This window comes from Canis aureus, chromosome 7 (assembly GCF_053574225.1).
Source record: "Canis aureus isolate CA01 chromosome 7, VMU_Caureus_v.1.0, whole genome shotgun sequence".
NCBI classification, from domain to species: domain Eukaryota; kingdom Metazoa; phylum Chordata; class Mammalia; order Carnivora; family Canidae; genus Canis; species Canis aureus.
The window spans coordinates 20283231-20571588 of NC_135617.1; the positions used below are offsets into that span (position 1 = coordinate 20283231).

The 288358-nt window shown below is 35.1% G+C and overlaps 1 protein-coding gene across 5 annotated transcripts; it reads left to right on the forward strand.

Moving 5' to 3' along the window:
• The first annotated feature begins 11584 nt into the window (after nt 1–11584).
• EPHA7 (EPH receptor A7) lies at nt 11585–181386 on the forward strand. 5 transcript variants are annotated; one of them, XM_077903053.1, is made up of 17 exons: nt 11585–11979; nt 16450–16514; nt 20127–20796; nt 70720–70875; nt 71723–72058; nt 150191–150315; nt 153311–153494; nt 158288–158396; nt 159051–159106; nt 162989–163114; nt 163976–164161; nt 164767–164828; nt 166756–166965; nt 167711–167860; nt 174551–174744; nt 175963–176118; nt 177838–181386. In XM_077903053.1, exons 1-17 carry the CDS (start codon nt 11883–11885, stop codon nt 177950–177952), a joined length of 2997 nt encoding a protein of 998 aa, XP_077759179.1. In that variant the 5' UTR covers nt 11585–11882; the 3' UTR covers nt 177953–181386. The 5 variants fall into 5 exon arrangements, with proteins under 5 accessions (XP_077759179.1, XP_077759180.1, XP_077759181.1 ...); XM_077903054.1 differs by having other exon boundaries at nt 163001–163114; XM_077903055.1 differs by having other exon boundaries at nt 153311–153479.
• The last annotated feature ends 106972 nt before the right edge of the window (nt 181387–288358 follow it).

Genomic DNA, 288358 nt, shown 5'->3' on the forward strand with positions numbered 1-288358 from the left:
AGGACCGTGGGTCCATTACTTGCCCACTAGAAACAGCCCTGGTCCCAAATCCTGAGCTCTCCTTGGCCTCTCCCTGCCCTCTTAGAATCTGCCTGGAAGGGGTGAAGTACTGAGGAAAGTGGCAGTGTTCGGGGGACTGTATTAAGTCTACCCCACCAAACACACACAGGAGTCTTTCTTTGATCTCATTAAAGAGATGTGAACCAACCAAAACAAACAAACAAATAAATAAGATAAATAGAAAGATCCCTCTGGCAAGTGTTCCCTCAGTGCCAGAAGCACAGACCTCAGTTAACAGAATAATACAAAAATTATAGGAGATAGGTAATGTATTTTAAACTTAAATGCTGTATTTTATACCTAAATTTCGAAGTTACTTTAATCACTTAATTTACAATCACTTTCAGCTTGTGCTCTATCCCAGGTTGGATAATGCAAGAAGTGCAAGAACAGGAAGCTGCAGGAATACATGGCTCCTGGATCTCTTTTATCTTGGAAAAAGTTGATGGACATACTGTTAAAAGCTTTTCTGTCCCGGCCATGATTCATAATATCATTCATGGCACTGCTTGCTACTTCCTATCCAGTGAAATGGGAGCAAGATAAAACATCTGTGGGCTTGTCTACATCAAGCAATACATTTTCCAAGGATCAAGGGAAACTTAAAATAGATAATAACTAGACAGTGTCTCAAAATATAGAGTAAGATTTTTTGAAGTCCTATTAACAAAATTGGGATCTTTGTAGAGCTGTATGTGATGGCATAGGATTTCAAACAGCACATTTCTCTCTCTTACACAAATAGATAAATATGCAGATTTCTGACTAGCACATTTTTTCTGACAATAGAATTTCCTTAAAAACTTAGTAGGATTGGGGGATGCCTAGGTGGCTCAGCGGTTGAGCATCTGCCTTCAGCCCAGGGCACGATCCTGGAGACACAGAATTGAGTCCCATACCAGGCTTCCTGCATGGAGCCTCCTTTTCCCTCTGCCTGTGTCTCTGCCTCTCTCTCTCTGTGTCTCTCATGAATAAATAAATAAAATCTTAAAAACAACAACAACAACAACAACAACAACAACGTAGTAGGCTCTTCTACACACAGTCATACACTGGATCTATGACCCAAGCTCTATTGCACTGCAATACAGAAAAGTTGGTCTTCTCAAATGTGATGCTGGGTTCATTGAATAGTAAATGGGAAAGAAAATACAACTTGATCCCTAACTCTCACCATAAATAAAATCAATTCCAGATGGATTGAAGATCCAAATATAAAAGGTAAAACAATATTTATTTTAGAGGAAAACAGAACTATCTTTGTGACCTTGAATTAGGCCAAGATTTCTTGAACAGAATGCTAAAATTACCTATCACAGAAGAAAATAATGATTAATTGGACCATATTAAAATGAAGAAATTTGGGGATGCCTAGTTGGGTCAGTCAGTACAGTATGTGACTCTTTATCTCGGGGTTGTAAGTTCAAGCCCCATGCTGGGTGTAGAGCTAACTTAAAATAATAAAATAAAATGAAGAACTTTTTATCAAAAGATGTCACGAACAGAGTGAAAGGCAAACCACAAAGTACGGCAAGACATATGTATCTGACAAATGATGCCTATCTGTATATCTGAAAAATTCCTACAATCTCTAACAAAAGGACAACTCAGAATAAAAGTACAATTTTTTAAAAATGGACCCTTCACAAATGATAATATTCTGATGGCCAGTAAACATATAAAGGAGTATTCAACTTGAATAGTCATCAGATAAATGAAAATTGTAACCACAGTATGATATCACTGCATAGAATGGCTAAAATAAAAATGTGGAAAATATTAAGTGTTGGTTACTATATGGAGCAACTCAACCCTCATACCTAGGTGATCTGATAGATGATTTGAGAAAAGAGAAACTAACCTAGGCATTTTAAGTTGAAGAGATTCATTTTGGAAATTAGGTGCTCACAACAATTTGTGTAAGTTTTTGTATTAGTTTCATATAATTGCATAATAAGTTAGCCCAAAAGTCATCTGCTTAACACAACTAACATTTATTATCCCAGTTCCTCTGGGTCAGGAATCCTGTGACATTTGTTTGGATCCTCTAGCTAAAGGGTCTCTCACCAGCTGCAGTCAAAATGCCAGTTGGGACTGTGGTCATCTCAAAGCTCAACTCAGGGAGGATTCATTTCCTAACTCACACATCATAAGATCTACTTTCAAGGTCATTTAAGTTAAATTACCTCAGCTTAAAATATCTAGAGTGGTTTCTGTTTCCTCAGTAAACTATAACTTATACACTCCCTGAATATTATCTCTGCTGTATGAAATTACCTTTCCCCTATTGCCTTTATTTTATCTGACCAGGTCTGTGCAACCCCAAATTAATCTAAAATGCCAGTCCCTTCTAGAATGCTCTCCCAGTCTGATTTATTGCTCTAAGCACATCTAACAGACCACCTCTGTCATTTAAAAGGCACTTTTAATTTCTGAATTGTGTTTATTTCTGTCATGTACCAGGAGGATTATTTCCTCTTTATTTTTGCATACCAATACCTAGCCAAAGGCTAAATAATTGGAAGTGCTTTGTAAAATGTGATGAATGAAGGGAAAGAGGAAATAAAGGAGGGAAGGAGCAAAAGAGAGAGTAAGAAGGACAAAAGGAAGAGACGACAAAAGGAAGAGGTAATTCTAAAACCAGGCCTTATTCTACTAAGTATAGTAATTACAACATGACTTTTGATAATCAGAGGAATAATACATTCTATGGCATCTCATGATGTGGCAAAGACATTGCAGGCTAAATGTAGAAAAAAATATGATAGTAGAAAGGGTCAGGGCTGAAATAAGGTACACCTAGGCTTGATAAATGAAATACCTAAATCTGCAGGTGATTAAGGGCTCTAGAAAGGCAGATGGTATTTACTGGACAATTAATAAAAATTTGATGGGAAAAATGGTACTACATATAAATAGTAGAGATATTACATATAAATAGTAGAGATAAGACAGATTCAGAAAAGTATAGCAGGTGGCAGGAGGAAAAAAAAAAATAAAAAAGGCACTGAAGAGCAGTTAGCACAGAGGCAGATGGCAGATCGTTCACATCATAACCAGTAATGAGAAAAGTCTAAGAGGCCTAAGTCATAGGGCTAGGTTTTAGAACAGGAATCCCATTAGAGGGATGGGTAGTGGGAAGGGACTCACACTTAGGGGCTAAGACAGGGATTTGAATACCAGATTTAGAAAACCAGATATAGGCCTTGATTCAAGAATGAAACATAGGTTCTCTGAGTGTTTAACTCATTCTCCTTGAATTCTGCTTCTGAAGACTAGGCTTAGTTAGGATAGAGACAAAGGTGAAAGTCTACTGGTTTCTACTAGGTATAGAGAAATATACAAAGACTGTGAGTCAAGCAAACCTTAGAAATGGTGCATCATATGTGTATCTGAATAGTGAATATTTCTGGATCTGTGTTCATTATTCCTATTATTTATGTTTAAATAAGTAAATGTGATAGGAAAAGCATTACTCTTAACAATGGGACATATGCCTTATAAGAATAACCTGAAAACATTTTAATTTTGAATAACAGATATTATTAACAGAGTATATTTCACAATAAACAATAAAATATGAGAAAATCAAAATTATATATTTTCACAATTATACAAAAATATATACCATTATAGCTAAATTTCATATAGAACTTTAAAGATCTTTATATATAGATACATATAGACACAGATATAGATAGATATAGATATAGATATACACACATATCTCCAACAGCAAAATTTATATAAAATTTATACTTTCATTATCTGGTCAAAAATGAATCTATTTTTTTGAAGTCCTAAACTTTATTAAAGACATTTAAATGAATGGTTTACCTGGGTGGTTCAGTTGGTTAAGTGTCTGACTCTTGATTTCTGCTCGGGTCATGATCTCAGGGTTGTGAGATCTAGCCCTGTGTTGGGTGTGGAGCTTGCTTAAGATTCTCTCCCTCTCTCTCTTCTCCTCCCTGCACTGCACCCCGCCCCCAATAATAATAAAATAAAATAAAAGACATTTAAATGGTGATTATAGAGTAAAATTTTTAAAATACTCATTTTGAGATATTTGAATACATAGAACTCTAACATTAATTCTAAGCTTGTAACTGCATTTTTCCCTGTTTTATTCAGTATCTTTACCATCCTGTTGTATAGCCTTGAGAACAAATACAACCAATTGAGTCATAGCTATTATTCTGTAAAATGGATGCAACTATTTTTTAGCTAAAATGTGATGATGTACTGGACAGTTTCCCAAAAGTACCTGGAGACATGTATGTTATTATAATATATCTTTATTCAAACTTAGAAGGTAATTATTTCCTCAAAAGCTTAATTCAAAAATATATGTAAATATAAATTGTTAAAATGAAGAGAGATTTTTGATAGTATAGAAACATTGAATCTCAGGCAGCCCGGGTGGCTCAGTGGTTTAGCGCCGCCTTCAGCCCAGGGTGTGATCCTGGAGACCCAGGATCAAGCCCCACATCAGGCTCCCTGCATGGAGCCTGTTTCTCCCCCAGCCTGTGTCTCTGCCTCTCTCTCTCTGTCGCTCATGAATAAATAAATAAAATATTTTTTTAAAAAAAGAAACTTTAAATCCCTGTTGAGATCTGAAAATACTCTCATAAGGAGTCCTGGCCTTCTTTATTGGATTGTAGGATAATTTATTCTATTCCTATACTTGTGAGGTAGATAAAGGAGGTTTTGTCTTTTATGGTTCTTGTCTATCCTTAAATGAAGCAACCTTCTGCCATGCTTTTCACATCTTTAGTTTTACAGACTTTGCCACCGGAGCTTGCCTGTTAAAAGACTGACAAGAGAGTGACTATCAGATATTAAAATACTTAATTAAACTGAGATTGACCTCAGTCATTTCATCAATCTAAAATCAACTGAAGAATGTGCCAGGTTAACTCTATAGCTTTAGCTAAAGCAATGCATCTATAAAACCAAACAATGATAATAATAACCCCATAGAATCTGAGATGGAGTGCAAATTTTCATGAAAATTTTCTATCTGATCTGAGTGCAGACAGGGGAAAATGAAACAATCTTGGGTAAGCCAGATGATAAAATCGTATTGTACACTGAATCATCTTGCAGTTTATGTCAATACTGTGATTATGAAGACATCATCACTGTTGACATGACTGAAATCAACACTGAGGAAAACTGGCTAGTTACCTATTTCTCTAAACATATGATCTCCTTGATTCTAAAAGGAAATATGAGTCACAAAGGAATCCTGCTGATGATATTTGGTCTCTGGAGTATTGGGCTAAGCTTTATTCACCTGCATATGCTCCTTTGATGTCTTTCTAACTATACAATAAATACTTGAACATTCTATTTTTTTTTTTTTTTTTAGTAAGCTGAGACCCAATGTGGGGCTTGAACACACAACCCCAAGATCAGGAATCCCATGCTTCACTAACTGAACCAGCCAGGTGCCCCCAAATCCTATTCTTAATTGAGGTTTTTGTTAGTATTCTCCTTCTGAGATATTATGCTAGTTAGATTATGAATCTGTAATCAATTTGATCCATATCATTAGGAAGAAATATAGTCATATCCCTTTTAAGGGATAAACTAAATAGGACTAAATAGGAAATCCTGCATCTCCTTCTTGAGGCTTTCTCCTCTCCATAACTAAGAACTCCTAGAAGTACACTCAGTACAAAGGGTTCAGATTTTTTTCCAAATGAGTAGTATGTTCAGTCCATTTTCTTTCCTTTTTTTTTTTTTTTAAAGATTTTACTTATTTACTCATGAGAGACACAGAAAGAGAGGCAAGGCAGAGACACAGGCAGAGGGAGAAGCAGGCTCCATGCAGGGAGTTGGATGTGGGACTCGATCCCGGGACTCCAGGATCACGCCCTGAGCCAAAGGCAGACGCTGAAGCGCTGAGCCACCCAGGCGTCCTAAGTCCATTTTATTTTCATTACTGCTTTACTGTGTAACTTTTGAAACCTGGCTTTATAGAGAATTGCTAGTGATGCCTTACTTTATAGTTCCTTTCTCAGCTATGTTATTTCACATTTGAGCTACAACAGTACAGCTCTTTTAGTTCATTCTTACTTACAGATCCAAGTTGCTGGGTTCAGAGAGCTTTTGACCGTCAGGTATATGACACTTCACCTAGCAAATATTGAGCCTAGAATTATCTTTCCCTCACAATGGGTACTTCTTTGAGGTTCTCTAGATCATTTTTTTTAAATAGTCAGAACCATCCTAATATTTCAGAACTTCTAATATTGTTGAAACACCCAGATTGGGATGGGGACTTATGATACCTCTCCTCCCAGGAGGATCTTTGTCTTATACAAATTTGCTCACTTTCTTCATAGGGAACAACACTGCATATCAGGTCAAGGGGTTAGTAGAAGTCACCACCTTTGGCAGTATACAGAACTTCATTCTTAGTGCAGAGAGTACCTGCAGTTTTATAAGTTTATAGGTTGGAGATACTCTTCAAATCTATTTTCTCTCTGAACCTATAAAATCTATTCCTAAATTACTTTGATACATAGAAATTCCTACTGTTCAGACCTTTTCTTATACCTCCTTGAGAGAGTAGCCAGGCAGATTTTGATAGAATTTCATTTTTAGTATTAACCATGGCAGAAGGCTATGGTAAGAAGTAGTCTCTAAAATGCCCCTTAAGCTAGAGAGTTCTAAGAACTTCACAGGATCCTTAAAGCTCAGAACCATCAAGTTCAAGAGAATACTCAATCTCAGCCTGGTACTATTTCCCAGGTAAAAAAGACTTTTGGGAGTTAAGTGGGTGGAGAATAAGAAAGAGAATATCTAAGGTCTATCTAGGGACTCAGAGTCCCTCAGATGTTAAGCTTTAAAAAACTGGAGAGAGCTTTCCTGCAAGATATTCACCTTCTAAGGTACTTTTGGAGCCCCTTCAGTTAACTTGGTCTCTATAGACTGAACTAGGTCACAGAACATCTCACAAATTTTTATGAAGGCCTTCAGTCGGCTGGCACGGGTACAAAGAGAATAAGAAACTCAAAAGTGCCAATGGGGCAAATATATATTAATTACATATCACGTTATATAGATATAAATACATATAATTATATATTTAATTTCATAATTACCTTGTCTTCATTCCGTGTGGACTTGATTGGCCAGAACACCCAGAGATCCTGGTGCCCCCTGGTGGTCACTGAATCATCGCAGATATCCTTGACACCTAAAATCCAAAGGTTTCAAAGAGCTAAAAAGATTGCAAGAGGAGAAACTACGAAAGCATGTAGAAGTAATTTGCATAATTTAAGCTAGTTCTTCCTATCAGCGCTGGCGATTTATGGCAAAATGAAATATAACTAATAGAAAGGAAGAACCTCTGCAGGCAAAATCAAATTTAAAAAAAAAAAATTCTCAAGAGTACTGAACGTGGGGTAAGTGATTGTGAGTATAATGTGCCACTTTCTCTTAGCAGTTCTTTTAATATTATATCAAATAATAAAAGTTATTTGACTCAACACTTTTGAATACTGTAAATGATTAGAAAATTTCCGAGTGACCACCTTAGCAAATTCAACTGGACTCTTACAATTTTGATATAACTTTTTTTTTTTTTTAATTCTGTTAAGTGGTCTTACAGCAACTCAATAATTGCAGTTAGAGAATTATATTTGTTGTTTTCATAGCAGTATCTATTTATCTGACCTTACAGAAATGAATAAACTTTTGTATACAAAATACAGTCTTGACTTATAATTTGATTCCTGACCTCTGACTTCCTATACCGTTGGCTAAATCTGAAGCTTAGAAAAATAGGTGAAATTATGACTATGTGTTTTATGAACCTAGCTTATGTACTTTTTTTACACTGGACTGCAAATAAATATTTTATATATACTACATAAATCATGCTAATGTAAATATGTAAATGGTTTTCCTGCACAGTGGAAAGATTGTTTACATTTTGACTGAAATCACAAATAGAGAACCCAATTTTCTGTAATATCTATTAACAGAGACATAATGTTTCTTTTCTGTTTATAATCAGTTTCTTCTGCACAGTACCTTTTCTAATTCAGTTTAAATTACCCCTTTTTCTGTGATGAACTTGCATTTTCACATTTACCAGCTGTGAATGCATTTAGACAGTAAGTGCAAAAGTAGTAGGTTCAGAAACAGCCCTTTGATTTCATTGTTGTTGTTAACTATTTAGTTTGGCAGCCTTGGATTTGTAACATACTGAAGTCTCAGATTGTACTTTATCCTCTAAAGGCCTGTTTACTATATGCACGTGCACATACACACACACAAAATGGCTTTTTATTTGAAAATTCATGGAACTAATTCCCCAAAGTCACTATGATTTACTCCTAAGTTACTATTTCTTCCTTAAAGTCATAGAATATCTCCCAGAGATAAGCAGTGAGGTGAATATGAGTATTGAAGCATGTTAAAAGGAGATAACAGCTATATCCTCATTTGGAATGTGTGTCTTGAATTTGTACATTTATTTTCATATATATATATATGGTTATGTGTGATTATTAGTAATTAGATGGAAATAACATGGTGCAGAAAAATTAGGCATATCTTCTTGCATCTAAAAATAGGTATTTTCATCTTTCTACTATACATTTATGATAGATGTTTCAAAAGAAGGCATGCAAATGGAAATGTTAAGATGTAGCTCTATTTTTTTCCATTTATTTCAAATGAGCTAAATATATATAGGCTACTCCATCAACTGCACTGCACAATTAATACATAAAAATTAAAAAAAAATAGTTTCAGAATTTCTGCTTTGGCTCACATGTGTTGGTTGTATACATCATTTCATATAGCTCAGGAAGATGAATTCTTTTCTAACTCATTTTGTATACACACAACCCTTTACTTTTCTAGAATTTTCTATAGAGATAATAACAAAAATCATAGATGTGAAGCTAAAATAAACCATTTCTAACGTGGTAGAACGAGATTCGCCATTAAATGTTATTTTAAAACGTGAAAGTTTCGTGAACTGATTATTTTTTATTTCAAGGGCTTCATGTACAAATAGGTTTATGTACTTTTCTGTTACCTGAATACTGTCTATTAACAATTCCTATACTAAAATATATGCTGCATAACACTGCACGATAAGCATTCTTTTGTTGACTAAGTCATTCACTTTTATTTAAATGTTTTGACTTCTTTATCAATACCTAGAAAGAAGGTTCGTAAACCTAAAAATGAGTATCACTATGCAATTCTGCAGGGAAAACTGTCAGCAGCCTGGCACATGTGCATTTAATGTGAAGCCTCTTGTCTCTAAAAATAAAAGCAAGGCTGCACATGCCCCTGTGTCTGACAGACAGAAGGGACACAATAAGGGGACTCCCTATACCACCTACACTCATCAGAGTGAAGGATGTTACTTCTTTGGTTTCCTGGTTTAATGGAAAGTTATTTGTATTCACATCACTGAGTATTAGTCATTCAATAGATGAAAGGAATATTTTAAACTTTAAAGGCTACCTTGGTGTCATTGTAAGTAGTGGGGATGAGACCCTGGAGAAAGTGCTGAAATCCTGTAGAATTATTTTAACTATTAGAAGTGGTTTAATATTTGTGAGTTTGTGGTTCTGAGATTAATAGTTTTATAGCATATGTGTGGAGATTTATGTTTTTAATTATGTTTTACTTTACAATTTTTTACTCTAAAGCATCTATTTGTGTAAATACCACTTGATTTTCTCTGTAACAAGTACACTCTACATTTTTTTCCGGGGGGGGGGGCGGGGGCGGGGGTCTCTTTTCAAGGTTAATCTATTAAGCAGTTTACATTTTCTATGCATCCTTTTAAGGGCACTTAAGATGCTTTTAGACAAAATTTCTGAAATATTTAATAGGCATAATGGCTAGGAACAAGTAACATTTAAGAAATAAACTACAGAAGCAAAGAGAGGCTAGGGAAGGAAATTTCATTTCTTTCTTCTTTGTAATTGCATTAGGCAAGTTAAAACTACAGGAGACAATTTACCATAAAATACAACTTAAAAATCCGGGGATCTGTCATCTCTGAGAGTTCTTTGCTACAAATACCAGAAACAACTCAATTTACTTTATATTTCTATATAGAAAGGGAAGGAAAAGTTTGGAGTTTTAGGCGAGATCAAACTTTGTGTTTATCATAAATAAAGGCAAATCATGAATGAATGGCAGATTTTTTTTTTTTAAGGAAGAAATATGAGACAAGAACACAGAGCTCATCTTAAACATGTGATCAAGTTACTCTGCTGTGACCTTTGAAATTGGTGATTTGGCAATTAAGGTTTTAAAGTTCTTCCTCTTATTACATTACTCACTTCTTGAATTGCAAAGTGTCCGAAACTGCCTAACGGTAAACGGATTTCTCTACGCAGTCGCCCTTGCTATTTTAATTGGATGAATTCAACTGGAGATGTTGGTTATACTTTTTCTTCTCAGTTTCCCTTGAAAGATTGAGTAATAGTAATTATATAATTGGATGATTATTGGAATGTATCGATTTGCTAAAGAGGTCTTGCCTTATGAATTCAATGCGTGGTAACCTTCTTTAAAATTAAGTGTAATTCATGCAACGGAATGGGAAACATTCAAAATGGGGCAATCCAAGGAAAACCTCAAAAAACATTAAAACATATAAGAAATGTGACATGGAACCTTCTACACGTTCTTAGAGTCCTACTTCACCCCACAAACTATTGTGAGATGATAGGGCTGGGGGGGCGGGGGGCGGGTGAAGAGGGCACCTAAAACAAAAGACTTCCTTTCTCCACTCCCTTTTCCTCTGTTTCTTTTGCCAGAGCTTGTTGCAAACTCTTGGAAACACTGTTTGAACATGATACATTTGGATACTTTTCTTCTTCCAGGGTCTGTGCGGGGTGGTGCCTAGAGCTGACTGCTGTGGAGTAACAGAAACAGGAAAAGTGGAAACCTTTCAAGAAATGAAAAGAACAAAGTTACCCGACTCGCGGAGGTTTTGAGTAACAGAAAAAAAAAAAAAAAAAAAAGTAGAAGGCACTCTACTCAAAGACACAGCTTATTTCACTTTCCTGGTTCCGTGCTTGGTAGCTGAGAGGTGGCTGGCATTGCCTCTGGTTCCTAAAAGACCACGAGGAGTACCGTGATATGAACATACACAGGACTCTAAGTTGGGAGCCTTATTCTCGGATTGATTCCGCTCCCCGCGAGCTGCGGTTGCTAAAAGCCGAGCGCCCACAGCAGCGCGCACCGCGGCTGCCATCCGCGTCCTCCCTTTCCGAGCATCTAGCGAAAGCTGGGAGCTCGGAGCCTGGAGGGAATCCTGGACCCGCAACCTGACTCCGCTCGCCGCCGATTGGCCGGCGCCCCGAGGCCCGCCCCCGCGGCCGGGGCGGCCTTATCCCCGGGCCCCGCCCCCCGGCCCTGGGAACCGCCGCCTGACAGGCCGGCTGCGCCTGCCAATCAGCCCGAGTGGCGGAGGCTCTCGGCTCGGAGCCCCGCCCCCTCCCCCCTAATTGATATTATTGGAGTGTGGAGCAAGCGGCCGGTCTGCAGTCGGAGACTTGCAGGCAGCAAACACGGTGCGAACGAACAGGAGGGGCGGGGGGAGAAAAAAAAATTAAAAAAAAAAAAAAAAAAAAAAAAAAAGCAAGCAAGCAAGCAAGCAAGCTAAACGTGGAGCAGCCGGCCGGAGATCGAGCAGGGGAATTCGATGCGAAAAGCGCAATACAAAAGAACCCACTTCGGAGCAAACAGCATTTAAAAAAAAAAAAAAAAAAAAAAAAAAAAAAAGCTGCGACTCCACTGAAACCTAAAATAAAACCTGCTCATGCACCATGGTTTTTCAAACTCGGCACCCTTCGTGGATTATTTTGTGCTACATCTGGCTGCTCCGCTTTGCACACACCGGGGAGGCGCAGGCTGCCAAGGAAGGTAAGGCGATGGGAAAGCAAAGTTTGTTCTGACTTATTTATTTAGCGGTCTACCTGCACGAGCCGCCGGGTCCGCGGGGCTGCCGGCCGCGCCTCCCGCGCCGGGCGACCCTCCCCCGCCGGCTCCCCGCCCCCTCCCCGCTCCCGCGGCTCCCGCGGCTCCCGCGGCTCCCGGCGAGCTGGGCTGCTCCGAAGCGCCTTCGGCCCGGAGCCCGGAGCCCGGGGCCCGGGGCCCGGGGCCGCCCGCCCGACGGGAGCGGGCTTCAGGCGCGGGCAGTCCGGAGGGCGGGAGCAGCTGCGGGGAGCGGCGGGGCGAGGTGGGGGTGCCGCGGGGGCATCACCGGCGGGCTGGTTCCCTAGGATCGCGGGCGGGGCAGGTCTCCGCGCTGGCCCTCTCCTCCTGCCCCTCCTCCCCCTCCTCCCCCTCCTCGTCCTCCTCCTCCCGGTGTTCGCCTCCGGCGGGTGAGCTGCGGCCGGAGTTGGTGGGAGGCTGGGGAGCGAGCGCCGCGTCTCGAGTCGGGGCCAGCCGGCCGGCGCCCGAGCCCTCCCAGCGGGGCCGCGGCTCGCGTGAGCCCCGATCGCTCGGGTGACTGATGAAGCGCTCGCTGCGTCGGAGGCGGCGGCGCGGGCCTGCGGTGGGCGCTCGGCCGCCGGCGCGGAACAATAACGCCGCCGAGCTGGAGCGAGCGAGCGACCGTGCGAGCCCCGATCAGCGCGCGCCGCGCGGGGGTCCCGGAGCCCCGGGGCTCGGCCGGCCGGGGAGGCGGGGAGGGGGGCGCTGGGGCCGTGGAACCGACAACGAGGTGCCGCCCGGGCCACTTCAAGTCCCCCAGCAGCTGCCCGGCGGGCAGTTGTGTCCTGACTGGTCAGACCTTGCGGAGGACCTGGACCCTGAAGGCTGGTTCGGGATGGAGGGAGCCGGTTTCGCGTGGGCGGCCAGATAACGCCTCAGTGTATATGGTCATCATCGTCATCATTATTGTTTCTTCTCCTTTGAACCACTGACAAGGTAAAATACCTTTCGGTGCCTGTAGTTGGAGCTGGGGAAAAATAAATCCTCTCAATGGAAATGTCTTGCTTGTTGAGCAATGTCACCATCTCCATCACCCCCCCCGCCCCCCGCGCGCGCCCGGCTCCCCGCACCTTGTCTTCCAGACTGCACACCTGAGGTTGATTTCCCGGTATTTAACAACAGAGTACTGATAATGAATTGTTCCTGGAGGCTGGAGGAATCTGTTATCAGATTTAGGTCACGGTGGTGATGCGGGGCGGGGGTGGGTGGGAGGGGGGCTCCGATCGATACCGGTTCTCGCTTCAGGTTGCCCTGAAAACTTAGTGATTCAGTGCTGCCCTTTTTTTTTTTTTTGCATTCCTTTCGTGCACCCCTCTTCTTTCACTCAAACCACACTCCCCCCAACCCAACGCCCTGTCCTACTTCTTGAGCCAGCCTGACCTTCTGACACCCGCCGCCCCCTCCCCGCGTTTCCACATCTGCAACCGGTGCTGACGCTGAACCCATTCAGAGAAATTTTCGGAGAAAACCACGACTCCGAGCTGTCGGTTACGCGGTAGCGTATGCACCGACGTCTGCCCGAAACACACAGCCCTCCACGCCAAAATGCACGTTCTACTCCCCGCATAACGTTAGCGATTAGGAGCATTCGATCCTGGAGCCTTGCACCGATCGCTCCGGAAGAGCGGGACCCGAGGAAAAGTTTGCACCGCTGCGGCGAAGCCGGGCGCGCAGGCTCGCGCAGACCCGGCAGGAGTTTGAGCTATAAATAACTGCATCACTAGGGGGAGAGGTTCCTGCAGCCAGAACGCCTCGCTCGCTCGCTCGCTCGCTTTTCTCTTGTGCGTGCAGGGTACGTGGAGAGGATTCTGATTCTAGGAGGCTGAATTCTTTCAGTGCAGAAGTGAGATGCTTCAAAGGTGGGCGGGAGGGCGAATGCGCCCCGCTCGGCGGCGGCGAGGTCCGGAGCCGCGGTTCTGGGGCGAGCGAGCGGGACCCGGGGGCGCGCGCTGGGAAACGCCTGGCGCAGGTGCCAGCCAGGCCTCCCCGGGGCGGGGGGCCGGGGGGGACCGCGGGCTGGACGGAGGAAGATGAGGAGGGACCTCTCCTTCCTGCACTTTCCTCCCGCGCGTTCTCTCTCGGGAGGTCAGTTCTCGCTCCTGGGAGCGCGTGTCCAAGTCCGAGTCTGACGCTTGGAGGCGAAGCGCAGCTGCTGTTTTTCGTCTTCTTTAGTAAATGCCGCCGCCGCCGCCTCTCCCTCCAAGGAGACGCTTCCCGAAAGCCTGTCGCCTCCTCCCCCTCCTCCCGCTCCCTGTGGAGCCAGGGCGCCACGGGCCCCCCGGAGCGGCCGGGTCTGGCGGAGGCGCGATGGATGCTCGGCGCGGCGGGCGGGCGCGCCCGTCTGGCCGCCCCGGCCCCGCCCCGCCCCGCCGGGGGCCCCGCCCCGCCCCGGCCCCCGCCAGGCTCGGCAGCCGCGCGCCCCGCACCCTGCCCCGTAGCCCTTACCCCGCGCGGCGGGGCGCGGGGTCGCGAGGCCTCGGCCTGGGCGCCCCAAGCCCTGGTGGGCGTGGAGGTGGAGGGAGCCCCGCGCGGGAAGGCACAAGCGCGCACCGAGAGCGGACGGCGGGAGACCCGCGGCGCTGCTGAGCTCCCCCCGCAGGAGCGCTCCGGGGCCGGCGTCCCGTCCGTTCTGTGTGTTAGTTTCCCCCTTTACTTGTTTGGCATCACCCGCCCTCCGCGGCCCCTGCCCCCCGCCCCCCCAACCCGGGCAGCGCTGAGGGGTAACGGGGCGGCAGTAAACAATCATCATATTCCTTGTTTCACTCTCCAAAATGACCCGAAGGTCACCTGGGTTTAAAATCCACTTGTCTCCTGTCAGTGCAGAAGACAAAAATAATAGTAGTAATAATAAATCATCTCAAAAGGAGCCCAGATCCCACCTTGTTTCGTTGTGCTTCGTCTGTGTTGTTGAGGACAAAAACAAAATAAACTTCAAACATCCCTTTACGTAAATTCACTAACCCAACGATTTAGCGATGTTCCCAGCGCCAGATACAATTTGGTGTTTTGCAAGTGTGTCGTCCCCCCCCCCACCCCGCCCCCTTATCTGAAAGAGAGGCGAGTGCTTGTGACCGAGGTTTGTGCTTTCCTGGTCTTCCCAAGAGTCTTAAGTGTGAAACATTTTTTTGCAAAAAAAGTGTCCCTTTATCCATGTGTTTTCAGTTGCAGAGAATAACCTTGACTGGTGTGAAGGAGCTGAACACATAATCAATGTATTCCTTTGTTTTCTTAGCGTAACAAATTTCCATTACCTTTTAAATGCACTTTTTTTTCCTCTAGTGATTATTTAAAAGTTCATATAAGCGTATATTTTGTTTAAGCCCAGATTTTGACATCTTTGTTGAGGTTGATGTTAAGCACATTTACGAGATTGGGAATATATCCAGTATTATTTCTGGACAAATTGATACATTTGTTAGAACGCTGTAGAGTCAGGAATATTTTTGAAGAATAAAAACTCTTAAGTCAATCAGTTTGAACAGAGTGATTGCTTTAGGAGAGTAACTGCCTTAAAAAGCAATAAAGTGTATTGAATTGGATGCATGATCTATATTAATGTATAACATTTGAATACGTTGTCTTATTACTATCCGGAACATTTGTTACATTTATATACATTTAAATGAATTATTTATGCTTTTTGATAGCATAAAAGTGGAATACAACCGTTTTTAAAAAATCAAGTCAGGAACAAAGTCAAGTCAGAGTTTAAATATATCATTTTGAGAATTAGCTAATGCTTTGAAATATTTGGAAATTTTAAAAAATAGAAATATTGAAAACAGATGTTTGACTAACCCAGAAATATATCTTGTAAAAAAAAAATGGGCAATTTACTTTTCTCATGATGACATTGTCTGATAAAATTTTCTACTGTAGTCGTTTTGGCTTAAGAGAAGATACTGTATGGAAAAGTTTTTAAAAAATAAACTTCAATTCTCAAAAGGTGCTAGGAAATACTTTTGGCACAACATTACAAATTAATGATTAGCCGAGGACTAATACAGAATTACATTTTGTTATGTTCATGTTGTTATATCTGACAAAATTTGTGGTGCTCAATGGTTCATAAAATTCTTTACAATATATAATTACTATAGAATCGATATACCACGAATCTTTTTCTTATGTTACTTTCATGCTATTTTTCAGTTTTTGAACTTATTTAATTTAAAAATATCAAAAATCATATGGTATTTTGACATCTTTTCTCCCAAGAAAGGGGGATATACTTGTAGCAGGTGGGTATTCATTTCATCGTTCATTTACATAGATAGCTGTTTACATATCTTAGATCATAAAGTGATAATTATATAAAAATTGGATTCACATTAATAACTTTTACAAATGTGTTTACATTTTTCATGTAACATTTGGAACTAAAACTTTCTTTTTCAGTACTACTGCTGGATTCTAAAGCACAACAAACAGAGTTGGAATGGATTTCCTCTCCCCCCAACGGGGTAAGTGCTTCTCCTCATAAAAAAATCACCTTTTATTTTTGAAAAAAGAAATACAACCTCCTCCCTTCCCCCATGGAATTATTCACATTCTTCTTATTTAAACTGTTTTAATTCCAAATGTCTCATTCAACATTTTGTTGTGTTATAATGAGACATTGAGTTCTTTGAGTTAAGAGAAGGTATACTTAGTACTTGGGGAAATGGATTTTAAAAAAGTCTCTATAACCATAATCTTTTGAGTTCTTATTGTGAGAGGAATCATACCTCAGTTTCCAGGCTATAAATGCTAACTAATTACAGGGAACATTTCCTCCACAAACTCACTTAAACCTCTTTAGTTGCTTTATACTTCTTAGTATAATCACTAGGTAGGTTGTATGTAGTTCTTTAAAACAGTATGTGATATGTTTCCTCTTTTAAAAACAGTTTTAGCATCATTCAAAATACACTTTAAAAGGTAACTGAAAGTGCAATATGCTCAATATTTTGGCATGGAATTTGCTGTAAAATATTATTTGGATTCTCCAAGTTTTTATCACGTGCTATCTGCTGTTGTTAATCAGAAACAATGGCAGGACATGTACATGTTAAAAACCTACTATAATAGATATGAGTAAAAGCTGCCCAATAAAAATTTATGAAAATATAAGTAAAGATATTCTGACCATTACATTTCACATGTCAGGAAAGGTATATCACTTACTTAAATGTAGTTCAATGTCTTTGACTTTAGGTCTTATTTTAATTGTGAGAGAGGGCACATACTTTATCCTTATGAAGAAAGGGGCTCTGAGAAAGGAGAGTGTATATCTCATTGTTACTTAAGTTGATCTTCCTTACAGTAAGAAGCATAAGTGAGGATATAAAAAGTATAACACATTTTGCAAAGAGAAGAAGGAAAGTCTGAAAGGGATTTTTTTTAGTATAAGAAGAGCATAAAATCAATATGTCATGAACTGGAAGTAAGTTTAATAATGCAAAATGTGAACAATGCAAATCTGCTTAAAATATTGAGTTTTTTATTCAATTAATATTTGAGATTGCTGAAGATCATATTGTAGATTATTTTGTAGTAGTATAGGTCAGATTGAATTATGAAAAAATGACAAGTATTTTACAGATTAATAATAAAAAGTGTTCTGGGCTTAAGGTAAGAATGTCATACTTTTCTCGTAAGTGGAATAGTTTCCATGAGTAAAATAATACACATTTCAGGAAGACATTCACAATTAAAAAGAAACATCTTTCTTACCAATGACAGATGTAGACTATTTTCTACCATCCATCAATTAAAACAAATGGAGGTAGAGGATAGTTTGTATCTCTAAGGAGAAGTAAACTGATACAGGATTGTAGTGATTGTAGTATTTCATCAATGTAATCCGCAAAATGATAAATTATGACTGTCTATGTTATCTTTGACTCAAATGGGCATTTTTTATCAGTCCAAATATCTTAACAGTTAACCCTACATATTTGGAGGAATCAAGAGATAATATTAGGAAATGTTGACCGCAGAATTTTTTTATATATGAAATGGATTGACTTTCATGTGATTAAATATCTTGCAGGTAATAAAGTGTTATTAAGATAATGTTTCTAGAAAATATTTTTAGAAGTATACTATAAAAGCATAGTATCTGAATTAAGGCTTCTTTCCTAATGATGTCATTTCTAGAAATGATTGCAATCTCTTAGAAAAGTGAGATAATAAAACAAAAGTTGTGTTAAATGCATTTGTGTAGTCTCACTATTTGTGATCTATACAATAGTTGTCTTGAAATTTTTCCCTCAGGAATAAATTTTTTAAATAAAAATAAAAATTAACTGGGTTTCGTAGGTAGTGAAATTGATTTTTCATACGTAAAACAAAGTAACACGATCGTTCTTGAAGTTAGAAAAAGAAAATCCTGAGATATGCCTTTATAATAATTAGCCTTGGTTTCTTCAGGCTGGGGAATTGTTAAAAAGAGCACATTTTTCTTTGGAGCTTTTGATTTCTTGGTAGATATCATTATTAGTTTTACTTTTTAATAATTTCAATCTAATTTAGAGACTAAAATCTACGCATCCAAATGGATGAATTTGGTTATATTTGGCTAAGTGCCATTCAGACAGATTATAATAAGCAGCTAACTGAGACAAAGGGAAATATGCACACCATTAACTAGTCACAAACTCAAGTTGTGTTGAATAAAAGCTGCACATGACAAAGGGTTCTTTGCTGCATTTGAGGAATTTTGATATATATAATAAAATTGTAGCAAATATATAATATCATACAAGAGATTTCTGAATGATAGTATTTTGCTAATTTGTCAGTTTTCTAAAAAACAATTTTAAAAGTAGGTATTAATATTTTAAAGTATTGTAATAAATTGATTCTCTAATCAAGTTTTACAAATAAAACTCATTGCCACAGGCTTACTAGTTTATTTTCCTATCTGCTTTCTTGAAACAATGGTTTAAATATTACATGCTGTGTGATTTTTGAATTGAATACGAACATATTTTCATATTTGGCATTTTATTTTGGGGAAATGAATACAAGTGGATGATGATTTCACTATTAAGATAGCCTAAATATAAAGTGGGAAATTTTGTAATATGGGTAAGAAAGGACATAATCATCTGTTATTTTAGACTTCTAGGACTATTTTAGGTGAAATGAATTTATTTGCTAATGAGCAGTCTAGATATTATTATACATGGCTTAATAGTCTTTAATTGTTGCAAGTTCTGCTAAACTTATTATTTTCCCTTTTTATGAAAATATATGTTTGCTATAGTATATATTGCATCAGCATGTGAATGGACATTTTTAAACATGTGATATTTTTCCTGTCAAAAAGCTTATTACTGAAATATGATCCAGCATGCTGATTTGCCATGTACATTTGATTGTCTATTGAAAGCAATTTATTTATAAAGATGAATCATGCTTTTATAACTACTTATTTATAGTTTTGTGGCTTATGTACAGTATTATATATAACACTGCAATAAATAACGAACTCTGTAAAATGTTGCTCCCTTATATCTCATTTTGAAAAGATGGTAAAAGATTTCGCATTATGAATATCAACATGTTGTGGAATGCTTTTGCATTTCAGAGGACTCTTGGCATTTTCTTCCCTTGTTTTTTAGGTGCTCTAAGTTGAACATCAACACTTAAAATGTCAACTGAGTTATCAAAAATTCTGCCATGTGTCCATATGCATATGCATTAAATGGTAATTTAAGCGATGTGTTGTGCACTTAGTCTATAAAAGTTATAATCTCAGTGGAGACTATAGACATAAGCAAACATGTAAAAAGAAACACTAATACACTAGCAAACAGACATTAAACAAAATGAAATATTTATTGTATGTGCAAACGATACAAGCAACCTGAATGATGTCCCGCTACCAGGATGAAGCTGAGCTAAGAGCCCTGTATTCTCAGGTGACAGTGTTGGCCACGGTAGGAATCTACCTAACTCTTTCAAAGATAATTATTTGTGCTACGAAAGGTTCCTCATGTACTTTCAAAATACAAATGCTATTTATTTATTTATTTATTTATTTATTTGCTGATTGACTGATAGCCTTTTAAAAAAAAATTTTACAGTGGGAAGAAATCAGTGGTTTGGATGAGAACTACACCCCAATACGAACGTACCAGGTGTGCCAGGTCATGGAACCCAACCAAAACAACTGGCTGCGGACTAACTGGATTTCGAAAGGCAACGCACAGAGGATTTTTGTAGAATTGAAATTTACCCTGAGGGATTGTAACAGTCTTCCTGGAGTCCTGGGAACTTGCAAGGAAACCTTTAATTTGTACTATTATGAAACAGACTACGACACTGGCAGGAATATAAGAGAAAATCTCTATGTAAAAATAGACACCATTGCTGCCGATGAAAGTTTTACCCAAGGTGACCTTGGTGAAAGAAAGATGAAGCTTAACACTGAGGTGAGAGAGATTGGACCTTTGTCCAAAAAGGGATTCTATCTTGCCTTTCAGGATGTAGGGGCTTGCATAGCTTTGGTTTCTGTCAAAGTATACTACAAGAAGTGCTGGTCCATTATTGAGAATTTAGCTATCTTTCCAGATACAGTGACTGGTTCAGAATTTTCCTCTTTAGTCGAGGTTCGAGGGACATGTGTCAGCAGTGCAGAGGAAGAGGCGGAAAACTCCCCCAGGATGCACTGCAGTGCAGAAGGAGAATGGTTAGTGCCCATTGGAAAGTGTATCTGCAAAGCAGGCTACCAGCAAAAAGGGGACACTTGTGAACGTAAGTAATATGTGCTATTAAAATTCCACTTTGCATTTTTTTCTATTTCAATATCAGATATATTGAGTAATGATAGTTATTTTAACAAGCAAGTCTATGCTACCCCAGCATTCCGATCCAGCCGATCTTAAGCGAAGTCACTGTTGAACTCTCAAAAGTTTCTCCACAGTGATAACTGCATGAGTGATATGCAATGAATATTGGCAATAATGAGGTTTGCTACTTAAGATTTAATTTGCCCTATGTTTGACCTAGAAGTTGACAGTTGCACATTGGTCCACGAGATTTAAGAAAGAAGAGTGAGCAGAGTGAGGTGTGATATTAATCAGGATTCAGTGATAGGGGATTCCTCCTATTGTGAAATCTGTATTCTCTGGACTTGTAAATCACATAAAAAAAGGAGATTTCAGGGGTCTGCTAACAAGAGCTCTCCTGACAGGGCACATTAAAATATATTTCTAAACTTTCAGAATTTTTTTAATAACTACTAAAACTTTGGTACAAAAATCATCAAATTTCACTTGATAAATCTCTGAGGTTACTTCTGCCAAAGCCATCTTTCTTTTCTGGACTAAATAATAAAATGAATGCTTTTCTGATAAGTCATGTTATCGTGGACCACCTTTTTTGTGGAAGTGGGCCAAAGCAAAGCTTTAGTTATTCTAATACATCAGTTGGACATTCCCTATGTTTTAAAACAATAAGAGCATACGAATTAGTGAACCTTTTCCTTTATTTGGCAAAACAGGATTTTTTTCTTATATAGTATTTTGTAGTCATTATAATTGCCCAGTATTTTTCTATTTAAAACTATGTCACATCGACCTTCAAAATTGATAGATATTTTTCTATTTGTGGATATCCCAAAATATTCTATAATAAGGTTATATTATTTATATATGATTTAATTTATAAGTTATAGAACAAAATACATTCCCAAAATAACTTTTATATACTCTTTGTACTTCAAAGCCAGCAACATAGTTTAAATAATTGCAAATCCTAATTTAGAGGGGACTGGAGCTAACAGTAGTAACTTACTCTTTGGAAATACTCTTCCATCTGCTTTGTATATACTAGTTTATTTAATGAGGTAGATTTCATTATCATATATGTTTTATAGGACAAAAAATATTGGCACTATCAAGGGTAAACTGCTTGCTTGTCGTTACTTTAGGAAATAATATCTGTCTTAGCTTAGAATCAAATTCAGGGCATTCTGATTCCCGAGCTTGGACTTTTAGCTACAATATTGACCTGGTTTCTGCACAAAGCAAAGAGAATCCTGGCAAATACTCTGAACTGAACTCACATGTCTTGGTCTTATTAATTTGGTAAATGAAACATTACTTTCTCATAAAATTCCTTTCTAACAGAATAGTTAAAGAAAAAAATGGTCTTAAAAAAATATTTAGGGATACCTGGGTGGCTCAGTGGTTGAGTGTCTGCCTTCAGCTCAGGGTGTGATCCTAAAGTCTGGGAATTGAGTCCCACATCAGGCTCCCTGCATGGAGCCTGCTTCTCTCTCTGGCTACGTCTCTGCCTCTCTCTCTGTGTGTCTCTCAGGAATAAATAAATGAAATCTTTTTTTTTTTTTTTTTAATAAATGAAATCTTAAAAAAATATTTAGATCTGTGTTGTCCAACATGGTAACTAGGAGCCACACATGGCTCTTAGGGTCCTAAAATTGGCTATTCTAAATTGAGATGTACTATAAGTAAAATTTGCAAACTGAATTTCAGTGGCTTAGTAGAAAAAAAAAGAATGTGACATATCATTAATAATTTTTATACTGCTTACATGTTGAAAGAATCATACTTTAGATAGGCCGGGTTAAATAAATTATAATATTAAAATTAATTTTAATTGTTTCTTTTCTTTTTAATGTGGGTTTTAGAAATTTAAAAATTACATACTTATATATTATATTGTCCAATATATAAGTTATAAGTCAAATAAATTGTTTATCACATAACTTTCTTAATTATATATATATATATATTGGATAATATATTGGACAATATATTACATTGTCCAACTAAATAGTTAAATAAACTATATAGATAAACGGAACAAATATACTTCTCTATCCTGATTGAAGAATTAAATACTTCATGTGGAGTGGATGGCTGCTAGCATGTAAAGTACTGAGGACCCAGCACTCAATTATCATCCATGCTATAACTAATGTTGTGAAGTGAACTCTGGGCAAAACAAACAGATGCTATAGGTTCAGGTTCTATAGGCCAGTTTAGCAACTTCCTTTGACACCCCTGTGAAGGAGTAAAACCTGTCCTACCCAACTGTCTTCTTACCCTATCCCTTATGCTGGTAGAATTTCTTATTGAGTATATCACCCTGCAGGTTCCATATATGTGGAAATAAAAAACTATTGAAAATTTATCAGTATTCGTAGGTGGAATCCTATACCACTGGGGAAGTGTCGAAATCTTAGTGAACTAATCAATTCAATGAAAGGCAATATTCTTGACTGAAAGTTAACAACAATTACTTATAATAAGAAAATTTAAGAAAATACTATTACATGATAGCTGTAAAAACAGCTAGTTTGAATAGTATGTTGATTTTTGAATGATGTGAAAGTGGAATTTAAACTTTCGCACTATTAAAAATGGGAAACATAGTAGATAAAGTGAGAATATATATAAAAATGCCCAAATAAATCTGTCTAAGAAAAGTCTAGGAAATAACGGTAAAGTTCCTCCTGCCCTTTTAAGGCTTAAAGATTTTTAAAGAAAATTACTGTGTTTTTTGTATTATTTTGTGTAATTTAATCTAAATGATTTTTGCATTTATTAAAAACAAACAGGAACTATTTGATTTTTATACTTACAAATATAGAACTTAGTAAGAAAAACAGTCTTTAACTACAATAGAGACATTTACTGTGAAGAAAACACTCTCAATTTCTTCCAAATCAGCAAAATAATCTCATTAAATGTGGTACTATTAAAATTATCCACATTTATTTATTTCAATTTCAAGAATTGGGACCACATTTGTGTACCAAAATCATTGTCACCTGCAAACCACACTCAGGTAGTTAAAAATAAAGTACAATGACTTCTCTGTCATATGCATTAACCCTGCATTTAAATAGATGGAATTAACTATTAAAAAGAGTTTGTTAAAAAAACTGTAATTAGTCAAGATGCCTCCTTTATGGTTGAACTGAAAGAGTATGTGTGCACTGTTATAAGTCAAGTAAATTGTTTATCACATAACTTTCTTAATTTTTAAGCTTGGTGATGTTGACAAAGGAATTAAAGACCTTATACTTAACTCTGGCACTATGTTCATTTGCAAAAACACTTCCCTCCTTGGCATAATTCCAGTGCATTGCTGTGAGAGTACTTGCCTCTGGAATCAATCCAGGCCTGCCTTTATAGTATTTCTCCTGTTTCCTTTCAATGATCTTGTTAAGAGTTTGAAAACAAATTCCAGTCCCATATTGAGGAAAACTGAAGTGTTTGGGAGAGGATGCTAGTGAGTCTCTAGCCAAATGAGGGTGGTTAGCCACTTAAAGGCAAGTTTATCAAGGCACTTTGTAGAGAGGAAGTTCATGGTGATATTTCTTAGAGTATAATTTGAAATATGAATAAGTGTGAAAACTGATCACAGTTTTGATTAATTGATATGAGCTCTTTTTTCTTCATGATTTTGAAAAAATTACTCAATTTTGAGAGATAAATGTTTCTCAAGTCGTCCAATCTATGGAGAACTTCTAATTCTTTATGATAATGCTTTAATGAAGACATCTCTTCAGTCATTTAAAAATAAATAAATTCCAGTTGGTTAGCAAGCTTTTATTGTCAAAAAGTCATTTAAAAAAATTACTATGAGTTGTCGTAGCTTCTATGCACATTAGCAGGTTATATTATATTTACATATATAAATATATTCAGAAGATTAATAAAATTGTATTCTGAAATATATTTTGAAAATTTTGGAACTCTTGAATAATTTTTAATTAAAAAAATGAAAGTAGAATTAAAAAAAGTAGAATAGTATTTGTAAAGTGTGGAACATTAATATTATAACTTGGGTGATTTTCAGTTTACACTAAATCATGTTCATTTTATCGATTAATCCTTACCACATCACTAAGAGATTGAAAGTATTATTTTTTCACTCACTCAACATATGAAGAAACTGAAACTCAAGGAAATTAGTATGTAAGAAAATTGGGTAAGAATCCAATATCCTGTTTACCAATTTAAGCCTTTTTTCCCCACTATACTACACTGCGTCCTAAAATTTGTCCTGGATTTTAACCAATGGATTCTAGTTACTGAAGAAATGGTGAAACTTTATTCTAACTAAGGTGACTCTATGCCTCAGTTGCCTGGGGTAATTGTTCTGTTAATATTGTCTCTCTTTGCTTTCCAAAGTGTTCAGATTTAGATAATAAAATATATGGTCTCCCTAACTGTAAAAAGTCCAAGAATATTACACAGTTCATATGCACATATATCAGATCATAAAGATATGATATACTTGCATTATTTATATTGCTTAATTTTGATTTTCTGAATTAAAACAAAAATTTAGGAATTTCTTTTTTGATGATGTTAATGTAAAGGAGAACTCAAATAATTTTCGATTCCTAATTTTTATTATAAGGGATTTCCCTAATAATTGCTTCTTAATACTTTATATTAATATATTAACATATGTCATTATTTTATTAGCATACAATTAATGGACATATCTATAGTTAAGTAAATGAAAACGTTTATTCAATTTGAAAGCATTGATAATATTAAAATCTGTGTTGATTAGATTTTTGAAGACCATGTTTTTTTTTTTAAGTAGCATATAATTTGTACCATCACTTTTTATGATAACAAATAAGTCTTTATAAGATATCTTGTTTATAATTAAATATAAATAGAAAAGTAAGTTAAAGTACAGGGTTGAGAGCTCAGTTGTAGAGTTACAGAGTTTTCAAATTCTCTACAACATACCAAGTCTATAAACTAGGACAATCTCACGAAGTCTTAATTTCCTTAAGTATTAAATGGGGCTAATAAGAAGAGTACTCCCGCATAGGGTTCTTGTTAGAATTGAATGAAATAATGCATGTAAAAACCCTAAGAATAGTATCTGGGACATAGCAAATAATCAATGAATGCTTGCTATTACCTTGTTATTAATAATGCAACAAGGAGTTTGCTAAGTAAAGAAATCTTATGGCAATGACTAAATGAGGCTAGATCTCATGGGCCACAAATGGTTAAATACCCTTTAAGACAGTAATCTCATCCTTGGTAATTTTTTGGAGAAGATATTTCAAAGAAAATAATTTTTTACATAACCTTTTCTTTCTCAGCAATGTATATGACTTGAAATATTGGAAATAACCTAAATGTCTGAAGTTAAGTGCATCACCTTGATTGAAATTAGTCCTTAAAATATCAGCAATTTGACATAGGAATTTTAAATTGCTCTCTATTAATAATTTTGAATGAGGGACACCGGGTAGCTCAGCGGTTGAGCATCTGCCTTCAGCTCAGGGCATGATCCCAGGGCCCTGGGATCAAGTTCCTCATTGGGTTCCCCACAGGGAGCCTTCTTCTCCCTCTGCTTATGTCTCTGCCTCTCTTTCTGTGTGTCTCTCATGAATAAATAAATGGAATCTTAAAACATATAATTTTGAATGAAAAATAAAGGATAAAATTTTGCAGACATTGATATTAGAATATGCAAGATATGCATGGGGAAAGAATAGATGCAAGCATAAATAATGCAATTTATATACTGGTGGGATCGCGAGTGATCTTTTGTTCTCGGAGTTTTTAAGTTATCTTGAACATTGATATTTTTTTAACAATTATAAGTTATGCGTAACCTGGTATTTCATATAACAACAGCTTGAATTGTATCTTGAATATATGTGTTTTAAAATTAAGTTAGCATCTGTGTAAAATACAGGGCTCAGGTGATGGAGTAGTAAGCAGAAGACATAGTTTAAATAATTTAAAAGAAGGAGATTCAAAAAAAAAAGGAGATTCAAGGCCTTCAACAAAAGCAGGTCATAGATTTTGGGTGCTTTCTAGTTATTAATAGATAGCAAGAGATTGTTTTAAGTGTTTTCACCATATATTAATTCATTTAGTCTCAGAGGGATGTTACTATTTAATCCAGTAGGTAGGTACTATTATCACCCTGTTTAAAGTACAAAAAAATACTCCTACTGAAGTGTCACATTATTTATCTATACTATATATATTGAGATATGTGTATAAGATGTGTATATGTACATTTACGTATACATTTGATATGTAGATGCAAATTCACACACACACACACACACACACTCACACACACATTTTTATGTAAGGAAACCAAAGCACAGTGAGAAGTGGGTTACGTGCCCACAATCCACATAGAGTGGTAGACTGCTATTTACTCAAAGTGGTCTGGCTCAGGAATCCTTGCCCCTACCCAATGCAGAGCTCACATCTTTAGAGATGGGCATTTTATCTATCACAGTCTTTTATAAAAATAAACGGTCTTTCTAAATCTCGAAAGTTGCTACAACTCTTAACATTTTCCTTTATTTATAATTTCAAAATACTTCTATCTCTGTCTTTCCCCACATCCTAAATATTTCATCAGTTTTGCCATTATCTTTCCTCTCCCAGTTTTTTTTTTTCATGTGGCAGTCAGAATGCAGCTTTGTCAAACACAACACACACATTACTTTATTAATCAGAAGGTTTCAAGCTCCTCATTACCAATAAAAAATTTTGTAGTTTTCTAGGCTGGCATTTAACTCTCTTCAACTTGAATCTTCTTTTCTCTTTTTCTGTCACATATGTATCATACTCAGAGCCCCTGTTCCCCGGCCTGGTACTGATCTGTCATTCTACCGTAAGTACACTCATAGATAATTTTTATGATGCCCTATTACTTAACATTTGGCCCCACATACACAGAAAAAATAAAACCCATCAGGGCCTCTCACAGTTATTGTATCTTAATCCTGCACATTCCCAAATTCTTCAATGACCTTTCTCTTCCAGATTCTGATAGCAGTTACTGGTAGTAACACTCTCTGGGTACTTAACATGCCTTGCTTCTACCTGCAGTGCTAGCTAGCTTGTGCCAGCAGGTTGAAATTTTGCCTTTCCTTACAATTTCAAGTTAAATGCCTCATATTCCCTTTTAGATCACCTCTTTTTGTGGATACTTATAAAATACTTTGCACTTTCCCTGTGGGAATCATCATAGGAAATCTGATTTTAATCTTTATTTGTCATTCCTTTTATAGCTTCTAAGCTCCTTAACAATCAAAACTTATGGTTTTTTCCTACCAGCCATTGTACCCACCTAAGTACAGTTCTTATACCACCTTAGTCTTCCAGTAAATGTTTTTCAGCTTTCTTAAAGAATTAATCATACACTGCCCACTTCCAAGGCAAATATTTTTTAAATTTCATATTCATATAACTATTTAATTTCTTGCCATATATGGCTAGCTTCTGTTATTAGCCTTAAACCTGATGAGTATGAGAACCCTTTATTCTGTTTTGTTCTCCTTATAGCATATAGCAAGATGATATGCTAATCATTAGAAAACCTGGGTGGGAGTCTGCTTCAGATATGGAATTTATTTCTGTGAATAATAAAACTATTTTTCTTTGTTCATTGTCATATTTTCATTCTCTGTCTCTTTGTGTCTTTCTTTAAATTTCTGCTTCTCCCTCCTCTGATGGATTGAAAGCTAGTCCTGTTACTAATATATGTGTTTTGAGAAATATTTAGTTCCAAGAGCCTGGTAACATTTTCTTAAATAAGAAGGACTTGGGGCATGTGGGTGGTTCGGTCAGAAGAGCATGCAACTCTTGATCTCGAAGTTGTGACTTTGAGCCCCACATTGGGTATAGATATTACTAAAAGAAAATAAATAGACTTAAAAAAAAGAAACTCTTGAAGTATATTTATGTTGATCTTACATGGGAAAGTGATTTTTATAAGATTATTTTGCTTCCAAATTATATACTATAAATATTATCTTGAATTGCCAAACAAAATGAAATAATAGAAACAAACCTGAAAAATCAACCCCTAAGCTAATATTATACTCTGTTCTACAAATCAGGAATTATATAAATTGGGTATCATGTCCATATATATTTCTATTTGAGTTATAACTACATTACAGATTTTTTATACTCTTCAATCATTCACTCTCAGAAGCTCGTGATACTTGTTTAAGGCATTTTTGAACAGGTAATGTATGTAGATCTGCAATGAGTGCCATACCTGTGCTCCTGTCTCACAGGGCCTTTTTCTAGTGTACCTACTGTTAGCATTTTTTTCTGTCCTTTACAGAGATATGTGCTCATTAGTCTTTAAAAATACAGATAAATATCATGATCATAGTTAAATTAGAATCATACTATAATTTCCTACCAGGACATTGTAGACTTCACTTAAAATTATACTGCTTTTTACTAATCTTCATTCATCTTTGTATGTACCCACTGTGCATGGAACATGGTAACTACTCACTACAGAAAGGACAGGAAGAAGGAAGATCTGAAGTGAGGGAAAATTAAGGGAGCAAGGAAATATGAAATTAATGTATAGAATTTATACCTTTCTATGATTTATATGACTTCAGAACCTTTCTAATTATCCTAACTTTGGCAAGTATATGGTCAATCTTTTATATTTCAGTGGAAGCTTAAATTGTCATTAATTTCTGGCAGGCAGTGTCATAATGCAAATCAATGATACCTGATAATTTTATATTTGGTTTGATTTCTGTATCGAACTTCTAGCCATTTCCTCTAAGATTATTATCACTATAATTACAACCCACAAAATATTTTCTTTATGATGATATTGTGTATAATATAGTTATTTTGTGCAAATAATATTTTTTTTCATGGGAGAAATCTGACCTAGCTATACTTTTGATATTTTCCTCTGTGTATAAAAATCTGATGCATGATTCAGAGAGGAACGTTTCAGAAAGTCTCTTTATTCTAATTTCCCTCACATTTAATAGAATTTAGTTATCCCATCATCTGCAAAATACCTTAGTAATTTAGTTTATGGAGGCATGTCTTTATTAGGATAGTCATGTTGTGTTATTATGTGAAAAGTAGGTTTTGTGCCTATATAATTTGAGGTTTTAAAAAATCTGATAACAAAAGCAATTCAGCTTTGAGTTTAGGTCAAACTAATGAATTATAAACATAACTTTTTGCTTTCTACCTGTGATATCAACTTTGTTAAAGATTGTAACATCTGTGTATATATATCGTAGTATTTTCCCCATCTAACAGCTTGTCACGGGAACACAGAGTAAGATAAACCTTAGTTGAAGTAAATGTGTATTTTTTCTTTCAAATTCTGTGGTCTTATGAACAAGTATGGAAGGTTTATTATTCGGTTTACTTTGTTTAGTCTGGGGTCAATGAATGATACAGAAAACCAGGGAAAATATATTCTAGGGTATAGGAGTGTGAAAATATTTTTCAAGGTTATGTTTTTTGTGTTGTGGGTTTTGAATTTTTTCATTTGAAATGAAAAAATTACTGTTGATGATAATATCTCTTGCTTCTAAGAGAAAACCCAGGAGGCTTTGAATGGACACATACTGTATTTTATATTTAGGTTCAACTAGAACCTAGTTTAGCTTCTCACTTAGGATATTAGCTTCTGACCTGCACTGAAGCCATTAACACTAAATTACAGCCTTTTATTGAAAACCTATATTTGGTGAAGGGAACACCACGGTGGTTTTATTAATAAAATAGACAATCGGATATAATTATTATCTGCATATTTTGCATTTTTCACTTATTAGAGTTGGTTAACAATCTATTAGGTTAGTATTACCTACTTTGCTTTTTAAGAACATTCTATAACAGAGTAGGATAAGAGAGGGATTAAGGATGGGAGTGGAAGGTATGGAGGGATAGAATATATCTAAAGAATCACTAGATATAATAAAAGTTTATTCTAAGAAAAAGAAGCTGAATATTAGTGACTTTACTATACTACTCTGTATTTTCCAGTGATTTTTATGTTCTGTGTTTATTTAGTAGTTTACTATTATTAGCTAAACTGGTTCCCGTTTAGACAATGACATCTAATGGCATTAAGTTCCCTAATGACATTAACGAATGACCTTAATTTAAACTAGTAGAATGCTGAAATAAATAAACCTGATTGATTTTAAAACCATTTCTTCATATCTATTACATTTCACAGGCAAAATAACTTATACTACACAGTGCTCCTATTTCACTTGACCTTTTCCTATAAAGTACTTTTATCCTTGAAAAGAGATGTGAGATAGGACAGGCACCTTACTACTCAAATATATAAATTCATTATAACAAAACTGTTCTGTGGACATTCTTGCACTCCTTGAGGGTATAATCCTTTCCAAGACAATTAGAATTATCAATTCTTGGAGTTTGAGTGTACCTTAAAGATTATAAAAAATAAATTAGAGGGTTTTTCTCTCTCTCTCTCTCTCTCTTTTTTTTAATAAGTGGGACAACTAAAGACCTCATTTATAGTTCTAACAGTTCATTCATGGCAGATCCCAAAGTGAAATCAGAACTTACTCTTTCCTTTTTTTTTCTAAGTTGACATTACAGACAACACATACATACGCACACACATACGTATATATGTATGTATACATATACAGATGCATGCACACGCACACACGCCCATTAACTGCTCACCTCTACCTGCCTCAAGGGTAAAAAAGCATAAGTCAATATAAGGGAATAAAAAATTAAGTTTATTTTTTCCTTGACCCATTTTTAGATTTCTAAATTGCTCTGCACTAATATTTTAATTTGTAAGTGCTGAATAGTTAAGTCTTCCTTCTCTGTGGAAATCTCAATTGACTTTTACAAGGAGGCTGAAAACTCTTACAGGATATTCTTGGATTACTGCATATTCAAAAAAGAAAAAAAACAAAAGCTACTTTAGCAATGTCATTAAATTTTCCTTCACAAAGAGTAACATAAACTAATGTTACTTCTTTATTTTTAAGTAGGTTGTTTTAGGTTTCCTCTGCCATTTAAGAAAGTAAAGTCCTATTTTTTTCTTTCTTTTGCTTTTTTTTTTTTTTTTTTAATGTCCAATTCTTTTATTTTACCAGCTCTTAGGAAGGTGAATTTTTAGCAATTAACAAATTTTGGATATTGTGACAATTGTATATAAATGTGCTTCAACACAGGATAGTGGACACCTCTTACATTACCAGAAACCTAGAATTTGGAAGGAAGTAGAGACTCTGCCATTTAACCTAGATTTCTGACTGGATGTCTTCTGAGAAACCTTCTTCAGACCTTAGCCCCTTGGACCCTGCAAGGGCAGAGGGACAGTCAGACTTTTGCAAAATCTATTTCTCAAACTGACCTTTAAAATTAAAACATACTAAGCTTAGGCATTCAAGTTGTGACCTAGAGCTGGGAAAACATGTGGCTCCAAGCTTAATATGTTGAGATAGTATTTTAGTTTGCAAATGAAACCTGATAGGAACTTTTAAAGTTTGCTATTTCAGCCATGCTCCTTGCTGTTTCTCATGTTTATTCTGCACAAACGTTATGTACAAGAATACTGTGTTATTCAAGGCTGAACATAATGGTTAGATCATTTTACTGCTTCTTAACTTTTTCCAATATAACAACATTGCTGTTCACTTCAAATTTCAAACAGCTCTCTTGTTGATTTTCAAGATTATCTACGAGGCTATCCCAGTATGTATAGCCATCTTTCTTTCTAATATCCTTCCTCTTTTTTTTTTTTTTAATCCTTCCTCTTTAAATGTGGTAAAGTAGATGTTCTTTCCCATCTCCACTTCCCTCTCTTTTCTTCTTTTTTTCTCCTCCACATCTTTTCCCACAGTGTTGTAGACTTTGGCAATAGCTTTTCATTTACTTTTTAGAAAATTCTATGCTATTCCCTGGATTGAAACTTTTCAGGGCAAACCTCCCCATCTACCAAGTGCATTAAAATAGTGAAGGTATTACCCACTCTGTGTTTTCACTTATTGAATCTATGCATATAGTTGGCAACATTATGTCTTTTTGCCTTCCTTACGTGACAGTGATTTCACATATTATAATTTCATGCTATGCATATCAATTCAAACATCTTAAACCTTATTAAAAACTATTATTCATTATTGTTGCAAAATTTTAATCTAATGGTGGCATACCTTTGTGTTTTGAACTACTCTCTATCCTTTTATGTTTTGAATAGAAATCTTAATTAGATATAAAAGGAAATCTATTTTTTAAACCTTTTCAAATCATCAATAGTGTTCATTATTTACAAAAATTTATAAAATTAAGCTTTTAATATTAAATTAAGAAGAGAGTTTCATAATGGGAAGGTAAAATGGTCAATTTAAAAATAAAAAATCAAAAGTCATAATATGTGGCAAATCTTTTATAATCTGAATTCTAACTTTTTTTTTTTTTTTTTTTTTTTTTTACTAAACTAAGAAAATAAACTATACTTTGATCAATGCTGGAGGTTATCATCCCTTTTGTAATGTTTGGACTGCGACTGTATAATTCTAGAATTATCATGTCAGTGTCAAAAAGGAATTTAGTCAAGTATATATGAATGTTTAATTAAAGTTCTTAATTCTTATTTTTCAAAAAGCTATAACAGTTTTGTTATGGTATGAGAAAGGGAGATGGGGACTTAACAACAAAGGAGAGTTAGTAATAACTTAAATAGTTTTTCCCACCAGGAAGGAAGATTAAGGGTGAATACAAAGACGAGCAAGGTTAGGATACTGCCACAACTTCTTCCGATCTTTAGTTTTTTAAAGATTTTCTGTCATCAAATACTCTATCGTAGAGACAACAAACTACGTGTTAGGTCCGTAAAAGACAGCATAAATATTCAGGGGCCTGTGAATACAGCTCATTGAAGCTTATATGATACAAGCTGCGACAAGGTTGACTTGTTGAAAAGCAAAATACAAATGTATACCAGAGTTCACATTAAGCACATCTTTTATTGCAGCCACTTGCTTTTGTTTTTGCTTGCGTATTTTTTTTTTACCATTGCCTAATGAATTAGATGAGAAACAAACACCCCCCCCAAACAAAAAAACAAATCTGCTTTTGCATATAGGCTAATCTACACTGAAAATAATATACATCGTATTCATATAAACCTAAAGGGCATACTTATTTATTATTCATTAATGTCAATAGATAACTGACTGTCACTGGCAGTCAGAGTGGATTCTGACAGAATGTTGACATTGATTGACGGACATGCTCCTGAGGATCTTCATAGGCATACTGCTTGGGTCAGTTGAACACATAAAACCATCCTGGACCCAGATTGGGCATGAGGAGTCTTACTGGTATTTTTATTTTTAAAAAACATTGCATAGTCTGAAGAACTCATCAGGTCTTAATATTAATCTTAGTTGTTTAGTGCCATAATTATCAAATTAAAGTAGTAACTGATTTGATTTTTTTAAAAAATCAGGTTCCTGATCCTTCTGGCTCACATCCTAGAGGCAGAATGTTGACTTTGTTCATTCTCTCCTCTAGAAAAAGAAGTGAAAAAAAATATATATATATAGAGAGAGGCTGATAGTTGCTTCATGCATACATACTTGAAATTATTGGCATTGTATTGAGGGAATACTATTAAATTTAGAGAATAAAAGCTAAAAGTCACTGATGTACAGTCTATATGATATTAAAAATAAAAGGAAGCTGTGTTCTTGAAGTTTTTTTCCTTAAATCGTCTCAACACTATATTTTTAAGTGGATTCCTCAGCTTTGATAAGTATACTCATTTTAATGAGAGTTGTTAATAATTTATCTAGAGCAAAATGTTTGGCTATGGAGATTTTAATAAATAGTTACTTTCAACTGTAATTTGCTAATTTTCTCAATTTGGATGAAAGCATTAACACTAAAAATAATAGGCAGAATTTCAGAATCTTTGAATAGAGGCTTAATATTTTTATTTCAGAGTACAAGAAAATGATCACATTATATTTTGTCTGCAGTTTAACAAAAGGGTTAACTTGAGATACAATTGGTATATCCTTATCTTCATTTTTGTATAATTTATTTTTATTTTTAGTTCTCTCTTTTTGTACTGAGATCACTATATTTTACATACATATATATTTATTAGTTAACTGCAATTCCATCTATGCCAATATGTTAAATTATATTTTGCATGGAATAAATAATGCTGACAGTTACATATTATAATATTTTAGAGCGTCTGAGTTATCCACACATACTCAAAATAGTCATTTCTCGTAAAATGTGTTACATGTAAATCTGTTTGTAAGAACTTTTCATCATTTTAGCATATGTGTTTTAGAACATTTGAATTTGAGGTTAGGTAATTTCTTTCAGATTACTCAAATATCAATAACAAATCTCTAACATATTAAAATAGCTCACAGCCAGGATCTCAAAGCAACATGTAATTTATTATATCATTACAGCATCTTTGTTATATATTAAATATTTTATATATATTTTTTAGTCAGAGAAGGCCATATTTCACAGTGTCAGCCAGTAGTACAAAGCAAAATGGAAAAATTATATGGAATAGAATCATATAGAATGAAAATCATATAGAATATTTTTGGGTATATTTGTTTTAAAATATGGTTGTCGGTAACTACTTACATAAAATGAAAAGTACTTTCTTTCCTACCTGCTGACTAGTTCCACATAACGTATTTTACATATATTAGTCATCAAATAGGCATGAGATTTTGACTTTCCATTTAGAAGTATACCATGAGATTATCTAAGGGTTAATTCCTTCAGACAGATGACATATCACTTTCATTAAAATGACATTGGGAAACTGAGATAAATAGTTCAACATTTTCTGTGCTGACATGATGTTTGCCTGTCTGACTGCATCCTTTCCAATAGACAGCAAAGACGCAATTACAAAAAAAGACATCTGTGCCAAGGTTTAGCTAGCCAAAAAGGGCAAGCTCTTGTGTTTAAAAGGTAGAGAATCCAATCGATGAAAATGTCTGGACCTGTTAGCACCAATAAAGCTGAAGGCCACTGGGAAGCTCAGAGAGGGTCTTTTGTTGTGGAGATAGAAAGAGACCCAAACTATGACACTTTAGGGGAGCAGGGTCAGCAAAGAAGATCATCCATCTTCTTCAGTGGCAGCTCTCTGTCAGATTCTAACCCGGCTCAGTAGAGGAACTAAGCCTCTCCTGTTGACACCAACTGATTCTCAGCCAAGTGTAAATGAAGCTAATATTCACTGACCTTATGCATAGCAAATGAAGCCCTGTGTGTCATTTGAGAAATAATGTTTTCTGACACTTCAAAAAGTGAATGATGGACAGAATGTGTGTGTGTGTGTGTGTGTGTGTGTGTGTGTTGGTCAAGTAAGCAAATATATATCCTTTCGCCCCTCCATATTTTTAGTTGATTTTCACAATAGCCACAGATTTACCATTTAGACACCAATTTAGCTTTGTATTATTTTCATTTACATGTCATGACACTTTATATGCAGAGCTTGACTGTGCTGTAGACAAGCTCTTATTTGGCTTCTTTAGTCTTTGTGACAGTGCCTTGTCACAGGAAAAGAAGATTGAGTTTTCACTAATAAAATATGTAAATTTCCAGAAAATTCTGAGTTACTAGTTTGCATTTAAAACATAATGAAACAATATATTTCTTTGTGATTATAAAAAGTGGAATGGTCTCCTTAAAGACTAAGACAGAAAGGCTAGATTTTGTTATTTTTACAGCATTGTCTATAAGCACCTTTTTTTCCTAGTTAGCAATTTATGTTGCAATCTAATAGTCTTTCTTTGTCTATAAATCAAGATTTTCATATATTTTGCTTACTGAGATTACACTTTAAATTGTATAGTGTGCATTTTTCACTCTGAAGTATTTTTCATAGTACTTAAAAAATTCTCGCAAAAATGAAGGTTAACATGTACCAGTGATCATAAATGTCCATTACATCAACAATACTAAGTATCCTCTGTACTCTGTAAGTAAAACATTACCACTGACAAAAAAAGAAAAATAGCTGTGATAAATATAAAACAATGATTTTTTTAAAAATTGTGGAATTTAAGGATTTAGGGAAAAGATAAAGCACAGCATTGGATTTTCAAAGAGTTCCATGGAAGGTGATAATCTGACATGGTGGATTCATGAGAATCACCAGGACAGATCTGCATCTAATTGACATCAGTCATGTTTGAACTGAAAATAAACAGTTGTAAAATTTGTAGAATCTGTGTATTGATTGTTGTTCACCTCATCAGTCTTGTTTATTTGTACTTATTAAAGGAATGAACATGGTTTTTGTTCCACCAAACTTAAAAAGACACCATCTAATGAGTAAGAAATTTTCTTCTTCCTTCTTTTTTGACAAGTAACTAAGATCAGATGAGATCATAGACAAAGTTTTCTCCTGGCGGTGTGCCTGAACCTAATCATACAAAGACACTAAACATGTGTTTTGTCAATTCTTATTTTTCCCCACATTTGTCTGAATCTAAGCACTCTTCTAAGTAAAGTGATGCTCAAACACCAAAGCGAAGTTATCGTGTTGATAGTACCTTCACTGAGTTCTGACAGCTCTTTCTCATTAGTTGGTTATCTTCTGCAAGATTTAACAATGATGTACATATAAGGTGCAAGTATTAAAGTGGTAGTTTTGTTTATGAATTATATGCTACATCTACACATGCAGGTGTTAAACTCAGTCTGTGAATCCATAATTTTCCAGGCAATACTCTGACAAAGAGTAACTTCCTAAATTATATTATTGTGCCTGGTTGTAGCGGTGATTATGATGGTGGTAGCAGTAAGGGTGATGGACTAAATTGAGCTGATTTTCACATCTGTTGAATTACATTAGTATGTGCAGAGGGTCTTTCAGATGAATCCAGTGACATAAATACACATACTCCAGGAACGATAGGAGCCTCCTATCCTGGATATAAGTTTGTTCTTAGTGATCGGTACAGTCTGTTCTCTTTGATAAAAATTTGTGAAAAGTTGTCTGGAGTACAGATACAATTTTGCTTAATTTTTTTATTTTGTTGTATATTTTCTTGATTTCTTCAAAAACAAAGAGCTTCCAAAAGGAAAGAAAATAAGTATTGGTAAAAGGAAGTAGGTTTTGCTTCATGGAATCACTGGCTAATGGATTTAGCCAGGTGTTTGAATCTAAATTGAAAAGGCCAATTGTACTTTATGGTCTGCAGAAGTCAGTTTGGATTAGTAACACTGAAGTTTAGAAACCAGTGTCATTTTATGCTGCTAAGTATCAGCCCCTTTGCCCTGAGAGCTTACAGAGTTCAGTCCAGTTCAGTTCTGCAAGCCTAGTAGAGGGTGTTTTATATGCGAATCAGTGTATTATGGTATCATAATGGTTTTTGGTAAGTTTCCAAAATCATCCCTTGTTGAATCATTTGAACCCGTGGAGTAATCTCACAGGACATATTGGCTTATTCTTCGAGGCACTATTTTGGATGGGAAATTTTGAGACTAGGACAGTACTAAACATCTTTCATGTATGTATATAACAATCACTCATTGAGTTACCTCATTCAAAATTATATTGGATACTATAGTTACATACAATATTGATTTATAGTTCAGATTTTTTTAGGCACCAAGCAATGCCTGAAATAATTGGGCTTCCTAGATTCTGATCTGAAAGCCATAATTGCTGAGGGCTATGATTTGAGAAAAGATACCAATAAGGGTTATTAGTAATGGCTAAATTAATGATGGCACGTCCGTATGAATTGTGATTTGTTAGAACAGGTCATAAAGTGAATTTCAGAGTTTTACATTCAATCAGTCTGCAGGATCAAAGCATTCTTTTTCAGAGTCTATTGTAATTATTGCCATACATTATTATTAAGTGAGATATTTTGTCCTAATGATGTTCTTCAGAGTAAGAGGTTACTATAATTTAATAAGTTCACATGTATATTAAACAATCATTCCCAACAAAAATTTGGTTCTGTTTATTTAAAAAAATTGAAATATTTCAAGTAGCATTCTTAATTTTGTATTTTATGCTTTATTTTTTAAGATCTTGCCTGGGAAATATATGATTTCAAAATAGGAATTACACTTGTTATTAAAATAATAAACGATGTTTATTTTGTAAAGGACAAGCTTCACATGCTTATATTTTTAAATATGAAAGAAATTACTATGCATTTAAATGTCCTCCCTGAAAGTTAGTCTTTTCCTTGGTAGTGACTTTACACACTGTGTCACAGTGCACTAAATGTTGCTTTCGAATCCTTAAGGTGCAACTTATGGAAAAATCAGGTAAATGGAGAGTAGCATTTAGTTTTAAGGGCTTTTTTTTAATTTTTCTTGTTTAAAAAAGTACAGAAAAAAAAGAGACAAGTTATTTGCAGTCTTATCAATGGAAGAGAATCATCAGGTGAACAGTGACATCTCTAACCTGATCGCCATGAAAGTTATTTAATTCCTTTGTGTCCATCTGGAAGGAAAAATAAACCAGCATTTCCAATTCCCAGTCTGACATTTCCCATCTTTTCCTATTGAGGCAGCCAGGCAAAAGCACACACTATAACCCACACGGTAACCATCCCTTTGAGGGCATGGTTGATTTTACTTCTGATTCTTACTGTGCTCTCGGGGTCAAGGATTTCTGGAGAAACATGACCTATGTTTGCTGTCAGGAAAAGTGGGTGATTTTACTCCCTATACCTGCAGGTCTCTGAAGTTATGTGTAGATTGGGATTTACTCCACACTGCTTTGTCAGCATAGCTGTGGCTTTTTTTTTTTTTTTTTTTGACAGTTGTGAAAGAATCTTGAGATGGAAGGAATTCAGTACAAAAATTGCTTTCTTCTGTAAAGCAGGAAATGACTATATAATTTTTCAAATTTTTGATTGTACCATAATTTTTTTTTAATTTTAGGTCGTGCCGCTTCATATTTAAGGAAATCATGCCTAATGGTGACTGACAGATTATTCCAAACTATAAACATTATAATGAGATGACATCCAACTACAATTCAGGTGTTCGGTTTTCAGGTTTAGATTTTCTTTCTCCTAAGCCATGAAGAGTTTTTAACTTCTATTTTTAAGTAGCTGGAAATTAAATGAAGAAGTAATAGGTTACAAGAGTGAATTATTTTATTTGGTTCCCTTTATCTTTTAGCTAGTTAACTAAAGAACATGCTCCCCTGCTTCCATTCCTCCCTTCCATCCTTCTTCCTTCCTTTCTGTTATTTATATTCATAAATATAATACTTATAGGTCATAGTCATATAGACATATTCATAAGTTTTCTGAGGTCAGCGGGCTCTGCAGTATATCCTTGTTTATCTGCATCTTTTCTTTTGTGACTGAGGATATTATTCCTATTCATTTTACTTCCTTTTGGTCCTTCTCTGTTCCATTCCACCAGGACATAAACATCGACGTGAGAAGGTCAAGACGCTCTGTTTTGTTCTTTGTAAAACCATAGAATTGTGCTTCATCATTTGTATACTATAAAGTGTTTTCTAGTTTTCTTTTCCTCTGTTTCCAGTTGTCTGTTTCTGTTTATTTCTTGGACAGTGGTATCGTATTAGTTTTTCCAGAGAAGGTGACACTGAAGTTTCCATTCACACTTTTAGACCTGTAATGACCTTTCTTACCCTCAAGGCAGAGATGCATGTTTTGGAATCTGTAGGAACCTCTGGAGGGTTAGTATCTGGTATAAAATTCCAGAGGGATTGCTCTCATTAGAGTATACTCCTAGCAAGGCTACATATTAAGCTAAATTTAAATATTTGTTGACAATTTTAATTATTGCCAAGATTTCGTGCATTTTACTGAGAAAAAAGGATGAAACTGACAGGCATATAATATACAGGGAGATTAGGAATTCTGCAGTGCTGCGTGGGAAGTAAAAGATCAAACAATACAAAAATATTGAAGTTAAAAAGAATTCAGCACTCTAAGACTTTTGGGGAAAGATGTTTGGGATATAAAACCAATTCAATTTAGTTCAACAAACATTTCTTGAGTGCTTTTTGTTTATAGATAACTATGATAAATTTGTCTGGGAGAGATAAAATTACATGAGCTTATAGATTGCCAAAAACACTTAAAATTAATAATGTTAACAATCCAGTGATGAATTTTTAACTCCATTTGAGAAATTTCTACCTTATAATTTTTTTCTTTTTCAAATGTTTAACCAATAGAAAAGTATAAAGAATAACACATTAATCACCCTACTGGTCTTCAGAGTCTCCAGTTTTTAAAATATCACCACATTTGTGTATGTTTACCTCTCCCCACCCTTGTGTGTGTGTGTGTGTGTGTGTGTGTGTGTAATTTTTTTTTTTTCCTGGCCGAACCATTTGATAATAAGTTGCTGATGTCATTACACTTAACTCCTACTAAATTGTTCTAGCATATTTCCCCAAAACAAAGACTTTCTGCCAGATAAACACAAAACTATATTTCAAACACAAGAAATTCAACATTCATTAAAAAGTTTAATAAATAATACACATGCCAATTTTCCAGTTGCCTCAGACGGTCTTTATAGTTGACTTTTTTAAATCCATGATCTAATTAAGGATCCTATATTTCTTTGGTTGTCATATTTCTTTTCTTCTCTTTTAATCTAGAACTTTCCCTTAACTTTTGTTTTTTTGACCTTTTAAGAATCTAAACCAGTTACTCTTAGAATAATGCCACATTCTATATTTGCCTGGCTGTCTCTTCATTATTCAGTTCAAGTTAAATTTTTGGCAGGGATACAATATCCTTGATGTGATTTGCTTTCCATTGCATCACATCATGTCCCCTTATTTGTGATGCCAAGTTTGATGACTTGGTTAAGGCTATGTATACCAGATTCTTCTGTTTTAAGTTTACTGTTTTCTGTTTGTAGCTAATTAGTAAACCAGTGAGCCACCCAGGTGCCCTGCAAAATGTTGATTTTTATATTTTCTTCTTCCTTTTACATTTAGAAGTTTTATTCTGTAAGAAAGTTTCCTTTTTCTAGTCTCAATTTGTCTTGAATAGTGCTATAGACTCAGATTCTAATAATATATTTTTTAAAAAATTATATCTACTGAGTATTTACTTAAAGAGAAATAATTTCTGCTTAAAGAAGAATGAAATTGAATATTAATTATATTTACTTTGAAGTCAGGTTATAATTTTTAGGATTTAAATTCTAGCCCACATTCTTGTCTTTGTTCTACTCTTTTTAATTTTTTTTGTTTGTTTTTTAAACCTCTGAAGAGAAGTTTAATACATCTTTATTGTTATGTATCTTTTGTAATGAGTGAATAGGTATTTTATTTTCAGGAGTCTTTTTGAGACATCTTTCAGATTGGTAGCATCACTCTACTAAAATAATTAAATAATGGTTAAAAATACCTCTTCTGACTAGATATACATAGGGTCAATTAGCTGTGTGCTCAGGCAAGCTACATAATCTTTCTAGGCCTTGGTCTCTTATATTCAAAGTGAAAAATATTAACTATCAATTCCAGAGATTGTGTATGGACCAAATAATCTAATATACAGAAAACACTTGCAACAGAAAATGGATAATACATGTGCATAAAAATGGGATGGTACTTGTAGAGCATTTAGCATATTGTCTAACACAGGTTGAGTAATCAATAAATGTTACCTGCAATTGTTATTATTCTACGAATTGCTCTGTGTTTCTATTTTGGTAAATGTGGCTGGAAAAGATCCAGAAATTATATCGATTCTACTTCCATAAAATCTTTTCAATATATCTAATCAGTTTTCCCCATCTCACTGACACTATCTTGGTTTAAGTCTGTGTCATACCTACCTTACAGGATAGTGTCGGTAGCCTCCCAATCTATTTGTTTGAGTTTGCCTTATTCCTTTTCAGTATTTTTTCTACTTACTCTTTGAAGTTATTTTTAAAATACAAATTGAGTTATATCATGGCTTTCTTTTTTATTTTTTTAAAGATTTATTTATTTATTTATTTATTTATTTATTTATTTATTTATTTAACAGAGAGATAGAGCCAGAGAGCACAAGTGTGGGGGGTGGGGGGGAAATGGCAGAGGGAGTTAAAGAAGTGGGCTTCCCACTGAGCAGGGAGCCTGACATGGGGCTTGATCCCAGGACCCCAGAATCAGAACCTGAGCTAAAGGCTTGATGCTTAACCAATTGAGCCACCCAGGTACCTCACCATGGCTTTCTTTAAAACGTATCATTTCTTCATGTAGTTTCCAAGATATATTTTTCCCCAAGATATTTTTTAACATCTTATTCAAAAGATATATTTTTCCCCAAGATATTTTTTAACATCTTATTCAAAATCCTTTCTGACTCGCCTCTGCTTATCTTTTTCCCCATTACTCAACCATACTGAATAATTTGAATCATCCTAACTGCTGAATTCCCCACTGCAATTTTCATATATTATCATTTTCTGCCTAAATTCCATCTTATTGGGGAAGACTTCTAACCTCCTCATCGTCCCCTCCCAACTCTGTGTACCCTTCCCCATAAGGCCACAGTCATGCTGGTCAGATGTTCATTAGCCTTACTGTAATGGGCTCCATTAGATTATAGGTTCTACAGAATAATGGCATTCTTTTATGTCCTTCAGCACCTTTATATACAACTAGCACCCTACGTAGCTAACCTCCTTGCTCAGTAAATAAAAGAGGAATGATTGACCATATACATGAAGTTAGGTTAACTCCTATAAGGCAGGATACAAAGATTATAAATGTCCAGTATTCAGTTAAGTGCCAACAAATAATTTTGATGGTGGTAATTATTATAATTTTATATATTATAAAATTATTTTTTTAGAGTAAGAAAAAGACCTTTGACTCTTGGGAAGGAGGTACCACCCTAAATATCCAAGAATAGGAGATTAAGACTGTTATGAATATCCATAAGATGAGATATCATATAGACTCTGAAATCATGTTGTTAAATTATATATGTATTTATGGGAAAATGTTCACTGTATTAGGCCAAATAAGAAAGCAGTGCAAAAATAGTTTAACTAAATTTTTAGGAAAAGAGTGAAAAAACATACATGAAACTGTTAATATGAATCATCCATGGTCAGTGAGATATAGGTTATGATTAGTTTTCTTTAGATTATTCTATGATCTTTATGTTTTCTGCACTGATCATGTATTACTCTGTGCGTATATGCATATGCATGTACACACGCATCTATCTATCTAATCTATCTCTAACTTTACAAAGAAAAAAAGGAGCAAAGAAGTAGAACATGACAAAATTAACCAACCCATCCTTGCCTTGTTCTTCACTCTCATTAATATTTGGGGTACAAGTACTATTTTTGGTTGTCATTTAAAAATATGGGCTACCATTCTAGTTAACAAATAGAAGGTTCCTTATTTTCAGTAATATTTTAGTATTAATTTAAAATATAATCTAGACCACCTTGGTGACTACACCAAGTTGGTGTAGCAGGAAAACAGGGACTTCGTGGAGGTTAAAAAATTATGAAGTGTTTTAATTGTTATGGTTTCTTTCTGATTGCTGGATGAACAGATTACACTATTTAAACACATTGTAATATTTAAAATTTATCAAAATGAATTATGTTATACGTATATATACACAAACACATAGTTTAGAACTCTTATAGATTGGTAATCCTTGAGATACTGCTGTTAGTAATAAGCCATTATGCATTTTCAGTCAATTGTATTGTTTTGTGGCAATGAATACCACTTAAAGAATAAGCTCCAAATGGGTAGCATGAGTTGTAATAGGTTTTATATATTAATTCCCCAAATGTAAGTGTGTTTTTTGTGTGAGGAAGAAATTGATATATAATTCCATATTAACTATAAAATGATACCAAAATAAAAAACTTAACTACACAAAGGAAGTGAATATCATGAAACAATTTTTTCAACACATACTGAATCTTGGTATATTCTGTGTATTACATACACATTAGTATTTGTAGTGCAAGTCATTTTTATTGTCTGTTACAGCATATCTAAATTCTCTGGGCTTCTTAGTTCTATCAAGAATACAGGTTTTTTATTTTAGATTTATTTATTTCTTAGAGAGAGAGCATGAGCTGGATAGGAACAGAGGAAGAGGGCTGAGCACGGAGCCTGATATGGGGCTTGATCCCAGGACTCTAAGATCATGACACGAGCCAAAGTCAAGAATCCATTGTTCAACGAAATGAGCCACCCAGGCACCCCTCAATAATAGAATTTTAACTTACATGCCATTCAGTAGATTTCTTTTAAGCAATTAACACTCACTTTCATATTAGACTACAGAACATATTTTAGGGAGATAAATCATCTGTGAATTATGTGGTGAAGTATAATAAGAGGATTTTTTTAAAGATATATAAACTTACAGCCTCTAGCCCTGCTTAGTCCTATATAAAACAAAGTACAAAAATAAGGCAAAATTGTATTGAACATTTATTCTCTGCACCTTAAGTAGACTTCATATTTTCATCAACAAATGAATGTTTAAATAACTAGTTACAACATAAGCCAGGAAATTCTAATTGCACACAAATTCTGATTAAACAAGGAAATAAATTTCAATTGGGGAGAAAATAAAGGCTTGCAGGAGATGGTATATGCACTGAGTTTTAATCAATAGATATGAAGTCATAAAAAGGTACTTCCAGGCCCAGTGAATGTTATGAGCAAAGATGGGGGATATGTGAAATTATAGGTCATACTTGGTGATAGTTGGGGTCTGTGTGAAAAGGATTATAGTACTAATGCTGGAAAAATAGATGATAAATTATATTAAATCTTGGGGAGAGGTGACTTTTTATGTTATATGAAGGAATTTGTAGTACCTTTTGTAGACATGAGGAGTTCATCAAGAACTTTTAAGAAGGGCATATAATTAAAGTTGTGTTATGGTAATAAATGAAAAGGAAGTTGAAAACTGGATTAGAGGTGGGAGAAGCTGAAAGCAACAGCTCCTTTCACAGTGACTCAAGGACCCTGTTATGGAGAATGGGAAGCAAGGGTTGTGTTAGGGACAACACAGAGGTAGAACTAATGCTTGGAAAAACAACATCTAAAGGGTGACACATGGCATTAGAATTTTGAGTTATCTTTTACTATTCTCCTTTTTAAAGATTATTTATTATTATTTATTATTTTTTAAAATATTTAATTTATTTATTAATGAGAAACACACAGAGGCAGAGACACAGACAGAGGGAGAAGCAGGGTGCCTGTGGGGAGCCCAATGTAAGACTCTGATCCTGGGACCCCAGGATCATGACCTGAGCTAAAGGCAGACGCTCAACCACTGAGCCACCCAGTTACCTCCCTACTATCCTTAAAAAAAAAAAAAAAAAAAAAAAATATATATATATATATATATATATATATATATATATATATATATGGGGGAGGGACAGAGGGAGAGATTCTTTTTTAATTATTTATTTTTATTTATTTTTATTTTTTAGAGAGATGAAGAGTGAGAGAGTGGGGCTGGGGGAGGGGAGAGAATCTTAAGCTCCCAGCGTGGAGCCTGCTGCCAGGCTGCATCTCTTGACCCTGAGGTCAAGACCTAAGCCAAAACTAAGAGCTGGAGGCTTAAACTGACTATAGCACTCAGGCACCCCATTACTACTATTCTTTTAAAGCCCGTTTTACTTCAGCCAGACTAATTTGGTTTGTCAGTAGTTTCTAAATGTAGCCTTTACTTTTTTGGTTTCAATATTTTCTATTTTGCTTATTTCATTTTCTTGACATGGCTTTTCTTCCATATCTTCACAAAATATTCATATATTTTGTGTCCTTCAAAAGCCCAAGTGTTAGCTCCTTCAGGTAAGCCCCTCTGATCTTCAAGGTCAAAATTAATCTTCCTTGTTCTGGAAGTCCCAGAATATTTAATTTTTCTGCTTCTTATGAAAATTAAGTTAATTTCCTAAGTTACAACATTTTAGTTGGAGACAATTTTTTATTTTATTTACTAATTATGACCTTAGGCAAATTACTTAATCTCATATAATTTCAGATTCTTCATTTCAAATTGAGTATGACGATAGAATCTATGGATTCTGAGTGATATCTGATATTATTATTAACATTAAATTATATAATGCATATATATTACTGAGTGACATCCCAAGATCAAAAATTAGTGCTTGGTAAATTTTAGTCTAACTGCTTGTGTGGTGTGTGAAATTATGTAAATTACCTCAAAGATTTAAGACAATGGGGAATGAGACTCTCCTATCAAAGGATGGGTCACTTAAATTGAACTCTTAATGCTGGGCTCCTAAAACTAAGATAAAGACTTTGATTGAGTACATTGGACAAAGAATAAGAGAGTTTTTTCAAATACCTGCATTTGCTAGTCTCATCCTTGACGAGGTCAGAAAACCTGACAGTGTGGGCTTCTCCCTTTAAAATGAATGTGGTTGTAGATGTTGGCTGTGTGTAGTAGTGGCTTGTCAGAGATAATCTGTGAAAGTGGTAGTAGTAGAAAGTAGTGGAGAAAGCTGGGGAGACAAGTTAGATTAAATCCTGGTAGGAGGGCTTTTCACAGGGGTGTAGTTCCATCACCTAGATAATGGTAAGGGCAGAAACCAAATTCACATGAGCCAAGAATGAATGGTAATGTGAGAAAATCGCTGGAATGAGAATAAACAGTTGTCTTGAAGAAAAGAGGGCAATAACAAAGTAAATTGTTGCAAAGTCGTTAAGGGTTAAATTATTTGGATAGTGCACATAAAATGGGATCGGTTCCCATTTGGAGAGTTCATAATAAGAGAAGAAAGCTTTGAAAGATTGTATTAAAGACCGTTTCTGTCCAGAGTTTGCTAAACTTATTTGATTGATAGAATGTGGAGAGTTGACTTTAAGATAAATCCTTTTTATGTAGTTCAAATATTACTATATTTGGAGCAGTGTTTGCAAACACAGTTGGGAAAATGATCATCTAGGATCCCTGTAGGAGAAGAGCATAGAAAGCAGGATTATAGTGGGAAAGGAACAAGATTCAAAACTGAGATCAAAGTGAGTCATTTCAGTTTGTGAGTGGGAAATAAAAAAAATAAAATTCTGATTGATGATGGTGGCATAAGTATGGCTGGGCATATTGACAGACAGAAATGCTATCAATTCATCTCTCCAAAAATGTAGCTAAAGAATTGAGATGAGAGGATCACAGGGTGTGAGAAAAAGGGTGGAAGTGGGGGAGAGGGGATTCTCTTAGAATTCCAGACTGTAATGACTTTTTTTCTCCTAACTTATTAGCTCATTGGTTCCAACAACCTTTGATACAGTTTTTAAGCTTTTTAATTTGTGAAATAATTTGTGATTAATTTAACTTAATTTGTGATTAATTTGCTAATGTTTATTAATTATCCAGTTGTTAGAATTACTAACTACATGTGTTAATAATCACAAAGTCAAAAGAAGCAGCTTATTTGCCCTACAGAATAAATCAAACAGAAAGGTTCTGGTTTTTAAGGACATATTTCAAAATTAAATTTTTTTTTTTTAAACAGAAATCTTTACTTTGTTTCAGGGAATTTAGTAAAACAGAGTATTATCTTTTAAAGGCATACTGCATTAGATCTTACTTGCATTCCCCACTATTTCTTTTCAGTTCTTAATTTATGAAAATATGAATTACTTACCAACCCAGTAACTTAAAAAATAATGACTTGCTTTTACTGCTTATTTTCCTTTTAACTTAAAATTCATCACCTTAGAATTTTCTCTGTGTATAATGGTATTGTCAAGGACATATGTACAGGGAGAAGTGAAAATAGATGAATTTGTAAATAGCAAATGTGATCCTTGGAAATGAGTATACCTGGTTGTAAAAGAGTAAAAAAAAAAAAAAATCAGAAAAATCTACTCTGTGTTTTTTCTAAAGAAGACTTTATTATTTTTAACTAATATGCTCTTTGAAAATGTTCAGGAGGCACTTTTTTAAAATGGTAAGTGAAGCAAATGAAAAGCAAATGGCAACAAGGCAGTCACCTTCTGCAGAGCTTTTAACAGTGAAAAATTAAGGACCACCTGCCATGTTGGATTTTATAAGTATGAATGATGTAGAGGCACTCGCCAACACATCCATGACTATGTGAAAAAGAGGGGTTTTATATAGTAACACAAACCTTCAAATGGAGTTAATAAAAGACGAGGCTTTTCTTTACTGGGTGGAAAGTTATCTGCTATACAGAAAGACCTACTGAATGAAACATTTGTCCTCAAATTCTTTTTAATCTGCTGTGAGGCTCTGCCTGTTACCTCACTTGGAATAATGTGCCAATTTTGTAAGGATAAAGAGAATTTTATCCTTTTTTCGTTCCCCCAGCTTCTTGATGCAGCATTTCCTTGAATTTCACAGTACCTGCCTGTTTTTAGCAGCTCTAATTTCAGACTATCACTTTCCTGGACTAACGTGTAAAAACTGATATTCTCATCTCCTTGATGGAGAATATTCAAGAAATGCAATCCCAGTGAGAATGCTGCTTACTAATGGATATTTCTTTCTCCAGGCATGTTAAAAAGTTCTGTTTCTGTTTCAACTCTGTAATTCCTCCCGTGCTTTACAAAAAACGGATTAAAATGTCTCCTATCCATGGAGGAATGCTTCTGTGGCAGCAGATTGCTTTTGTATTATATATTGTGAGTGGTTCTTGTCACAGCTCACACCGTAATGGTTCTGAGTTAAAGCATTTTTCTTTGCCCCTACCAAAATATTTACTTTGTCCTGTGACAGTTTAAAACTGACATGCAAGAATTGTGAGAGAAATAATAGGGTTGGGTTTGTTTGGTGTTTGTGCTTTACTTTTCAAAGTTAATTGGGTATTGTTCTTACAGATTTAATAGAGTTAATGGAAATAATAATAGATTTTTTAAATGCTATTGGAGATTGACATCTGATTTGTAACTTGTGGCAAGGACCCCCGGTTCTAGCAGTATACGGGGTACTTTAGTTACTGTGGAAGAAGGTTAAAAGCAAATAGCCATAAAACCTTCTCACAGTTTTAAACTCAGTTTTAAGCAAGTTGTTATTGTGAAGTATATTGATCTTAATTCAAAAAACACGTGTAGAGGAGCTCGCTGCTAAAATTTCCCAAATCTCCAAATTTTGGAATTTTGGTATATGTCCAGGTTATTTAGTTACTACAGTTGTATACTAAAGTGAATTTTATTAGGGGCTCATCATTGGAATTTCAGGAACTCTTAGAAAAGCCATTTCCCCTTGTTGTTATCTCATTCTAGTGATTAAGGTGACACTCATTCCGTTGTTATTAATGGCCCTCCTTTCAGTCTTGAAAGGGTCCTGGCCGAGATGATGAATTATATAGTTACCTTCTATGTAAGGCATTTGGTGTCCTCTCACCACACATTTTATAAATTTCCAAAATAATCACTTTATAATTTATATTCTAGTATGTTTTGGTTTTTTAGAATATAAAGTTGTTACCTCCCATATACAAAATAAAATTTATGTATGTGTAACTGGTAGTTTTATCTACTAACAAAAGTAATTATTTTATCCTATAGTTAAGTTATAAAATTGTGACTCAGGTATTCATTTTTCATGATAGCAAATTAATTATAGGCTTTTTTTGAGTCAAATTTAGAGCTGAGAAGGTAAAGCACCTTATAGGATTACTTGTCAAATGCAGCTAGATGGAAAGAAAAATTATGTTTTGGGGGAAGAGGCAATTTAACTTTTTTTGCTTCTCTGGAATTAATGTGCATTTAGAGTGAACTTACATGAAGGCAAATTTGATTTTCATAATTCATTAAATATTTATATTCTGATCATACTGCCAACTAATCCATGTGAAACACAGTTTTAGCCTGGACAGCACTAATAGATCTCTTTTTTCCTGTATTGCTTATATTAATATAAATGTCTATTTATGATTTTATTCATTTAGTTATATTCCATATAATCAGAGTTTATGACTTTCCCCCCCATTTCTTTGTGAGATAGTTACTGAATATACATACACATTTATGAAGTGATTAGAAAATTATACTTGACAGTAATCAGGTGCAAGACTGCACAGTATCCACCAAACAGCCCAGGACTTTGGCAGAGGTGTAGTTCCAGAAGAAACATGCCACTAGAAACTGAACTGGATTCAGAAACTGCTGGCTGGGTTCTAAGCCCATTTTTACCACCTAGTAACATTATAAATTGGTATCAGTTACTTAACGTCTCTAAGCCTCCGCTTTATCTATTGAATGAGGGAAATTTGCTTGCATTGCATATCTCATATGGTGCTGTGAGGACCCTCTTAGCTATCGTAAATCAAACTGCATTTTAATTTCCAATATTTTAAAACCAAAACTACTGGCGTGAGCTGGATAATTGGAAAAATGTAAGAGTAGAAACTGGGGACTATCTAATAAAAATCTCTTGATTCTACCTCCCAAAGATTTACTGAATGTCCAGCTCTCTCAAATGAGCCCCTGTGTCCTGTTCCAGTCCACCACACCATCATCTTCCACCTGTTACCATGGCCCTTTTCTCTCTTCCCTTTTTCTGCTTCCTGCTGATCCATTGCAGCTACAGTGATGTTTCTAAATGCGAGTCTTATCATATAAACGTTGTCTACTCAAAATCCTTCTGTGGCTTTCTGTTCCTCTTAGAATGAAATAAAAGCTCCTTAACTCTCGTCCCTGCCTCTTACCAGCATCATCACTTGCTCCTCTGCCATCTGTATCCTACATTCCGGCATATTGACATCCTGCCATTGCCTCAGATTGCCATGATCTTTTTCCTCTCTGTTCTGTCTTTGCCTGTGAAGAATCTCCTTCCCCTCTCTTTCGCATTTTTCCTACTTATTCTGCAGGTTTCACTTACACCAGAAGAGATGCCACTTATCTGTGTCCTTGCACTGATTCCTGTTCATGATACATCACGCTTTTTAGAATTGCTTGTTGAATTATTGGCCTTCCACCAGACAGAACTCTGTGAGGACAAGGATTATGCCTGTCTTTCTTCCCATAATGTCTACAGTTCTTTGCATAGTGAGCACGTAAGAAGCATTCATAATATTTGTTGGATGATGAATACGTGAATAACTGTACAGGAAGATAGTAGAGTAAATAAGATAAACATTTGTCACAGGGTTACTGTATTGAGATTGTCAAAAGAATAATGGACAAGAATTAACTTGATATTAAGGGAGAAGGAAGTAAAACCTCCATGTTTCCTGCTTCTGAAGGAATTACAAGTTCAGGCTTTATTTATTTTTTGTTGTTGTTGTTTAATTCTACGTTAAGCTGGATTTCTTAACCGGAGACATACCTTATATGTAGATGGAAATTTGAAATAGTGACACTGATAGGAGAGAGGGGATAGTGATAAGAAGAATGTTTCTGTCACATCTCTGTAGCATTTTAAAAAATTTTAAACCTTTTTAAATAGAAATTTCAAGTGAGGTTAATTTTTAAGCAAATAATCTAGGGCTTTAGCTGGAGAAATTTTGAGAAAAACTAAGTTTATAAAAGCTAAAACTAACTTTTATGGCAAAATCATGTTCTATTTTGTTTGCATATCAAAAAGTCTAACTGTAATTTTTTTTTTCCCCTGGTTAGGACAGGACTTCCTTAACAAGGTGACAACTAGGACTCAGAAGTAGAATGAACAGATACCTATTTGTAGGAAAGCAAGTTTTCTCAAGAGTAGCACTGTTGACATTTGTGCCGGATAATTGTTGTGGCAAGTTCTGTAGGTTGTTTAGCAGCACCGCTGATATTTACCCACCAGATGCCAGTAACATCACTCAGTTAAAATGATCACAAATGTCTGCAGGCATTGCAAAATGTTTCCTGGGGGCAAAATAACCCCCACTTGGGAAGTATTGCACTGGAAAGTTAAAATTATACCCCTATGTCATATGGATAACTTTATAATATATTGGAGCCTTTTAATTCCTATGTAAATTGTTTCTAGATCTATATTTGATGATAATTAGAAAAAATGTAAAGGATCAATGTGACTACTTTTAGATTTTGTGAAAGATTTTGTGAGGAATGTGAAAGTGATGAGGACTCTGGACTACTTGTTTCAGAAGGCAAAGACGTCCAAGGAATAGAATGAATGACAGAAATATAAGATAAGAAAAGACAGTGAATTTGTGCTTTGAGGATCTGCCTTAAAGGTGTAAAGAGAGAATGAATGAGTCTGCATGAGTCTTTGACTTGGGACCCAGGACTGAAGAATTGAAGAAGTCTTACATTTCTTCCCAAAGGGTAGGGCTTCAGTTATTGGGTATGCACTTATTTATATAGTCTTTGTTTTTGTTCAAATGCACCTGAATGGAAGACAGTGAATGGTTCTTATAATGGATGGATACAATTTTCCAGAAAATCAGCTGCATATATTCCTGTACGTGGGTGAGACATCTTTGGGGTTCTGTTATCATACACTACGATCAGTTGTTTTCATGTCAGTTGTTTGTGGACTACCAGTGTTGTATTAGCATGTGAAAATGAAACCATGAAATGTCACTTGGTCACTGATGGTGACAGTATGGCATGCTTTCTGGAGTGTTCTCTCTCTCTCGATTATTATCTTCAGACTAGTTATTAATTATGAGAAGGCCCCACTTCCTTCTGCCTAACTTCTCTCATGTCTATATATCATAAATCTCTTATAATGAAGGCTTTGTGGACATGCTTGCTAAGAGAAATAATGACAGAAGTCCTAAAATACTGTGATTTTTCTTCTTTAGTGGTCATGAAGAAAGAGAATGGTAGTTTTCATTTTTCTTAGTTGTCTTTAGAAAAAAATGTCAGACTTTACAGATATGGATGGAAAGCAGATTGATATCATGTGTATGGATGATTACATTACTGTTAAGAATAGCAAAGAAAACTCAGTAACTAACTTGAAAATAAGTTGTATTTTCATAGAAATCTATTCTTTCTTCATGACTTTTCCTTCCCTCTCTCTCTCCCTCTCTTTTCAGTGAATGTTTTATCTGTAATAGCTGCCTGTAGTGTATTAGAGTTTTTCTTGACCCTTTCAAATCTCTGAGTTTTTATCAGCCTGTCTTATGTTGTTTTATTTTAGTTATTACATGGCAAGTTACACAGATTGAAATGTGTATTTGGCATATTTCCTTTCATTGTAGAGTATAGGTTGAAATTGCACCTCTACCTAAATAACATACTAAACAAAGTAGATTTATTCAGACAAAAACAACAGAAGAGAAAATAGGTTAAATTTCAAGTGAATATTTTTCAAAATGATGTTATTTCAAAGAATTCTTTGTATATGATTTCTTTAACTGTCAAACCTATTAAATGAATTCCTAAAATGAAACTTCCAGACATTTAGCTACATAATTTCTATAATGATGCAGTTAAACAGATTGCTTGTAAAAATGTTGGAGAATATTCCAGAAGTGTTTTTTTCTTTTTTTACATTTTAGTGGAAGCTAAATATTCTTGATTAAAAAATAGTGTTCTCTACTATGTTAACATAGTAATTATAATATTACTGACATGTATAAAATGCTCATATGTGCTAGGCACTTTTGTAATTTCTTTAGTTCACATAAGAATTCTATTATGAAAAAAAAAAAAAACCTTACTTTTCCTAGGCAATTTCCTATCTAGTGGTCTAGTGGTAGATCTGGCATTCAAACCTAGGGTTTGAACGTAAGGTGTTTGGTCCCATAGTTTGCCTTCTTATAAATACTGTTCTCTACTGACCTATAAACTTTTTCTTAATCATCAATATATATTCGTGTATACAGGATTCTTCTATTTTGGCAAGTAAAATTGCAAAATACGTAACTATGCTTGAGACCCTATCATCCTGGGCACTATTACAGACTTGCTTAGTCAGGCATAACATTCAGAAGGAAGTCTTCGAAGGACCAAACTCTTGTGAAATATAAAGGAAATATAATTAACACCTTTATATTTGATTGGAAGAGTATGATAACTATCTTGCAAGATTGCAGTGAGAGTGTAATGTACCCTGCATGAGATAGATAGATGGACAGACAGAGACAGAAGTATACATTTTAGCTATAGTGATTAATTATAGAAATGGGAAGAGACAGGAGGGACTCAGTTGTTTAAACCAGAGGTCAGATATGGCTTCATAGGGAGATGAGATTTGGAATTATAGCAAATGCATTTGTAATGAATCTTCTTCAGAAAGTTTAGCACCACATAGCTTACTTCTTGATATAAATAGCTCTAAATTCAAGCCTGACTTAAAAAAATGCTCTAGTTAAATACCTTTTATAAGACTCCATGTAATTTTAGTGCTTTCTGTTAGTTGGAAATTCAATATTCTACTACTTTTTTAAGATTTTATTTTTTTATTCATGAGAGACACAGAGAGAGGCAGAGACATAGGCAGAGGGAAAAGTAGCTTCTTGTGAGGAACCCGATGAGGGACTCAATCCCAGGACCCTGAGCCAAAGGCAGACATTCAACTGCTGACCCACCCAGGTGCCCCAATATTCTACTACTTTCTTATTGTTTCTTCTGACATTTGATAAATTCTTCTTTATTTATTGTTACGCTGTTTCTCTCTGGAAGTTAATAGTAGGGGTATTTATGAAACACTGAGGTGTATTGTAAAAGGATTTGTTCCTTCATATATTAATAAAATATGTAAAATGGGAATCAGAATACTATTTATTTTTTTCCTTTTTCAAGAAAGCATGCAATATATTTATCCATTAGTAAATAGCATGCTTATGTTAAGCTCATGATTCTTCAGAAGGGGATGCATTGGAATGCCAGTTTACTTTGTGTGATATAACTTAGATGGATAACTTAATAAAGCAAAGATATAATGAAGATAGTAAGTAAAGAGTGATATACCTTATCGTGATGAAAATTTGTTTCCTCCAAATTCTAATTTTGCAAAATATTTTTATAGCACTCAACACTTGTCCCTTTCTTTTTTTTTCTTTTTATTTTTTTTATTGGAGCTCAATTTGCCAACATACAGCATAACACCCAGTGCTCATTCCATCAAGTGCCCCCCTCAGTGCCTGTCACCCAGTTACCCCCACCCCCCACTCACCTCCCTTTTCTACCACCCCTTGTTCGTTTCCCAGAGTTAGGAGTCTCTCATGTTCTGTCTCCCTTTCTGATATTTCCCACTCATTTTTTCTCCTTTCCCCTTTATTCCCTTTCACTATTATTTATATTCCCCAAATGAATGAGACCATATAATGTTTGTCCTTCTCCGATTGACTTATTTCACGCAGCATATACCCTCCAGTTCTCTCCACGTTGAAGCAAATGGTGGGTATTTGTCATTTCTAATATCTGAGTAGTATTCCATTGTATACATAGACCACATCTTCTTTATCCATTCATCTTTCGATGGACACCGAGGCTCCTTCCACAGTTTGGCTACTGTGGACATTGCTGCTATAAACATCGGGATGCAGGTGTCCCAGCGTTTCACTGCATCTGTATCTTTGGGGTAAATCCCCAGCAGTGCAATTGCTGGGTCGTAGGGCAGGTCTATTTTTAACTCTTTGAGGAACCTCCACACAGTTTTCCAGAGTGGCTGCACCAGTTCACATTCCCACCAACAGTGCAAGAGGGTTCCCCTTTCTCCACATCCTCTCCAACATTTGTGGTTTCCTGCCTTGTTAATTTTCCCCATTCTCACTGGTGTGAGGTGGTATTGTCCCTTTCTTTGATAAAAGAAGGATTTTGGGATGCCTGAGTGGCTCAGGGGTTAAGCATGTGCCTTCAGGCCAGGGCATGATCCAGGAGTCCTGGGATCGAGTCCCACATCGGGCTTCCTGCACGGGGCCTGTTTCTCCCTCTGCCTATGTCTCTGCCTCTCTCTGTGTCTCTCATGAATAAATAAATAAAATCTTTAAAAAAAAAAAAGAAGGATTTCATTTTGGGAGAATTCTAGAACTCCAAACCTTTACTGACATTATGATTAGACATACTATTTTATCATTTGTAGCTTTGAAAAGATTCAGCTTTTAGCCTCCTAAAGGACTGCTAATTTAAACTCTAAGATAGTCATATTGAAAAATGGCAAAAGTCATATTCTTGTGAGGTTAGGACTCTCTCCTCTTATCATCGTTGGCATTTGGCAGGGATCACCATTGGTTTTATCATGCCATAGTTATTATTTACTATTTTCATTATGGTGAAATAAAATAAGAACATATGAAAATTTTCAAGCATCAGATGCCTCATTTTTCATTGGTATACATCCACTTATAAAAGGGTTTCACAAATTCTTACACAATGCTTGATTATCCCTAAAAGTCTATTACATTGTGGCTTATAGACATTCTGTTTATTTAGACATGTACACAACTGGTATTCTAATCACTCTGTTGAACATTTATAAAAGAGTAATTCAACTTAAATGTTGAAAAAATTATTCTAAAAGTATTGTCTGACCTATTCCACCTGGTTTCCATCTGTCACAGTGTGTCTTCACAATGAGTTATTCTGTTTTTCTCCTGTATGTTCTTTACCATTAATTTTGCATGCAATCTTTGAACTGCTTTTTTCCTTCTTGACTATCTGTAATCTGGTTAGTATAAGTTGATATTTTCAAAACCTTTAGGTAGGTGTTGAGGTTACTTGACTCTGATTAACTAGGAATATTTAATGCACTGCCAACTTTTTGTGCATATATTGTGCTATATTATAGCATCATTGGTGTAGAAATAGAATGGATCGTTATATTCCAGTTTACACTTTCCTTTGCAAGAATGTCCAACACATTTTTTGTTTGGAAATACACATTTACATTATTATCCTCTACCATGTAAAAATCAATATTTAACTTATGAAGTTTTCAATTATTTCAGATTTAAATGTACTTTGTAGTACTTACATTACTTTTTCTGAGCTCATTCTTTATGGTAAGGTACTTAATGTTCTTATCCAGTTTTCTTGTCTGTTAGTTTTTATTTGAAAAGAGAGGGGATGGCTGAGTGGCTCAGTGGTTGAGGATCTGGCTTTGGCTCAGGTCATGATCCCAGGGTCCTGGAATCAAGTCCCACATCAGGCTCCTTGCAGGGAGTCTGCTTCACCTCTCCCTGTGCCTCTGCCTCTGCATCTCTCATGAATAAAAAAATAAAATATTTTTAAATATGAAAAAAGTAAAATATTATATGTACATATAAGTAGGCTTTAACCCTTACTTTTGTCATGCCCCTCTGCATAGGTCATATGCAGAATGAATTAATTTATCTTAGAGACATCTGAAATTGAATGCAAAAAGACAAAGATACAGAATGGTGTGTGGATATTTGTGTGTTTATACTTATAATAAAAGAAAAGATGTAACGGCCCATTGTATTTAAATTAGCTCTTTTGTTTACAATAATTGTTTTTAAAATTTAAAAGAGAGCCAGTAAGAAATAAATTGAAATCATTTTTCATAATGTAAGGCATCAGTGATATTTCTGTGTTTTCCAATAGAAATGTTAATTACAAGAATTTATTTTAATAGTGGCCTGTCTAGTTTCAAATTACTAACAGAAATGAAAGTATATGTGTACTTTCTAGAATATGGGAATTCTAGATTATCTACAACTAGGATATTCTTTTTTTTGAGGTTGGTTAGGTCATATATTTAAGGAAAAATGGACTTTTTAAGAATGGGGAGTTATCACTTGATCTTTTTTGTCTTAGAAAAGAGCCTTACACTGACAGTTTTATTATGATTTATAATTCACAACTAGTAGTTTTCCTTCTCTTGGAACTTTTCTTTACCATGTTCAAAGAAAAATGCTCTAATTATATGCTTATAAAATATTTCATATCTCCTTCATTTACTCATGTTACTGTGTTAAGGATGCTCATAGGATCATGTTAGAAATTATCTAAAGCATTAATCTAAACATGGCTGTGCAGTTGTCTCCTTGCACAGCGTAACGGCAACCTCCTTAAGAATAAGAGCCCATGAAATATCTTCCTTTAACCGATACAGTCAGGATTCTGCTACATTCTACTTAAGAATGTGCCATGCTGTTTCCATGGATCTGATTACTATAAAAAGTTTACTAAGTTGTTTTGGTGAATTAGCCTTTGGTAAATGGGACAGTTAGTACCAGATGCCTAATATTGCAAGTTGAATAATGATTCATTCAGTAAATGCAGGTTAACTTTCTGCTATGTGCTAGACATTGTGCTAGGCTCTGGGTTGTATAGATACACATATCATAATCTCTGCCCTTGAAGGTCGCACAGGGAACTGGAAGACATATACATGGAGAAATAAATATGACAGCATTAATGCCATAATTGTGGTATGTCCTACAGACCAGTTTGTACTGTCCACTTCAGTAGCTTTAGGAGGAGTAAGGCTTTTAACTGATTCATAAAGTGTGAGTTAGTTATTCATTAAAACAAGAACTAAACTAGATGTCTTTTTGCATGCTAACATAGCTACCATTTCTAAAAATAGTTTTTATTAAAAAACATATTAGACAATATTCTGGTCTTACATACATTCACTTTTTGCAAAATGCCATGAATGCAAAGTGGATCAGATACAGATAGAGCTGTGTCAGATTGTTTGCTTTGTGTGGAGATAAAAATGAATAATTATTTGGTTTTCTGTTATTAAGGAGTAGAAAATATGGGGATTCAGTTACAAAATTCTTACTGTTTTCTTTATTTTTTAAAAGATTTTATTCATTTATTCATAAGAGACACACAGAGAGAGGCAGAGACATAGGCAGAGGGAGAAGCGGGCTCCATGCAGGGAGCCTGATGTGGGATTTGATCCTGGGACTCCAGGATCACACCCTGAGCCAAAGGCAGACACTTAGCCGCTGAGCATCTCCTTACTGTTTTATTTCTAACAATTTTGTTTATCTCAAAACTCTCTCTATATACATACATACATACATATGTGTATATATATGTAGAAGTCTGTCTGCTTTTGTGTGTGTGTGTATGTGTATATGTGTAGTGAGCTCCTGTTTTTTGAAAAAAGGATTGAGCTCAACATTATCATTTGTTGTGAGGATTTATTCTGTCTGTTATTTTCTTTTATTTCTAAGAATTAAGGATTGAGTGAATATCCTCATTGTCCTAATGCATCTTTTTAAAATGTCATGCTTCAGGGCAAACTGATTTCTTTATGATCTTCAGAAAATTTTCCACTGACATAACAGAAATGATTATTTATCTCCCCACATGTTCAAACTGCCTTAAACTGCTTTAGGGTTATTTGCTTCACAAGACTTAGTATTGATTCACATTATATAACTGACTAAGGAAAAAACTAGTCTTCATAAAAGAGCTAGAAAGATTGTCTTAACTGATGATTTTGTTTTAATCATTTTTGAATTTTTTTCTGAAAATTATAGTGAAAAGCCCACATTTTGTACTACTTGAAACGGAAGGACTGCACTTTGTTTTAAGAAATTCAAATGGAATTATTTCTTTCATTTTGTCTGTGGATCTTGCAGACATTTTCTACAGATAGGTAGATTTAAGTGTCTTGTGGGAGAAAAACTGATTATTGATGAATCACTCATAAGATAGTTTAATTTTCATTCTTTGAACTAAAAATGTTCATTTTATGAAATGATTAAATTTCAAAAGTTTGTATTTATAAACTATTTCTTACCCACCTAAAGTTTTTTGAACTTAAAGTCACCTGCTTTTATGAAATATTTTGATATTGCCAGATCCACTATTAGCCTCAGTGAAAGACAAAACAGTAACTGCCACAAATAACTCTCTAGTTTAAATATAATTGGTCAATAAGTCCCTACCCACATTTCCTGCATGTCAACCTGCGCTGAATTCTCTCTCTTCACATTGATGAAATGCTACAGCCCTGGCAGGAAAGGTGACTTTAGTGTCTATATTCACCACTGAATTGGGAGATAATTAAGCATATTGCAAAATATACAAATTAAGACACAATATTTATAATTTATATAATAATTTCTGATCACATATCAGAAATTTAATTAGCTTAAGCACACAACCAACTGATTATACATAGTATTTGATACCAGGTCAGAGGTAAAATGTATTTAGAGATCATCGTATTTGTTTTTTTAGTGGACATAACTTTGGTCCACTGCCTAGCACAATGCCAAGAGTAGGCAAACAATAATTATTTAGTCAGGGAAGGAATAGTAATTTGGCTGTATTTACCTAATAATTAATTTGTGTTTTTTGTTTGCATACACATCTGATAATAGAGAAGTGGCTCATTGTTTATCAGAGGTAGAAACTAGGGTGAAATCAAAACAGCATGGAAATTGGCATTGTGAAATAATCATAATAGTTATTTATTGAGTGCTTATTCTCTGCCAGGCAGTGTGCTATATTTTTCACATGAATTAGCACTTTAATTCACAATAGCCTTATGAGATAGTCGTATTATTAGGTTTCTCTATTTTTAATATGGACAAACTGGGCTCAGAGAACTTAAGATTTGCAAAGGTTACACAGCTAGTACAGGCTAGAGGGGAAACCAATGTCATAATTTATATAAAGGGCAAGTTGTATTGCCTTTTCAGGATTGTTGAAGTAAGACTTTCTGTGGTGAAATTAACAATATCTGTCATTCAGAATATGAATTTTATCTTTTAAGAAGTGCAGTTTTAAAAACGATTGTGTTAAAAAAATAAAAACGATTGTGTTAAAACCAGAGTATTGATCTTTCAAAAGAGGAATCCTCACTCCTATATTTTGCATCATTTTTTGTCTTATTGCTACATTGGCTACATTGTCTGACCTTTTTAGGTATATTTTCAAAACTGTGAGGAATGGCTTAGTATAGTGAAAATGAATAATAAAACTGAAATTATAAAACTTACAGTACTATATAATAAATACAAGAGAAATATTTAAAAATAAACTTGACAGTGACCTAAATGATATAGTAATTTGTGCCCCTGCCAAATCTTCCCAGCACCAATTGCTATTTAAGAGCGCTCCTCTTTGCAGCCTCTTGTTCTTAATGACAATGCTCTCAAGGAAATCTATAGTAAAATAAAATAATACTGTATCATAAATAAGTGACTTTTTTTAGTCACTATGAATAAGTAATGTGTGAAGTTGGCTTCCCCTAATATAAGTGTTTTTAATTCATGGGAACCCAGTAATTGTATTGTTTTGCTATAGAGTTGAATTAGGGCTAAAATACTCTGGTTTAGCCCTTTTCTAGTAGGTAACTAAATCCTAAGTTTGTGTAGGTAATTCAGGTTTTTTTTTTTTTTTTTTTTTTTTTTTAATCTGAAGGTTGATCTCAGAATAGACCTCTGAGGACAATATTGAGTGAGATCCAGAAGGGTCTGATTTCATTCTGCATCTTTCCTTTTATGGGAGTTGGTTTTTAAGTTATTTACATAATTTAAAAACTCCACTTTTGGATTCATATCTGCATGAACCAGAATGAACATGCACGTGTCTTAGAACACAGACGGTGTTTGACAACAATGGCATAGGGAGAGCTGGAGGTGAACTGCTAGGCAGATGCATCTCTGACACAGTGCATGCCACTGCCTATCAAGGATGGCATGCAGAGGCAGACCAGCTCTTCAGAACCCGTCTTTCACACTCTTGCTGATGCACAGCTGAAAGACTAAGTGGGTCTAAGTTTATATGTGGGGTTTTGGGGGTTTGGTGATGGTGGCCGAAATACACATTTCAAAAAAAACCAATTGTATGGGAGCTTAACAGCTAGATAACTGTGTTATTGTTAAAACAAGTTTTTGTAACTAGAAAAAATATATATATTTATATATACACAAACACACTAGAGTCTCCATAGCACTTAATAATTAGTAATGAGGAAACAAAGACATCGAAGCCCAGGAATGTGAAGTAGCCTTATCCAAATTACATGCCACTAAATGGTGCAGTAGATTTGAACATGGATTTTTTTAATTAAAATCCAGTTCTCTTTTGCTGTTTCACATTACCTATGTAATAAAACCTAATATTTATAAAATAGAATAAGAAGAGAAAAGAGATTTGAATGTTCTAACGATTTTTTTCCTCTTTTTTTTATCATTTTGGCAATGACGTCAAAATTACAGTGATTTTCTGGTAAAATAAAGAGTATTTTAATGCCAGACTTCAGCAAAATTCCTAGCATATTCTAAACTAATAATTTAATACAGAACAAAAAAACCTGTCTATGTAATCCTTTCTTTTCTTTTCTTTTCTTTTATAGTTTTAAAGAAGTTTTAAAATAAAACTTTTAGAAGGTTCTAATTTTACATGTTTCTTTTCCACTGTATGGTATTAATAAAACATCAAGTTCTCAATTAACTAACACAAATAAATAACACAGATAGATTTATAATGCCCTGAAATTAGTTGTGTGTGTGTGTGTGTTTTTTTTTTTTAGTTTTTAAAATCCCCAAATATTTTTGGCAATTGAGCACCTGTTATCACAAACTTTACATTCCTCATCATTTCTTCTCCAAACTCTTACAAGTTATCTGTAGGGTAATGTGGATGGTGCCTCACAAGCTATAATATACTCGTTGCATCACGTTGTTTTTATCCTCTCTGCCCGCTGTTCATTCTCAATGTGAAAAATCATAGCATATCAGTGACAGGAGGTCTGGCGTTCAGGCAGACTTTTGTAATTATTCCCACTGAGGCACTGTCAATAGGATTAAAAAACAGATTCTGGATCTGTCCATCCCAGATGAGGTCAGCACTTTGAGCAGTGGGAGTACTATTTCTACAAGCTGTGCTTTCCCCTTCGCATTATAGAGCATAGACATTAGACATTAATTTGAACGATCCTATGGAAACGGACTAGCTTTTTCTGAATTAAGCTCTGGATTAAGTACAGTGTCCACATGCAATAAATAAAATAACAACATTCGTTAGTATCCCTAACTATGTATGTGTATAGATTCTACAATATTAAAGCCCAGAAAGTTTCAATTACAGAACAATCCACTTATAGTTCATAATTAATAAACTCTTTGCAGCTGCATAACTGTGGCCGGAAACATCTGCAAAGCCTCGTATTTTACACACAGACACATACACATAATTCCTTCAGAAAAAGTTCAATTGTGCTTAAAATCACAGGTCTGGAAACAGAGTAAGACTTGAAGAAGCTGAATCTAGTTGTATTCAGTTAGTTTATGGTAGGAGAAAGAGCTGCTGGGCTTTTCTTGCCTAGCAAAGAGATGGGTTAAAATAAAATAATGTTTAAGGCCGATTCAGATATTCACACAAAATTAACTTTGTATAATTAAAAATCTCTCCTAATTATAAGCTTGTTTTTTTTTTATAAGCTTGGTTTTGATAAGAATCTATTTCCTTCTTTATAAAATTTATAAAATGAAATTGCTATCCCTCAGATAAAAGATAAGTTATTATTTATGAAACTCTAAAATTAACAAATGGGTAAAATGAATATATTGATTATAGATTATGATGTAGATTATAGATTTAAAGTTTTCTAATATTTTTTATAATTCATAGTTAATTTATTACATCTAACTATGGCCTTAATTTTTTTAAAGATTTATTTATTTATTTTAGAGAGAGACAAAAAGAAAAAGCAAGAGCCTACAAGTGGAGGAGGGGCAGGAGAGGGAGAAGGAAAGGGAGTGAAGTGGACTCCCAATTGAGTGCAGAGCAGGGAGCCTTATTTGCAGGCTTGATTTCAGGACCTTAAGAACATGACCTTAGATGAAATCAAGTCAGGTGCTTAACTGACTGAGCCCCCCAGGTGTCCCCTAACAACAGCTTTATAAAAATAGATGAATATAGAGTATATGTGTTAGAAAGACAAATTAATATATTATTAACATGTAATTTGGCATTTTTCCTTAATGTTTGCTTGCTCGTATGTTCAATCTGAAGTTGAATTATTAATGGATTTCATTATATATGCCAGCTTTACTGAAATGTAATTCACATACCATACAATTCATCCACTAAAGTGAACAATTCAGTGGCTTTTCAGTAGAGTCCTGATTTGTATGACTATCACTACAAATCAAATTTAGAGCATTTGAATTACCCCAAAATGAAACCCTACACTCATTAATAATCACTTGCCATTTCTACTCACTGCCTCAGCTCCTGGCAACCACTAATCTACTTTGTGTTTTTAAGGGTTTGTGTATTCTGGACATTTCATATAAGAGAAATATATTTTTGTGACTGGATTCTTTCACATAGTCTAATGTTTTCAAGGTTCATCCATGTTTGATTGCTGAATAATATTCCATTGTGTTTATTTATTAGTTGATGCACATTTGGGTTGTTTTGGGTTTTTTTTTGGCTATTATGAATAATATCAGTGTGAACCTTTACGTACAAGTTTTTGTGTCGATATACGTTTTTATTTCTCTTGAGTGTATACCTAGGAGTGGAGTTTTTGGTTAATCTGGTAACTATGTTTAGCTTTTTGAGAAATTGCCAGTTTTTGTTTAAAGTGGCTGCACAATTTTACATTCTTCACAGCACGGTATGAGGCTTCTAACTCCTTCATATTCTTACCAACATTTGTTATATCTGCCTTTTTTTTTTCTTATTGCCGTCCTAGTGGGTAAAAGTAATATCTCACTGTGGTTTTGATTTGCATTTCTCTGATGGCTAATGATATTGATCATTTTTGTGTGTGTTCATTGGCTGTTGTTCTGTCCTCCATATAGAAATAGCTGTTCACATCCTCTGCCTATTTTTGATTGGCTTATTAATGAATTTTCATTTTTTTCATTTTTATTTTTCTTAAAATTCTAATTTACTAGATTTCTTTGTAATATCTCATTTTACCATCAATTTTATGGTGGAGATATCTTGTCATGCATTCTTTAGAAACTTTGCTAGTTGGAAAAAAGACCTGGGACTTACAGGATGATAGTTCTAAACACGTAGAAAGCTTTTAAAATATAGAAATGTCCGGACCTTAATAATGATTCAATTATTTTGATAAGGCTAAGTTATTAGTGTTTTTTCAAAGAGTCCCTAATGTGTAGTCATGGAAGACAGCTAAGATATAGATTATCAGTGCCTTAAAGTCCAGGATGGTGTCAAGTGTGTCTGAGATTAGAAGTGGAGCTTAAGACTTCCAAAAAATGAGTCCATTAAGGACCAGAAAATCTTTCTTATCTGTAGAGGAACTCTAAAAGCATGTGGATTTTCTGGGATAACCAGTTTGTGGGAAAGGGTCTTTATAAATACAATCGATAGGATATCCCCCAAGTTTACCCTTATAGGTCATAAACCTGAAGAACCAGAGCGAGTGTGAGAATCTGCACCCTCATTCACAAGAAAGATATTCCATTTCTCCTAATTGCTTAACCTACCCAGAAATCTGTCTGTGGCTTTTAGGATGACCTTTAGAATTGTTCATCTGTGTTGAACACAGATTTGTTCTACTAGTACCCTGATTGTTCCACAGACTACATGCATCATGCAAGTATATACTCAAAGGCCTGGCACCTTGTTGCTTAAACACTTGACATCCATTGAAGACAAGTATGGAATCTGATTGTTAGAAGAGTTTAACCAAGAAATCAGAATGCCAGGTTTTAGTATCAACTATCGTGTATTTAAATGTCCTCATGTTCAGAATTTGTTACAGTATTATTACTTTTAAATAATTCATTTCTAAATGGGAAACTCTGTTGTCTTTATGTTCTTTTTTTTAAATAATTGAAATCTCAAACATTATTTGAACCAATGCAGTCACATAGGGGCACTATTCTTATTGAAAAATAGTTGAAATTAAACATAATAAATTATATTTATTTCATCACAGTAGATCATATAACATCTTGTAATATAGCTTATTGTAACATCATTTAGTGGCTGTATTGCAGTATATTGTTAGTGCGTGGTGAATAGATGTTTCACATGCTTCCTAGATTCCTTTTACTTTGGTGGTTTTTCATTTAAAGAGTGGAATAAGTGAAGGCTTGCTTGAGGTATGAAATCTGACAAGATTATGGTTCTTGGCTCTAGGATAATGAACTTCCGTTATTTTATTCATTAGGACCCTAAAAGACTGAAAAAAAAAAAAAACATTCGAAAGAATCAATCCCAGGCCTTTGTGGTAACACTGCTAAAATACTATTAATCAAATGATAACTGAAAGATTATTTTTACCAAAGTAATTAAATATTGTAAACAAATTTTATACATATTCCCAGTCTTCATCAATCTAGTGAACGTTACCTTAAAATAATATACAATTAAAAAATCAAAAACATCAAAAGGCAGGAAATTACAATTGTATGGGTTTTTTTTTTTTTTTTTTTTTTTTTTAAAGATTTTATTTATTTATTCATGATAGTCACAGAGAGAGAGAGAGAGAGAGGCAGAGACACAGGCAGAGGGAGAAGCAGGCTCCATGCACTGGGAGCCCGACGTGGGATTCGATCCCGGGTCTCCAGGATCGCGCCCTGGGCCAAAGGCAGGCGCCAAACCGCTGCGCCACCCAGGGATCCCATGTATGGGTTTTTTTTGTAACTAACTTACCATAGTGCTCATACTGCATTAATTAAATCTTGCTTTGAGTTCAAATGCTGTTGAACAACTTGAGAAATAAAGCAGAGAAAGTTTTAAAATTGCATTTGCAAAATTCCTAGAAAGTTATTCTTGCATACTTCATAGTTGCATATAAAGGGAATTTTTCTTTAAGGTTTTAGAAGGCCTTTACCTCTAAAAACTTTTGTATTAGTACATTTTAGAAAACCAGCTGAAAAAAAAAAAGAAAGAAAGAAAGAGAGAGAAAGAAAAGAAAAGAAAAGAAAAGAAAAGAAAAGAAAAGAAAAGAAAAAGAAAACCAGCTGCATTTGTAGAAAGAAATTCCCTTGATTTCCACATAGGCTTTTTGGGAGCCATTGGAGAGATCACCTAGTTCTTATGTGGCTGACTCTCAGATATGTCACTTCACCCCAGTTTCTTGCACTGAGTATTTTACTCAAGCTATTTTGTATGATATCTCATCTAAAATTGTAATTTTAAGAGCATCTGTTACTTCCTTCCCAAACTTTTTTACCACCCAGTCGTTCACTATTATCCTAAGACATACAGCTTATGCCTTTGCATGTTCTTGGCTTTACTTTTAACACCATAGCTCCAAAGATTTTGTACTTATTTTTAATAACTCTAAATTAATAGTCTTCCTAGAGATTAAGTGAAAACTGTCTTGTCACAACTTATTATTTTCAATATTAACTGAACTGAAACAGCATATTACTTCAAAGAAAAAATGTTAAGACTTTGATGACCACATTTTTCCGGTACTGCCTCTATCATTATCTATTTAATGATAGCCATGCATGTACTCCACAATTTTGCAGGCATCTTTGGTGCCAGAATTCACAGTGCAATTGAGAGCACGTATTTAGTATCTCTTATGTGAGGTGTGCGAGGCTATTATTTCATAGTTTTCTAAATTAAAATAATAGTTTTAAATTAGTAAAGGGGTATAATAAAAGGCAGCAAGGACCCATAGAAAATTAATTTTTAGGGTTGCTAAAGCCCTGGAGACCCATTGAATAAGTGCCAGACTTTGGCTCATTGAGCAGTCAAGGCTGGTGGAAGAGCATATGGTTGAGTATCAGTAGTCCTGTGTTCTAAATCCAGTTTTAACCTAGACAAACAGAATTATTTGAAGAACTCAGGTTACTTTTGCTTCAAATCTGCTTTCCCATCTGTTAAAGTGGTAACAGAATTTAATGTAACTTTGAAAGTTGAGTGATAAGGGTTTTAAATTTCTCTACGTTAGGTACCATATATATTCTACACACCATGCAAGTTGAACAAGCAATGTCCCTCCTTATTTGTAAGAAAAATAGGAATATGCCTTTATTAGAAGCTTTTATTTGCAATGGGAGAATTAGGATTCTGCAGAATTCCACTAGGTAGTGTGCTGCCTACTAATTCTGGAAGCCTTCCCTAGTACGTATTAAGTTATGTTACCATTGTGGGCCCCATCTCCCTGCTCCCTAAAAACTAATATACACATGTCATTAAAGAGTGTCAGCACATACCTCTTCTCTCTGTCTCTTTCTTTTTCTTTGTTAATTCTCTTGTCCTTAGTTATCAAGCTGCAGGTTGTGAGTAAAGCCCGGTCTTCTCTATTTTACGGATATCATATGTGATCATTGCATTATAGATAATACATAAAGCAAGATACAATGAATACTTACAAAGAGGAATTTCTATCCTGAGAAACCCATGCCAAATCCTTTATCTTACCAGTTAACCATTTTTTTATATGGCATTCTATCTTTAGAAACATTTAAAAAAATAAAAGAAAAAAAGAAACATGTTAAAGTGTGGTCTTTGGTTATACTATTTTATGATCAATCTCATTGTTCTCTCTGTGATTTGTAGCAATTGCTACTGAGAACATATGAAGTTGTAATAAGCTTCTTTTCCTAAAATATCTGTGAGTGTTTTCCTCCTGTATGAATTGAGGAAGCCAACTAAAGGCAGATTGGCTTCCGAGGACAGTAGTGGATCATATATTTACAAGGAGATGGTTGTAGTTCTCTGTTTATACATCTATCCCTTGTCTGTTGCAATATAACACACCTTTAAGTTTATAAATTATCTAAAATACATGTCTCATTTGTGTGAAATAGCCTTATGCTCTTGAAGCTCAAAAGATGATTGTAAACTCTCAGGTAGATCAGAATAACTTGTTAAAATATTGAGCATGTGAACACAAGTAGAGAATGACTCAGTATACCATTTTGGTAAGATAGGACTGTTTATCCCACCTAAGAGTGAAAATGTGAGTAAGTTCCTGAGTGATGCCCAAGTTGAGGACATTAAACAAATGTGAATATCATAAGTTAAAAGTCATAATTGAACTTATGTTAAATATTCACTAATCTTTCTTTAGAAATATGATTAATTTTTATTAAATATGAGAGTCACTAAAATTTTAACATATTTCATTTGATAAATATGAAGGGTAAATTAAACTTATTTAATATATTCAGTGTATAATGCCATTAATTAATAAAATTGTTGAAATAATGAAAATTTAATTTGCTAAATTTCAATTAAACGTAAAAATGATAAGTAATAGAAAATGGTTCAAGGTTACTTGATTTAATAGAAAATAGGATCTAAATGAGTAAGAGCAACTTCACTAGGAGGTGATAGAGACATTCTTTGTACCTGTCTATTCATTGCTGAGAGCAATTGCCATGTTAGTATGATTGTACTGTTAACCTCTCTCAGCCGAGGAGGAACAGTCCTCATCTGTTTACAGTTGAAGGCTTTCTCCTTATTTCTGGGGGAAAAGGTTTCTCCTTTTCATAGGATTTTGTTATTTTTAGTAACAAGGGAATTCACTAGCGGAAGGCAGCCTGCCTTAGAATTGGTTGAAATTATATCTTGAAATTTTCTGAAAATTTGGGGGGGCATACATTTCTGTCATTATCAGTTGATATTTTTTATACCATTGTTCTTTCTGTCAGGTAATTAAAATTATTTTAATATTTTCTATATGAGCCAAATTAACACACACAAAGTTAATTTACAGCTACATTATATATTTAGAAAACAAAACTTTGAAGTATATGAATATGTATCAACAAATAAGTTAATTATATTGAAATTGAAGTTACTCTGAATTAAATAACCTGAGTTTTTGTTCAGTTAAATTATGCTTTTGTTCAGTTTGGGGCTCTAGATTTTGAACTGATGCCAACTACAGGTGCAAGGTCACTGTATCATTTGGTTTTTATTATTTCATTTTAAAATGTAGTATCATAAAACTAGGTTATTGATATACACTAAAATTTTGTCATAGAGAGCTTGGGTTTCACAAATTAAATTTCATATTTTATTCTTTGCTAAATATTACTAAAATCAAAAAGTAAGTCTATTTGCTCATATTGGTATTTTCACTTTCTTTTGCATACCCAGCCTGTGGCCGTGGGTTCTACAAATCTTCCTCTCAAGATCTTCAGTGCGCTCGTTGTCCAACTCACAGTTTTTCTGATAAAGAAGGCTCCTCAAGATGTGAATGTGAGGATGGGTATTACAGGGCTCCATCTGATCCACCGTATGTTGCCTGCACAAGTAAGTTCATAATAATAAAATAGGAAAGGACTTTCAGAATCCTTCCACTTGTTTGTACTCGTGTAACATTGTTGAGATAGTCATCAGATTTGTGAATGCATCCTTAATTATTGTTAAATGTTTGCATTTTTTCATGAACTGATAAGGCTAAATAATAACATAAAATAGACACATCTTACGCTGTCTTTAGTGAGACTTTCACATTTGTAAATTCAAGATATATTTAATAATATTTTTCACATATATCTAATGGGAATCATAAATAAATGTAAAACTTATTTGAGTCTTAACGTGGATATGAAATGTGATTAAAAAGTCATGATTTCCAAATTAAAATTCCATCACTAACTAGAGCAAATCTCACATCTTGGTGCTTCAATTAATGAATGTTGGAGAGACCCAAATCCAAAGCCGATCCCAGACTTGCTGTAAATCATTCTTGAGCACATTAAGAATGAATAGATGTATTCTCTGTTATATAGTTAAATGGGAGACTATTTTTAAGCAGTTGCACAACTGTTTTTTTTTTAGGTGCATTAACTGTTCTTTTTAATTGCTTAGAAGAAAAATAACTAAAGACTGTGGCAAAAGTACAAAGACAGTTGTTATCCTGTTTTCATTTTGACATATTAAATGGAAAATAAATAAAGCCTCTTGCCAAGTGAATTCAAGGAGGCTTTTATGCAGCTTCCCTAGGCAAGGTAATGAAATGTTTATGTAAAAGAAAGCATTTCAACTAGTTTTCTGTATGGTAATTGAGCCACTAGCTTAATGGCCCATGTAGATCCTTTCATTCATTTTTTTTTCTATTTTTGTTTATTTGTTTACTTATTTTTGGTTTCCAAAGGGCCTCCATCTGCGCCACAGAACCTCATTTTCAACATCAACCAAACCACAGTAAGTTTGGAATGGAGTCCTCCTGCAGATAATGGAGGAAGAAATGATGTGACCTACAGAATATTGTGTAAGCGGTGCAGTTGGGAACAGGGCGAATGTGTTCCCTGTGGGAGTAACATTGGATACATGCCACAGCAGACTGGATTAGAGGATAACTATGTCACTGTCATGGACCTGCTAGCCCACGCTAATTATACTTTTGAAGTGGAAGCTGTCAATGGAGTTTCTGACTTAAGCCGATCCCAGAGGCTCTTTGCGGCTGTCAGTATCACCACTGGTCAAGCAGGTATGTTTTTGTGTTTGTCTTCACTAAGTGAATAATGTGACTACATAAGTGAGGTGTCTCACTTGGATATTTGGTTAACTTGGCTACACAGAACCCAATTATTCCAGCCTGTTGATTATTCACACCTTTAACTTTTCTTTGTTATTTCTCCTGTCGCCTATTAAACCATTTGCTAGACTCATTAACATCTCCTCCAGAGATCTGGCCAGAGAAATAAAAAGGGATAAATTGTAAACCAGTTAAGACTGTTCTAAGACAGGCAACTCTGCTGAAGATCTTGAGGAAGAGAGTGAAAATATTGGACAAAATGAGATGTAGGCTAATTCTTGCAGTTTTACTTTTTTGTGTGGTACATGCTTATGATCAAAATCTACATGATAATTAGTAATGATGGAAGAGTTGAGTGCACTGTCTCACATTGTGTTAACCAATATTTTACCACATTGAAGGTGATATTTGTAATATATGGCAAGTCTGTTAAAATTTGCATGAGGGAATTTTAAGTTCATCAGTAGATTTGTGATCATATTACTGTTCATAATATTAGAGATCATATTACTGTTCATAATAATAGAATACTTGGGAGATCTCATGAGGGTTTCAAAAGAAATGAATTAGGAAATAATAACCATGATGATTGTGAACTTGTAACTTAGCCTAAAAGCAGTTTTCATTTACTTTCTTCTTGGAATTTGAGGTATCCTACTCAGTCTTTCTTTATTGTGGTATGTTTTGGAAAATACAAATTGGTAAAGCAAGTTTCAGAAATTGGAGACCTTCTAAACCTTCAGAAAAATCTTATTACTGAAAGACGTTTCAGAAATTGAGGGCTTTCTCAACCTCTAGCTGCTGAAAGAAGATGCTGTGTAGTAGATGCAACCAAGTGCCATGTCATCATCATTAATAAAATGGGACCTGTACTGGAGTACTGAGCTGTGTGAGCATCATAATAAGCTTATAACAAAGTCTTCTTGATCTTTGGCTAGTTGTCAGAAACCAGTATTATCCCAAATTCCTGGACATAGATTAATCTATTCTTCACTTCTATGCCAATTTTAACAAAATGTTACCTATTTAAATTGTATCTGCAGAATGAAAACTATGCATATGGTCTCATGCTTACCATTTTGAACAAATTAGTGAGTTCTTAATCTAAAGGTTTCATTTTGATATTTATTTGAAAGGCTATTGCAAATCCGATCTCCTGTGTAAAAGCAGAAATCTGGGGGGAAAAACAACCTAGAAAATTTCAAATTTTCAAAAATTAAATGAAAGAAATTTTTGCCTGTGTTGTTTTACATTGGAATATGTCACTCTAACTTTACAGTGAGTGGGTTTGAATCATTTTAGGATCATGATTGTGACACTATAGCTATCTTTGGAACTATTAATAGAAACTCTTAGGTCTACTGTGTTGGTATGTTCTTTTATCCCTGCTGATATCAAGTATAGAAGGGACATTTTTATTTATTTTTGAATATGACCCAAAGGTGCTGAACTGATGCCCCAAATAGAGTTCACCAAATAGGCTGCTTTGGGGGTTTGTTTGTTTATTTATTTATTTATTTATTTATTGTCTGCCGTTTAATTTTTTAGGTTAATACTTCATGGGCTAAATAGGCCATAGATTTTTCCCATAAATTCTTGAATCAAATATCTTACAGTAGTTAGGTAAAGTGGTTTTGGGTGTTGATTCTCTTCTGGTTAAGAGCAAAGTAGTTTTGTTTGTTTATAGGGAGGGAGGGAGGAGGTAATTCAAACGTACGAAAATTAGATTGTGATGATTACAGAGCTCTGTACATATACTGAAGAAAATATTGAATTGTATACTTAAAAAGAGTAATTTTATGGTATATAAACTATACCTCAATAAAACTATTAAAACTTTTTAAAAGAATAAATATAAGAAAGTTAAAAAGCAAACCATGTTTATACTTCTATGTTAAAGTATTAATTCACAACTGTATAGTCTCTACTGCATCTCAAATGCTAAGACCCCATGAATTTAAAGTTAGCTTTTTTTACTTTCAAAAAGAAATGCATCTAAATAAGACAGTAATCTGTGATAATTGTAAACGTTTTCCTTTATTATTTTTTGAGGACATTATTTCCTTGAGAGAGAATGTGTGCCCATGTATGCAAGGGAGCATGAGCAGGATTGTGGGAGGGACAATCTGTCTGCAAAGGGGCAGACAGAGAGGAAGTAGGAGATTCCCCACTGAGCGGGGAGTCCCAACATGGGGCAGAAGTTTTTCTTTATTTTTTAACAGAGGAAATTTAGATTATATTAGTGATTGCTATATGGAATTTGTATACTCACTTCCCGCTGCTCCCCATCACCAGTATTTTTGCTCTTTCTAAAGGAGGAATGATTTGAAATTTTGCCTATGTTCATTACTGTCCATGGAAACCTGCAATGATCCTTGAAATTCTCATTCTCTATTAACTAAACAGCATCACCTCCCACCTAGTTTATGCTACAGTCATTTCAATAATGATTTTAAATCTGGATCTCTGGTCAGTTATCCCCCTCATCAGCAATCCACTGATGCCTACTATAAAAAGATTTATTAGGGGAATCTACATGTGTCTGGGCAAGAATAGAGTGAAGATGGAAAATAATCAGCCAGTGTTTGAAAGGTAGTATGTACACTTTGTAGTTTCTTTTAGTTTGGAGTCTAGAGCACAAGACCTCTCTCCCCACCGGTGTTTGTGGACATGGAACTACACTAAGACCCCTTATGCTTTGTTCAGGGTAGGAGTAAGGTATTCGTGTTAAAGAATCTGTGCCCTAGCCCCTCCCCTGCCCTTATGAGTTATGTGCTCTTTGCTGGATCACTGAAGATCAACATAACTAAAATGGAGATAAAATGTTTGATGATAGATATTAGAAAAAAATTGAAAACTCTTTATTGTCATAAAAATATTATTTTAGTAGGTTACAAAATGAATGCTGAATTAATCCTCTTTATATAACTCTTTGTGAACCTGTCAAGGCAAAACACTGTAAAATCTTTATCGAAGTGTGGGGGGAATTAGCAATTATGTTTCATAACATTGGAGGAGGAAGAGATTAATTTTGTTTTGCCTATGTAAAATGGGACTATTATCTAGTCACAGGCTATCTTAAGACTGAGATTCTACTTTAAACTAATAATTAGCTTTAAGATGAAAAGTGTATAGAGAACAATATATGATATTCATATCTAGATAATTTTTGTATGTATTTATTAGGAATATATGACCTACATAAACAGTCTAATATATATACTTCTCATTTTTGTTTTATTTTGTTAAGAATAATATGACACATATCAAACATATGTATGTTGAAGGTATTTTTAAAAATATATAAGTGAGGGGGAAAGCACATACACTTAATATTAGATGTTATAATCCTGATTCTTCCTTACATTGGAAAGTTCTCTTGAACAGAAATGGTATAATAATTACATAAGTGTTCTTTACAGCTGAGTATTTAAATGCTATTTTTTATAACAATTATAATATTAATTCAGCCAACTGTTCCAAGTAGTGTGTATCGAACAGTATAGAGGAAGGTGGGGATAGCAAGGTAAAGTTTGGGTCTACCCTTATAAGGATTCTATATTGTAGTAGATATATTTAGTTGCACATCTAATAAGGCAGAGTGCTTGAATAGAATGTGATGCATATTGTCGAACATTAGGAACAAAATACAGGAATCCCAAGAAGGAATAATTCATTCTATCTTTGGGAAAAAAGTGAGATCCTCACAGAAAAGATGCCAGTCAGTGTAGAACATTGGAATAAATATGATTTTGCCAGAAGGACAAGTGAGTCATGTTCTAGGCCCTTAAAAGGATCTCCCCTATTAAAACATTGTATAAGTGCCACTACATTCCTTATACAGACTAAGTGCATTAACACAAACTTCTGGTCTGCAGAAGTATTAAAGTTCCAAAAATTTTTGTCTCTTTTTATAATACCTCAGTTCACTGCATGATCACTTAAACAATTAGACAGTTTTAAAAGCATTTATAGTATGTGGTCTTACCCCTGGAGAGATTTAAAGGACTCAGTAATTATTCTTCAGGTCAGTGATTATATGTTATGTTCATCTGTACCTTTACCATGTAACACAGTTCTTTCTGTCTGCAAGCTGTACAATGAATGTTGTGCAATTAATTCCAATGGGAAAACTAGTCATACACAAGAAAAGTTAAATGATTTTACAAGAGTGGAAACATTGAGACATGAATGGAAAAGGCATAGGATTTGATATTCGATGACATAATTACTTAATTTTAGATAAATTATTTCAGCTCTTTGAACTTGAATTTTCTCCTGAAATGGTATCATGCACTTGACTCCTCATATTATAAAAATTGAGCTTTTAGCTTAACACCAGTTACATTTATTAGAATAGAAAAGTGTGTTATAGTACTATAACAATTATAATAGTGGAAATAATAGTAAGAGTGACGAGTTACTGAATACTTACTATGGTCTTGATATTTTTCATATGTAAAATGTACATAAATAGAATGCCAATTGAATCACTTAACTCCTTTGAACTCATGTAGCCCTCCTAAATAAAGGAGAGGTTTGGAACAGAGGACCTCTACAAGCCTGTTTTATGCCCATAGTTAAATGAACAGTCATAATACCATACAAACTATACATTGTGCAGTATGTTGTTGATTGAAATTATGGATTAATTTATAGCTGAGTAATACAGGTACAGATACCATAATTTTAATGGGATTGATAATTTTAGAATGCTGTAGAAAGTACTGAGTCAGAATTAAAGATGAAAACTATAATCTCTTGAAAGAGGATATAATTTCCCACGTTGGGCTCCCCAGGAAGCAGACACTTAGATGGAGACTACTGTGCAGGGATGGTATATATTAGGCCATGCCCTTGGGACCAGTGCCATAGGAAGAGAAAGGAAGGGAGCAAGTATGGAGCAGAGAAGCAGCTGAGATGTGATGCAATCTCATGGAATCCTCAGCCTACTCCATGGGGGAGCTCTCCACCTGTAAGGAATCTTCATATTGCCCAGAGTTGAAGAGAGAGTGGCAGGCTTTCATACCTTTGTATTGTCCCAACATGGCTACAGGAAGGAGCCTAGGAAGGAGGAAGGTGTCATTTTTCAGTCAAGGAAATTCTAAAGTGGGGTAGGGAACTAGGTTTGCTTTTTAGCAGCCATCTTGGCAGCTGGGCAAACAAATTCTTCAGTTCTTCACTGAGGAAAATGTGGGCAGTCCATCACAGCATCCCAGGTTATTGCAGTCAAATACACTGCTTACCTAGAATTATTAAGTATTATGTCATCTTATCATGAACTACTTGTTTTAATGGATTGGTAATAAATTATTCTTCAGTGCAAAAGGGACATACTAAGAGGTGTTATCTGCTGAGGATATTAATAACAAAATCTCTTGCAGAGAACATTGGCTGTAGCATTTGCCTTCTGGCTATGATTTTATTGCCCTTTTATAAGAAACTTTAAAAATACCCCTGCATATCATAATTTGACTAATTTGTCTTATGTTTTCAAATGCCCAGATTTTTTTCTGTCAAAATTAACATTTGCTTCACTGTTCTCTTTATTTAGATTTATAATGTTTATATAATGCCCCAAATGAAATATAACCATAGAGTTATATAACATCATACATAAGCAAATCTATATGGAAAGGAGATAGAAAAAGTCATTTCCTAAATTTGTTAGATATATCTTCACTCACTTTTATTAGTGTGACTCAACTGTGACTATTTTCTCATAAATTAACTCAGATCATCTCTTTTCAATGATTTAAAATGGTAGGCCATCAAGTTATGTGTCCTGTAAGTAAAATAAATTATTCTTATTTAAGTTTATACATTTTGATATTTCTTTGGAATTTATAAGCTTGATTTATATTTTAAAGGAACAAGATGTTAAGAAAATATATTTTCTTGTTTGAGAGCATTTACTGGTTATATCAAGTAATGTGAAATGCAGCATTATCCATAAAGTGAAATGATATAAATGCAAAAAAACAAAATCTGCCACCACTACCAGCAAAAAAACATTTTGCGGAAATAGTGTTAGTTTTCTTAAAACATACGTACATAAACATACATGTACTCTACAGCAGAAAAATCAACCGAATAAGATTCCTTCAACAGTAAGCCATTCAAAATACACATTTCTGTCATGTTTCTAGTTATTTTATAAATCTGATGCATCTGAAAGGCAGACCAGGATTCAGTCATGCTAATTCATGCCTTAGGGCATGATACTTTATTTTTTTCTGAAGGATTTTACTTATTTATTCATGAAAGACATACAGAGAGAGGCAGAGGCATAGGCAGAGGGAGAAGCCCTGCAGGGAGCCTAATTCGGGACTCCATCCCAGGACCCAAGGATCATGACCTAAGCCAAAGGCAGATGCTCAACCACTGAGCCATCCAGGAATCCCAGGGCATGATATTTATATATATATATATATATATATATATATATATATATATATATATATATAATTTTGTTTAGCAAGTCAGTCTTAGACTATATTAGTGAAATTTAATTCTTTAAAGCTTAAGTATTTTTGACATAATTTAAAAATAAACATGTAGATACATTTATGTTTTTTTCTTTAGTTGCTAATAGCAATTAAAACATATATATATATATATATATATATATATATATATATATATATATGAAGATCTTTTCAGATACTATTTTAATCAAATTGGTGACCATATTGGCATTGACACTGACAACTAGGACTTAATGAATATTTAGTATGTGCCAACCACTTTATACGTAAAGACCTGTATGCCTAAACAATATCTTCACATCCCAAACTTATAATGGACATTTAGAAGACAATTACGTCTTTCTGTGACATAGTCTTACAGTAAATAGCTCATGGATTTTCTTACAATATTTGTCACATAGTAGACTTCCTATTAGAATTCACAGTGTAAGAAAACAGTGACATCTTTGGTCTTATTCTCTATCCTCTGTAACTAGTTGGGCCCAGGGTCCATGCTTAGTAAATTCACTGAATTAAATATATAAATTCTTTGTATATAAAAATATTAAAAGAGATTTTGTAGGATTATCAAGATTAGTATAAAGGGTTAGTTCAACTCAAATTCAATATAATTTTATTTAAATTATGCAATAAGTATAGAAGATAATAATTTCAAGTATAAAAACTTTGTGATTTGGTCTTGAAACTATAGACATATTTAGAATCTTAAAATGAATTTTCACCATAACTTGATATTTAAGTAGAGATTTAAAAGAAAAGCTTAAAGGACTTGTATTTCAAAATACTAAGGTATAAATGACCTTTATATTTGAAAATTTTTACAGTTCTTCATATTTTGAAAACCTACTGAAAATAGAATTATTATTTTCTTTTAATATAACATTGAATATAAGGGCACCTAGATGGCTCGTTCAGGTGATGGGGCGTCTGGCTCTTGATCTGAGCTAAAGTCTTGATCTCAGGATTTTGAGTTTGAGACCCTTGTTGGGCTCCATACCCAACTTAAAATATTTTTTTCGTAACTTAATCTCTTTCCCTTTTGTGGTTTTGTGACTTGATAAGACTATAGCATATAGCTATTATATGAATTTCCTCAATTAAAATATATGTAAGGAGATGTCCTTAAATAACCTTGTTCTCAACCCCATGTCATCACTTTCTTGCGACCTCCATGTTTTCCAGTCCCAGTGTCTATGTGAGCTGTCATATCTCCCCTTTTCTAATTTTATAAATACTTATGATGAACTATTTTGCTTATGTTGAGATTAGGTTGAGGTTAACAAGTTGATCTGTAGACTCTTGAGTGGAAGGACTCTGTAAACATTTGAAAGAACTCTAGTGTTGTAAGGTGTTTTAAGTAGCCTCTCATATTTTTCAATTTAATATATCTTAATCTTTTCTCAAGTTCTTTCATCTCAGCTTTGCTATTTTGTGGATAGTGATACTTAAGTATCTGAGAAGAGTTTAATTTGTATAATAACTCATTTATAACATTGCTATGGATTGAATTGTGTCCTCCTCTAAATTCATGTGTTGAAACCCTGACCCCCAGTGTAACTATTTGAAGACAGGGACTATAGGGAGGTAATTAAGGTTAAAAGAGATCATAAGGTTGGGGCCCTGATCTTGATAGGCTTAGTGTCCTTATGAAAAGAGACACCAGAGAGCTTGCTCTCTACCCATGCACATTCACTGATGTAGAGCATGTGAGGACACTGTGAGAAGGTAGCCATCTACAAGCCAGGAAGTGTGGTCTCATCAGAATGTGAATCCCACTAGACCTTGATCTGGGACTTCCAGCCTCTAAAACTAGGAGATAATAAATTTCTGTGTTTTTGAGACACCCAGTCTGTAGTATGGCATTCTGAATGGGCTAATACAAATATCCATCCCTGACATAATTTAGTTCCATCTTATCATGCTGAAGGAAAGTACTTATTTTCCATATGCCTACGACAGGCATAGACACTTTTGTGGGTGGGTCAAATGGTGGGAGTTGAAGGAATTTTATGCATTTCTATGATTTCTCCCCTTCCAAATGGCACTAAACATATTTATTGCAATGCATTGGTAAGTGCCAGAAAGACCAATAGTAATATTTTGCTTTTGACATCCAAGGCAGTTTTTTTTTTTCTAAACAGAGCCAATTTATTATCTCATAAATTATAGAAGGTGCTACTTTGATGGTAGCAGAACATTCTATATAAAGGAAGTTATGTGGTTTGTCTCTGAATTTTTAAGCTTGAGCAAGTTTGTCAAATTCTTGGCAATTTTAAACTAGCAATTTCAACATGATTAAGAAGTGAGTGCTCTTTTAGGATTTTCTAGTGAAAAAGTTTTTATAACTGTATTTTGGAGATTTAAATTTGTAACTTGTTAAATTTAAGCTTCCTCTAAATAGGCTCTTCAACAAAATATATGACTGCCCATTAGGATCATTGTCCTGGAATAGTAGATAATGATGGAATTATGTAAAGTAATTCTTATTATATGTCTTGCCCTTAATAGGAGGTCCTTCATTTTGCTACTGTTAAGTTTATTGAGTGGAGATTGTAGAGAATTGAAAATGCATTCACTAGAGTATTATTTGTAAAGAAATAGCTACTTTACTTTTAAAGTCAAGAAATTTGTTCAAGTGAGAAATAGAAAATCCATTTTAACTCAAATGTGACTAACAAGACCACCTACTCTTCAAATTTAGCAGGAAATAATATAAAAAGCAAGTTACCACCAGAGACTTAAATATGCAAGAATTTTTTCAGAGTACAAACCCCAGTCAATATATATTGAATTCAGTCTCTTTTTCTGGAAGTATTACACAATTATAAATAATAAAACAGCAAAATATATGTATGTAGGAGGATTACTGTGCTAAGAATACAAATTAACACATTTGTAAAAGATTGTCAATATGAATTGAATCAGGAAGTGATTTTTGTTTGATTTTTAGTTGACCAAAACTGGTTACCTGATTTACTTGGTGCTCTTCCACAGTACAAAATGGTTTTGATCTGGGAGTTGTTTGCTTATTTGTTATAGAGAAAACTATCACAATCATTCCCCCGAAGTATTATTAAAGGAATTGGATTGTGAAGACAGACACTGTTTCAGAAAGAAATCATTTAAGAGCAAGAAATCAATAAGCCGCATTTCAGAGAATGAAAAGCCAGTGGATGGTAATTTCATACATTATTCATATATAGATGAATACACATGTGAATTGGTGATGAGGAGGAGGATGATTATGATGATGATGATAAAAATTTGATGATGAAACTAATATAATGTATGTCAATTATACTTCAATTAAAAAAATCAGGCTCATGAATTTGAAGTACATATTTTGGTTCCTCTTGGTTCCATTTCCTACACTCTGCTACACCCCACCATACAAACCATTTTAAGCCCTTGGGTAGGCTGAGGGACATAGCTTTGAAAAAGGTAAGAGATGGTTCTAAAATTGACAAGTGTTTAGTTGTTCTATTTTTGGTACCAGTGTTAAGAGAAAGTAAATGTTGATTATTTTATTCCTTGCTTCATTGGTGATGAATTGAAGCAAATTTGATTCAGACAAGCAATTTGGTGGAATGATGCAGAGCCATCCACAAAAACATCTGTACTAATCATCCAATGCAGTAAATTAGAGCTACAAGCAAAAGACATTGATCCAAGAGGATCATTAACGGTTTTAACCAAATGATCTAAGTAATAGGGTAAAGGAAAGAACACTATCAAGGTCTTGCTTTTCAGATGTGTCGATTACTAGTGCAGAACCCTGTTGGTACTTGTGTCAATTCCAGCTGCTTTCTGACTTCAGTTCCCTTTATACTACTGTAAGCAAGAAACAAGGATCAATTAAGAGTAAAAACCAGGAAAAATTATCCAAATTTCTTGGATTTCATTTACAAAGAGGTCTGTTGCACAGGGAGAGATAATTACTGCAACCGAACAAAATTAATCAAGGAGAAGGCAGAGTAGATGATGTATGTCCTCTGACAAAGTAGGGGGCAGAGATGTACTTGCAGTCCTGTAGCTGCTTGACTTGTTTAAGACACAAGCATTAGAAAAGATCTGTGAAAAACAATTATCATAGCTTAAATGCACACAGTTCTTAATTATCCATAGCATGTTGACATTAGATAATTAGTGTCCCAATTTTTAATAATATTTGATCATTAACTTCAGCATATAGAAAGATGCAGGACATTGTCTGAGCATAGCATTCATAATGACAATCATATATGGAAATAAAATGCAGAGATACTGGTTAAACCATATCACTATTGTACAGTTCATTCAAATGTTCCTAATATACTTAAACATAGCACCTTTAGCTCCTGTGACATCAAGCTATATCACCTGTAATGTGATGTATCTGTGTGTATAGGCATGTATATAGACAGTTTTGATTATATGTACTTTTAAATTTCATACATTTTATGAACACATATATATTCCTATGAGAATAGGTGTTGAAATGGTAGAGGAGCCTAAGTGTTACAGATTTGGGAATCAGGAACCTATAGATGACAAGTTAATGAATGGACTTTTGAGGGGGAAGAGGAGAGAGAGCTATAATTTAAAAGTTTGAGAGAGGAGTTTTGAGAATACCACAGGAGCTGGCTGGCTATCAAAACAACATGATGAAGATCAAAAAGGAGTACCCAGGCCAGTTGGGGTGTCATAGTAACTCAAGGAAGGGATATTTTCCAAGTCAGTTAATCATAGAATCAAATGTCACAGGAGGTCAATAGAATGAAGACAGAAGAAAGTCCTTTGGATTTGACAATTTTGAGCTATGAGAAACAATTTTGATAGACAACTCGGAGTAGAAAATGTCATAATCGTATTTGTCATGGTTGAAAACAAAGCATAACGCTATGGCATATGTGGTGTAAGTGCTCAGTGTTGGCTGAATTGAATTGTAATAGATTACTTTTTATGCTGATTTCATACAACATTTATCAGACTGGTAAAAACCCTAAGATAGATTATGAGTCTGAATTTTGTTTGGAAAAAAATTACTGCCTTTGTTCTTTTCTAATACATTATCATAACCTTGTTTTCTCCTTGTTTTGACATCTCATCCTATTTTCGCACGTCTCTGACATCACTAAGAACCCAAATTTAGCCTCACATAAATTTCATTGTTGAGAACCTGGTAATCTCAGTAGAGGTCATAAAAGGAAAGATGTTAATTCCATAAAGATAAACTATGCATTTGTAACACTGTCTCCTCTAATATTTTTATTGTCATTCTTAATATGAAATATTGTTATCAAATCAAATGACTGCACAGATCTCATAAAGACTGTTATTATATATAACATATATAGTATGTATGTATATTATAGTTATATTTTATACTTTTATTTTCACATTTCTTTGTCTTCCTAGTTTCTTTTTTTTTCTCCCAGACATTTTAAAACATGCCACCTATCCTGTACTCACCCATAGAAAAGTTGGAGACCCACCTAAAAGTTTGGAAACTTTATTCTTGCTATCTTCAGTCAGTATATTAATACTAAGACTTTACCTTTTATTTTAAACCACATTTCCTTTATTTTTAAAAATGACATAAATAACAAATCCATAATGCTATTGCAACCAACCTGGGATATTAATATGATCTGTAAGTTACTTCTGGTGCACCTGCAGCATTAAACACCAGTGTTATGTTTGAAAAGATACTAACTGACCTTCTTTAGATTGCTGTCTGACTACTTTGATGTTTCATTATTTTCTTCAATCCAGGGATGAAATGGATGAATGAATCTTAATTATAGTGTCCTGGTGACTCTTTTTTTCAGACCATTTTTCTGGACAAGCATCAGCTAATCTGACAAATCATGAACAGTTTACTTTATAGTTTGGTTGGGATTAAGTTACTTACTGGAACCTGCAGAGAACATAAAAAGCAGTGTCTTCTGATAAAATATCTTGGGTGTTTGCCATGCCTATTTTCAACTTTAATTAGTAAGTAACCTTTAGGAGTTGGGAACTATAAACAGATAATTTTTGACAGATGTATTTTTTATACATTTACTTATAGCACTTCAAACACAGACCCTCATATATCAAATTTACATGTCTAAAATCTTGTTATGTATTTGCCTGTCAATTTTCTTACTTCTAAGTTTTCTTCATGTGAAAAGAGCTGCAATGTAAAATTTATTTTTATTGAAACCAATTTTAGAAATATTACTTTATTAGGTTAGAGTATTTGCAATAAGCCTCTTAATTGCCTATAGGTAATATTGCAAAATCAGTTTTTGTTATTTTGATGGTCTCTTAATTGGAAGGATTTTTATGTGATATTGAAATGAGTGGATCCTGAGGGGAATTTCAACTCGAATTTTGTCTTTTTTTCAAGTTTAAATAAAATATAAAGTGGGAATTTTTAGAAAGGTTACACAATTATTCAAATGTGTGTCATAATAAGCCAATATCTACATTGTTATTAAAGATTTCCATAGAACAAAGATTTTTCAAGTTTTATATTGTTATGTTTTTTCTAACAGTGATTGTCCTTTTTTGTGAATTTTATATGCCATCTACTAGATGACACAGTATTCCCATTCAGCATTAACTTTATTCTTGCAGACAAGAAAACTGTTATGCATTTTTATACAGGCCGATAAAAGCAAGTTATGTTCATTAGTTAGAGCAACCAAATGAGTAACATATAAAGCCATATTTTCCAATAACTATCATTTAATTGGACATTTTGTTTCATCTGTCTTCTCTTAGGTGTATAATAAACACATCTAAAAGAACTCAAGGTAGAAATTAGATTTAGTATCCCTCTGGGTAACTGAAATTACCCTGCTGTTGTTATAAAACACTGTTTTTTATTGTTCTTAGACTGTAAATAAATATATTGACAGTAAAGAATTAACAACACATCCAGGAAGACTTTATTTAATAATGATGATGTAAAATACTTCTTATGCCATTCAATTTATCTAATTTATAACTCTGTTTGATTACCCCAGCATGCCTTTCATCTGTAAGAATTGCGCCCTGGGGACTAGTCAACTTATTAATTCATCACTTGTTCTTTTTATGGTTGCAATCCCCATTATAGTATGAACATAGAGTGATACTCTCTTCTGAAAGCTGCCAGCCAACTGGTTCCAGTCTAGCTGACCTTTTGTTTGTAACTGTGATCCTAATGGTTTTTCTATTGGCTTCTATTTTTAATAGGTTACATTACAATCTACATTTTTTTTTTTTTTTTTTTTGTCTCATGGTATCATGATGAGGATAGGACAGGAAGAGTGAATTCCACACCTGCAATTACAGAGTTTCATAAAGAGGAAAGACCTGCTTCAAGTTAACCTGTAGTCTTTTTTAAAATGTCTTTTGATTTATCTGTCACCTGATCCATCAGCAATGAATAATTTTCATGGAAGGTGCACTTTAATTACATTCCCATTTGACTTGCATTATCAAGCCCTATCTAGGTAATTAATCTCACCAAGTATCCAATTTCGGCCTTTATTGCTGGCAGGCAGGCCTCCTGAATTATGTGTGCCTGAATGGGTCTTGGGTCTTTTTAACTGGGCAGACCCTGAAAAAGATCTGGGCCTTCCAAATCCTGGAACTGTATCTCAGAAGTTTTTTTTTTTTTTTTTTCCTTAAATATTATGATTAAATTATATTTGGCATCACAAGTACACTTCCATATTCAGTGAAGCCTATAGATTATTGTAATCATGAAAGGCTTCACTTCTAGGTGTAACCAATCTGCATGTCCTTTTGTTTGTGGGATGTATGTGTTAAATTGTTAACTGTAGCTAACATCTGTATCAATTTGCTGGTATAAATTTGCCACAGTTATCACCTAAATTTAGGCATGTTCTTTTACTTCAGGATTTATTTGTATGAATTTAGGTGAATCTTTAGGTTAAAAGATGATTAGATAAAAATTAGAATCACAATTATTCTGCTTTATATTCAGTCATATACTCTGTTTTCTACAATTTTCTTTATTCTGAATTAATAGACAATTTGCCTTTTATGTTTTACCTATCCTTTGATTTTAATAATTTTCATTCCTTAATTACTTATACCAATTGATGCCAAAGTTCAATGATCTTACCAACTTGGTTTACACACATACACATACAATAATTTTGACTTCTATAATTTGCCTTTTTGTAATAGTCTTGTTTAATAGTCTAGTGCAAAAATGCATTAAGTGTTTTATAATGTTTTATTTTGGAGAGGGTGTTTATTATATGTATGGTGTTTTACTTCTCTTCTCTGAAGACATTTTAAAAAACTCTGGGAGCTCCTTGAAAGTCAAGTTGAAATATAGTATAAATAGATTAGCTGTCTGATTGAAGGTGATCTAAATATTCAACAATATTTTAAGCTATAGATGGCCTGATTAGCACAAGAGAATGTGTCCAATACTTAGAATAGGTTATAATGTTTACACAGTAAAGTAAGATATTTTGGAAAATTTGTTCTGATATTACTGGGGAAAAGGATGAGTATTTCTTCAGCTTCTGCAATCTCATCTATATAGTTAACTCTATAAATCTGTGCATCTAAAACTGACCTCACTCACAAATTCCTGCCTTGTATTTTTACAAAACTGTAGGTTATGATTGGATATATAAGTATTTCACCATCTAATCAAATTCTATACAGCTAAAATCTAACTTTATTTTTTAAAAATCTCTTAATGTAACTTTAATTTGATCCTTTGTGTTTATGCAAATAATTGAATGTGTTTTAATGTAATATGTATTAAAATGGATTTCTGAAACATTTGATATTACTTTGTAAAAACTGAATAATGTTTCTTTATCCAAGTATTGGTTTCTCTCATCACACAGAAATGAATCTTCTATTTATTTTTTCCTCAATGATTTGATTGCAAGAATATACAGAAATATTTTACTATCCATAATGTTTCCACATGAAGTTATAATAATTTAATACTAATATGATATGTCAAAATATTGCTTTTAAGATGGTATAGATTAACTCAGAATTTAAATTGTCTAGGAATATTTATTACTGAATGGTTCACTATTGTGAATTTCTCAGTAAAGTATGTGCACATGTATTTGTACATGCATGCATGTATACTCAGACATGCATATTTATGTCATATGAATATAAATAAATTCATATTTAAAGGAATTCTTTCATGTGTGACTATACTATTAATATATACTGCCTCTAATAATTAGGCTTATTATCTCTTAAGTAGTTAGATATATTTCCTCTTAAATATTAACAGCCAAGCAGTTTATGGCTTTTTTACATTTAGTTTCTTTTTGGCATTTCTGAATCAAGAGTTTATATTTTACAGTAATTATTATTGTTTGCCATAACACCATTTTGAATTATAAATATAAAAATATATGCATTTATTTATTTTTAAACATATAATTAATTTAATGTTTGCAGGTCAAGGAATTGAGACTTAAACAAGAAGACTATTTGTGTAGCATTATATAATGAGCCAGTAGGGTCAAATGGCTTTTAACCAGAAACATTCCAATTGAGTTATTTTGGCTTTCTCCTATATATTCTTAGTTGTAGATCTCAGTGTATTGACTTGCCAAAAATATGTATTGTTTAAGCTCTTGACATAGTCAATACATATACTGAGTTGAGCAGATTATTTTATTTCTATCAAAATAAAATCTGTTTTTATATAGTGATGCATGTGTAGAAATATAGGCTTCAGAAATTTATCAGACAAGTTGGACTCAGAACACTGAAAAAAATATATGTGTGTGTATACATATATATATTTATTTTACTTTTTAAAATTTAAATTCAAGTTAGTTAACCTAAGGCATTATTAGCTTCAGGGGGTAGAATTTAGTGATTCATCAGTTGCATATAACACTCAGTGCTCATTATTTCAAGTTCCCTTCTTAATGCTCATCACCCAGTTGCTCCATCCCCCTCCTACTTCCCCTCCAGTAATACTCAGGTTTTTCCCTATAATTGAGAGTCTCTTATGGTTTACCTCCTTCCCTGTGTTTGTCTTACTTTGTTTTCCATCCTTCCCCTATGTTCATCTGTTTTGTTTCTTAAATTCCACATATGAGTGAGATCATATGGTATTTGTCTTTGTCTGAGTGACTTATTTCTCTAGGCTAATATACTCTAGTTCTATTCATGTCATTGCAAATGGCAAGATTTCATTCTTTTGATGGCTGAGTAATATTCCAGATTATCTATCTATCTATCTAATATATATATATATATATATATATATATATATATATATACATATATATTTATCCAGTCATCTGTCGATGGACATCTGGGCTCTTTCCATGTGGCCATTGTGGACATTGTGCTGTAAACATTGGGGGTGCATGTACACCTTTGAATCACTATGTAGAACACTGGATTTAATTCAGAATATTTGAATATAAGTTGAACAGGTTGCTTTTTGACTTTGGGCAAGTAATACAATTTTTATATCTTACTAGTTAATATTAGTATTACATGAAGCAATGCATGAAAAAGTGTATTATAAAATAAAAACACTTTATTGTTGACTGTGGTGATATTGATATACAAGAATATAATTTGAACAGTTGTGCTATAAATTTAGCTATAGCTAGGCACAGTCTTGGAAAAGTTAGCAAAATAATGCCGATTATAATACAAATTAATGTTGACTTCATTCTCACAAAATTCAGCCATCTCAATAGACAGGACTACAAAAGTGAAGGCATTTCTAAAAACTTATTTCTGGGCAAAACCATTGTAATTCATAGAGTTCCAGGAATTTATAAGAGGTGTGTTAGATATAATCCACTCCTTAAAGTGAATCTTGAATTCTTAAGACACAAGAAATTTGATTGATTGATTGATTGATTGATTGATTTATATTTTATTTATTCATGAGGGACACAGAGAGAGACAGAGAGGCCTAGACACAGGCAGAGGGAGGGATGCAAGGAGCCCGACATGGGACTCGATCCCGGGTCTCCATGAGTACGTCCTGGGCTGAAGGCAGAACTAAACCTCTGAGCCACCCAGGCTGCCAAGACACAAAAAAGTTTAAAACTATCTGTTGCCAGTTTTCATATTGTTATACTTTGAGAAAAAGATGCTAAGTATTAATGTATTTTATCCCTAGTTTTAAAACAGATTAAGTAGTGTTAAAATATTTGCCACCTCATGGTACTATATGTGTGTTTACATAAAGTTTAATGTTTACTTAATTTAACATAAAATTTAGTTCTCTAGGTATACCTAGAATTATATCTCTAGGTGTAGATCTCATATCTATGTATAATTTTCTCTATTCCTTTATCAGAATACAGAACTGCTTCCACTATCGGATCCAATTTATATAGTATTTTGAGAATAAGATAAAATTGGGAGAGAATGATTTTATAGAAACAATTGAAAGATTATCTAAAGATCAACAATTTTAATTAAATTTTTAAAAGATACTCTGCTGTCCATCTTTATCACATAAGAAGAAAAAGATTTAAATGACTTTTTAAATTTATTTAACATTCAGATATACAATCTTTGAGGAAATTTTAAATGAGAACATCTACATTTGAAACATAAGCCCACTTTTGGCAAACTGGGAGCAGGAGAAATAGGATTTATTGAAGTACTAATTTAGAAAGAAAGTTGAATTTCAGAATTTCAGATGTGGTATAGAATCACCCTTTTGTAACTCTGTAAAAGCTTCCAGAGTACCTGAAAGTTGTTCTCTCATGTAATATATTTCGCTGGTTTCTGGTTTTCCATTGGTTCTTTCTCTGTTGTATGGAAAATGAGCCCTTGAATACACATCCTTGTATGCACATCCCTCTTAGATCACTTCAAACTATTGGGAAAACAAAGGCAAGAATTAGAAAGCCAAAAGATGTAAAATAGAATTTAAAAAAAAGCAAGGAAGGAGAAGAACATAATTTTGCATATCTATCCTTTTTTTTAAAAAGATTGTATTTATTTATTCATGAGAGATACAGAAAGAGAGTCAGAGTCATAGGCAGTGGGAGAAGCCTGCTCCCTGTGGGGAACCTGATGCAGGATTCGATTCCAGGATCCCAGGATCACAACCTGAGCCAAACACAGAAGGTCAACCACTGAGGCATCCAGGTTTCCCTTGCGCTAGTATTCTAATTATGGGTAGAATAATACATAGAAGCAATTCCAGACAGACCTTTACCTTAGAAAGTTATTGCCTTTGCCTTTTACATTTCTACCCCCAGGGGCTGTTGATGAGGATTTTTGGAAACTTGTCAATATTCTTGGACTTCCTGGCCTAGATCTGTATGCTATTTGACATGTCCCCTCTCTCTTTTTCTCTCATCTTTCTTTCTCCTTTCACCTCCTCCCTGGTCCCTCCCTTACTTTCTTTTCTTTACTTATTTTTTTTAACTTCCTTACTCCTCCTTTCACCGCTTCATCTCTGTTTTTCTCTCCTTCCTGCCTTTCTTGACCTCCTATCTGGTTTGCCCATGAGCAGCTAGGTACAGGAAAAAGCATGAAACAATTGGCAACTACTATTCCGATGTCACAAGAGTCCTATAAATGGTGAACAAAGAACGGGCTGTTCCCTGAGAATTCATTTCTTTGCCTCCAGGATGCTGCAGATTTTTACATCCTGTGATATTTACTTTTCTTTCTGACGTACATCTAACTTGAGAGCTGCAGGTTTGAGATCAGTAGTGAAAATAACAACAGACTTGTTTCAGATGCTGTACTATTTGATATGGAAAAATATTGGAATATTTTCTTTTTCTGCTAGTCCTCTATAAGATAAATCTCTCAATTTCTGCTGAATACATTTATACAAATCAGAATGAGTGTTTTTAAAAAGTAGTTGTTTAAGGCCCCTTCAAAACAGATTTTCTTTCCTTGATACTTTAGGATTCTCCTAAATAAAAAGCAGCATTATGAACAAACTGATTTTATATTTGTAAGAGTAGCTTTTTCTAAGGGTAGAATTTGTCAAAGAACTTCCCACAGAAAAGTAGGTCTCATTTCTAATCTGTATTCCAAAGAATGAAAATAGAGTCTTTTGTTAAAGTCTTACTCAATCAGTCTGTAAATACAGTCACTTACTACAAGATCTCGTGATTCTGACCTTTTGGAAATGGTGTGCGGTCACTGGAACCTTGCTTTTGATCACTGGTAATCTTTGACATTATTCAGCAACCTTATCCTTGAGGATCTTTCTCTAGTGTTCTGGGTCAGTCTCCCATGGGAGAAAAGTGAGGTTTTGAATTGTGGATTTGAAAACAAAGCAGCAATACACTCTTCTGTTGTTTAAGGTACTTTCTGTAAAGATTCTCACTATAGTGAGTGTGCCTTTGCCAAATACCCTAAAACAACACCATCAATCACTTCTAATCACTCGTTTATACTTCACTCATGCCTTTTTCCTGACCATTTCCAACCCTCATCCCCACAGATGCCGAACAAAGGAACAGGTTAGCTGATACGAGCCTGTTTGTGTTTTCTTTCCCTAGTACAGTTTTTTATGAAGGGTATCCAATTTATATCACTTTAAACATTCTTCTAATTTATGGTAAAATTGTTAAAGTGGAAGCAAAAGGTTACCTTGGCTGCTGGAGCAGTAGTTGCTATTGGAGTTGGTGTTGAGGAAGATCTGTCTGCTTCTGTTCTTATAAGCGGTTTAAAAGGCTTTGTTGGGTGGTACATGTGACTGCCCACTAGGCTTTCAAAGTGATGGCACATCATATCAAAGCAGTTTGTAACATATGGCATATGAATAGAATCTGAAACTTTCATGTATGCCATGCACTTGCATGGTTTACTGATGCTAAACTCATTGAAGAGAGTGTAAAGAGTATCCCTCTGGGCAATCTTAAAAATCAAGAACCATGTTACAGTTACAGTTATGCAATGCTTGTATATTATTTTTCTCTTTTATATTAAACAGCCATAGTAATTTTTGAAAGGCTCGAAAGTCTTTGGTACTCAATACACTATGTGAACTAACTTTTTTCCCTTTTATGATACTACTTTACATGTACTTTTCAAAATTTATAAATTGGAATTAAACAATAAATACAATAAAACAATATAAATACAATATATAAATACAAATAAATATAATATAATCAATATATTATTAATAATATATTATATAATATAAATAAAAATATGAATAATAATATAAATAAAAACAATAAATACAATACAAATAAAATTTGTATTGGGTAACTAGGATAAAAATAATTGTGCCACTTTTCATAGGTTACAGAGAGAAAGAGGCAGTGTTATCTCTCATATCCCAATAGATCTTCAGATCTCTATCCCACTGTTTCTCTGGAATATCAAGAGATATATAAGGGAGTTTCCCCATGAGTGATTTGAATCCTAATAATCTTTTTTTCATTATTACTAATCCTTTCTCTCCCTAAGATTTCACCAAATGCAAAGGAAAATTTACAATTATTCACACGCTAGTAAGAAATTATCATTATGAGAATTCAGAAACTATACCTAGTTTTTAGGTCTCCATTTTGATTGGTATAAATAGCATTGGATTTAAAAATTAAAAAAAAAAAACTGTGGTTTATTATTTCAGTGTTACCAAATTACAGTTTAACTTAGGGTCCAATAGGTTTTTCCTTCTTGCCTCTTTTTTTTTTTTTTCACTGCTCTGTATCTTTTCTGGTGGTCTTACAAGACACAGGTGCTTTTTTAAAATATAATTATTTCACTAGTTTTTTTTTTTTTTAAGTAATTCCTTATGTCTCTAATGACACCCAGAACTTTAATCCTTTGGAATTATAATGTAAATACCAATGAAGTTGTAAAATTTTAAATAGAATTCATGTCCCAGATTTGGTCAGGGCAAAAAGCTTATATTACAACCCTAGACAGATAATATAACACATATGTAGATGATTATGCTTTACATTGGATGAAAAGTCTCATTTCATTCTAATACTAAAAACAGAAGTAAGGAGAATTTGTATAATATTTCTTGAGTCTCTCCCCTCACCCCTCCACCCATACTATTTGGAAGCAGAAAAAGAAAGAATGGAGTAACATAAGATATTTAAGGATTCAGCTCTGCCTGTTAACACTTTATTGACTCCCTAGGTATCAAATTCTCAACAATTTTATGAAGAATATGTTATTATTCAGAACACAGGAAGAAGTTAACAATTTGCCCAAGGTGATAGGCTGTAAAGTGGCTGAGTGAAATGACCAGTGACGTCAGACAGTCCCTGTGGCCAATCCTCTTTTTCTCTAGGTTATATTATCTATTTCTGCTCTTGATTTTTATGGTTGTGTTGTCCTATTTCTGGAGAAAATGTCAATTCTAATAAACATGTGATGCATACTCATACTGGAAAATTTCTAAATATGGTCTACACATCACAATCTATACTACTTTTGGGTTAAACAGGGAAACATCCAAATAGATTCATGGTTATCAGGGAATTAAATGGATTTGCATCACACTTTTAAAAAACCTGGTATTTTTGGATTTTATTCAGAATATATCCTAATTATAATGCCTGGAAAAACCCACAAGGACATAACAGAGTAGCAGTCATGATAACATTTAATATGCTTCTTTGGACACTTTTTCTAACACTATATGTTAAGTTTGCTCTGTAGTAATTGGAAAGTATTTCAAACTGTACCTATTGTATATTAAGATTAGAGAGCTTTTGCTAGAAATATAATATTAATTTCTATTATTTTGATGATTTTGAACCATCATTTTTCACATTTTCATTAACACTGCACAATTTAATTGCTTTAAATCTTTGCCTGATCACATTGTTGATCATATCAGTTTATTTGAAAATTTGAAATTCAAAAATGTTCTAATATTTGTAATTAATTGTACCAAAACTTTAAGGCATTTTTCTAAAAAAGTTCTTGCCTTGGGCTTCAGAATTTAAGGTGTATTAAAAAGATGTGCACAAAATCAATACTAATGTTCATACAAACTTGCTTATTTTGCCATGAGCAAATACATTAAAGTGTAGCACAAAAATTAAACTTTATTACAGTTATGATTGTGTTCCACTGTAGAAATTGCATGTAATAAAAATATAAGCCACTTAGCAGAGAGAAATGAATTTGAAATTTTTATAAAAGTTTGTCAGTTTAAAGATGACAAATATACAAAGCTCACTTTCTGTAAATAACTATTCATTGTTTATAACATGTTCTCTTAAAATCATAGCCAGAATTAGCAGAAATGTAACTTGCCAGAGTGAGAGCAAAAGGAATTATAATTTTAATTATTGTATTTTATTTTCTGAAGATTATTATTCATCTATTAAGTTTCCAAGAAGATTATTTTTTACATTTTTTGCTTGATTTTTATCTCCTCCTCAGCTCCCACTAGGTTCTCTGAGCTCTGCTGTAAACATACTTTGAATCCAATTCTGTGAGAATATTCTTGAATAAGTACTCTTTATTAAACATGTTTTCTAAAGCCAAGCACCTAAAAATGCAGGTGCATAGCAGGTGCATAATATGTACTTTTTTTGAGAAAATGGGTTAAGACGTTATTTCTTTTGAATTGAACTATGTGAGTGAATGTGACTTAGAGTTGTGTATGTTCCCCTTAAGGCAGAGTTAATAAAATGAAAGACTATTCATTCAATATTGGCTTGTGGATACCACAGAACAGATAAAATGGCACAGTAGTTTGCACTAGCAACTAAAAAGTGAAAAATACATACCTTTGAAGCAATCATTGATAAGCTAAACAATGCAAAATGTAGTTGTTGCTGTTTGCCACACACAGATTACATTGGAGATTCATTGGGTGAGAAAGCATCATTACCTCAATTGTTTGCATATTTTAAGTGAAAAAAAAATTGTCCTCAGTTATGCAGATTATTTCTTTAACTCTCCATGATAATTTCCTTTAAAAATGCTATGTGTGTTTGTAAATAAATCTAGTATACATTCTAGAAGGAATCTCTTTTACTAAGTTCTAAAAGAAAAGAAAAAGAACTATGTCAATGTTTGAGGGAGCTCCAATACTTGCTTCTTATATTTGTTTTCTGCTAAAGATATAATCTGCATATTTCAGGAAGGCATGTATGTATTCAAGAGTTACAGATTTGGAAAGGGTTTATGGGTGAAGAAAATGAGAGAATAAATTCAGATTTAGCTGGAAGAATATCAATGGAGACCTTAGAAAATGAAGTTTTATGATAGTAATGTAACTATATTATGTGGAGTATAATAAAACTAGAGAAACCTGGTAGGCTACCTCTCTACTTATTTTCCTAAATAACAGTGGTATACTTTATTTGTAGTATTCTCATTTACACATTTTTTTGCCAAAAGTTATATTTAAACTCATTCTTTTACTGCATTTCTATGTTGCTAATTTATATTCCAACATTTGCAATATTTTTCCTTCAAATAGTCATTGCTTTATTGAAATGTTTGATCCATATGCCCACTCTTGAATGTGAACTTGATCAGAAGATCTTCTAATGTAAAGCCACTTAAGAAATGCTTGGGGTTCGGGGATCTCTGTGTGGCTCAGTGGGGGATCCCTGGGTGGCTCAGCAGGGGGGCCCTGGGTGGCTCAGTCGTTTAGTGCCTGTCTTTGGCCCAGGCCATGATCCTGGAGTCCCAGGATCAAGTCCTGAATCGGGCTTCCTGCATGGAGCCTGCTTCTTCCTCTGCCTGTGTCTCTGCCATTCTCTCTCTCTCTCTCTGTCTCTCATGAGTAAATAAATAAAATCTTAAAAAAGAGAAAAAAGAAAAAAGAAAAAAGAAATGCTCGGGGTTCAAGATTGTAGTTAAATGTGTGTGTTCTCCATAAAGCGGAGTCCTATGATCACTTCCAGAGTAAGGACTCCAATAAATGCTTAATACCTTTTGAGATGCCTTTTTGGCCGATGCCCAAGCTAACAATGAAGAGAGAGAATAAAACATTTTTTGTCTTTGGAGAAAATGCTGTTGATTGCCTTGGATAAAGAGTCACTTTCATTCAATGATTACCACTTTATGCATTGTTTGCAAAAGAACTTAGTTACTATGTTTAATAATGTATAGTAAGGATTATTCCAATTACCCATAGTCATGCCCTCCCCTCATTCCACTGATTATCACATTTTCTTCATTGCCCTAAAAATGTAGTTTATTTTAAAGTAAAATAATAGATCTGGTTATACTTTAGAGTATAGTGAGAGTTTACATTGCTAATAATTTAATTATCAGTATCCTTGTTCAGTATCTTCTGTTCCAAGCCTGGTTTTTGTTTCTGGTTTCACTTCAACTGTTTGGTATAGTGGAAAGAAAATGAGCCCTTGAGCAAGAGAGACATGGTTTTACCTACTTCTGCTGTATTATTATTGTGGGAAGTAGACTATGCATAGAAAAATTATTTTATACATAACATTCTCAAAAATATTTGAGAAAACGGCAAGGATATTTGAGAGGATTTAGGATAGCCTAAATTTATTGAACCTCAATACTTTCCAATGGATGTCCCCTTATTTTCAAAGGTATACAAATAACATCTGTGTTGGAAAAATGCTTGCAAAATCCCATATATCAGCATTTGCAGTTCATGGTAATGAACACCTATTCTTTATTAAGTGTGGAGTAAAATTCTTGAAAAGGCTCTTTGACCACATGCTGTTGCAGTGTCGTATGACAATTTTATTTCTATTTTGTGTTAACATTGCTTATGGTCCTACTTAGATTTTAATTGACAAAATCAAACTTGTATCTGAAATAAAAACTGCTAATGTTAGCAATTAAAATTTTTAATTATTTCTGCTTAACATATAGATAAATGTTTGGAGGCCAATGTCTCATTCAAAACTTGAGGAACATTCCCTGAAGTCATTTATCTCAGGCATGTGTTACTTTTATCATTACAATACAGATCTGAAAAAAAAAAAAAGATTTTCATTCAGTCTAACTGATGCTAAGATATAAAATTTCTAAAGGAGACAATAGTTAAAAGTTAATGGTAATAAAAAAACTGCATTATTTCATTAACAACAATTCCATGAGGATTTAGTTAATTGTGTGTGTTAAAATGATGAGACTTTCACAATGATGGTGTCATCATCACAAGTTGTTTTGATCATGAAAGATGTGCACGGATTTTTATAATATAGTTTTGGTTAATTTATTCTATAAATTGTACTCTTCTCTTTGTTTCTTAATTTTGTTATCTTTAAATTAGGAACTTAGAATGTTCACTTATTATTTGTTTATTTAGCTTTTTTTTTTTTTTTTTTAAGTCCAAGTTTTATTTTGACTGTGGTTGTATGTAGTTTGCTTAAGGGACCATGCTATCTTCCCCTGGCAGATTTCTCTCCTGTTGTTTAAGTTATGTTCTTTGAGGGGTCACATTGATTATTTTTAGGGCTTCCATGGAAATTTTCTAATGAGGATATATAATTTCCCAGAGTGAGTAGTAATCATAGTATGCTTTAAAATTGCTGTCACTCAGGAACCAATGTCCAAGGAGAAATTTTGACATCCAAGGATAATAAAGTTGGGTAAGACCAGCTTATCTCTATTTTGAGTGGGGAAAAAATTCAATGGAGTGTGACATATGGTGTACTTCTAGGAAGGTATGGATTTTGTCACACCAAAACTCTTCCCAGCTGGCTGATACTTGAAAGTGTACAAGTGAAATGTTTCTCCTTAAAACTTTCATTCATTCTTTTATCATTCAAAAATATTTATTCAGCGGATGATAACTTTTACACATTGTTCTAGATACTGGGAAAACACAGAAGACACACACACACATACACACACACAAATCTGCCCTTATGAAACTTTTAGTAGGAGTAAGGTGTAAGGTGCAACAGACAAAAATATATTAAACATAGGGAATATTTAAACATTAGATGATGTCCATATAAAGAGTTGTAGGAAAGGCATGAATAGAGTAACAAAAGGGATGCAGTTTTTAAAAGGTTATCGGGATAGACTTCAAAGTTGACTTTGAAAAAAAGCCTAAATAAGGTAGAAAAGCAAAACCAAAAAAAAAAAAAAAGGAAGACTGTTTCAGTTAGAACAGTCTATGTAAGGTCCTGAGCAAAAAGCATGTTTGGTATGTTCAGCATGCATGTGAGCATGGCTGGTGTGGAGAGAGAGAAAGTAGAAGCGGCTATCAGAACACCAATGGGGTTGGAGGATGTTTTATTGGTCCTTGCAGGTCATGACAGTCAGTATTCCCTCTCTTATCCATGGTTTCAGTTACCCACAGTCAGCTTCGGTCTAGAAGTAGATGATTCTCCTTCTAAGATATCAACAGAAGGTCAATAGTAGCCTAACACTGTGTCACAATGCCTATGTCATTCACCTCATTTCATCTCACCACACAGGCATTGTATCATCTTACGTTACCATAAGAAGAATGGTGAATATAGAACAATAAAACATTTTCCATGAGAGACCACAGTCACATAACTTTTATTATAGATATTATATATTTTTCCATTTTATAATTAGTTATTCTTGTTAACTTCTATACCTATTTGATAAATTAAACTTCATTGTAAGTATATATGTATAGGAAGAAACATAGTATATATAGATTTTGGTACAATATGCAGTTTCAGGCATCCACTGGAGTCTTAGAACATTACCACCCCAAATAAGGAGGGGTTCTGCATAACCTCTGGCTTTAGATTGCGATAGAGAGCCATTGGGGATTTGAACAGAAGAGAGGTATCAGTCTACTTCCATTTTAACAATACCATTTGGGTGCTATATTCAGAATAGACAAAAGGAGCTCAAGGGTGGAAACAGGAGGGTAGTTTGGGAGGGATTTTGCAATAATCTAGAAGAAAACTGACATTGGGTTGGCTTATACTATTATCAGTAGAATGGTAAGGAGTGCTGGTCAACCTGGGTACATTTTGAACAGAGTGAACAAGATTAGTTGGCCATTAGAATGTGAGGTATGAGAGAATGAGAAAGACTAAGGGTGACTGAGGATTTTAGCTAGAGCAACTAGAAAGATGATATTGCTGGTATCTCAGATACAGGAGATTATGAAAGGGACATGTTGGAAGTTTAGAAACTCAGTTTTGTTCATGCTAACTTTAAGATGCATGTAGTTGACTTCTGGTTGTATATACACATCTGGAGTTTTATGTGTGAGATTTGAGTCTGTGATATAAATCTGGAGTTATCCGCATAGATATGGAATTTAAAGTAATGAAACTAAATATGATAGTATGGAGAATGCATATCAATAAAATTTTTAAAAAGTTCAGATCTGAGTGCCAGAGCATTGGATGATGAAGAACAATTAGAAGAGTGACAGAGAATGAATGTCTGGTGAGATTGGAGGAAAATTCAGTTTCATGCCCTGAAGTGAAAAGAAATGTTTCAAGGAGGAGGCGGTGATCTGTGTCAAATGTTAATAGCCCTGCAAGGTGAGGAGTAAAAACTGAACTTTGGATAAAATCAACTCAGTATGAGTCTAATGGCCATCAGAATATCTTATATATCTTATATTGCACTAACCTATAGACTAAGGGTGGCTGACATTCAGCTCTGCTCTACACTTGTCACCTCCATCTGGGACTATTGTGTCCAATTATGAAATGGAAGTCACAGTTGAAAGAATGGGTTTAGCTAACATGGAGAAAGCTGAGGAAGATATGATAGTAATCTTTGAAGAACTATGAAGCTTTATGTCTTAGAAAGTTCTTTCTTTACAATTTGTCTAAGTAATCTCTGCCCATTCACTCATTTATTCAATAAATATTAAATGCCTATAATGTGTCAAACACTCTGCTAGCCACTAGAGATCAAGTAGTATGCAAAGAAGACAAGAGTCCTGTGTTCGTGGAGTGTAATGTCTGAAGAATTTTAATCTAAAACTGCGCTAGATCATGATAAGATCCCAGGTCTCTGGATATTTCCATATTAGCAGGAAACTCGCCCACTAAAATGGATGAAGAAGAAGGAACGAATATAATTTTACCTTAAAAAAATCCAGGGACAAATAATTTCTATTTTAAAAATCGCTCTATATGTTTGCTTCTGCTTATAATTTTCAGTGAATTACTAGAAATCATCAGATATGGAGGATTTTAGATCATAGGCTAGTCAGCCGTTCTCCTAAATAAGTTCTAGTTATACTTTTCATTAAATATTTGACACTCAAATAATTTTGCTGAGGGCTGGGAACTCAGTAGTGAAATGTTCATAGTGTCTCATGGAACCTACATTATTGGGAGAGATAGACATCAATCCCCTTTTCTTTTTGCTTCCATCATCACTATGGTGTTATTCTTGAGTGTTCTTATAAGATTTTCATGAATGGACATTAGCCCATGGATAAAATTATCTGCTATGTGGCTGATGTTTGGCTGAGGACATCAGACAGCATATAAATCTACAATTATTGTTCTTGAATCTTTAATGGATCTAACTAACGGCAAAGATAGGATGTTATGTCATTGTTTTCAGTTAGCGAACGCATCAGCACTACTTCTATCTTGAGCCAGCAAAGAAAACAGATAATTATTTAATCTCGTGTTTGATGATAACCATTTTTTCTTGGCAAATGCTTGAATTAAGCAAGTTTTCTTCATTGATATTTCTATGATTCAAAGTCCTTTTTTTCAGCCAATTAAATATATTCAGATTCTGCAAAGTGTGTCTGGATAAATATAAAGTATTAAGCATACCAGTGTGTTCAAAACAATTTTTTTTTTTACTGCAATCAATGTTGGTTAAGTGTACACCTGTTTTCAATATTAACAAAAGTGGTAGTCATCTTGTTGGCACAGTTTTTAAATTCCCTTTCTTATTTTATCTTTTATTTTTCACCTGGGTGCCTTAGGTGGATATATTTTGGCAAGATCAGGAGTAGGTGTGGAGGGTGGAAACAGTGTAGTATAGCAGGATGTTATTTCCTAACTTTTACAGCTTTAAACAAAGGTTGCAATTATGGAAAGTTTTAGACAATTGATTCTAGAAGACGTCTGTTTTGAGTCAGTTACCCATCTCTGGTCTGGCCTGTATGGAAAGTTTTAGACAATTGATTCTAGAAGATTTTTATTTTGAGTCAGTTACCCATCTCTGGTCTGGCCTGTGTTATATAACTGAAAAGTCCTGATATTTATTTTGATAAAGGGGGACATTATCTCTTCTAGAAGGATAAGTTGAAGAGTTTTTTACTTAAAGAGGGTTTTTTTTTTAGATTTTATTTATTCATGAAAGACATGAGAGAGAGAGAGAGAGAGAGAGAGAGAGAGAGAGAGAGAGGCAGAGACACAGGCAGAGAGAGAAGCAGGCTCCATACAGGAGCCTGACGTGGGACTCGATCCCAGGTCTCCAGGATCACGCCCTGGGCTGAAGGTGGCGCTAAACCGCTGAGCCACCCAGGCTGCCCTAAAGAGTTTTGATTATTAAAAAAATATAGAATAGGTGAGGTAATATTGAGATTTCTGTGAAGTAAAAACCATTTAGGACTAATTCTTTCTAAATTCCATTGGTCTCTTTGAATTCAGCACTAGAATTGAGCTATATTTTTACAAGTGTTTCCCTATGTACATATATTATTCTTTGTATTTCTATTTTTTTTTTTCTGCTGGTAGAATCTTATAAGAAATTTTGGCCTCCACCATAGGTGTTTTTATGCATTGTGATTTGGATCTTTTATTTGTCTCCTTAGAGGAAGTACAGACTTGGAAGCTGAAAGGTGTTTTTCTTGTAAGATACTTACTTACCTGAACAAAACCTCTCTATGTGTACTCCCTTCCTCTCAAATCACCCTTCTCCCATCCACACCCATTTTTTATCCTATATAACCCCCATCCTGGAAAAGATATTTACCTGAAATAATGTTTTTTTTCTGGATTGTTATTAATAAGTGAAGAATAGAATAGTGAATGGAAAACATATGGATAAAGGTCTTATACACCCCTTTTCCCGCTTGGAAAAGGAACCTCTCTTCTGCTCTTGCTAGGAACACACAAACATTTCACTCTGCTTCCTGGCCAAAGACTTGATGTGTAAAAAATTGCAAAGTTCTGAATGCTTCATGTTTGTTTGCTGAGGTGCTAAGAAATGCAGATTTGTGTTTCTCTCTGTAAATCTTGAAGTTATCATTAATCCTTTGCTTTCTTGAATATGTTTTTCAAATCTGAGAGAGTGGACTCCTCCTACTTGCCCCAACATACTTACACACATATTTTTAAAAGGATGGCCATCAATATTATCTAAGGTAGTATACACAGTTCTGAGAGTATGCAGTTTCCTGTTTCCAAACTTTTCCTATTATTCAGTAATATGTTGTATGAATTCCATGATCCCATTTTTGCCTCAATGGCAATATCACTATATTTTTCTACTTCATGCCTTTCATCTGCTCTTAGGTTTCCTAAAATCTAATAGTCCTTTATAAATGATTCTTCCCCAAGCTAGAAAATCTAATAGCCATGGAGGCTTATGGAACCATCTTAATTAATTTTGTTTTTCAGGTAGAAATGTTTAAAAATTACTTGAGATGTCATTGGCACCTTTGTATAATGGAGGCCCAAATAAAAAGCCTTTGATAACTATTATAAAGATTTAATTATAAACACGTTTATTGACAATTAATTAATTCATATGTAGGCAAGAAAAAAAAGCTCTCCCAAGACAAGCTTAATGCGTATTTCTACAAAATCATCCTGTCCACTAACATTAATTTTGCAGGTTATTTTTTCCTAAGCAAACATGTCAAAAGCTGCTAAGCCAAACTTCTGTGAAAAATCTAAAAAATATTTCTTTTGCTCAGAAGTCTGCTGCCCCTTCATGGATAGTTTAAGATAACTTTTGACAACAGAGAGCAAGCATACCACTGATAGTACTCGGAGGTAGTTTTGTATTCGTGCTTAAATGCATGTGAAATATGTAAGTGGAAGGACTCCTGGAGTTAAGATTTTAATATTTCAGTTGTAGATAACTGTCTTTGAAAACATAGCTTTTTATACAGATTTGGTGTGAAAATGTTTAGTTGAGCAGATGGAGATCCAGCTGGTAGAGTGTATGTTTGTCAGGGTATCTGGCATTTAGCTACATCCAAAAATGATATCAAGCTGAAAGATGCTAAGGAGCAGCACTGTGTGAAAGCCAGTAGGATCAGTTAGGGGTAGCGTTCTTTCATTTCTGATTTTCTAACCTTGTAGGAATATATTTTAATCCAGATGGAATTTTCAATTTCAAAAATAAAATCTGAGAAAATGTAAATAAAATTGTCAAACAGCTGCCTTTCCAAAATCTTGATTACAGTAGGCCAGGAAACACATGCTACTTTGTGTATTGAAATCTAGTACCTAATGAATAGGATATATCTGTAAGCATACAAAATCTTGCACATTTCCCAGAACTTTCTATTCTATATACCTCAAATCATTATTTTGATTTCATGAGCTAAACTGTAAGAAATGGCAGGAGATAATGAGTAGAATTGTGAGAGAGAGAAGGAGAGCATTTGGGGAAGAATGACAGGAGTCCTAAATATATAGGAACACATTTTTCCCTATTGGAGCCCAGATGAGGAGTTAAAAGGCCATCTTAGGAAGGTAGAATAATATATTTAGCCCTAAACTTTAAGGCATTTATATTTGGCTGATTAATATAGACCACTTACTCATTTCTTTACTAGAGAGATAAATATTTAGAAGTATATTATTAAAATACTTAAATACACATACTCAAAAAGTTCTATATTGCACATTTTAAATTGTTCACTTGAATTGAGAGCAATGAACAAAAGCTTTAATTGCAGTTGATAAAAAATTTCACATCATATTTTCTGTTTGGCTTCCCCTTTGGATACTGTATTAATAAAGTCTGAATTCAAACTTATAAATTGGTTTCACTGAAAACGACCAGTTTAAGTATTGTTTTATATGGTCCCCAGAAAGCATTAATGTATTTATTCATATAATTGTTAAAACTCTCTCTCTCTCTGTCTCTCTCTCACTCTCTCTCTCTCTCTCTGACACAGATACACACACACACACAGTAGGGGATGCAATATCCCTGAGTACTTGAAACTACTTAATATAGTGAGTAAAAGTATCTGCGGGTGACTTTTGGAAGTCTTGCCTCAGAGATTTATGTGAACCACTGAAACCACAGATAATTTTTTAGTCTGATTTGATGCAAGTACCTCATGAATTTGGGACCTAAGGTTTACAGAAATAAAGTCAGGATAAGAGAGTCACTAATATGCACCCCTGATTTAGTCATTGATATAACCATAGCTAACTGCTTTATCCCCATACCTAAAACGTGGACTGGAAAAAGCATGATTCTTAGTGAGCATGAACTAGTGAGTTCAAATATAGAAACTGTTTAAGGAAAAGTATCTATGTACTCTATCAGAAAAACATCCTTCTATGAAATAAAAATCTTTTTTATTCTCCAGGAAGTTTCATGTTTTATAAAGCAAGACAAAAATAAAAGAATTGTTATGCAAAGACTATAAAAGTCGCTTGCTTCCAATATCCATGTAATTTTTATTGGAATATTTTTTCCTAAATTTTAAAAAGAATGTTAATAAATACTTTATTTCCTTTCTTCAAATATCCATCTTAAATTTACTTGCTTATTTCACTTTTATACAGTATAAAATTATATAGTGTATTATAGTTATATAAATTATATAGAGTATAAATTGTATATGTATATATGTATATATATGTATTATATACATAAAATATGTGAGTGTATGCATCTGTGTGGTGTGAAAAACTGATTTCTTCATTTACTTTATACTGACTTCTGTGTTGTTTTTGCACCCACTATTTCAATGAATCTTCACAATACTCTGTAATGTAAGTAGTGTTAATTTCCCCATTTTACAGATAAGAAAGTAAAGATGTAGAGGGTTTGGGTAAGTCAAGGCTGTACAGAGGCAGAAATCAAACCCCAAATCATGCTCTTATTCACTATGCCTTATGGCTTTTCCTTATTTTCTAGTGCTTTTAAAAGCCAAGATTAAGTCTTAAAGGGTGGAGTTTAGATAACTGGCCAATTCATTTAAACAAATTCCTGAACAACTGACCTATTGATGTTGAAGCCAATGTGTAGTTGTGGACTAAGGGGAGATGGAGAGGGAATTACTCTTCTTGAGGGAAACAGTGGCCTCCCAGTTCTGGTTGAAGATGCATGCATACATATACAGTGGGGCCATATGTCCATTCCAGAAATCTATATTTTTCAGTAAAATCTTCATATTGTGCAATTTTTGTCTAATAATTCAGTCTTTTTTGTTAAAGATTTTATTTATTTATTCATGAGAGACAGAGAGAGGCAGAGACACAAGCAGAGGGAGAAGCAGGCTCCTTGCAGGGAACCCAATGTGGGACTTGATCCCAGGATCCCAGGATCATCCCCTGAGCTGAAGGCAAATGCTCAACCACTGAGCCACCAGGCATCCCTAATAATTCAGTCTTAAAGCAAATGATGCTTTCATTGTGCCAAACAAAACAGATATATAGGAAAGAACTAGAGGAGCACTAATTTGTAAACTCAGCTATAGCCAGGCATTGTGGGTTGAATTCCAAGGTTAAAAAACTTCGAGACAAAAAACAACATCAAAAACAACAACAACAACAACAACAACAACAAAATTTGACAGAGATGTGTGCAGGAAATTTATGGAGGACAGCTCTTGAAATGAAAACATGTGGGTGCAGAGGGAGCAGGATCGGATAGAGGAAATCCTTGAGCATCCACAACAATCTCTTTAGTAATCCCAGGAGTGCTTTGGAGTTGGGAGGGCACTCTACAGTTGTCCTGATTGGGGTAAGGAGCCAGGTCTTCATGCCATCCCCACTTCTGCCATTAAGTAGTCATTGGATATGGCCCCTATCTGAAGGTGTGAACCTGCGCCAGGATGCTCTTATCTGCCCGGAACAATTATCAAAGTGATAATCATAAACTGTCAGTCTCCAAAACACTTAAGTACCAAAGAGTAAGTTTTGGAGATCTGGATTATACATACAACAGCCTGCTATCCCCAGTCTAACCCAAATCACTTGGACCACCTAAGTCATACCACCTACTGTTTTCAACAATTCCCTAAAAATCCAGTCCCCTCACCAGAAATGCCTTCCTCCTTCAAATTCACAAATTTAAATCTGTGCATTCAAATTCTACCTATTCTTAAAGATCTGCTCCAGTCTCCTTTTTTCTACTGATCTTTATAGACCATATTCTCAGCCACTGTGATTGATACATATATACCAACAATTAATAATATTTTACTGTTGCCCATTCTTTGAGTCTCAAAATTTTATGTCCCCAAAATTCATGTCAGATGCATGTTACAAATGCAGATACTGGGGCCCACATTTAAGAAGTCCTCATTCTGTACATAACTGGAGTGGAGCCTAGTTCTCTGCATTATTTATATGTATGCAGGTGATTCTTAGGATTTTAATATGGTTGCCAAATGTTTACATAGCACTTTGTGATATACTAATTTAAAAGCGATGCATAAAAGTACAAATTCATTTTCTTCTTCAGGGCATAGGTTGTGTATTAAAGACCTCTTTTTTTTTAAGCCTTCCTCATAGCACTTATGATAAGTAAAACTTATTGCTATTTTTATTTAGTAGTTGTACATGATAACAAAATATATAAAAATATACAGAATCTTGATTAAACCATGGGACATTTTATAAGTGAAATTATATTTTAACTAATCAAAATTATTTTGGAAAAATTCTTACTTGAGAAGCTTCTACAATGTCGTATTTCAGGGTTTTAATGCTGCCTCAGGATTTGGCTAATTGTGTTGGGCCATCTTGTCTCTAAAGCATTTAAATACTAGTAAAGCTGTGTAAGCATTAAATATAATTTTCTAAATTATATTTTCTGACTAATGCTTATGAAATTTAAAATGCAATATATTTCTTTATTACAAAATATATCTATTTTCCTCAGTTTTAATTGTACATCTGACCTGTGTCTAATGGCACCTTTTTAAAACCATGCAAGAAAAAAGTAAGCATTATGCTTATACAGAACCTGATTTTTCTAGCTCCATTCTTTCTTTTATCTAGCTACATTCTTAAGTATATTTACTAAATATGAAAGGGAATTGTTTTCCTCCCAATTGAAGCAAAATTGCAGTACAAATCATTTTGTGCTAATGATTGTATTCTTTTAAAATAGCCAAGCATATTCAGTGTCTAATCACTCTGCCTATCACTGTAATATAATGTTAATTTTAAAGAATTCTCTTTTGGAATGAAGGAACTAATATACTGAATCTTTATTTGAATTTTACATGTATATCAAAATGCTTTGCTAAGCTTTTGTTAAACCTGTAGGATATTCCAACATGCTGCAGCTTCTTAGTATTAAAATATGACATTTATTAAAGCACTTCTGAGTAAAATAAAACCAGGCATGAAAATATAATATTGAGTAAAATTTCTACAGTTTCCAAAGGAGGTTAATTAATCAATGAAATGGATCAGCAATTTTCTTTTCTTACTTTTTTCTTTCTTTCTTTCTTTCTTTCTTTCTTTCTTTCTTTCTTTCTTTCTTTCTTTCTTTCTTCTTCTTTCTTTCTTTCTTTCTTTTTCTTTCTTTCTTCTTTCTTCTTCTTTCTTCTTTCTTTTTTTCTTTCTTTTGTCTTTTTTTTTTTTCAGCGAGTTTCTTTTTCTTAAATGAGTAACCTGGTAATACTAGCACACAATGCTTGTTACAGATTTTGCCACTGAGTCACAGCTTTCATTATCTACCATACTTTCTTACAGCAACATTTTACCCAATTCAATACACAGTCCATCATCTAAATAGCTAGTAAATATATAGTAGTAAGAGAGAGCTTCAGCATAGAAAATTTATTTTTCAGCTTCCTACAGAAATGAGGAAAAAAACTATAAAATGAACTGTATCATTGATTTATAGTTTTTTATGTGAGTTTATAATTATCAGTTATTGGTTCCTAAATAAAGATTACTATAATACTTGATTGTCAATATATGCAGTCTCTCAGGAAATTCTATTGACTCTACATTTTTATACATTAATAAAAAATATGTAGAGAGAATCTGACTACTTTTCCACATGCAAGGCTGTCTGGCTGTTCCAGGCCACTAGCATTTTTTACCTGGATGACTGCAAAACTTTCATTTAGGTTTCTGTTGTTCTACACTTGGCCCCTTACAGTCTGTTCTCAACATAACAACTAGAACCTTTTTATAGTATAGGCCATTTTATTCCTTTGCTCAGAAAGCAGCTATGGCCCCTCATCTCACTCAGAGCAAAATGAAAAGTCCACCAGGCCTTATGTGCTCTGCTTCCTGCCCCACCTCCTTAACTCCACCAGCCTCATATCTTACCATTGCCCTCTGCTCTCATTTATTCCAACCACATCAGTCTCTCCCATGGTCCTGAAGACACATCAGTTATGTGCCTACCTTTGGGCCCTTTCCAGCTAATCTTGCTACCTTAGAATTATCTTCATCTGGACGTCTCTTTGGCTAACTCATCTCCTTCAAATCATCCTCCAACCCCTCTGTTTTCAATTAGGTCTATCTTGACAACATACTTAATACGACAGCTTGTTACTTCTCAGCATCTTGACACCCTGACCCTGCTCTACTGTTTTCTTTTTTTCCAGTTCACTTTTCACTTTCCATACCATACAATTTTCTGAGTTGTTAGGTTTATTATTGTCTATCTTCCTTCTGGCAAATGTAACTTCATTAGAATAGATCTTTCTTTTCCTTGATTTTATGTCCCTTAAACTTCTCAAGAGTAGTGTGAACATAGTAAGCCCTTAATAAATATTTGTAAGTTTGAATTGAATTGTGACATTAGGAAAATGAACTATTGTATACATATTATAGTTCAGAATTTAAGTTAAATTTAAATAACAACAAAGATTGAAAAGTTGAAACACCAGAAAAAATTAGTTATACTTATCAGAAAAGACCATCATTTTTTTTTTTTCTGTCAGCCACGACAGTAGTTTTCTGATTCTAGAATTTTAGGCGATTTTAAAATTAAAAAAGAAAAGAAAGCCTGACAAATGAGAAAAACTGCATGAAGCATTAACAACTAATTCCATTATCATATTGCCATGATGGTAATAACATAGCCAGGAAAGCAGAAAACCCCAAAATACCCCCAAATGACAATATACTTATTCTCCACTATTTTGTAAAAGCAATTGTTGTTTAAAAATTGTACAGGCAGAAAATAAAGTTGTATGATTAAGGACATCTAACAAAATAAATACATTTGTCTATATTAAATATGCACTAATTTATAGCATTATCTGTCTTTTTCTTCTTTCTACTACATTGAAATGAAAACTACATTAAGGAATTGCACCAGTCCACAAACCTGTACTTAGATACCATAAATTAGTGAACTCATTGGCTTCAAAATGCCAGATTCCAAGTAGTTTCTTTCCACACATTTCTTTCACTTTCTCACCAAGCAGATGGCAGCATCGTGGCAAGCTATGGAGACATGCAGGCCAATTCATTCTGCCATGCATTGAAAACTGTGTGAGAATCTGTAGGCAAAATAAAGGCAAGAGAAAGAAACTCACAGTTTTGAGAGCCATATTATATACCAAGCGCTGTGTTAGTGTTTTCATATATATTATTTCATTTAAGAAACCCATGAATTAGCAAGAGAGAGATGTTAACACATAGGAATACAGTATGTCTTATAAGTACAACATTTTTCTTCTGAGGGTAATGCCATAATTGGATTAGCTCTCCAAGCTTCATGCAATGTAGTATTTTGATCAAAAAGAAATGATAGAGTGTTCCAGATACAAAAAAAAAAAAAATGACACTGAAAAAGATATGGAGGTGAGAATGAGTGCTATGATTATTGGGTGGCTGACGTGAAGGAGGATGAAGAGTTCCAACTCACATTGTAACCTCATTAGATAAGCTATTTCATCTCTTTCTGTAGCTAATGACTCTCCAAGGGATTCTTAAGCCAGCTGTGATGGCAGCAGGAGCCAGTTTCACATATTGTAGGTGCTAGACAAGGTCAAGGATTTCTGCTTTTATAACAGCTGAAGGGATTGGGGATGGGTAGGATTTATGTGGGGGAGTATACAACTGAGCAATGTTTTTATTCCAGTAAAATTGGTTCTGCCCAAGCAGTTAATATTTAAACTTATAATTATGTATAACTCTGGGATCAAGTATAAATGCTGCTTAAGACTAAATCTTCAGTTGGCAAGGCCTTATTAAAAGAAAGTTCATAGTTGGATTAATCACTTTGCTATTCTTAAAATGAAATACCCTGAAAAATATGTCAGAGAATCAATCATGGACCATAATTCACACATAAAGGACCAAAAGCAGCACAAAGCTGAGTCTTACATAAGTGTGTCTCACAAACTAGTACCTCTCCATTCTGAACTCTGTTTCCAAGCTGATCTCTATTGTGGTTCATACTGTGCCTTCCTAGGACACACTAACACCTATCATGCAGGAGCATGTGAATTTGTTTCATTTAGTTTATTTGAAACTTAATTAAAATAGTAGTAGATCTTTAAAATTCCTCTGATACATTCCAAAGCCAGAAGGTTATGGGGTTTCTGCAACATCGTTGTATGTCTATCCAAGCAAACATACAACATACACAGTATAGAGTAAAGCCCCAAAAAGCATCTGCCCTTAAGCTTACTTTCGTCCTAGCAGAGAGAAGAGAGGAAATCCAAAGTGTCCAGCATGTTATTATTTGTTTGGCAAAGAGCGGCTAGGGAGGAATGACCCTAGTAAACACAGCAGGTAGCTTTACTAAATGTGCAATATGAAATTACTACATTCCATCTTAAGGCTGTGGTTCAGTTTTCTCTTGTCAAGGCTAATTGTTATTTTCCATCCAACTTCTAAGTGTTTCCAATATTTGTTTTTATAGCTACATCACTTATACATTTAGAAGCCATAACATATAGGCTATATGTCCAGAGAATCTTCAAATGAACACCATTAATTTATGTAATATAGAAGCTCAATAATCAATAGAAAGTTCTTAAAAATATATCATTCTTCTTTAATCAGACATAATAAAAATGTATGCCTTAGGTTTACTTAGTCATTTTTAGCAACTTGTATAGGAAGTAATTACAATTTCTAGTTGATATTTTATGTGTAAATGATTAATCACATATCAAATAAGCAACTTGAGACCTGATAGGTAGTAATTTAGAAGAACAGATAATGCTTAAAAAGTGTAGATGTTTGCAGTGAAGTTGTATTATACACAACCTAGAAATCCTTTAAGTGTAATATGTAATCAAATACAAATCAAAATGATATACATCAAAATGATAGCTTTCAAGATCTCTAAAAATATCTGTGGCTTCAGATGAAGAAACCTTAAATATTTTCCAGTTGATTCTGTAAGAGTAAATCCTAATATTATAAGCTGCTTGACATGTTCAGTTCAGCAAATGAAAAACTTCTAAGGATTTAGTTTTCAACATTAAATTATTTAGGAAGTTAGAAAGGGGATGTCATGTTCTCATTCTTAAACATAGATAATCTGCCACATATTCATCGTTGAATAGAAAAAAAATTAGAAATCAGTTCTTGCCTGCATTATCATTTGTGTTTTGAGAGAGTAAAGTACACTCACCTAATTATCTGTTGGCTTCACTCTATCATTATAACTATGGCAGTGCAGAACCTTCCTATGGTAGCATAAATAAATCACATGCTTTAAAAAAAAAATTGTGTGTTCTCATTGCACCCTCTAACCATTTTCAAAAAAAAAAAAAGGTAGGAGCTTAGCTCAGGCATCTCTTCTTTGAACCTGATGAACTTTAAGTTCTATAACAGGACCAATGGTATTTACTTTTACATAAGCCATTAAAGGTATATCTTAAGGTACCCATTCCAGGAGGCCCAGTCCTGCAATAGGGCTTATAAAACAAACTAGTTCTCTAAGGAGAGGATCAAAACTGAGAATGAGTTATGAGCACTTTAATCATGAGTAAAAGAACGCATTGTGAAAAGCTTAAACAGCTTCACCAGCCATGAAATTCGCAAGGCAAAAGCATGGAAGACCATAGGTAACAAGTTGAACAAGGAAAGGTCGGCCAATAGTGGAAGGTGTTTAGAGTTCAAAGATTGTCATGTGTTGTTCTTCAGAATAATGTCCATTAATGTGGTTCTAATAGTTGGTCGTGGTTGTGGACCATGTACATAAGGTTTACTTGCTACTCTGTTGGTTGAACTGAGGTCTCTGTCAAAGCTCAGTAAATGAATATTCTAATTAATGATGGTGAAGCAGGTTAAGAGCAATGGGGGGCCAGAGCGAGTCTGGGAAAGCTCCTCTGCCCCTTTGCAGTGGGATGTTCTTATGCTACCTTGTTAAATGCTCATCCAAGTCTAAAATTCTTTGTCTCTGAAATTGGAATCACAATAATAGTTATTAGGTTGATTACTATGCCACTTAAATAATAGATAATTAGTGTTAGAAATGCTGGTAGTGGTAATGGGTATATTATGTAGACTATTTTTTTTCATAATAACTCTCTTTAAAAATGAACAATTTAACCAAAATGAAACTTCTCAAAATTTACTTTCTGGTGTAATTGATTTTGACATATTGTATTTTTAAAAACAAATTACTTTAGATATTTTCCTGAATAAAAAGCAATATTTCCTATGGAATTTGCTTGTTTAGCCACAAGGGGAAAGATGTGAACACTGTAAGATTGTTTCAATATGACTATTTTTCAAAACATTCTACCCATTTCTATCCAGAAATGGATAAAGAGAGGGATAAGGCAGTTGATGGAATAGAAAAATAATGGAGAAAAACGTATAAGCTAGAAGTAGAAGGATTGAAAAAAAAGATTTTAGGAGTGAGAATATAAAATAATGTTTTACTATATGAGGGTCTCACAACATTTATTGTTTTTAGCTATAAAATATATGTCTTTGTTATAAAATAGGAAATTCAGATATGTACATTGTACAAACAAGGAAGAAGATAATCAACTGTTAAAATCTACCCAAATTTTTATTAATAACATATATTTGATTCTATATATTGATATATATATTTAATATATGCTAACATGTATTTGATGTTACTTTTTTCTCAATATCATATAGTATCATTTTCTCATGAATAGAAGTATTTTTGAAAATGTTACATCACTTTCTGGTTTTATAATAATAATAGGTTATTTATGTTGTTTTCAATTCTCCACCATTATTGATAATCCCCTCCTATTTCTCTAAAAATAGATCTTTTATAATCTATTTGGTACATTTATTACTGAAATAGACTTACCCAAAGACTTGGTGCTTATTGTTAAATTACTTTGTAAATGGATTATTTCATTGTATATTGTAACTAACAGTATAGGAGAAAACTTGCTGTGAGCTTGTTTCATTTTGAATTTTAATGAGTCTATAAAGTGAAATACTATATGCAGAAAAATTGATGTCCTCTATTTGGGGGATTTTCCATTCTGATTTTCATTCAGTTTACAATGTCTTCCCACAAAGAAACTGAAAAATTATATGGGGGTTGGGCGTGACAATTTTCTCCACTGAGGCTATAACCAAAATTTATATGAACTTGACTCATGTCATAGGCCAAGTAATTTATTCCAAAACTCAGCACCATGAAAATGTAAATGAATTATAATTCATCTTTATTAAGACTGTTCAAAAGCATACCCCCTTTTAGTCTCTTTAAATGCACTTGTTAGATGCCTGATAAAGCAGTAAAGCTGTCAAGGAATTAAGGACTGTGAACCAAATACAAAGTGACTGAAGTGGTTAAAATCCACCTCTTAAAAATTTATTCTCCACACTCCTGATCTCACTTTTCTTGTTTGCCTTTTAAAAAGTAAGAACTGGAAAATGTTATTTTCTGATGTTAGTGAGATTAACAGAATATTTACCTACATTGTTCATTTAATTGTGTGACTACTCATATATGTACTATGAGAAACTATGTTAAAGCTTTTAATTGCTAGTCTCCACGTGAACATTTATTTTACTCTTTACTTAAATTGAACGGAAGAATAAAATGTCTTATGATAAAATATTTTAATACTAGTATAATATTTGTGTATAGGTATGCATTTTATATACTTATATTAATTATATAAATTGCTTATTACTATAATTTATGAAATTTGAAAAATAGATTTCATTTGAAGGGTATATATAATAAAGATATCTTTGATTAGCCATATTGGGTGACAGGGATTTTTTGAATTATTTCAATAAGAATGATAATTTCTTTATAAGCCATTGATTTTTAAATCAAGATCAGCTTTTCTTTCTTTCTTTTTTTTTTTTTTTTTTTAGATCAGCTTTTCAATGAACGTATTATTGTGGTAATGCTGGAAAAAAAGTTGTGCCTTGAAAAAATTTAGAACTTTGGTAACTACAATGATTTCTTACTATCAGCATTTCCTATGGTATAGTATCTAATACAGGACATTTTTAAAATAGCTGTCATATGAAGAGTTTTGAAATTTAACATTTTAAAATAGCTGTCATATGAAGAGTTTTGAAATTTAAGATTACTATACGTACCCTTTCAAGGGAAAGAGAGCTCTGAAATTTATTTATTAAAAAAATATTTGAGGGTCACCTGGGTGGCTCATTTGGTTAAGTTTCTGCCTTTGTCTTAGATCATGATCCTAGGTTTTTGGGATCAAGCCCAGTGTCGAGTTCCTGCTTAGTGAGGAATCTGAGTCTCCCTCTCCCTCTGCCTGCCACCCCTCCTCCTTGGCTTGTGCACTCTCTCTCTATCTCTCAAATTAATAAGTAAAATATTTTTTAAAAGTATTTGAATCACTCGTAAAAATATCATATGAAATCTATATATAAATATCCATATAAATCCACATACAAATAGTTAAAAGTTATCAGAATTAATAGTGCATTGATTCTACTGATTATAACAACAGAAATAATAGAATACTCTTTCCTTTTGTGTATTAATCTGTTGCATGGCAGCCAGAGCAGGTGTGGAAGGGACTGTGTGCTTAGTTCAGTGAGCCACAGAGAAAAAGTTCTAGTATCCTGAGCAGAAGGGATGGCTGGAGCCTGAGACAGAGTTTGAGTTATCATATAGCATATCACTCAATAGTGATTAAACCTCAAAAGATTAAAAACGGTCAGCATTTCATGAAATAACAATGGGTATGCTTTCTGTTTGGACAGTGTCAGGTTTCTGTGACTGATACTGTTAGTCTGCTTCTATTAGCTTATTCCACTCACCCACATCTCTCCCACCCTCCACCCTCCACCAGGAACACTGAAAATGGAAGAATTCAGGATAATGTTCTTCTTTTATTCTGACAGTGATGACATTGGAACAGAAATGTCCACATTCATATTCATTATAAAAAAATATTGATATCTGAGAACCAACTACTTTCACTAGTTTCAAGTGACCGTGCAGGGTAGTGTTGTTATTAGTAGATCTTCCTGGTTTCACCCAGGCTCAGAGCTTGGATGAGTACTCTCTCCAGAATGAAAAGGACACCATATGATCACATAATTTGTCAGGGGATAAGGAAAACAGTCATAACGACTGGTCCGTATTAATATGTATCACAGGTGCATACATGTTTTAACATAACTGTTCTTCTTTTTCCACTGTCTACTAACAGTTGATCTCAATGCCATGAAATTCAATTTGTAATAAATAAGCCTGAGGAGAATAAATAAACTTTACTTGAAAATTCTATACTCTCCAGAATAAAATTTATTTATTTATTTTTAAAGATTTATTTATTTATTCATGAGAGACACAGACTGACAGAGAGAGGCAGAGACATAGGCAGAGGGAGAAATAGGCTCCTCACAGGGAGCCTGATGCGGGACTCGATCCTGGATCCCGGGATCACAACGTGAGCCAAAGGCAGGTGCCTGACCACTGAGCCACTCAGGCATCCCTAGAATAAAATTTAAAATAAAAATAAAATACATATATATTTTATTGAATAGATATTTAATTGGATATATAGCTTTGATTGAATAGATTCAGTACCCTGGTAGTCTTCTAAGTTAGGAAGAGAAAGGGAGTGAGGTTAATCTACTTTTCATAATAACTATTGCTGAGGTCTTGTGGGTGACATTTAATCCAGAGAAAGCTGAAGATTATACCAGAAAAGGTTATTCAAAATGTGTCATCAGAGTCAAAACAACTCATTAATTAGCTGAATAGATTTAAAGGTTTGTTATCTTTGATTTATTTCTGCTATATTGTATACACAATATCTTCTCAATTAGAATTTTATGTTTGTCATCATGGTGAATTTTTTTTATACTACATATTGTCAGACTGGCTGGTTTTCTAACACAGAAAATATGGATAACTTAATATTTAGTTGATACAATGATGACAACATTAAGCATTTCCTTTGTAAACAGATGCAATTTAGATAGGTTTGATGATTCACAGTCTGATTTCACTTTATTACCAGTTATGTTTTCAAATATAATATTCATATTTATACTCCTTTCATACAATTGTATCCTATTAAGATTAAATTGAAATAGGAATAATTCTAAGTGTACATATTCACTATGATATTTTCTGTTAAATAATTTCTACCAAAACAACGAAATTCCTTGGTTTATCTTCACAAAGGGATTTCTCTCTTTCAAGAAAGAGTTGATTTCTTTCATCTGATAAACCAAAAGCTATTGTTTCCATTGTAGGTTACAGAATTCAGTTCCAATTTTAGCCTAGCTGGAAATAAACTGAGGACTAGTGGTCTTGAGCCTTAGCAAATTTAGTTAGGTTGTCTATAAAGGGTCTATATTACTTACATATTTTTTTTATAAATTTTTATTTATTTATGATAGTCACACAGAGAGAGGGAGAGAGAGGCAGAGACACAGGCAGAGGGAGAAGCAGGCTCCACGCAGAGGAGCCCGACGTGGGATTCGATCCCGAGTCTCCAGGATCGCGCCCTGGGCCAAAGGCAGGCGCCAAACCACTGCACCACCCAGGGATCCCTTACTTACATATTTTATAAATATATAAATTAATTTGAGTTACACATACATGGAATTTAGCTTAGAAATTAGGGGGAAAAATCAACCTAAGTTATATTAACCATTGGAACTAATTTCACATTTTTTAAAAAAGCTTGTGTTTAGTTCAGTACAACAGACTGTGTGAAATATTACCTAGCTTTAGGTCTTTATTTTCCTCTAATTCTTCATATTTTAGAATTTTTAAGTCCACAGTACTGTGTCATGGACACATTTGGGGGTTGGCTACATCAACATAAATTGCTACTTAATTAAATCTGAGTAGCTGAGAAATATATTCCTACAACTTTTTGGTACTTTGTAGAAACTTGATACTTGGCAAACTCCCTAAGGGCGTTCTTTATATTTTCATTCCCACAGAAGCTAACATTATGGTTCCCTTATTCCATTAAATGAGATAAAGTGGAAAGTTCTCAGTATAATCTCTGGCACATCAGCCAAATAAAGAGTCATCCAACTGGGATTCCTGGGAGGCTTTATGAGCGAGGAGAAAAAATTGTGGGCTGCTTCTCCAATTCTCCAGCCAAATCATATTTTCTTTAAAGTTCTTTTAAAGTTAGAGATATGTGTGGATTTACTTAGTTCAAATAAGTATGATTCTAGCATAAATAGTGATTTTCACACTCATTTTTTAATTAATTAATTAATTATGAGAGAGAGAGATACTGAGGGAGAGCGTTAGCTGGGAGGAAAAGGAGAAGCAGACTCCCCACTGAGCAGAGAGCCCGATGTGAGGCTTGATTCCAGGATCCTGGGATCAGGACCTGAGCCAAAGGCAAACACTTAAGTGATTGAGCCACCCAGGCACTCCCATGCTAGTTTTTCTTTAGTGTAAAAATATTAGCAAATATTTCCACTTCTTAGACTAAAATAGGTTTTATTCTGATATTTTATTGTGGCATTCATTATGCAGATTGATTTATTTTAAAGCAAAAAAAATCTGGATATTAACAGAATATCTGTAATCATTTACAGATATTGGTACTGGTGTTTGTATTAAATATTATATCTCTGTGAGCATTCAGAGTATATGGGAACAAAAACTTTTTTATCTTTCTACAAGTTTGCAAAGATGTCAAAAATGGAGGTATTGACAGCAAAAAAAATTGCTTATTTCCTAGTATCTATTCATATAGGTAATAAAGACTGATTTTTATTTGCTTGCCAGTTACTAGTCTACATTATTTTTCACAGTAACCTAAATATATCTAATAAGTGTAAATTAGCATTAACACAAAAAATTAGCAAGAAAGCCACTTTCAGAATTACTAGTTATTGGTCACTTACTTGTATCATTGTATGTATTGTGTTTTTTTTTTATTATTATCAAAAAGTATTTCTCCCTTACATGGTTATTTTATTTATTTTATTTTATTTTATTTTATTTTATTTTATTTTATTTTATTTTATTTTATTATTTTATTTTATTATTTTTTTAAAGGAGGGGGAAAGTTGACCCAAATCTTGTCCCTTTAAGATTATTTATTTATTTATTCATGAGAGACAGAGAGAGAGAGAGAGAGAGAGAGAGGAGAGGGAGAGAGAAGAAGTAGAGACACAGGCAGAGGGAGAAGCAGGCTCCATGCAGGGAGCCAGACCTGCGACTGGATCCCGGAACTCCAGGATCATGCCATGGGCCAAGGGCAGGCACTAAACCACTGAGCCACCAAGGGATCCCCTACATGGTCATTTTAGGTTGGAGTTGCCCATGTGGCTTTTAATGGTTATAGCGAAATTGTAGGAGGAAAGATTCCTTTAAAAAGTGATTTATAACCAGCATTTGGGAATTATTAGGGGATTTTAATCCACTACATTCTGTATAGTAGAACTGCTTCAGCCTTTCATATAATTCCTTGTACTTTTTTTTGCATAATTTTTCTCTTCCCTATCCTCACCTTCTATATTTATTTCTCCTTGCTTAATCATTTCTCCCTTTATTTTAGGTTCAGTTCATGCTTTTCTTCTGTGAACTCTTTCAGTTGCTCATTGATTCTATATACATGTATTTAGTATCAGGAGGCCATCAAATTACTGTGGGGGGAAAAGACGGACAAAAATTACAGACCCCATTGGAGCTGCAATTTATTCTTTTAAATAAATTTTAAAATTAAATTTTAGAATTTATTTTTTAAATAAATACTACAGAGATGAAGGACATAATCAACAAAAAAATAATAATCTGTATGATATTTTAGAAGGCAATAAAGAAGAATAGGAGTAGGAATGAAGTGGTAAGGCAGGGGCTGATTGACAATTCTAATAGTAAAAGGGTGACCTTAATAATAAGAAGGAAGAAAGAGGGCAAGCCTGTGCATAACTAAGGGAGGAATGTTCCAGACAGATTGAACACCCTATGTGAAGCCATCAGGCTGAACTGCCTGGTGAGTTGTGGTAATATGGCAAGACGATTGCTAAAAATTCAAGAGGGAGATGGTAGTAGACGATGAAGTCAAGTAGCCCCCCTCTAAGGACTTGGGCTTTTTAACTGAGGTACTTGGGAAGCCATTAGAGAGTTTCAGCAGAAGAATGACATAATCTGACTCAGGGTTTTAAAGACTTCTGTAAACCCATGGCATTCTTTAAAGTGTATGTCTTATTTTCTGCACTTATGCCTTACTTTCTTGACCTGATTATATCCTCCTTTAAGTCAAGGACATAAGGTATAATCAATCATTCTGTATCCCCTAGAGCATCAAGAATAAAGTAGGTGGTTGTAGTGGCATTCAGTAAATAATCATTGATTTGGTTTGGGAGGCTGGAGCAGAACAGATAAAGCAAGCATTGCTACCAGCATTAGCAACCCCAGACATCTTTTCTACACAGATTCATTAGTTTACCTTGTAAATACAAGCAGTCCGATAGAAACTGCTTTTCTGTCTTCAATCTAGAACCAAGAATCAATCGCAGACCCTCAGGGTGTCTTTTTATTGCCTTTCAAAACACGTAGTTTGAACAAGTATCCAAAATGTAGAACTTAAGTGTTAAAGGTCCCTCTGTCCTAAACTGCCTATTAGTCCTTTATACTTTTTTTTTTTTTTTTTTTTTTTTAGTGGATCCTCTGATTTAACCAGAAAATTTTCCAATGAATGTTCTCTTCGTTAGAGTGCAGTGACGGCTGTCTTTAACAACAGATGCGAAATCATCTTTCTTCTATTCATTTCTCAGACATTTATGTCTTGCAGCATGTGAGAAGCATATTAAGTGGCAGTTAGGTAATAGTAGAAAGGTTTCCACAGATAATGCTTGACAATTCAATCAAAGAAAATCAGGAGGAACAATTCATGGAAAAAGGTGACTGAGAGATCAGTGAGGTTTCTATGGACATTCATAGGATAAAAAGAGTGGTCTTTGCCTTGCTTCTTCATACTTCAGAAACACAACTTCACCTCCCATTTTTACAGAATCCTAAATCACCTATCTACTGATGAAATTACAAAATTAGAAAATCTCCAGTAAAAGCCTATTTAATTTAATTTAAAAATGCAGAGTCAGTACTATGCTGATCATGTGCTGCTTTTGTCTCCATTTATTTCCATTTTATGTCTCAAAAAGGAATATATGGTAAAGTTGTACTACTTAAGGTGATCTGTATGCCCGATCTAAAATTGCACCCATCAACAATGTTTCCCATATCTCACCCCTGCTTTATTTTTCCTGGTTAGTGCTTCTCATTAGTAGCTAACTATCGATTCTACTTATTCATGTTACTTTCTAGATATCTCCTTCCTACTTCTATTAGGATATAAATTCCTTAGAATTATATATGTATTTTTAAATCTATTTTATACATTGTTCAGCTCAGAGCTTTAAGAAGTACTTAGGATATCTTAGACACTAAATAAATATTTATTAATTGAATGAATAAAACAAATAGGATATATTTCAAATTATTTACATACAGATGTTTCCAGTTTGTTGTGTTTTAATTTTATATAGGCTGCCCCATGATACAGAGAAGTTTAAGTTTTTTGTCTATCATTTGCTTAATGGCTGGTGAATACAGTATGTTTTGAAAAACCTTTAACAACATTATAAAAATACTTATTCATATGTTCTTTTATTCAATGGCTTAGATCTTATGTTAAAATACTTAGTTATCAAGAATATATATACAGCATGAAGGTGTTTCTGACGACTTCCACTAATCTTTTCAGTGGCTTTGATATTATTTACTGTAAAATTTATCCTTCTCACAGTATTTTAAAATGCTTAAATTGTCTACCAATGCCACATAGAGACTGCTGCCTATTTCTGGACTTTCTAATCCTAACTTTTCATTGTTTGTTTGTTTTTTGCCTAATATGACATTTTTTAACTTAATGTAGATTTAGATTCTTATATTTTGTCATTTCTGCCACTAAATTATAATCATCATTCTTAATTTTATTTATTTTTTCTCAAATATTATTTGCCCAGCTAAATGATAGTATCTTTTTGTTGAGTTTTTTTAAAAAAATCCTTTTTGAAGTTCTCAATGAGTTGGCCTTAAAAAAAAATTATGGAAAAAAATTTTGCCAAAAGGCAAAAATTCAAAATAATTTGAATAAAGTAAATATCTGTCCAATATTGAGTCTTCCTATCGGAAAACATTCTATACCTTTTTAAAATTATATATGTCTCTTTGTAGCTGACTAAAGAATTAATATTTTCTTTATATAAGTCCTGTTCATTTCTTAGGGTTATTCCTAGGTGATAATTCTTAAAGAGTTTTTGCATCTGAAGGAAAATAAAATAGCTGTTGACTTTCAGAGCTGTAAGACTAAGTCTATAGAATAAGAAAACCAACTTTTCAATTCATAAAATTTACAAATATGTGCTATATCTTGAAGGTCATTAGTTCACTATGAATAACTGATCATGTATTCTTTCTCAACCAATTTTCTCAACTGAGAATTTCTTGAAAGTGCTTCACACCATGCTCAGCAGTCCAACTGTTTAAACTCTCTAACAAAAAGACACCCATAAGTGGAAATATTTTTTGTTTCTGTTCTTTGTACTTCTAATACATAGATCAGAAAAAAAGTTGTCTTATGGCTGTCCAGAAGGGGCCATTTTAAATACTAGAAAACCCACTGACCATAATACAAGTAAACCAAATCATAATCTAATCTCCTACTAACTAAACACTTTCACTTCGCTTTTTGAAGTCTCAGTGTCCTAGCTATAAAATTCAAGATCTTGAACTGAAAATGTATTTTAGTTTATTCACTCTGTTCTTACTGTGTTCCTAATACTGTTCTTCTTGCTGAATATATGGGAGTGAATAAGGCAAAGTCTGTGTCCTCATGGAAGTCAGATTCTAGCGCACCAAGAACTATTCTGATTCTAATATTCTCTGTGCCTATTGCAAATTGTGATGAAGTGGGGAGAGGAAGGGAACTAACCCTTAAGTTATAATCAGAAAGTTATCATAGTTACTGGAAATCAAATATAGTAAATTGGTAGCTAATACCAAAACCAAAAGCTCAGATAATAGCATCATGTAATATTCTAGGCTTTGTAACCTGTGTATTTTTACTTAAATTTAGTTCAGCCAGTTTCTGTATGTGCCTGTGGACACGCTTCTTTACCTTTACCTCTCTAAACTTCAAAATGCTCATGTGTAGAGAGACTATAATAATAGCTACTTTGCTGGTTTATTTTGTGGAGTGAATGGGACAATATTTGTGAAGATTCTAATATAGATCCTCAAAAAAAACTGTGTTCAACAAATGTTAATTTTTAGCTCTGTTCAACATCCCCTAAAATTGGAACTTTTCTTTACCTGTGAATTATATTAGGTTGAGGTTAACATAAAGATCACAGTAGGTCAAAAATCGAGAAGCATAAGACACAGCAGCAGCCTCTCTGTTGTACAGGATACTGATCTACCAAACACCTCCTGGAAAGGCAGTCTCTGAAATGCCATGTATCTAAAGGCAGAGCTTGTTTAGTTGAAGGCTAATTTTGTTCCTATTGAAACTTAGGATAATTCCAACTCTAATCAATGGGGAATTACATATGAAATATCATAATGGAAATAGTGGTGACCTGGGTATTTTGGGCAGAGACATATGCTGAAGTAGAAACTTTAGCGGCTTAAAAAGCATTTAGCTCAAGCCTTTGTAGTATGTTTTGGTGCAAGCTTGCAGATATAGTATATAGGAGCCTCAATTACCGAGTTCCTGTTTTTAGTAAATAGCTGCCCTGTAGGTCACTAAGTGCTATTGCTGACAAGGTTGTATATGAGAAAGCTTTTATTTTAATAACCAGTGGCAACTTGCACTTATAAAGAACCTTGCATTTCTCAAAATCCTTCTTTAATTCAGAATAGCTACAACAGAATTGCAGCCACCTCTGGTATAGTGATCCTAAACCAATTATTAACACAGGACTAAATGGGAGACAAAGAAAGGAAAATTTTTGAGTAGTAGAGAGCACCAAACCTTATTCTTACAAAATGTGGTTTGGGGTCTTTACGGCTACAGAACAAAGAGAACCTTGGTTAAAAAAAAAAAAAATGTTTTTCTTAAGATTCATATGCAATAACCTGCAAGTAATTAAGCTCACTTTCTTAAAAAAAAATTAAGTTAGGCCTACTCCATGTAGAATCTATATTGTACTTGTCAGCTTTTAGTGTTATAGGTTTAGTGACCTTGAGAAAGTTATATAAATTCTTTTAACCTGTTTCCTATCAGTAAAATTATGAAAATGTCTTCTCCAAGGACTGTTTTCATGATTAAATTAGGTGCTTATATAGGGCATCTTCCTCAGTGTGTAGCATACCGTGTTGCTAATGAATGATGAAAATGAATGCTGTATGAAGAGAAAACATAATTTTAAAAATGCAGTTGGCAGCTATAAAAATTAACAGACAAAAATCATAAGGAGCAATGATATATGCATGATTTTATATAGAAAATTACGAAACATTCCCAAGTGGCATAAAGAAAACCTCAAAATATAGAAAATAGATAGTATTTATTGCTTGGAATTCTTCATACCATAAATATATAAAACCCTCCTAAATGGATTTATATATTCAATGTGATTAAAATCAGATTTCTCTTACAGTGTGTACATGTATGTAAAACCCCATTCCTAAATTGAATGAAAAGGGAAAATGGCTAGGAATAACTAAAACAATTTTGGAAAAAAATGGTAGCAAGACATCACATAAAGCTATATAATTAAGAAAATATGCTCATAGCAAAAGACAGGTAAGCACCCTAATACAAAAAGATAAATATCTTAAACATATATGGAAATATGATCTATGACAGAGGTGATATAATTAAACAAATAGGACTACAATACTATTTATTGCACTGTACATAATACATATCAATTCCATAGAATGAAGACAACTGTGAGGGGAAAAAATTATAACTTAAATAATTTTGACGAAAATATAGAAGGCTATCTTTATGGCCTTTGATAAGAGAAGCAATTCCCAGGAAATGCAGCCCATAAAGAAAAGATTGATAAAATTGACTGTGAAAGTGAAAATATAATGGGCAGGGTGGGCAGTAGATGTTATATATTTGACCAAGGGATAGGGTAGTAGTTTATATTAAAAGAAAAGTGTGAAATAGTAAGGAAAAGAAAACCAGATATATGAAACTGAAGAAACAAGAATAGATAATAAATCAATAAGTAGGAAAATGCAAAAATGAATGGCAATTAAATGCATAAAAAAGGGAAATTTTATAAATTCCTGATGAAACTAAGAATTTACAAAACTGCTTAATGTAGCAATATCTGTTAAACTGAAAAGAATATTACTAATGAAACTAGTACACACACACAATAGTTCACTGTATCAATTATTTACAAATAAAAATGGAGATTAAATGTCTATTAAGACCATGGCTACTAGGTTAACAATTTTATTTCTATTTTTAGATTATGTAGGAGTTTTGTTTTTTTTTAATTTCTTAATTTCGTCCAAAGTTTCCTCCGTCTCTCCCTCCTATTTTCTTTATTCCTCTCTTTCTCTCAATTTCAAAAAGTAATCACACTTTGTAAGATTTAGGAGATGTTTTCAGAAAATAAAATTTTTTTCAAAACTGGTAAATCTGAAACTTTGAGAGAATGATTATCAAACAAGCCAGTCTATTTTAAAATAGAAATGTCACATGTTCCAAGTGAATTAAGTAAAATGTGTATAATCAAAAGTATTAGTTGCATTCTACTTTCTGTAGACTTCCCAAATTTTGACTTACTATCAGTGCCCTATGTGAATCTTTGCCTATTAACAGATACACTGAAAAAGTTGGATTTAAACTAAGCATGAAAAAATAATAATCAAGGGAGGCATGAATGTTTTTGAGAGCTGGTAAGCTGCAATTAATGTAACTATAGTTTTCTATGATGATATATATTATATTCATATATTCTTTGGTACAAAGCAACATTTAACATTTCTTTAACAAATGTGAAAACAATGTTTAATGCTTAATGAATTGATGACATCATAATCTTATTTTCTAAAAACCGGTATATGTTGGCAAACATTCACCTTAATAAGGATCAAACTAGTTACCCATCAAAAAAATATGCATTTCTCCAACAAATATTCTTCTTCATGTTATCAAGAGTTCTATAGAAACCAGCTTTTTGATACATCAAAGTGGAGTTTATTTTCTTAACAATACTTGTCACTGAATTTAAAGTTAGACTACCTTGACACCTTATCCCTGGTGCATGGCCTATTTCAGGGGTAAGGAATATCCTTATTACATGAAAAAAAAAAAATTAGTTTGGTATATTCTATTCCGAGTCCAGGGTTAAAACCTAGGCTATATTGTCATCTACACATTCAAAATCATAGTGTATTAAGACTTTTTCCACAGCTAACATCCTTGAGGTTGACATCTTCTTGTGACTGAGTAGATAGCAGCAAGAAATTCAATTACAGAAAGCCGGCTCTGTCATTGCACCTGTCTGCTTGCGCAGGAAATGATTTGTAAATTGGGCTTTATCTTTCCCATCCCATAAATCTCCTGTCCATAATTGACACTTGTCAGCATAGATGAATAGTGGGAGAAAGAAAACAGAAAGTAAATGAGTAGCCCACCTGGGAAAACGATGTCTTGTTGCCTTTGGGAGTCATTTACAAACAGCAGTACCTACGGGCCAGTTTTTATCCACGAGCAGGTGACAAACATTTTGCTTTTGAAAAATATAGTGCCAGAGCTGAATCACAACAAACACCAGGCAATTGAGTGATAATTAATATATAATATTTTCCGGAGAATATAAACATGTCTTCCAAAGAAGTAGAAGCTTTCCTTTGCTATTTTTGAAATCTTCTTATTGCCGCTGCACATTTGTAAGTATCAGGTTGGTGTCTGACCTGTCAAATGCATTCATGAAGCAAGCATTTCGGCTGTCTTGGGAGTTGATATTGTCACTTGTTACACAACTCAACATCAGTTCAAAGTTGTTTAATACCAGTGTCGACAGATTGGTTTAAAAAAGACATAAGAATGACGATGTTTTCTTTCAAATGTCAAAGAAAGGAACAAGGGATTTCATAAAGATGATCTTGGGAGCAAGCACTAACCATAAACACATGACAGATAAATCTTCCTATCTAATTTTCCTAAATGACTTATTTAATTTTATATTTCTTTCTGAAGCTTATTTCACATTGTGAGACAAGCATATTTTTAAATAAGAAAATATTTCAGAATTTATCTCTTGACACTGAAATAATCAAAGTATTCTAAAAAATCCTTATCACCAAAATTTTAATTGTTTTAAATAAAAAATATGTAATCATATGTGCAAATAAATTTAAAAACAGATAAAATTTTACAAACTAAATTATGAATAACAAAAAACATTGTGCATCATGTGTTGCTTTGCATAGTGTTTTCTATGTATTATTTGTTTTTCAGTTATTTAGTTCTTAAGCATATATATTTATCAATATTTTTAATGATCTCCAGCCTGTTAGGAAAAAAAATTTATCATTCCTTTTCAATTTTGCAAGATCTAGAATTATTCCTTTCACTTGTAACAGACTAACCAAAAGGGTAACACCTTCATCTCTCTCTTTGCTAGCATAGATCAGCAAATTATAAAGAGCTTATATTTGTCCTAAAATGGGAGTAGATGATTAGAAATTGGAGCATTGGTAAGAGCATAGATTTGACTTAAATACCTCTACTCTATTTACTCCTCCTTTAGCTAGGGTTGGGTTGTTCGGCTGTCTACCTAGCATGTACAGAAGTTGTAAGCATTCTGTTATTTTTATACTCCAGAATGAAAGTTTGCTTGAGAAAGTTAAGTTACTTCTCTGTAGGCTATTGTTGGTGTAAAATAAATGATTTATTTATGCCCACGTTAGTATGCTGGGCTTGTAAATACAGCAGGGAATTTCTGGGATATTGATCTAAAGCAATAGGCATTTATAACATAATGCAGTGGTACTCCATAACCCTTTATCAGGGTCAGCTTTGTCATTTGGCATCTTAACTGAAGAACAAAGCAAAACCTTTCAGTACAAATAAGAGTGCTGCATTTTTCCTCGTCTTTTCTTAAAGCAGCAGTTTTCAATAACAAGTATATCTGCTATTGTTATCTAATGAGTATCTTCGGTTTAGACACAGATATTTAAAATGCTCAGGTGATATCAACAATAGTGGGAAGCATTGAACATAGAGATGTGAATATTGTGTTCACATGACAGATTGATTTAAAAGCTTCTTTAAGTAGATACATTACTTGTCCAAATGTGATTTAAAAAAAAAAAAAAAAAAGCCTTTACAGTTTGTTGCACAGAAATGCATGAAGTGCCTTCTTTGTGTATGGTACTATGCAGTGTCAGGGATGTCCCCCAGTGGAGCTCATATCCTGTAAGAGAGCAGGCATAGAAGCAAGAGGTTGCCTAGATGAAGTGGACACCAAGTACAGAGACACCTCAGTTGTCTTGAAGTGGTGAGCAGGAAGTTGGCCAGCAGGCTAGGGTATAAGGATTTCCGTGTAGAGTAAATCAGGCAGCCGTAACGATGGAGTAATGAAATAGCATGAACTGTTCAAAAAGAGAGAGATTTTCCTTTTAAAGAGACTTGAAGGCATTTTGCAAACTTGACGTCTAAGTATGAAAAGGAAATGATGGGCAGTGGTGCTGGAGGAGTAAACAGAGGCCAACCATGACAGACCTTGTATGCTGTGCTAATATTATGCCAGCTACCATTCATTCTATACTTAGAATGATATACACTTCCCATCTTTTCTCATTTTATGCTTTCAGCAACTCAGTATTATCTTAAAACTCAATATTATCTCCATTTGAGAAGTTAGATAACTGAGGCATAATGAAATGAAATGTGTCCAAAGTCACACAGTTTAAGGTATACACCCTGTGACTCTCAATTGGAATTTATCAAAAGCACTTCGAAGTGCCATAATAACATAAACAAAATATGTTTTATTTTTTTTATTTTTTAAAGATTTTATTATTTATTCATGAGAATACACAGGAGACAGAGAGAGAGAAGCAGAGGCACAGGTGGAGGGCTGCCCTCAAAATATGTTTTAAAAGGTTATAATAATGTTATAAAGAAGTGTTAAGGTTATACTTCCAGATCAGTTAAATTAACAAACAAACATATTAGTAAAGAAATCTCCCTATAATCAGGAATATGCTATAGTTTATAATTAATATCCAGAGTTTAACATATAATATTTTATGTAGTGTCCTCTTTACATTAGAATCAATATGGATGGATTTTGTAGAGCATTTACCAAGTCATGTTCAAAAATAAAAATAAATTGTATAGGACACAATAATTGAATAAGATGGTTCATCTCTGCACCTCAGCAGATTCCTAAATATAGTATATCCTTGTGGACTTAAAATGTCAGGATTCCAAATATATTTATATTTATATTTAAAATTTTGTTAAATTTTAAAATGCCAGCTTACATTAAAACAAATGCAAATATTGTAAATGACCTGAGTAGAAATGGTTCTTGAGTGTAGCACCAGTGACTCAGCGGTTTGACGCTGCCTTCAGCCCAGGGCATGATCCTGGAGTCCCGGGATCGAGTCCCACGTCGGGCTCCCAGCATGTCACCTCTGCCTGTGTCTCTGCCTCTGTCTCGATCTGTGTCTCTCGTGAATAAATAAATAAAATCTTAAAAAAATAATAAAAAAAGAAATGATTCTTGCTTTTGTTGCTTTTTAAAGTGATTTGACATGTTTATTCTTTAATTTTTTTCTTAGTAATACTAACATTTATTGGAAGATTGCTAAGTATTGTGCTAAGTGATTTCTAAATCCTTGCAACATTCTTTTTATTCCCATTTTACAGGTGAAATGTGTGCCTCAGGGCAGTTTAGCAACTTGAGCAAGATGGTGTAGCTCATAAGTGGCAGAGTTGGGATGGGATCTTTTCTGTGTGACTTCAAAACTTGTGAAGCTGGAGATGGCATCATTAGCAATGCATTTTCTTTCTGTTTACTATAATTATGCATATATACATATAAAAAATAAGCAATCATATGTTGTGGTGGTGGTGGTTAATTTCAAGCACGGAAATCAAATTTAACCTAGACTGATCGAAAATAGTTTTTCTTCTAACTTTGGCACATAGTGGAGTTACATTTTTTTGCATGCATGTGCACAAACGTGTGTTTGTCCTCACACCAGCTGTCTGACAGTCAGGTGTCCTTTTGCACCTTATCAAAGGAATAACATACAGTTTTCAAAAAGGATAGTGGGCATAAGCTATTGCAATGGTTCTCCATTTCTTCAACACATAACCTAGTAATCTGGCACCAGAAAATTATTCTTTGTCTGTTATTTAATGGTAGAATAGTAATCTCTTTTGCAACTTTTAGCAAATATTTTATTTGGCTTGTGTGGCTAGGTACTTAATGATAATCCTTTCTTTTGTGTTTGACTAAAAAAACCTCCAAAACCATAAAACCACTAGCCTTCAGTTCAAAATTCTTATTTTATTTATAATTTTTAAAGTTTTTACTTAAATTCTAGTTAATTAACATACAGTATAATATTAGTTTCAGGTTTATAATATAGTGATTCAGCACTTCATACAACACTCTGTACTCATCACAAGTGCCCCCCCTAATCTCCATCACTTATTTCACCTTTCCCCTGCCCACTTCCCTTCTAGTAATCAGTAAACTTGTTCTCTGTAGTTAGGAGTCTGTTTCTTAAAAGAAAAGCAATTCAAAAGTTCTTAACTTAAAATACTACGGAAGGAAACTTGTATTTATTTTTTTTTAAGATTTTATTTATTTATTTATTCATGAGAGACACACAGAGAGAGGCAGAGACATAGGCAGAGGGAGAAGCAGGCTCCTTACAGGAAGCCTGATGTGGACTCTATCCCTCTCTACCCCCCTTACCCCCCTATCCCCCCACCCCCGGGGATCATGCCCTGAGGCAAAAGCAGACCCTCAACCTCTGAGCGACCCAGGCATCCCTAGGAAACTTCTATTTAAAGTAAATTCTTAGTAAGTACAAACCACTCAGAATCTGCCTATCGTTTTTCATTGATATATATAGCACAGAATGTGTTATACACTTTCTTCTGCTTGCCTTCCAAGGCAATTTAGAACAAAAATAAGTAATGTGTTCAGAAATTTGATGTTTTCCAGAGAATAAAACACTGGACACATCTTACTAGTGGAGAAAAGAGAGAATGTACATGTTTTAAAAGGTAATTAAACACATGGGGGCCACTGATTACAAATATCAAGTCAACATTAGTAGGGTACTATTTGCAACACAGACAATGGTGATATATTTCAGTGTTGTAGTCATTTTCTGCAGTTGTATTTTTTGTGTTGTTTTGTTTTATGATAATAATGAATCAGATTTGTATTAACCAGAAAGTAGAATGATCTTTAATGAGTCATTTTTTTTTTTTTATGTAAGTTTCTACCAAGACTCTAATCTTAAAAGGCCCAGACAGTGGGATCCTGAGGAGCCTTGCTATGGCACTGAGTGAACTAAGATTGGTATATGAACATGTAATGAAAGGTGCTGATACCCCTTCACTGCTGCCCTTCTCAAGAACAAGAGTTGTGTGTGAATAGTCTACTGATTTAAGGCGAAAAGATACAAAACTAAATGATTAACCTAAAACTAAAACTAAGACAGGAGAGAGAAAGAAAGATGAAGAAGAAAAAAATTTCTTTCAATTCCAGAGGAAAAGTTTAGATCAGAATTTTGTAACAAAAATGAACTACAGTGACAATAGTCCCTTAAAATTAAACCTGACCTGGTACCCCACAGAACTGAGGAATGTCTAATGCTATTTCTCATACACTAACTGTTTTTGAACAGGGAGTTGAAGTGTTGTCAATTCCATACCTTTATTAAATATGGAGTTTATTTTTAGAAAATCTCAGCCAATAAAATTTCTGAGGCTATGTCTTACACAAATGAGAAATGTCTTTAAGAATGTGTAAGTCTTTTCATTTACAATATCTTTCTGTAGTTACCACATGAAGGAAATTAACCATAGAATTAGCAAAACATGTTGGTCATAAATTGCCAGCTACAAATATAAAGAAGTTTTTATATAAATATCATTATGTGTATGTATATATATTTGCATATGTTCATATATGACTTATATTTAAAAGTCATTTTTATGATTGTTTAGAAACTATAAATTAAGGGCTATAACCATTCCATTAAATGGAAAATTACTTACAATAAATATTAAGAAGATAAGTTTTATAAATAACATATATATTATCACTTTTGATTAAAAAATAAGTATAAACTAAATCCATCATTATAATAACCATTTAAATAAAATTCAGGGAATTGAAACTAGCATTTTTCCTTATTGCTAATTTTTTTTAAATTGTATTTATTTATTTATTTATTTGAAAGAGAGAGAGAGTGAGAGGAGGGGCAGAGGGAGCGGGAAAGAGAATCTCAAGCAGGCTCCCACTGAATGCAGAGCCCAACTGGGCACTTGAACTCAGGACCCTGAAATCATGACCTGAGCCAAAATCACAAGTCAGATGTTTAACTGACTGAGCCACCCAGGCGCCCCTAATCACTAATTTTTTTAATTGGCATATAATTGACACACAATGTTATGTTAGTTTCATTTTAATAGGCTTTATTTTATTAACAAGTGTATTATGTATAACCAATTGTTTTATATGTCCTACTTGATCTCCAGAATCCTGAAAGGCACATAGAATAAGACAAAATGAGAGAACTTGGTTGCATGTGAAAAAACTTTTTAATAAGATAAAATAAAGCCCCAGAATACCATAAGCAAAATTATGCTAGGTTCTTTCAAAAGCTATTAGTTTAAAAACTATTTTAATTAATAGTTTGGACTCATTGCTATCAAAATTTGTCTTAGTGATATACTGAAAATTACTAAATATCAATGCCTGAGTTTTAACTTATCCTAATTAACACTGATTGGTATCCCTAATTTGTTTCTTCTTAAAAAAATCATTTGGAATTTTGTGATCTTTTCCCTTAAAGAATTGCACTATACATTGCAAGTAGTAGTCAAAAAAATGAAGTCTGATCTTAAGGTATATATACTACATTACAAATTTTTATGAGATATTTTAGCACTGTAATTTGAAAGAAGAATTAACCTGGAAGTAGAATAAGAAATACACATTTGCATTCTAGATGAAAATTCATAATAATTGAGAGTTATTATTTATTCATAAAACCAGAATTTAATGGACACGTAAAGACTGGGATAAATATTGGGGACATACTGGCTAGCAGAACCAAACATGACCTCCCAACTGTATGGAACTTACAGTCTAATGGGGGAAACAGACATTCATCAAATAATCCTACAAACACATGTCAGTTTCCAGCTCTAAAGTGCTGTAATGGGGCATTCCCTAATTCCAGGAGGACACATAATATGTTGAGTTGTATCAGAGAAGAGAAGTTGGGAAATATATTCTAAGAGGAACAGTCAGAATGATGTTTTAACTCAATGCAAAAAAGGAACTTGACACAGCCAAGGAATAAAATGGAGTCCCAGGGGGGTGCCTGGGTGGCTCAGTGGTTGAGCATCTGCCTTTGGATTCAGTCCTGATCCCCAGGTCCTGGGATCCGGTTCCACATCAGGCTCCCCACAGGGAGTTTCCTTCTCCCTCTGCATATGTCTCTGCCTCTCTCTGTTGTTGCTCATGAATAAGTAAATAGTAATAAAATAAAATAAAATAAATAAATAAAATAAAATAAAATAAAATAAAATAAAATAAAATAAAAAATAAAACGGAGTCTCAGATGCAGACAATGATGGGAGATTAAACATGATGAGGTTGGAAAGATAGATGGAGAGTAAGTCATATTAAGAATTTTGGTTCTTATTCTAGAAGTCATGCAAAGCCAATTTTTAACAGCTTTCATTAGATATAATTTGCATACAATAAAATGCACATACTTCAAGTGTATAATTCAGTGGATTTTTAGTAAATTTAGAGTTTTGCAACCACACCCGAGTCCAGTATTAAAACATTTCTGTTACTTCAATAACAATAAATAACAATAAATTCAGTAATAGTCACCATGACCATTTACCTTCACTCTCCATTTCTACCCCTGGACCTAGCTAAAAACTAATCTATTTTGTGTCTATATTGGGTCATTTTCTAAACATTTCATGTAAATAGAATCATGCAATGTGAATTTTCTGCATCAGGAATTTTTCACATTGCATAATGTTTTTTGAGGTTCATCCCTGTTGTCCCATATAGCAAGTCCATTCATTTTTATAGATTAATACTGGTCCTTGGTATGTATTCTATTTTATCTGTTCACCAGTTGAGGATCTTTAGGTTTCTTTTAGGATTTTTTTTTTTCCTACATGAATAATGCTATTGTGGGCATCCAGATTTAGGAACTCATGTAGACCTATGTTTTCTCCTGGGTGGGCAGCTAAGAGTGGAATTACTGGGTCATATGGTAACTTTATATTTAACTCTTTCAAAATTACCAAACTGCTTTTCCAAAGTAGCTGCTTCGTTTTATATTTCCACCAACAATGTATAAGAAGAGTACCTTTGTCCCCATTTTTGTTAACACTTGTTATTATCTTTTTGATTGTGGCCATTCTAATGGGTAGCAAGCGGTATCTTAACATGGCTTTAATTTGCATTTCCTTAATGACCATTGAAAAGGAGCTCCATTTTATGCAACCTTGAGGAAATTAGACTTTTTTTTTGTGAAGAAAGGGCTTGCAAAGGACAGATTAAAGAAGTAGCCACTCAGAAAAGCTAGAATATGTCATGAAAGCCAAGGAGGGAAGGAGATAAAGAATAACAATATTAATGTCACAAAGAATCCAAGAAAGATGAAGAATGAGAAGAACACTTTCCTGTGGTTAGATGAGGGCACGGGTAGCCTTATCAACAACTCAGTAGATAGGATGAGATATACTGCAACCAGACTGGAGAAGGTTGGACTGTGAATGGAAGTTGAAGTAATGAAAACAAAGAACCTAGACAACTTTTTTTGACATATTTGTATGTAATGGGAAAAAGAAAGATTCCTTAGCAGATGGAAAGGGAATATAGGCTCGAGAAAGAATTTTATTTCCATGGGAGAAAGTTGAGTTTATGTAAAATCTGTTAGGAAGGGCAGACCGGGTGGCTTAGGGGTTTAGCGCCACCTTTGGCCCAGGGCATGGTCCTGGAGACCCCGGGTCAAGTCCCACATCGGGCTCCCTGCATGGAGTCTGCTCCTCCCTCTGCCTGTGTCTCTACCTCTCTGTCTCTCTGTTTCTCATGAGTAAATAAATAAAATCATTAAAAAATAAAATAAAATAAATAAAATAAAATAAAATCTGTTAGAAAAAATATAATGGAAAGAAAGAGATTAGTTATATAAAAAAAATAATGAGTGATTTGTAACATAATAAATTTATCCAATTAGTTAACATATACTAAATATCTAAAATATGGATGGTGGAGTGTTTCTTGCTAGTACTGTGAATCAGTGTGAGACCCTCTTTTTCACAAAGGAATTTCCCAAGTATAAAATGGTTAAATGAAATAATGTCATTGAAGGTGTCCTTCTAAAAAGGTCTGTATTTATGTTGTTGACATATTATTCATGGTGTATAATAAATGTTTAAATCACTTGGTACAACCTTTTCAGAACTGGTGTTACTCTGCTCATGTTTCCTACAACTTTCTGGCCCTACAGGGAAAATCCTTACCTGAAATAACTCCTTGATACAGTCAAACAAGGAAAACAATTTTTTCCCACCTTCCTCTTAAATGTGACAGATAAGGACTTAGTGGTGTCATAAATATCTCGCGGAGTCCTAGTTTACATAACTTTACTTTTTGTTCATGATCTAGTGCCTTCATTTAGGAATCTGAATGACTTCCCTTGGTCCTTACTGTTCTGTATTCTGAAGAAACATGAATTAAGGAGGTGGGGGGTGGGATGGGCATCATGTGAATAATCTTACTTTCCTCTGCTATTGGGAAGATGAAAGTGGCAGGCACTACTACTTTCCTCTTTAATATCAAGTTCTTTCTTCTCTTTTTATTATTATTTTTTAGGGCAGCAGTATACCCAGCTTAAGTTTTAAAAATCCATTTCCAGTCTAGGGAATGAGATGAATGAGATGTAAACAGAAGATTGCTAAAGCTTGCTGGAAAAGTTGGCTTTCCTTATTTAGATCTTGAACATTCCACATTGCCTTTTCATTGCATGCCAGCAATGTGGATGTGAGTGAGAGCTGTAGTAGCAGCAACAGCAGCATATTGAAGCCATGAGGGAAAGGCCACAACTATCATCTTTAAATTCTGGAGCCACTGAACAAAATATAGCAACTGCCCATCTGCAGAGTACATTTTTTTTTTTTTGCATGAGGAAAACAAAAATAAAAACCTTAAAACACTGTTTATTTGCTTTTTCCTACTTGCAGCCAAACAGACTCTAGGTCAGGGGTACACAAACTTTTTCTGAAAAGTATTAGATAGATAAAAAGTATTTTACATTTTACAGGCCACATTTTCTCCGTTGCAATTCCTCACCTTTGATATTTTAACACAAGAGCAGCTATAGACAGTGTATAAACCGAAAGATGCAACTATTTTAAGAACTTAAATTTTATTTATAGGAACAGTTGACTAGCCAGGTTTGACTCATGGTCATTGACCCATGCTCTAACTGATGAAAGGTAAAATTGAAGATGTTTTCTTAATTGTATTTATGTTCTAGTTAGTTACTGACATAGTTATTTCTTGGAGACTGGGTAATATGTAGGAATAAGGTTTAAAACTGCATAAATGGCAAGAAGAGGAGGGAAGCAGAGAGCAAGCAGAAGTTGATCAGTTTCTGTCTCTGGCTAAGGGACATCAGAATTTTTTAGGGGGATTTGGGAAGATCTTAATTATTGCATTGAACACTTTTCTCAGTAGTGATTACAAACACATTTTATTCACTATATTGTTTTCTTTCTGTATAATACTAGTCCCTATTATTAAAATAGGATTGTTTAACTCCTGTTTTGAACCAGTGTAGAATATTTGCGGTCAAATATGTGTTTGTATACTAACGTGGCAATCAAAATGCTATTTATAATAGCGTTTCTATGAGAGATGGAGTCCAAATTACAAACAACTAAACCTCAAATTAACTTTTGGAACCAAACATTCATGAATCAGTAACTCTCCCTACATAGAACTATTCATTATAAGCTACATTTTCCCAATGCATAAAAGTTACTCCTTGGGTATTAATTGGCCACTATAGTAAACGGCAGTAATTTTCTCTTGGAACTAAAATATTATTTAGTAAATTAATGCCATAGTGCACTATTGGCATCATACAGATTTATAGAATTTAATGAAGTTTTCATTTATGCCTAACTTCCTAGGCAGTAGCTTATATATTGTGAAACAGCAACTTTAAAATCCAAGCTGCAATGCTAGGTGAAATGTATTTAGCAGACTCTATTAAACGAAGTGCTTCATTTATAGTAAGTTCTGTAGTCAACTAATAATTTATGACTGGTATTGATAACGTATTAAGTAATAAAATGTGTTAAGTTTATGCATATTGGAGAGAAAATATATTCAGAATACCTAGAGAAATCAAGGTGATAACATTTTATACTTACACATTTTAAGTGAAGTAATTTTAGTGAGTTTTGAGGTACTTTAGGTTTTATTTTTCTTCTTCTTTTCTTTATCCGTAGCTTCTCCCTTCCTTTCCTTTCATTTTTTCCTTCTTCTCCTCTTGAACAATTCAACTTAGAATGAGATTAAAATGAAAATCAAAATTAATTGTGAGCAACACCACCATAGTGTGATTTTGGGGAAAAAAAAGTAAAAAATTAAAATTAACAAAAGCACAAATGAGGAACAATTTCTACAAAAAAAAAGAAAATTGTTAGATAATATTTTAGAAAGTAGGATGGTTTGGATACATATGAGTTTTAGGTCTACAGAAAAATAGAGTTAAAAACAATTCTCTGATAGAGAATAAAATGAAACCACAAGGTGGAAAAGTATGAAATTGATAGCAGACTTAATATAATAGAATTGGTCATTCTCTTCAATTATTATCGAGAACTTTGAGATACAGTAAAAGAAGAGTACAATATGAAATTGTCAATATTTGCTGCCTTACATTTAGTATTGTATGACTTTAAACACGTGTATATCATTCTATAAGTGTATAAACCCTGAATTATATATATCACATAAGGAAGTGGCTTTCAAAAAATGTTAATATATTTACTAGTAGTAATTCACAGAGACATGTTGTATATCTTTACTTTTGTAAATATATATGTGAATACTCACATGTGGAACATTTTTATGAAACCCCATCATCATACCAATGAACACTCGATTTTTATTCTTTCATTAATTTTTAAAAATTCTGGTGGCAATACATTGTATTGATTTTTCAACAATGAAAAATAGTGGTATTCTGGGAAAGAATTTGTAAGCTCTAAATGCAGTGGAGGCACAAATGCAGTGGAGGCACATAAGCGTACAGTGGCAGTCAGTAATGCAAGTTTTATTCTAATAGAAAATCTGATTTATTCTGAAAGTATATAACTAATACACTGCTTTAAGGCAAAACTCTTGTCCCCTCGTTCCTTAATATTCTTGTTAATAGCATTCCTGTTAGTAAACAACCTACTTATTTAAATACACTCTTTACTGCTCCTGAAAAATAAACCAAATCTGTGGATTTCCAGAATATTGTTATACTGAACAATATTTTAAACATTGTGTGGATATTTAGGAGAGGAACTAATGAGCTTGCTTAGCCACAAATTTATATATATATATGTAAATTTATATAAATATTAGTGTATATCATTACATAATTTAAGAATATTCATGAGATTTCATGATATATGGAATAGTATATAAATTAAACTTACTTAAATAAGAGATTACATTCATATACATACTGTAAAACCATCTAGTTACAGTAGCCAAATGCAAATATTCAAACATAAAAACAATTTACAATCTTTATTTAAAATCAATTAATAGAAAGAATATGTTGTAAAGAACTTAGGTAACTATGAAAATTATAATTAAAGATATTCATAACATAAGAATTTGTACTAAATTAACATTTCAAAAATTGTCAACTGGTATTATAACTGGTTTTGATTAAAATACAACACAATTCTTTATTTATAACAAAACGTGTTCCAAGACCAAAGAAGATGTACACAACTGAAAATGATACTTTGATGACATGTAGGGGAGGTTTTGGTCAATAACAAATACACACACACACACACACATCTCTTATTCTACCTAAGGGTTCATTCAGTTATTAAAAAAATCTGGTTGTGGACCAAAGTCATATCATTGGCCTTATAAATAACAAAGTCTTTAGCCTTCTATGGATTCATGGAAAATTAGAGATGGAGGCAGATTTCCTGATAGACCACATGTGATAGGGGTTTTTAAAACTAACATTCAAAATATTTGCTTTCTTACTACCCCAAATAGAGAGGTTGCTTCATCGTATTTTGTTCTGAATTCAACATATATTATAATATATGTCCCATTTTGGGTGTTATTTCATTTTTTAGAATGATATGTTCTTTCCGAATAACATTAATGTCTTTCTGTCTATCTGGTACATATAAAATAGTATAAATTACAGAATTTAGTTGTTTCTAAATTCTAGAAATTGAATAAAAACTCTTAATATAATATTTAAAAATGTAACTGTTGTCAGTATTTATTAGGGAGAACACCTTGAGATTTACATTCCTCCCATAGCCGGAAAGGAATTGTTATCAAACTCAGCTGTACATTAGCTTCATCTGAGAAGCATTTGAAAAATACTGATGGCTGACTCTGACTGTAGAGTATTCTGAAATGAATCCCAGGCATCAGTAAATCCAATATAGATTTTTAAAAAGTATAGGGTAATAATACATTATATATTGTTTTGAGTTCTTACCATATGCCAGGAATGATTTTAAGCATTTAATATATATTTATACATTAAATTTCTAGAACAATTCTATTTATGAAGTATGCGATCTGATTATGGGTATGTTAAAGCTGAGAAAGCTAAGGCACAGGGAGTTTGGTTCCTTGCTCAAGGCTGCATAATTTGCAAATAAACAGTGGAACCTATGATCGGATCCAGTAGACTAGTTCATGGGGGCCATGCCCTTCACTCCTACACTCTACTGCTTAGATTAAAAAAAAAAAAAAAAAAACAAACTACAAAATAATTAAATGTTACATCTTATAGTACTGTCAACAAAGGAAATATTATTTTAGGAAAAAAGTTATAATTCTGTATTAGCTGAGGCAGAGAAAGGATGTTTCCATAAGTTGTGACTTATTAGTGGAAGCCGTTACAGAAAAATCATGCGCTGTTGTTATTTAGTTGATAAAAAGTTCTCTCTTGCAGATTATAGACTTGATGGCAGCATTCCTGATAATAAGTTTAAATACGTAGTTATACACTTAAACACTGAATTAGAAATGATTTTTTTTTAAACAGGGAAATATGGGGGGCACTTGGGTGGCTCAGTGGTTGAGTGTCTGCCTTCTGCTCAGGTCATGATCCTGGGGTGCTGTGATCAAGTCCCACATCAGGCTCCATGCAGGAAGCCTGCTTCACTCTCTGCCTATGTATCTGCCTCCCTCTCTGTGTCTCTCATGAATAAATAAATCTTAAAAAAAAAGAAACAGGGAAATTTTTTTGTGTGGTTTGCTCTTTACTGCATCCCAGGAATTTACTAGCACTTGGTTCACATCTCATCTAGACCATTACATTTACATGTGCATTCAAAATGTGCTTATTCACATTTTAACTCGATTTCTACATTAAAATCTCCTGAAAGTGAGAATTTTGGCCTCATCCTCTCGTAGTCCATACAATTCTTAGTTTATATTATATTCAGTCATGAAAATTTTTATGTTGAATTTATAATAAAAAGAAACTCTCATCAGAAATCAATAACCGTGTTGTTAGAGTGATCTTACCTTCTAGGCATTTTAGTGTAATAGTGAAGGGTACTTAAGACTAATGCTAGAGTACTTTTAAAAGACATTGCTACTCAGAATGCTAATATATGATAAGTAGCTTGTCCCATAAAGAAGATCATCAAGGAGTCTGCAAAGAAAAAGAAATGCTTCTTTCATCAAGAAAGTTTTGCAAAGGAAAAAGATGTCAGCTGAGCAATAATAAAAAAAAAATACTGTTGTAGATGTATATCTGACATAAATTCCTCACCTCCTCAAAGGCCATTGACTGACAGCTGCACGGAGAGTAGCCAATCTGCACTTAGAGTGGCGCTGTCTTAAACATTTAAGTGATAATAAATTTATTTACTACTCATTTCCTTTTATTAAGCAATGACTCTAAATGAATTTTAACAATGGCCACATTTTGCCTGTCCTGTCCATATAACCTCACCCACCTTTTTTTCACAAGCTGGCACTAGACTGCTCTGAAATATTTTATTCTCCTTAGAGGATTCATATTAAATACTGGTTTACCAGCAGTTTCATTGCAGCATAATTTACAAGAGAAACATATGGGGAAGACCCATGCTTATTGGAAAAGGGCTGGTCAAATATATTATAGTACGTGTGTATAATGAAATAAACAGCTGATGAAAGAGCTGTGCAGATCCGTGTGTGTAATGCAATTTTTAAAACATCAAGGTTTTCAACTGTGCTATGAGAATATTGCCATTCATGTAAAAACTTCATATACTTATACACACCTAGACTATTTCTGGAAAGAGAGCAAAGAAACTAAGAATGGTTGCTTTAGAGAAGAATAACTTTGTAATTTTGTGACCAGATTGGGAGAGAGTCTTATACCTTTCAAATTTTGTAGCATATACATGAATTTGCCCTTTAAAAAAATCTCTATTCCATTTAACCTCTTCTGGTATATGCAGGTTCTGGGACTGTTGCCTACTGAGCAGATCCCTAAGGGTCTCTTCATCATTATGGCACATCATGGATTCTCAACAAATGTTGAATGAATGAATGAATGAATGCTCAGCTTTCCTCCTTCTAGTGTCTGCTCTCACCTGGAATTATTGTGCTATAGTTGAAACCAGATGGGACTGAGAACTTAAAAACACGGGGTTCAATTTAAAATCTGCCCCTGAGGGATCCCTGGGTGGCGCAGCGGTTTGGCGCCTGCCTTTGGCCCAGGGCGCGATCCTGGAGACCGGGGATCGAGTCCCACGTCGGGCTCTCGGTGTATGGAGCCTGCTTCTCCCTCTGCCTATGTCTCTGCCTCTCTCTCTCTCTGTGACTATCATAAATAAATAAAAGTTTTAAAAAATAAAATAAAATAAAATAAAATAAGCTGCTGAGGGGCAGCTAGGTGGCTTAGTGCTTGAGCATCTGCCCTCGGCTCAGGGCATGATCCTAAGGTCCTGGGATCAAACCCCTCATCAGGCCCCTGGGCTTCTCCCGAGGCTTCTCCCTCTGCCTATGTCTCTGCCTCTGTGTGTGTGTCTCTCATGAATAAATAAATAAAAATCTTTAAAAATAAATAAATAATAAAATCTGCCCCTGAGTGGAAGCTACTTAAGTTTCTGTAACCCTTCATTTCTTCACCAATAAAATAGAACAGTACCTACTTCACAGGGTTGTAGTACAGAAAAAAGATTATATACATATGTATTACTATATAAAGAAGATTATATATGTAAATATTGCAAACTATAATAGATTTATAGATTTGCCACAGTTCCCTGCACATAATAAATGCCAAACACGTACGTGTTACGTAGAACTGAACTACAGGTGGTCCCCAATTTATAATGGTTAGGCTTAAAATGTTTTGACTTATGATTTTTTAACTTTACAAAAGGGGCAAAAGTGATGCATATTTTCTCAGAACTGTACTTCGAATTTTGAATGTCGATGTTTTCCTGTGCTAGTGATAATGTGGTACGATCCTCTCTTGTGAGACTGGTCAGCGGCCCTGAGCTGTAGCTCCCATTCAGCCGCTCCATCGCAAGGGTGAACGGCTGATATGCTTACAAGCATCCTGTTTTTTGCTTTCAGTACAGTATTAAATCAATTACATGAGATACTCAGTACTTTATTCTAGAATAGGTTATGTGTTAGATGATTTTGCCCAAGTGTAGGCTAATCTAAGTGTTCTGAGCATGTTTAAGGTAGACTAGGCTAACTGCTGTGAGGTTTGGTAGGTTAGGTGTATTTTAATGCATTTCTAACTTAATATATTTTCAACTTAGATGCATTAATCTGGGCATGACCCTAACATAAGTTGAGGGAGATCTGTAGTAAAAAAGCATTACCTGTTCTTAAAATGATAGATTAAAATGTATGATTTAATATCAAGGATTCCTTAACCTTTCTGAATTGTTATATTAGATCATCATTTAGTTACTCCTTTGTTGGTATGACTGACGTGAAGAGTACAGCTAGTTCTGGGAAGATGCCTATTTTATACCTACTGTTTGTACAACATTTTACTTTATTTACATTTTGAGTTGCAATTACATTGTAGTTATATGAAAATGACAAATTAAGCCCTCATCAATTTACATTTTAGAAGTTAGCAGCAGTCCCATTATACATTTAGGACCAATTGCTGCTGTATGTAGCTTTTTTAAATTTATTTTTTTTATTTTTTTTTATTTATGATAGTCACACAGAGAGAGAGAGAGAGGCAGAGACATAGGCAGAGGGAGAAGCAGGCTCCCTGCACCAGGAGCCCGACGTGGGATTCCATCCCGGGTCTCCAGGATTGTGCCCTGGGCCAAAGGCAGGCGCTAAGCTGCGCCACCCAGGGTTCCCTGTATGTAGCTTTTCTCCACACCCTCACCTCCTTGCCCTTAATGCATTTTGCATAGAGATTTTCTGGGGAGTGCTAACTCCTATGATAATTAATTAAACATGCAAACAATTGGTTGTTAATCATCTGATAGTAGCAGAGAAGACAATTTTATTATTAGCAAGATGTTTTCTCAGATCATTTTTACAGAGGTGTTGTGACTGTATTTTTAAAGACAAGGCCATTCTTAGTTATTCAGATAGCAGAGTAGTGACTTCTGTTGTTCCTGTTATGTATTTTATCACTCTACCGGAAATGTATTGACATGACTTACATATATCCCTGACTTGGATTCCAATCCAGGATGCAATCTTTTCCTGCACTGTTAGTTCAACATCATAATCACTTTTTCACAGAACTTTCAGATCTTATTTTTAGCTCTCACTCAAGTTGTCTTTTTAGTAGTTGTTTTTAAATGTATTTCAAAGTCTCTTCTGTGATACATCTTATTTATTCTATTGTAAATCTTACATTTTGAATAAAACATTATCATCCTCATTGGTATGCTAAATGTGTAGCAATGCAAAGTATGTAATTTAATTTTGAAAAAAAGATCAATTCATTTCCCACTGTTTTTTTTTTTTCAACTACTTATGGAACGAGACCTTGTCTGTTTTAGCCACAGATCATGCTTTTATCCAACCAAAAATAATTTGACAGACATCTATTGCAAATGGGTTGTTCATAATTGCTGCAAACTCAAATGCCCTTAGTCCCTGCACTTTTTCTTTCATATAGAATTTTATATTTATTACTCATAATATTATTAATGACTATTTTTTCATGAGATTAGTGAAATCACGTTAAAACTTTTTTTAAAGATGTATTTATTTTTTGAGTGGGGGAGCACACACAACTGGGGAAGATAGGCAGAGGGAAAGAATCCTTAAGCAGACACCCTGCTAAGCACAGAACCCCACAATGGCACTCAGTCTCAGGACCCTGAGATCACAACCTGAGCCAAAACCAAGAGTTGGATGCTCAATCAACTAAGCCACCCAGACACACCATTTGTTAGAATTTTTTATGTATTCTAACATACCCTAAAAATAGAATTGATATGTTACAATGATACTCCACTGGGTCATGTCTACTTATGGCCTAGTGTTTGTTATTGAAGTAAATTTATATATATTTTTATATATTTGTCCAGTAGCATAAAAATGCAACATCTGTGGGGAAAAGTGAGAATGCTAAAAGTTGGGTTATAAATGCTAAGCTTCTAGGAATACACATATTGGCTATTTCAAACAATTGTTACAAATGAATTCCATACTGGATAGCAAATAAAGCATTAAATAAAGACTTATTCGATTATTGTCAGATTTGTATTTGACTGTATTCTAAAAATTTCTTCATTTTCATTGTTTGTATTTACCTCATGGAAATCTAACAACTGTCAATATATTTAGCAACTTGAGATACATGGTAAGAGGTCATTTCATGTTCGTCGACCCAACAATACCTCACTGTATTGTTTAGAAATACAAATACTATTTTTTCACGCACCATTCTTTATTGAAATTCAGTGAGAATGCTTAACTACAATAAAAATAATGACTAGTATAAATAAATTACTTTTTAAATCCAAAATCAAATTCATGAGCTTCATTCAAGTTCCACCACACACACACACACACACACACACACACACATTCTTCCAAATATGTATTGGAGATTTTTTTTTCCTATAAGACATTGAATTTTGAGTCCTAAGGAAGATCAAAATTCCTTGACTCCATGCTATTTCAACATAAAGTCTGACAGATCACATTATTAAACTATCACTAACCTTTTTTTGTAGACTTCATTAAAATTCCAGTAAGTCTATTTTTATTTTTTTACAATGTTTATTAGTTTTCTCTTGCTCCCATAAAAAACTACCGCAGAAACCTTAAAGCAAAACTTGTTTGTTATCTTCTAGCTCTGTGGGTCAGAAGTGTGGGTGCAGCAGGGCTCAACTGGATTCTCAATTGCCAGCCTCACTAGCTGAAAACAGGTTGTTAGCTGCACTGGCCTGTTACATGGAGGCTCTGGGGAAGACCCACATCCAAGTTCATTCATGATGTTGTAAGAATTTGGGGCTTTTGTACTTGTAGTATTGTGGCCTCCATTTCCCTTTCTCTGTCAGCCAGGGCCAGTCTCTGATCCTAAAAACTACTACACTCTATATCTTCTCATGTTTCCCATGTGGCCCCCTCCAACAATGGCAGGTTGATTTATTCTCATATTTAAAATCTCTCTGAAAAAAAAAATAAAATAAAATAAAAAAATAAAATAAAATCTCTCTGGCTCTTCCTTCTATAGCATCTCTCTGACTCTGGCTAGAGAAATTTCTCTGCTCCCAAGGGCTGATGTGATTAGATTGGGCCAACAGGCAAAGATCCAGGACAATACCTTTATTGGAAGGTGTATAACCTTAATTACATCTGCAGTGTCCCCTTTGCCATGTAATGTTACATATCCACATGATCCAGCACTAGAGTATGGACATCTTTAGAGGGCCATTTATCTATTATACAATGTTTTTAAATTATCTTTTTCCTCCACTTCATGCTGGGAAATTTTCCCATATATGTAGTAAATTTAATATTTTATCGGGAAAAAATAGAGTCTTTAGAAGTATTCTCCATCTTGTAATTTAAATATATCTGCTATGCTTGATTTTAATTAGAAACTGATTAAGAACAGGATACCTCGGTGGCTCAGTCAGTTAAGCATCTGCCTTTACTCTTACTCAGATCATGATTACATAGTCCTAGCATTGAGCTCCACATCAGGCTTCCTGCTCTGCACGGAGTCTGCTTCTCCTTCTCCCTCTGCTCCTCACCTCCCACCACCACTCATGCACTCTCTCTTGCTCACTCTCTCTCTCTCTAATAAATAAATAAATAAATAAATAAATAAATAAATAAGTAAAATTTTAAAGAATTAAAAAAGAACTTGATTAAGATTGAAACCTTGCACCAGTAGTAGAAGCTTAAAATCTGTAAAATGTTGATTGGCTCAGGTTTGTACGTAAACCCACCATTCTTACTGATTATTTTTAAATTCAAAGCCTTCTACTGACAATTGCAGCCCACAGGTTTTATTTTGGTCTGTTATTAGACCTTTGATTTCCTTACATCAACTTCATCAACTTTGTTCTTTTGTGTTGAGATTTTCCACTTTGAGCGGTAGAAACCATTTTCTGAATTTTCTAAGATCATCTTTCACTGTCAATTGTAGAGACTCCGTATATGTCCCTAATAAGTTGTGAGAATCTTTAGGGGTAGAAAAAGTTCCATCTGTTTCTTCGGTTGAAATTAATTTTTATATTCAAATATTGCTAGAAACTTAGGTGAGAAATGAATGTGTTACATTTTTGTTAGAAACCCTGTTAAAAATTTATATTGAAGAACTCCTCTCTATGAAGTATTTCTTTTTCCTACATTTTCCAATTTAGGAAATTTATTATTAATTACTATTTATTAGCATCACATCGATTTCAATGACAGTAGGTTTTGTTTCACTTTACTAAGTACAAAAATTATAATTTAAATGTCATAACACCTAACTTGATCTTAAGTATGTATATATTTTAGTTGTAGACATTTCTTTTCAAAATGAACTTCAGATTGTAGTTAATTGGATATTTTGGTGTAACAGTCAGTGTATTGTTTAAATTGTTACAATGTGATTAATTTAGATCAACTATATTAAGCATAGAAATCACTGTGTCTTAAGATTAAAGTCTTTGTAGCACTTCAATTTTACCTTTACATATAACTTTGTCTGAAAGTAATGACTGTTAGAATCCAACTAGCTTAGAGATATTTTGTTTATAAGGTATATATCTTTATGCCTAAGATATTGAAACTCAAGGGAAAATATTATCAATTCTCTTGTACCAAAATGTTGTATTTGAAGGACATACAGCAGACAGAGATATTTCCTATCTTGCATTTTGCCTATCCTCAAGAGCCATGTGCTAGTACTTCTAGCTCTGACCCTCTTAAATGTGTGACTCGATATAATATCAGCAAGGGACACATTTTTAAAAAGGAGATATCTAGAAAATCACGAGTATAGTCATTTATAGCTGTGGCTCCTTGTACAAAAGAGGGAAAAGTCACTGTTAATGCTGTGATACGGGTTTCAAAATACCGTATATTACAAATGCATTTTTTGACATCTTTTCCCCCAAACCCCAAATTACCACAATTTTATTGGTAAAAGTGCTTTTCCAGGAGAAAATAATGAATATAATTTTACAGTGTAACTTGCTGAAATCAAATCTCATTATATACTTAGATTTTGCTAGGATGTGTCATAAACAAACTGAGGTACATCTATGCCGCAAGTCTCCTCCATACCTTGGAGAATGCAGTCTCTCTTCACCTTACTATTTAGGATAGAAACAAAACAAAGTGTCATATAGTTTGCTTTACACTGAAAATCACATTAAGGCGGGTGTGTTGTGTGAAAGAGACCTAGATGGCACCTCCCAGCTCTCTGTTCCCAGCGAATGTTTCCAAATAGCCCACATCATATCATAAACCCCAATCAGAGACCAACAGCCTTACTGAGTAATTCAGCCTATTGGCTATTACTGCAGTAGTCTTACTTGTGCTGCATTCTAGGTTTTTTTATTATTATTATTACAATTTAAATACAGATTTTTCCGAATGATTTTAAGTGAATTAGAGTACTGGAGATTATTTGCTAAGTAGAATCTCACTTCAAAATTCAGTGGGGTTTGTATTTCCCCAGGCTCAGGCTTGAGGATGCAGCCTCTTGAACATCCTAGGCAGCTGAAGTATGCTAAGCATGTTCTGGATGGAGAGACAAATCACTTTAGAAACAAATTCTTCTTCTGCACTACATTCAAGTTTTAAAAGTTATAGCAAAATAAGATTTCTTATTAGAAATTTGTTTCATTGGAAACATATCAGAAACGCATCTAGTCTGTAAACACAGTCTGCTGAGTACTTCAGCTGCATCCCCCTAAAGGGAAAGTTGCTCCACTTAATATGCCCTAGTTACGCTTCTGTTAGTAATCTGAGAGGAAATGGGAATCATGCATCTTCCACGTCCTTCCCTGAAAATCGCCAAGCCAGAGAGAAGTGAAAAATGCTTTTTCTTAGACATTGATACAAGACAATATTAAGAAGTAGAAGAAACAAAGTAAAGTCAAAAGGATAAACATCAGAAGCTTGCTTAAACAGCTTTGGCCCTATATAATTGCTTTTCTGTCAGCAGGATTATTAACAATTTTGGACATCTGAAAATTAAATTAACAGCCTGAAAATATTTTACAGAATGAGATAGAGCATGATACATGAAACATAATGACCCCACTGAAATTCAGCCAACCCAGTACAGCTACTCATTTAGACAGAGAAGACAACTAGTTAATCATCACCGAGCAAATTAGACAGAGCAAATTAGTTTGCTACATTCCACAGTCTTAGCTACCAAAAAGAGTATATGCCACTAATTAGAATGAAAGGACTCTAAGCATATTATTATCTATATAGAAAGAGAGAGCAAAATTGTAGCTTGAATTGCTTCTATCAAAGCTTGAAGCCTAGGTTACATAGAATTATATGTGAGTCTATATGTGTGTGTGTGTGTGTGTGTGTGTGTGCATTCATACACATATTTAAGTAGCAGCAGCTTTAGCGTTCTCTTGCATCTTGACCTAATGAAGTGTAAAAAATTTTTCCCAAGGTTAATTGGAATTCTTTGGGAATACACACACACATGCATGCATGCACATGCACACACACCCCTACACACAGTTAAAACATAAAAACGTTTTTTTTTTAAGTGTGATCCCTTTAATTGAAGACCAAAGTAGCCATTTCATATAATTTTTTCTTACACAGTACTATTTTTTTCTTTTAAAAAGTGTATTGCCATTGCATGTGAAGTAAATATTTGGACTTAGTTTATCACTGGAGATTAATCTGAAATCATATTTTGTAGCCTTAATTAGCATTCATTTGCTTAATTGTCATTCTCAGCCCCATCATTTCCATTTTTCACTAACTTGAACAATGCTATCTTCTGCTGTTTGCACTTTAATTTAAATTTCTATTAAGGTTTATGAACAGTAATAAGGTCCTGTTTGAATATTCATTAGCTTCTGAATTGTGAGCTATGAAAAGGTGCTTTCTTTTACCTTAATGAAACTGGCACAGCATGGGACTGATCAGTTGTGACATTTGATTTGAGGCATCCAGTGAATTTTCTCATTGTTTATTGACATGTCTTGTCCAAACAGCTCCCTCGCAAGTGAGCGGAGTGATGAAGGAGAGGGTGCTGCAGCGGAGTGTCGAGCTTTCCTGGCAGGAACCAGAGCATCCCAATGGAGTCATCACCGAATATGAAATCAAGTATTACGAGAAAGTAAGTGCTAAGAACAGCTGAAATGTGCAGCCGATGTGTCTCATGTCATCCTACTGCACTGTAGACTGAACTTGGTCATTATGCCAACTATTTGGAGCTATTTTGCAATTCATAGTTAATTTTAGCCATTTTTAATAACCATCCTATTGCATCTCAGGTTCATCGTTATTATGATTGCTATATATTAAGTTTCTGGGTTACACAAAGGAAAATATTCCACTAGTGGTATATTTGTTTGATTTTTGATATAGTTATTAGATACAAGATGTTTTAGTATCATGGGGCCACACAGCCCAATGCATTTTTGAAAAATGGTTCTTTTAGGATCTCTACTTGGGCATTTAATGACTTCTTTTATTTATGTGGTTTTATTGATAATGATGATGGCCTCAAATAATTTAGTAATTTGAAAAAATAAAAATGTTTTCTGTACTAAATAATGTAGTTCCTCTAAACTTTGGAATCCCCTGATGATATTCTGCTCCTTTAAATTCCTCCTGAAATTTATTCCACATATGTTATACTAAATCATATCTACCACTTCTTCACACTCCTTTCTCCATGAAAAATGGGATGGCTAAAACCCAAGTGCTGCCCTTTAATCTCTTCATGCTGACTAGAATTTAGTATATAGTGACATAATTGAGTGTATGCGCGCGTTTATTTCTGACCCATCTGGAGGGGGATGGGCATCCTGTTCACAAATTATTTTTTTTTAAGATTTTTATTTATTTATTCATGAGAGACACACACAGAGAGAGAGACAGAGACACAGGCAGAGGGAGAAGCAGACTCCATGCAGGGAGCCTGATATGGGACTCGATCCCGGGTCTCCAGGATCACGCCTGGGCTGAAGGCGGCACTAAACCGCTGGACCACCGGGCTTCCCCTTGTTCACAAATTATTACAAAGGCTCCACTTCACATAAAGACCTGGTTCAAGGTGTGAAACATGGAAATGATTATTATTACCAATATTAATATTAGTAATTAACATTAAGGTTATCATTAATACAACTGTTACTTCTTGACTTAAATAAGTTAGCTAAGATACTGTAACATACATGGCCGTTTTAACCAGTTAGACAGAATTTCAAAATAGGAGCCCAAAGCTTTGGAAAATCTTGGGTGCTGAAATGACTTGCTTGAATAATTTAAATGCATGTAGTGCATTGGCAATAGATACATTTTTTCCCGTTGAAGAAAAAAAAGTTCAAGATTAGTTTCAGTGTTCAGATTGTTTATATTTTTGCTTATTTTTTGCATTATGAATTCATGATCTCCATGGCCAAAGTTACATTTTAAACACTTTATTTTTGTACCAGGAAGTACATTTCTTGCCCCATCAAATGTGTTTCTGAGGGAATCCTTGTTTTACTGTTGGTTTTGTTATATCCCTTTTCCAGTGAGTTCTAAGAGTTTATAGTCAGTGTCTTCTGAAAGTTCATCAGATTTCAAAAGCAATGCAATACATTCAAAAAATATGCTCAGTGGTAAATGAGAGTGAAGTTTCTCACAGGGCAAGGAAATATTTTGCACATCCTTACTCTGGAATAGATTTATTCAAATAGTTTCTTTTCTATTTTGCATGATAAAAACAGAATGTATCTACATTTGCTGAACTTACAAATTAGGCAATTATTAGAACAGAATAATATATTGCATTGTAACATACATAAGCATGGGATCTCTAGATATCGTCATGTCATTTAGTATCAGTTAGGCCAAGTTCTTTATTTTGAGATAAATGTGTATTTATGATACCAACATTTTTTATAAATGATTATAATTAAGACAATCACAAACTAGCTTCACTAAATACAGTTTAAGTATACATTTATTTACACTTTTGCAAATATCAATGTGAAAGCAAATCAAACAACCAGACTGACATTTTCAGATTTCAATGAATAGTTTTATTGTCAGACATAGTAGAACATAGCTATTTATTATAAAACAAATAAGACACTATCTAAAATTGTATATTTTGATGGGTAGTTTTTAGCTTTTTAAATAAAAAGTCCATTAGAGTCATATCAATCAAGATTGATTGTTTTGATGGAATGTCTTTTTATATTCTTGTTTTTTTAAGATTTTATTTATTTATTCATGAGAGACACAGATAGAGAGGCAGAGACACAGACAGAGGAGAAGCAGGCTCCATGCAGGAATTCAGGAAGCCCGATGCGGCACTCGATCCCAAGACTCCAGGATCACGCCTTGGGCCAAAGGCAGGCGCTAAACCACCGAGCCACCCAGGGATTCCCTGTTTCTTATATTCCTGAATTTTTATACTTCTTTAATTTTTAGTCTTATCATATATAATATGACAAACACATTTTTAAGCTCTAGGCCTCTGAAAAGTGAGGACATTGAACTAAGTGATCTTTAAAATATTGCCAAACCATAAATTATACACTACTTTAACTTTTATGTTGATCATTTTAATTTAAAATACTCCATTAAATACTGTTATTTTATTTTGTGAGAAATGCAGTTTTTAATGAGAGCAATTGATAGGTGAATAGGGTGTGGTATTAGCTAAATTTCTTTATTTAATACCTTTATTTTGTGCATATGAACTTTTGCTTGCTGAATAACATTCAGGAAAAATATTAAAGGAACTACATTATTAAGGAAAAACCTCTACTAAACCATGGATTTTACAAGTGTACCCAGGTTTTGTTCAATAGGACATTTGATTATATTTATGGCTAAATAGTTCTCACCACTGTGCCCTCTACCAACAAAGCAAAAGCTCAAAACATATAAATGATTTACAAAATTATTTCTCTTTGAAATGTATAGAACAAAGGCATGTGTTCACATTTACATTTTATATTATCTTAGAAACAACTCAATGTTACAATATTCCACAGGGTACAATGTAGCCTTTATAAAAACAATGCAGCAAATTGAAATAAATTGCAAGAATTGGCTGTCAGATTGCCTGGTTGCAATTACAATTAAATATTCCCTGAATATATTGTTTCCAGGATCAAAGGGAACGGACCTATTCGACAGTAAAAACCAAGTCCACTTCAGCTTCCATTAATAACCTGAAGCCAGGAACAGTGTATGTTTTCCAGATTCGGGCTTTTACTGCTGCTGGTTATGGAAATTACAGCCCCAGACTTGACGTTGCTACACTAGAGGAAGCTACAGGTAAAATGTTTGAAGGTAATTACCACCTTTGGTTTGGATTCTTATTCTATAACTGTCAATTTTTTTTTCCCAATATGAGGGTACTGATTTGGTTTAAGATTATTTTTATATATAAAGGTAAATATATAAATATGTAAAGGTTATACAGAATAACACTTTAAAATTTGCTGTTTTGTTTCTCAGTGTTAGAATCTAATAATTCAAATGAGTCTCTTTAATACACACTGGGTTTATTTGGAAAAGATGAAGTCAGAAATAGAAACAGGACATGTTCAATTGTGTACTGACACAAGATGTTTCTATAGAACCCAGAACAATATTACCCTGATTACATCAGCCAAAGGTATTCCTTCAAAGAAACCCCCAAATGAAGCCAGGATATACACAGGGTGAGCCAGAGAAAGATGATCTATAAAAATATTTGTTAACTGAAGCCACTTGGATTTTAACAATGATTTCAATAATGGCAGTTCAGAGAGAAGATCTTAGAGGTTGTATGTATTTTTATTTTTATCATCACTTTTCATCTTTTATAAAATATTTCAAGCATCCTAGAGAATATATTCAAAGTATATATGAAATATTAGGAATAATAATTAAATGAATATCTCTGTGTCAACCACTCAGCCTAAAAATAGAACATCGTGTATCTTGAATCCCCTTTATCATTTTGTTTGTTTTATAATTCAGCAGAACATAACAAAAATGTATGTGTCTATAGGGTAGCACAGATAAGCAGATATATGTTGGAATGCATGTCCCTGTTTATTATCAGAGAGCAGGATCAGAAAAGCTTGAGTACTATGCTGGTTGTTCTTCCATTTGCTGAGGAATCAGGGTGTGTTTCAGCATTTTGTTCTTGATTTCTCCTGATATTACTGCTCAGACCTAGGGTTCACCCAGCTGTTACCTTGTTGTCTTGCCAGTGTGGTCTACCCACAAAAGTCTAAACAAACATGAGCTAAAAAATATTATGTGATTTTTTTCTTTCCTCAATTTTTAGTAAAAAGTTTTTAAGTAAATTAAATCAGTATAACTTTGATCAATTATTTTGACTTCAGAAAAATATTTTTATGGTTCTCTTAAAAGGCAAATTGACAAATTTTCTTTGATTAACAAATCCTCTGTAAGTCCACTAACTGCATTTTTCTTTCAAAATATGTTGCTGTGTTTTTAAATCGAGCTTTAACTCTCAGAACCTCAAATAATAAAACAGACATTGAAATAAGTTTGAAATAGAAATTATTTATATAGAATTATAGACACAAAGGCAGCAGTTGAAAAAATGTCACATAATTTTGTTTGATAAACTTAACACCATTATTCTTTATTATCTTTTCAAAGTGGAGTATCTAAGATTAAAAATGAGAGCATCTAAGTTCAATGGCAACAAAAACATTAAAGCATTTTATGTTAAGGTTTCAACATTTGAACATTTGAGTGGTCTTGTATCAAATGTGTTCTAGTGGTTTTCATTTTAGACTGATCTCATAATACCACTTTGTGATTTCTCATATAACAAAACCTTAAATGATTTTTTTTATATTCTAATGAATAGTTTAAACTTAGGTTAGACACATTAATTAGTTGTCTCACATTTATCTAATCATTCTTTGTCAGTTAAACCTCTAGGTTTGAAAACTTTCAAAATGAATTTGTTCATTGTGCTCAGTTCATAAGTTGAGGATATTGAGCTAAACTATTTTTTATTGATGCCTGAGATTCATAGATATTATTTTCATTATTTAAAAAATTAAATAACTAAGATTCAAAGAAAGTAAGATGCAGTAGTAGAACCTGAATGATCATATGAAATTAATGTTAAAACTAAATTTTTGCATAGGAAAGAATTTGCAATTTTTATCATCAGAATATTCTCTTCCACTAGAATATAAAGTTGATGGAAGTATAATCCATATATTTTCCCTTGCTATTGTCTTACCAGTTCCTACTATCAGTGCTTGACAGGTAGAAGGCACTCAGTAAAGACGCAAGGAATGAATACCTCACAATCATCAACATAGAGCAGATTACCACTATCAATCAGTGCAGTAGGCATATTTCTGGTTTCACATCTTAGTTCCACTATATCCAGTTGTAAGACTGCATAAGTTCATGTACCCTAATTGCTAGGATGGCAATACCTAATTCAATGGTATTCTGAATATGACCTAAGTTAATGCACACAGAGTACATGCAGAAAGTTAGCTTTTATTTATTATTTAGCACAGCCATTCCTACGCTTTTGTTCTACTAAAATATACTGAGGATCTCCAAAGAGATTTTGATTTTTTCGGTTTTGATTTTTTCGGTTATATCTATCAATATTCACCATTAGAAATTAAAACTGAGAAAAGTTTCAAACACACAAACACATATTTCATTTGCCATCAGAATAATGATGTTTTCACATGTCATGTAACTTCCAGAATACTCAACTATGCACCTGTGAGCGTATGAGTGTGAAAAAGGCAAATAACATCATATCGTATAAAATAGTTTTATAGCCTGCAGATCCTCTGAAAAGCTCTTGAGGGACCATTAGGTTTCCAGACCACCCTTTGCAAGCAGGGTACTGTGCTAAGAATTAGAGATGCAGAGAGACACATGACACAATTATTCTCTGTTGAAAGTACTTTGAAAGAGAGAGACTTGTATACAAATTCTGCTCTACAATTAAGCATTGGAGTGCATGGCCCAATGCTATCGGAGTGTCAGGAAACAGTGATCCACTATGCTTGGAAGAAGGGAAAAAGAGAACATGCCACCAAAGAGAAGTCCCTTGAGCAGTGTTTGAAAAGGGAAATTAAACAGATTATTCCATTGCACATATATCCTAAAATCCCCATCTCTTCAGAGTCAATACTAGTGTTTTTACAATGATAAAACCATGGTGTGGTGATTATGGCACTTAAAGATTACTTTTAAAATTTATTACCCATGAAATAGATGAAAATATTAACCATAAATGTTGACTGTGGAAAGATTAAAGTGTGACCCTGACTATATATAAAAACGTATAAATATTCACAAATTCTAATCATCATTCACTTGAGTTCAATTTTCTCATTGGAGTTATGTTTCTGACACTAACACAGAACTAAGCCTAAGACAAGCAAAGAATTAGACCCATGAGACACATAGACTGAATGGAAACTATTTCTACACATAGACGTATAATGTTTTCCTCCCTTATGAACAGTAGTTATGAACTACTCTGTTCATCTATAGAGGGGGGAATAGAAAGATAGATAAAAATTTGAAATAAACAACCAAACCAAACCAAAAATCAAAAATACTTGAAAGTTTTTCTTTGTAGAATAATAGCTGCAATTCAGAAATTAAAGCCTAAAAGTTTTCTTTTTCTTCTTCCCCAACCTTCCTTCCTTGTGTAATTCCCTCAGGGAGCTAATCAGCAGGTGGTGAATTAGGGAGAGTGTATATGCCTTTGTTCAGAAACTGTCAATTACACCAGAGCTACTTCACTGTTTTTTGATATAAAATATATCTATAGTTAGCATAGGTATACAAAATTAAGAAATGAGTGGTCAAGAGAAGAATATAGATAAATAGAGAAGGGCCAATCAGAGAAAGCTTCATGCTGCTTGTTGTGGCAAGACATACTCTGCCTACATATAATTTACTGCTCTGGAGACCTAGTCCCTTGCTGCCACCGGAAAGGAGTAGTATTTTCCATCCGGCCTTATATTAAAGATTACAGCTGTTGATTGTTTCAGCAATAAGCAAACTATATTAGTTTGACATTATAAATTAAATGATATTTGGAACTGGATCATTTGTTGGAATACACATTTCCATTGTTTTTTACACTCTTTTGATTGTTTCATGAAATCTGCACTGGTATTGAAAATATAATACTCTGGGGAAAATATGACAATTATGAATTATCGTGTAAGTAAAACTTTTCTAATTTGGAAAAATGGAAGTGAGAAAGCCATGTGACTTGATGAGGAATCGGAATCAGGGCCTGCTTTAAAGGACATGTAAACATATACTGCTCCCAAAGAGACTCTCAAGAGAAAGGTCTAGCTAGGCTTGTCTTATTAATAAGCTTAGAAGAATCACTTAGCATTGTACAGGAAGTATCTGCAATTAGATAATGCTAAAATATTTTAAAGTATTTCCAAAGAGTTTGCTCTCTCATAAATAGCCTACCTCATCTCTAACCTTAAACTCTCAGTTGGGTGTATAGCATACTTTGTCAAATGAGTACAAATAATTCTGCTTATCTTTTTCCTGAATTATGGTACATTAAAAATCAGGAAGATTTACTATGAACCCATGATTATTTTTATTTTATATTGATGATGTGAGAGATAAAGCACTTAAGATGCTTTGAAAAAATTAACAGTATGTGTTGCTTCCTTTTTATTTTTTTTATTTTTTTCCCCTTTTTAAACATATCAGAAGAAGAGACACAGAGATCGAATACCTTGCTGGGGAAAAGATGGAAAGTTAATAACGATTGTAGATCAAAGATCTCTCTCCATTGATTCATAACTAAGTTTTCAACAGCTAAGCGGGGGATAGCCATTCAATAAAGGCATTTTATAAGTATCTTTCATAGCTGAGAAATATAAAATAGATGAAAGTATTGTCGTTGCCACACCCTCAAAATGCAAAACATAAGCATTTATTTAAATTTATATTATTATAGTATAATGCATTTATTTAAAATTAGAGGTAAATTACAAAGCATAGATATCTCTTATGCACAAGATTTTGTTTGCCCTCTCAAGTTCTTACATGGTATTGAGTGTTTTTGAGCCTATTTTCTCTCTTTCTAGCGACAGCCGTCTCCAGTGAACAGAATCCTGTTATTATAATTGCCGTGGTTGCAGTGGCGGGGACCATCATTTTGGTGTTCATGGTCTTTGGCTTCATCATTGGAAGAAGGTAGAACAGAAATTTGTTCTAATCTTTAACACAGAATGTATTGATTTTTCAGGATTATGTCAGCCTATTACTTACTATTTAGTGTATTAGAATGTTAGAAAGTAAGTGCAAACGCTCTTTGTCTGATATAAAATATTAAAGGTCAATAATTTTCACTTCTCCCAAGGTCAAAATACAATGTGAGCTTAATAATTCACTGCCTTTCATTTAAGAGCAATGAATATTGTAATTTCTATTGGATGCATTTTTATTGGTTACTTTTAGTTAGGTTTTCATAATAAATATAGGAGATAGCTGGTGGAAAATGTATGCTTTTACTTACTGGTCTGTGGAGACCATTTAAAATCCGTTGTTGTCATTGTTGTTTTTCAGAAAAAAGTATGAGCAACTATTCACTTACTGATAAATCTAAATCTATGAAGTATGTTCCTTCTATATTGTTTCACACAAAGATTTTATATTCTGTATGTTTTTTAATCATATAAGTTAATATATTATTATTAATGAGTCCATAACTATGGACAGGAAGTTTCTGTATTTTGTTTATTGCTCTAACTAGCATGTTGTTAAAGAATTAAGGTATGTTGTACTGAATTTTAAATATATAAAGTAGGATCATTGATTGGGATCATCACAAATCTGATTTTTTTCTAGGCACTGTGGTTATAGCAAAGCTGACCAAGAAGGGGATGAAGAGCTTTACTTTCATTGTAAGTGTTTGGCTTTTCTTTATTATTATGTACCCCAATTAATGCAGACACCTGGTTGTTAGTATTGGCATGAATAAATTCCTAATGTCTCATGCTTCAGAGTATGTAATGAGCTCAAATGTTGCTTTAAAGCATTTGAACAAGACATTTAGAATGAAAATCATATGATGTGAATTTTAAAATCATAAAATAGATTGAGAAATGTAATCTCTCACAAGAGATTTTAATATTCCTGCAGGATATTTAGCTACTTTTATGTGACAATTTTTCTTTTTGCAAAATATGTCCAAGTGTTTCATACCATTGTAACAATACTCCATTAAGTATTGTATGGCCCATGTTCTAGCTAAGGAATCCATTTGGAATTAGAAGGGTAGACCCTTGATTTCCCACCCAGTGGGTGATGCTACCACGAAAGACAAAGCTATGGAGCCTTTTCTCTTCAGCTACCATACATTGTCTGTCAGACAGATATTGCCCCAGATATAAATTACATAATAATGGGATTCAATTTTCCAGTGTTTTTCTGAGGATTTGGGTTACCTGACTCTTAAAAGTTGATTATAGAAATCATATTTTGATGAGATCTTCAGAAACCCAACAAAACAGATGCCCATCTGCGTTAATCTTATTCCTATTGCAATGTGGATGGCAAGTAAAAAATGAGAGCTATGCAAATAAATGCTATTAGTTCATGTAGCCAAAGTAAAAATTCACAATCATATGATTTTAGTTCAGACAATTAATGATGTTCTTATCCAAACCTATTGTTTTTACTCTTAATCCTTGAAAATATTAAAAGAAAAATGCATTTATTATTTTTCTTGGTAGTATAATCTTTACTAAAATTTCTCATGGATAGATAAATTGGCCTAAGAATTACATCAATTATCGTGTCATTTATCAAATTACTTTGTCAGTATCTAAAAAGATACTGCCATGTACCCATTCTAAAGTCACAAAAATGTATAAACATCAATCAAGAAAATGTGTGGGTTAAAGACACAAATTGTGCGCACTGTTATTATCATTACTATTATCAGTGATGAGAGTGCCATAGGCAGTTTATAGAGATACACAGAAAAAATGGAGGTTACATTTTTTTCTCTTTCACAACATGAATTATTTGTAACACTTCCCCAACAGAAAGGAGCAGATTGAAACCTGAATGCCTAAACTTTTATATCTAGTTTAAAATGTATATTGAAGAGTAACCTACAGTTCCGAAAATGCCCAATTCTACCCATTTGTGAATAATTTTATGACAGAGTCATTTAATTTTACCTTCATCAGTATGTCACTTTTCTTTCCGTTATTGAGCATATCTGAGATATCCCCAAATTATCAAATACCTTTTAGCTTATTTGCTTTTAGCTTTCAGGTTAATGCAGAAAGTAAATTGAACATGGCTTATCTAAAACATGTTGTATACCCTTATGCTAAATTGTCATCACTTAGTTTTAATATTTTGATGCCATTTGCTTCTTTTACATTTGACATCAAGTTTGTAATCAGAAAAAAATAGAGCCGCATGTTTTACTTGCTGACATAGACAAGATAAACTTACTATATAAAAACAGTTTTCATCTCTAGAGCAAAATATGAATGGTGGTTTTAAGATATTTAACACTTGTGAGAAATGTAAATGAGATATTAAAACACAAAAAAGCTCATACTCTTAAATTAAGAGAAGCAACAAACCACAAATTCAGAAATTATGTTAATGTTTTCCTTACTTCGGAACATCCATTTTTAGATGAGTAATGAAAAACCAAAGTGCACTTCACAATATCCCCTCCTGGTAAATCCTGGATATTTTAGAATCACCTTTTTTACAAAGATATCCTTTCTTGTCATTTGATGAGAACCAGGCATTTTATTTGATTTTATAGCTGTATCTAAAATACGTAAAGCACAAAGCTATGGTCACCAGCTATTTACAAGTCAGTGTCCTTTTATTTCGTTAGTATACAGACAATTTTCTTAGGTGCTAAGACACCAGATTGAATTTTTACAGGAACATGAAAGCAACCATTTAACTAGCTTTTAGAGCACTGAATTTAATAGAATGTCCAGTCATTTGTATCAGGCGCCCTCAACTCTCCATGGCCCCAAATGCTACATTTAAAGATATAAACACAATGGAGAAGTTTAGTGAAGCAATTCCAATTTACATTTTGTTTCCTCCTACCATTTCTTCTAACAATGTCTTTGAATCCAAGCTGGGCAGTATTTCATGTTTTTATGCCAAAATTGCTCTGGCCTGTCAAAATGTTTTATGACAGCTTGAATAAAGAACCATCAGAGACCCATTTGAGATGCAGAAGGTTACCTCCAATCTAGCTCCCTTATCACAAAACAAAACCAAAAAAAAAAAAAAAGTGAAAGAAAGAAAGAAAGAATAAAAAGGGAGAAGATGGCTCATTCTCCATCTGCCTGCCAATCTAGGAGGTTAACCTATTGTTTTCTTCCCTTCTCTCTTTTTCTCTTTCCCCCTCTTCCCTGTACTCCTTCTTCTATCTTTTCTCTTTCTATCCCCTCTCTCTTTTCTTCTTGTGTTTTTTTTTTTCATGTTCAGCTTTAGTAACAAATGAGCATCTGTCAGTTTTATAAACTGCAACAATAATTGTTTAAGACAATCAATTTTGGATAAACAATCAACTACAACAGAATAAATCAAGATTTTTAAATCCCATTTTCTTTAGACATTCTGCTTCTTTTTGTTTGTTATGTGTTTATTTTTAAAATATAATTTTAAGTTAATGTAATGACATAAGCACAGTTAGGCTGCAGTGTAATACATAAAGAAATATATTGTTCTCAAAATAGTAAGATTTAATGAAAAGATTGTTCAGTGGCTTTGTTAAAAACAATAAAGTTTTTTTGAGGATATAGTGTAATTCTTTTTATTGCATTAATATAACCAAATATATGCCTATCTATCTTATCTTTGTCTTTAACCAAATGATTAGATTTGGAATACATTATTGTAATTAAATTTGATTTAAAGTTGACATAGCATTATCTGTTACCTGCATGCTTCTGGGTGCATTTTAAGACGAATTTTAACTTTTAAGATGATTCTATGTTGTTTGAATTTTGACTACCTTTTCTGAGGCATATTGGCTACCTCTTTCCAGAGCCTTATAATTGAAAGTTCATATAAACCATTCCTTTTCAAATTGCTGTCATACATGGTTAGCAGATCCCAGGAATATTGTAAATTTTCTAACTTTACTCTGCATTTTGTATCTGGCCTCTACTGCCCTTCAAGGTGAAGATGAAACTGTGTCTTTAGTAGATTTCTCTCTGATTCTGTGATAGCAGTCCCTCACATCTTGTACTAATTTTATGTATTTGTCAACGGTGGTTGGTCTTTAAGAAAATAAATCAAAAGAATAAGTAAGATGTCTAAATGTTTTTAATATTGCTGTCAGTGTAGTAGGCTACCTGTAAATGAAATGTCTTCTTTTCCCAGTGTATTAATTTGATTGATTGACTGACTGATAGATTTACAAATGTGTTTCCAAGTCCATTACAAACCTCAATATGGCTTGAACTATGCCATGATAGCAGTGAATTTAATTAAACCTCCACTCTGATAAGAGTCATGTCAGAGAATTTTGGTGATGTCTTTTGTTGATTTACTGGAAAAGCAATTCAGTTAGTAACCTATGAGCTGGATCCTATGTTACCTATAGAAGCTTGCAGATAATACCTATACGCCAACAGACTGAAGTAGTCTGTTGAAACTGCTGTGAATCAGGTGATGTGGAAGCAAGTTCACTGTTCCAAGGAGCACTCTGCATAATGAAATTCCTGGGCTGACTGCACAATAAGTGCTTTGCTTCATCACAGTCATGCTTTCTTACATCATTACAGTTAAATTTCCAGGCACCAAAACCTACATTGACCCTGAAACCTATGAGGACCCAAATAGAGCTGTCCATCAATTCGCCAAGGAGCTAGATGCCTCCTGTATTAAAATTGAGCGTGTGATTGGTGCAGGTAAGGCTGTTGTAGCTTCCTTGTTCAGCTGTTCCATTTAGCCAGGATCGAAAGTCATACATCATAATGACAGGCAAATAATTATACCTCAAGTATAGAACTTTTGCATTTACCTGAACTGTTGGAAGCAATGAGGCTGTACTTGTTTATGAGAGCTCAAGAAAAAAAAAAAAAAGTGAAAAAGAAGCATGTGGCACAGAGAATCTGTGTATTTTGTCTTCTGTTGGATTTTTAACATATCATTCTACTGGAAGCTACTTCATAATAGTTCTGGAACGTTGTTTAGGAAATGACTTAGTATTTTATTTTAATTAATATTAAATTTCTTAATATTGCTGGATTTTGCTGGAATATACATTTCCTCTTACTTGATTTACCGTCTTCTTGCCAGGCTTTAATTTTATCTTTTTTTCATGTATTTGTAGGTATCAGCCATTTAATTCCATGCAGAAAATTAATATATGTGACGTATTTACAAGGAATATTATTTCCTATGTATACAACATATTTTCATAGTAATTATCCATGTTGGATCCAACTCCATTAAATTTAGCAGTAATGGTACACACGAATTCCAGACTTTTAAATCTTTAAAAAATATTCCCTTCTCAAACAGTAAAAGCAATAGCCATGTTCAGAATTTGCAAATGTGACCTTATGCTTTTGTCACCAATGTACATTATATACTGTATTTCAAATCTAAATTTTTTTTTCATAAAAACTTTGTGCTAATCCAGTTGAAAAATAGTAGTTTAACAAATAGTCTAGTAAACCTTAAAACTGTTTCTAGAATTATGCATTGACTTCGAGAGAAGAAATATTTTTGAGATTAAAATACACCTGCCTGTTCTATTACTTCAGGAGAATTTGGAGAAGTCTGCAGTGGTCGTTTGAAACTTCCAGGGAAAAGAGATGTTGCAGTAGCCATAAAAACCCTCAAAGTTGGTTACACAGAAAAACAAAGGAGAGACTTTTTATGTGAAGCCAGCATCATGGGGCAGTTTGACCACCCGAATGTTGTCCATTTGGAAGGGGTGGTTACAAGAGGTAGATATTGATCTTTCATTTATCAAGTGGACTGTCAGAAATTAGTGTTATTTTGTGCCTAGTTAAAAAACCAAGTTATGAACATATTGCATATTCTAAATGAATGTTTTTCTTGGTATATAACAGACTAACTTCTTCTTTTATGTTACTACCTCTGAAAAAAATCAGTATAAATGAAGACAGGATGAGAGTCAAAGAATAAATCTGATAGACAGATGGAGCGACTGATATTTTCATTCAGCTTCAACATCCATAAAAGTGATACACTTTAGTCTTTATACTTTATATCAAGTGTCATTTTCTCTTGAGTTTCATTCATAGAGCAGGCATCAGAAGAGCACACTGACTTTGTTGTTTAATTTTGTGAATCATAAGCATCTTCCAAACAGACAGTAAATGACGCTGAGTTTAGCAGCAGCACTGTGGACATTAGAAACACTCACAGCTCACCCATTCAGCCTCTCAGAAGAGTACCATGTATTTTATCCAGGGTGATAATGGGAATATGCCTGAAGTCTAGGTTATGGTTCCTCAAGCAATGCTTTTTTCCTTATGTATACATATATATATATATATATGTGTGTGTGCATTTCTTTTAATTTTAGGGAAACCAGTCATGATAGTAATAGAATTCATGGAAAATGGAGCCCTTGATGCATTTCTCAGGGTAAGTAACAAAACCGTCTTCTCATTCTAAATATACAATCCATACTACCGCTATAGTTGTTTGATTTTTTTTATAGTATAAAATGTAAACATTATAAACTTTAACTGATCAGAAAATTGCTTTTAAAAAAGCAAAATAGGTTAAAAATCAGTTTCCTAGTCTGGATTGAACTAGAATCTTTTTGAGCACATAAGTGATACATTGTAGTTTAAACAATAGTTTTCATTAATATGTTCCCTCAAGTACAGAGGATACCCACCTGAAGCCCTTTACTTTGAATATATATTGTAGAGTAACATTGTACTTTTTCGGGACAAAGAAGTAGTACAGAGAAGACTAAAAATTGAGATCACCATCCAATACTGGCATGATGATCCCAATTCTGCTCTATGGGACCATTTCTATCATATTGCAATGTGAACAATGAGTGTAAAGGGCAGAATCACTAACATTTTGAAAATTAATAATATGTAGTTATTTTTGTAGTAAATTCTAAATATACAAACATACACAGTTTTGCTCTGAGACTTTTCTCCTACATATATAAACACGTTAACATTTTTTTCAAATGGCAAGGAGAAAATAGTCTGAGGAATAAGAGGACTTCCAGTTTTATCATATGTAATCTGGAATGATACATTCAACTTAAATTTATAAGCAATCAGAAGATTTAGAGAAACTTTTTTTTTTCTCATCTTTATGGTATACATAATTATCAATTCTTTGGAATAAAGCATCACCCAGCAAGTTTATTAACTCAAACCAGTATAGTCATGCATCATATTTATTTATTTATTTTTTTAATTTATTTATGATAGTCACAGAGAGAGAGAGAGGCAGAGACACAGGCAGAGGGAGAAGCAGGCTCCATGCACCGGGAGCCCGATGTGGGATTCGATCCCGGGTCTCCAGGATCGCGCCCTGGGCCAAAGGCAGGCACCAAACCGCTGCGCCACCCAGGGATCCCCTGTCATGCATCATATTTAAAATCCAATTGTAAGTTCAGGAGAAATCTATGAGTTAAAAACAGCTTAGAAATAGATGGTGGGGGATGCCTGGGTGGCTCAGCCGTTTAGTGCCTGCCTTTGGCCCAGGGCATGATCCTGCAGTCCAAGGATCCTGCATCAGGCTCCCTGCATGGAGCCTGCTTCTCCCTCTGCCTGTGTCTCTGCCTCACTGTGTGTGTGTGTCTCATGAATAAATAAATAAAATCTTTAAAAAAAAAATAAATGGTGGCCCGTTTGTTGCAAAGAGCTCTCAATCCCACTTGCTAGTGCATCTGTTTTAGAGAATCTTTGTTACAAGTAATATTCTCACCAACAGCAAAACAACAAAAAATATAAAATGAAAACAAAGTCAGCTAGGATAAGCATTTTATACTTCCTAGTGTCTCTTCATTTTTAATCAAATACTTTCTCCTTTCCATTTATATATTTCTGGATTGTTTACATAATTTTTTAGCAAAAAAAAAAATTATCCCTGACTAGTCAGGGATAAAATTTTCAGATATTCCATTCCATATCTTTGCCTCAAAAATCTTTGTATACTGTTGGATCTGACTAACCTGATGCTATTTTTAATCAATACAAATGGCATCAATCTAAATAACTAAACAATTACCAAAACTCTATTTTGTATTCTTTGAAGGTCAGTTGAATCAGCAGCTGTTTTGTTTTTGTTTTTTTGTTTTTTTTTTTTTTTTACAAATGTCTGTATTACTGAGGGAGGCACTTGGTGGGATGAGCACTGGGTGTTATGCTATATGTTGGCAAATTGAACTCCAATAAAAAAAAAGTCTGTATTATATAGAAAATTAGTTAATAATTCCTATTATACTATAGTAAATGACTAGCATGCAGACAGTTTTCACTGCATTTTTTTCCCTTTGAAAGTACAGTAAAGGACTTTTATTCTTGTCTTCCTGTAGAAACACGATGGGCAATTTACCGTCATTCAGTTAGTAGGAATGCTGAGAGGAATTGCTGCTGGAATGAGATATTTGGCTGATATGGGATACGTTCACAGGGACCTTGCAGCTCGCAATATTCTTGTCAACAGCAATCTTGTTTGTAAAGTGTCAGATTTCGGCCTGTCCCGGGTTATAGAGGACGATCCAGAAGCTGTCTATACAACAACTGTAAGAAAAAGTCTCTTACTGCACCTCTTCATCTTCCTAAGATTTTCCTACCAAGAAGGCAGGACTTAACATGAAACTAAACAGGAGAAAAGAGACCAATTGATCTCAGCTTTTTGTAGTTGCTGTTTTTTTTTTCCTTTTGGAAGAATCATTGTTGCTTTTCACTCTATGTATAGACTAAGAGAAGAAGTGTGATAAGAGTAGCAACATGTTTGTCCTGTATCAAAGTGTTCCAATATATAATATACAGTTACGCAATATCATCTAGTTGCTAGCTCTCATAATTGCAGGAGAGAAATATAGTCCCATTTCCAATAAATATTTTCAAAGAATATGAACTATGCTAATTCTTATAACTTTTGTGAGATTATAAAAAGGAAAATATGTGAGGATTTAAATTCCCCATATTTCATTCCATTTTCATAATTATGCTGCCTGATTTGTCATTGTCTTTGCACTAGACTCTTGCCCTAAGACCACCAAAGGGTCCATTAAATTGAGTTGCCTTAAAATTAATTAATTAATTAATTAATTAATTGAGTTGCCTTTAAAATGAAAACTTGTGGTGATATTTTAAAACCAGATTAGTAAGTTTAAATACACTTGAGAGATTTAAGATGGATAGATGCAATACTGCTGAATTGCTAACCAATATACAAATGTTTAACTGTAGCTATATAGTTTTGCTATAAATGATTTATAAGTTATTATGCATATTTAAAATTTCAATATCTTTTTATAACAGGGCGGAAAAATTCCAGTAAGGTGGACAGCACCTGAAGCCATCCAATACCGGAAATTCACATCAGCCAGTGACGTATGGAGCTATGGAATAGTCATGTGGGAAGTTATGTCTTATGGAGAAAGACCTTATTGGGACATGTCAAATCAAGATGTAGGTGTTACATTATTTAAACAAAAAGGATTTCATACATTGATACCCATTGTTATTGGAACATGTAGGTAACGGCTCATAAAAAAGAAACATATAGAATTTTTAAAATATGATTGCTGAGTTTTCAGTTATTCCCACAAAAATTACTGTAAATTAGTGGTTCAGTTAATTTCATTTTGAAGACTTGCTTTCTCTTTCTTTTTTTTTTTTAATCTTCTTGATATAATAGAAGCGTGCAAAGGATATGTCCTCCTAATAAAGATAATGATACTGTACTTGCACAGCTCTAGAGGAAAAGTCACACGAGTAAGATCATTTGCAGAGAGGAGGGGAAGGAGGCCTGTGTTTTGTCTTCGAAGCTTATCTTTCTTTTTCTTTTAATGTTCTTAGAAAACTAGTTTAAACCATCTATTGTTGGTTGATTTGATTAAATTTTAATTTCATGAGACAAACTAGAGATTATGATCAACATTGGTAAGTATTTCCTGTGTTATTTTAGAATGCAATCACATGGGAGTACTTTTGGAAATTCCTAAAAATTCGGTGCTTATTAAATATGTATCTTGATACATACTAAGGCATAAAACATATTGTTATCCCTTGAGAAAAGAAGGTGATGGCAGTTCTTAGGGTCATACATCATAGCAAGAGACCACTTATAAAACCATATAGCATAAATGCAAGCGAATATTTGCTTCTCATAGGTTGAATCTTATGAAATCAGCATTTGTATAGGTCAATAACTTTCAAATACTGGCAGATTCATATAGTTCAACTTACTGAAAATAGGAGTGAAATTTAGATAAAAGTAGAGCAAGTATAAAATCTAGGAAAGTACCCTAGATTTGAACTAGAAATCTGGAGATGACTTTGGTCATAGCTAATGAGAGGATTTTCCAAGGGGGCATATTCAACAGTCCAGGAGCAAAAACTTAGTAAAGTGTGTGGAGACCAGCCAAATAGACTCCCTGTCCTACAACAGAGATGTACACATTGGTAGTGATTTGATATGCTGATTAAGTTGGGACAAATTGATCAAAGGTTTTATGAAGGAGTTTGGAAATGGTACAAATGCATGTTCCTTACGAGTAAAGACACAAGTGGTGCTTGAGGAAAGTCTATATTGCCATTTAAAAGAAGGATGTGACCAGCAAAAAGGAATAGTGAATTCTGGAAGTATTATAAACATGCACAGCAAAAGAAGGTGAGTAAGGTTAAAAATGACTTATTTTATTCAAAAAGAGGTCATAAGCATTGTTATATCAAATCCATATTTGGGTTTTGTTTTGTTTATTAGAATTTACCATATCAAATTCCTGAAACTTGTAGACAGTTATTTTTTGACAACTAAAATCAGATTGTTTGTTGGTAAGGTTATTTTCAGGACACTTTCCCACAAATTTCTGAATTGGCTGAGAAGTTCACAGCCTGAAGAGGTGGAGCTTTTTAAGTCATCTAAATGTTTTGGTGTTTTGAAGTGAGAGATGACATGAAACTTTTTTTTTTTTTTTTTGGTTTTGGTTTTTGCTTTTCAAAGATAAAGTCTAAATGATGAGTCCGTTTGGCAGAGGCAAAGTTGTTAATATTTGACAGGACTCAGTGTCAAAGATTTCATGGACTGTCAAAATGTGGGCAAACAAATCCTTGGGGCAGAGAAAGAGAAATATTTACATTCCCTAGACACTCAGTGGAGTTTCATTTCTTTTGACACCTTCCTTCTGTACCAGATTCAAACATAAAGGGAATGACAGGAATATAAAATGACTTAAATTCAAAGTTCACTTAACTTCCAAAAATCAGATAATAGAAATGGTTATAAGAAAAAAAATCTTCAATTCTAATTTTTAGAAGTCCTTAAATATTCTTTTGTTTTTCCTGAAAATGAAATGTCAAAAATCTATAGTTATTATATCATGAATTGATAAATATTTTTGCTGATCAAATGAAATTATGTCTTCAATAACACTGACTTCTGACCTAGAATGCTTAGCACGATCTTTCTTCTTTTTTGTGATTTTGAAAGTCTGATTTAAAAATTCAGACACAAGTACATATTAATAGTAAGAGATTACCTACACAGTTCAGTTTTTATACTGAAATTTATATTAATATTCCTCTTATAGAATAATATTCATTAGTTTATACTTATGTTGTTAAAGTGCTATTTGAGCAATTACATGTTTAAGTTTCAAAATGCAAATGGTGAAAAATGGATAATTCAAAATAATTTCATTCTGGCAAAAAATTACCTAGATAAAAGTTTTTTTTTGTTGTTTGTTTGGTTTTTTTGTTTGTTTGTTTGTTTTTTTTACTAGAAGTTTCTGGTAGGAGTAGTATTCCCTGGAGAAATTTAAGAGATATGACAGCCCTTCGATGCATATGGAAATCCTGTGTATGTGTGAATAGATTGTATTTTTGGGGAAGTTTGCTTTCAACAGATCTAACTAGATATTATTATTATTTTTAATTAGCCAGGGTTGATCTATTAAGTGAATTAATTAAATTGTTCAAATTTAGTAGCTAGGAATTTGTCAGGAATTTTAGAAAGCCTTCAAATTTCAAATGCCTTGGATCTTAAGACTTTTCATAAGACACCGTGAGAAACAAACTGTAAATTGATGGTTATGTTTGTAAGCAAGTCCACAAAATTCCAGGCTGAGTAAAGGGAGGTTTCTGTGATCACTCTGAACAGACAAGGGGTATTTTAGAAGTCAGTGAGGCAGATAGTTTCCAGAAGGCTTTATTTGCATGCTAGGCAGGGCAGTGAGCAAGAAAAACTCAGGAAAAGATAGTATGCGTGTTCTGATGATACCCACATCCAAACAGGTTATCACTTGATTAACACTTGAACAGATTCTTACCGTATTTTCACATACTTACAACTTTCTTGAATTTTTACTGCAACAGAAGCAGTTAAAATTTAGTTATTTGCTAATAAAATTGACAGTGAGCTTCCCAAATAAATTTCTAATTTTCATTAAAAATCTGCAGATGTTTAGCCTTTTCTGTAATGGCCTTTCAAAGAAAAATCTGTATGTATGTAAATTCAGTCAAACATAATAAATATTACAGAAATTGAAAATGGTCTTATTTGGCATTCTTAGTAACTATATTTTAGTTAAATCCGTGTCTTAAATATTTCAAATAAGACTTTTACCCTCATTCTTTGAGGGTAATTTTGATTTTGAAATTCTTTATATAGATTATTTTTTTTCTGTTCATATATTCAATAAAGTCATTTCTTCTCACTTTAAGCTAGACCAATAGCTTGTTAGTTCCACTAGTAGATAGTCAGAAGGATGATAAGAACAGCTAAAGTTCCATAAGATATGGGACATAAAGATAAATGTTTAAAGTGGTTCACTAAAAACATTTTAAGAACTTCAAAAATATAATACACTTTAGCTAAATGTACTCAGTTGAATTGTGAGCCCTCTATATGTTAGCAAATTAAATTTAAATAAAAATAAATTGTGAGCACTTCAGCTTTCCTTTGAAAATTCGCCACTGGTTTATGACTGAATTTTTTATATTATGGTAGAAAGAAAATTGTGATTTTTTTGGCAAAACTTGCTATCATCCTGTATGTGGGGTCCAAAATATTTAATTGCATAAAATGTGGGTCATATATTATTGTAAGGTTAATGGAATGGAAATGAGCATGAACAAAAAACAAAGTCAGTCTCATTAGATCACATTTTGAGTTATTACAGGCCCATTATCATGGAGTCTTTCTGTATTCATTTTTCTCTTAATTACAAAGATCATACTATAATAATACTGAAACACTTTGCAGCAAGCAACTTTTGTTTTTATGTCTAAGTTTTTCTTTACAATATATACCAAAGAAGTGCTCCCTTTATAAATGTCATTTACCAAAAGTCACTTCCTATTAATCTGGGACCTATCTAGAATTGGAAATTGCTTAACATTTTTCTTTTTTCTTTGACTTTTGTTAGAAGATTAAGGCCAGACCTGGATAGGCAAACCCCTGTCCAAGGGGTTTCTGGTTATTTCACAAAAAAATGTTTTAAATGAATTCTGTAAGTAATTACATAATGCTCTAAGAAGCGTAGGTACAACCACTTTACCTGTGTGCCTTGTTGTTTCCAAGAATGTATAACTATTTGCAGAAAGTGCTTTGTATTTTCCCAATTGCAATGAAATGCAGCTAACCAAACAAAAACTGCAGAACCTCTAGATTCGGTTTGTGCCTTCATCGTCACCCATTAGCAGGTTTACCCTACAAGGGTATGTATATCTTGGATTATGCCAACCTGCGTCCTAGAGAAGATGAAGGTTCCAGGCAATTATCTCTAGTGCTCCTAGAGGTAGGTGCATGATTGCTAATGGGAAATTTAGAGTTCTTAAGTCCATTTCCCATCCAAAGCATCTCTTTTTTTAAATGCCATCCTCAGCTGCTGTTCCTTTAAAAATGTGTAAACCACTGAATCTTTGAAAGCCAGAAGTTTCATTTGGTGCTGAGATAAATGTTTCCTGCTGTAGTAATAGGAATCATGAAATTCCTATAATGCAACAGGACTAACTCCAGGGGGTTCATTAACTCAACCCTGTGAGAATCACTTACTGGTACTATGTTCATTGGGACAAAGACTTAAGAATATATTGTGTTCAATGGTGAATTCTAAATATTTTTATGAAGGCTTGGAGAGCTGCTGAAGAGTATTAATGTCAGGAGAATCATGATAAGGTTTAGATTTACATTTTATTTTATTTTTAAATAATTGCTACCCAATGCTCCCTTGTTGGGGCTCAAATGCTCCATCGACTGAGCCATCCAGGCACTCCTAGATTCCCGTCCTTAAAGATTATTTACAGGGCAAGGAAAAAGGAAAGATCGCTCTACATGCATTGTTCCTTTCTGGACATCTGAAGACAAACTACAAGCAGGGACATAGATTAGAAGGTGGTTCAAAATAATGACTGCACTAATGTTATGAGCATGGGAATGGAGTCCTGTCAAATCAGAAGGAGACTGCTTATGTTCAAATACAAGCAACCACAAATATAAGGAAAGCCCCTCCTTTCCCCATAAATAATGGTTCTCAATTGTTTATTATTTGGTCATTTTCAATATGTAAATTTTTAGAAATCGTTAACTTTGCTTATTCACAACTTAAGCCACTATTTAAATAACTTAACCCAGCTTTCCAAAGTACAAGTAAACTGATGTGAGGACATACAAACTGAATCAGGGGAGAATTTCACCTGAGGATTTTATCATACAATACTTTTCAAAAATTACTATAACTGATTTATTTATCTTTTAAATTGTATCAATTTGCATACAAACATAGATTTTTCTTAAAGTATACTTTTTTGACTTTTCTCGTACAAAGAATTTCCTGTAAAAATTGTTGATCCAGCTACTTTATTCATCCCGTTCTGCAATCTTTTACATTTTAATATGCTATTCTTGAATGTCAACAAGCCACTTAGGGAGATGTTTCCCTACAAATATTAAGCTAATCAACATTTCTTAAAGCCAGCTTTTAGTCTGCCTACATTTGCCTTTATTTTCTTGAGAAACTCAAGATTACCTCTGTTTCTTTCTAGAGTCACCTTTTTTTTTTCATTTCTACTGCTATTTGTCAGTCAGTATCAAAAAGGATTTGTTAACCCCCCTTGATATTACATAAATGTTTTACGAGTCCTTATTTGTGTTGCTTACCTTCTTAATTATTTTGCTGTGCTGCTCAGATTTATAACAATTTCTGATTTTTAAGATCTATTTTTGCTTTCCATATAAATAAAAAGACTCAAGTCTGAATAAGTAGCTTTCAGACTCTTTGATTGCCGTGTACCAATATCTCTGGAGACTTACTTTTCATGAACATTCAAAGCTTGATTCAGTGTCTTAGACTGTTATTAGATATAAATAGAAAGTGACGTGCTCATAAAAGTTCAACAACCAGTACTCGGAGTGGGAGAGCCCTAATTTCTAACCTTTCCTGATTTCCTGGTGTAACCCGCACTGTGCCCTTCCCAGGGCTGATTTCACTCTGCTAGTGTGAAGTCACTAAACTTGGAAATTGGTACATTCACCTTCACTGAGCCACCTGTTTACTACTTGCTCTGGCATACCATTGTAGTTTATAACACTGTACATTTCAAAAGTTTTATAGGCTCTGTAGTATTTAAAGTAATAGTGTTCTTGGTAATATTGTCTATCATAGCATATGCACGTACTTTGAGATCTTGTTTGAAAGTGTCATTTGTACGCTGCAAAAAAGTGAAACTTTTGGGGGGTCAATTCTGGGTAACTTAGACTGCCCTCTTACAACCTGAAGAATTCAGACATTCATAGATAAATATGTACACGTACAACCATATCCAGGTAAAATGGTATCAGAGAATATTCCCTTTTCGAAATCTCTGGGATGACACAAGTTTTTTTTTTTTTTCTATCTGTTGCACCCTGGGGGACTATAATCACTGCTCCTAATTGCTGAATTATCAAGGAAGTGTCATGGGGTCATGCTCTTCATGCACCCCGTAATTACATATTTAACATTCATGGATGTTTGGGAATAAAATAAGCAAGTCTTTCACAAAGCCTCAAAGTGTGCTTCACTCTTATCTAGATGAACTACTTTGCCTACTAGATAATGCATTTTATTATAATTGAACCTCAATCAGTAATAATTTTAATGTCCCTTTGGCTATTAGGTTATAAAAGCGATAGAAGAAGGTTATCGTTTACCAGCACCCATGGACTGTCCGGCTGGTCTTCACCAGTTGATGCTGGATTGTTGGCAAAAGGAACGTGCAGAAAGGCCAAAGTTTGAACAGATAGTTGGAATTCTAGACAAAATGATTCGAAACCCAAATAGTCTGAAAACACCCCTGGGAACTTGTAGTAGGTAAGAAATACCTATGGGAAGGGAATCTGGGGGGTCATTCAAATACTCACTTAAATCATTTATCTCCTCAGTCCTAACTCAATGGCAAGTTGACATTTGTGTTAAACTATAAATCAATGTGAAGTTTATTGTGTTCATGAAGTTTTTGTTTTTTCAGATGGCTTACCTTAACTTATTAGTGTATAAAGAGACCTATTATTATTATTGCCTTTTGTTTGTTTGTTTTTTTTTTTTCTTAAAAGTTATGGCAGATATCACTGGCTGTCATTTTTAGAAGACTTTCCAAACTGGAATTTTGTGATTAGGTGGCATTTCACATTTTCAAGTCAGTAATATTGTTACGTGGGTCTTTATTTCTCTCGCCTTACTTTTTTGCATGCTGTATTTTCTTTACTTTGAGTCTTTTCATAAAATGACTCTGGGAAGTTAAATTTTATGACAGTAGCTCAGTGTGTGATGAACAAGGCTTAGCTTACCCATTAAAAGGAGTCCAAAATACTCCATCCATTCTCTGCACTTGGCTTGCACCATTGTGAGGAACACTAGAAATTATTCAGCTCCAGCTACCAGGTAAACCTGATGCTCATTGTGCCTTTGTGGAGGTGTGTGGTACTCACAAGGTACCCACAAGGGTCCAATGGCACAGCAAAGGTACAACTTCTCAATGGCACCACTTAGTCCAAACAAGTAGTCCACAGCCAACTGTGCTTCCTTCCTTTACTCCCTGTCACTTTTGGTGAAGCAGATGAACAAATAAATGTAGACTGATTACAAATATTTTTAAAAATATATGGAAGACACATCTGGGTGATTGTCAAATCTAAATAAACTAACTTTTGGAGTTTGTAGTGACCAGGCAACCTTCAGCTTTTTTTTTTTTTTAAGATTTTATTTATTTATTCATAGCCACAGAGAGAGAGAGAGAGAGAGGCAGAGACACAGGCAGAGGGAGAAGCAGGCTCCATGCAGGGAGCCCGACGCGGGACCCGATCCCAAGTCCCCAGGACCACACCCCAGGCTGCAGGCAGCGCCAAACCGCTGCACCACCAGGGCTGCCCAACCTTTAGCTTTTTATTAACTTGTCTGTTTATCTGTTACTGTAACACCCATTAGGATATGTAATTTTATTCTTTATGCTCTCATTTTTGTATGAGCCAAGACATTCTTTCTTTAGCAGTTGATGAAAAAAAATTTCCTTTCTGTTTCATTTGTGTCTAGGCCAATAAGTCCTCTTTTGGATCAAAACACTCCTGACTTCACTACCTTTTGTTCAGTTGGAGAATGGCTACAAGCTATTAAGATGGAAAGATATAAAGATAACTTCACAGCAGCTGGTTACAACTCCCTTGAATCAGTGGCCAGGATGACTATTGAGTAAGTTGAAACTTTGAAAACTCTATTTAAGTATATATTACGTACATTCCAAGCTTTTTACATCAGGTCACCTGCCATATTATTAAAGAGGGGTAAGCCAGAAAATCAGAGAGAAGGTCATCTCTTTAATTAAGTGCCTACTATGTGCCAGGCATTGTGCTAAATAGACCTCTGAATTTACAGTATATTTTTAGGCTCTCACAGCAATAATTTTATTCAGTCATTAGTTTTGTACAAAAGGCTCAGGCCTAGAGAATGTATATATTTTCCCTGAACTGACTCAACTAGTAAGGGGTAGCTAATTTGTCTCCATAGCCAGTGTTCTAAACACACAGTGAGTCTTCCTCTTTCCTTAACCATAGTATCATTTAGATGCCTATTCACTGAAGGAACTTTTGCCACCGCAAAGAAGGATTTCTTTCACTGTGTTTGTATGACATTAAAAACTCAAAGCTTCAAACCCAATACCAATGCATCACTGACTATGTGGTCTTAGGGTATCCATTTCTTATCTCTGAACTTCAGCTTCTTTGTCTGCAACATAACTCTTATGGGCAATGAAGTTCCTCTCATTCCCTATGTGTGAAAATGGGAAACAGTTATGGAGGTTCTATCCAGCTTAGGTTCTGTTGTGCAAAGGGTTTCACATTTTTCAGCTGAGAAGGCCAGCGATCAACTGCTCTCTCCTGGTGGGTCAGGAAGTGGCACCTCCAAAAGTTTAAGCATGTGCGTGCTATCTTGTTTGGTTTACTTCTGGTCATCACGTGGGTAGAGCTAGCATAATTATACCTTATCTCTCCAAAGCAATCTACTTCCCTGAAAAACTAGGATTCTCAAAGTCTTATTGGACCACTACTAGGAAATATTATGGTACTATACTCTTGCTATATTTTAGCTGCTTGCAAACACCTAAGCTCAACCTCTGTGGCTATTAGGAAAGGTAGAAGTGCACACACAGAGACACAGTTAGTTGGTGTCACATTTACACTATTAAACATAGAAACCAATTTTTTTCTAAAATTGAGTTAAATGATTGAACTGAACCGGGGTTGAGTATGCAACCAATAATATCTGCTCAGGATTACCACACGGTAATTAAACTCAGTATAAATCTTCTGTGATCGTGAAGATTCTTTTCTTTTTTAAAGATTTTATTTATTTATTCATGAGAGACACAGAGAGAGAGACAGAGAAAGAGAGGCAGGGACACAGGCAGAGGGAGAAGCAGGCTCCATGCAGGGAGCCCAATGTGGGACTCAATCCTGGGTCTCCAGGATCACACCCTGGGCTAAAGGCTGAGCCCCCCGGGCTGCCTGAAGATTCTTGATTCTCACATTCATACTGCATTCTTTTGTGACAATTTAAAATTTTAGACTTCACCTAGGTTCAAGGATGCAATGTTTCAAATAACATTTCCTGATCTTACCTTAAGTTAAGAATAATTTTAAGATTGGCAATACCATATACAAAATTTCAAATCAGTTTAAAAATGACTTATTGCGAACTGAGAGCCTGAGCAGTTAGGTTCTTGCAAAGGAGCACGCTGATACAGTTTGCCAGTCTGACCCACGGCAGGAATAGGATCATAATACCCAAGCCCACTGAGATAAGATCTGTTTGTTCATGATAAACAGGTGATTTAATTAAAGCGCTGATGACAGGTTAGTACCAAATAAATTCTTTGTAGGGTAACTAACAAAATGCATTTGTCTTTTTCAGAGATGTGATGAGTTTAGGGATCACACTGGTTGGCCACCAAAAGAAAATCATGAGCAGCATTCAGACTATGAGAGCACAAATGCTACATTTACATGGAACTGGCATCCAAGTGTGATAAGCATTTCTCCCTTATGAGGGAGATTACGGACTATATGAGAGAACAGTACTGGCCTTCGGTATATGCATAAGAATGCTGCTAGAAGACAGTTGAAGTCCTGGGTCCTTCCTCCAGTGAAGAGAAGATCTAAGAAGCACCTATAGACTTGAACTCCTAAGTGCCACCAGAATACATAAAAAGGGAATTTAGAATCCACCACTGGTGGCCAGGAAAACAGCAGTGACAATAAACAAAGTACTACCTGAAAACATCCAAACACCTTGAGCTCTCTAACCTCCTTTTTATCTTATAGACTTTTTAAAATGTACATAAAGAATTTAAGAAAGAATATATTTGTCAAATAAAATCATGATCTTATTGTTAAAATCAATGAAATATTTTCCTTAAATATGTGATTTCAGACGATTCCTTTTTAAAACCATTTGTGTTTATTCTTCATAAGGACTTTGTTTTAGAAAGTTGTTTATAGCTTTGGACCTTTTTAGTGTTAATCTATGACACATTACTACACTGGGTACCTTTGAAAGAATCTCAAATTAAAACAAACAAACAAAGACATAGCATGATTGAAGATCTATTTCCGTCAGAACATTGGTATCCTTTTTGTGCCATTTTATTTTGTTTAATCAGTGCTGTTTTGATATCGTTTGCTAATTGGCAGGTAGTCAAGAAAATGCAAGTTGCCAAGAGCTCTGGTATTTTTTAAAAAGAAATTTTTTTGTAAAGATCAGACAACACGCTATCTTTTCAATGAAAAAAAAAAAAAGCAATAATGATCCATAAGTACTATAAGGCACTTTTAACAGATTGTTTATAGAGTGATTTTACTAGACAGAATTTAATAGAATAAACAAAACTCAAATTGTAGGTTTGTGACTATAAAAAAAAAAAAAAACTGAGGCACTTCATCTAAAGAGTGTTGGTGAAGGCAAGTCTCTGAGAGCAAGAACTATCCAGTGTTATCTAAAATTTAATCCGAGCACATCAAGGTTTTTTTTTTCAATATTGAGACATTAGGAAATTTAGGAGAAATAGTTGATGTATATTTTGTATCCTATTCTGTTAGCAGTCCAAACACGAAAAGAAAGAAGTTTTATATTAGAACTCCAAAGCGTGAGAAAAGGGGCAGTTCACATTTTCACCTCTCACAAACAAATTGGCTGCAGAGAAGATCACCACTGCAGGTTTTAAAAAGTCTTTTATTTGTGAGCGCTGACATAAGAAACTCATTAACTGAAATAACTCTTTTTACCGTATGAGGAAGAGGTGAAGGATCTGGCTTTTCTTTTTTTAAGCTTTATTTATTAAACCATATTATTTGATTACTGTGTTAGAATTTCATAAGCAATAATTAAATGTGTCTTTATAGATATTTCAGGAATGTATACATATTGTGAGTAATGCTTTCAAAGTTACGAAAATCATGAACTACCCCAGAATTGAACTGTTGTACTTCCAAAGAGAATTGGGCTGTTTATAATGATTTTAATAGAGAAAGATCCCAGGGATCGGTCATAATTGGTCTTGTTTGATAATGTGGGCATCCACAAACAAACAAATAACAGAAACAAAAACCTGTAAATGTTCCTTTGTAAAACTTGTAAATTTTATTTATACTGTCTTGTTTTGTACACACATTTCTCTGTAGTGGGCTCTGAATACATTGAAAATGCACTATATTTTTCTATTTTACTTGCAGAGCATCACAAAAGAACAGGTATTTTCAGTGCTACATAATGTGTTTTCCCACATTTAGGACCAAAGATGGCTATAGAAAAACTCAAATGGATTGCTTCCCAAACCCCTCCCCACCCTTTTTTTTTTCTTTTAAATCACTGTACAGTGTTATTTGATATTTTAATTTATTTTTTGATTGACTAGAAAAATCATTTTAATTTCACTAAAATGTTTTTTGTCCCTAAGGAAAAATAATCTGTAAAATAATTTTAATTAGCATAATACAGTCACCTAGACACTTCCATTTGTAATCTTTGTAATAGACTGTAAATATATTTTTGGAACTATAACACAATGTGCTTGAGGGTTATTTTTCAGTGTCCGCAGTGTATACAAGTGTTTATACTAAGTACAGCACTTTACAATTCTAATCAGTAGCATTGGCCTTTGAGAGAATGAGTGAAAGAGTTTGAGTGAGTGTTCCTAATTCCGTTTGGATTCTAAACTCACTAATAATGAAGTTCTTTTCCTGTTCATAGCTTAAGGTGCTTATTTTTTCTATTAAAATTAAATTAACAAAAAGCCATTCTAGAAATAGAAGACATAGTATGGTACATGCAAACGGTGTCTTTCCTGCTTTTTTCTAGCACTAGATTTATAGTTGAGTAGTCTTTCTTGAGTAGAAGGGCAGAATAAAAGTTTTTTTGAGTTTTTTTTCAAAAATAACTTTTTTCTTCAGCAATATACCTCATCTGCCTTAAATTTTTTACAGCTCTTTACAGGGAAAGGGGAGAAGGGATGGGAAAGACACACAGCACAATAGGAAGTGTATGAATACATCACTCTCTCGTTCGTAGGTTTCTTTTCCCAATCAACGTTATGATTTTGAAATACATGTATGTGAAACAAATATTCAGAGAAAAAGAATTAACGTTGTAATGCTGATTGTAATACTCTCTTCCAGAAAGAGACGAAGTGGTATAATGATAAGAATGTACAACTTGCACCTTGAAGTCTTTTTTTGATAAATTAGTGCTCAGGGGAGGAAAGGTAGAGAAAGCAAACGTCAAAAATAGAATTGAGAAATTATAAAAATGCAAAAGGAAATGGCCTCCTTGCTTTAATAGAACCACCTTTTTAAGAATGCTGTCTTCACACTTGACTTGTGTTTTGCATTCAGTACTGAAATAAAAGTAACTTTTACTACATCTGAATCTAACATTTTCTCAGCAATTGATCTGGGCCTTGTTTACTAGAACTGGTGGTTTATGCTTATCAGAGCACTATTAGTTGAATCATATTGTATACTTATGTAATCTACATTAGCTAGTACTATTTAGGACTATATTTTAATTGCTCCTCTTATCCGTGTTTTTAAGACAATTAAAATGGTGTAATTCACCTCTTTTCTTTTTTTAATTTAGGTAATGCTAATATTCTCCCTTTTGTTTCCCGAGTAGCCAGAACTGGGCTACTCGCTGATGTGCATGTTCAAATAAATTACTGATGTGTATTTTTTTGCTCTATGTGGAGAAATCATGGGGAACTTGGGGCGAGATGTGCTTTTTGTTGGTTGAATTTGTCCCTCCTTGCCTAAGAATTACTACAGGGGTCATCCTTTTATAAGGACAAACTGCTTTTGAACAGTGTCTTCAATGTATCAAGCACAAATAACTCTTTCTTCAACACGAATCATAAGTCTCTTTTTACCAGCTTAAAATAATAAACGAGTCTATTAGACAATGTAAAGAAAATCCTGTCTCCAATCATTGGCGGGTTCCTTTATGTCCTTTACTCATTTATTTTATTACACAATATCATGAAAGGAGATGTCTAGAGTAAAGGTTTCATTGAAATATTTCAGTGGACCAATCAGAATATGAAGAAAATTAATAGCCACTGATTCCCTTCATCCTTTTGCACAGTGACTTAATTCCACTTTAATTATTACAGAATAACAAGTTAAGACTGTATCTTCAAAGAGCCCTGCTATCAAGCATTTTAGTTAAAACCTTTATTGTTCTTTTTTTGAAACTGCACTTACATGATCCTAACCAGGATATTTGCGTGTGAAAGGAAATATTTTGTCATCAAATTGGAACAAATATTTTAGACACTTGATATAAAAAGGCAACCTGGGGAGTTTTTGCATTTAAGATGCTGCAGGATGCAAACATAGGATCCAGAGCAAACAGAAAAGGTGAAGCTCAGTGGTCTGATTGGGTCGTTTGCCATTGACACCGACTCAGTGATCATTCCAACTTGCCCCTGCAATGCATTGAACTAAGTGCTCCCTATTCTGCAGCATCACCAATTTAAGGCCTAGACACTCTTAACAAATATCTAAACATGCTTCCAAAAATGAGAGTAGACAAAGACCAGATAAGGTGCTACCATTGCTGATCAGTTGTGATGCTGAGGTTCAGGCGAGGCTAAGCTGAAATGCAAAGTTGAACCTTGAAGTCTTGGCTATCCCTGACTGTTCTACAGGCAAAGTTCTTGTGAAGTTCACATGGTGAGAATAATATGGTTCAAAACACTGAGGGGCAGTCACATGATGACTTAAAGGACTGGATTCGTAAGTAGTACCAAAATATGCTCTCCTACCAGCACCCATTTCTCTGCAAAATCATAAAGCTATTAAAGATACACAAGTTCTATCACTAGGCAAAAAAAAGTAGATGTGAAACTCATGGTGATCATCAGTAACAATCTTTTGTTAAGTATTTTTAACTCCTACCTTTACCATTTTGTTTTACATTATTAGTGAAAACTCAGTATCAATTTTGAAGAAAGCTGCTGAAAGGAAGACAGTTAAAGCAAAAAGGTGATCAAATTCCTGAATGCAAAAAATCTCAACGAATGAGAAAAGAGTGCATGGTGACTGGCAAAGGTCCAAAGTGCCCTAACGGAATGCCATCCTTTTGGTTTAGTGACAGTGTCCCCTCAATACCCCTTGTGTCCCTGCTCTTCTACCTCTGGCTAGTACATCTCAACTTGAAGAATACAGGCAGGAGAATATAATATTTCAACAGGAATGCTTCTGTGAGCCTCATCAGGTTTAAGTGCTGTAAGGGGATATTTTTTTCAAGTTCAGTGATTGAATGTAATTAAATCTATAATTAAACAATAAAAGACCTCTTCTGATTGACCTTGAGGTTAAAAGAAATTTAATTAATTGATCTAATTTAATTGGACCTATTGCACAAAGTTTGGTAAGTAGCAATAAGTAGCTCTAGTGTTCTGTAGGTATGTAATAGCACTAGGAATTCTTTGTGTCTAACAGTAGTAGGGATTTCTAAATTTCCAACATTTGATGATTTGGAGATAGTAACAAGTGAGGTGTTATCTATTCAAAGCCTCCATAAATAACAAAGCTCAATCAGATACAACCTGCAGTGTGTATCATCATTTCGAATATCCCAAGGTTCTATTGCTGGAAATTATTCTTGTTTCCCTTTTGAAATCTACAGCCTTTAATTAAATATATTTGTGGATTTTATATCTAAATAAAGAATGCACAATGTATTTTGAAATGAGTGTTAGGGTTCTTCATTAAAGATACTCAGGGGCACATTTATTTTAAGTAATGTTGGGTCTGGCTTAGTAGAGAACAAACCTATACTGTTCAAATCTCATCTCATCTTTCTCTATGTAACCAAAACGAATTAAAGACAATGACTGGACAACAAACTAGTAAAACAAAAAGAGAAAATTAAACTATATATGTAGAACGAATGTTCAGAGAAGTCATATGCTTCTTTTAAAAATATTTTGCAATGCATAGAAATGAGGCACCCAACTCAAGAATGCTTTCTAAAAGTGGTGCGAATTTGCAGATACTTACTACACTGCTAGGCTAGACTCTGAGGCAAATTAAAAGAGGAAGTCCTAAGTTTAACCTGCTATCCCTCTTGACAATTTGCTAGAGGTACAGACACTGCTAACATTAAAAACTGGATAGAATACGAGGCTAAGATGTGCTCTTTCCTGAGGAAAGACACCCACACATTTCTTCAGCTCTGACATTTGCACAAGAGTTTTCAAGGCTCTGCTGGTCAGGGGATCTGCTGGTCATGCATTACTGTAATTCCATGTTTTCACTAGATCTTTGCCAGTTGCACACCAAGCTCCATGTGTGTTCACCAGAACCCAATGTAACAAAGAATAAAACAGGAACCTGATGTCACAAGCAGACCTGCTGAGCTCTACCTGACAGGTGGATGGGAGTTCAGGCATGGGCTTTACTGCTGGTTCACTGACTGCACTCATCCAAATGAAGTGCTGCCTGTTAGGTCAGGTGTGGTGTGGAGCCAGCAGAACCCAGAGCAGCTAAACCTCCTCTGATCTACTGACAAAACAAAGCCAGCAAACACAACTAATGCTACCCTTTAGATAAGAGGCAGGGATAAATGACAGGAAGCCGAGGGAGTCAGCTAGGAGACCCTGAATTTAATGAGAGAAGCAATGGAGAGCTGTTGACAATTCCCACCAGAATAAGGATATGGTGGGAATGAAGTCTGAAGGACCACAGTCTGGCAGTGGTGCCTGAAATACGAATTAATTATTTTTTATTTCTGGATCAGAGCCCTAGAACATATCCTTTGCCTCCATATCTTGGCTCTTGATTTTCACCTGCCCTGTAACTTTTCTAAATGGGGAAAATTCTCCAAGACGCATCTCAGAAGTTCCTTCCTCCAAGTCTTCTCTTCCTGACCCCCAGGAGCCAGAATTCTCTTTCCTGTGCTTTGTTTTTTTGGTTGTTTTGTTTTGTTTTGTTTTGTTTTTTTGGCTGCTTGTGCTGCGGTTTTCCCACTGTGCTCTGTCAGACTATTTGTACGTGTGTCTCTCCCACTGGATCAAGTACTCTTGGAGGGGCAGAAGCCAAATGGAAATCTTTGTTTTGCGTCCTTGGGGATTTAGCAGTTTCTGGCACTCGGTAGACACTCTATAAATATTTTAGAACCCTTGAAGTGCAAATTAATTCAAATTGGCTTCTTCTTAAAAGGTAGTGAGGATCAGGTGCTCTGAAGGATGAATGGGGTGCAGTGAAGGTGGTAGTAAACCGGGTGCTGAGGGAGAAAACTAATTTCCGAGCACGGATGGCTGCTCCTGTGATCGGTTGGGGCAGCAGGATGGCCCAAGGGACCCTGCAGAGGAATGCGGACACATGGACCCGTGTAAGAAAGGGAGGCAGAAGGAGCTGATTAGCAAGCAAGACGAGGATGCGTCAAATCCAGGATCTTCCAGCTGTTGGAGAGGAGGAGGTATCCCTGGTTGTAAATAACTGAGCAAGATTAAAGAGGAACTTGAAATCAAGCAGAAGAAATTGGACTTGATGAGAGAAACAATGAAGGGCTATTTACCAATATCTTGTTTGATGAGACAGAGGCGTGACAAAAGTGGTTTTTGTTGTTTTTTTTTAAGGAGCAGTAATCTGCAAAAATAAATGAGATGTGATTGTGACTAATTCAAAATCAGGCTTAGACAAGAGAAAAGACTCTTTTTCTTCTTCTATGATGAAAACACCCCTCACTTCCAGCTCTCTCAAACTCAAGACAGCGTCAGTAATTCCATAGTTAAATCAATATATCATAAAATTGACTTTCGTGAGCCAGCCTGTAAGTCTACTTACCATTTACATCATGAAGAGGCAGTTGTGGTAGGTGATGGCAGAGGCTTTGAAGACAGACCACAGGGGTGGGATTCCTGTCACTACCCGTGCAACGTGGGGCAAATGACTTAATTTCTCTGTTTCCTTCGTCCTATCTTACTTGTAAAATAGACATAAAAAACACCCACTTTAAGAGTTGTCTAATTTGTGAACTGATAGTTGGAAAGTTCTCATAACAGTAGGTACTTAATACATGTTAGCTCTTATAACTTTAGAAGAAATATTTTTGTCTCTATTTCTAATTACCTATTTAACAAACACTAATGAACACACTTTTGTGAATTCTGACCCAACACACAATGAATTTTAGAAATAAATTATGTGTTTTTGTCCCAAATTTCATCCTTATCCTTTTCTCAGGTTTTGGGTTTTGTTGTTGTTGTTGTTGTTGTTGTTGTTTTAAATCACCATTTAACATATCTTTCAAGTCAGGACCCAAAGAGTCAAACTTCACTCATCTGGCCATAAACCATCTTTCACTATGTCCAGCTGATTTTACCTCTTTGATATCTCTGGAATCTACCACCATCCTCCCAGCCACTGTCCTACAGTTAGGTTTTCATCACTTCTCACCTAGACTAATGTCACATCCTCTACTCTGTTTCTCTTCCTCTAAGCCTTTTTAATTATAACTTTCAGAGTCTTTTCTCTAACACGTGTCTGATCATGTTTTCCCCCAGTTTAAAAGATTTTAACGGCCCCTCACTAATTGGAGAATTGAATTCACTTCTGTAACACAGCATCATCAGTTGAGATCCTGCCTGTGATCTTCACCATTACCACCTCCTGCTGGACTAACCAATTTGTGTTTTTGGCATACAAAATTCTTTCACACGCCCTTGTCGTTATGATTTTTCCAGTGAGGGCAAGGGAATGTCTTTTATTTCACCTAGTAACTATTGAGCTCAACCCAGGTTTAAAGGACAGAAATAGTTTCTATTCCCATACCTCAAAGCAAGAATATGTAATTACCTTTAAAACACACATTTGACAAAAAAAAAGTTAAGTCTGAGGAAAAACACATAATCCCCCTTAATTCGTAATTTGTATCTTAATATCATTTTCCCACTTTTTAGGCATCTCTTTCAATGACGTAAATATGCCTCTGGAAACTATAAGAAAAACAGGTCATTTGGTTAATAAACATTGCATTCTGAGCTATAGTAGAAAATCACAATCTACATATCTACATGCTAACTGACATTTTCTTTACTCTAAACATACATTTAAAATTTTGTCTTTTACTGCTATGTATTGAAGAAGTGGTGGGTAGATTTCTGCATGGCTTTATTCAGCATCTTGTCTGGAATTTGGAAAACCTCTCATTTTCCTTTACCCAGTCATATTATATTATATTATATTATATTATATTATATTATATTATATTATATTATTATATATCTTAGATTTTCCTTTATCTGTCAATTATGTTGCCTCACAGACAGGAAGTAGAAATTTTGTCCAGCTCACATTTCTATTTCAAAGCCTGGCACAGTGCCTAGCACCTAGCAGATTCTTAAAAGGTATGTGTTGAGTGACTGCAAGTCACGTGACCCTCAGGTCGCGGGCTCTGATACTCTAGCAGTTGGTCCCAACCTCATGCAGGAAGACCAATCTCCCGAACTGAGCCTCTTAATCACTCTCAGCCTACTAAAGTGTTTCTCTTTTCAATGTCACAGAAATTTCCCAGATGCTGCTCTGTGCCGTTCCTCACATAGCCCTCATCTTTATTGACCTTGAAGCTGTGTATAACCCCATTAGGAACCTCAAGACCACAGTATCACAATGATCAAAACACTTTGTACCAACACATGATCCAAAAGAAATCAGCAGTTGAGGGTCACATCTCAGTTTTTGATTCGATAAAGCATCATATTATATTTAACTAACTGCTCACAAACTTTTTTGTTTGGGAAACAGATATGGAATTATAACTCCATCGTTTCAACTTTGGACTAGTTTAAATTTGGCAACTGCCATAATATCTATTTATTTCTTCTACTTATCTTTTACCAAATAATCGATTAAGTGATTTACATATTTTCATAGCCTTATAGCTACTTCTCTCTTTTGGCAAGAGGTCTGTATGGCCTTAGCACAGAGCAGTATCATGCTTAGTATTTAGCCTGTTTTCTTGACTCTAGTATTCTTAAAATGCATACCTTCATGCTTCATCATTTATTTATACATGTAAGCTGAGTTAAATAGGCTAAACACAGGCTTCTGTAATTCTTACTCTATCTCTGTTATCTGCTCCCCATCCAGGAGCAGACCCTGCTACCTGCCCAAGCAGTGTGTTTGGGAAGAGTGCTGAAGCGTCTTTGCATCTGCTGCCTTTATACATTCAGTGCGTCAATGATAAGAACCAAAATTTGTTACTAGAGACATGCATTTAATTACATGCTTTTGCCATCTTTCAGAAGTAAATATATTATCATGTTTCTTTCTGTCTTTAATAAATAGAGATTGAATTTACTATTATAGTAGTGCAAATTTTCTCTATGCATGAACTGTGGCCCTGGAGTTACTGCAAGGGAGCTTCCTTCCCATATATTTACCTAGCATTGCCTAGAGGCTGAATAAATAGTGCTTGCACATGGTAGGTACTAATCAATAATTTTGACTGGATGAACAATGATGTAGTTGTCATGGGGGCTAAAAAAATTACAATTTCAAGTTTAACTGAAATACAACCTTTTACTTCTTTTATGATATCTCAATTTTGACTACTAAGTTTTAACTACCATCATATGTAACTCATATAAATTAAATATCAACGAAGAATCTTCACGCTTGGAAAGGATAAATAAGAACCAAGTCGGATGTGAAATTTAGAAGCTCTCATTTTTAGAAGTATTAGCCTCAATTTCATCATTTACCGATTCCTTGACCTTGACAGAACAATTCACATCTATGAAACTCAGTTTTCTCATTCATCAGATTGGATATATCTGCCTTCCTTTTTTCTTAATGGCAATTTTATGAAGAACATATAAAATTAAGCAGACAAATGAGATTTAAATAATATAGAGCAAGTTTTAAATTCAGATTATGATGATTTTATTTTTTTGAATTGAATTTTACATGCTGTCTTCTTGCCAACTGTTTTTTACAATTTCCAGTTAGCCTGACAAATTCTAAATATTGTGTGTCGGAAAAGACATCGACAGTTCCTTATTTATTCATGACTTTGGTATATTTTCTTCTGATCTGGATTGGTATTTCCTAACTTCATTGTGGCTTTGCAAGCTTCCTGACTTGAACATTATGTAACCTAAGAATTCCTCCACTTTGCTTTCACTTCAGTGGGTTCCAGTCAAGCGAAGGCTCAAACTCAAGGTGTTTTAGCTTCTAAAGCTTCCTACAATCTGGCGGCTAGTAACCTGCTAGGTCCCCTAATCCCATAAACTCTAAATCATATCCCCAAATCTCCAAAGGACATACCATTTATCTGTTGTTACAGCCCACCCGGAGTTTCTCAGTCGCCATGAATTGTGTGTGTGGGCCCCTACGTTCTGGGAGGCAGGTGTCACCCAGCACACATGTAAGCTGCCTAAATGTAACATCTGTAACTTCTGCACTTACAAGTCATGTTTGCTTGTTCGGCAGTGCTCTGGGGTACAGTAAATTTTGATTTCTCTATTTTAATCTTGTTGGTACGCATGTCTAATTATGCTTGTTGGTTTAGCACTGTGTGGAGAGTGTTTAGCTAACGTTATTATCTAGAGTTTGCTTATCTTGAAATGTCAGCCACAGGACCAGAGCAGAATATCTAGAATTGAAACAACATGACTAAGGTTGGGTCAACATTGCTTCTAGGCTCTGTATAATTGTAGAGATTTATAACTTGGGTGTAAATATTCCCATCAAATTCAACCATGGCAGGCCTTTGTGGCCCTTCTCACTGTGTTTCAGATGATCTCAAAATCAGGTAAGAAGACGACTGGTATTTGGGGGACTTTTTTGTTTTGTTTCTGATTACTCTTTGGATTTTCAAATGGCTCATTCCATTTAAAATAAAATAGACTCCATTCTACTTTTTTATTTTAATATATCCCAGGTAGAAATATGTTTGCATAGGTATAAATAGCAATACTTAAAAGCTAACCATTTCAAAACTATTGCGATTGGGTAAGTTAATCCATAAAAGCTATTGAGACGAAAGAAATATATTTCACAGTTACTGAAATAAACTTGATTTACTTGGTAGTTCTTCCACCTTTGACTGCAAAATTATAATTATTATCAAGTTCAGATCTGCACAATTTTTATAATATATGGCACCTTGTGTCTTGATTTGCATTTTGCAGGTTCCTAAAAATCTCCTGCCATTCCGCTTCTCAAAACTCAGTGGTTATCAAGTTTGCACCATCTTTTTCTCAATTTAACTTCTGAAATCTGATGGCCAAAGGTGGTCCCTGTTTGCATTTCCGAAGCAGATGTGTGAAATTGTCACCTTCATGGGATTCTAAGACATGACAATTAAGTCTCTTCTGTTCTCAGTCAAATTATAACAAGTTTGAGCAAGTTAGGCATCTGCACATACTTGCACTTGGCTGGAGGCAAAGGTTAGTACTTTTTGTGACAGAATAAGGTAAGAAACTACTTTGTTTCTTCTTTCAAATCCAAGTTCTATCCACTACTAGGGATATGACCTTGGGCTTGTTACACAACCATGATTGGCTCATTTTGTTTTTTGTTAGAATAAGAATGATAAATAGCACCTGTTTCATAAAGTTGCTACTTAAATTAAATAAATTAATGTATGTGAAGATCTTAGAAGCATGCCTGGAGGTTACTACTTTAATCGTTAAGCTTTGTGACTAAGGACCCTGCAGTACCTGTCAATTAAGAGGCAGGAACCCATTAGAGGATGGTTTGCTTTATTTTACATATCCAGAAAGGTTCTCTGGAAGCAACTTAAATGTTAAGCATTTTGTTAGGCCTCAGAGCCCTGTGATTGTGGAAGAGTTAATGATAAAAGATGTTAGAGAATCCAGAAAACAGCTATAGAGAACTTTCAAAAGAAGGATCTATGCCCAACATGCAGATTTCTGGAGTCAGCATAAACTTTTGGGAGAAACCTGCCCAGGCACTGCCTTAGGGTACAAATGTGAACTGTGGGTTTCTTAAACCTCTTACTAATCAGTTGTGGATGAGACAATTGCACAGATATTGGAGCAAGACACACTTTGCTTATGGTACAGACTTGGCCATTCATTCACTGTGACTTTGAGGAATCCCCTGGAGCTATTTGAACCTGTGTCATCACCCACGAAGTGAGGCTAAAATATTTGCTTCCAAGTGTGGCTTTGAGAAAAAAAAAGAGAGAGAGAGAGAACAAAGCCTACTGTCTACTCATATAATACAATCCTTATGTTCCTCTCCTTGACACCACCAAGGCCTCAACAGGACACATTGAGGTAGAGTGCACCTTTTCCCTGGTCTACCAGGTTCTGTCCCCAGAGACAAGAAATGCTGCAGCCCGGGCAGGGGTAGCAGTGACCACATTTCCACAGCATACAAGAATACCCTGGCTGCTCTCTTTTTGCCAAGGAAGCCGAGGGAGCAAATTTTTCCAGTTTATCTACACCCAAAATTCTCTCCCTAGTAAGGTGCCATCAAGGTATGGCACAGCCTAAATTCATTATTATTACTACCCCTAGTTTTTGTTAAGATTAGGTACAGAGTTTCTGGAGGGAAGCAGAAATGAAACATTCAGTCTGCACCAGTAGCCTGCATGATCAAAACATAATCAGGATACTAATTTTTTAAAGATGCAGCAAAAGTATTTGGATTACTCCAAATTGACGTTTGGTATTTTCTAAAACTCAACTGAGATCACAGATATACAAAATCCAAGTAGAAAAAGAGGGGAGAAATAGTCAAGGTGAAAGAGATTAAAAGCCAATTATTTGTGGAAGCAGAGGTATATTGATGCAATGCACACACACACACACACACACACACACACACACACCAGAAATAAGCTCATTGAACAGGGTGTTTGTGAATACATAGGAAAACTTGGTAGGAATAATGTAATCTAATTCTGCTGATAGTGAGGATAACAATCTAACTATCAGAACTTGATGATTTAAATAGTGATGAAATGTAAGGCAAAGAAAGAGAAATGCCTAATTATTATTTTTATAACTTAATCTCCCCTTTTGCCCAAATTCCCTTTCCTTTTACTACTACTACTTATTGAAAGTTAATTTTCAAGAAAGTATAGCAACAGCCTGTCTTTCTAAAACTGCATAGGTTTACAAAACCCATTTCTTTCCTATTTTCTAAATAGCTGTAGGCAGAATCATGAAAATTATAGAAAAACACAATCTTCCTCTACTTTATCTTGATATGCATTCTATATTGTGTCACCGGTAGGAAAAATAATATCTTGCCTTCATGCACAGTTCAGCATATAAAAGGTAATCTATTTGAATAACTATGCAAAGAGCTTCAGCTAAGCAATAAAATGTAAGTCAAGAAAGTATCTACATCTCATCCTTATATGAATGTTTTAAAATGGGAGCATGTAAACTTCTAGTTGGATAGCAGACAGACTTCAAACTTACAGTTCTATCCAGGCTAATGTTGTACTGGACAAAATCTCCATTTGAAATATTGGGGAAGCTTTTAAAAATCAAAGTAATGTCATGACTTCTATATTATAGAATTCCAATGGTGAATTCCTGCATTTTTGGAAGCATTTCCACCTATTGATCAAGCTTTCAGTGTTAGATGTTTTCTATTTTTTTTTTCTTTCATCTGAAGGGTAGCAGTTGAGGCTTACTTGAAACTATTTTTTTAAGCTTTCAGTGTCTTAACTGTTTATGAGGGAGAAGCCATGCGAACTTATTTGTTGGGATCTTAAGGAAAAAGAAAGAAGAGTTAGCCTTATTTTTTAAATAACCAAAAATAATCAGGCAAGCAAACAAGTTATGGAGTATTAGGTCACCTAAGATCGTCTTGACAGAAGTACAATTTCCATGTTTACCTCATGTGATTTTCACAGAACTATCAGGAAATATTTGCAAATTGCTTAGCTGTCTTTAGAGCTAAATAGAAGCACATTGGTCAAAAGTCCTCCAATAACTATTACTTCTCACACTACCACCAGGTTGGGAATCATTTGTCAAAAACCTTGAGGGACCCTGGCATTTAAAACACGCGCACACACACACACACACACACACACTTAATTTTACTTCAAAACAGTGTAGGAGAATAGTCTTTTTGTTTATATTAGGAATCAGAGTTCCCATTGCCTAGTAAGCTATAAATTAAGTGTTTTCTATGATTATCTAAGCCCAAGCATTCTAATTCTCTTGCCAGTCTCATAACTGCTAGCACCCCTTGCACCTTGCACACCCTCTATAGCAGCCCTGATATGTTACTTACACGGTTTGAAATCTTGCCAGATAGAAATATCTTATTATTTTTTTTTATTTTCCCACTTTCCTTGGGTCATACTTCATACAGAGGCCGAAATTCGTAGCAAGAAGGCAGCCCCAAATAATTTCACCGAAATGTCTGCCTGAGTGGAAAACTTTAGTTTTCAACTGGTGCTACATATAAGAGAACAGAGCCTAGGGCTGAGGTCTCCAAGCTCACATTTGAGCCAATGATTCCCAAACTGGGACACACGGAAGGATCCATTGGGGGTCTTTTAAAATTACCGATGCCTTGCGTCCATCAGCAATATTTTGATATAAGTTGTTGGAGGTGCGATCTACACATGTGGAGTTTTATTTTTTTTAAATCCAGGTGATTTTCTTTTGCAGCAAAGTTTGGGAACCACTGATGTGGAATATGGATTATCATGCTTTGGGATGGTCCAGAATAGCACTCTCTCAGCTCTTTCCTCGCCTACAAGAAATCTTATAAATGATGATTGTTTGCAAGTTTCCTTTCCACCCCTACCTCTCATAACCTCAGGGAAAATGAAACAGTTGCCTCTGTCTCGTGATTTTTCATAAAGCTTCAGACATGTCTACAATGGGGGAATGTACGGGGAAGGATATTCATCTTAATTATGTTAATCCTCCTTAGCCAAGAAATGGGAAGTTGAGATCATCCCTCTGGATCAACAGAAATATGTTTATCATTGCCATAAAATTGTTTGGGGCCAATTTGAATACATCCTTCAGGTTTGTAAAAGATTCACGAAATAGCACTATATTTCCCTGTGGGTCATTCTATACCATGTAGAATACCAAAGGCTATGACTTTTTTTTTTTAATTTCCCAATGTTATTATTTCAGAACTCTAAGTGATTCTGTATGAGTATGCCAATTTAACTCTATAGTAGTCATCATGATTTTGCTTCTTTGTGGAAAATATTTTCTGCTCTCTCTCTTCAGCGGGATTTTCAAATAAATGGCAATTTTCAGACAAGTAATAATAGAGATTTGTAACATCGTTACAAGACAAAATACATAAATGATTATAAAGTTTGACTGATTTTTATTAGCCACTTGCGGTAAATATGCTTTTAGAACCGTTTTAGATGGACTAAAAATGAGACAAAGGGTATTTTCATAGATTTCATCATACTGAAATTCGTTTGTATTTTCTTATATTTTAAATATTAGAAGTGTTCTTTAGATATATATAATCAATAATTTTTTTTCAGTCTCTAAACTTTTATTATTTATTTGAGTATAGTTGACACATAGTGCTACATTAGTTTAAGGTGTATAACATTCAACATCTCTCTACATTATGCTATGCTCACCACAAGTGTAGCTACCTGTGTCACCTACAATCACTATTAAATATCCTTGACTATAGTCCTTTTGATGCCTTTTATTTCTGTCTTATTCACTCCTTAACTGGAAACCTGTATCTCCTCTTCTCCTTCACCCATTTTGCCCATCCCCCACTCTCCTTCCTACTGGCAGATTTAATTTATTGGCTATATCAGGAGCTCTTGAGCTGATCTGTTTTCCTTCTTTTCTTAATTAGTATTAACTAAGCATAGTTTCCAAATATATTTAAATAATCAGTAATAAAAATAATAATAATTAAAGTGCTATTAACAATAATAGTAGTTAACCTTTTGCCAAGAATATGCTACACATGGTACATGAATTATTTCAATTATCCCATCTAAAGTTTGTTAAGGTAAGAATTTTTATTATCCCCACTTCCTAGATGTGGAAATAAGATTAGAGAGATTAAATGATTTCCCTTAGTTACACACAGACCAATAAGAGCCAGGATTCAAACCTGGGTAAGTTATCTCCAGAATCCATGTTCACTGTAACATAATACATTAAGAGCTTAAGTAAATGTGTTACATCTAAACAACCTGAAGGAAAGCTTAAAAGCCAGTCACTATTTATTGGCTTTTGTTCAGATATTTAGAAACATTAGTAGATATGGATTTTATTTTATTTTTATCCAAATACTTGCTATCACTTACATGTTATCTCTGTTCTTACATAAATGGATAAATAACAAAATCCAAAAGGTTTTTTTCAAAACATATACATTTAAAATACTAAAGATTCTATATGAATTATCACCATCTGGATACATATTAATGGGGCTCTTAAAATATATAAACTTATACATTAAATAGAAGAACATGTATTGTCCATTTATGGTGTAAACCTCATATCCCTCCTTCACCCTCCTATTATCTGACAACATAGGAGCATCAGGGACCAGATTCTTTAGAACATCAAACTTAAACAGCTTAACCCGTAACTGGTTCCTTTCAAGGACTTTCAGTAAAAAACAAAAACAAAAACAAAAACAAAAAAATGTTAGGTTTTTCTTGCAGCTACATTCACGAGGTGATATGTGTTCTGATGTGCTAAGACAATACCTAGAATTCAACAGTTCCTCTTGCAAATCATTGTCATTCCATAATTGCACATAGAAATTAGCTACTTTTTAGATGGAATATCTAATAAGCTAATTGTCTATAAATTCTAAAAAAGAAGAGTTGCCATTTAAAAATGAATTCACTACATTTTGGATGCAGATTGAAAAACCATATCAGAAGTAGTGATAAACATAAACAGAATTGCAAGAATAAAAATTGTCCTTAATTCAGAGATGATGCTGGGGTATTTGAAGCTGCTGAAAATACACACACACACACACACACACACATACACACATTCATACATATTAGGCACACGTAGGATTATGTAGTCTTTTGATGAGAGAATAAAGAGGCATAATAAATCTAATAATTAACCGTTGATGGCTGACATCATTACATCATAGCCATCTGTAGGGGAGTGCATTGCTAAACTCAATATATTGGTCTCTTTTTATTTATCATAATTCTATGAGACAGGTATTATCATCATTCTCAGTCCACAAACGGGAAAGCCAAGTTCTAGAGCAGTTAAGTAATATATCCAGGATCTTATAGCCTTCATAGCTATATTTAACTCTGAAACATCATGCTCTTTTCTGCATATGATAATAATTTATTTGTTTTTGTTTGTTTGTTTGTTTGCTTTCCTGTTTTTAAAAGGGCTCTTGCTGAGCAGGAGAGAAATATAGGCATATATCCCTGGAACTTTGTCCTAAAAGCTTTCAAGAACCAGGGAATGTAAATATCTTATACTCTCCATTAGATGATCAAAAATGTAAATTAAGAAATGCTTTTACTGAAAATAGTCTTTATTTCAGACTTGTTTAGTGATTGGTTTAGTCTTTCAAATAACTTCCATTCAGAAACATAACAAAATTTGATATCTTGAAGTTCCCAAATGAGAAGTATAGTTTAAAAACATTGAAAGAGGGCAACCCGGGTGGCTCAGTGGTTTAGCGCTGCCTTCTGCCCAGGGCATGATCCTGGAGACCTAGGATCAAGTCCCACATGGGACTCCCTGCATGGAGCCTGCTTCTCCCTCTGCCTGTGTCTCTGCCTCTCTCTCTCTCTCTCTCTCTTTGTGTGTCTCTCATGAATAAATAGATAAAAATCTTTAAAAAGTAAAAACATTGAAAGAAATACCTTAATAATCGCTAATAGGCAACATGAAAGCATTTTGAAATGTGAATAGTCAACAAAGACTCCATCTTTCCAGTAGATGCTGGAAAAACCCAGACCTAGTCTTTCGGGTGTAGGGGGCCTGACAATTTATGCTATCTGGAGAAAAAAAAATAGAGCATAAATGGAATAAAATATGAGAAAAATATCCAAGCAACCTAAAACTGAAAAAGCAGAAAAGACTACAGTAATTTTATAATCATTAATTACAAACACCTGCAATTAATGTTATTGGTGCCCTAGAGTTGTAGCAGAATGCTGGGACTCTGATAATAATTCAGGCTGAAATCCTCGAGAAACACATGATCCTACCACTGTGGTTCTGCTTCTTTGTTTCTACCCTGCAGACTTTTTTACCTCTAAGTTCTCACAGCTGTTCTCTGAAGAAAATGATTACTTAATTCAGGACTCAAGTTCAAAATATAAGCAAGTGCTCAGGTATGAAAAGAACAAATACCGCCGGCAAAAGAAACTGGGTTTCTAATCTCACTTTGCCCAAAATGATGAATCTAGTAACCAGTCTGAGCCTCAGTCTTCAGCCAAGTGAGGACCCTGAATGGGATCAGTGGCTCTCAAACTCCAGTGGGCATTACTGTCAACAGGAGGGCTTGCACACAGATACCACGCTCTACCCAGAGTTTCTGATTCTTTGGCTTTGAGGTCAAGTGGCGGAACGTATATGTCCAACAAGTTCCCGAATGATGCTGATGCTGCAGGCCTTTGCAAATGACTGACTTAGATGCTATCTCAGGTTCCTTGTGTCCATCATTCTGGTCTTTCTATGTGAAGATTTCAGCACATTTCTCCAATTTTTCCTCCAACAGTATTGTAATACTGGCCTTTTCACATTTTTATTACACAAATGATAGAATAACCATATCCTTGTACTGGCTAGTGTGAGTATGGGTAAACATTAGTATTTTCTGGCATCTTTTTTTGGAAAATGAAACCTATACTATAACTAACCAATTGTCTTTTGTCTACTGTTCTTATTATTAACAGTACCAGAAGTGAAGACAGAGGAATTAGCTTCCTCAGAAGCTTTTTACTTAAAGGAAAAAAAAAAAAGTTTAACTAAAGTTTTTTGTTTTTTTTTTTTTCCTCCTGTGTCACTAAATTATGCGTTAGCTCAACCTTGCTTTAGAGAGATATGCCTGATACCGTATCTTTCCACTGAGGAAAGATTTTGAAATTATTTTGGTATCTCTATATGCTCTAGACATGAATAGATTCAAATCTGAATCAACACAACAATCTCAAGGTGCAATTTTTCTGGGTAATAGTGTGAACACAATGATACCAACAGTCAGAATAATCATTATCACAGCCCAGCATAGTAGTTTGAATGTATATCTGATGTGTCAGCTTTGATATGAGTTCTGGGTATAAATATCAGTTCCATAGTGCTTTTTCTCCCCCTTTCGAAGAGACAAGTTCAACAAGAGCTCTTTAGCAGTCATGAGGCCGGGGCAAGGTTATAAAGTTGTCTGATATTTCAGGTGCTCTCCTGCCACACAGCTGTTACTGCAATACTTGGCAAAGAATTGTCTGCAAAGGAGGGATCCAAGGGCAGACTCATAGACCAACACGGCCATGCTCTCACAACAGCTATGGGGCTTGGGATGCTTTGGTCAGTTTCCTCACAACAAATCCAAATTAGTTTTTCCAGATATATAAGGTCTGAAAAGATTGCATTGCCTTCCATCCCTTTTATACTCAATCCACACACCTTATTGGTGTTTGGTTTAGACTGTGTCTTCTCTATGTGGAAAACATAGGTGTAATTTAAGACACCTTATTACAGGCAAGAGTCTTTTTTTATCTCCTAACATCCTAAGGTACCTGCAGACTTTTGCTGATCTGGTCTTAAATCCTGGGCTGGCCAAGCCAGTAGAGCTGAGTGTTGAGGTGTGCCATCCACCCAAGGAAGTGAGAGAGAAAGAAATCCTTGTTCTGTCAGCCAGGCTTCATGTTCTTCTTGTGTTGGATTGAACACTTCTGTACTCTAGCTTGGCTCCTGAGTACCAACTGGGACCTTTATTCTTAACGTTTGGTAGCCAAGGTTTTTCATCTGGACTTCGTCATAAATTGTCCACTGTAGGCAATTTAGTATAATTCCTTATTGTAAATATTGTTATAATAAATAATGAAAAATAAAAGTAAGGATAGTATGGTCATAACATTATAACTGTATGATTGCTGGTCATTTCAGACACTGAGATAAAGTCTGAAAGAGGAGACACATAGGTTATTAAATGTTCCTCAATTACCAATAGTTTCTGAACTTAGTATGGTGGCACAAATAGTAAAGAATCAAGACTAATGACAGTTCTACTCATGTTGCTGAGTGTCAGAATGTAGTTCTTTTAAATTATCATCACATGAGTAAAAACACTAATTGCTTGGTGGGAAGAAAATGTTCAATAAGTTGACTAGGTGACTCAGCGGTTGAGCATCTGCCTTTAGCTCAGAGTGTGACCCCAGAGTCCTGGGATCGAGTGCCACATTGGGCTCCCCACAGAGAGCCTGCTTCTCCCCCTGCCTATATCTTTGCCTCTCTCTCTCAGTGTCTCTCTAGATAAATAAATAAAATATTAAAAAAAATAAAAATAAAAAACACTGTGAGGATTGATTATAAAGGTTGCCATAGAAAATGTTAATTTAAATAGAATCCAATTTAAAATATTTTTCAAATTCCCTTTAATGTCTAGACTGAACTACAGAATTATCATACATTTTAGTCAATCATATAAATCAAAAGATAAGTCTAGTCACATATGTACATGTATGTGTACATGCATATGGTTTTTAAAAATAGTTTTAAATTATTAAAATGTGTTAAGAAAAAATTCAAATCTCAAAAACTCCTCCTCCCATACTTTTGTGATTATTCTTACATTTAACTTAAGAGAGTATAGACAATCAGTCTCAAACTTTATTTTTTAAAATAGTTTATTTATTTATTCATGAGAAACACAGAGAGAGAGGCAGAAACATAGGTAGAGGGAGAAGCAGGCTCCATGCATGGAGCCCAATGTGGGACTTGATCCCAGGACCCCAGGTTCATGACCTGAGCCAAAGGCAGATGCTCAACCACTGAGCCACCCAGGTGCCCCTCAGTTGCAACTTTAAATAAGGTTATGATTCCAAGCAATTCAGGGAAGGTAAAACATCGAGTTAACAGGCACAAACGTACTATGGCTAATTATTATAGTCTTCTCCTGAGCAGCTTTTCACAGAGAGATGGGCACAGGGTGAAAGCATAGTGACATAGAATATAGACAAGCTTGGAGCAAGGAAGTGTGAATGTCCAGCATTAACACACTTCAGGTTTTGTCCATAAATACTTTCCCTAGTGAAGAATGCTAGACAATATGCTGCCATGGTGAGTATTTGTCAGTTCCCTTCCCACCATTCATTGCTTCATGGTGGTACTCTATATCCGAGAGTAGGACGCTATTTCATGAAACTTTTTAATTTAATTTTGTTATTTGAATTAGGTATACAGTTTGGATTAATGGTCTTTGACTTTTGATGCACTTATTTCGCTGGTCTAAATCTGACCCATTTTTATATATTTATTTAGTTAAGTAGTGAGTTTAACATTGTAATAACACATGGATCCAATATCTTAAAGGTTTAACTATGAAATTGTTATAATATCGACAAGTTAATTACTTGTACTGATTTTGTTAAAGGTCAAATAAATAGAGGTATTACACTCTGGCCATCTGACCAACTAGGTGATAGTGGACAAAAAAATGTCCATTGGCTACTGTGGGTAGACCAAGAACGGATATGTCACCAAAGAAAGATCATCAGAATGATGATCAGTTACACACTGATGCTGAGAGATGGTGACATTCTCCTATCTAGGATTTTAGGACCCATGCGCTATTCCCAATCTCCCCCACCTGCAATTTTCTGAAGAAAATCTGACAAAAAAATAAAACAAAACAAAAACAAGCAAACCATTAAACAAAAAAGGAAAGGAAACATGCTCAGAAAAGCAAAGATTAAATAGGGAGAAGGAAAGTCCTAAAGATAAAATGTGAGTCCCTTGAGTCACTGAGACCAGTTCTATCCTAATAAAATATGACAATATGTTCCTTTTGACCTGTAAACTAATCTGGCTTGGATGTCTGTTACTAGAAAATGAAGTTCTCAAACTTTAAGATCAGGTTTAGTCTCTTGCTGAAGAGAATTAATAAATTATGATGTTTAAAGCATAAAACCTAAACTAGGTTATTTGGATATCCTATGTATGTCACTGACCAATTCTGAAACTCCATACACTCAGTTTATCTGTCTTATTATCTATAAAATGGGATAATAATGGTATCTGTCTACACAGGCTCTTGTAAGAATGAAATGAATTAACTTATTTCAGAATGTTCTTGGAACATATGTAGTCATCCATAAGTCTTAAAATTAATGCCTCTCCTCAAATCATTACTGTAAAGGGCTTCGTTATAACCCATGTTTCCATCTGGTGGAATTAAGTACAATAATAGTTATATTCATTATGTGCACTTATTCAACAACTACTTTCTGAAAGCCTATTTACACAAGAAAGCACTGTTCTAGGCTAAGTTGCAGCAGTGAATGAAAGTCCACAGAAATTTAAAACCTCACATTCTAGACTCTAAAAGGTAATGAACAAAGAATGATTAAGTAAAATATATTGTTTGTTAGATGTTGATCATGCTATCAAGAAAAATATGGTCAAAACAGCAACATACTGTAGGCTTTGTTGAAAGCCCAGGTCTGTGTGTCAGCCTTAGAGAGGATGGTTGGGGAAGACTCTGGTGAGAAGGCATGATTTAAGCACTCTTAAAGCAAATAAAGAAGCCAGAACATTCCAGGCAGAGAAATTCTAGGAAGAGCAAGTGCAAAGCTCTGGGGTAGAAGAAAACTGAATAAGTTTGAGGAAAAAAAAAAAAAAAAAAAACGGGAAGACGAATAGAAAATCTGAAAGGTAATAAGGGGCAGAGATGATGTAGAGCCTTCTGGACCATTATAACAGTTTCAGCTTTCATTCTGAGTGAGATTGTGAATCACTAGGAGGTTTAAACAGAGAAGTGTGATGCTCTGATGTACTGTTTTAGGATTATTCCAGCTTCTTTGTGCAGAACAGGCTCAAGGAAGAAGCCCACCAAGAGTATTGTGAGGGAAGGATCCTAGCCCAGCTGATGCCTTTCTTCTTTTCCCTAAAAAAACCTTGTGCTTTGTACAGAATAAGCTGGCAAGCTCACAATCCCATTGCACACAAAGAGCTCAGAGCACAGTCAGGATACCCCTGTTCCTGCATATCGGACACATAAACTTTCCTTGGCTATGCCCATGGCCAGTGGCCCTCGGACATGCCCTCAGCTTTCTGTATTTCAGACCTCACTTTTTCAGGGTCTAAGTCCTTCTACTATAAAGTGCAGTGCATGCCCGCCTCAGCTGGAGAATGGATCCATTGACCATAGGGGATCAACACATTGCAAGGGGCTGGATCTTGTGTACTCTCTCTTCTTGCTGTAGCACTTAAGCCTGCTGTACATGTTGTTTGCTCTTGGTGACCTCAGATCATACTCTGTGTGATGTTTGTCTGCCTTTTGACCTTGGTTGCACCCGTGTTATATTCTATTCTATGACAGCCTGACCGCCTAATGAAGCAATATCCAGGAGAGAGATGATGGTGGCTTGGAGCTGGTAGAGTTGGTAAGAAAAATTAGATTGTGGATCTGTTTTGAAGTAAAGACAAACTGACACTTATTGGAGTAAGGTGTGGGCTAAAGAAGCAGAGCAGTTAAGCATTACTCGAAGGACTAAACAGCTGAAAAAGAGCAAGGTAGATGAGGGTCCTTGAAGAAGAGTCTATTTGAGGCTAGGCAGAAATTAGTTTGTTTTTGGTGATGTTGATTTGCAGCAGGGGCTATTGGATAAACCAGTGGAGGTGGTGAGCAGTAGTTTGGCAAGAGGGTCTGGGTTTAGGGTAGACACTGAAGCTGGGAGATAAGTTCAGAAGGCATTCGCATGTAGATGGCAAGTAAAACCACAAAACTGGATGAGATCATCTGCAATGAGTGTAGATAAAAAAGTAGGCCAAGGACAAATCTGGGGTATTCCTGAGGCCAGAGAGAGGAGGAACCACCAAAGGAGAGGAAGGAGAAAGGAAGAAAACCAGGAGAGAGCATTATCCTAGGATACAGAGGAAAGAGGGCTTCATGCAGGAAAAAGTGATCAACTCTGTCAAATGTTGCAGATGAATCAAATAAAATGAGGACTAGATACCGACCCAGGGTGACCTTTACAACAGCGGTGTTTGCAGAGTGGTGGGGGGGAAATATTTACTGGAGTTGTTTCAAGGGAGAAGGAGAGAAGAGAAATTGAAGATCGAGAGTACTGATGTTAGGCTTCCCCCTTGGAGTTTATATCTTAATCTTTTGGAAAGATTTACTTGCTATTAGACATTTTACTAAATTTAAACTTACATGGCAATTAATTTAATAAATTCCTTCTTAACATCTAATAAAACATCTGTGCCTTTTTGTCCACTGTGATGATTGAGATGTATGGCATGCAATAAAATTATTAATAATGTTATCCTTTTGAATGAAAATCTACTCTTTGATTCACACCATTAAATACCCTTCTAATCTGTGAGCCAAAATGTCAACCAGTACCTTGGACTGGATCCTAGGGATATTAGTGGGTAAAGAAGAACATTCCTTAGCTGGTTTATTTTTCTTTAGTATTAGTGCAGTTTGGCTCATCTGAACATCTATAGTAAATTACTTTTTACCCTGGAATTCGCAAATAATTTAGTTGGAGCATTTCTAACCACACATATATATGTATATCTTATTAAATCCTGGCTAGAATCCATCAGTTCTGGAGTTGTATTGTTTTACAGATTTTGTGACTGGTTTGTCACAGAAAGTAGAACAAAACCCAATCTTTTTTCTTTGTTTCTGGATAGCAGTTTCATTTGGCAATGCTGGTATTTCAACAGCATCTACGAGATGCCTGATACTGGGTCATGGCAGAGGCTGAGACACTGTTGAGTGTTTTTGATAACCCACATTCATAATCCTGAGCTCAGTGTATCACTAGACAGACCAAAAAAGGTTGGCTCTTTTGAGCAATGCGTTCCCAGCAGTCTACTTGGTTTCAACTTCAGTACAAACAGATTTCAATAACATACAAAAAGCCCCTGCAATTTGGGGAAAAAATATTTTTCCCTAAACTATTCCGTTTGAGCATTGAATTTTTCCACTTATAATAATTAGCAAGAATAGACCAATTTATAATTACATAAATTACATGAATTTTAACACAGATACACACACACGTATATGTATATAGTGATCTCAGACTATATGATAACTGTTATTTATGTCTGGGGATTTCTAGATGCAGGCATAGATGATTTAAATGGATGTATCATTCATATATGGTATAATTTTAAAATATCAGATTTTAAATATCTATAACAAACACACTTATGTATATAAAAAAAGAAATCCCTGAATACTTACTGGAAAGAATAAGGACACATTTGTGCAGAATTTTACAGAAATCTGTATTGTCTCGGGGCACCTGGTGGTAGGCTCAGTTGGTAGACCTGGCAACTCTTGATTGCAGGGTCGTGAGTTCTAGCCATACATTGAGTGTGGAGCCTACTTAAAAAAAAAATTAAAAAAAGAAATCTGTATCTTCTGTTTCATTAGCTTTCTGGGGCTACTAAGGCAAATACCGGACACTGTGTGGCTTAAACAACAGAAATTGATTGCCTCACAGTCCCAGAGGCTAGAAGTCCAAGATCAAGGTGTTGGCAGGATTGGTCTCTTCTGTCTCTCTCTGTGGCTCAGGGATGGCTGTCTTCTTCTTGTGTCTTCAGGTGTTTTTTTTTCTGTGTCTCTCTGTATCCAGATTTCTTCTTTTTAGAAGGACACCAATCATACTGGATTGGGCTGACACTAGTGGCCTTATTTTAACTTCCCTACCTCTTTAAGACTGTATGTCTTCTCCAAATACAGTCACATTCTTAAATCCTGAGGTTAAGAATTCAGCATAAGAATTGGAGGCAATGGGGCACAATTTAGCTATAACATTTTCTTTTGTAGTAAACAACTTAAAACTCATGCTTAGAGCAGTGGTTACCAACTGTATTTGAGTGTATAGCCTATTTAAAAATATTCTCAGTGCATACCCACAATATTTATCCACTTATTTGTTTCTAAATCGGGACATCTAAAACATACACAGATGTGGACAGTCTAAAGAATTACCTGAAGAGGGAACATATTACATTTTTTTCATCGTGACTTCATATGGCTAGGCTATCTGATTTCTCAAGGGGCAATGTGCATTTAAAAAGAAATCTGTCATATCAATAATACAATTCAAATAATTCCCTTGCTTATGTAATTTTAAGGGGAATAACCTCTACTCACATTGTCATTGTTTTTCTCTTAGTGTGGTTGGAAAAGAGCTCTGATAATTGGAGATCTGGACAAAGTCCCTGGCTTCACGGAGCCTGCCTGGCTTCAAGAGGATTGCCTCCCACCGGGGAAAATAGCTAAAATAAGAAACAAGTAACTGTAGTCTCTAAAGCAAGCCGGGCAAGGAAGCAAAAGTCAGTAAGATAAAGGGAATGTGCTATTTGAGTTGAAATGCCCATAGAAGACTCTATAAGGTGACATGAGAGAAGAGACCAGAATGAAGTGAGGGACAAAGCCTTGGGTAGGTTTGAGCGGTGATCCAGACAGGCGGTTGGTTTGCTTGTTGCCTGTTGCTCTCTCCTTCACGACAACGTAAATGCCACAAATGCAGAAAACCTTGGCTGTCGGGCTATCTGCAGATACTCCCTCAGCACTCAGCAGTGCACAGGGTAAAAATTCAATAAATCTTTTATCAATTCATTGTAAAACTACTTACCTTTTGAAAAATTAGTTTGGTGGTAAGTTAGGAAAGATCATAAAGAGGTAGTGGACAAAAGTGTTTTAATAGCAAATCTGGGGTGACCCGGGTGGCTCAGCAGTTCAGCGCTGCCTTCAGCCCAGGGTGCGACTCTGGAGACCTGGGATCGAGTCCCACATCGGGCTCCCTGCATGGAGCCTGCTTCTCCCTCTGCCTGTGTCTCTGCCTCTCTCTCTCTCTGTGTGTGTCTCTCATGAATGGATAAATAAAATCTTAGAAAAAAAAAAAAAAAAACAGAAATCTGCCAAGATTCTATGTGAACAATGATGTAAAAACAAACCCAAAGGAAGCAATGCTAGATATGCTGAAAATAGTGAGTGAAATGTTGATTATTAAAGGTACAGGAAACAAAGTAGACAACTGAAGAAGCAAAAGAAAAGGGCCATAATATCATACTTATTCACTTTCTGTGAGAACTCAATTTCCAGGTCCCAAGTCTCAGTTATTAAACATTTGCGGACTCCCTGTGTCATTTAGGTTCTGTGGGAAGTGAGGCTGAGATGCTGGTCCAAGAGTTTTGTTGGGTAGAATCAGAATGAAGCTTCAGACTGCCAGGCTGCAGGGCTGACATGCATGAGAGGGAGGGCAGAGCTAGGGGGGCAGAGGTGGAGAGGAGCAGGAGTGGACAGGGAAAGCCTCTGACAGAGCTGCAGATCTGAAAATGTCTCCACCACACCAACAGGGAGCTCTAGAGCAAGGATGGCCCAGAAGGAGTCCTGCACCAGGCAGAAACGGGGGGTCCTCCCTTCCGCCAGGGCTCAGTCATTGCTGGGGTGGGGTGTGGGGTGCCAGCATAGACCAGAGGCAGGTGATACAGCATGAATGCCCAGAGGCCATCAGCTAACTCTTCCCTGCAGCACCCCCGTGCCCCCCCACCACACTTCTTTCTCACTGGGAGATCAGAGAGGGGCACCCCATGCCCACCGGTCTCACAGGAGAAACAGCCACAATGTGGATGCCAGTCCAAGAAACGAGCATCAGAGGTTTCCTCCTCACTGTACCTGCTCTCTTGTGCTGGCATTATTAATTTTATTTAATTTTATCAACAGCCAGACTCATTTGGTGGAAATCCTTTTAAGCGCCCTGCCTATTTTGTGAGTGTTGATTTTGTTAAATTCAAAAATTCATGCAATTAGCCACAGGTAAACTGCAAACACTCCAAACTGCTAAAAGCTAATGGAACACTTAGCGTCCCATCACACCTTACCCCTCTCTCAGAGACTCTCCATGTCATGTAGTTGTCCCGCACCAGGGTTGGGACAGGGCCAGCTTAGGTCTCTATTAATATTAGCAGAGACTAATTCATCTTTGCCTTATTTATGAAGTTGCATACACAGACAACTGGAGATTCTATTTCCTCCCATTGCCCATTTAGAGAGCAGGAACGATCCATGACATCTATGACATCTATGAACAATGAGGACATTTTGCAAAAAGGCATGAACAGGTCTTGCAGGCCTTCTGGAGGCAAGATTCTGCGAGGGATTTTGCTTACCACACCTGCCAACTGCTGGTATCAGAGGCAATCCCCACCGCCCAGTCCCCTCCAACACTAGCCCAGGTGGCTTTTCATATGGCTACTTGACTACCATTTCTTGAGGGCTTAATATATGTCAAGAGACTTCTAATCTATTTTCTTTTTTGGCTTGTAGAGTAATAAGATTATTTCCTCTCTTTTGTAGATGGTAAAATTGAGACATAATAAGTGATTAAATATCTCACTCAAAATCACACAGCTGGAATGTGACAGAGCTGAGATTCAAATCAAGGTCTGATTCCAAATTTCAAAATCTAACCACTAATTATTTCTCAGAATGAGAACTTGCATGGCTCCCTAAAATACCATTTAAAAAATTAGAAGCAAGAGCATCACTTCCAGCCCATATATATATATATATATATATATATATATATATATATATATAATATATGCATTTATTTTTCTTTGTTTTATGATTTTTTTTCTATCTCCTTACTTTAGATCTTGCTTCTTATGGGCAGCTACTCTTCCTATGCCCTATTTATATTTCAAAAACTCTCTTTTGCTGGATATTGAGAACAGGTTTCTCATTAGTATTCAGGTGACAATGAGAGGAAGCTACCAAACAATGCACACGAAGGAGGCAAGGCTGTCATTATAAACTGAGCTTATGAGAAATGCCAGTCAGTGCTGGTTGCTCATAGGCTTTTCTTTCTTTTCTTTCATTGTCTTTTTTTTTTTTTTAAACAAGGGAATCATTTAGAAGCAGCCTCTGCCTGCATGGTAACATGCCGAGAGCAATGGTAGTGTCTGGGTGGGTTGGAACCAGAGCAAAGAGCTTAAAAAGAGATTTAGGAAGCATGCCAGGTCCACAGAATGAGCCTCTGAATCAGGTGGGGGTATAGTTGACCTTTCACAGAGGGCAACAAGCTTTGCTCTCTTTGTTCTTGACAAAATTACTCAGCATTGCCATGTTCATGTCCCTGCTCCATGTTCAAAAATTCCTGGGGCAGGCTCTGCTTTGACACCCTAATAAGAGCAGCCATCTATAACCGGCTCAGCATTCATTAGTTGGCAAAATCCAGGGCAGTGGTCACTCCCCACCAGGTGTTGAGGACCCTCCTGTGCTGGGATGTGTGTGACTTCCCAACACTGTGCAGCGAGAGCGCTCATGGAACAGCATTCCTTGGTTGGATTCCACTGGCTCCTCTGTTCCTGCCACTGTGAGTGAGGTTTCCAGGGCCATCCATTTGCACACTGCTAGGTGCTCATCTCCAGACAGGACACAGGCAGGTGGGATGACCCCCCAAACTGGAGGTGGGGAATACATTCCTGCCCCGGAAGAACTCTCTCTGCTCTAACTCCTATGTGGCTGGTGATATGCATTGAGTTTAGTACTTCTACCCTAGAAGGTAAGTTCTCTGAAAGGAACAAATGGGTCTGTGGTGATATGTCTGAATCCCAGCACCCTGGCACTGAGTTCATCAAAGGCTGTTGATGAGTACTTACTTATTTTTTTATGAATAGATGGGCTGAAAGAAATCCTTCTCTTTGTTGATTGGTGTCATCACCTGATAGAGTACCTCCAGGCCTGCCGAGAAACTCCCTGCAGATCCACTGAGGTTCTTAACCACACACCTGGCTTTCATGGCCCACCTGGCCAATTCCCTGCTGGTTCCTCCTTATCTACCTATTACTGGTTCTCTCTCACTATGTGTGCCTCCTCTAACTCTGGCTGACTCTCAGGGCTCTGGCTTCCTGCTTTCTCTAACCTCTCCATACTACCTATCTCCTAACAATCCGACCTCTGTTCCCATGATCTTCACTCTCCAGGGCCTCCCAGGCCTTTTCATGACAAGTCACAACTTTAAAGCTCAGTGATCAAACCAATCTTTCTCTCAAACAACCACCTTCCTGCCGCCTCTCCCTCCCTAACCTTCATTCATGTTCTTCAGGTGGGACAATGTTATGAACATGGGGGATTTTCTTTGAAAGTAATGATGCGTGCTAATGTGAAATGCTTCTCTGGGAACAGAGTCTACGGTGAGCACAGCGAAAGAACCCTTGCCCGGGGTAGAAATGAAATGCAACGTGGCTTTCCATGCTCTGTACTTTGAAGATACGCTCTCGTTCAGCGGCTATCTGAGCAGCTATTTTGAGCATATCACCAGGCCTGGTTCTGGGAGGAATACAAAAAAAGCAGGCTCCTCACCATTCAGTGGCCTGCAGGAAGAGCACTGTGGTTGGGCCTACAAGACTAATACAGGGAGAGATAATGGGATGCGAGGTGTATGTGAGCACTGCTGATATAGCAGGAGTTTGAGGAGAAAGAGGATTGCCAAGAATCCCAAAGACCAAAAATAAATGCTTTACCTCAGGCTGGTTTGGTTCACTCCTAAAGAAGTGCAATCGTCCTGGGAGAGTTCTCATATGCTGGAAACATCCAGTGGGACAGATTCTAAAACCTTTTATCTATCATACTTCAAAAAGAAATAATGGAAAATGTTTCTTTTAGAATGTGTGCATTAAAATATTTGCCCTTCCAACAAATTGTACTAAAAATGTTTTCCCCATGTGTTTTCCACACATATCTCACTTTAAAATAAAATCAAGGAAGGTGACCTTAAAATATATTATTGTTATTTTTAGAAGTATTGAGTGTACAAACATTTGCACAACCCAGACCAGAAGTCATGTGAATAATTTACCTTTTTTTTTTTAAAGATTTATTTATTTATGATAGACATAGAGAGAGAGAAAGGCAGAGACACAGGAAGAGGGAGAAGCAGGCTCCATCCGGAGCCTGACGCAGGACTCGATCCCAAGACTCCAGGATCACACCCTGGGCCAAAGGTAGGCGCCAAACTGCTGAGCCACCCAGGGATCCCAATAATTTACCTTTTTTTTTTTTTTTTGGCTACTGGAGAGAGTGTTATCTTCCACATTGCAAGGGATTTGGCTCCTTAATCAATGATGTTTAGCAAAGGAAGAGGAAGAAGGCAGGGTGATCTGTAGGGTCTGTTATAATTTGGACATGTTTCAACTGAAGTAAATTCTCTAAGGTAACAATTCCTTTCTTCTGACTGAACACAAGCCTTTTGTATAGATCGTCTACTGTTGTGTAACAAACTATCCCAAACTTCATGGTTTAAAAAAACAATTTATTCCCATCTCTCATTCAGATGCAGGCAGATGGTGCCTGAAGCTGGAGTCATGTGAAGTTCAAACTGGGCTGAACATCCAAGATGGTTCACTCACCTGAATGGCTGTTCAGACTGGCTGTTGGCTGAGAGCTCCTCTGGGGTTGTTGACTAGAACACACACATGTAGGCTTTGGATGTGGCTGTTGAGCGTTCAGCAGCATGGCTCCTAGGTTTGAGAGGGATTATAACAACTGTTAGATATCACATAGCTATAATATATGATACATAATATATCATATATAATTAAATATATATTATACAGGTATAATTACTTTAATGAATATATTACATATTATGTTATTATATATTCTATATATTGTACAATATAGTAAAATATATTATAATAATTGCTTACAATTTTGTACATTGGGAACTTGGGAAGAACTTGGTTGAGAGGTTTATCTCTGGTCCACGCGATGTGTAATGGGGCCTATTCCAAGAGACCCAAGTTAGAACTAAAAGGTTTCTTATGATTAAGCCTCAGGAGTCCCAGACTATCATTTCCACTGTAGTCTATGAGTCAATTAAACCACTGGGATTAGCCTATCATATTCAAAGAGAAGATATTAGATTCCACTTGTTAATATGAGAAGTTGCATGTGTTTAGAGAACAAGACTATTTGCCAAAAAAAAAAAAAAAAAAAAAAGACTATTTGCCAATTTGCCTCTGGCCAGAAAGGACTATTCTTTCACTTGGAAAATACACTCAGTCCCATCTGAAGGCCTGCATGTTCTCATTTCGGTATGACATTAGCTCAAAGTCCAGGAGCTCACGCTCTAAACAAGGTCCAGGTGTGGTAAAGGTTTCTCAAGTGTAGTTACTCTAAATCTGAGACCTGTGAACTAAGGAGACAAATAATCTGTCTCCCACACATCTAGCATACAATGCTGATTGAAGAATACGGTAATGTAAGAAATGGTCCAGTACGCAAAGCAGAGAGTGTAAAATGGGAAATATGTGACAGTGACTCATAAAAAGCATTTCTGAAATCTAGCCAGGCTCCGATTCTGCTCCCTTGCAAGTGATTGTGGATTTAGGCTGTGTGCTCTGAGCTTTTTTTGTTTGTTTTTTAAGATTTATTTATTCATGAGAGACACAGAGAGAGGCAGAGACATAGGCAGAGGGAGAAGCAGCCCCGCTGCAGGGAGCCTGATGTGGGACTCCGTCCCAGGACCCCGGGATCACAACCTGAGCCAAAGGCAGACGCTCAACCACTGAGCCACCCAGGTGCTCCAGGGCTTGAGCTTTGGTCCATGTATGCAGTTGCAGATCTTTCTCAGCCTGATTCTCGCCCCAGAAGATTGGGGGCCCAGAGGACTTTTTTTTTTCATTTTGAATTATCCTGTTTTTTTAAATCCAAGCTAGCAAGTAACATTTTCTTATGAACTTTATGAGTTCTTCTAAATCACATCGGGGGTCTGCTCTATTAGGCAAAAGCCAGCTTTGTTGATCTCTTAGATACAGGTTCTTCTACTTTGAGTCAAGATGGCTGTAAGACAACACCGGTAGGATCCATTAACGTCCTTTTATCTAGCCAAGTATCTAAATGGCATATCTTCAAGATTCTTAGAAGTCTCATTCTTTTTTTCTTAGAGAGTCTCTGATCATATCCTTAAATCTTTCTGAGTTCTCAACAAAGGATCTTAGCATTCTATCCTTGACTTCATCTTTACCCCAAGACCATTTCTTACTTTGAGAAACTTTTCCTTGGCTGGAAAGTCTGTCTCAGACCCTCTATAATACCATTTTAAACTCGTTTCTCTCTCTCTTTACCATACGGCTAACAAAAGTTGTCACTTTCATCATTCTGCCTGGAAATCTCCTTAGTGAAACCCACCAGGTAGGCACATTCTATTTTCCTTGTTATTATAGGTGACAGTGTTGGCAAACTTTCCTCCATAACATAACAGAAGGTGTCTCTTTAGCTCCAATAACAATATCCTCATCCTTCACTAATGGTCTTCCCAAGGCTTCTTTAGGTTCCACCTGCCTTCTAGCTCTAAAGCAAATGCTTTTTGTTTCAGGTTTTCCTTATAGCAGGATGTAATCTCGAGATATAATTTCTGTTTCAGTTATTTATTGCTGAAGGAAAAAAAAACATTACTACAAAGCTCAGTGACTTATAACAACTATGTTACTCTGCATAATTTTGTGTATCAGGAACTTGGGAAGAACTTGGTTGGGAGGTCTGTCTCTGACCATGTGATATCACCTGGGGCAGTTGGGATTGAAGATGCACTTCCAAGATGGCCTCTTCGCTAGCATGTCTGGTACCTCAATGTTCATTGGCTTCTTTGTCCCTCTCCACATGGTTTCTCACCCTTCAGAGCCTCACCACCTCACGCAGGCTTTTTATAGCATGGTGCTATCTGGTGGAGCCACCTCTTACAGAGCAAATGGCTTCCAAGAGGAAGGAAGTAGAAGCTTTCTGGCCAGATAAGATTGGAACCTGGAACTGGCACAATACTATTTCTGCAGTTATTTCTATTTGCCAAAGAAGTCACAGGGTCTACCAACTTCTATAAAGTGGAGCAATAAATTCTATGTTTGATGGGGGAATGTCAAGGTGTCATTGCAGAAGGGCATGTGGGTCAGGGAATAGAGTGTGAACATCTCCAAATATATAGTCTGCCACTCTTTGTTTGGTATTTCTGCCAAAACTTTCATTCCATGGACCTCATGGTCATATCCTCCCACCTGTCTTCCCCACTCAATACCATACTGAAAAATTGATGCTGTCTTACCCTATCAACATGAAAATTGGCTTTTAGTGTCAAATTGACATTTTATTTACTTAGAATTTTAAGAACAAAATTTAGATGTTAAAAGGAGGCTCTGTGCTTCATCAATTACTTGGTTATCTGTAATTCCTCCCCAAAATGATGAAACTTAGAGGACTGCTCAAGGATCATCAGGTGAAATGAGATCAGTTCAGGCCTTCCCTTGGCCTTTGATGTAGACAGTATTGTTGTGAGATTTAAAACAATATTTACAAACTTCTGTATGAAAGAGAAATGCACAAATTCTTTGATAAAATTTAGCCATCTGCATTTATTTCTGAAGAAACTTTAACAATCAGAAGATTGCCAAGTAATCTGTGAAATGCACAGTATTCAGCATGTATCTACATATATTATTGTAACTTCACATCATGGTTTTTAATTTTTCTCAACTTGTGATTTTAAGAATAATTTTTTTAAACAATGATATAAACTTGCCATAGAAACAAAACACAATTTTGGGTTTAAAGAAGATGTTACTATGAAATGGACACAAATAAGCTAACACTTCCCTATGTTTAAATGATAATATTTTGATAACATTTTATAGCAACCAAAGAATTAAAGAAAATGTGTTTAAGCTTTTGTCTTTTGTCCATTGATTAAGATTCATTTATACTTGCCCCAATGTCTAAATAGTATATGCTGTTTTCCATTGTGGTTGGAAAAGATGCTTGATATGATTTCAATCCTCTTAAATTTATTGACTTGTTTTGTAACCTAACATATGATCTATCTTGGAGAATGTTCCATGTGTACTTGGGAAGAATACGCATTCAATTGCTTTTGAATGAAATATTCTATAAATATCTGTTAAGTCCATTTGGTCTAATATGTCACTTAAGGCCAATATTTCCTTATTGATTTTCTATCTGGATGATTTATCCATTGACGTAAGTGGGGTATTAAATCCACTACTATTGTTATATTGTTGTCCTTTTCTCCCTTTGGGTCTGTCAATATTTGCTTTATTTGTTAAAGTGCTCCTATGTTTGGTTCATAAATATTTATAAATGTTATATCTTCTCATTGGATTGATTCCTTTACTATTATGTAACACCCTTCTTTGTCTCCTAGTATAGTCTTTGTTTTAAAGTCCATTTTGTCTGACACCAGTATAGCTTCCCCAACTTTCTTTGGTTTCCATTTGCAGGAAACATCATTTTCCATCACCTTCTCTTTTAGTCCATGTGTCCTTACAATTAAAGTGAGTCTTTTGTAAGCAGCATGTAGATGAGTCTTTTATTATTTTTTTTATTCAATCACTCTAGATCTTTTGATTAGAGAATGTAGTCCATTTACATTTAAAGTAATTCTTGATAAGTATGTTCATATTGCCATTTTGCTGATTATTTTCTATTATTATAGTTCCTCACAGTTCCTTTCATTTCTTCCTCTCTTCCTTTGTGATTTCACGACTGTCTTTTCCAATACACTTCTATTCCTTTCTCTTTATTTTTCGTGTATTTACTATAGGCCTTTGCTTTGTGGTTACCATGAGGTTTACATATAACTTCTATTGCTAGCAGTCTATCTTAAGTTGATGTCAGGTGAGGTGTCCCAAATGGTTCTTGGGCGGTTTCCTGATGTAGTCTACAGTGCAGGCAGTAGAATTGGTGTCCCCTTAAATGCTTCCTGAGATTCCCTGCCTAATGTTTTCCCAACTCCTCCCCGTCCCTATTTCAGCAGCACACTTTGGTATTCTGGATGGGATTAGAAAAAAGTGGGCCTCTTTGGCAGCATCTCTCAAAGTTGGGGAAGTCAAGTACTCACTCAGGCACTCTTACCTTCTCTGTCTCTCAGGCTGAGATAGTCTCTTTTGGCAATGAAGTGTACTGCCTTAAAGGAGGAGAGCGGTGGGTAAAATGAAACTGTTGCCTTACTGTCTTCACTGCATCTAATCTTTTTTTTTTTTTCCTCCCACAGTGTGTTGCAACTTTTTTCTGGACTCCTGGACTAGAACTTTTGTCTGTGAGTGATTATCACAATGAATGTTTTTTGAGAAGAAGATGTAGAAAACTCCTATTCCACTATTTTGTTAATATTTTTTCTAATTTGATATTTTTGTGTTTTTATAAATATTTTTGAGCTTTGTTCTGGGATACAATAAGTTACTTGTAAATAGCCCAATTCTTTCAGACATTGGTTTTAAGTTTTGATAAGAGGGACTGGGTCTGCATTTGATCTCAGTCTAAATTTTCCCTGTTACTGAAGCATAACCCTTCTGAGCACTGTACCCATTGCCCCATGAATTATGAGGATTTCCAGTCCGATTGGTAGAGGAAGATACTGGTTTTGTATGTATGACTATCGGGTACTGTTCTCCCTAATTTTCTTGAGTATTTTTTCCCCTAGTATGGGGTAGCTTCCTTCCTCTCATGTGGTACTCAACACTATGCTGAATAATCTAGAAGGATCCTCTTGAGATCATCAGAGTTCTCTCACTGTGCAACACCCACTTATTTATTACTCTGTTCTACAAAGTCTAGCACCTTGATCTCCCCAGACTCTCAGCTTTGTCTCTTCAACTCAGAGAGTCTGTCTCACCATGATCTGTCTGGGTCCCCCTTTCTGAACTATAACCTAGAAAATTTCTAAAGAGGAAAGCTGGAGCAATTGTAGGTTCATCTGATAGGCTTCCCACCCCTCAGGGATCACTATTCTTTTTGGCTTGATGTCCAGAGTCCTGAGGTCCATTGTTTTGTGTAGCTATATATATATTTTTTTTTCATTTATTTTGGTTGCTTCATTAGAAACATCAGTTTGTTCTCTGTTGTTCCATTTTGGTCAGAAGTAGAAACCTCAGCTTCTTCTTTTATATGTTAGAACACAACACCCACTTCTATCTAATTTAGACAAGGTGTCATTTATCTGTTTTAGATTAAGAAAGCAAACAAATATAAACCTAAATATTATCCAGTGTTTAAAAGAGAATTTAAAACCATTTTGAGCATTCTACGGAGAGACATGGGAGGCACCAGACACAAATTCCATTCATTCCATTCTCCCAGAATCCCCCTTCTTCAGCTCAGCCAGACCCCAAAGACTCAGCACTAATTCTGCCCAGAAACCCTTTTCAGACCAAGTCTGAGTAGGAGTTTTTCTTTCTCTGCTCACCTACATAGTCTCTTGTGTCTGCTTCTCTAATGTAAATCAATACATACTTTCCAGTCTTCTTTCAAATTCTTTTCTACCCATCTTTTAGATTAAAAAATGCTTGACTTCAAAAGAGGTAAAAAATGGAAACCTCCTGACAAAGTGGTCTGTGTTTGTGTCTGCGTGCATGAAAGAAGGATTATGAACATATATGGTCTAATTTTTCTTTTGGATTTGTCATATACCTTAAGCTTAGAAAAGCAATAGGCTTAATTAATCACTCTTATAATTAGACAAATCACATATGTGTCTGTTTCTAGTTTCCTGATTGCTAAGATCTTTTCCAGCTTAAAAAAATTTATGAATTCTCCTGGATTGGATGACTTCCAATCCTTCTGTGTGCTTCTGAAAGCATTTTTAGGGACTGGAAAACCTGGAGCATCAGAGTATCCCCCTTGTGGCCTGACAGGAAAGCAGGGATCATAAGGACCACTGCATATCTGCCCCTAGGATCAGCTTACCTGGGAGAGGTGCACCTGTGTTCAAGGCCACCATAGACCTCTGGTTTAAAGGTAAGGCAGGAGTCAGCAGAGGATGTTTAACTTTGCACTTTCCTGACAGTCTGTGAAATGAATGGCCCTGACCTGGTCTCTGACACTGACCTCAGAAGGCATAAAAGCCTACTTCGAATAAGCAATCACATGTGGCAAGGGAGCCAAGAATCTTTCCTGAGAGGAGCACCTGGCAAGGCAAACAAGGTTGTCATCCTGGAAGTACTCTCACATGATTTCATCTTGCCCTCATGTCTGTGTCAAGTTTCTTCTGCAAAAGAGAATCCCCAACCTAGAAATGGTAAAACAGATGGTGGTAAGAGTGAATTCAAATTCAGAAGAGAAAAAAAAAAAAAAGAATATTATGCATGATAGTAAGATGGTAGTTAAATATTTTAAATATTTAAACAAATGAAAATCCAGTTCAGTGTAACAATTCCTTCACTGATTCAGTAAATATTTGTTGAGTGCCTACCAAGTGCCAGTACTGTTCTAAGTATATGCTCATGCAGCAGAGAATAAAGAAGATAAAGATCGTGTCCTCAAAGTGCTTTTATTTGTAATTGTGATTGTAAAAGTGTTTGTGCCACTCTGTGAGATGTCATAAGGAATGGAAAACTGCCAGATGATGGGGGACATCAAATTCCTTCTTACTCTTCAAAGGAAATGGCGGAAACAGAACTCAGAAACTGTGCCATTGACAACATTGGGTAAAATTACAGACTGGATTTGAATCCTGAACCCAAGAATAAGGAACTAACCACATGTCCGGTCATACTTGCTTTGCTTTATGATTATTATTAGGTGGGGAAGTCAGGAGAACTCTGTGCATATCACAATCTTGATTTCAACGAGACATTTCATAGTAGCTCCATTGTCACTTTGAGGATTGGTTTGAAGGGTATGAACTGGCTGAATAAGTACTCTGAGAATCTAGATTCAATGGATTGATACCAAGTTGGAAGGAAATTTAAAATTTCAGCTGATATAAATATGCTTTTCTCTAATATAACAGAGGCTCTTGACAAAAAAAAATATTTAATTGTGAACCAGAGACACAGGTGAAAAGTGAAATAAAATAAAAACATCTACCTCATAAAATTTATATGAGGATTATTACTTCACACGCTTGAACACATAATAGGAACTCTGTAAATATCACTTTGATCCCTTGCTCCTTGGCTCAAAACATAAAGTTTACTTTTCATCCTATTCCTGGTGATATGCATAAATATCACCATTCCTAAAACAAAAGATATGCATACTATAATTCACACAAGAGTTTGCATTTAAATTTTTTTAGTATAGCCTTAAAAGAAAGAACTTAGTAAATTTAATAATTAATATTTATGCTTTTTAATAAGAGCTAAAAACATATACAAATTCACTCTTGAAATACCTACATTTTCTCATAAAAGGGAAATGGAAAGCGTACTTAACCATGTTCTCAACATAAACTATAGCCTTGGTTTGTCTTTACTGTGAATGTTAACAGCTGAATGACAGCTTCATAAAGATAAATATACAAGCATGCTCTTTGCAGCATTATTTGAAATTGGAAAAATAAAACAAAATTGTGCCTTTAGGGGAGTGGTCATGTAAGTTATAGTACATCTATACAATGGAATTATATGCAACAATGAAGGATAAGGAATGACATGAAACGACCTCAAGAAAACTAAGAAAAAAATGAAGCCTTAAAACTATGCAGTGTATTTCTCATAGCATAACTAGCAAAAGGACAGAGGATGTGTGTATATGTGTGTGTGCACGGGAATAGATCCCTAAAAGATGATACTTAATCTCTCATAGTTCTTACCTCTGATGAAGGAAAAGGGAATCAGTATAAGAAAAGTGAATGGGACATTTATATTTTGTTCTTGTTGCTTCTATATTGATCAAGTCTTTAAAACAAAAATTCATGAATATGTATTTTTTTAATTAAAAGTAAAATATTGACAAACACTCAGAATTGTTGGTCAAGGGACAAATTTGTCTTTAAGCTATCTCTCAAAGAGCACAGTGGTACTAGGAGAAAAATTAAGGACTCAAATCCAAACTGTGATTTATTTGTTTAAATAGAAAAATGAAATAATATTCTCATGATTAAATTTTTCTCTAGAAGTCTAATTTGCCTATACAAAGAAGCAATTTTACCATTTGCAATTAGTCTTCTTTAAACAATAAAAGCAAATATAATTACCATACTTTCATTTTTGCAATCATTACATGAAAAGATCTAAACCAACAATATAAGAGGGAGATTCATTAACTAGATTTTATTTTATATTTTCATTTTAATTAATTTGTCCAGACTGACCCCCAAATGGAGTAAGAACTCATTTTCCACTTTTGATATTCACAGAAGGGATGCGGGCTCTAACACAGATTGTGGTCATGGTGTTCTCCTCCTCCCTCCTCCTGCTCTTTTTTTCCTTCCTTATTCTCCTTCTCTTCCTCTACCTTCACTTTCTCCTGCTTCTCTTTCTACTCCTTCCTCTTCAAATGGAACTTCTTTGTTCATTTAGTTACCAGATCAGAATACAGCAAATAGAAAGGCCTGCCTGTTACCTATGTTAACTAAATCAACATCAATAAAAACATTTCTAAACAATTTTCTAAGGGAAATCTTTGGAGAGACCATCTTCAAGCTCAGTATTCCCAGCAGTACCTCAACCACATTATTCTGACCTTTGCTTTTTCCTTTTTGACCCATAAAATTTCAGAGACTGTTGGGTATAAAATAGAAGTTCCAATGCCAATCAATCATCCCACTTGAATTTAGATATGTTCCAGAGAACTAATTGGTCTTTTCATAGGGCAATGCCTTTGATGTTGCTGATGTCAAAAATGTCATCCCCTCCTGCTAGAGACCTGTATCCTTCTGAACAGGTCATAGCTTTTCTGTCTATCTTGGCAAGTTATATCTGCTTTTAAAGAGGCTGTCAGTTTGGTCATAGGTCACTTAAAGCACTTATTTTGTAAATTGCGGGTGTTTTATTCTCTCAGAGGTGTCAGAGCACTTTGTTCTTATTCCTTTCTAAATTTTGCCATGGAGAAAAAGAGCTGTCATAAATCACCTTCTTTGACTTTCTCTGGGTCAGGACTGTATCCTTCAGTTTCAAGAAACAGTTATTACCACACAGATTTCTTTGTCCTGTCTCTTATAGAAAAAGACAAATTAAAAAATCATATGTAACCATTTGTATGACTGGTGAGGACGTTCTGGTATAGTTACTGTGTACGCATCCATGCCACTCTACAGGGAGAAGGCCACTCTGTCCCACTGGATGAGGATGGGGGCAAGACTTCTCTTTTTTCTACATCCCATTCATGCAGCTTCCACCAAATTTCTTAGTCTGTTTGCAACACTCTTTCCATGAACACAGACGCAGACAGGAAGGAGATATATTCTAGTTTTAGAGCTTGAGAAGTATGCATCCACAATTGAGCTTCATTGTGTTCATGTGCATGTTTAAATTATTTTCTTGTATTAGTTGAGCAAAACAAACAAATAGCATTTCTTGGCTCAGCATAGATCTGCTCGAATCAGCCTGGATTCCAGTCCCTTGACCCAAATTCAGTGAACAAGAAGTGCTAACCATGACGGAGTCTAAATTTTCAGCTATCTCATTTGAAATCAGAATTTAGGTGGACATACAGAAAAGAAAGTGATGCTTTATTCACTTAACAAATACTTATTCAGTATCGCCTCTATTCTAAGCACTGTTCTAGGGGCTGGTAACAGAGCTGAAGAAAAAGTGGTCAAAAATCTTTGGCCTGATAGAGCAGACACTCTGGTGCACATCTATGATCATGTACTGAGGATCAACCTATTACATGTTGGGACTGCTTGGAGTTTGCTCACCATCCTCCACAAATGCAGAGTTTTGCTAAAGTCCAATTATTAACCCTGGACAATGGCTGTGATTGTCCTAAGACACACAAGGCAAACATGATGGTGGACTGTCAGAACTAATTACATATACAGTGTATTAAGCATATGGCTGAATATAGACTTTTTCTTTTTTTTTTTTTTTTTTTTAGAATTTTGCAACAACCTTTCTTTGTTCCTGAAGTATATTCAAGAAGGAGTAGCATGCAAAGTAATGTAAGGCCAATAGTTCATACTCAAAATTCCTCTTAAAAGCTGTATCCAAACTCTGGAGTATTACATGATAATGTTGCCAGAGTTCTATGAAATATAAACATCCCTATTGCCTGGACCCACACTCTGAGGCTTTCATCTGAGCTAAGGAGTTGGGATAGGCTAATACTATAATGGGAATGATGAACCTTTGGAAATATGTATACAATTTGGAAATAGAGGCTGCATTCTGAAAGTGAACCTTATGCCATAAAAAGAGAGATATTTGGAAGTTAGTAAGCATTCTAGAGATGCTACAACAGAGCAAGTATGTAAAATTTTCCCATATATTGAAATATGACCTGAGCAGTGGGAGTTAGTAAATAGGCTCATAAAATAAGTAGCAATTTAGTGATTGTGGATGAATAGCTTTACAATTTAAGATAATTTTGAGCACATAAAAAAAACAAAATAATTGTCTAGAAAAAAATTCAGAAAACTTACCAGAACACTGATTAAGGACAGAAATGAATATGGTGCCTACATTGTTATGGGGGTTAGAAACTGTGGTCCAGAGGCTGTATTCCTATACCAGATAATCTGGTTCTGTTGATCTCTAACAATTTTGACAGAGTCTAGGTCAAGTCCCATTCTGTTCTCAAGGTTTTCCTGACTATGTACAAGGGTTTCCATCCTCAACTTCTTCTAAGTACAGAAGCCATTAAAGGAGGGAGAGGAGTTGTAACATCTCATGTCTATAAGTCACTGGCTCCAAGCTAAGTCTATTTGATAAGCAGCACCTCAGGCCAACCCAGGCAGGGAAGAATGACATCTTCTGTAGCAAGTCAAGTCCCCTGCCTGGTACTTTAGAGGGATTTGAGGAACCAGATAAAAGCACTTTTTGCAAGATTCCTAAAAACTATCTGTCAGATAGTTTTCTAGTATTCTAGAAAATGGATGTGCCATTTACGTGTTGGCCAAAGGCCAAGATAGGATAATGCTGGTGCAGAACTTTAGCCCATAACCAAGAATCATCAGCCTCACAAAGAAGGTCAATATCATGAAAAAGACATTAAAAATTTCATGGAAGGCCTGTGAAGCAGGGTTAATATGCTAAGCACTTCATAAAACAGACTTAATAGACCAAATATTGAATAAAATACAGAAATAACCTTAAGTGAAATAGATATACAAAATAAAGAATGTTGTGTTCAGTTACATGTCAATAAACGTGTAAATATGGATGAATTTTGGGGAAACAAGAAAAATGCCCACATTGGAGCAAGAAAAGATAAAAATGTGAACAGACTTATAACTAACAAAGAAATAGGAATGCAATAAACAAGCATCCTCTTCAAATACTTCTAGACCTAGAGAACATTATAAGTAAATACTATCAGGATGTCAATGAACAGATTGTATTTCTCTTTCTCAATATGTTTCTGCAAATTAAATCCGTATATTTAGTCAGGCAAAGTGTCCAATTAATTTCATTATGTAAGTATAACTTTGATACTAAACTAAGAAAACAAAACTATAGACACATTCCAAATGAATATAGATGTAAAAATTCAAAATTAACATTAGCTGATCAAAAAGAACAGGATATCAACAAATGATACTTTAAAATTGAGTAGATTTTATTCAGAAAATGCAAAGGTAGTTAAATAGCAGAGTATCTCCCAATATCTTCCACCACATTAATGGAGGAAAAGAAATCACATACTTTTTCATACATGGAGAAAATCAGTTGAGAGATTTCAGCACTTAATAATGGTAAAGGTGTATAGAAAGCATGAACAGACAGGGAATTTCTTAACTTGATAAAAGCTGTTTTCCAAAAAAACCAAAGCAAATGGACAAGGAATTTTAGAAATATTATTTCCAAGGTTTGGATTCTTGGGATTGTCCCCATTGTACAATATATTATGGAAGATCCTGGAAATGTGTGGAATAGAAAACACAGACATTTTTTCTGGATAATTTGGGAATTTATCTAGAAACCAAAGGGGAAAAAAAGAAACAAAAAGCTATTAGAACCAATAAAATACTTCAGCAAGATTGTCAGATTTAAAAAAAAGTACCCTAAGGTCAGCAGCATCCCCGGGCACCAGCAAGGACCAGAGATAATATAGTAGAAAGCATACAATAAATATGTAGGCGTTAATCTAAAAAATTCTATTAAAAGGCACAATATAAGGCCTGAATAAATAGAGATTTACATTTTGTTCATAAACTAACTGGTCAATGTAACATCAGGAAGAAGTGAATTTTCTTGGGAGGTAGGGAAGGCTTTTTAACACAAGCCACAAGAGTACCAGCAATAAAAAATCTGCATTTATTTTACAGCACCGCACAAGACATACCATTTAAAGTAAAACTCTAGGAGCACCTGGCTGGTTCAGCCAGTGGAGCACAAGACTCCTGACCTCGGGGTTGTGAATTTGAGCCCCCTATTTGAGTGTAGAGATTACCTAAAACTCAGATCTTGGAAAAAATCAAAATGAAGTAAAAAAATCTAAAGTGATCACAAGGAAACATTTCAATATGAAGACTCAATATCAATAGAATACAAAACTTCTAATAAATCAGTGAGAGAAAGCAACCTACTAGATACAAAGTCAATCAAGTGCTATGAAGAGGCAATCCCAGAGGACAGCATTAGAATGCCAAAAACAGAGGAAATGGTGGTCAACCTCACCAGTAATTAGAGATATCATATTAGAAACACTAGCAGAATATCATTTTCCCTCAATCAAAGCAACAAAAAACATAAATTCTGATATTATGAACGTGTTAATAGCGAGGGCTATAAGGCACTGATTGCCAAACATGGCTACACATTGGAATCACCTCTCTGGTAGAGCCATGGTGGTGGTTGGGAGGGTAAGGGACAGCTAGAAAGTTCTCTCACCTGACTACCACCCCAGTCTCCTGATTTTCTTAATATGGACTTTCAAAACCATGCCTTAGTTTTGCTTTATACATATCATATGAGATGACCTATACAATTTCAAATATTCTAAGGGATGTCATATCAAAGTTGAGATTGCCTAGTGTGAATCTAAGAGGAAGAACAAGTACAAATAAATGGAAGTTGCAGAAAATTAGAAGAACTTTTAGCAATAGTTTCCAAAGAAAGGACCTGTTTTATGAGATGGAAAGCTTCCTGTTGGAATAGATTGGTAGATGGAATAGATGACCTTGAGATGGTCTGTAAAAATGTGATACTAGAAAATCTGGTGACAATCTAACCTGAATCTTTCTTTCCACTTTTTTTTTTTTTTTTTTTTTTTGCAAGAATTCCAGACTCAAGGTTTTTTTTCTAGGAGGGAGGAATAACCCAAAGGTGATTGTGCATTCTCAACTCTTGTTTCTACATGGCTCTCCCTCAATCTCAGTCTTCTTTTTTGGGGGGGTTTTGTCCTTTTATGTTGTGTTGTTCTAATAGGGAAGATGGAGAATAGGAATCTGACACCTCTCATGGTATATTTAACAAAATATCTCCCACCTTGGAAGAGAATGGGGATTTTCCTTCACCTTTGTGGGTTTTAATGGGCTCCAGCTTCAGAGATCAGGTTTATGTGATCATTCCACTGTTCAGAGGCTCGGGAATATTGGGGCACATCCTTATACAGGACCTGAGGTTTAGCAACATGGAGCTAAAAAGGCTGCAATTTCTATGCTGCGACTGTTTACTGAGAACAAAAGTGATTAAATTCAGTGATCATATATACCAAAATTTTTATTCGGGGTCTGGCAAGAAATAGAGTTTTCAAGGCAAATAATCATACATCATCATTCAAACAACTCCTTTGTATGATATATCAATTATTATATAAATAGTGGTTTTTCTTACTCAAGAGATACAAAATTCCTTCTATTTAGTAAAACAAAAATAGGCCACACTTAATCCATATTTATGCATGTATATTACCATATGTATAATATACCATACATGTATATATTTCCTTCTGACAATTTACTCCAGCAGGTTATAAATATAATTATGGACAGGAGAAAGAAAAGAGGATATTTGTTACTACCAAGGATACTCAAGCTTTTGAAAGAGGTTAAAAATCAGTAGAATCATTTATTAAGCAGTGAAAATGAGTTGATTTGTTACTGAGACTATTGTCCTGACTTCCTCATCTGTTTGATCACTCTTAATATCTAGATTTCTTAAATTCTCTGGTACCTTAATTTTTAAGGAAATTATCCTCAAGTTCTTGGCTGGGTGAAGATGAGGAGTATTGAGGGATGACTGGGTGGCTCAGCAGTTGAGCATCTGTCTTCTGCTCAGGGTGTGATCCTGGGATCTGGAATCGAGTCCCGCATCAGGCTCCTCGCAGGGAGCTTGCTTCTTCCTCTGCCTGTGTCTCTGTCTCTCTCTGTGTGTCTCTCATGAATAAATAAGTAAAATCTTCTTAAAAAAAAAAAAAGGGAGAAGGAGTATTGTTTGGAGAGCCAGCATGTAGTATAATTAGGGTGTGGTGAGCAGTGTGCAAAATGCTTCATAGGAATTGTTTTACTGGAGCCTCACATCTCCATCAGGTGTAATTATTAGCTTCCTTTTACATGGGACAAAATGAAACTTAGATTAAATCATTTTCCAAGGTCACACAGTGTGGGGCATAACAGTGACTTGAACCCAGTGCATCTGACTCCCCCAGCGATGTTTTAGTCTGTGGGCACTTGTTAAATGTTGGAAAGAGAGGATTTTATAAAAATCCCATACTACAAAGCAGAACAAAACAAAATCCCATATTACATATAAAGACAGAGAGGACTGGGTATTCATTAAATCAATTCAGTTTTATGTGATGATACTTTTTAAAGGAATTTTATTTAATTTGTATAAAACTCAGCAGTGATGTACATCTGCTATCAAATGCTGCAAGACATCATCTATTTATAAGATTTTAATTCAGACTTTGTGAATAATTATACCTAAGCTAGATAAAATCTACCTGTGCGCGTTTTTAAGAAAAGAGTGTTGCTTGTAAAATTACAAGTGTTTTTTTTTTTTTTTTTTACGCAGTTAAAAAAATAAACTCATACTGCGTGTTTTAACACGCTCATTCTTTGCGACCAAATGGCAGGGCTAAATGCAGCGCATCCTATTAAATTTAGACCTGACACGATCTCCTTTTAGCGATATGTAGCAGCTAGCTCAAATGATGCTAAGTACTTTAAAGCCATAAAATATAGTTCATTTAAAATATTTAATAGTTCAGATATTTTTCAAAATCGAATGAAACTTCCATCCAGTAATTTCAGATTAATGAAGTTTTATTAGGTCTGTTGGAATCAGGGCCTCTAATTCCCATTACTTTTGAAGAGATCCGGGAGTTTGTTAAGACGTTTCAGTTGTAGGATGCGATAAATGTTCATTCTCCTTTTAACAAGCATTTGCTTTTATTAGCTGAAGCTAATGTTACAGTAGTTCTTCCTTTTGAGTTTTATATTCAAATTGGTTTTAAGTCCAGGCACCTGAGACCAAAGCTACTGCAGCATTCTTAAACCCTAAATGATATAGAAGTTTCTAAATTTGGAATGCATTGTTCTTCCTCCCAATTTGGGGATTGTGTTTTATGGATAACTAATAACTTGCCACAGCCCTTGAAGGAAATTACTGATGCCATTTCCAGGGCTGTTCTTGTTACGCTCTACCCCTGACACCGAAAGCAATAGTTAGGGCCCGAGCGCAGCATAGGTGCTTGTTCGCAGCCTGATCAAACAAGCTTAATTATGACCTCCAGATAAAGGTACTGCCATTAAGCCATTGAATTATCACAGATAAGGCCGAGTCTCCGTTACCGTCTGATGATAAATCACAGCTAACAACAGCAAAGGAGTCAGAGCTCACACAGCTAATCCTTCGGAGGTTTTGGATGGGCTGGTTCTCCTACTGTTTTGCATCTATTTATGTTGCACTCCGAACCCCCAAATGGCCTCTGCTTATCTCCAGCTTTAGATAATTTATGCTTTTTGGTGTGTCACCTCACTGCCGAAGCTGTTATCAGGAATGAGGAGGTTTAGGAAATCGGATCCACTGAAATGCTAATCCTCCTGCCAATTACGACACAAAAACAAGTTTTCTTCACTGATTTGCCTTTGTTTATTTGATACTGCCAATGTGGATTTTATGATTACAGTTTAGGACAATTGTTTAGCTCCAAAACAAAATAAGCATTTAATTTGACTAGCTTCCTCTTTTCACAAGAGCGGTTGGGCAATTTGCACTGATTCAAATGGCCAGATGGTTTCCTCTCTGTTTGTCACTGACTAAATAGATGTGTAAATATTTTTATTTTCATAGAGGGCTGGTCTTGAGAAGAGAATTTGTTGAAACCCCTCTCAATGGTGGGCTTCTGCTCCAAGATGCACTCGTCCTAATTTAGATTCTCCGATGTAAAGTGTCTTCTGTGTGGAACTATTTCACGTAGAAATATGATGCCTGTCTTGGAATTTCATTATGATGAAATTTTTTTTCAGCCCTTACTGCTGTCCAAGTTTTATGAAATCTTATCTCTGAGAATTTTATGAGGTTGTTTGACTAGTAGTTAAATGTATTACTTTCAGTGATATGAAACATTCCTAAATGAGTAACTACCAAGCCCATAAAATTCTCATGTGCTTATTAGCATAGTATAATGAAAATTTGAAATGCAAGGTTAGACTGTACTTTCAAACAGGCAAATTAAACTCATACCTAACTGTGGCTATGTTTTTCTATTTACTGTTTCTAAACAAGATCTCTAAGGTTTTTAAGGTTGAGGAAGGATGAGGTCACCCAATTGTCATGATTGATCACCAATTATTCAAGTCTTCTTGTGTTGACTGTTGATGCCAGTTATTGAGATAGTAATCTTTGGAGTGATAAGGGAAGCTACAAAATTAATTCAACCTTGAGATTCCATTACACTTAATGTCACCTAATAGAACATTTGATATTTTTAATCCTAGTTAAAGGCTTTCTCCCTAAGCTATTGCTGATGGCAGAAATGATGGAAAAGAAAAATATCTGACTTTATAACTCCTGCAATTCTTTTTCCTCTGGGTATATTTCAGTGTATAGCATTTATGTAGGTGGCTTCTCAAATGGCTCCTTGATTCTTTTATGGAAATGTAAGGTAGGTGTCTGTATTTTAACTTGAAAATGAAATGATCATATTCCCTCATATATAAAAGCTGCTTCTCTTAAAGGACTTGTTTCTGCAAGGTATTCTAAAGGTGAATTTAGAAAACTTTCTCAACTTTTTCTTCTAAGGGATTACATTTTTTTAAAAAAATCTGGGTTGGTAGACCCGCACCATTCCGGAAACTACTTTGAATTGAATTTTAGGTGAGCTCCTAACTATTAGCAAAAATTTTTAATATAAATATTAAGTCACTAGCCAAGTAATACACCTCATTGTTTGTTCTGTATTTATTGGTAGGCACATTATTTTTGAAATTGTCACTTTTGTTTTATTTGGTTTATTTTTCTCCCATTTAACCATGTTTTTGGATATCGATTTCAAATTCCTTGGGTACCAACAGACTCTACCATGAACTTTGACACTTGTTTTAGTTGTATCCAGGTCTATGGTAATAAAACTCATTGCTTTTTATAGAAACACATAATAATTAAGCAAAGCTGCCAAATTGTTTGCTTCTGTATATCCGGAATGAAGTTTTCAAAAAGAAGAGTGAAAGCATTCTTTGTTTTATGGCACAAATAAATCGTGTTGTGAACAGGAAATCGGTAACAGTTTGAATCTAGAAATAACAATGTCTGCTGCCTTATTTAGCTTTGATGAGCAAAAATTAGAAATTAAGTAGCATTAAGGAATGTATGTGTGTGTGTTTATTCATCTCAATCTATTCAACTTTTCTCTGATATTACAAAACACAGTTAGTAAGCTCATGTGTCGCAGAGTCCTGGTGGATGGAATGTCCTTCATTGAATATAAAGACAAAATAAATACAAAGTAGACAAATGAAAACAGAATAATTTGCCTTCTCGCTGGTGATAATTTTTTTTACAGGAATGGAAAACAAATATGATAAAATTAATTAAGCATGAAGGAGCTATAAAGTCCCATTTTGTGCAACTTGGGAGATGGTCATAAATTTTATTAGTCTATTTGTTTTGCAATGATAGTTTTCCTGTACTACCTCTACTTTCATTCACTATCTTTTCTCTCCTCTGCGTCTTCTCTTTTTCTTTAAGAGAAGTCTAGCCTCTTTGACCTAAACTTTCTTACTCTACTACCAGAGGAGCTCTTCTTTTAGGGTACACATTTTCTCCTAATCTAAAACATTTGTTTTCTCTCTGATACCATTCCCCTGCCTTCCTATTCTCAGATATCGCCCTGCTTGGTTAACATTTTACACATGGTCCTCACAGTAGTGATGCCTCAAATGGTTTTACTATGAAAATTGTCCTCTCTGTGAGAGTAAAGCCTTAAGTCAATGAAAGAAAACTTCTGACCTTAATATGAGAAACGTTAAGCATTTAAAGTTTTACAATTATTTTTCTGAAAAGATGTGCTATCTTTATGACTCAACCTAGCAAAGTTCAGGGAAATGTGCTTAGGGAAATCTCTGTCAGCTGAGAGAGAATGTGAAGGAGAGGAATACAGGGAGAGAGAAGGAGGGGGGATAGAGAGGGAGATGAGGAGAGAGAGAGAGAGAGAGAGAGAGAGCTGGGGAGAGTGAGAGAGCTGGGGAGAGGGAGCTGAGACAAAAAAAAAAAAAGACATTGGCCTGCAAAGGAAACCACAGAATTTGAATATTCTATTTCCCATGACCTAAATGTTAGTGAGGAAGGAAGTTACCATCAAATCATACATACAACTACTGACATTGTCATTTTTCTCTACCTCAAGCTTGGGTCTCTTAGGAGAAGCAAGAAGACTATTAAAGGCTCTTTATTGCTCTGTCGCTTTTCCAAATTCTAGACATATTTATTGTCTGAACTACATGATTTATTACTTGGCTATAAATAATCTTATACCAGATCTTTAGTTGTCTCATATTTAAATTTTATCTTCCCAAACAGATTCTGATTTCCTTGAGAGTAGAAATGCCGCTTCTTATTCTTTTCTGTTTTCTTAGACCGAGATAAGTGTGTGGCCCATCAATATTGGCTATTGGTATATATTTGGAGATAGATTGAGATGGAGAGGTCATAGCTGATGATCAGTGGGCAGCTGCTCAACGGTGGTGCCCACAAAACCCTCTAAGGGCTTGGGCTTGAGGATGATGCATGTTTGCAAGAGGACTTTGACAGCAATGGCAATAAAAAGGATAAACTTTGATTTTTCTGAGAGGTCGAGTGACTACACAGTCTGGTAGTTGGGAAGCCACTGTAGAGTTGTTTAGGATACATGTTTCCTTCTGTAGCCTGTACAATGTAAGGCAACAGCCACAGATACCTGAGATCATATTAAGAATTCTGTTTAGACACATTTTTGGTCTTTCTCCATAGGTATTTTTGGCCATTCGATATAGTTCTGTTTTGTGTTATGCAAAAATATATAACTATTAGAGTAGAGATCTTTATTTTTTATTTATTTTTTTTAGATCTTTAAAACTATATCTAGACTAAGAAGAATGAGAACAAAAATTTTGGCATTGGCTACAGAGAGTGAGGATTTTTCTCATAAGTGTTTATACCCCGTTCTATAGAGTTGCAATAATCATAAACCCAAACAAAACCAAATGACCGCATGTTGTGGTTTGAGTTAAGCAAACAACTAAGGAAAACATGGAAATCACTGGTTATCTATGTAAACTTGCAGTTTGTTCCCTGGTTTATGCACGTGTATTCATGTGAGGTGTTGACTCTGTTTTATGAAAGCTCACTGAGAAAAAAAGTATTGGCTTTAGGATTTTATTAGATTCTTTTTTTAGAAAAGAGAAGTCCAAACCTTTTATAAATCTTGCCAGCCTCTCTAAATCTGTGAAAAATATTAGAGTCCTCTAGAGCAAAGGTGAAAGTGCTTGTGTTTATTTTTTCCCTTATTTTTCAACAGGGGACTCTCAAAGGCAAAGACATTTCTTTGTATCTCACATTAGAGTTTGGTACACTGGTATGGAAACAGGGCCGTTTCTCTGGAGATTCTGGTTCCCTTTTCCAATCTCTCCCATGTTTATTTGCAGGAGATATCAAGTTAAAGAGCAACTTTGAATGGAAGAAAGGACAAAAAAAAAGATACTGAAGCTCAAGGGGCAACCGGGAAGAAATGGGGTCAGGAAGATGCGGCCACCTTGATTGAAGGCTGGAGCTGAAAAGGACTTTAGAAATCTGATACCCTGATCTACAGCTAAAGAAATCGAGGTCCAGGAGCTGTAACTTAAACATACTCACACAAGTAATCAATTAGTGGCCAATAGGGAACTGGATCTCCTTTTCCTATTTCCTACTCTAAGCCCTTTCCCCCACCCCAAATCAAATCATCTCTCTCACTGCATTGTAAGGGAGCGGAAAAGTCACAGTTTTGATCATCTTTTCGGCTTTCAAACTCCTTGCTGTCAGAAACCTGAGCTTTGTCTTTTCTTATCACTGCTGACAACAGATCTCCAGCCTGATGGTAAAGTCCCATAATTCATTATAATCTAAGAAACCACAGGCTACCAAGCTAACTATCGAATATTTGTAACTGATTGAGTGATTGCACATTGGTTTGGAAAGTAAACTAGGGCAGCCCGGGTGGCTCAGCGGTTTAGTGCTGCCTTCAGCCTGGGTTGTGATCCTGGAGACCCGGGATCGAGTCCCACATCAGGCTCCCTATGGGGAACCTGCTTCTCCCTCTGCCTGTGTCTCTGCCTCTCTCTCTCTCATGCTCTGTGTCTCTCATGAATAAATAAATAAATAATATTTAAAAAAAAGGAAAGTAAACTAATGTTTGTTTATCCCTAATGAAATAGAAACAGACTATGTTGTGTTGTGTAAACAGCTCTATCGTGGGCCTGCATGTTGTTCCTGACTGGTGGGCAGGTGCTTAGACCTGTTTTGAAGTAGCCAAGGGAAAGCACTGGGATGGGAGGTGGGGGCAGTTGGTTGTTGGCAGTGAAGGCCTGCCTGAGATCAAGAGCATATTGAGTTGAATGAACTGGATCCACATGCTTTTTTTTTTTTTATTCTAAAAGCTCATGGCAATGAACTGAAAAGAAATTTTTTGAGCTAGAGAGCACAGAGAACGTATAAAAAAATTGCACTGACAAGGTTGTGTGATCGCTGGAAAAGAAGCATACAGTAAACTCTTTGCACAGCATGACTAGTCAACTTTGGAAGAGACCGAATGTTATAATGAGGATTCATCTCCTTTCCGAGCTGAGGGACAGGTAGCTGACCGCGTCACCAATATTTTAAACATTCACTATCTAAGGTGCCTGGTGTCAAAGGCAATAGAAAGCCAAAAGCTCATAATCACTCATCTTTGTGCCCATAACGAGCTATGTTGCTGCATGCTCCTTTTTGATCTTTAAAGCAAATGGAGAGGAATGTGTAAACCAGAGCTGCCTCTCCTTGTCTCTGTGAGAACTCAGGCAACAAGCACGTGGTTCCTGCTGCGCAGCATTGTTAGCTGTAGGCCTGCAGTATTGGCTGCAACAGAGCCAAATAAACTTGCAGACAGCAGAAGGAAACACCAGTCCTCTTCACGTGCTGGGGTTTGGGGGGGTTTCTTTTTTTGGATTTTGGTGTTAAGTTTGCAAAAGATTACAGTTCACTGTCAATATGGAGGAAGAAAACACAGATCTCCAATGAGAGAACATCATGAAAAGGAGTGTTTTCTTTTAACCTCTGCCTAACAAAATTTTCAGACTAGTAGAAATTAAACATAGATGTTACATGGGACCAGGAAGGCATTGATTCAGTCACTCATTCGTTTATCTGTTTGCTATCTATTTGATGGCCCATGCATTAGATCTTATTCTAAAATGAGATCTGTTAGGAGTCTAACATCAGTATTAAGAGACATGTAAAATGAGTTCATATGTTTTCTGTTCCTTTAAATAAAAAGACATGAAAAATAATGGGGACATATGTTATTTTTCATATTGAGAACACATTTACTCTATCTTTTTAAAATGAATCTCCTAATCATTGTTTCATGATGCATCACTGAAAATGACAATGCAGGAGCATTAAATGAGAATCTATAATGGATCCTGACTCCATTTTTTTTCTTGCCTCACTTCTGAGAAAATTAATAAAAGGGTTCTGGAGCTCCATATCTTGTGCCAGTGGGAAGGAAACTCAAACTACCAAATTATGCTACCTGCTGGTGCCTGGGAAGCCTCACTCCAGACCTGCCCTCAAAACACAATCCCCAAAACAATTGCTCGTCCTTCCTCTCTCAAGTCATTTTCAAACTTCCTTAGGAGCCACCTATATCCTTCCTTCTATGAGTAATAAACGTTTTCATACCCTCTTCGTGCATGCATGGTGTTTCAACATCTGAATAAAATATTGGGTAAAGAATTGGTCCCCTGTAGGGTGACCACAAGGTAATATTTAATATATAAGGGTCTTATATAAACTATCCAATGTAATTGTAACACAAACCAATGAAGTAGGTAAATCACTGATGAAAGAGCAAACTTAATGTGATTAAATACATTGCAGAATTTCCATTTAAATTTATATCTGACCCCAAAGTCCATATTTTTTTTTACAACATGTGTTAGGGAGATTGTTTTTAGCTTCAAATGTCAGAAGATCCATACAAATATTCAAATAATAAACAGATAATTCACAAAAGAAGAGTAAAATCAAAATTGCTAAATTTGTAAAGTAGTTGTAGGAGACACATGATATCTAATGAATAAAATGGACATTTCTCATCCTGAGTCTGTTTTGATCAATGAGAAAAACTTCCAGAAGCCACAGAACATATTTCCTCCCCTAGTATTAGATTCACATTGGAAAGCCTCAACCAGACACTGACAAAGGAATTGATACCACTTTGTCCAGCCTATATTGGTTATGCTTCATTCTGGAAGGAGGAACAGCCCACCAAGCTCATCATAGAAGAAGATGATGGTCTGAGAAAATTAGGGGTTTTGGCTGCAAGAACAAGGAGGAAGTGATGCCTTTTGAGCAAGCAATCAATACAATCCACTATTCTGTCCTGTTCTGCCTTATATGGGCCATGATCACATGAACCCTAATACTATAGTTTATTATGTATTTAATACATTTTTGGCTTATTTTACATGGTAGTATTTACTAGCTCCTATCTCCCCAAGCCAAACAATAACAACAAAGAAATGACCTAGAGACTCTCTCACTTTCCTTCAACTCTCAATTGCAAGCAGTTTGTCACTTCTGAGTCTGGTAGCCACTGAGACTTATAAATGACTGAGGTGGATGGATTCCTGGCTCTGCTTGGGTCCCTCTCATATCAGCTACTCAGTTGATCAAAGAATAGCATCAAAGCCCAGAGAAGAGGGCAAGATGAGTAGTGGGTTTTAGAAAGATCTCAGTGTTTGGGAATGTGTACACTCTATCACCAAAGGAGGTTTATGATCCCTTCTTTTAACCCTGGTTAAATGACCCCCTAAAAGCCAGAATTGGGGTCTTGGCTGATTCTTTCCTGATCCTACACCTGTGGAAATGCAAGGAAAACAGAAAATAGAGAGGCTACTTTGGGTGTCTCTGGAAGAGGCTGATAGCCTACCATTGAAAACATGAGAAGATAAAAAGGAAAGAAAAAAAAAAGATAACTCTTGAGCCTTTTATCCTGTATAGAATTTCTGCCCCAAATAAATTTTAGCCACCAGAACTGGGATCCAGTGAGCTGCTTGAAAAAATAATGTCCCCTTTAAGGGTCCATAGCAGCTAGAGAGAAGAGGATCAGATTGAAATACTGAATATTCACCCAATGACATATGAGCAAAAAACAACTAAATTTAAAAGAATCAGGAAAAGAAGGAAAGAAGAAGGAGGGAAAGAAGGAAACTTTTAAAAACAAATGCAACACACACAAATTCTTAAATTGGCAACTAAAAAATTTAATATAAAATTAAAGGGGAGAAGAGTTACTATTGAGAATAGATGATCTAAGTAGAAGAAATATCTCAAATTATAGAAAAAAAAGCCATAAAGATAAGTCACACAAAGAAGAGAAATTATGAGAATAGCTTAAATAACAAAAAACAAAGATGATTTGGAAGAGGGAAAAGGAGGGGATGGGAGTGAGGTATTACTATACAACTTCTAAAATAAATTTTCCTGAACTGAGAAAAGATTTGAGTCTAGAAATTGAAAGGACTGACAAAGTTCCTTAATAAGCCACAGGCCTTATTATTTGACTTTGGAAGCTACTAGACAATAGGAAATTATTTAGTACTCTCAAGAGAAAAACAAACTAATGAACTAGCATGCAAAGAATCCTATACTTAATTTTCCTGTAAATGTAAAAACTCAGTTTTCCATGCAAGTATGCTATCCAAGGAAAATACTTGAGAAAAGACTCTAAATAAAGATAATCATTAAACAAAAGAGAGAACACACAATATAGGAAGATGAAGTAGTGGTGAAAAATGAAACCTAAAATATGTTAATTCAGTAAATGAAGACATGAGGACTTTTAAAACTTAAGGTACTTAATGCAAAAACAATTCCAATAATCACTGAATTATTCTGGCAAAATCTAGAGGTTGGGAGTGGGTGTGAGTGAGAGAAGAGAGGTTGGAGACATTCTCACAGTCTTGGGATACGGAGGAGAGTGAGAGAAGAGGGAGAGAAACAAATGTATTCTGAAGGTCTTGTCCTATGTGAGTTGGTGAAAGGAAGTGAAAAAAGTAAAGGATTGCAGGAGGAAGGAAAGAATACATTTTGGAACAACTAGCAGTAGAGTCATAATAGAATGATAGAAACACGAATGTAGAATAGAGCCCAGAAGCTGGTGATGCTGTGGAAGGATGGTATCCTGGTCTCTCTGGGGGTTGAAATTCCACTGACATCCATTGAAATTTTATATATCCCCAGTGAAATTTGGGCAACCTATGAGCTACTGTTTAGCTTCCATGTGTCTAACCTGGTTCCTGCCAGTCTCATGGACAAGTCCAAAGAGGTGATTGAGTGACAGATCAGCAGAGACTTGGAGAGGAGTCCTTGCAGATGGATCCTGGGAAGATGTGGAGAGTTCCCAAGAGTGCTGTGTGTGAGCATAGTGAAGGACAGCACAGTATGCAGGGACATGCTTCTGCTTCAGCAAGGGCTGTGACATTTCCTTCAGAACAGGAAATGACTCCTAAAAGTCCAGTAGGACTCTTATGCTAGACATACCCATTATTCACTGATACTTGGTTCTCTACCCCTTTGGGCCACTGGGAAAGATTGTATTTTGAAGTTAAGCATGGCAATTGGCTCTCTTTGGCCAGTGAAACATGACAATTGATAAAATGTGTCACTGTGGAGGAAGCATGTATTGCTAGTGTGTGTGAATCTCCCCCTCTTCCCTACTATGACTATTGTGCAAATGTATTTAAATGTTACCATCGTAAGGTGATGGAGGCTCCATCAACCTGGGTCATTAAAAGACAAAGTTAGTGGTAAGAGATTTGGGCAAAGCCATCTGTTGACCCACTTTGATCACAGAACATGAGAAAGAAAGTCCTGTTGTTTTAAGCACTGAGATTTGGGGCTGGCAGTATTATCGCATCTATTTTGATTGATTTATCCAGCCAGCAAAGGGCAAGGCCATAGTGTGGCTCTCAGACAAGACTGTTGTCTCCTGATGCCAGGACAAAACAAAGTCCTGGTAAATTGGATCATCTCATTGAACAAGGGAAGAAAAAGAAAAGGAAACAATATGAAGGCAGATACATCTTAAAAGACTAGAGACAGAGTGTTCAACTAGAGGCAACTCTATTCATGAATTAGCAAGATTAAATTTCTCAAAAATCAGAAGAAAGAGAGACAGACAAAGTTCATTCAATTAGGGGGAAAAGGTCATCTCCATATACACTATTTTAGGGATGAATGTGACCATTAAAAGTTATAAGGTGCAGAAAATCATAATTTTAATGATATAATAAATTTAATTCAAGTATATATGCTGATGAATAAATCCAGTGAACTCTTAAGGACATTGTATTATAGAGTGGTATTGTGGTATCATGATAGCAGCACAGTGTTACTAGCTATCCTTAGATGGTTTTTTTAAAAAAATAAATAATCTGTCAGTTGGGCTCTCTTATTCATGCTCAGTTTATTATGTCCAGGAATAGATACTATAAACAAAAGAGTACATAAAGGAGTGCGGAGCAGGGGAAGGGAAGCTACCTATTTTTTTTTTTTTTTTAAAGAATGAATACCGAGGTCTAAGTTTTAAAGATGTTGTCATTGGTTTAAAATGTTGGAAAATGGTGAATAGTCAGCAATGCCCTTACAGTAAGGTTGGCATAAAATTCCAGTGGCTCTCCAAAGAACTCTGAATATCCACACTGGTGTGGGAATTCAGAGGCCACTAATCACACTCCTCTAGTCATCCTTTGCCAGGTAAGTAGGCACACTGTTTCCAGAATTACTAGCCTCAATGGCTATACAGAATTTGGTCAGACATTTTCAATTATAAATGCAAACCATCCTTTTATAAAATTATTTATTATAACCATATATTAATTTATAATATAACATAAGTAATAAATATCACTAAAATACAACATGCTCTTTATTATAGCGTATACTAAATTATAATTGATAATTATAATTTTGCATTATAAGCAAGCTGAATACTTTTTCATTTGAAACTGACTACCAGGGCACCTGGGTGCCCCTAAATAAGAAAATCTTAAAAAAAAAAAACTGACTACCATATATACATTAAAAATTTCAAGATACATTTAAAAGACAAATTTTTAAAAATCTTAAAGAATGGACAGTTCAGAAAAGAAGGAAATCCTGCCATTTGTGACAATAAGGATAAAATTTGAGGGCATTTTGCTGAGTGAAATGAGTCAGACAGGGAAAGAGAAATACTGTATAATCCAATTTATATGTGGAATCTAAACAGGCCAAACTCATAGAAGCAAGAGAGTATGAATGGTGGTTACCAGGAACTGGAGGATGGGGGGAACAGGGAGATGTTAATCAAAGAATATAAACTTCCGGTTAAAAGATGAATCGTGACTATAGCTATACTGTATCACATCCTTAAAAGTTGCTGAGAGTAGATCTTAAATATTCTCACCACTCACACAAAAGAATAATTACGTGAGTTAACAGAAGTGTTAGCTAACCTTATTGTGGTAATCAGTTCACAATATATATGTCTCAAATTATCACATTGTACACCTTCACCTTACACAATATTATTTATCAATTATATCTCAAAATAGCTGAAAAAATTTGCAGTACATATGCACACCCAAACCCACTCATGCATGCACACACACAAAATTAATATGTCAAAACTGAAGATTGACTAAAACATAAAGGTAGTAGAATCTGCCTCCTTTAGTTTAACAAAAAATATCATCGCTCACAGTCCTCAAATACTCACTACTGAGCAGTTTACTTGTTGCTTTGGATTCCAAGTGTCCTGAAGTCACGTGTCTTAACATCTTATGCCTAGTAGTCCATATTACAGTAGTATACTTATGTTCAGAGATTGAGAAATAATTCACTTTAATAATTAACGTTGGTATAAAAATACTCATTAGGAGTGCCTGGGTGGCTCATTTGGTTGGGTGTCTGACTCTTGGTTTTGGCTCAGTTCGTAACCTTAGGGTTGCAAGACTGGGCCCTGCATTAGGCTTGGTGCTGGGCATGGAGCCTGCTTAAGAGTCTCTTTCTCCCTCTTCCTCTACTTCTCCCTTCCACTCCCCCCAGCCAGGATAAATAAATAAATAAATAAATAAATAAATAAATAAATAAATACTATGTGAAGAGTCCTATAATGTTATACATTTTTTAAAGATTTATCCATTTTTAGATAATTTTGATGAAAGTTGCCTCTACCTGCATGTATGTGTGTTATTTAATGATATGGAAAAGGAAAAAAAAACATTTATCGGAGGTCAGCTGTCTTTATTGTCTATTTCAGTGTTATATTGTGATCTATGAACTTCAGATCCCTAATTGCTAATTAAAAAGTTACAAAAATTGAGAGTGAGAGTTGAGAAACTTTCATGACGATTTGACATTGCTCATGACACACAAACACAAAATTGGTGGATTCATCTCATCGAACAAGGTATAGATCGGTTTCTATTTTGTTTAACTTCTGTGTGAGTCACTTGGAGTTCGAGCTGCTGAGTTAGATTAGTCTAAGACTGGAGAAAAAAAATAAAGGCTGATTCTTGACAATGGCTAAATTGAGAGGCACTGGTCTGCATTGTGTAAGATGGATGGTAATCTTAGGTCAAGATAGTTTACTTTTTGGCTTTTGTTATTGGCATTTGTTTAAATGATTCTCTAAATTAAACCGCCGCTGATTATCAATCAGAGTAAGTAGCGATAGAAAATGCTATCTATTTTCCTCGTAAATAATTTGCATATACTTGAATATAGTTATCAGTGAATTTATGAAGTTACACTTGAATGGATTTAATAACTAATAATAATAAATATAACAAAATAGCGATTAGGCAGTACTTATGACATGCCAGGTTAAACACTTTAAAATCATTATGTCCTTTACTCTTTACAATAACCTTAGAAGTTAAGTACTGTATTATCCCCTAATTATTTAGGAAGCCGAAGCACAGAACAGTTAAGTAAATTACCCAAGGTCAAATATTTAGGAGGTGCTATTCCAGGGATTTGAATTTTGGCTCAATAATATTTAGGCTCAGTACCTCATATTAGTGCTTCTTTAACTTTAGCAGAGCTCATTAAAGAGATTCCTTGTCCAATAAGTCTGGGAATGGCTGAAGAATTTGCATTTCTAACAGGCTCCCAGGAGATGCTTGACGCTGCTGATAACACACTTTGAAGAGAGTATTACAGGACCCTCTACTATGAAGAAATGGGGCAATCAGGGTGCCTTTCTCTTCTTCCTAAGTATGCTATCCATTGTCAAAAGGTGATGACACTATTGCACAAAACCTAAAATAAAAAGCACAAAGATGAATGTATTACAGGAGAGCTTCATGGGTCGGGCATAGTGTCTCTGAGCAGAGCAGACAACTGATCTCATGCGGGTTGTAGAGAAGGATAGAGTACAGGCATTGACATACATCCGCAAACGCAAGTGGGTTGACATCATCTGTAGATGCTTAGTGGCTACTTGATACCATGGCTGCGGAACAATCTGTCTCTTCTTAAAGTTGTGGAAACTTTTTTATTTTCACCCCCAAACCTATATTTCTATATTACAAATATACTGCCACAAGAATCAACTGTGATCTTCTTCATACCATTGTCCCCAATTTTTGCAAATATATTTGATTACTGAGCCTAGGTGAGCATTTGACAAAGTCTTTATCTGTTTTTAGAGAGCTCCTCTTGAATTTGCAGTGGATGCTCAATCCATGTTTGTTGAAATCATAAACGTGGTAGAGGTTTTGAAACAAAGTAGGATTCCTGAGAATCAAGTAGCAGGGATAAAAGAAACATCCATAGGGGGGCACCTGCGTGGCTCAGTCTGTTGAGTGACAGACTCTTGATTTTGACTCAGGTCGTGATCTCAAGGTCATTGTTTTGAGCCCTGCGTGGGGCTCAGTCCTCAGCTCAGAGTCTGCTTCAGAGTGTCTCTCCCTTTGTACCCCCTACTCATGCTCTTCCTCTCTCTCTCAAATAAATAAATTAAATAAATCTTAAAAAAAAAATAAAGATACATCCATGGGCATACTTAGCAGATATGGGAAAAGAAAGGCTCTTTCAGAAGCTCTTATTCATATATACCATAATTCTACATCTGGATGAATAATTGTAAACATTTTTGTCTTCTGTTTTTTACCAACACAATCAGCAGTGTACTCACCCAGGATACTGTGTTTGTGTGCACATGTGTGTATGTATGTATATAAATACATGTATATTCATGCATATGCATGGGTATGTGTGTATGTACACAAAAATAATAAAATGGAGAACAGTTTTTTCCAGCATATGCACTTTTTATTCTACTTGATGTTAGACACTGAGAACTATGAATGAATTAGTTCATTACTGAATACTTAAGTACTAATTGAAATATTAACAATAGCACAGAAATTCTGTGTACCATGTAGTCAAAGTTAATAACATCACTGATTTATTCTAGTTTTTCTTATGGGTCTAACTATATAATGGGACTCACTTTTAGAAATGTAAGACCATGTTTCAAGGTGGCCAATAAGTTAACTCACAATTTATAGAATTATCCGTTTTGCCCCAGAACTAATAATTTTCTCCATGAAATATAATTTTGCAATTATTTTCTTATTAAGTGTTCTGTGACTGCTTAAATGTTTTTATGCTTCTTCTCCAGGGATTACCCTGGAAATAGATAACCAAAGAAAAAGATTATTCTAAGTAATACTAATACTAAGCAAGTAAAATACTGATTTATTAAAGGCCTTTTAGGTAATACCACCATTTCAACCATTCTGAAGAAGTAAAGAACAAAAGTTAAATATACTAAGTAGATCATCAATATGTAATTATGTAGTATTAGATGCAAAGCCCCACTCTGTTTAAATTATGCTGCTTCACCAACCAGCTAACAAGGATGATGCATCAAAATTTTCTGTAGAAATCACGTGCTTTATTTGCTTAAGGACTTTAGGAGTTAAACCCTATGGCTGCAGTAAAGTAAGGATTTTTGTCTTGAGAAGAGCCTAGAAGAGTGTCTGGGATACAGTAAGTGCCAATATCCTGATTGAGTTAATGAATGCCCTTAGAAATAGTCTTCCATGAGAACCCAAGCCACCAAACCAAAAAATACAAAAACCATGTATCTCCATAATGGACCTAGCATTTCTCAAACTTTAATGTGACTTGTAAATAACCCGGTGGGCTTGTTATAAGGCAGATTTTTCACTTAGTAGGTCTGGGAATCTGCATATCTAACAAGCTCTCAGGTGAGGACAACGTTGCTGGAACCTGAGCAATAACTCAGAGAGCAAAGGTTCAATCACTTCTGCTTGAAACTGGCCCTAATGCCTTCTTACACAGTAACTGTGGCAACTAAGTGCATTATTAAAAAAAAAAAAAAAAAAAAAGGGCAAACAAATTCTATGCTGGGGATTTTAAAGGAAATAAAGTACAATGCTACGTTATTGTTCACAGTTCTCTTTGTAAATTTGCTTGGTAGGACTTTGTAGTCTTAAGTGATTATAAAGCTCATGAAGAAAGTGTGCTTTTTCTTTTAACAAAAGGGTCTAAGTCTTCAATGGGAAACAGACTGAAGTTGCTGTCAGTTAAGTTAATTGATGGTTCCTGCTGGAACCTGTGAATTTCCTCAGGTGAGCTCAGTGAAAAAGTCACATTGTTTTAATAAGCCTAGTTGGTTCACTGCTTTAGGTCCCCACTCACTCCTCCTTCCCACACACTAGAAAGTTTGTTTTTACGCGGCTTCTTTCCTTTATTTCTCTGAATAAGATTTTCCTATTTTGGGAGTTTTTAGAAAGTGTAGAAAGTTGGCAGAGTCGGCCACAATTTATTTTGTATGAATGTAGAGAAAGGGAATGTTTTGTGCTTGTAGAACTGTAACCCATTCCAAGCTTATGGAACAGACAAGAGCTATAGAATAAAGTCATCTGGAATAAAGTAATCATTCTCCGGACATAATACACTAAAGAAAGAAGAATCTCTGAGCCTTTTCTGTGACATGTTTGATCATCCTAAAAACAGGATGTGAAAACAATACTATATAACATCCTGTTGCTTTTTAAAGTCTGGGTGGCTTGACAATACAGAGTGTATTGAACAATAAATACACCAGGTAATCCTCAAGGTACTTTTTTTTTCCAAGGTCAAGTCCACACTAGCAATTACAATGCTTGTTGAAATCATTTGAATGGCAGCTATATAGGCTGCCACTTAACCAAACTGGTTGATCGGGCAACTGTGTAAATTTTGCTTCTGACTTTTGATTTAGAAGAATCACTTGTGTGGAAAGATAAACAAGTTACTGGCCTAGCCTAATTAACCGGAACACTAACAGTGCCTTGTAGATAAAACTATCAAGCATTCTCACAGAATTAAACAAAATCCATTCACATTTAATTGAACACGATCTCTAGATTCTCACTCTACTGTGAACCCAAGATCTGGGGATAGAAATAGTCATCGGTGTTCTTCTTGTGATGGTATTCACCAAAATAGGAACCAATGAGAGCATTCTCAATACACATAATTAGATTTTTAAATTTGGGGACAGGGAGAGTTTTTTTTGTTTTTTTGTTTTGTTTTGTTTTTTGTTTTTTGTTTTTTTTTTTTTTATATGTGGGTTTGGGCCACTAAGTTCTAATATCTTCCCATGTTTTACCCTTTGTCACTTTTGGATACCTGTATCTATTAGATGATTTGGGAGCAAACTCACCCTCACTAGCACCTAGTAGACACACAAAAATATTTTTTTTGGAACCTTCTACGTTTTCTGCACAAAGCAAGTATGCTTGGAAGAATGACATTTTAATGGTAACCTTAAATGGGGAAAACAAAACTTCCAAAATAAACTTGAAGTGTATCATGAGTAACCATACTTACTCTAATACAGTTTATTACAGAAACTATAAATAGGCCTCGATTATCAATATTATCACAGGTCATCATTTGATTGGACAGATTTTATAGGATAGTTATAAATATTTCCCCATTACTAAGGTACAAATTTGTTCCCGGTGTCAGTTGCTTATTACATGCTTGATTAATATCAAAGTTATTAAATTTTCTTTGAACTAACCAAGAGATACGGTGTTTGTGAAAGCAAGTTGTAAATTGGTATTTATACCATCATCTCAATTTTAAAAACATAAAAGTGAAAATATTTTTATATACCCTTGTTTAACTCTCTATGTACGTTTGTATGCATAGTATATCAGTCGGGATAGGAAAGGTTTTTTTGTGGTAGTATACGATTTTAAAGTCTCAGTGATTTAAAGCAACAGGAATGGAAGGCTTACCATTATGAGTCCATTGTGGGGGTGGCAGCCTTTACCGGGTAAGTGTCCTCTCCAGGGACTCAGTGATTCTCTGCTCTGCTGCCTGAATAAAAGGTGTGGTCAGTTGACCCAGAAGAAGGAAAAGGAAACTGGAGAATCATGTGGGGCTTTGCACACTGTCTTGCTTGGAAAGGACATACATCATTTCTACTCAAACATTATAGACATAGTTACTGAATGAGGCTTGCCTACCTGCGCAGAGGTTAAGAAATGTAGGGGAGGGTCAGCCCCGGTAGCCTAACGGTTTAGTGCCTGCCTTCAGCAGGAGACCCAGGATCCAGGCCCTCCTCGGGCTCCCTGCGTGGAGCCTGCTTCTCCCTCTACCTGTCTCTGCCTCTCTCTCTCTCTCTCTGTGTCTCTCATGAATAAATAAATAAAATCTTAAAAAAAAAAGAAATGTAAGGGAGTACATGGGATATTTGGTATTCTATATTCCCACAACAGGAAATGGATAAAAGGAGACATGTCTAATTGTTAAGAGTAGAGAATTTGGGGGCGTGGAAGAGAAGTGGTAAGGAATGGTCACTTTTTATTTAATTCCATCTAAATTATTTGTTTTTTTCAACAATACTGAGTTTTGTTTAAAATTGAAATATATTTTAAATTTTATAAACTCTTATACTCACTCCTGTGGGAGGAAGGGAATCCTTTTGGCCTAATTTGTTTAGAAAGGCCATGACTGGTTCAGCATCTTATATGACATTTAGGCTCTTTATCACTCATAATTGATCTTTTTGGTTTTATTTTTCCTAGTTAACATGTTTGTAATGTTATCAATTCTCTTTGTACAACTAAAATGTTCTGGGCTTTGTTTCTGTAGGTCAATGACTTTGACTATTCAATTCACTCCTAAGTCCTTCGTAAGATACCTAGCAGGTAGACTCATCTAGTAAGTCCTCGTGAATCTCAGTGGAGTTCTATCAGAGCAAGAGTGACCTGTAACCTTGGGAAAGTGTTTTTAATAATAAAAACTTCAGATATATTTTACATTTAATGTTACGGAAAAGTCAGAATCTAAAATTTGGTAAATTGGATAAAGCCCTAGGAAGTCACAGGCTTTTACTACTCACAGTAGGAAGGAGAAAGCTGTTTAGTGAATTTGCTTAGGAAATGACTTCAGGGAAATCCCAATTTGTCTTTCGTTAGCTAATTTCGGAGTGTCTGACCGTTTTTAGGCTTGTATATTCCCCTAGCTCACTTTGAAGGTATATAATTTGTCATTCTTTTAGACACATAGCATGTATTCTTTAGATGTGAATAGTGTCATAAGAATGTAATACTTAGCAAGTGCTTAATAAGCAAATAACATAACTTTGGTTATTTTAGGTATAATGTAATTATTAAACAATTGCCATTCCCATGTTTTAAAAAAATATATATATATATAAAATTAAAATTAAAATTAAAATTAAAATTAAAATTAAAATTAAAAAATATATATATATATATAAATAAAGTCAGGCAAGATAGGATAGGCTGAAGGTAAAAAAAAAAAAGTCAGGAAGGAAATTTGAGAACTCAGTATTCTTCAAAGGGTTATTTGCATGAACAAATGCATATTAAGTTGAGGTAACCATAGGAAGAAATGTAGGATTTGTTCAAAAGAAATCTGAGACCTAAAAGTTTAAGTAACACACAGGCCGAAGCCTGCATTACCAATAAATCTGACTTAAAGTCAGAGGTCTAACTGATCAGCGAATAATATTATCAGGGACAAATTCCCATGTGAGAACCATATTAATTAGAGGAAACAAACTTCACTGTAGCTAACATAAGAAAAAAAGGGCAATGCAGTTCATAGACTCGTTAGAAGACTCAATGAATCGGGTTAAGACACTATTATAGCTTAAAGCTACACAGAAGAAAACACAACTAGGAAAAATGTCTAACAACCTAGGTATTGCCACTTAAAATGTAGGCTGCGTACCAGCTGCTGATCCGCATACTGTTCCTAGTCTGGGATAAGAAAAAGTGCCTGCACCAGATTGCAAACGAACTGTGTTGCCAGGCACACAATTTAGTTTAGTTGACAATTATTTTCGTGGTGAGATTTTCTCAATAAGGAAGTAGTGTGGCCATTCATTTTTGGATGCAAGCGAAGGTGGCCACATTAAGCAGAACTGTTCGAGGGTGCACCACTGCCTTTGCCACCAGCCACTTGATTCCTACAATTCTGCAAGTGGAGACCAAGACAGCAACCTCAGAAGAACCAAATGACTCCATCACCTACTCACCAGAGGATTCAATGTGCTTTTGAGCTACAGATGCTCCCCAGGCTTCCATCTGCTTCCAGGTCTTCTGTGTGGGCTCATCATCTTAGGAAACCTGGGTTAGTTCCCAGGCCCTAGTCTGCAGTGGAGTCTGGGAAGTTTGGTTTTTAAGCTGTTTGGCACCTATAACATGACAACAAGTTAAAAGGAAGTTGAAAATGTGTAGAATTCTAATGCCTGCTACCTATGACAGCAAATCCTCTAACACAGGGGAGTATTTGAAAAAAGAAAAGGAAAGAGATATCAGTGAATATTGCTGATATCTCAAATGTGATAAAGGAAAGAGATGTGTAGAGGAACCAGTAAAGGTGAGAAAATGGACAAATAAATGAGCATATGGAGTCTCAACCCAGGATGGGCTCATTTCATTGAAAAAGCATATGGTATTATTTTTCTTAGATTTTGTTAGGAGTGCATTTGTGATTTATTTGAGCTGTAGAGTTTTTTTTAATAAAAAGTCTGAATTATTCACATGAATCAAGAAGTTAAATTATAACCATATTGTATGGGCCTTTGAGGCCAACTAGGTCAGCCTTCTTCATTAAAATATTTTTTGAAGCAGATAAAGATAATGTTTACCAAAATATCTAGTAACCACTAACAACGCATTATCAAATAAATTTCTTTGGGGCATGTCTTAATAGAAAGTACAATGTGTAATTAACACATCATTTGATGTGAATAGTGATTCTTGAAAATTAGTTGGCTCATTTAGATGGAATAGGTATTTACTTTGAAAGTTACGATGACTTAGTAGGTTAGGTAACATTATGACTGAATATCACCTTGAAAAATTGGCATCAAATTAATTAGTTTTATTGTTTTTATGAAATGCAAATTAAATTGTGTTACTCATAAGCTATTAGCATTGGATGCTAATTTTACATGCAAGCTGATGGCAAATAAGTAATAGTAAAAAATAAAGTGTCCTGTTTAATCAAATATTTCGAGTAATGAAAAACTATCATCTAGAACATTACTTCATAACCTTTTTCAGGTCATAAATTATTTTGAAACTATGATAAAAGCCATGGATGCTATTCCTGGCAAATTGTACATACATACAATTGTACGTGGACTCATAGAAGATTTATGGACCTTTTGAAAGCTAGCCTCAGACTCTAGGTTAAAAAATCCTGATCCAAGGTAAAACAGAAATAACCAATTTTACCAATAATTTGATTTTAATATATAACTCCATATTTTTCATAAAATGATATTTCAATTTGGAGCCGAAAATTGCAATTTGATTTATAACTCTTACTGGCAATATGATCTGGGCATATAAACTCTCCGAATCTCAATGATCTCACTTGTAAATTGGAGATGATAATCATTATGTCACAAGATTACTGTAGTTCCTTTGATACATATCTAGCACAGTACCTGTCGCAAAGATACTTAACAAATGTTCAATTATTCATTCATTCATTTATTCATTTTTGATGTATTAATAAGATTGCTCAAAATCTCTTGATTACTTTGTGGTTATATAATTATGTTCAACAAAAATTTATTGAATGCTCACTTAGTACTAGGAGTTATGCTAAATGCACACATAGATGATTAAGAACAAACTCTGCTCCAGAGGTGCTTATAGTGCAATGGCGTGTCAAGAGGAAATTTCAGTGTATTGTAAGAGATAGAAGAAATGGACATAAGTTCGTATGGGAGCCCATACTATAAAAGGAGCAGTGTAGTGGATACTGAGAATTAGTGGAAGGATCTGTGGTGGAGAAAATACTTAAGTGAAACCAATCATATTAATAAAATAAACTTTCAAAAAAAATAAAAATAAAATAAAATAAAATAAACTTTCTAAGTACTTACTCCATGTTGATTATTTTTCCAAACACTGAATGTGCTACTTAATTTGATCCTGAAAAAAAAAAAATTCCATGAAGTATGTATCTATTTCCTCCTTAAAGCTGCCCACTTAACAGATGTGGCTACCAGGCTAAAACAGAATGAACAAAATCTCAAGCGACATATGGTAAATCAGTGACTAAGTTTGAATTAACTTTGATTTCAACCCTGCATTCCCTAACAATCAGTTGAAAATTGGAAGAACATTTCTGTTAGGGGAAGTATCCCCAACAAGTGCGTAGAGACACAGAATGACTTGTATACAGAGAATGACACAGAATAACAATAACAATTATAAACAAAGATTTTAATAAATCTGAAAGCAGAAACCAGAGATAATCCCACATGATATAAGGATTGATTGGTTATTTAGAAAAAAGGAAAAAGAAAAAGAAAAAGAAAAAGAGCAAGTAGTCATAACTGATTTTCAGGTGTCTATTTTGTGAATTACAGGCCTAAGGGACTGGAGCTAGTTTATGTGCAGGAAGATGCTGCATCCAGGGTAGAATAAGTTAATACATCCAAGAGGCATTGGTCCAGAGATATAGTCAATATTAGAGGTAAACTATTGTTAACATTAGTTTTAGGATAAGAATAAAAATTATTAGATTGTATAAAAACACCCACTAATGTAGAAGGAACATGGCATTGAACTATGTTTATTTTGACCAAAAAAACACCTATATTCCAAAAGATATACATCTATGAATTAATTACAATTATTTTATATGGCTGTTTGCAAACAAAATGTGGCAAAATTAAAATCTATAGCTAAGGAAAGCTAAAGAAATCTTTCATTGCTGGTAAACTTAACAAATTAACATGTCTACTCAGTGAGATACTATGTTCAACAAGAGAACTCTCTATCGATGAGTTTACTTAGGTTCATATTAGAATAAGTACTAACTGGGATCCCTGGGTGGCTCAGCTGTTTAGCGCTTGCCTTGGGCCCAGGGCATGATCCTAGAGTCCCTGGATTGAGCCCTGTGTCGGGCTCCCAGCATGGAGCCGGCTTCTGTCTCTGCCTCTCTCTCTCTCTCTCTCTCTCTCTCTCTCTCTCTGTGTCTCTCTCTGTCTAATGAATAAATAAATTAAAAAAAAATCTTAAAAAAAAAGAATAAGTACTAACTTAAAAAAAAAAAGAAAGAAAGAAATCCCTGTGGTCTTTTTAAAAAAATTTTTTATTCGAGTACAGTTGAACACAATGTTATACTAGTTTTAAGTGTACAACATAGTGACTCAACTTCTCTCTAGGTTATGCTCTTCTCACCACAAGAGTAGCTACCATCTGTCACCATACAACACTAGTACGATATCACTGACTATATTCCCTCGGCTGTACCTTTTATTCTCATGGCTTCTTCATTCCATATCTGGGAGCCTGCCCTTCCACTCCCCTTCACCCATTCTGCCCCTTTCCCTCTGGCAATTGTCAGTTTGTTCTCTGTATTTATAGGTCTGGTTCTGCTTTTTATGTGTTTGTTTATTCATTGGCTTTGTTTTTTAGATTCCAAGTATGAAACTCCCCACATTTTTTGTTGGGAATTTAAACTAAGCTGGGGAGAGATGATTGACAGCTTTTTTTTTTTTGATCACTTGTGCCTAAATTTCTCCAGATGATCCTATTGATATTCTCATTTATAAATCCCTCATGATATTTTTTTTAAGTTTTAACATATTTTTCAGCATATCTGAAGGTAATATCTGGAGGCTGAAAGAAATTTGGACTGTTTCCTAAAAATATCATCCCTTAGTAGAATGTTCTATTTACAAGACAGTTTTGTTAACAAGACAGTGTTTCCTATCTTGATAGCTTAATTAAAGGTTAAAGGAGATCATGTGAATAGACAGTTTTGATTTTCCCAATGCACTTATTTTCAAACAATCTTAATATTATAGTAGTCAACATCGTTGAAACACAGAGACATAGATGATTTGTAAAAAATATATTTTCTGTAATTACATTGTTAGCCTCATTCAGACTTACTGATCATTTCAAATACATGTGTGGGTCCATTGATCACGAACTTGCTGCACTGTTCAATGAACAGATGTACAGTTATTAATCTTGGATGGGATCCACATGCAACTTCAATACAGATCAGAGAAGGCAATGAGCTTGTGACATAGCATCCTGTATTTAAGACTTCAGAAATGTCAGGGCAAGAGAGATGCATGCCTAAAAGTACCAGGAAGGGAAATCTGTGTAATATTTTTTTCTTTTCCATTGATTTTGGAGTTCTTAAAGCAGAATTCTCATCTTATAAGTAGTTCAAATATATGTATACTGACTGGAGCCTTGCACGTTTGTGAATGTATGATTTGCGTGTCTTATGATTCTTCCTAGGCCTCTCAAAGTTTTAACTCCCAACTTTTGAGTTTTTCTTTGTTTTTTGTTTTTTTCCCCCTATGTTTAAACACAGGGAATGGGGGAGGGAGTGGAGAAAAATGGTTATTCCATTAGTGCATAAGAGAAGGAAATCCAAAACCAGGTTAGAGAGATATTAACAAAGGCCAAGTGGAACTATTCATGAGGTTATTAAAAGGGATAAATAAAAAATGAAGACCACAACAGCAGGAATAAAGCCACTCTTACGAGAGATTAATATTTCAAATATGAGATTGGCTGCAGAGGTAGTGTGGTAAGTACAATGCTATGTGCCCAGAAAGCCCCAAATGCTAACTTATTGAAAACATGTTTGGTGTGCGTTTATAATAGAAATAAAATCAGCAATGTGGTTATGGGCAATATTAAATATTCTAACTTGGAAACACTTTTAATAATGATACTCATTTTCTTCTTGAGTCTTAGTATAGCTAAGAGCTGGTCATATGTTTAATTATGAGCAAATAACCTATAGAATGTAACTTATTTGCAGCTTTGTTTTTTGGCTATTCAACAACCCGATTATAACACAGTAAATTTGTGGTGAGACAAATGAATGGCAAAAACTGGAAAATAATTTGACTTTTTTTAAAAAAAATATTTGATGCTTTAGACACAAAGCTAATTCCACCTTTAACCATTTATTTCATTTATGTGTTTTTAATCTTCCTGCTAAAATAGTTCCCACTGAGATTCATGATTAGTGGAATCTAATTCTAAGGGAAGAGGTCAGGGAGATTAATTTGTGTGGGACCATCTCACTGGGGATCTCGGTGGCAGAAATTCCAAGTTGAGAGGTAAGTTGTTTATACCCAAAGACCAAATGTTCTATTTCAGCTTTTTGGCTACTTAATAGAAAAGGGGCTGTGCATAAAAAGGAGCCAGTGTATTTCACCAATGTGAACAGGTAGATAGATAGGTGACTTGATTTTGATATAAATCACTAGAGCTTGGCCATCTAATAGGAAAGCTAATAATTTGATAGCTATTGCTCTCTATCTGAGACTCTGAAAACCTGGAGCATCTGCTAAGAAAATAAGATGTGAAGGTCTCCAAAGTTCCTCTTTTTTCTTAAGATTTTATTTATTTGAGAGAGAGAGAGAGAGATAGTGAGAGGGAGAGAGAGAGTATGAGCAGGGGGGAGTGAGAAAGAGGGAGAAACAGGCTCCCTATTGAGCAGGGAGTAGGGCACAGGGCTCCATCTTAGGACCCTGGGATCATGACCTGAGCTGAAAGCAACCGCTTAACCAACTGAACCACCCAGGTGCCCCTAAAGTTTCTTAATAATAGGCAAAGAGCAGTCACTGTAAGAAGCTTTATTAGAAAGCTTTATTTACACTTATATGTAAGACATGTAAGAATGATAATCAACAATATATATGAAGAGTAATATCCTGTTTGTGTAAGATACCAATTGGTGTTTAGAGCTAGGTAGCATTATGTGAACACATCTATTCTCTCTCTCCAACTACCTCACCACCTAACTCCCAAAAAGGAAGGGGTAATAACTAAATGTTTTCCTATGTAAGTGTAGAGTTTCTTTTGTAGAAACATAGAGACAAGTTTATTGAGTTTGGCTGAAGAAGGATAAGGTTATAGATTGGGAGGATGTTAGTAATCTAGCTAACTGGTACAGTTTCATATATTACATTCTCTCCTTTATTAGTATAATTAATAGACTTTGTTTTCTCTCTTTATCATGTTGATTTGTAATCACTATATTTTATCTAGTAAAAGATGCCTTCTGCCCTCTATAATTGCACATTATAAAGCAGTTTTGTGAAATTCACTTGTATATAAATAGAACTTAATTCTTTTGGACTTAAGCTTTGGAATTTATACATTCAGATCAACTGATTTCAAATAATTTAGGTGATATTGAATCCACTAAATATCTATGGAAAAGCATTTCCTTAGCATCCAGATCCATTAAATTTTACTTCATTTCTAATTTCAAGACTTTTCAAGCAAGCCTCATTCCTTATCTTTTATGACTTCTTTAAAAAAAACTTTCCCAAAGCCTTCAACTTCCATTTTGATCAGCAAGTTTGGTTTTTATCTTTCCTCCATGTTCAGGGACTCCTGGTCATGAAGGTACTGCTTATAGAAGTCTGAGCTTTGGTCATGATTTCAGGGTCCTGAGATGGAGCCCCACGTGGGGCTCTGCATTGATGGTGGAGTCTGCTTGAGATTCTCTCTCTCCCTCTGCTCCTCCCCGCTTGCTTTCTTGCTCTCTCTAAAATTAAATAAATAAAATATTAAAAAAAAAAAGAAGTCTGAGCTCTGAACTGTCTAAAAGTAGAAAAGCTCCCAAAGGCAAGAACAGCAACCCCCTCACCTAGTCAGCTGGCAGAGTGGAGAGTACATGCCAAGTAAACACAGCAAAGAGAAAATAAAAAGGATAGTCTCAATTCATTTTACTTTAAATTCCTCTCAGCAAACCATAAAATTATAAAATTAAAAATTAAAAAAGGAAAATTGCAATTAAGACTCCACAAACAGCTGACTAATGTAAATATTTTAGGCAAAATGATTCCCAGAGATCCATTTAAGTACATCAATTGCGTTGAATGGCTGTTTATTTGTAGTTTGTTTTCATTCAGCCTCTTAACTGAAAAATTGAAATGCATAGTTTGGCAGTAGAGAGACTCATGTAAAATTTGATATATACTTGAATGTTACCGAATAAAGATACAAATTTGTGTTGTTAATTTTGTTAAGACGTGGGGTCTTACTGCTTTTACACAGAAAGAGTCAATAGGTACAGTCTTCTATTTTTATAACTATGTAGTCCTAAACTTCAGCTTTATGTATAAACATATATAAACTTGTGGCTATGTAAACATAGGGCTCTGCCATATTCAGATTTTTTTTTTAATCTTTCAGGACTCCTTTGACAATTGTACAGAACTTTAAAGTTAAATACATATAATAATGTTGGGTAGTGAGGTTTGGAGATTATAGTCTCCATTATTAGGATAGACTGTTAGGTATTACTGAAACCATATTTCTCTAAAAATAGTAAAGAGCTTTTAAATTTAATTAAAATAATATGTTAGCACCCAGGAAATGTTACAAATAAACTTTTAGGAGGATTTCTCCTTATATTTCACCTTACCCCTGTAAAAATCTTAATTTTTCAATATTGCTTTTATTGTTCTTCCTTGAAAGTTTTTCTCTCTAAATTTGTCTGTTTTACAATAGGAGAGTCATTTCAGTGGGAATGAAATTTCTGCCTTCTTTTCAAAAGATATTTAATTAGGAGAAAACAAACAAGAGTGTAAAATAAGCATTTCTGGTTACCTTATGTTTGACTCATGCTACTGGCTAGCATGGGGATGAGGCCAGTCAGTAATCATTACACTTCTTGAAGCAGGCCATGCAATTGATTTCCATTATCTAGTATGACATCTATTACTGTGCACACTTCTTAGATTTTAGAGGACACTAACTTATACGCTGAAAACTCTAAATCACTAACACCAATTAAAAGATGCAGAATATGAATGATTTCAAATCTCCAAAATATATATAATTTTTAATGTTTATATTTAATTTAATTTTTAATTGACATTTAAATTTAACTTCTATTTAGTTTCTATATGCTTTAAAATTATCAGTTGAAATCATTGATCATAAATCTTTCTTAACATAATATCATGATTTAAGCCCTTACATTTTGTACATACAAAATGATACTATTATCCACTAACCTAAGTTAGAATATTTTAAACCTATTAGTACTCTCTTCACCCACTTGGTCTTTTTCACTTTTATGGGATTAATTTTGTTTGCCTATTCTTAAAACATATCATGGTTTTGACATAAGAGCACTATATTTTTATGGTGATCATATTGCAATACACATTTGTATCAAATCAACACATCCTACATCTCAAAAAAAAAAAAAAAAACTGTATTTACCCCCTTAGTTTCAAGAAACACTACCGGTCACATAGTACTACTGATTAAAGAACTTAGACCTTGTTCATACTGTAGGAATAAGAAAGTAGGATAGGACTCAGTACTACCATAGAGGAAACTTTGAAAAAAGGAACATTCTTTTATATTGTTAATTGTAAAGGCAGGTCTATAATTTTCCTTAGCAAAAAACTAAGATACTGAGATGGCATCCTGAAAAATCCTTTGGGACTACACAGCAAGATCCATGGTTCTTAGTATGATGTCCTATAAGCAAGTTGGCTCTGCTTTAAGTTTAAAGAAATACATCTGAATGACTTAAAGATTATAAATGCACATTTAGCTCTAATGTTAATGATACCATTCTGATGAAGTAGGTGGATAATGAATATGGATGCCTCCATTACATATTGCATATGTATAAAGTAAACATGAATGCAGGAGTGAAGTTGTTAAGAATTCCCCTACACCCTGATAAATTCTGTTTTAAGTGGCTTTGTTCCACTGCCTACAAACTTATTTCATTCTGTCATCACCTCTACGTTCTTTCATCCTACCTGACTGACATGCTAACGCTTGGAGAGAGGTGGAGATATTTCAAATGGAGAAAAGTGTACAATTTGATTTTTAAAAAGCCACTTAAAACGTATGCATTTTCTTGACCCATTATTATCTTTCAAAACATTATCTTTCATTAAAAATGGATGCCTACTTTTGTATATTTGTGGTACCTAATGAATAATAAAAAGCTATGATTCACTTACTAGACATAATGCTAGACAATTCCAAATTAAAACCCCTGCAACACTCCATGTAGGATAAGTCATGATGGAAGCAGAAAGATTTAAATTCTCTCAGATGTCTTTGGAGGCTGCTGGCAATTGAGTCACTGGGGAGGTGCTGAGAGATCACATGGCTGGCTGCTTGGAAGAGCATGCTGACTGGGACTATCGTCTACCCAAATCGCCTCTTGAACTTATAACTAAGTTTGATCATTTCATCTCTCTTTGGGAAAAATATGTTGGGAAAAATAGGCAGTATCAGTATGGCTGTCCTGTGTGAACTATTCTATTCTAAAGCACAGATGAAGGTAAAAGTGACTAGGGTTATTCTTCCTCCCACAGTAACTTTTGAGCCAATGTCCTGGCACAATGTGATGTGTGATTTTCTGATACGAGTGCTCATTCTCTCTGGATATGAGGCTAGTCGTGAAGGAAGTTACCTCCCCTCCTGGCACCCTCATGTGTGAGCCCTGCATCTTCCCTGCAGTGTCTACACCTTAAGGGATGCTTGTACAGATATTCTCCTATGCCCCCCACCTGGCTCAAACTGTTTGATGCCACATGAAGCAGGAAGATACTCTGCAAGAAATGATTTCATAGGAAGAATATGAGCTTCTAATCAAACAAATTTAATTCTTGGCAGGGGGAATAATAATTTGCACAATTGAACCGAACAGTTAGGTTTCTAATTTTCTTTGGGGGAATTTCAATATCTTATCTACTTTTTTTTTTTTTTTTTAGTCCAAAGACACTTATATCCTCCCCAGATTTCCCAAACTATCATTTAGCAGATCAACAATAATATATGTACTCTAAGACATCATGGTCCCACATACTTATTTGAATGGAACTGACTTCTTAAAAGTCATTTTCTCTCTCTTTTTCTCATTCTACTTTGTCCTCGTTCCTACACCAGGTGATTTATACTTTAGTTATCTGATCAGGCCTGACTTTCTGTTGAAAGAATGAAGGTTAACAGCATTTTCTTTCTGTCTTTTTTTGTATCCTCTGTTACCAAATTTCATCTATCGGTATATGACATGTTGACTTTTTGACTAATAAAATGTTAAATGTAGAACTGCTGGTCCTTCTATAATAACATACATTTTCTTGTTGTTTTGGGGAACCATGAGAAAGAATCCATGGAATAATTGAATATGAATTTTGGATATTTATGGAAAAAAACTCTGGAGATTGGGAAAATGACTAAAGAAGGAAAATATGAGAGACCCCGTTGGCTTGGAGGAGTAGAAGAAGAGATCTTGAAAAACAATTTGGATTTGAATTAAGGAACCATAATTTTCCATCTGGTACAAAAAGCATTATTCTAAGTAATCAAAGACAAAAATATTTTGCCAAAGGGATCAGGGCAAAAGCATTGTATATTGAAAAAATGGGAAGAAGTGAGCCGTAATAAGAGCTGATGGCCGGATCCAAAGGTGAGACGGCTCTTAATCCTTGTATAGTGTCAGCCCAAACTGGCGTCTAGGCTGGCTCTCAGGAATTGCTCTCATGTTTCCAATCTGCCTAAACCTCTGCTTTTATTCAAGGGACTGAGTCACATCAACCCTGGTGATGACCAACCATATGCTCTATTCTCGGCCCTGTAATGTAGTCATCAAATTATTAAACATTAATAAATACAAATTTAGAGCCGTCGTCAAAAAGTAACTTAAAGATCAACAGGTTTGTCTTTTATGGACAAGAAATGGAGATACAGAGGGTTGAATGATTTGCCCAAAGCCACCTAGATGCAATTTTAATATCTAACACTTTTGTGCAGTTTTATGCCTCACTAGTCACTGGCAATCACATACTCTTGTGAGATCTATATCCACCCCTGTGAAATATTATTTGTCCTCTACGAGCAAACATCTTTCGAGATGTCAGCAGCAAACACATTTGCTTATGGGCCAGAGTTGGATCACGGCAGAATAGGGTCAAGCACAGCCCCAGCTATTTTTACCACATTGTTTCCTCCTAGATTTAACAGCTTGAAGAAAGCAGTGAGAAAACGCTGGCAGGAACAGATAGACTCTGCTCTTAGTATAAGGCAAGAATGCCTAAGTTTTATTTTAATGTAGCAATCATCTAGCATTATTATATGTGCTGTTCAATGGCAATAGCAAGAATTTAACTCATTTGTTTATCAGAAATATTTTCAGCAGAAGTATGAAGGGTAGTCTAGAACTGAAACGAAAAGTTTATCACCCAATTATATAACCCAACATACCTATGTGGCCCTCTCTTCCCAAATGCTGGCAGCTCTATAGGGTACGAAAGGGCAAGTAAAACATGGGACTGCTCTCTGCTTTCTAGAGGGGAACAGACAGGCTTATCAGTATATGAAATAATAGAGCCCAGAGTGAGGAGTGATTCAGTGGAAAATGTTTAGTTATAAAATATCTCCCATACTTGAAGAAATTTAGTAGGTCTTCTGGGGGAGCCAGCAGTGATCCGTGTTTCTTCTGAGAATCTAATGAAGCTTATTTCAGAACTTCCAAAGGGGTTGAGTGAGAGAGAGTATGTATCAGCATCTTTTTATTTTATTTTTCCTCTTTGAAATAGGCTAACAAGATCTCAGGTTACAAATTTAAGATTTCAACTATGTGTTTCAGAGTCCTTTGACTCTGATAGTCTATAAATTCAATTAAGCATTTTCAAGTAAAATGCATGATACGTTGGCTTGACTTTAACCGCACCGCTAAGGGTAAACTCCAAATATTAGGGAAGGTTGTATGTGTAAGTAAGTTTAATTTTTCTCCTCTCCATTCTTTGTTAGGGCTCTTCTACATAATACTCCCAGTTGAAACTGCATATTTCTGTTGTTATAGATATGACTCATAATGTAAAATATTCTTATGCTTTAAAAACAAAGCAAGCAAAGAGAATGACAATATAGTTTCCAGTCTACTTAGCTTTGCTCATCAAGCTTTGTCTGAAAACCAGTTTCAAAGTCCGGATGAGCTCACCAGAAACCATTGATGAAAGGACACGTATCTGTCCACTTAGGAAAAACAAACACACAAACTGTAAAATGATATGGCATCCGAATGAAATGAATTGATAGCATGCTGAGTCCTGTTTTGAGTGTGTGACTTTATCTGTTTCTCTCTGTATATCTGTGCAATTCTCGAGGGCGAAAGAAGAAATAGAAAAGAAGAAAAAGAAAAGGAACAGAGCCTTAGGTCACAGTGAAATTGCAATGCCCCTTTTAGTATGGAGATCAGTTGTAGACATCTGAAACCATGTAAATGATATTATAGAAACATTAGCATGTTGAAAATGCTGGCAAGAAACTAAAGGTCTAGTCTATGTTTGTACTTCTCTATGCTTGTTGTGTTAAATATTCGGAGGAAATAAATTATTTAAATCTAACTCTATCAGTTAGATTTTTCCCCCTCCAACTTTTTGTCAATAAAGGGATTCAAATGAATGTAGCTAGTTGTTCTGAGCACTTTAAAGCAGATATTTAAAGTCTAAAAAAAGTCTTTCAATTACTGTTTTAAAAGCTGAGAGCATTTTCTTAAAAAGGAATAATGATTGAATACATTTCTCATCAAAGTGAAGGATTAATAGCAGCGAATAAAAGTTTCTACAAAGTTTTACACAATGTGCTGCAGAAATTCATTTCCCTCTTTTTTCTCTCTCTGATGTTTTGGCTCCTTGCCCTTTATACGGCTAACACATTTAGTTTTGTCATGTTGGGGAAAGCACAGTAGATCATTTTATATGTGAACTAATATTTGTGGAAAAGTGTGTGCTTTTTTATTGTCCCACAGTAAGGGTAGTATATGGTCCTTTTTTTTTTTTCTTTTTTCAAAATGATGGGTCTTGCTAATTGCACATAATTTGCATTTATTGTTTACATGATTGGTAGAAATTCATCAGTGAGTTGAAAATTTTCAGTATCATTAAAATATTTAAACATTCCCTAAGAAATTTAGAGAAGCTCAGTGGACATTTCAAAGACTTTTATATGGTCTCTCTGATTTACTAGCCTAGATAATTACTTTTAATTAAAAGCAGACGGAACTTCAACACAATGGATGGGAAAGACATTCAGCCAGAAAAAAATCTGAAGAACTAGTACTTTTTACCTACACTTAGTTTTATATATCTATGCATGTAAAAATATGACTGTATTAAGTTTTTGTACATAAAATTCCTATGTGACAGAAAATAATAATTTATTTCACTAGCTGTGGAATTAAAAGCTTTCTTATAGTGAGACAAAACTTCTTTCTGATTAAAGATGTACCAATTTAAAAGAGATGATTTTTTAAGACTACTTTGGTGTTTCCAAAGATTCTATTGTTTAATCTGCCAAGAAATTCTGTTCCTACATCAGTAGAAATTTTTAAACTCCAACACGACCATACTATTTCCTCAATAATAGCAAGGGAATTAACTTTAATGCAGTAAATTCACAAGAAACTCCTCTGATAAAAAGATGCTTCTCAGCCCTATTATTTAATTGATCTTTTTGGAACAGTTCATTTGTACTCCAGAAAAAAAATAATTAGATGGGTTATTAAGTTCTTTCAAGTGTATGAAAACAATGGTGACTAATACCCAGATATCTTTTTATGAAAGGCTTTTCTATTTGAACCTTCTAAATTTTAATCTCTAATAGGTGGTTCTAGGCTTACTGTTATTATTATTTTAAGCCTTAAACTTCCTTAGTAGCATTGAAATAAATTTGATTTAAATTCCTCTTATTCATTTAAGATTGCATGAAATGGATTTTACTTGTACAATGTGAAATATGTTAAATTTCAAAGCATATACTTTACTCTTCATTTCCTGTCCAGTCATTTAGAGAAAGCCACACTGTGTGGCAGAAAAAACAGCAATTGAGCAGTCAGGAGACACGGGCTCTAGCTATTTGACCTTGAATTAAACTTCAATTAACTTCTTTGTGCCTCGGGGTCCGTATCTGTTACATGAAGGAGTTGTCCAAGGTTGCAAATCGGCAGTCCTTGCTAGATTCAGCCCGCAGATACGTTTTTGCTTGACCTACATATTAAAAAAATATGAATGAAATGGTTGTATCAACTTACATCCATCAGCAGTGCTGTGAGTCACACTTGCTCTATATCCTTACCAATACATGATATTGTCAACCTTTTTCATTCTAGACATTTTAGTGTGTTTATAGTCATATTTCATTATGGATTTAATTTACATTTTCCTGATGACTAATGAAGTGAAGCATTTTTTTCATATGCTTCTCAGCTATTTGGGTAGCTCCTTTTGCAAGGTGCTTGTTTGATTTCTTTTTTTTTTTTTACTTTTTTTTATTACGTTGGATTGTCTTTTTTTTCTTATTGATGTGTTAATGAGTTCTTTAGATATTCTGGATATGAGTCTTGTTGGATAAATGAATTCAAAGCATGTTCTCTCATGCCTTTTCACTCTTAAAGGTGACTTTTGATAAACTGAAATTTGTAATTCTCGTGAAGGTCAACGTTTCAAACTTTCCTTGGAGTTAGTGATTTATTTAAAACATTTAAAAAAAATTTGCTTTCCTAAAGTTTATAAAGATACGTTCCTTTGTTATCTGTTAGAAACTTCACCTATAAAACATTTTAATTGGTTTAGTAGCTATTCCTCGACACGTGCTAGGATTCAGGTAACTTGGTTTCAAGGTATATATCTGGAAGAAATGAATACATTTATGTACCAAATCATATGGGCAAGAATGTTTATAGAGTCTTTATTCATAGTGGCCAAAAAGTGGAAGCACTTCTTGATCAATTATAAAATGGGTTGGGATGAATTTATATAATAGAATAGTATACAGCAAGGAGAAAGGATGAACTACTATTACACCCCTCAGTATGGGTGAATCTTACAGATATAAAGTGAAAGAGCCATGCACAAAAGAGCAAATGCTGTGTGATCTTATTTATATAAAATTCAGTACTAAACAAAACAATTTCTGAATGATGACTGAATAGTGGTTACCTTTTAGAGCAGGGAAGGGAAATGCTGGGGGGTCGGTGCAGGGGAGGCACCACAAAGATTCATGGATGGGAGAGAATATTTTATATTTGGATCTGGGTGATGTGTGTACAGGTCTGTACTCTTTGTAAAGTCATCAAATTGTACACACGAGACTTGCCCTTCCGATCATTATTTAGTATTAAGGAAGGAAATGCTTACTGGGACTAATATTTTAGGCATATTTAAAGATTATAATATCATTGATATATGGAATAGAACTAAAATACTAGTTCAGGGTAATCTCTACTAATCTATGTCAACATTTCCATAAAGTTTCTAACCAGTTTTGCTTTGAATTTTCCTACACAATAGAAGCAGAGTAATCTTAACAAAATATCTACTTTCAAATATATTGCCTGCCTATTTAGAAATCTTTAATGATTTCCCTCTGTCTAGACAGTAAACTGCAAATCTTAAACATTCAAAGAATCCGTAACCCAATGCTAACCAACAGGTACAGGGAATTAATTAAATATCAGGTGCATTCAACTGGTTCCTTTAGTGGATTTAACCCTTACATCAAACCTGTAGGTTAAATAGCATTATTCACACTTTAGGTTAAAGATAGTGAGTTACTACACAGTCAAGTTAGGTAATAGGCAGCAGCAACAGGATAAAAAATATAGGTCTCTATGACTCCAAAAATACTATTTTGATTACACCATGTTGCCTCGTAGTCATACGTAAATCCCCAATCTACTTTATCTAATTTCTCATCTTCCCAACCTCTTCATTTCGAACTTAGTTCAAAAGATGTTTCCCTCAATCAATCTCATCCTTTCTGATCTCCTAATTTTTCCTAATCCTGATTTTTTTCTTTAAAGATGCGGAGTGTTTTTGGAAACATTTGCTATCTGCATCTGTGTTATTCATTCTTTCAGATCACTTTGAAAGTCTACCTTTATTCTAAAACTATGCTTAACCGCTGCAATCTGAATACTCTCTCTCTCTTCAGAAACCTTAACTGTAATTATTGCTGGTTACAAATCATACATTATGGAGCTCCAGTGGCGCAATCGGTTAGCGCGCGGTACTTATACGACAAATCATACATTATGTATAACATTGTGATATTTCTTTCATATTTCATTGAAATGTTATTTAAATTCAGGTTTTTTTCTTTACTTGATGATTGTCTTATTTTCTTAATTATGTTGAAAGCTCCTGAGTACAGAGAAAATGTTTATATTTTTTCATCTCCTCCCTCAGAAGTATTCAAAAATAATGCAGATTGAGTATGGTCTAGAAAAAGTGCTGTAGCAATTTGAATTTTATAGGTTTAGGGTAAAAATAAATTTCATGGGGGTCAGTTTTATTTGAATACAATTATTTAGATAGATAAACACATGGTATATATATGATAAATAGACCAATAGCCTAGAGATTTTTCTAATTTATTAAAAAGCAATTCTTCCTTATGTCCTATTTACTCTGTCCAATTCACTCCCAACTGTCTTGACCCCTTGTCCCCAACCACAGTCATCGGATCTCTCTTCTGAAATCAACAGCAAATCACTGGCCTCATCTTACTGGGCCCTTTCCTAATTTTCACATCTGACTACTCTTCCTTTTGGAACACTATTCTCTAATTTCTGTTGGGAAACATCCTTGTTTTTCTCCCACTTCATTTACTATTCCATCGTAGTCTCCTTTCCTGCTCCCCCTCCTCTACCTTAACTCTTAATGTTGGAGTTCATTCAATCATTTATTTATTCTTTTATTAAAAAATCCTTATTGAGCATCTACAGTGCGTTAATCATAAAGGCACTGGACACCCAGCAGTAAACAATTTTTCAATATCCTGCTTTTGTGGAATTTTGATGGAAAGAGATAACCAAATAATAAAATGCAATGGGTTAGAAGTGGAGAAAAAGAAATCAAGGTGAAAAAGATAGAGAGGATTAGAACTGTGTGGTTACAGAACTAGCTATATAATTTCTGGGGCTCAGTGCAAAATACAAATGCAGGGCATCTTGTTTAAATGTTGTTAAGAATTTCAAGACCGCAGTAGCAGAGCATTAAGTCAAGTAACAGACCCTTTTAATATTGGGATCCTGTGCAACTCTACACATCACACACCCATAAAGATGATCCTGAGTGGTTACAAAAATCACTGAGGTAATATTTGAGTGAAAACTTGAAGGAAGCAAAGAATTGAGGCATATACATCTACAGGAAAAGAACATTCCAGACAGAAGGAACATTAAGAGCAAAGATAGGCAGGTGCACATCTAGTGGATTCAAGCAATGGTGAGGAAAGCAGTCTGACTGGCTAGAGCAGAGAGAGAATAGGGGGTGACTGGAAGAAGATTCAATCCAAGATCTAAATGTCAGATCAAGTAGGGTCTCACTGTTCATACAAGATCCCTTTTTTAATCTGAGGAGAATTTAAAACACAACTTAATTTTCCCCAGGATCATGTCACTTTTGTGTTAAAAACTACATTGTTGGATGCAAGAGTCAAAATAGGTGGGAGATGATGATGCTTTGAAATAATCCAAGTGAAAGATTATTGTAGTGACAAGAACAGGTAGGGAAAAGTGACTGGATGTGGCATATATTTTGAAGAACTTTGGTGTTTTGTTCTATGACTTCTCTTTTCTCTCTCTCCTTACATGGTATCACCCCAGTCTCATGGCCTTACATGAATTTAAGAGTTGATGGTTCCCACATATGTGTCCAATGCCAGTCAGACACATCAAGTCCTACCTGACATCTTCATTTGTATTTCTCATAGACATTTCAAATGTAACATGTCCAATAAATAATCTAATAAATGATTTCCTTTTCCTAATTTTTTCTCCTCAATTCCTCAATCTTCCCTGTATCAGAAAATGATATCAGTATTCATTCAGTTGTTAAGCTAAAAACCTTGATTCTTTTTTCTTACCTAATCCCCCCACATTTAATTAATCAAAGGTCCTATCACTTATACCCAGAATAGAGATCTTAAATCCATCCACCTCATCCATCTTTCCTTTCATTTCACTCATTTGAGCTGCAGGCTTCCTGCTCCTAACTGTTCCCTCCACTTCTGCTCATGCTGTTTTTATCTCATCTCATTTTAAAATGCAGATAAGATTGTATCTTTCTTTTGCTTTAAAACCCTTCAATAGTTTCCCATTGTATTTTGAATATAAGTAAAACTGCTTGCCATGTTCAACAAGGTCCCATATGATCTGGTTCTGTCCAAGCTCTCCTGTTCTGCCTCATGCCTCCCACCCCCCCCCCCATTAGCTCAGTCTCTCTCCATTACCCTACACTGGTCTTTGGACAACTTCTAAATAAATAGCAACTCCACAGCCATAACAGTTATTGATAGCAGGTGAAAAACTAAGAGGAATGATTTTTCACAAATATGTGGCCACATATTTAATCATTTAAAATACATAATGGTAAGAAGAAGGCGCTCTTGGTCACCGTTATATCACAAGTCAGATTAAAGTGAGTACCATATTGTAGGTATACTACAATATGCAGTGATTAAATAAATACATGAAAAGCAGGCACTTGTTAATTCAAGCTCCAGTTCTTTCTGAGGCAGTGAATGTTCTATTAAGTGGAAGTAATAAACTTATTTTATGTCTAAGATTTTAACTAGTTTGTGATACATTTTTCAAACACATAGTACTGTAGAAACAGATAATATTCTTTTCTTTTTAACCTCACAAACACCTAATAAACTTCTTAAACCACAGAAAATGTTTGCCATAGCTACAGTTCTCATTTATGAACTTGCAAACAGTTCAAATAACAATAGACTGATTTGTACATAAAATAGTTTATAATAACTTTTTTTTCAGTTTAGTAATTTGGGGACACGAATGATACCTCTGAGGTGAAATATAATTCTGTGATATATCAATAAAGTTATATAATGAAGAACTAAGGAAAAGAGTCTCCTAAACATTTCAGAGCAGTCATATATTTAATAATACAGCGTTGTATTTGGGTGAATAATTTTAATTTGTTTTGCAAAATTTTCTTCCTTCCCATTTGGGTTCTTAGATACAAAAGAATATTGAAAGGAAATTTTTGGAGTGAAACTGAGATAACATTAACATTGTTTTTTCTCACAGTGGCAGTGGCAGGGAACAACTCTCTCTTGACCTTCAGCTTTTACCTCCACCATTACTAACTTACGCATCAAAACATTGGAAAGAGTCACAGGACGACAAAGCAATGTGTAAACATTGAAAGGAATCATAGAGCTAAAAGACAATGTGAAATGAAAGTTACACATTTGGTTGTTGCCCATGGTCCCCTTATTGGATGGTGACTGTAGTTTGTGGCCTTTTCATGTCACCAGGGGTATTGAAAGAACCTGATACATTGAACAGGAGAATATGTCCAGTCTCCACCTCTCAGAGATTCTAAGACTCATCAGCAAACCAAGGTGAATTTGTGGACATGAATGCAGTTGTGGGTCAGGATTGAAGACCTCCAGGAAAGTTTTATCATATGATGTTTAGGAAAATTTACCATGACAACAGTATCAAAAGAACTTGAGAATTATAATGGTTATAATCCTAGAGCCCTTGAGGAATTCACAGTCTAACAGAAGATGTGATAAGCAAATCTATAACGCTAATATTGTTTAGTAAGTAGGATGAAAGATAGAGGAGCATCTAGCCCAGTCTGGCAAGAGTGTTTTTGTTTTTGTTTTTTTTTTAATTTTATTTATTTATTCATGAGAGACAGAGAGAGGCAGAGACACAGACAGAGGGAGAAGCAAGCTCCATGCAGGGACCCCGATGTGGGACTCGAACCTGGGTCTCCAGGATCAGGCCTTGGGCTGAAGGTGGCACTAAACCGCTGAGCCACCCGGGCTGCCCTGGCAAGAGTGTTTTGAAGTCAAGAAAGTCTCTGTGATGAGATAATAATGATTAAAAAAAAAAAAAAAACTATGAAGAAAAAGAAAAAAAGAGAAGTAGAGGAGCAGTGCATTCCAAACAGTGAAAAACAACTTGATAGATTATCCCTTGGGTTGAGAAAACACAACATGTTTAGGAGTGCCCATTTTCTTTTTTTTTTTTTAAGATTTTATTTATTTATTCATGAGAGACACACAGAGAGAGGCAGAGACACAGGCAGAAGGAGAAGCAAGCTCCATGCAGGGAGCCCCACGTGGGACTCGATTCCAGGACCTCTAGAATCACGACCTGAGCCAAAGTCAGACACTTAACACTGAGCCACCCAGGTGTTCCAGGAAAGCCCATTTTCGTGACAGGCTAGAATGTGGTGGTATTAGAAAATAGGTTCCAAAAGATAAAGTCTCATGACCATGCAACCTACTCCTTATCTGATTTTTTCTTTCCACAGGTCAAAGGCACCCTCTGCCTCGGCTTTCTTAGAATGAGGGTGTTCTGAGAAATACCCTTGTCTTCAGCTACCCACTTTGGTGATGGGGTAAAATCCAAGCTACAACAGTGTCTGTAGGTCTTCATTGTTTTCCTCCAACTCTACTCTGATAGTTTAAATATTTCTTCCTACAACATCTCTATTCAAATACTAACAAGCCAGAACATACACTAAAAAGGATACTTTACTGTTGCAAAGTTGTAATAATAAGATTACACATTTCAACACCTAAATATGACACCTTCCAGAAAGAATTTCAATCTGTCTTTATTAAAGAATCACATGAGGAAAGAAAATGAAATCTGAACTCCTTCTCCTTTTAGGTTTCTCATGCCTTTTTGGAAAGTATGCTGCACTTTCATTGAAAATTATCCTTTGATCTTCAGTGAATACAGATATTCTGTATCTCATTTATGCTTAAGACAATGCAACATGTTTGTTTTGTCATTAATACTAATCCCGCTTTGATTTCTTTGAACTGTTGGCAACAGGTAATTCAACTATAGTCTTCTCTAGACAGATTTTGTTCTCTGTTGGATGATGAAATTTCGCTGGTGTTAACACCTAAAGACTGTCTACTTTCCCTTTCCTCTTCTAATTATTGGATATATTGTTAGACTGCATCCCAGAAACCAATTTAGCATTTGAATTGAGGAAGAACATATTAATTTAAGCAGCTTCCGACCTGTCTTAAAAAGAGAAGTTCAAAAGACAATCAAAAAGTTCATCTAAAACTTCTAGGATTAAAAAAATAAAAAATAAAAAATATAACTTCTAGGATTAAAAAATAATAATAATAATGCTTTGTTAGCAAATGGCTGGGTATAATCATTCCCATTCAAATATCTTTTTCTTTATGCTCTATTTAACACCCTTGTGCTATAGACACACTGGGAAGTTCTGATATAAAATGTCTTACAGATTAATTATGTTCCTTGTTCAAATATCAATGACTTGGCAAAAATGAACAATGGTGAGCATACATAAATATGTTTTCCAATTTTTATAAACCAGCCCTATTTACCAAAATAAAATTTTAATCAATTTCAAAATGAAATCTCATTTATTCCTAAAATTTCCCAGGCAATATATATTTGCACAAACATTTGGCAGATTCCTAGATATCACATCTGGTAGGTGTGGATGAAATTCATTAGACTAAGTCTTCTAAGCATATATGTTTGCCAAAGCTTTGATATGAGAAGCACTTATTCCCAACGGCAGCCATTTATTCTTTGCCAGTTCATAAGTGCTTCCTTCTAGTAGTGGATTGCATTTCCGCTGGCATTTGAAATACTGGCGACCATGTCATTGTATATTAGAATACATGTGCAGAGAGATTACTATCAATCCAAAACAGCAGAATGGAAGTTGCATTTTTCAGAAGTTGTTGAGCTTAAAGTCAGCAGAGGACTCTTGACTTTAGAGAAAGAATTCTAACAAGGGAAAGAAGTACACGTACATGACTAAAAGGCCACTCCTAAGTATTTGATTACAGACAAAAATAGGCTTACTTAAAAGGTCTTTTATTAGGAAGAAGATAGGAATTAGTCTGATAACAGAAAAACTTCTGTTTTCTGCTTTCTGGTCTCCCTATAAGCAACTGGAAAATGTTCTGCATTTTTCTTCAAGTGGACATGTAAGCAAATGGTTATCATGGAAGCTATTTGCAGACATGGGTTAGGTGCTAGGAAGAAGGGCTGACAAGGAAAAGATTCGCTTTAAAGTGCTCCTACACAATGAATATAAGATACCCATTGTTAACTTGTCTTTCTTTCTCAGCATACATTTTGAAGAGATTGAGCCTCTAAGACTTAAGTAATAGATGCTTATAGAATTCTTTATTTGTGAGGACATTGTGGTGAAACCTACAGCAGATGGGAATAAAGAATATGTATGTGTGTACGTATGTACATGTGTATGTATATTATGTATATATGTACATGTAATCTGATGCTAAATTGTAAGAAAAATATTTCTATCACTAGCCAGATGATAAAAATAATTAGATTTTAGAATATATACCACCGGTGACCAAGTTTGACCCAGTCATTTTTTTATTCCAGAATGAACCCTGAAAGAGCAGAAAACTAATTTGTCTCCATTTTTATAAATAATGTCATCTTCTGTGTTCACTCTTTAAATTATCCAAGGGGGAGAGGGGAAGAAGCTCTTTTGGCCTCTGTGTAGTTTAGTTACTTAGAAAAGTCATTATAAAAGCCTTTGTAATCCTGGTATACATATATGTGTGCTTATTTGTTTGTATTCGATAGCTATGGTTATTTTAAAATAAAGGGATAAGAAGATTTTATGTGTGGTGCACTGCTGAATTTTAACGAGTAGTAATGCCTATTGTTGTCACTAGATGTGAAAAAAGCTAGTTAAATAAGATTTGGCTTGACACATGAAGTACAATGCTATCATAAATTATCTTGGACTCACTAGAGAGATTTTGCTTATATCCAATGCCAAAATAACCAGTCATGTAAGTAAAGCAACTGTCAATTTAGTGAAAATGCCAGTCAAATCTGATGTTTGCCTCAAATTATCTAGCATATTAAATAAAAACATAACCAAATTGAATTCAGTTACATATTGATGATGTACAGATCAAAACTCCCACAAATTAATACAAGCATATAAATTGGTTGCTATGATGAAAATCAGAAAGGTCCTAGGAATTTATATTTAGAATATAGTACTTGAAAAAATAATTTATCAAATCTGCCTCCACACTGGCTGGGTCAGCTTTGCCCAGGAGTAGCTGTGTCATGCACCCATTTCTTAAAGGTACGACAAAATTATAGAGAACCACAAAGGGTTTTTTAAGCACCAGAGGTCAAGTAGGCACTGAATTAGTTACAAAGTCAAAGAAAGACACAAAAGTCAGAATTTTGTTTGGTAGAAAGTTTCATTGAATTAATCATAGATGCTGGTCATCCTTCATTAGTAACTCAGAAAGAACCATTTCAAATTTTTATCTCAGTTTTCAACTGAATCTCATTCTAAAATACATTTTCTGGGGCTAAGGGTAGGGGGAAAGAAACCATAATAAGATATCTTAGGTCTAGAATCCTAATGCTAAATAATAGAATAGGTCAAAAAGTAAAATTTCTGAGAGAAATGTGACTTAAATAAGGTAAAGTCATATCTAATTTCTTAAAATTAGCTAGGATTCTAAGACGAAGTACCCCCCCATAAAGATAATGTGGCCTGAATCATTTATACAGAGCTTTTCAATACTTAAATTGTTGATCAAAACTCATTTTCAATTTCTGTCTTTGAGCATCCCAAATTCCCTGCACTACAAAAATAAAACTCAGTTGTCAGATTGTGGGGAACTCAGAGTCCCTCTGAATTCAATAGTTCCTTCTAATCCTTTAATTGGAAGGTACACATTGCTGGGAGCTGTGCTCTCCTGTAATGGAGTACCTGTGCCATGGGTTTGCAGCTTCCTTCTTCTGGCTGTTCATACTAAATAGAGTTAATACTCCACTATGTAATAAGTCATACCCTAGCCCATTTCGGAACATAAATTTACCACCAATTCTTCCAAGAAAATTAAGGATATGTGATTTGAACTAAATCCCTTTCTTATTTTCAAAGCTACCAGTTCTTTAAAATCTATGCTGTTCTGTGTTAACTTCCAGCTTCAGATGAAGAAATCTTTTTTTGTTGTTGTTGTTAAGATTTTATTTATTTATTCATGACAGACACAGAGAGAGTGAGAGGCACAGACACAGGCAGAGGGAGAAGCAGGCTCCATGCAGGGAGCCTGACACGGAACTCGATCCCGGGTCTCCAGGATGACACCCTGGGCTGAAGGCGATGCTAAACCGCTGGGCCACTGGGGTTGCCCAGATGAAGAAATCTTTGATTTCTCCTGAGGCTCATAGCTCTACCTGCATTTTTACTCAGTCTCCTGACTGTTTTCTCTTTTCCAGAGTTAAGCCCTAGTTTTCCAGTTTTTGATATTTTACCCTGTATCTGCTACTTGGCCCAACATTATAAATGATCGTTTTGTTTGTTTTACCTCAAATGAGAACAGTAAGCAAAGCAAGACCCATTACCACAGGAAAGAACAACAATGACACCAAGTTTCAGACACTGCAATTCTGAAAGGTATTTTGAGAATTAAATGACTTAATAAAGATAAAGCCTATGGGTCTGTTGCTTAGCATATAGATGGTACTATAAAAGTATTGTCCCTATTGGGGCATCTGGGTGGCTCAGTAGGTTAAGCTCTGCCTTTGGCTCAGGTCATGATCTCAGGGTCTTGGGTCCAGCCCCCCTTCCAGTGCCCCCTTGCTCCCTGCTCAGCGGGGAGCCTCTTTTCCCTCTCCCTTTGCCCCTCCCCCTGTTCATGATCTCTCTCTCTCTCTCTCTCATTCTCAAATAAAGAAAAATTTTTTAAAAAGGAATTATCTATATTGTTATAAGAGAATGGCACTTACTTTTTTCTCTTTTACTTGTAGTTACCCTTGCAAATATTTTTTTCACTATTACCAGTCTGCAGTGATGTAACCTAATACAAAATAAATTAGTTTGATGAGTGAATCTGAAGCATTCTAAGAATATAATTAATATTGATTAGTAATACCTTTCATTCCATCTTTATGTGTTTTCTTTCTTTCTTCTTTTAATTATTAAAACAAAGAAATACGGTTGAGCTAACAGGGGAAAAGTTAAGCAGAGAAATGTTGGAGAGAAGCAGGATCTTGCTGACACAAAAAGAAAATTACCTCTTTCATGATCAATGGAGGTGGTCAGGGAGCCTAGCCAGAGTCAAAGCATAGGACAAGTCTCTCAGGGAAGCTTTGAAGATCAAATTAGCTTAGCAAGGAAGAGCAAAAACCTCTCAGCAAAATTACAGAAATAAGGTCCAAGATGAATCAAATTAGAAATTATAGGGTGGCAGCAGCGGATTGTGCAGACATGGCCAGCATTAAGGCTTGAGAAACCTTTGCAACAAGAAGGACCTGCTTCAGGAGCAGGAAGACCTGAAGGTGAAGCCCTTCTGGCTGTGCATCCTGTAGTGACAGGGGCAGGGCTTCCAAGCTCTCCAAGGTCAGGGTGTTGGCAAAACCATCACCCCTGTTCTCGCCGTCATCAGCCAGGCAAAGAAAGAGAACATCAGGAAATTCTACGAGGGTAAGAAGCCCCTGGATCTGCGGCCCCAAAAGACTCTTGTCATGTGCCACAGGCAGAAGAGCACGAGGAAAACCTGACACCAAGAAGCAGCAGCAGAGGAGCCACTGTGCCCGTTGCAGAAAGGACATGGTCAAAGCCAGAGCACTGGCATCACTCAAACCAAACAAACTGGAGGGAAAAAAAAAAAAATATATATATATATAGAGAGAGAGAACATATAAATGTTTGCACGCATGTGTATATGTAGATTACATAATATAACTAGGTTCTTCAGACTTGTTTCAGTGTCTTCCTCCTAAGTAACAAATTTTTAGACTCTGGTAGATATCACACACATACACCCTGCATAGTGGTAGTTGGTACCTAGCTGAAGTCTCTAAAATACTTCCCACTGATGAGTTTACACAGTGATGTACATGGATCCTCAAGGTTATAAATCAATATACTGTAAAAGGAGCAACATATCATACATATCCACCAACCAATGTAAATTGTGAACTCTTGGTTCTCCCCTGTTTACATTGCCTTTGCTAAAAAGGATTGGGAAGGCTTACTCAGGCCTGTGGCAGATGAACTATGACCTTGCACTAAAGTGTGGAAAAGGAATAAGCCAGGTAGCTATGTTCTTTCTTTTGGTTGAAAAATAGTTACCTGCTTTCTCTTGTTTCTACTCATAGAAATGTTCTGAGAAAGAAAACTCAAAAAAAAAAAAAAAAAAAAAGGAAGAAAACTCAGATATCTTATAGTCCAAGATAGCATTACTTCAAAATTATTTCTTATATTCTTAAATTCCACAGGTTCCTAATTGCTGAAATAGACACACCCACACACTGGATGATATGCTGCTGTGCAATGTTCAGTAGAGAAAAATCCTACTGAGATAAGTTCAGCGGAGAATTTACTAGTTCAGTACCTGGTAGGCACCCTGTTGATAGAGTTTAAAGGAGCCACAGAACACAGATCAAGATGTATTTGGATGCATACTGAAAATGTAGCCATCAGATGAAATCTAGCTGGAACATGCACCAACCTTCTTCATCTTTGGGCGGCATTTTGAGATTGAAAATGACATGTAAAATTAACTGTTCAAGAAGTAGCTTTTAAATATCATAGTTGATTACAAGAAAAAGGCTTGGGAAAACTGTCAACCGAAATCTAAACTGATTATTCTTTTGAAGTTTTTTGGTACATTAATTAACTAATCATTGGGAAATGAAATTTAACAAAGTTTACTCAGGCATGGAATGTGTTGGATGGAAGTTCTAGGGTATTCAGTACTATATTCATTCTGATAATGACCAAAGACTAAACATATTCAAGAGCAGAACTCTCAGTGATAGATTTGCAAGTTAAGGGAGGATCTCATACCAGGGTTTCTATACCAGGTTGCCTAGGACTGGAGAGCTCATAACACAAATATGGTTTTTGTGCGTATGTGTAGGAGAAATGAAATTATTGAGAAAGTAGTATCTTATCTAGGCCCAGTTTCTCACTGCCTTAGTGGGAATGCGGGGTGCAAGGATTTCATACAGAATTCATTTCAGTACATGTATGTTTTATCACTTACTATGTACAGGGCAAGTGGTGTGTTAACAAACGACCAGATTCCCAGCTATCAAGGCTTTTGACTCTTATATCCTTTCTGTTCATACCAAAGAAAAGAAAGTCAGGAATAAGGCATATTTAGGGAATGCATCTTCTATATTAAAAGACATTCTGCAGCAGGGGGGAAAAACTTGCCTAGTAAATGTTCATGGTTCAGTGGTTAGTCCTGGCAATCTAAACAACTATAAAATAGAAAGTAAGAAGTGAGAGAGTAGAAGCACATAGCAAACCAGGACATGTGTGAAGAAGTGGGACATCATTTGAAGACTGATTTGTTTTGTGAAAATAGCAGAACTGAATTTTTTTGCTCCTGGCCTAATACTTCTGAGTACAGCAATACTTCTTGAGCACAACAAAGATAGACCACAATCAAACATACCTCCCGGTATTTATGCCCTTTTATCATCTCCACCCCTTGAATCTGGGCTGGGCCTGTGACTAGCTTTAACTAGTAGAATAAGGAAGAAGTAACATCATCTCAGTTGTGGGCCATGCCCTAATAAAAGCCTGACAGCCTCCACTTTTGCGCTTTTGGAAATCCTAAGCCACTATGTAAGGAGTCTGGCTATTTTGATTAAGAGACTGTGAAAAGACCACATGGAGAGAGTCCTTGAGACTGTGTTGAGATGGAGAGAGGCCCAGCCATTTAGCATCTCAGGCAAATATCCAGATGACTTCATCCTCAACTGACATCTGAATGCCACATCATTATTCCAAGTAGAAGAGAAGAACACTGCCAAGGTGAACCCAGTCAACTCACAGAACTGTAGGAGTTAACAGTGTTGCTACTTTAAAATGCTAAGTTTTAAAGTTGTATCTTTTTCAGCGATCTATAACTAAAACAATAACATTCAGTTATAAGGAAGAACAGTGACATGCTAACTGGATATAATTTTATCCATATAGCCTACTTCTACTGAACTACTTTCAAGTGGGATTGGAGTTGGTTTACTAAAAAATATATATATATATAAACATATAGCAATGCATCTTTAGAAGGGAAAAAAAACCACAAATTCGTTTAGAGGTATGTATTTTTTTCTTTTTCTCTTTATTTGTACTTTTTAAGCTTTGAACCATATTTTCCTATGATCATTTATATCAAACCCAACAGAAAGACACATGAAAAGTTGACCTGCTTTGATGAAATGATAGTTTAGCCTGCCCACATGTCCACTCTTCCTTCTTCACAGAACCACTAAGACTCTATGGAACACAAATTGAAACCACAGATTTGGAGAGTAGAATAAATATTTACACTGAGAACTTAGGGTTAACTCATCTAGACCTAAATTAGACAACAAATATTGGTTACCAGAATCTCCCTCCCCCTGAAAGAGAGAAAGCACAATATGCTACAAATCATTGACTGATGAAAAGAAGATTCTAAATTTGTCTGGAAGAACAAGGTTGAGCTGGATTGAATTATTTAATTATGGGAGGATTTTGTAACCAATATCCTTTTGTAAGGACTGTATGTTAGTCGTGTCTAACTTGACAATGAAAAATGATTCTTCTTGTGAGTAGATAAGTTATGTCATTAGTCAAAACTGAAATCTCTTACAAATAAACTATAAAAAAGGAACAAATAAAATCACAGAAATGCAGTCAGCATCACCAGAAGGCTAAAGACATGAAAGATTTAAAATTACTTAAATAAAAAAAAAAAAGCAATTTCTAGGAGAGCTACTCTTGAGCCCCAGTTGCCAACCTTTCTGTATTGCTAAGGTGGTGTAGGAATGCTGTGTGGGAGGGAGAAGACTACAGTGAGTAAGATCCTCACCAAAAGAAAGGCAACTCCAAGTGTGAAGATACTGAAAAGCCATAGAAACCAGAGGTCTTACCATATGGTAAGGACTTAAAGCTTCTTTGGAATTCAGTAAGTTAGTATTGATAAGGCAATGCTTCTGGTGAAGAAGATGAAATGAAAGGAACAGGAAAATTTGCAGACCAGTTAATGAGAAAAAGAAAAGATTGGTATGCTCCTAAAAGATACAAAATTAACTTGAAAAATGGCCCTTGTTTCAGACAAAATGACTCAACAGCATAAAGATGTCACATCCTCCTAAGTTAATTTATGAAGCTAAGACATTTCTAATTAAAGCAAAACAAAATGAAACAACCAGCTTCTTAGGTAGCCATAGTTGAGACTATTGTTCATATGGAAAATAAGCATTCCAAGGTAACTGGGGAAAGAGTAAAAGAAAATTGTAAGGGCACACTGCTTCCAGAAGTTAAAACATACTGTGAAGACTCCACAATTGAAACAGTGTTGTGATGATTCAAGTGGAGACACAGTTTAGTGAAATATTTCTTTTTTTAAAGTGCAGAAATCGATCCAAATATATATCCAAATATATATATGTCACCAGACATTTTGAGGTGACTGAAATATTGCAATGATTAAAGTGGCATCTAAAAATCACTGAGGGGGGCAGCCTGGGTGGCTCAGCGGTTTAGTGCTGACTTCCACCCACGGTGTGATCCTGGAGACCGGGGATCGAGTCCCACGTCAGGCTCCCTGCGTGGAGCCTGCTTCTCCCTCTGCCTGTGTCTCTGTCTCTCTCTGTCTCTCTCTCTCTCTCTTTCTCTCTCTCTCTCTCTCTGTGTTTCTCATGAATAAATAAATAAAATCTTAAAAAATAAATAAATAAGCAAAAATCACTGAGGGAGGGACTCTTGGGTGGCTTATTTGGGTTAGTGTCTGACTCTTGATCTCAGCTCAGGTCTTGCTTTCAGGGTCATGAGGTCAAGCACTGTGTTGGGCTCTGTCCAGGGCATAGAGCTGACTGAAAAAAAAAAATCACCCAGGGAAAAAAATGAACTATTTAATAAATGGTACTGGGACAGTTGAGTGGATTTTAGAAAAAAATATTAAATTAGACCCAAACCATACAATAGGCCAAAAATTAAACTGCAAATAAGTCAGATATTTAAGCATAAAAATTAAATCGTCTTCCAAGTATTAAATAGATAGATAGATACAAAGATGTAGTAGAAATAATTGATATACATGTGTTGGAGTGAGAGAAAGAGAGAGACAGAGTCATAAAACTATTAGCTCTCTGCTGAAAGATCCTGTAGCCAATGTCTTTCCAGTAACATCAGGCATACCTACCTCTAACATGGTGGTTTCTGAACCATTCTCCACTACAAGAAACCAAGACCACTTGGAGAAATGAGTGATTCCAGGCTAGCACAGGTAAAGGACAAGATGGGCCTGGAATACCCTGGAATATAAAGATCTACTAAAAAAATGATGAGGGCATATCAAAAAAGACCAAGAACTCGGATCCCTGGGTGGCGCAGCAGTTTGGCGCCTGACTTTGGCCCAGGGCGCGATCCTGGAGACCCGGGATCGAATCCCACGTCGGGCTCCCTGCATGGAGCCTGCTTCTCCCTCTGCCTGCGTCTCTGCCTCTCTGTCTCTCTCTGTGTGACTATCATGAATAAATAAATAAAATCCTAAAAAAAAAAAAAAAAGGCTAAGAACTGCATGAAGGGGATTCTGCTGGCCAAAGGTAGGACCATTTGAATGCCCGAATAGTGATAATAATGGATTATAACTCATTAAAGAAAATAGACACCTGTAACTCCATAGTGATATGATATAAATGAAAAACGGTGAGAAAGAAAAGCTCTTCCTTATAAATAATAACTATAGCAATAAAATAAATAAAAAATGATAAAAAATAGTTATTATTTGCAAAGGGAAGAATAGCAACTTTATAGTAGAGAAATGTGGCAGCTATCAGCTTACGAAGTAATCAAAATGAACACTTTGCTCTTCGGTAACAGGCCAAATCTATACGAGTGCTTTCTTTCTCAGGTGCCCAAAGAAAGACACATCACTTCCATATTACTGTCCAAATAAGCATAGCTGTATCCAATTGTGAGGAAAATCAGACTCGCTCAAACTGAGGAACATTTACAAAATAATTGCACTGTATTATTCATATTTGTCCAGGGTTATGGCAGTCAAAGAAAATCTGTGGAACTGCTCTGTGCTAAAGGAGCCTAAAGATTGAACAATTAAGTGTAATATGTGATATTGGACTGGATCCTGGACCAGAATTGTTTTTCTTTCATAAAAAACATTCCTGGGTCTCCTGGGTGGTTCAGTCAGTTAAGCATCTGTCTTTGGTTCAGGTCATGATCCCAGGATCCTGGGATCTACATGAGGATTTTTGCTCAGTGGGGAGCCTACTTCTCCCTCTCTCTCTGCCCCAACCCCCACTCATGCTCTCTCTCTCTCTCTCTCTCTCTCAAATAAATAAATAAAAATCTTTAAAATAAATAAATATAAAAAACATTGTAACAATTGGAAATTTTTGAATATATTCTTAAGTTAGATAATAGTACTACAATAATGCTAACTTTCTGAATTTGAAAGTTTTGGTTTGTGCAGTTTTGTAATTAAGAGAATATCCTTACCTTTATGAAATATACATGGAAGTATTTAGAGTTCAAGGGGCATTATGTAACCTTTCAACTGCTAAGGAGTATGAAGAATATTAATGTCACTAAACCTATATCAAAAGAATAAGATGCTAAAAATTGGGATGCAATTAAGCACTTAAATCAGAATAATTTCTTCATATAAATTAAAGAAAAAAGCAAACAGAAGATACTTTCTAAGAGATTGAGCAAAATATCAGTGTCTTCCTTTAAAATATCAGTAAATTGAATTGTAAATAACATATGAAAAAATATATAAATTTTAAAACGTTATGCCAACATTCAATTCTGGAAAGTATGAGATTAATACAGGTGATATAGTCACCTTTTTTCACTAGGGCCAAAAACATCTATTTTGACACCTATGTTAATAGCTTTCCTCTGCTTCCTCATGCAGTACCTTCCTGTTATGTTAACTGAGATTTTCTTGTTAAGATTTAATTTAAACTTCACAAAACTATGCTTACAGAATAAAATCTTCGGACATAAGGAATACTTTGCTGTTAGGTGGCAAATGGAAAGTTGGAAGATGCCTGTCATCTCATGTCATGGTGGAAAACTCCTACTACTTTTTCCTAACCACTTAGCAAAATTTTATCCTTTAAAGGAAATCATGTACACTTATTTACTTACTTATCCATGCATTCAACAAATAGTATCGATCCATTGTAAACTGGAACAATTAATTAGCAAAGGAGAAGCTCAATCGGCAATGAGTCTCAAGATTCTTTTGGAAGAAGGAGCTCTTGCCAGGTGAAATCTGCAAAACAACTCTATAATTGACAAATACCCACCATTTGCTTCGATGTGGATGGAACTGGAGGGTATTATGCTGAGTGAAATAAGTCAATCGGAGAAGGACAAACATTATATGTTCTCATTCATTTGGGGAATATAAATAATAGTGAAAGGGAATAGAAGAGAAGGGAGAAGAAATGGGTAGGAAATATCAGAAAGGGAGACAGAACATAAAGACTCCTAACTCTGGGAAACGAACTAGAGGTGGTGGAAGGGGAGGAGGGCAGGCAGTGGGGGTGAATGGGTGACGGGCACTGAGGGGGGCACTTGATGGGATGAGCACTGGGTGTTATTCTGTATGTTGGCAAATTGAACACCAATAAAAAATAAATTTATTATTAAAAATAAAAAAATAAAAATAAAGGCTACCGAAAGACCAAAATTCAAAACCCAATGCATCTAATGTCACCTGCTGTGAGCGATTACTATTATAACCACAATATTTTTTAAAACAAATTTGGCATTCATAAAGAAATGAAGTCAAAACCTCTTAAGCAGAAAAGGTTTAAGAATCTTTATCCTGAAGTTCTAAGTATGGAGAAATACACTGCCTATGAGATCTCAATTAATTACTTTAGCATATCGTTGAAACAAGAAACACATAATTTAAAAAGAACTTAAAAGTAGAAGAAATTAAGAGTTGCCTTGGATGTCATTTAATAAAGCCTACAACCAGGAGTAGGTGACTGGGGTTTATGTGGTGAGAACAGAATCTTGGGCCCGGGACCTAAGCCAGATAGATGAGTTAGCTAACACAGAAAAGTAAAAGCCATCTATTTATACTGCTAATGTTAAGACTACAGATTCTGATAAATGATATCAGATAGATCAAAGGCTAAACCACTTTAACAAAGAGATTTAAAAATGTAGTGTGCTAAATACACTTAAAGTTCACTTCTCTCATACACAAATCTAAAGATGATTGGTCCAGCTCAGTAGGGTACCATGTTCCCTCCGACCATTCAAGAATGCAGATTTCTTCTGTTTTACTGACCCAATTTTTCCTAAGCTGCTCCTTCCGTTTGCTTGGCCAAAGTAAGATAGCAGCCGCATAAGACCAGAAGAAAAAGAAAATCAAGTCCAGATATTTCATTGCATCCCTCGCTTCTACCCATATTCCCTTGTTCTGAACTTAGTCATGTCTCATTGAACTTAGGGCCATGTCTCATTGAACTTAGGGCCATGTCTCATTGAAAAGAGGACTGAGAAAAGTACTTTCAATCCTCACGGATGGTATCCAGGAGAGCCTATCACCAAAGGGAGAGGGGAAAGGAGAAAGGGAAAATCAGTACGGGGGATTTGTAATGTTGGCCTCACATACCATGTGTGGTAGGATCTTGATTAGAAGTGTTAGTTCAAAAAAAACTCGAAGTGGGAGAGAAACTAAATCCAACAATTTACTTCCAGGCTTCAAAAGGAACTTAAATCCTGGAATCAGACAGAGGGGGGAAAAAGAATAAAGATACGAAACAAACATTAGAAAGCTTGAAAATTCCTTCAGCACCCATAATTATTTGGTAGAATGACTTACTGAAATTTAGGTATTTTAAGATCACGCCTTCAAAGACTTTTTCCCCCTGTTTTACTTTAATTAAACTTCTCACTAGCTCCTAAATTCCAATTTTTTTTTTTTAATTTTGCAAGGGAAAAAAAAATCAAGCACTTCCATCTGGAGAATCGTCTCCATAAAACTAGTAACACTTGGTATCATTCAGATTGAGTTCACATTAACATGTATTTTTATATGTATCATGCTGATCATGTAAGTGTTGATAGCATTCTGGAAGAAAAAGAAACAAGAAACCACACAAATTGTAACTGATTAGATACTGCCGCAATCATACAGAACTAGTCTTTGAGGCGGGGGAAGGAAGGATTGCATATCACTTCTACATGAATATAAATAAACCTCACTTTAATTTGAGATTATTTTGTCCTTATGAAGGAGAATGATTGAAAACGTAGAGAGGAGGTTTCGTGTTTTGCACTGTGAGTCTTCTGTTTGAGTAGGAATGGAAATGCTGCAAGTCATCTGGTCCTGGTCCTGAGTACATTCTGTTCCGTTCAATAAAGATTTATTTAACTCCTGTCTGGACGTGGTATCTGAAAATAAGAAACTCCAATTTCCACGTGTGCAGGGGAAATCCTATTTCTTCCCTACTGTGTGTGTCTTCCCTGTGAGTCTCCTTTACTACTCACATAAAACAGTTTCTGACACTTCTGGTCACCAAATTGGTGGAGATTTCCCCCCACCCCCAGCCCATACCAAGGCATGGTCTGTGACAGCAGCTGGGTGTCCTACAATTCCACACAACTCTGACACTATCTAGGGTTTTAGGAACTCTGTGTTAGGAACAGAGGTGTTAAAGGCTAATAATAGAACAAGAGATGCTCCAAGCATTCTTATCACTTAGGAAATGACAAGGGCTTAGGAGGTCTGTATCAGGAGTGGAGGGCAGAGACCATTAGACATTTTCTATTCTCTCACAGCCACCCTCTAGTTTCTGGCCACAAACTCTTTACAGAAAAATAATATATCACTCAGGGTGTTGACACATTACTAGAATTCTGTGCTATCATCAATAATCATTCCAGTCCATCATCATGTCATATGTAAAATGATTTCCTGGGCCAGGCCACTCAGGTTTGTAGACCTCCATTCCTTTGTCAAATTTTGAAATCAGGAGTGGTCTAGGCAAACAGATGGCTTTATCCTCTTAGGCATCTGATAGAATTGAGGTTAAGATGAGAATATCTTCTCTTACTCAAAGCCTCTTCTAAGGTGTTAATGTGCTATTGGATTCCCCTCATTATAAAACTTATTTATTCATTCATTGCTTTACCTTTGGCTACTTTTCCTCTTTCCCTCTATTTGTAGCCAAACTCTTCTACTTTTGGAAAGGACTTCGGGCTTGGCTGCTGTGCTGGTCTAGATTGCTGGCGGGAATACTGGGGCGGGGTGGGGAGTGGTGTGGGCAGGTGCTTCACCCTCAATCTGCTCCAGTTCACAAAGAGTGAGGTTATCCAGAGGCAGAACTAGTGAGCTGTCTTCATCACCAGCAATGTGGCTGCTTTCACTGGTAGTCTCAATTTTGCCAGATGGGGTAAAGGTATATTTTGCCCCGGGAGGCCCTTAGGCATTCTGACAAAAGGTTTAAAGTACAGTTGCAATTTCTTGCTTAGGAATCATCCCCCATTGTCGTGGCAGCCCGGGTCCTATGGCCCCTGCACAAGTAGGAGGAAAAATTGAGGTGATGTGATGAAAAGTGTATACCAACATCTTTCCTACCTTCTCTTCCCTAGACCACTAGAAAACAGGAATCCATCCAAGGGGGACTTATTTTAAAGATTTTATCTATTTATTCATGAGACACAGAGAGAGAGAGAGAGAGGCAGAGACACAGGCAGAGGGAGAAGCAGGCTCCATGCAGGGAGCCCTACATGGGATTTGATCACGAGACTCCAGGGTGACACCCTGGGCCGAAGGCAGGCACTAAACCGCTGAGCCATCCAGGGATCCCCAAGGGGGACATTTTTAAAGTCGTGTTCGTGTTGAGTGTTAGTGCACACTCATAAAGGTGCATAAGCCAGCCCTTCATGCCTTTATGTTCTCCTTTTTAGACAACCAATGTTTCAGTTGCCTGAGCCAATTCTCTATGAAACTAGTCCTCTGAGGAAGATAGCTCTCTGATCCGTGTTGGATACTATAAACTGTAAAATGTGTCCTTCGGTCCAAAGAAATCATGGTCAGCAATCCAAATTGATGCAATATCTTCTGTTCAGGTTCTTTTATAGGATTCTGAGTACTAACATCTACCACTCGGCAAGCAAAACCCAGTCTAGAGTCAAGGTCTATTTTTGTCAAGACCCATTTGTAGCCCCCAGGGGCATCAGCATCAGTCTCACTTGCCACCGGGGAATCTGCCACATAGCCATCTGCAGTGACTGACTCTTTTGCACCCCCCTCAGAGGGTGCAAAAGGATGCTGCCCTGTTGCAGTACTCACACATCCATCCACTCATTTTGTGGGCCCAGGTGGCGACCTTAGATGAGCACACAGGGATATCTGCTTGTTGATTTCAATCATCTTCTAAAGGGGATTCTTATGATGGGCACTGTCATGTCTGAGTCTAATGTACCCTTCAAATTCCCACAATGATTTCCATAAGGCTAGCCCCTGTATTTGAGCATCCCTTTAATTGGCCAGGTTTCCATTGCCCCCCTGCCACAACATACAGACAGGCCATTGGCCACTGCCCAATCATCAGTAAAAACCCAAGCATAGGGGCTTTTTTCACTGCATCTTTCCATCATTGCTAGGAAAATAGCATATAATCCAACCCACTGAGCTGATTTAGTTTTACCTTATTCATTCAGAGTGGTGGCCTTCCAAACAGGATGTTGTGCATTGTGCATTCACTGTGGAACTGCCATCCACAAACCAAGCAGCAACGTGTTGGTCAATTGAGAGCTGTTTGTAGAGCACTGTCCAAATGACAGTACAATCCCAGCTCTTCACGCAGTTCCAGAGTCAGTCCTGGGGGAAAATCTCCCTGCTCTTAGTATCTCCTCCGTGCATTTCCCAGGCAGCATAATCTTGTATAAGCCATTTTCATTTTATTTTGGAAGTCTTCTGGGCATTGCCATCCCTTCTGATGTCACTCTCAACAGTATGGATATTTTAAAAGATCATTTTATATTCTTCATTCATCAGGGTAGCTTCAATTAATGTCTGATAGTAGGGTAGCAAATATCCTTCACATGAAAATTCTAGTCTAATGTTTCAATAGTCATTGCTGGGAATTGCTCACAGGCTTTGGCCATAAGCCCCAGTGTAGGCTGCACATAGGGTCATCACACAGAGAATTTGTCCTTACTAGAACTCCAGCTCCTATTCCATACTGTGTGAGCTCAGGCAGTATTACTGGTTCTCATTTAGCATGTCCAATGAATATTGCTTGAAGGGTAAATTTACATGCTTTCTGTTTTGCAATAGTAAATACGGGAAATGTTCTGTAGTCAGGCACAATGTTTATCCCCAAATACAATCAGGTGATCAAGCCTACTCAAACATACCAATTCTCTCACAAACCATCCTGTAACTCCATCAACTCTTAATGTTCCTAACTTTATGTTATCACCTGTATATCATCAATTGTTATGTTCCTAAGTGTAGCCTCTATTAGGATTATATCAACAGGTTTTGGTTTTACAATGCTTCGTAGCAGGAGTGACCCACAGCCAGACATGATATCCATTCTCATGAAACATTCAGGTAAAAGAGACACAACCACTTCACATAAAACCTGTTTGAACATTCCAACTTCATTGTCTTAGTGGCTTTCACGTTTTTTATGTTTTCTCGATCTAACCATGTCAGGGCTTCAACAATGGAATCTGGTACCACAGTGTGTGGGTTCCTGTATCAAGGAGTGCTGGAAACGTCTCTTTTTCACCCCATGACCATTTTACTCATTCTGTGAAAAAGACTTTGCATCCTCAGTGAGGGGTTAAGTCAACGGATCTTGGCCCTTTTGTCAATCTTGAACTTGAGTAATCTGCTTTGTCACAAGTACAAGAGATTGTTAGACAGGTTTCCCATAACTTTTAATCCCTGTCTTCAGGCTTTAAATTTTTTTCTGAACTGTGAGAAATAGACTGGATTTATCTGGTGCACTATGGTATTGGGGTGCCAACAAGGGTCTCTTTGTCCACCCACCTTGGGTAGTGTTATACTAAAACCTTTGTTCTAATCCCTTCAATGTGCATTTTATTCAGCTCATATCTTAATAAATATTTTAAAAAATTTCCCCTCCTGGGGAGAATCAATCCCATGACTCTCCTCTTTCTTTTACCTCTTTGTTTCATTTCTATCAATATTTGCTGTGTTAGCCTTATTCCTTAATAACTATTTAAAATTTCCCAGTCTGCTAAAACCAGTGTCATAATTCTCTTCTTTGTCTTTCCCCATTCTCCTGCCCATTAACTTAAGATTTTGTTGGAATCTCTAAGACCCATGAGGGGAAGATGAAACAGCAAATTTGAAAAGGCTTTGCCAATTGTCATTTGGTTTTGCAACAGTGAGGTTATATGGGGTGTCCACTTAAATATAACCCCCTTAACTATAGTCATGACATGGATGGTGGACATATTCAGCGGGTGAATAAATATCCCATTATCACAAAGTCAGTTCCACATGGCTTATATACAAAGCCTATCAGCTGCTTCCTCTTGGTTATTCTACTTGGCAATGATAGGTAGAAATAGGCAGTCCTTCTGAGATTAAATAGACCTTACAGCGGCTTTTAACCAGTCCATCAGGGTGATTATTCCAGCAGGAATAACCTCCTGTGTGTCTGGATCACATATAGCCATCTGTGATTATACAATAGTGAGCTGTAGGTCTTGTATAATGTGCTCTTCCACCCTGCAGCATTCAAAACCAAAGACACTGCCCCTAAATATGTCACTCTCATAATCCACTTCAGAATCCACTTTGGTGAAGGCTCCTTAGGAAGCAGATGATTAACTGATTTATAAAATGAAATTACTCCTTCATATTATACTGTGATTCCAATAGTTTCTCTGTTTGTCGTCCCTCCAACCTTGATTGCCATCTTGGTGACCAGAGGTCTCAGAGATACTTTCTTTTGTCCCTGTACAATTTTTACCTTTGGTGAGTGACTTTGAGTCTTTGGTGAGTGACTGAAGCTCAGACTTGATAAAATCTGAGTTTGTCTAGCATTGAGATCAAACTCAACATGTTCTTTTACTTTTGGCTATTATAGATAATGATAATTAAAGGGTAGAATATTTTGTCTTTTTCTTTAGTTTGTATTTCCTTATGCATCAAGTGAACCAATTTCCCAGGTGCTATCTACCTCTAAATTCTCCTGATAACTGTTACCTTTAGTACTGATTGCAGCACAACTGATGCTCTAATACCATGGGTAATTGAAAGAAAAACTCAGGTTTTCTCCTTCCTATATAAGGAAAATCCCAGTTTTTCCCTATTATGGATCTTTATCCTATGAGTCTCCCTTACTACTCATACAGAACACTTCACTTCTGACACTGTGGTCCAAATATGTGAAGACTTTTCCTCACACCAGGCAATTTTTGTGACACTAGTTGGGTGTCCTACAATTCAACTTAATTCTGACACTCTCTACTTAGAGATAGTGTCAGATTCCACAGATTATGTGCCCAGTCCTACAAGACTAACTTCATGTCACTTGGGATGGCAATCATGAGGCCAGCCTGTTACCTGTGCTTCTGACCCATCAGCTGTAAATCAGAGGTTCCTAGGACTCTCTCCTTGGGTTCACTTAATTTGCTGGAGTGGCTCAAGAACACAGCAAAACACTTATGTTTACCAGTTTATTATTAAGGAATATGATAAAGGATACAGATGAACATCTATATGGAAGAGACGTGTAGAGCAAGGTATGTGGAAAGAGATGCAGGACTTTCATGCCCTGTCCAGGCATGGCACTGTCCCCACTCCTCATACTGTTCCCCAACCTGGAAGCCCTCCAAACTTCCTCTTTGGGGATTTTATGGAAGCCTCATAGTGAAGGAGTGATCATTTCCAGCCCTTCTCCCTTTTTAGGAGAATGCAAGGCAGGCTGAAAATTCACAGCTTCTGATGATGGTTTGGTCTTTCCCATGATTAGCCCTCACCCAGGAGCCATCCAGGAACCCAGCCAGAATTGCCTAACACAAAAGACATTCTTATAACCAAGGAAACTACAAGGGTTTCAAGAGCTCTGTGTCACAAACAAAGGTCAAAGACCAATATTAGAACAAGGGATGCTTCTAACATTTTTATCGGTCAAGAAATTATAAAGGTCTTAGGAGCTCTGTGCCAGGAACCAGAAGCTGAGCCCAATACATATTTTCTATTATCTCATGGTGTCATTAATGTACCTCAGCCTTTGACTAAATAAGAAGAATGATGTGAACACCTTTCAGTCTCAAGAGAAACTAATTTTTCAGACTCAGACATAACACTAAATAGCTTCTCTCTCTCTCTAGATGAAGCAACTTTTCACAGTGTCACAGGTTCAGTATATGAATAAAAACAAAGCTAACATTCATGTCACCTCCTGTTGCTGCCAAGAGCAGTAGAGAGGAGAAAGGGGATCTCTTGGCCAAAGAGCTGTATTGGAAGTTAGTGATTTCCCTCACTCCAAGGAGATTAATGTTCACACAGAGAGCTGGAGATGGCTGGTATATAGCCCTCAGAAAGTAGAATCCTTTGTTCACAGAACAAAGGAAAGAAAGAAATCCCATCAATGGTTTCTAACATGAGCAGGAGTTGCATAGTGAGTATTTGCCTTCTTGCCCACCCTGATCCAGAAGGAATCCACCAACATGCCTTTGCCTGTCCTGGCCCAGTTCCCTTATAGGGCCAGTTGGGTTTGGTCTAACTCTTTTTTAAAAATCTTTTTAAAGATTTTATTTATTTATTCATGTGAGACAGAGAAAGAAAGGCAGAGGCATAAGCAGAAGGAGAAGCAGGCTCCCTGCAGGGAGCCTGATGTAGAACTTGATCCCAGGATCCCAGGATCATGACCTGGGCCTAGAGCAGAAGCTCAACCACTGAGCTACCCAGGTGCCCTGGTCTGACTCTTAATGAAAGAGTCTATACTAGGAGTTGGGGGGACTGCTGATGACCAGGTGAGTAGTGTTCAGGCCACACTTCCCTTACACTATTATTACAAATACAACATTTGGATCAGACTACAATAGTAATATAAGAAGTCTGCATTGCCTTTATATCTGATGCTTATGGGTTTTAAGTACTAGGAGAGAGATCTGGGAACCAGATACAAAAAGTCTCATCACAAAATGGCATTTACCTGGAAGTTCCTGAGCTCCAGAGGTGATAGTCTCAGGGACTCTCTTACTAGAAACTAGCTGAAATTAATCAGAGAGATTTCTTTTTTTTTAATAAAGATTTTATTTATTTATCCATGAGAGACACAGAGAGACAGAGGCAGAGACACACACACACAGAGAAGCAGGCTCTCAGGGAGCCTGGTGTGGGACTCGACCCCAGGATCACACCCTGAGCTGAAGTCAGACGCTCAATTGCTGAGCCACCTAGGCATCCCTCAGAGAGACTATTTTATGTAATATCTCATCCCTATATTCAGACATCTTTTGTTAAGTGAGCTACAAATATAAAAACCCTTATAGAGAGGGAGGAGAAAAAAAAACCTTATTACCTAAACTTGAGAAGAACAGCAAAATATTTGCAAGATGAAATTGAGCTAACAAAAATAGCATTTGAGTTTGTATTTTGACTTAATGTAACCTTAAATTAATCTTCATCTTAAATTAAAAATACTTAAAAAATATTTCACAGAACTGAAAAAGTGGAGAAAAATCCATCTTGTCTCCGATCCTCCCAGACCCCTCCCAGGAGGCACAGAGAGTTATATTGAACCGCAAGTATATTGAGACTAGACTCGGCTCTGTCTTCCATCTGGAAGAAATATCACTTGCCCTTGCTCTTTGCTCTTTTATTTTACACTTCAGGGAATTAAAAAAAAAAAAAAAAAAAGAACCAAAAGACAAGATTTGATTGGAATAGCACCAGCACCCTAGTACCTATAGTATGGGCAGAGGACAAGGGGAGCCCAGGACTCTGCATGAGCCCTTTGCCGAGTATAAAGGAAAGAAGTCTCTGGAGAACTATAAGAACATAAGTCATCTGAAACAGCATTAAGCAGAGAGGAAAACAAGGCGCAAGGAAGTGAGAGAAATCTGAGTTTGGAGAAGGTCATTTTGGTGAGGGAGAGAAGGCACCATCGTGAGGAAAATAATGTACACTGATGGGGAAGTGGCAGCCAGGAAAAGAAAAGACAGAATGATTCTTTTCCTAGGAGTCAGAGACCATTTTAAACTGATTATTAAAAATCTAGCATGCTGTCTGAAACTCTTCTACCTCGAGTAGTGTGTGTGTGTGTGTGTGTGTGTGTGTGTGTGTGTCTATAGACAGGCATTAGGATTTCTTGTAGCCTCATTTTTTCAGTAAGACATCAGTGTCTGGTGCTGATGGGGTTCCTGGGTGGCTCAGTCTGTTGAGTGTTAGACTCTTGATTTCGACTCAGGTCATGATCACAGGGTCCTGGGCTCGAGCCCTGTGT

Excerpts from the sequence above, each read along its gene's own strand:
- EPHA7 (XM_077903053.1), top strand. The coding sequence starts at position 11,883 with ATGGTTTTTCAAACTCGGCACCCTTCGTGGATTATTTTGTGCTACATC. Across the intron at positions 20,797-70,719 it reads AAAAGGGGACACTTGTGAAC|CCTGTGGCCGTGGGTTCTAC; the intron begins GTAAGTAATATG and ends TTGCATACCCAG. Across the intron at positions 159,107-162,988 it reads TGAAGAGCTTTACTTTCATT|TTAAATTTCCAGGCACCAAA; the intron begins GTAAGTGTTTGG and ends ACATCATTACAG.